Here is a 288,358-nt window from a genome sequence, read left to right on the forward strand (position 1 = left end):
TTGTGAGGGTGGAGTAGTGAGTAGGGCCAAATAAGTCCATGTGCAACAGCTCAAAGGGTGGAGATGTCGTCATGATTGTCTTCGAGGGGTGCTTGGCCCTTGTCATCTTCCCAGCTTAGCAAGCACCACACAAATGATCTTTCTTGAACTTGACACCTTCGATGCCTATGACATGCTTCTTCTTGACGAGAGTGTGCAAGTTCCTTGAGGGAGTTCCGGACTAGGGGGTGTCCGGATAGCTGAACTATCATCATCGACCGGACTCCAAGACTATGAAGATACAAGATTGAAGACTTCGTCCCGTGTCCAGATGGGACTTTCCTTGGCGTGGAAGGGAAGCTTGGCGATACGGATATGTAGATCTCCTACCTTTGTAACCGACTCTGTGTAACCCTAGCCCTCTCCGGTGTCTATATAAACCGGATGGCCTTAGTCCATAGGACGAACAACAATCATACCATAGGCTAGCTTCTAGGGTTTAGCCTCCTTGATCTCGTAGTAGATCTACTCTTGTAACCCACATCATCAATATTAATCAAGCAGGACATAGGGTTTTACCTCCATCAAGAGGGCCCGAACCTGGGTAAAAACATCGTGTCCCTCGTCTCCTGTTACCATCCGCCTAGACGCACAGTTCGGGACCCCCTACCCGAGATCCGCCGGTTTTGACACCGACATTGGTGCTTTCATTGAGAGTTCCTCTATGTCGTCACCGATAGGCTCGGTGGCTTCTTTGATCATCATTAACGACGCAGTCCAGGGGGAGACCTTCCTCCCCGGACAGATCTTCGTATTCGGCGGCTTTGCACTGCGAGCCAATTCGCTTGGCCAACTGGAGCAGATCGAAAGCTACGCCCCTGGCCGTCAGGTCAGATTTGGAAGTTTGAACTTCACGGCTGACATCCGCGGGGACTTGATCCTCGATGGGTTCGAGCCATAGCCGAGCGTGCCGCACTGTCGCGGAGAGCATGATTTAGCTCTGCGGCTGGACAGTACCTTGGAGGCCGCACTAGAAACCTCTCCGATCTTCAATTCGGAGCCAGCTCTGCAGATCGAGGATGGATGCCTAGACACCGCCTCGGGGGCTGCAACCTCTACAGCGATAGAGCCGAACACTGACTTTGTCCCTCATAAAGCTCGTGATTCCAAGGTGCCGGACTCCTCGCCGGACTCCAAACCTCCCGCGCCCGCCCTGATCGAATCCGATTGGGCGTCGATCATGGAGTTCACCGCAGCGGACGTCTTTCAACACTCACCTTTCGGCGACATCTTGAGTTCGCTAAAATATCTCTCGTTATCAGGAGAGCCCTGGCCGGACTGCGGTCAGGATGGTTGGGATGCGGACGACAAAGAAATTCAAAGCCCACCCACCACCCACTTGGTAGCCGCTGTCGATGATTTAACCGACATGCTAGACTACGACTCCGAGGACATCGACGGTATGGACGACGATGCCGGAGACGACCAAGAACCAGCGCCCACTGGGCACTGGACAGCCACCTCATCGTATGACATATACATGGTGGATATCCCAAAAGATGGGAATGGCGAAGGAAGAGAGGAGGATGACCCCTCCAAAAAGCAGCCCAAGCGCCGGCGCCAGCGGCGCCGCTCTAAATCCCGCCACAGCAAGAATGAAGACTCCGGCACCGGAGACAATAATACACCGGACAGTGCCGAAGACAACCCGCTCCAGCAAGATGCAGCACAGGAGGACGGAGACGCCAGCCCTCATGAGAGAGTGGCAGAAGAAGAGGTAGAGGATTATATGCCTCCCTCCGGAGACGAAGCAAGCCTCGACGATGATGAATTCGTCGTGCCTCAGGATCCCGTCGAACAAGAGCGTTTTAAACGCAGGCTTATGGCCATGGCGAACAACCTCAAGAAAAAGCAGCAACAGCTTAGAGCTGATCAGGATCTGCTAGTCGACAGATGGACTGAAGTCCTCACGGCCGAAGAGCATGATCTTGAACGCCCCTGCAAAAGCTACCCTAAACACAGTTGCTCCCCTGATTAGAGGAGGAGGCTTACGAACCCGCATCACCAGGAGACAATACGGCTGACCGACCACCCCGTGGTCGCGACAGAGTGGCCTCTAGGCCCTTCACCAGACCCGTACCCCGACATCGCTCGAAAAGCACACGGCCACAGGGGAACACTCCGGACTTGCGAGATATATTGGAGGATAAGGCAAGACAATCAAGATCAATCTATGGATCGCATGGCTGTCCCACGATACGTGACGACAATCGTTGCGCCGGACACAATAAGACCGGCCGGGCCGAACAAAATAGATCAAGCTCCCTTGAGCTCCATCGTGATATCGCCCAGTACAGAGGCGCCGCACACCCACTATGCTTCACAGATGAAGTAATGGATCATCAAATCCCCGAAGGGTTTAAACTCGTCAATATTGAATACTATGATGGCACAATAGACCCCGCGGTTTGGATCGAAGACTATCTCCTTCACATCCACATGGCCCGCGGTGACGATCTTCACGCCATCAAATACCTCCCCCTCAAGCTTAAAGGACCAGCCCGGCATTGGCTCAATAGCTTGCCAGCAGAGTCAATTGGGAGTTGGGAGGACCTGGAAGCCACATTCCTCGATAACTTCCAGGGCACTTATGTGCGACCACCAGACGCTGATGACATAAGCCACATAATTCAGCAGCCAGACGAATCGGCCAGGCAATTCTGGACACGGTTCTTAACCAAGAAAAAACAAATCATCGACTGTCCGGATGCGGAGGCCCTCGCGGCCTTCAAGAATAACATCCGCGACGAGTGGCTCGCCCGGCACCTGGGACAGGAAAATCCGAAATCCATGGCAGCCCTCACATCACTCATGACCCGCTTTTGCACGGGTGAGGACAGCTGGCTAGCACGCAGCAACAACCTCAGCAAAAATTCTGGCAGTCCGGACTTCAAGGACCGAAATGGCAGGCCGCGTTGCATCAAAAACAAACGCCGCACTAACGGCGATCATATTGAGGATACGGTAGTCAATGCCGGATTCAGAGGCTCTAAACCCGGTCAGCGGAAAAAGCCATTCAAGAGAACTACTCCGGGTCCGTCCAATTCGGACCGAATACTCGACCGCTTGTGCCAGATACACGGCACCCCCGAAAAGCCAGCTAACCACACCAACAGGGACTGTTGGGTATTCAAGCTGGAAGGCAAGTTAATTGCCAAAAACAATGACAAGGGGCTACATAGCGATGACGAGGACGAGACCCAACCGCCGAACAATAGAGGACAGAAGGGTTTCCCCCCATAGGTGCGGACGGTGAACATGATATACGCAACGCACATACCCAAAAGGGAGCGGAAGCGTGCACTCAAGGATGTCTACGCGATGGAGCCAGTTGCCCCGAAGTTCAATCCATGGTCCTCCTGCCCGATCACTTTTGACCGAAGGGACCACCCCTCCAGCATCCGCCACGGCGGATTCACCGCACTAGTCTTAGACCCAATTGTCGATGGATTTCACCTAACTAGAGTCCTGATGGACGGCGGCAGTAGCCTGAACCTGCTTTACCAGGATACAGTGCACAAAATGGGCATAGACCCCTCAAGGATTAAACCTACCAAAACGACCTTTAAAGGCGTTATTCTAGGTGTAGAAGCCAATTGTACAGGCTCAATTACACTGGAAGTGGTCTTCGGATCCCCGGATAACTTCCGAAGCGAGGAGTTAATCTTCGACATAGTCCCGTTCCGCAGCGGCTATCATGCCTTGCTCGGACGTATTGCGTTTGCAAAGTTCAACGCGGTGCCGCACTATGCATACCTCAAGCTCAAGATGCCAGGCCCTTGAGGAGTCATCACGGTCAACGGAAACACTGAACGTTCTCTCCGCACAGAGGAACATACAGCGGCTCTCGCGGCAGAAGTGCAATGCAGCCTCTTAAGGCAATTCTCGAGTCAGGCCTTTAAGCGGCCGGACACAGCTAAGCGCGCCCGGAGTAACTTACAACAAGACCACTTGGCACGTTCTGAGCACGCGTAGCAGTGCGGCCCCAACCCCAGCTCCTGCAAAACGTTAAAGCAGGTCCTTCGCGTACACCATTGTGCTCTGAAGATACCATGGGCATGGGGAGAGGGGCACGACCACGATAAACCCAGACTGCGGCTAAACCACACCAGGGGCTCTCAAGTGTGTCGTTCTTTTTTCTTTTCTTTTTACCTTTTATTTTTTACCCACAGGACTCCGTTTGTCAGAGGCCCTGTCCGGCAGCAGATTTGCCGAACTCACGATGCAACAGCCAGGAAAGGATAAAGGCTACAACGAATATACAGGTGGTCTCCGTTACGAGCATTTTTATACACCAATCTGCAGCCTACCCCTGGAGGGGGACATGTTTAACAGTCCCATACCTTGCTTATCGCACTATTTGTATCATTCTGCATTCGTAGCAGCACTTATTGAATAAAACAATGCAGCACCTTTTTGCTTATAATCGCATTTCCTTTTCATACATATGTTCATCCACGGCATATTGCATCCGTACACTTTGGTACGGCTAATACACACCAGGGGCTTATGTTCCCCGCATTATGGTGTGATGAGTCCGAACACTTTCACAAGTGCGGCACCCCGAACTTATAGCACTATATGCATCGGCTCTGAATCATGTCTTGGGTCAATAGTTGGGTTTGCCCGGCTCCCATGTTTTGGTACCTTACGTTCCATTATATCGGCTAAGGTAGCACTGGGAGAACCACTGCGACTGCGCCCCAGTTGAGCTGGGCTAATGCCTCAGTGGAGGAAGCTAAAACTGACCATCATGATGAGGCGAGAGCCGGTCGCTGTTCGAGAGGTTCTTTGCGAGTCCTAAAGACTTATGCCGCTTAGAGCGAGGAGCCGGATACTGTCCGGCCAAGGCGTGGATAGCGCCCAAATTCGGCCTTCCGAAGACTAGGGGCTTCGCCGAAATTTAAAATTATAGAATTCTATGGCTAAGTGAGAGTGTTCAAGCATTATAAGTCCGGTTGCCTTGTTCGCTGTGTCGAGCACCTCCCTAGATGGACCCAAAAATGGGAACAAGAGTTCTCGAGTTTATCCCGAACACCCCAGCACTCGTGGCATGGGGGCTGAAGCCGACGACTTGCCATCTCTCAGATTTGATAAACAGCCGCACAGAAGGTAATATTTTAAATTAACAAGTGTTGCTTAGCGCATATGAACCAAGTTTTTAGCGCACAGGATAACAAAATGCAAGTCTACTCAAATATTACATCTTTGGAGCACTCACCCGCAATAGTGCGGGCGCCCTTCAGCACACTCTTATAATACATCTTAGGCGTGCGATGCTCCTTGCCCTCTGGTGGCAGGTCCGTCACGAGCTTTTGGGCATCCATCTTGCCCCAGTGCACCTTTGCGCGGGCAAGGGCCCGATGGGCACCTTCAATACAAGCGGAATGCGTGATGACTTCAACCCACGGCCACGCATCCACCAGCCGCCGCACCAGGCCGAAGTAGCTCCCAGGCATAGCCTCCTTAGGCCGCAGCCGAACTATGAGGCCCTTCATGGCCTGTTCGGCCGCCTTGTGGAGCTCGACCAGCTGCTTCAACTGGTCGCTAAGGGGCACCGGATGTCCGGCCTCAGCATACTGAGACCAGAAGACCTTCTCCATCGACCTCCCCTCCTCGGCCCGGTAGAATGCGGCAGCATCGGACACGCTGCGAGGAAGATCTGCGAACGCTCCTGGAGAGCTCCGAATTCGGGTAAGCGACAGGTAATTAACACTCACATGCTTACTTTGCATGAAAAATGCCTTACCCACTGCTATTTTCTTTACCGCCTCGATCTCCTGGAGGGCCTTGTAGGCTTCGGCCTTAGCGGCTTTGGCACTCTCAAGAGCCGTTGCAAGCTCAGACTCTCGAGTCTTCGAGTCACGCTCCAGGCTCTCATGTTTCCTCATGAGATCCTGGAGCTCTTGTTGTACCTCCGCCACCCGCACCTCCTGTTTCTCTCGCTCGGTGCGCTCCGCAGCCGCATTGCGTTCGGCCGCGGCCACCACCTCCTTCAGGGTCGCCACCTCGTTAGTGCCCCCTGCAATACCCCAGTTATCCTTGTCATTTTTCTTGCAACCAAATCCTTTTCTGTAAGGTACAATTTTCATAAGGTATTACTCACCTTCTTTTTCCTCGAGCTGCTTCTTGGCATGGCCGAGCTCATTCTCAGACCGCTCGAGGTTTTCCTTCAAAGTATTGACCTCCGCAGTCAGTGCGGCAGAGGTCAGCAGCATAGCCTGCAATCCCATATTGACATATTTTCATGACTCCTGCGTTTATCTTTCTAAAGATCCTCAGTCCGGCTTTTCTTTCCGAACACCGAACCAAGCATCAAGGGCTACTGTCTATGCGGTAGAATTTTACATATATTGAAATTCTTAACTCAAAGCATGTTAGAAGGCTGCTGCAGGCTTCGGTCAGCCCGCTCTTGGGGAGCTGAACCTTCTGAATCACCGCACTCATAACAGTGCGGTGTTCCTCTTCGAGGGAGGCGCCGTTGAGCGCCTCCAGTAAATTATCCGGCACCTCCGGTTGGACGGAGGCAGCCGGCATCGCGGTCTTGCCCTTCTTACGAAGGGGTCGCCCGCCGGACTCCGGAGCCACTATGGGTTCCGGGGCTGAGTCCGGTGCAAAGTCCGGGAGGTTGTCCTGCGACACCTCCAGCGCCCTCTCCTCCTGGTGGGTCCCTTCCTGGGATCCCACCTCGGCATCGTCCGCATCACGGGGGGTGGAGGCAGTCGGAAGAGAATCCATATCCGACGCCCCTAAGGACCTGCTCGACGAAGTGGGGAGATCATCCTTAGGCGGACTGCAGGGTTGTATGCGGCATTAGAAAGACATAATGTGGCGGAAAACGAAAACCTTGAAGTTATTCGGGAGTCCGGATACTTACGATCTCGCTAGAGGCTTGGCCCTTGGAGGCCCTCGTCGTCGTCACTAGCGTTGGTGGAACAGTCCGGGGGAAGAGTTTTTCCCTTCTTGGACCCCTCGGCCTCCCTTGTAGGGGAGGCCTTCCTTTTCTTCCCTCCCCCCGCTGGGGGAGAGGCTCTCTTCTTCTCCTCCTTGCCCTGGTGGGAGGAGTCGGCCTCGGATTCATCATCTAGCACCTGAAAACGGGAACTCTTCCGAGTCCCCGTGGCCTTCTTCTTGGCCTTCTTCTCTGGCACCACGTGGGGTGCCGGGGCCAGCAGCCCCATTAGGCGGGCGTCAGCTGGGTCCTCTGGCAATGGGGCCAGACAGATAGCCTGTGCGGCCTTCTTCAGCCAGTCCTGTCAAAGGAAAGGGAGTTTAGATCCCGCATAGAGTCAAACTATGGAAAACAAGCGTCCCTTAAAGGACAGAATAACTTACTTCATCAGCTGGATGCTCCAAGCTGAATCCGCGATCTTCGGTAGCGGATGCGGGAGCCTCGGTGCCCTTGAACAGCACCTTCCAGACCTCTTCGTACGTAGTGTCGAAGAGTCCATTCAAAGTTTGGTGCTGCGCCGGATCGAACTCCCACATATTGAAACCCCGTCGTTGGCACGGGAGAATCTGGCGGATGAGCATGACCTGGACTACGTTGACAAGCTTGAGCTTCTTGTCCACCAGCTTTTGGACGCAGGCTTGGAGTCCGGTCAGCTCCTCCGAATCGCCCCAAATCCGGCCGCTCTCTTTCCAGGAGGTGAGCTGTGTGGGGATGTCGGATCTGAATTCGGGGGCCACCGCCCATTCGGGGTCACGCGGCTCGGTGATATAGAACCAGCCCGATTGCCACACCTTGATGGTTTCCACAAAAGTGCCCTCCAGCCACGTAACGTGGGACATCCTGCCCACCATGGCGCCTCCACACTCCGCTTGGCTGCCCTTCACAACCTTCGGCTTGACACTGAAGGTCTTGAGCCACAAGCCGAAGTTGGGCTGGATGCAGAGGAAGGCCTCACACATGACGATAAACGCCGAGATGTTGAGGATGAAATTCGGGGCCAGATCGTGGAAATCCAGGTCGTAGTAGAACATGAGACCCCGGACAAAGGGATGGAGCGGGAAGCCCAGTCCGCGGAGGAAATGGGGAAGGAATACTACCCTCTCATGGGGCTTGGGGGTGGGGATGAGCTCTCCCTCGTCGGGGAGCCGATGCGCGATGTCGTTGGACAAGTATCCAGCGTTGGGCAGCTTCTGGATCTGCCCCTCCGTGACGGAGGAGGCCATCCACTTGCCTCCCGCTCCAGACATAGTTGGAGAAGGTTGAGGTGAGAAGTATGGGCTTGGGCGCTGGAGCTCGAGTTCACAGAGATGGATAAGCCAAGGTTGAAGAAGGCGCAGGTAAAAAGGTTGGATCTTTATCCCCTTATATGGGCAGACAGAAACACACGTCCCCATCGGCCTGGTAAAACTCGCTTATCTCCCAAGCGTCACAATAAATGGCGCGGTTGGGTTACCCACGTCCGTATTGATGGGAATCCCGGAATAAGGGGAACACGATCTCTGCTTCAACAAGACGTGCCAAGGAAACCGCCTCGCTAAACGCGCTGAGGTGGAACAATAAAAACAATTCGAGTAAAGGCTTGGAAGTGGTGTGACATCATGCCACAGAATACGTCAGCAGATTGATCTTGTGTAATATTATTCTCTCTACGGTGGTATGTGGAATTTATTTTTGCAGAGCCGGACACTATCCTGGTGTTCACAATCTTCTATAAATTATTCGTAGGAGGAACCCGCCTTGCAATGCCGAAGACAATATGCACGCCGGACTCGTCGTCATTGAAGCCTGGTTCAGGGGCTACTGAGGGAGTTCCGGACTAGGGGGTGTTCGGATCGCCAAACTATCATCATCGGCCGGACTCCAAGACTATGAAGATACAAGATTGAAGACTTCGTCCCGTGTCCGGATGGGACTTTCCTTGGCGTGGAAGGCAAGCTTGGCGATACGGATATGTAGATCTCCTACCTTTGTAACCGACTCTGTGTAACCCTAGCCCTCTCCGGTGTCTATATAAATTGGATGGCCTTAGTCCATAGGACAAACAACAATCATACCATAGGCTAGCTTCTAGGGTTTAGCCTCCTTGATCTCGTGGTAGATCTACTCTTGTAACCTACATCATCAATATTAATCAAGCAGGACATAGGGTTTTACCTCCATCAAGAGGGCCCGAACCTGGGTAAAAACATCGTGTCCCTCGTCTCCTGTTACCGTCCGCCTAGACGCACAGTTCGGGACCCCCTACCCGAGATCTGCCGGTTTTGACACCGACATTCCTCATGCCAGCGTGCCCCAGCCTTCGATGCCAGAGCCAGCATTCTGACGCTTTTGCAAGAAGACATACGGCAAGCTGTGGACCTGGTGAGAAATCTACCATGTATAGATCACCTTTCCTATACCCTTCAAAGACTAGAGACTTGTCAGATTCCATTAGTACAAGGCAACGATATTTTCCAAATATCACAATCATGTTTAAGTCACAAAGCATTGAGACAGACATTAAGTTGAATCCAAGGGATTCAACAAGCATCACTTTATCCATGTGTTGATCCTTTGAGATTGCAACTCTACCCAGACCCAATACCTTGCCTTTACCAGTGTCAGTCAATGTGATTTGACTCTTGTCGGATGGACGTAAGGTTGAGTCCATGAGAAGGCTTCGATCACCAGTCATATGATTAGTGCATCCGCTGTCAATAATCCATTCTGAAGCTTTTGGTGACATGCCCTATAGTGCAGTTAGGAGGATAGGCTTCACAATGTATGTTGTGAAGCATATGCAGTTGATACACACTTGGATTATCACAGCATAGATGAGAGTTAGCACACAGTATGACAGGTAAGCGATTCATATGTGGAATACATAGTAAGTCATTTTATCATGCGTCCCTTTGTGTTTTAGGTCCCCAGCAATAATATCGGACGCCTTTGATTGCTAGCTGGAGACCATGTTCTGCAAAAGAGAGTTAGTTCTTCTTCACCACCCACATCTTTAGGGGTGGCTTAGAAGCAATGAGTCTAAGTGCAGCATCTGAGAATTTCGGCTTTGGAGCCCTAGCAAATAGCCTTGCAGGAGATGAATGATACTCATATGAATAAGCAGAAAAGTTCTTAGTATTGTGAACATAGCGGTTTGAAGACACACGCTCATATTCATAAGTTTGAGTGTGATTTCCCTGCAAAACATTGGCGTTAGGGTGACTCAGGTGAGTCATGTTTCCGTATGAAGCTGTTGGACCATGTGACGCCTTTGATCTGGGGTTTGTCTTCTTCCCTGGTGGTGTCATGACAACATTCACAGGAAGATTCTCAAGACAGCTTTTGGGAACCCAGATCTTCTTCATTGGCGGTCCATTCCTGCAGTTAGTACCAATATACCTGGCAAACACTTCACCATTCTGATTTTTGAATAGTTTATAGTTTGCATCAAAGGATTCATCAATGATAATAGGATTAGCACAGGTAAAGCTAGATAAAGTGGATGGATCCACTGAAGGTTCCTTTGCAGCAACCCATGTGGTTTTGGGATACTCCTCAGCCTTCCAGTAGGAACCATCAGCATTCATTTTCCTCTCGAACCAACACCCTCTTTCCTAGGGTATCGGTTCAGAATCTGCTTTCTGAGGACATCACAAAGTGTCTGATGCCCTTTCAGACTTTTATACATCCCTGTTTCAAGCAATGTCTTCAACCTAGCGTTTTCATCAGCAATAGTAGTGGTATCCTCAGAAGAGGGGTTAGTTACCACATCAGTAGTTGAAGACAGAGCAATAGTAGTAGCAGTGGAACATTCAGCAACAGAGGCAGCGTTATCACGCTCAATGCATTTTAAGCATGGTGGTTCAAATTCATCCTGAGCGGGACTGATTTGTTGAGCGCGAAATGACTCATTCTCTTTTTGAAGATCTTCATGAGTTGCTTTCAATTTCTCAAGCTCTTGCTTCCTTTGAAGATAATCATAGGAGAGCTTTTCATAAGTGGTTGAGAGCGTCTCATGAAGACTTTCAAGTTCTTGATACTTAGCATGAAGATTTTTTATGTCTTCAACTAAGGACTGTGAACGTGTCATTTCCGCGTCCAACAGGTCATCGCTTTTGTCTAACAGTTTTTGAGTATGTTCCATAGCTCTTTGTTGTTCAGTAGCAATTTTAGCAAGTGTTTTGTAGCTGGGTTTAGATTCAAAATCAGAGTCATCTTCACTTGATGTTTGAAAGTAAGCATCGCGTGATTTTACCTTGGCACCGCGTGCCATGAAGCAGTAGGTGGGAGCAGGATCGTCCTTGTCATCATCAGCATTGGTGTGGGAGTCATTGTCTTTAGTGTTGAAGATGGACTTTGCAACGTAGGCTGTGGCCAGAGCCAGACTTGCAACACCAGAGTCGGACTCAGCTTCAGATTCCACCTCTGCCTCCTCAGAAGCAGACTCCTCCTCTGAATCCATTTCCTTGCCAACAAAAGCACGACCCTTGCTAGATGAGCTCTTCTTGTGAGATGAAGACCTTGATGAGGACTTGGAAGAAGACTTCGAAGATTTCTTCTTCTTCTTGTCATCGGAGTCATATTCCTTGCTCTTCTTCTTCTTCATCTTGTTGTCCCACTGAGGACACTCAGAGATGTAGTGCCCAGGCTTCTTACACTTGTGACATGTTCTCTTCTTGTTGTCTTGAGTGGAAGCTTCATCATTTCTTGAACTAGATCGTGAAGACTTTCTGAAGCCCTTCTTGTTGGTGAATTTCTGGAACTTCTTCACAAGCATAGCAAGCTCCCTTCCAATGTCTTCAGGATCGTCAGAACCGCAGTCAGATTCTTCTTCTTCAGATGAGGAAACAACTTTTGCCTTCAAAGCACGAGTTCGGCCATAGTTGGGGCCATAGATATCTCTTTTCTCAGAAAGCTGGAACTCATGTGTGTTGAGCCTCTCAAGTATATCAGACAGATCGAGTGTCTTGAAGTCAGGACGTTCTTGTATCATGAGGGCAAGGGTGTCAAAGGAGGTGTCAAGTGATCTCAGCAGTGTCTTGACAATTTCATGCTTGGTGATCTCAGTGGCGCCGAGGGCCTGAAGCTCATTTGTGATGTCGGTGAGGCGATCAAACGTGAGCTGGACATTTTCATTGTCGTTTCTCTTGAAGCGATTGAAGAGATTGCGAAGAACACTGATCCTTTGGTCTCTTTGTGTAGAGACGCCTTCATTGACCTTGGACAGCCAGTCCCAGACTAGCTTTGACGTTTCTAGAGCACTCACACGGCCATACTATCCTTTGGTCAGATGACCACAGATGATGTTCTTTGCAGTCGAGTCCAGTTGAATGAACTTCTTGACATCAGTAGGGGTGACACCTTCACCAGTTTTGGGAAGGCCATTCTTGACGACATACCAGAGGTCGACATCATTGGCTTCAAGATGCATGCGCATCTTATTCTTCCAGTAGGGATATTCTGTTCCATCGAACACGGGGCAAGCAGCAGAGACTTTGATTATCCCTGCAGTCGACATAGCTAAACTCCAGGTGGTTAAACGGAATCACACAGAACAAGGGAGTACCTTGCTCTGATACCAATTGAAAGTGCTAGTAATCGACTAGAGGGGGGGGTGAATAGGCCATTTTTATCAAAGTCTTCAAAACGTGGAAGTTTTGAAGACAAACAATAGAAATGACCTAATTGATATGCAGCGGAAGATAGACTACAACAAACAAGCCATAGTCAAGTATGCAACAGCGTTAACGTACGAAGACTAATAGCAGCTAGGTAGTAGGATCAGGATGGAAGATAGTATGAAGCCAATCAACAATAGTAGTCAAGCAATGAAGTCAATCAGATAAGACAGATAAGCAATGACTTCATGAAGACAAACTCAAAGTAAAGGAGGGAAGAGATAGAACCAGTCATTGTTGAAGACACAGGATTTGTTGGACCAGTTCCAGTTGCTGTGACAACTGTACGTCTGGTTAGGGAGGCTGAGATTCGACTCAGAAGACCGTGTCTTCACCTTATTCCCCTTGAGCTAAGGACACTTAGTCCTTGCCCAATCACTCTGGTAAGTCTTCAAGGTAGACTTCCGAACCTTCACAGACTTTGTTCACCCGGCAATCCACAATGACTCTTGGATGCTCAGAACGCGACGCCTAACCGGCTGGAGGATGCACAGTCCTCAAGTGTAACAAGTCTTCAGGTCACACAGACATAAAGACTTCAGTGATGCCTAACACTCTTTGGCTCTGGGTGTTTAGGCTTTGTCCTCGCAAGGATTTCTCTCTCAAAGGCTTCGAGGTGGGTTGCTCTCAAAACGACAAAAGCCGTAAACTAACTCTGAGCAGCCACCAATTTATGGTGTAGGGGGTGGGCTATTTATAGCCACAAGGCAACTTGACCTGGTATGTCCGAAATGACCCTGGGTCACTAAGGAACTGACATGTGTTCCAATGGTCAGATTTCAAACAAACACGGCAACTTTACTTGGGATACAAGCAAAGCTGACTCATCCAGCTCTGGATAAGATTTGCTCTCATTGTCTTCGCTCGAAGACATAGGATTTGGGTGGAGCATCACTTCAGTCACTCTGACTTAGTTCACTTGGACCCCACTTAACAGTACGGTGGTTCCTACGACTCAACAAAGAAGAAAAGGAAACAATGAAACCACACAGTCTTCGCGCTCCATAGTCTTCATGCAATGTCTTCTCATGTCATAGTCTTCAATATGAATATCTTCTCATACCACCATTGTCTTCATACATTTTTAGGGGTCATCTGCGGTAGGTAAACCGAATCAATGTGGGACAGGTCCTGCCTTATCCTGCAATTCTCACAAACGCATTAGTCCCTCAACCAACTTTGTCGTTAATACTCCAAAACCAACTAGGGGTGGCACTAGATGAACTTACACGGAGCTGCGGGTGCGCGCGCTGACAGGCGTGTCCTGGGGCTCCTCCTTGACGGGGAGGAGGCAGGGAGAGCCCGACGAGCGGCCGGACAAGGAGGAGGACGCCCCAGGCCGCTCCATGCGCCTCGGCGTCCAGGAGCTCCCACGGCGGCGTGAGAAGGACGAGGGGGCGGGGTACTCGAGGCGCGACGTGTTACCGCCCTCGATGTACTCGAGGACGGCCTCCAACGTGCGGTCAGGCACGCCCCACCACCGGCGCCGGCCCTCGGAGTTGAGCCTGTCGGAGGGCACGATGTCGTTCGTCGCCTTGAGCTGCTCGGCATGGCGGCGGCGGAAGTAGGGTTCCTAGAGCGGGCTGTCGGGGGTGTACCGTGGGCCTTCCCTCACCGCCCGCGGCAGGGATGCGCGGATACGTGCGATCTCCGCACGTCGCGCAACCCTGGTTGGTGGTGGTGGCACCGGCACGCCGCCTGTCGGACTAATGGGCCACGGGTAGGCTGACCCGAGCCCCAGAACCTTTCAAGACATCGGGGCAGGCCACGCCCCTCAAAGCCGAGTCTCAGATGACGACTCCCAGATGAACCGAGTCTCATATGACGACTCCCAGATGAGCCGAGTCTCAGATGACGACTCCTAGATGAGCCGAGTCTCAGATGACGACTCCCGGATGAACCGGGTCTCAGATGACGACTCCCAGATGGGTCGACTCATGGCCGGCGACTTCCAGAGGAGCCGGCTATGGAGAGTCGGCCCACGACTCTACACTCATTACGGGTACGACCACGGCGTGGCCGTCACCTCCTGCTTACGAGGAGCCGGCGTGGCTACAGTGTGTCGTACCGCCGGAGAACTCCGGCGTGGCCCGGCACTGTTGCCATGCCAGACCTGACCTCGGCCACAGTGCGCGGCACACTGTGGCCACGATGGCCTGCCTATACGGCTCACAGACGGCGTACCCGCCAGTCAGTGAGAGCTAGAAGACGGCGGATACGCTCCGAAGGCGGCCCCGTGGGAGTCGGCTCCCCGGAGTCGGCCAGCCACTCTCATGGGTCCCACGCGCCATTAACCAGACAAGATGGGGAGTAATGAGAGTGATCGCCTGATAGACGGCAGCACTGTTGCCACGACCCAATGACCAAGCCTGCGTCATCAGAGGCACGGCTACAGTGCCGGACTCGCCGGCGGGGCCCACAAGTCGGAGGGCCCCATTAGTCGGCGGAGAAGACGGCGGCCTGTGAGACAGACGGCTGGGACCCGCGCGCAGCCGGATTACTATTGTATCCCCGGGGGGTAGGCCTATATAAACCCCCCGGGGCACCCATGCAAAGGGTTCGCTCCCATTAGCCTTAGACCCGATGATATAGGAAGAAGAGGGCTAGCCTTGTCTCCTTCTACCTCCAGAATACAGCTCTAGGAGCAACCTTGTAGTCACTACGCCTTAGTGATCATGTGGAGACCCCGTAGAGCAGCAGTAGGGGTGTTATCTCCCCAGAGAGCCCCGAAGCTGGGTAAGATTCGCCGGCGTGCATGCCTTCGCCTAATCCCGTTTCCTGGCACCGGCGACGTTCTACTCGCTCCCACCATGATAAGCCATCCTTTGGCATATGTCGCACCCAACCCCCGACATTTGGCGCCCACCGTGGGGCGAGGTGCACCGTCGTCCGGAGACCTGCTTTGGATGGGAACCCTTTTCCTCCCCCGTGAGCGTAGCCAGCCCGGCACGCCCGATGGCGCTTGCCCTGACGCACTGCAGAGCGTCGACGACGCATGCGTAGCGAGCTGCCTCGCTGACCTTCTCGGCGAGGTTAGCATCTTCGACGAGCCTACATCTGATGCAGGCACGGGCGGCCCCGAAAGCCTCCTCGCGGGCCTCCTCGACCATCTCCACGTCACCGGCGAGCCCGCCGTGGACTTGGAGTCCGTAGGCTCCACCGACCCGATGCTGGTCGACTCCGACGGCGTGTCGCTCGACACATTCCCCTCCAACGTGGTGATCTACGATGAGCCGCTCCCTCGCGAGGCGAGCGGCAGAAGCTCCATCACGAAAGTGCTCGTCATCAGTCATGGCGAGCACTCCGGTGAGGTAGCTCATGACCCGCTCGACGCGGCTCTGCGAGACCTAATGGCGCCCATTCTGGAGGACGCTGACGCCGAGACGCTAGAGGCACGCCGCCTTCAGCTTGTCGAAGGCGCGAAGAAGCTGGCAAGCATGAGACGCTTGTCGGAGGCCTACCAATGTGAGATGGATCACGCTGTGGGCGGCTCGCCAGCGCCGACTGGGCCTAGCCGCCTAGGCGCGGTCCGACAACGCGGCGCGGCCGTCGCCAACCTGTTCGGGGCCGATCGCCCCGTATATGCCACGCCTGCGGAGAACATCCGTGCCGCCCAGGCGGCAGCAGACGAGCTAGACAACTTCGAAGGCGAAGAGCGCCGCCTAATGACCGAGCGAGTCCAGCGACTCCTCAAAGCGGCTGCCGCACAGAACGAAGCCAGCTGCCGCATGAAGGCGCCACAACAACAAAATGAGGACTTACCTCCCCACCGAGATCAAGGTGCGACGTCTCGGACGCCGACTGGCGGAGTCCGCGAAAGAAAAGAGAAGGATCCGGCTGTCAGCCACAGTCGGACTCGCATCACCATCGAGCGCGACCAAGACGGCCGCCCAAGAGCAGTGGAGTGGCAGGGCGACTACCTGCCTCCCCCTCCACGAAGGGAAAGACGAGTCTCCCCGCCGCCTATCGAGCATCCGACTCTTGGCGACCGCCTCGGCCGTCGAGAGGGAGTCAGAGAGAATGACGCTCGCCTCCGGATCGACCGACCCCATCGATCCCTGGCACTGGAAGAAGAAGACGAGCTGGGTCCACCCTGCTTTGGCCCCCGCATCCGAGATGAGCCCTTCCCCAAAGGGTTCACGCTCCCCCGAGACACCCCCAAGTACACCGGCTCCATGAAGCCGGAAGATTGGCTGGTTGACTACTCCACAGTTGTCAACATAGTAAACAGCAACAAGCGTGTTGCCGTGAAGTACGTTCCGCTAATGCTCCAGGGCACGGCCCGGACATGGTTGAACAGTTTGAAGCCCCGCAGCATCAACAGTTGGGTCGACTTCACCGAAGCTTTCATCCGCAACTTCACCAGCACGTACAAGCGGCCTCCCAAGCCACGACAACTCTCCTTGTGCGTGCAAGGCCAAGACGAGTCGACACGCAACTACCTCATGCGATGGGGCGAGCTTCGGAACTCCTGCGAGGGCGTGCACGAGGTGCAGGCTATCGAGTACTTCACCGCCGAGTGCAGAGAAGGCACCCTCCTCAAGCACCGGCTCCTCTATGACGAGCCCGAGACCCTCGACGAGTTGCTGGTCATTGCAGACAAGTATGCCACCGCCGACTCTTCCCGGAAGACAGAGATTCAAGTTAGTGCGACTGGCAAAGTGGCCCCCCAAGCTCCCAGAACTCCGGTTGGAGATACCAGTCGGCGACAGCATTAGAATGATCACAAGCGCAAGGCCCCGCAGCCGACTTCTAGCAGTCGGCAGGTCGCGACAGTCGAAGACCAACAGCCTGAGGGGCAGCCTCCGACGAAGCGGCAGAAAGGCGGCAAGTCCAACTGGTTGCCAGCCTTCTCTTACGAGCAGACTCTGGATGGTCCCTGCAAGTTCCACAGCGGTGCGAAGCCATCAAACCATACCACCCAGAAATGCCACTGGCTCACAAGAATCGCCAAGGGAGACAACCTCCTTCCTCCTCCGCCTGCTAGGCCGCCGCCTCCACAGCCGCCCTAGCAGCCGGCGGCCAGGCCAGTCGGTGCTGTACAAGATGAATACCCCAAAGAACATGGAGCTTATGTGGTGTTCACCAGTATGGCTGATGATCGACGCAGCAGATGGTTGCAGCAGCCAGAAGTAAATGCAGTAGCATCAGATACTCCGGAATTTATGCATTGGTCTGAGAAGCCTATCAGTTGGAGCAGAGCAGATCACCCAGAGGTGATGCCGAATCCGGGATCCTACGCCTTGGTTCTGAGTGCAACCTTGGCCACTGATAGGCGGGCCGCTCGCTTCTCGCGAGTGTTGATAGACGGAGGCGGCAGCATCAACATCCTGTACAAGGATACCATGGAGAAATTAGGGATCAAGCAGAAACAACTTCAAAGTAGCCGAACTGTTTTCCACGGCATTGTACCTGGCCTTTCCTGCTCCCCGATCGGCAAGATCCAGATAGACGTCCTCTTCAAGGATAAAGATCATTTTCGCCGAGAGCCAGTATGGTTTGAAGTGGTGGACCTTGAAAGCCCATACCAAGCTCTGCTTGGCCGACCTGCCTTAGCCAAGTTCATGGCGGTCCCCCACTACGCCTACCTCAAGATGAAGATGCCGAGTTCAAAGGGGATTCTGACCGTGGCTGGCGACTACAGGAAGTCGTCCGCCTGCGCGGCCGAGAGCAGTCGGTTGGCCGAGTCCCTGGTGATCGCAGCTGAAAGGCGGCTCCTTGACCGGGTTGTGGCGATGGCCGGCAAGCAGCCAGAGATGTCGCCCGACCCTAAGGAGTCGAAAGCTGATGGTTCGTTCAAGCCGGCTAAAGAAACCAAGAGGATACCTTTGGACCCGGAGCACCCGGAGAGGCACGCTGTCATAGGTGCAAAGCTAGACAGCAAATAGGAAGGCGAGCTCGTCGATTTCCTCCACGAGAATCGAGACATCTTTGCATGGTCCCCTAAAGACATGCCAGGTGTACCGACAGAATTCGCCGAGCACAAGCTACATGTCCGATCTAATGTGAAGCCCGTCAGGCAGCCCTTGCGCCGCCTGTCAGAAGAGAAAAGAAGAGTTGTTGGGGAAGAGATAGCCCGACTCCTAACAGTCGGCTTCATTATGGAGGTGTTCTTTCTAGAATGGCTGGCGAACCCGGTCCTAGTGCTGAAGAAGAACAAGCAGTGGAGGATGTGTATCGACTACACAAGCCTCAACAAAGCCTGCCCCAAAGATCTATTTGCCCTGCCAAGAATTGACCAGGTGATAGACTCCACATCCGGATGCGAGTTGTTGAGCTTCTTAGACGCATATTCAGGATATCACCAGATCAAGCTGAACCCAGCGGAGAGACTGAAGACTGCCTTCATCACGCCGTTTGGAGCCTTCTGCTACCTGACTATGACGTTCGGCTTGAGGAATGCCGACGCCACCTTTCAGCGTTGCATGCAGAAGTGTCTCCTCAAGCAACTCGGCAGAAATGCCCACGTCTACGTGGATGATGTGGTAGTGAAGACGGAAAAGCGGGGAACATTGTTGGAAGATCTCCAAGAAACCTTTGAGAATCTGCGCCGATTCCAGATCAAGCTCAATCCGGAGAAGTGCGTCTTTGGAGTGCCAGCTGGCCAGCTCCTTGGCTTCCTGGTCTCTGAACGCGGCATAGAGTGCAACCCTGTAAAGATCAAAGCCATCGAGAGAATGGAAGTCCCCCGCCGACTATTAGATGTGCAGAAGTTCACCGGCTGCCTGGCTTCCATTAGCCGATTCATCAGTCGGCTGGGCGAGAAGGCTCTCCCTTTGTACCAACTGATGAAGAAGGCCACCTTTTTTGAGTGGAACCACAAGGCGGATGAAGCATTTCTTGAGCTGAAGAAAATGTTGACTACTCCCCCTGTGCTGGCGGCTCCGACTCCCAAAGAGCATATGCTCCTATACATTGCCGCCACCAGCCGGGTAGTCAGCACAGTTGTCGTAGTGGAGCGCAAGGAGGAAGGCAAGGCGCTCCCTGTCCAGAGACCGGTATATTACCTGAGTGAGGTATTGTCGACCTCCAAGCAGAACTACCCCCACTACCAGAAGATGTGCTACGGCGTGCATTTTGCCGCCAAGAAGTTGAAGCCTTACTTTCAAGAGCATCCAATCACTATGGTTTGCACCGCTCCACTGGCCGAGATCATCGGAAGCCGTGATGCTTCAGGCCGAGTAGCCAAGTGGGCCATAGATTTGGCTCCCTACACCATCTACTACCAGCCCCGCACCGCCATCAAGTCACAAGCACTGGCCGACTTCCTTGTCGACTGGGCCGAGACCCAGTACCTGCCGCCAGCACCTGACTCCACCCATTGGCGAATGCATTTCGATGGCTCCAAGATGCGCACCGGCCTGGGAGCCGGCGTCGTCCTCACCTCCCCCAAAGGCGACAAGCTCAAGGACGCACTGCAGATCCACTTCGCCACCTCCAACAATGTTGCCGAATACGAGGCGCTCGTTCACGGGCTCCGGCTTGCCAAAGAACTCGGCATCCGCCGGATCCTGTGCTACGGCGACTCTTTGGTGGTCCAGCAGTCATCCGGCGACTGGGACGCCAAAGACGCAAACATGGCGAGCTACCGCTTCCTGGTGCAGCAACTCAGCGGATATTTCAAGGGGTGTGAATTCCTTCACATTCCAAGAAATGACAATGACCAAGCGGACGCCCTGGCATGAGTCGGCTCCACCCGTCAAGCAATACCATCCGGCGTCGCCCTTCAGCGCCTCCTCAAGCCGTCTATCAAGCCTTCGCCAAAATCAGACTCCATTTTTGTGCCAGCTCCCCCCGAAGAAGTCGGATCCGACTCAAGAGCACCAGTAGACGGCTCCAAAAATACCGCAGTCAAAGCCGGCCCGGGGACTTCAGACCCCGGCCCGGGGACTGCGACAGTCAGCCTGAAGACTCCAGAACTCGGCCCGGGGACTTCTCCAGTCGGCCCGGGGACTTCATCGACCCAGCAAGCGGCCGCGGATCCCAGCCCGCCGCCTCCCAGCCCAGCCACCCTTGTCCAAGTCGCAATAGTGGCAATCGAAGAAGTAGCAGCACCCTCATGGGCCCAGCCCATCCTCAAGTTCCTAGTAAACAGAGAGCTGCCGGCTGATGAAATCCTGGCTCGGCAAGTGCAACGCTGAGCGGCAGCCTATACCATAGTCAACAGAGAGCTGGTCAGGCACAGTGTCACTGGTGTCTACCGACGCTGTGTCGAGGCAGCACAAGGCCAGGCAATTCTCAAAGACATCCATGAAGGCGAGTGTGGCCATCATGCGGCTTCAAGGGCACTCGTCACCAAAGCCTTCCGACATGGATTCTTCTGGCCGACTGCCCTGGAAGAAGCCAACGAATTAGTCCAAAACTGCAAAGGGTGCCAGATGTTCCGTTCCAAGCCGCTCCAGCCGGCTTCGGCGCTCAAGACCATTCCCATCGCCTGGCCCTTTGCGGTTTGAGGCCTGGACATGGTGGGACCATTCAAGACGGCACGAGGTGGCCTAACTCACCTACTTGTCGCAGTGGACAAGTTCACCAAGTGGATAGAAGCAAAACCCATCACGAAATTGAATGGTCCGACTGTTGTAACCTTCATCGCCGACATTATGACTCGGTACGGCATACCACATAGCATCATCACCGACAATGGCACAAATTTTGCCAAAGGAGCCTTGGCCCCTTTCTGCGCTACACAGGGCATCTGACTGGACTTAGCGTCCGTCGCCCATCCGCAGTCAAACGGCCAGGTAGAGCGACCAAACGGCCTCATCCTATCCAGCATCAAGCCCCGCCTGGTTGAACCACTGGAGCGCTCGGCCGGATGTTGGCTCGAGGAGCTGCCATCCATCCTCTGGAGTCTGCGCACGACTCCAAACAAGTCAACCGGCTTCACGCCTTTCTTCCTCGTCTACGGTGCTGAAGTCGTCATCCCGACGGACATAGAATTCGACTCCCCGCGAGTCACCATGTACACCGAGGAGGAAGCAGAAGAAGCACGTCAAGACGGCGTCGATCTTCTGGAAGAGGGCCGGCTGTTGGCACTTAGTCGGTCCGGCATCTACCAGCAGAGCCTGCGCCGATACTACAACAGGAAGGTCAAGCCAAGATCTTTCCAAGAGGGTGACCTTGTGCTCCGACTGATCCAGCGGACAGCCGGCCAGCACAAGCTGTCGGCACCTTGGGAAGGCCCCTTTATTGTCAGCAAGGTGTTGGGCAATGACTCCTACTACCTGATCGATGCTCGGAAGCCCCGATCTCGCAAGCGAGACGACTCCGGCAAAGAGTCGGAACGACCATGGAACGCAAACCTCCTCCGAAGGTTATACAGTTGATTCAGTATGTATCACACTACCCCTTTGTATTAAAGTACCGAGACTTCGGGCCCCCCGAGACGAGCTCGGGGACTGCCCCTTTTGATTACCTGTATGATAAGAATTATGCCTTCAAGTATGCTACTTTTTGCTACGCCGCTTGGTGCCGGGTTCGACTAGTCGGCCCGGGGATTCGCCGTCTAGCGCTATGAAATGTTTCCTGAAGTCGAACAAGTAGTGTGCGGCGCCTAAGCCGTCTCCTACTAGAAGTCGCAGCTCACAGAGCGACTGTTTGGTAAACAGGAGCAAGGATGAATGGGCGTCCACACGAAAAATGGCTAAGGACCCAAAACATCAACATAGCTTAAGCCGGTTTCCAGCCCCCCTTTCTTACAAGCCGACTCACGAGTATTCGTCTTACTGCTTTCTATCCGACTTGTTAAATAAACTCCAAAGAAAGGCAAGTACTTGCTTTCCCCAGAGTAGCCAGGCATTTGGCCCAGCGGCAGTCCGCAGAGCGGTCTGCCGGCTGGCAAAGCGGCAACTAGGGGAAGGCGGCAAAGGAAAAAGCCAAAGGAGCAATGAGCAAGGAAAGATAGGACTTGGATTAATATTTACATAAGCATAGGCCCATTGGCTGAATCTTCAGACAGAAGTTTAAAATACACCCCGAGGGTGGAATTGTGCAAATTAACAAGTTCATCAAAGACCTTCTAGAACAGAAAATAAAGCCAGAAGGCAGCCTAAGGAGCAGCAGACGGGTTCAGATGGTTGGAGGAGACGGCGGTGTCAGGCGCCGGGGCAGTCGGCTGGGCAGTCTCGGCTTGATCGCCGCCAGCGGCAGTTGGCCCGGTCGGACACGGCTCGTTGCTAGAGGCGCGGTCGAGCTGAGGCTGGTTGTCCGCTCCGCCTTCTGGCACCTCTGTCTCGCCTTCGTCCTCCGCCTCGCCTTCTTCCTCGGTGCTGGAGTCAATCACCTCCGCCGACTCCTCGCCATATTTCGGGTTCATCCCGAACCACTCTGGCGGCACTTCCTCGCCGCCTTCAGCCCGCTCGGGGACGAAGACACTGGTGTCTGTGTACTCGGCGATGGCCGCCGCATGCTTGATAAGGGCGCCCTCCACAGCCTTCAGCTTGCCCTGGGCCTCTGACCGAAATGCGGCCAGACGGTCCAGGTCCAGCCCTGGATACCACGCCTTGACGAACTCCAAGGCCCGGCGCGATCCGGCCCGGGCCGAGGAACCCTTCCAAGCTTCAAGACGGCCGGCGGCGACTTCCAGCCAGTCGGCGGTCCGACTGGCAGTGCGCAGAGCCGGCATGTCTGGCCACAGAGCGGCAACCGCCTGGGCGCCGGCATGCTGAAGCCAGCGCATCCGCCGGTGGGCCGGACGAAGACAGGCCTCGATGCTCAGAAGCTGCTCATCGATGGTCAAGGGAGCGTTGGCGGCAATCACCTCACCGTTTTCCCTTTGCGCCTCACGATCAGCCTCGATGGCCAGAGGGACTGCCTGCGAGTGGCCAGGGAAGAAGTCTGCCAAGACAAAAAAGAAGCAAGTCGAAAAATTAGAAGTCAGCCTGACACATAGTCGGAAATTCAAAGAAAGAAAGCTCATCATCGACGATATCCTCAATCTCGTGGAAGCCGAAAGTCAGCATTGCCTCCCTATCGGTCCAGGAGGAGCGTTCGCTCTCGAACTCGGCCAGGAGAGCGGCCTCCTTCTTCTTGGCCTCGTCCTGCGCCTTCTTGAGCAGCTCCTTCTGCTCGGCCAGCTGCGAAGTAAGCAGATCGCGCTCCGCAGCGAGTTTGCTGCACTCCTCCCCCTTGGCGCGCAAGGCGGTGTTAACTTCACCCAGCTGCCCCTGAAGAGTAGCATTGGCCCCTGAAACACGAAAGAAAGAGACAAATAAGTCGTCAAGCAAAGAAGGGCGCCGGGAAGATCCGGCCCGGCTGCTCAGCAGTTGGCCCGAATCTCGGGGACTACAGCCCGTGGGTGCGCCAGCGCGCCCCCACGAAGAAAGAAGAACAAGAAAGGAAACATTGAAGTCGTCAACAAAGAAGATCACCGTGAAGATCCGGCCCGACTGCTTAGCAGTCGGCCTGAATCTCGGGGACTACAGCCCGCGGGTGCGCCAGCGCGCCCCCGCGAAGAAGAGAGGGAAAAGAACTTACTCCGGCTCTCCGTCAAGTCGGCAGTCCGCTTGCTCAACTCCTCCACATTGCGGTTGAAGGCAGTAGCGCGGAGGTTGTGATACTCCTGCAAACAACGATGTCAGACAAAATAAGTACTTGGAACTCGCCAAAGGGAGTTCCGAGCCGCCTGCTCAGCAGCCGGCCCGAAACTCGGGGACTACACCCAGTGGGTGCGCTGGCGCGCCCCCACAGAGAAAAACAAGAATAAAAAGGAAGAAGGAAACGTACTCGGACGACCGTCCGCGCTGCCAGATGCGCCCTGGTGCAAGTTTGAAGGGCGTCGCCTTCAGCGCGCAGCTTCGCCTGAACGTCCAGAAGCGCTTGATTCAGCGGCCCAGTGCCGCCTCCGCGCAACCACCCGATGGGCGCGGCGCTTATTGCCTCAGCGTCTAGGGCTGCCGAGCTGGCAGCACCGGTATCCCGAGGTCGCGGCGCCGAGGTCGCCCTCTCAAGATGGTGGCGCACCGGCGAGGCGACTTGGAGAAGCAGCCTCGCATCGGACTCGTCCGCGGTCTGTGGCTCCGGCGGACCCGCCGGTTGTTTGCCGTGCGGTCTCCCAGACGGCGGCGGAGGCGGCGGTGGCGGCACGAGAGTGTCCGACATGGAGGCCTCACCGCTCTCCTTCTCCACGACGGGGTTCTCGGTGCCGGCCTCTCTAGTCGGCCCCGTGAACTCTGGAGGCGGCGGCGCAGAGGATAGTGGGGGGACGAGCATCGCCGATCGGCAACGCGTGGCCTCCTCGGCTCGCCGACTCGCCGCAAGGGCGGCTTCGGCATCCTCCAGCTTCTTCTGGGCGGAGGCGGCCGCCTTCTCGGTCTCCGCCTTCTCCAGACGGTCGGCCTCCTCCTCGTTGCGCTTCTCCCGTGCGTTTTGCTCCGTCACCTCCCGGAGGTCGGTAGCGGGGTCGATCCGCCGAGTATTGGCGGACGTCTCCGCCAACCCCATGACGGAGGGGACGGCGACTGTCTCAAGGGAAAGAGGGGCCCTGAAGAAGAATAGGAGGAGTATAAAAGAAGACTCGGACAAGATTCACCAAAGGAAAATAAAAAAGCGTAAAGACTTACGCAGAGACTAGCGGCGGCCTTCTCACTTCCCTAAGGAAGCAGTTGGCCTTCGCGGCCGCCTCCTCCCGTTTGGTCGCGGCGGCCGCCCCCTTGAACTTCTTCAATTTGCCGCCGGGCGCACTCGGCCCGGCGTGACGCCTCTTCACACCGCCTTGGCTAGCCAGGCCAACGGAGGAGCCGGCACCCGACGAGCCGACCCTTGGCTGGTGGCGCGGGGCGACTTCCCCTTCGGCGTCGTCATCGGGCCAGTCAGCGAAGGTGGCCGAGGGCCTGAAGCCGCCTACCGCTCCTCCTCCCCCGCCTTCGGTGTCGGCCTCCATCGCTGCCGCCCCCAAGTCGGGGTCGTCGACGTCGCTCTCCGCACGATCGGGGACGAACTCGTGGGGCTGTCTCATGGCGCCGGCTGCAGGCTGCATGAGGGGGTTCTAGTTCAGAAGAAACCAACGAGAATCAGAAACCGGATTCGGCCGCAAAGAAGACAAAGCAGTAAGGAAATGCGACTTACCACTTGTGGGGGGTCGTCGCGCGAGTACGGCTCTTTGCCGAACTGCCAGTCCTCCCCGAACTCGCAGTTCGCGATATGATTCACCATGTTTGCCACCTCCGCACGGGGCATCTCCTTGGTGCTCATCCGACTTGGGTCTCGGAGGCCGCTCATCTGACGGATCAGGTGAGGCCGACCTTGGAGTGGGAGAACTCGGCACGCCATGAAGGCGGCCAGCAAGTCGGACCCGACGAGGCCCTCCAACTGCGTCAAAACTCGGAGTTGCGCTACGGCGGCGGCTCCGGCGGGAGTCAGTGTCTTGACCCGATGAGACCAGCTGGGAAGCCTCCCAGCTGCGGGGCCAGCTTTGTAAGCTAGCAGATTAACCCAGTCGCCATCAGAGGCGAGGTTCTTCACGTAGAAGTATGAGCGCTGCCACATCCTCACCGACTTGATCAGCGAGATGGAAGGGAAGGGGTTGTCGGCCGTCGAGCGCCGCATCGCGATGAAGGCACCGCACTGAGCCGGCACGCCGGCGACGTGCGTGCCGAGCTTAGAAGAGAAGAATTCCCCCCCACAGCTCGATGGTGGGGAGAACACCGAGGAAACCTTCGCACAGAGTGGCGAAGGCGGAGAGCAGCACCACCGTGTTCGGGGTGAGGTGGTGCGGCTGGAGGCTGTGAAACTCCAAGAAGGAGCGGAAGAAGCCGCTCGCCGGCAGACCCAGGCCGCGCATGAGGTGCGAGCGGAAAATGACCCGCTCGCCCTCCTCTGGCGCCGGCGATATCTCCTTCGCCGGCGCGGTGCGGGCTCGCACGAGGTGTGCGCCGGGGAGCCGGCGCGTCCTGTGGAGGAATTCAATGAGGTCGTCGTCGACCTCCGAGCCGTCCCACGTGTCGGAACGCACGGCCGGAGCCGCGGCGGCGGAGGAGGAGCTCATCACTGGCTGGTGCGGTGTGTTTCTGCTCGCCGGCGGCAAGAGGGAGAGAGGAAGCAAGAGGAAGCGGGGGTCGAGGGAGATGGGAGCGCGTGCTATGCCGCTCCACTCCCCCCTACTTATAGCCTTGGAGGCTGAGAAGCCGAGGGGGCGGGCGTGGGATTCACTGCGCCCAGAGCCCCACGTCGCCCCATGATTTATCCCACGAAGTTACTGCACGCAGTAACGGCGTGAGAAGCCTAACCGTTCGCGCGGCCGCAGCGGATCCGTCGCGTGCCGAGGCGCGGTAGTGGCGGGCCCCGCCTGACAGCCCGTCCCGTCGTGCGCGTGGGACGGCAGACTGTCCCTGCCATGTGGCGCTGCGTGATAGGGCCGCGGTGGGCAGCAGCAGGGAAGCGTATCAGGCACGCCGCCTGGTCTCCCGCCACGACCTTCGAGCTCTCCACAGAGCAAGACGGCCCTCTACGAATCCGACTACGGATAGTCGGCCCAGAGGAAGACGGTAAACGAAGCCCAGATACGACCACCGGAAGAATGAAACTGTTGAGGCCCCCAGCGAGTCACTCTCGGAGCCTCACCAGCTTCGGGGACTACTGTCGGAGTAATGGGCCACGGGTAGGTTGACCCGAGCCCCAGAACCTTTCAAGACATCGGGGCAGGCCGCGCCCCTCAAAGCCGAGTCTCAGATGACGACTCCCAGATGAACCGAGTCTTAGATGACGACTCCCAGATGAGCCGAGTCTCATATGACGACTCCCAGATGAGCCGAGTCTCAGATGACGACTGCCGGATGAACCGAGTCTCAGATGACGACTCCCAGATGGGCCGACTCATGGCCGGCGACTTCCAGAGGAGCCGGCTATGGAGAGTCGGCCCACGACTCTACACTCATTACGGGTATGACCACGGCGTGGCCGTCACCTCCTGCTTACGAGGAGCCGGCGTGGCTACAGTGTGTCGTACCGCTGGAGATCTCCGGCGTGGCCCGGCACTGTAGCATGCCAGACCTGACCTCGGCCACAGTGCGCGGCACACTGTGGCCACGATGCCCTACTTATACGGCTCACAGACGGCGGACCCGCCAGTCAGTGAGAGCTAGAAGACGGCGGATATGCTCCGAAGGCGGCCCCGTGGGAGTCGGCTCCCCGGAGTCGGCCAGCCCCTCTCACGGGTCCCACACGCCATTAACTAGACAAGATGGGGAGTAACGACAGTGATCGCCCGATATACGGCAGCACTGTTGCCACGACCCAATGACCAAGCCTGCATCATCAGAGGCACGGCTACAGTGCCGGACTCGCCGGCGGGGCCCGCAAGTCGGCGGGCCCCATCAGTCGGCGGAGAAGACGGCGGCCTGTGAGACAGACGGCTGGGACCCGCGCCCAGCCGGATTACTATTGTATCCCCGGGGGGTAGGCCTATATAAACCCCCCGGGGCACCCATGCAAAGGGTTCGCTCCCATTAGCCTTAGACCAGATGATATAGGAAGAAGAGGGCTAGCCTTGTCTCCTTCTACCTCCAGAATACAACTCTAGGAGCAACCTTGTAGTCACTACGCCTTAGTGATTATGCGGAGACCCCGCAGAGCAGCAGTAGGGGTGTTATCTCCCCGGAGAGCCCTGAAGCTGGGTAAGATTCGCCGGCGTGCATGCCTTCGCCTAATCCCGTTTCCTGGCACCGGCGACGTTCTACTCGCTCCCACCATGATAAGCCATCCTTTGGCATATGTCGCACCCAACCCCCGACACCGCCGGCGCTGATCCTCCACGCCCCGGGCACCCGCATGTCCGGCGGGGCCGGGTACTCGGCCTCGAAAAGGAGGTGAGCCGCGTCCTCGTGAAGATGGCGGCGCCCGAAGCCATTCGCCGCTGTGCCATCGCCTGGGAAGCGCTCGACCATTCTTCTTAACTGGAGAAGGCGAGAGGAGGAAGGGGGAGAAATGGGCGCGTCAGCGGTAGAGTATCTGTGCGTGTCTCCTGCGCGCTGGTTGTCGGCTTATATAGGCGGAGGCGCTGCGTGGTAGGCTTGGCCGGCATGTTACGCGTGGCGGGAGGCATGGCGGGCGAGGGGACGCACGTCGTCCGGCCTTCACTACGCCTCCCGTGAGGCATCAATGGAGGCTGACCGGCGCGGCAGCGCGCGCAGCTTTGGCATTGATTCGCCGCGGGAAACAAGGCGATGAGGATGACGAAGCGGCGAGAAGAGAGTCGAGTCGCTGGCAAGGGGGGCCTGTCGTGGTTCTAAGTCTGACAATAGTGTACGGGGGTAGGAATGGAGAGGCAAGATCCTAGCTATGGAGTAGTTGTATACGCAAGGGATTTACGAGTTCGGGCCCTTCTCGGAGGAAGTAACATCCCTACGTCTCGGAGCCCGGAGGCGGTCGACTAGATTATGTATGTATGAGTTACAGGGGTGCGAACCATTTACACTGAGGAGGAAGGTGGCTTATATAGAGTTCGCCAGACCCCTCCGGCCCTCAGTTATGTAGGGTTTAAGGTACATTAAGATCTCGCGTTACTGGTAACGCCACAAGTAAAGTGCTATGATGATCATTAAAGCTACTCAATGACCGACCATTTGCATGCAGAGTGACTTTAGATCTCCCGGCCGTCGAGTGGTTGGCTTCATGGTCGAGTGGTTGGCTTCATGGTCGACAGTCTTTGAGTCTGTTGAGTGGAACAGTTCTAAGTCGATTGACAAGTGGTTTCTTCTAGAGATGTCCTTGGGTAGGGTAGTTTGGATAGGTCCATGACCCTACCCTAGGTACATAGCTTCATCATTAGCCCCAAATGGATTGAGGTTTGAGTGGGGATGGAGTTGAGAACTCTTCCGACCCATTTTTCATGCTATGAGTGTATCTTGCTCTGGATCCAAGGACTTGAGTAACGACACCAACTTCTTTTCCGGTCACCTTGATCCATTCTTGGTTTTAGTCGAGTGAATTTCTTTACTTGAAAAGTTCTGAGTGACGGTGTGGAGGAGATCCTTTGTTTGACAAGTTGTTCTGCTGCTCGTGGATTTTGCAGGATTCGAATTTTGGGAAGCACGCGGGGCGGAGGAGGCCGCAGTAATCGGACGGGATGGGGCGGAGACGCCTCGATCTCTGTGCCACCTTTTTCGCCACGTATCGCGCGCGTGACTGTTGCGGGATTTGACATGATCGTCTGGGCCTACAGGTCAGTCACTCGGAAGCAACTCCATATAAGTTGCTAGCTCAGGGCTTTTGAACAGTGCCCCTTCATTTCCCCTCTTTCTTCTCGAATCTCTCCACCACTTCTGCTCCAATCCCAGTGTTGTCGGTCCGTTCGAGCTTCGTCTACGGCGATGGTGAAGGAGAAGACAGCGGCCCTGGAGCGCGCGAAGAAGACAGCGGCGCAGGCGAAGGCGAAGAAGTCCGGCCGGGGCGGATCTTCCTCGAGGTCTGCCTTGCCGCGGGGCTGGATCCAGGGCGACTGGATGCCCTCGGCGATTCGTCAGGATGACATTGACGACCTGGTCGAGGGGGGACTCATTCCTCACAGATCTACGCGCCTCCCGGGGAACGAGATCGAGCCGCAGCTTCTCGAGGGTGAGTGTGTCCTTATCGCCACTCACGTCGACCGCGGATTCTCCCTGCCCCCTCATCTTTTTTTCCGGAGCTTCTTGAACTTTTTCGGAGCGCAACTCCATCACTTTACTCCAAATTCCATCGTGTACCTTGCTGCCTTCATGTCTTTGTGCGAGAATTTCTTGGGTTGCCGTCCTCATTGGGGCCTCTTCAAGCACATTTTTACTTGTCGTTCTCAGTCGGTTAAGAAAGCCAAGTCGAGTGACGATAAGACACAAGTGATTCAGATGTGCAGGGGTCTTGGGATCCAGATGAGAAGCAAAAGTTCTTTTCCAACTATGATTCTTCCTGACTCGGTCCGCAGGTGGCAGTCGATCTGGTTCTACTGCAGAGACCAGCCGACCCCAGGACAGGCGACGGGTCTTCCCCCTTTCTCCCTGAACCGAGCAGAAAAACCTTCCTCCCTGAAAGTGACATCAGAAGAGAAGGCCCAAGTCAAAGTGTTGGTTAGTCGAGTGGTTCAGCTTGTCCGTGATGGGGTAACTGGTATGGATTTGCTAGAGGTCTTCCTGTTGAGACGTATCCAACCGCTCCAAGCTTGTGACCATCCGATGTGGTTGTATTCGGGTCTCGATGACACCACTCGGATTCATCCGGAGGAGGTCGACGAGGCTACGTTGGAGGGGTGGTTGTCAAGTATCACAGGGAACAAAGACAACCCCCGAGGAGCCAGGAGGATTCCTCCACTCGACCAATCGTATGAAGTAGATCAGGTCCGATTCTGCATCTCTGAATGTGGCTTTGCTTTCTTCATTCTATTTTCTTAAAATCAATCAACTAACCTTTGTCTTGTTTGTTGTCTTCTAGACCATTACTGATATGTACTCGATGCCCAATGGGGCGCAAGAACAGATCGAGGAGGAGGCGACGGAGGTGAAAGCTGGGAGGAGTGGCAATCTGATGGTGAGGGGGAAGAGGATGACGACGGCTCCAGTGAAGAAGAGGAGGAGGAGGTCGATCCTCCTTGCATGGAAAGGCGATCCAAGCTTATTCACGACCCCGCGAGCGAGCGTGGCAAAGCGGCTGCGCCTGTTGGTCAGTCGTCAAAACGCCCTCGGACGGTTTCTCCGGCGCCGACTAAAAAAGCGTCGAAGCATCCATGGGCGGCGTCATCAAAGCCACCGAAGGCCTTGCCCAAGATGAGAATGACCATCCCTACCATTTCCGGGTAACAACAAAACTTGTGTTTTCTCGTTTAGCATGGACAGACTCTTGGTCAACTCGATGACTAACCGGCTGGTTTCTGAAATCTGCAGTGCCGCTACCTCCGAGACCTCCGCCAGGAACGAAGACCAGGAAATGGAAGATGCTGTCACCTCCAACCTTGGTATGATTTCTGTAGTTTCACTTTTGGTCGATTGGATTTTCGTTTTTAACTTTGGAATTTCCTGTAGCTCCTCCTCATGTCATTGATCTCCCTGATGATGACGACGAGGTGCCACTGAGGGCGAGGAGGAATAAAAAGGCGCCGGCTGGCAAGACTACTCAGATTGCATCAGTGCCTGAGACATCGATTCAAGAGGGTGGCGATGTCACTCGGCATTCTGTGTCCTTCGCTGTGCCGCTGACGAGTGTTCGGCCTTCCTCGTCGACTGCTGACCCGCCCTCCCTTTTCACCACACACCACGTCCTAGAGGACCAAGTGGGTGCTGCTAAGGAGGCTATACGCCAGGCGGGGATCATGATGGAGTAGGTGAAGGCGATCCGGGAAGCCAACCAAGCGGCCTATGATGCTAGCTCAGCCCTTCAGAGCAACGTCCAGGTTAGTTGGTCACCGCTTGATCTGTTAGGATATGCTATCTGAAGACTTTCTTTCCAAAGATCTTTGTATCTGTACACCCACTGGGTGTGTCGACTGAATTTTTGGATCGGTGGGGGCACGCTGAGTGCACCCACTGGGTGTAGTCCCCGAGATTATGGTGGAATGCTGGCAGTCGACTGTAGTCTTTGTATTTTGAATTTCTTCACTCTAACTTCCTCACTCGGTTTGGTCGGACCATGTCGAATGGAATCTCGGAACCAGTGGGGGCACGCTGAGTGCACCCACTGGGTGTGGTCCCCGAGACCATGGTCGACTGCTGGCAGTCGACTAAGGTCTGAAGAACCCATGTTTTTTTGGTAGATCATGATGAGACCATGGCTGACTGCTGGCAGTTAGCTATGGTTTTAGGATCATAATCTCTTTGTTCCTTTCGGTCGACTGATCGGACCAAGTCGGTAGAACTAGTGGGTGCACGCTGAGTGCACCCACTGGGTGTAGTCCCCGAGACTACTGTCGAATATTTTGATTCGGCTATAGTCTTAGACATGTTACGATTTTTCTCTTAATCACTCGGAAGCAACCTATCTTTGATGTCTGTCGACTGACCCTTCGCAGAAATCTTGTGAGCTTGTGGCTCGCTGTGCTGAGTTGGAAAACAAACAGATCTAGCTTGACCTTGACTTGAAGCTTGTTCAGGAGAACTTTCAGAAGGCGAAAGACGAAGCAAAAGGTACGACTTGTGAGAACTTGACGACTATCTTTATCTTTCTGCCCATTCCTGATTCTGATCTCACTGTCATTTTGCAGATAAAATGAAGGAGGCTCTGAAGAAGAAGGACCATGACCTTGCCGAGGCACAGAAGGCGGCTTTGAACAAAACGAAGCTTGCGGAAGAAAAACTGGCTTCAGTCGGTAAACTTGAAGAGGAGAACGCCAATCTGAAAGCTGCTCTCGACGCGACAAACAAGGAGGTCAGCCGTCTGAAGAATGACAAGATAGCTCCGAGTGACAAGGCTAGTGAACCGGCGAGGAAGAGGAACAATCTGGAGGTCTATCTGGGGGGCTTGTCAAGAAGTTATTCATCATGCTTGAGGGTAATCTCTCCTACCCGACTGAGTTGTTATCGTCGACTCATCGTAGAACTGCTGGTTTATCTCGACTGAAGGCTGCGGCATCACGAATTGACACGACACTCTGGCCAGGAGTGATGGTTCAAAATGACCTCGTGTCTCTAATGGCTCGACTGAATGAAGTTCCAGGTCAAGTGCAAGAATGGAAGAAGTCTTCTGCCAGGTGCGGCGCTAATGTTGTCCTGTCCCTGGTCCGCGTTCACTGCAAGGATGCGCGAGAGGAGAAGCTAGCGTCCATCAAAGTTGCCAATACCAAGAAGCACGACTTCCAATCTTTCATGGAGACCTTCATTGCTGCTGCCACTCGGATCGCTGACGAAATTGACTTGGACCAATTTGTCACGCCCTCCAGTTCTCCACCTGAGGCGTAAGAAAAACTTCTATGCTTTGCTTTAAATTTGCCTCGGAATGCCGAGTGGTTTTGTAACCGATAAACTTTTACAGTCTTGACGCCTAAGCACTTTTGAATCCATAGGATGTTATCCGAACTTGGCTTATTGTTGAATATGCTTGCATTTACATTCGAGTGAACTTTGTTCTTCACTCGGAATATACTTTAGTGCTTGAGACGCAGCCCTGAGGTGGAGAATCCAGTCGACCTACTCTTCATCGCTCTTGCGGGTAAGGCATGGAGCACAGATTGCAGTCGACCTGCGTCCTTGTGGAGCGGGATGGAGCGCATGTTGTATTTGTGGCATAGCTCTTAAGGAGAAGGCAGCAGTCGACCTGCACCTCGTCGTCCTTGCAGAGCGCACGTTGTATTTGTGGCATAGCTCCGAAGGAGAAGGTAGCAGTTGACCTGCACCTCGTCGTCCTTGCAGAGCGCACATTGTATTTGTGGTGTAGCTCCGAAGGAGAAGGTAGTAGTCGACCTGCACCTCGTCTTCCTTGCAGAGCGCACGTTGTATTCGTGGCGTAGCTCCGAAGGAGCAGGTAGCAGTCGACCTGCACCTCGTCGTCCTTGTGGATCGGAATGGATTTCATACTTAGGCAAGTACTAGACTGTAGCTAAGCCCCCGAGTGGGAGGGTTGCTCTCCAGTCGGTAGGATTTTCAAATACTTAGGCGAGTACTGGACTGCAGCTAAGCCCCCGAGTGGGAGGGTTGCTCTCCACTCGGTAGGATTTTCCAATATTTAGGCGAGTATTGGACTGCAGCTAAGCCCCCGAGTGGGTGGATTGCTCTCCACTCGGTAGGATTTTCAAATACTTAGGCGAGTACTGGACTGCAGCTAAGCCCCTGAGTGGGTGGATTGCTCTCCACTCGGAAGGATTTTCAAATACTTAGGCGAGTACTGGACTGCACCTAAGCCTTCGAGTGGGAGGGTTGCTCTCCACTTGGTAGGATTTTCAAATACTTAGGCGAGTACTGGACTGCACCTAAGCCTCCGAGTGGGAGGGTTGCTCTCCACTCGGTAGGATTTTCAAATACTTAGGCGAGTACTAGACTGCAGCTAAGCCTCCGAGTGGGAGGGTTGCTCTCCACTCGGTAGGATTTTCAAATACTTAGGCGAGTACTGGACTGCAGCTAAGCCCCCGAGTGGGTGGATTGCTCTCCACTCGGTAGGATTTTCAAATACTTAGGCGAGTACTGGACTGCAGCTAAGCCCCTGAGTGGGAGGGTTGCTCTCCACTCGGTAGGATTTTCAAATACTTAGGCGAGTACTGGACTGCAGCTAAGCCCCCGAGTGGGAGGGTTGCTCTCCACTCGGTAGGATTTTCAAATACTTAGGCGAGTACTGAACTACAGCTAAGCCTCCGAGTGGGAGGGTTGCTCTCCACTTGGTAGGATTTTCAAATACTTAGGTGAGTACTGGACTACAGCTAAGCCTCCGAGTGGGAGGGTTGCTCTCCATTCGGTAGGATTTTCAAATACTTAGGCGAGTACTGGACTACAGCTAAGCCTCCGAGTGGGAGGGTTGCTCTCCACTCGGTAGGATTTTCAAATACTTAGGCGAGTACTGGACTGCAGCTAAGCCTCCGAGTGGGAGGGTTGCTCTCCATTCGGTAGGATTTTCAAATACTTAGGCGAGTACTGGACTGCAGCTAAGCCTCTGAGTGGGAGGGTTGCTCTCCACTCGGTAGGATTTTCAAATACTTAGGCGAGTACTGGACTGCAGCTAAGCCTCCAAGTAGGAGGGTTGCTCTCCACTCGGTAGGATTTTTAAGTACTTAGGCGAAACGGATTCGCAGCTAAGGCCCCGAGTGAGAGGCTTGCTCGTCACTCGGTAGGAATTTTTTACAAACTTAGGCGAAACGGATTCGCAGCTAAGATTCCACCCACTGGGGGATTTCTCATGTAAACAAAAGCAACAACAATCACTGGGAAAATTATAACACTCTTGTCTTTGGTAAATAAACTACAGAGGTACTTTTTATTACATCTCATCCGAGTGAGTACTTAAGTATAAAAGGGGTGGAGCAGCTCTGCATTCCAAGCTCGTGGCTCATCAATCTGGCGATCGACATTGTAAAGATGGTACGCTCCATTGTGGAGAACTTTGGTGACGATGAAGGGGCCTTCCCAAGTAGGGGCGAGTTTGTGTGGCTTCTGTTGATCCACTCGGAGGACCAAGTCTCCTTCTTGGAAGGCTCGACTCTTCACGTTTCTAGCGTGGAATCGACGCAAGTCCTGCTGATAGATAGTCGATCGGATCATGGCCATCTCTCTTTCTTCTTCTAGAAGGTCGACTGCATCTTGCCGGGCTTGTTCTGCTTCATCCTCATAGTAGAGCTCGACTCGGGGTGCATTGTGAAGTAGGTCACTCGGCAGAACTGCTTCAGCTTCATAGACCAGAAAGAATGGAGTTCGCCCAGTTGACCGATTAGGAGTAGTCCTTAATCCCCAAAGAACTGATGGAAGTTCGTTGACCCACGCGCCTGCTGCGTGTTTGAGATCATGCATCAACTGGGGTTTCAGTCCTTTGAGAATTAGGTTGTTTGCTCTTTCTGCTTGTCCATTCGACTGGGTGTGAGCGAAGGATGCGTAGTCGACTCGCATGCCTTGAGAAGCGCAAAAGGCTCTGAATTGGTCGGAATCGAAGTTTGACCTGTTATCAGTGATGATGCTGTGCGGAACTCCGTATCTGAATATCAACTCTCTGATGAAGCCGATAGCGGTGCCGGCATCAAGATTCTTGATAGGCTTGGCTTCGATCCACTTAGTGAACTTGTCGACTGCCACCAGTACATGGGTGAAGCCGCTCCTGCCAGTTATCAGTGGTCCAACCATATCTAATCCCCAAACAGCGAAGGGCCAGACGAGTGGAATGGTCTTCAAGGCTGAGGCGGGCTTGTGTGACATATTGGAATAGAACTGACATCCTTCACACTTGTCGACTATCTCCTTTGCCATTTCATTTGCTCTGGGATAGTAAAACCCCACTCGGTATGCTTTAGCCACAATAGTCCGAGAGGACGCATGATGGCCACAGGTCCCCGAGTGGATATCGTCAAGAATTATCTAACCTTCTTCTGGCGTTATACATTTCTGACTGGCTCCAGTCGCGCTTTCCCTATACAACTGTCCCTTTATCACAATAAAGGCCTTGGATCGACGGACGATCTGTCGAGCCTCTTCTTCATTCTCTGGGAGCTCTTTCCTTAGGATATACGTGATGTACGGCACTGTCCAGTCGGGAGTGATGACCAAAACTTCCATGATGAGGTCGACCACAATTGGGACCTCAACTTCAGTCGGATCCGTGGCACTTTTTAGCTGCGGGGCTTCTTCGGTGAAAGGATCCTCTTGAACTGATGGTGTGTGGATGTGTTCCAGAAACACATTACTGGGAATGGCTTCTCTCTTAGAACCTATTTTTGCCAAATCATCAGCCACTTGATTTTTCAGTCGGGGTATATGATGAAGCTCTAACCCCTCGAATTTCTTCTCTAGCTTTCTCACTGCGTTGCAGTAACCAGTCATGGCTGGACTTCTGACATCCCACTCCTTCATCACCTAGTTCACCACCAAATCTGAGTCGCCATAGACCATGAGGCGGCGGACGCTGAGTGAAATGGCCATATGCAACCCATACAAAAGTGCTTCGTATTCTGCTTCGTTATTGGAGGAATCAAAGTGAATCTGGAGCACATATCTGAGCTTATCTCCTCGGGGGGACACCAACACTACCCCAGCACCGGAACCATTCAACATCTTAGAGCCATCAAAGATAATGGTCCAGTGCTCCGAGTGAACTTGAGTCGGCAGTTGTTGTTCAATCCACTCGGCGATGAAATGTGATACCGCTTGGGACTTGATGGCTTTCTTTGCCTCAAACTTGATATCTAGGGGAAGGAGTTCAATTGCCCATTTTTGCCACTCGACCACTTGCATCTCTGTTGTGTAGAATCTCTGACAATGGAGCGTCGCTGACGACTGTAATGGAATGGTCAGAGAAGTAATGAGCAACCTTCTTCGTGGTCATATAAATCCCATATACAAGCTTCTCATAATGAGGGTATCTTTGCTTTGATGGGGTCAAAACTTCAGAAATATAATATACTGGGCACTGAACTTTAAAGGCTTTTCCCTCTTCTTCCCGCTCGACTGTAAGTACTATACTGACGACTTGTCCTATGGCTGCAATGTAAAGCAACAAAGGCTCTTTGCTGATCGGGGCAGCAAGCACCGGCTGGGTGGAAAGCAGGGCTTTTAGCTCTGCAAACGCTGCATCAGCTTCAGGAGTCCACTCGAACTTGTCTGACTTCTTCATCAGTCGGTAAAGAGGCAATGCCTTTTCACCGAGACGAGAGATGAATCGACTTAAAGCGGCCAAGCAACCAGTAAGCTTCTGGACATCGTGCACACGCACAGGTCGTTTCATTCGGAGTATAGTACCAACTTTTTCTGGATTGGCGTCGATTCCTCGTTTGGAAACGAGAAAACCGAGTAACTTTCCGCCAGGAACTCCGAATATGCACTTTGATGGATTAAGCTTGATATCATACCTCCTGAGGTTGGCAAATGTCTCTGCAAGGTCAGTCACCAGGTCGGAACCTTCCTGTGACTTGACCACAATATCATCCATGTATGCTTCCACATTCCGACTGATTTGAGTGAGCAAACACTTCTGAATCATCCTCATGAATGTGGCTCCGACATTCTTGAGGCTGAATGGCATGGTGACATAACAGAAGCACCCGAATGGAGTGATGAAAGCTGTTTTGATCTCATCGGGTCCATACAGACGGATCTGATGGTAACCGGAATAGGCGTCTAAAAAAGACAGGCGCTCACATCCCGCAGTCGAGTCGACTATTTGGTCGATGCGGGGGATAGGAAAATGATCTTTCGGGCAGGCCCGATTGATATGTTTGAAGTCAATGCACATGCGAAGTGACTTGTCCTTCTTGGGGACCATGACAACATTGGCGAGCCACTCGGAGTGATAAATTTCTCGGATAAACTCCGCTCCTAAGAGCTGAGCCACCTCCTCGCCAATGGCCTTTCTTTTATGGACGGCGGACCGTCGAAGATGTTCTTTGACAGGTTTCACTTTTGAGTCGACTCATAGACGGTGCTCAGCCAGCCCCCTGGGAACACCCGGCATGTCAGAAGGCTTCCATGCGAAGATGTCCCAGTTCTCACGGAGGAACTGGATGAGCGCTTCTTCCTATTTGGAGTCGAGTGTTGTAGAGATATGAGTCGAAGCAGCACTGGCGTCGGTCAGGTGAATGTGAATCGGTTTTGTCTCATCGGACGACTGAAACGCTGATTCCGTAGCGGGCTTCTTGGCTCGCAACAAATCACTCGGGTCTGAAGTTTTCTGGTATTCCTACAACTCTACCACTGCCATCTGAGCATCAGCGATCTTTGAGCCTTTCTGAAAGCACTCTTCCGCCTTCTTCCGATTGCCAGTAATAGTGATCACACCTTTGGGGCCAGGCATCTTCAATTTGAGGTACACATAACATGGTCGAGCCATAAAACGTGCATAAGCTGGCCTGCCCAAAATAGCGTGATAAGCACTCTGGAAATCCACAACTTCAAATGTCAACTTTTCTTTGCGGTAGTTTTTGGAATCACCAAAAACCACATCAAGAGCAATTTGGCTGAGTGACTCAGCCTTCTTTCCAGGAATGACTCCATGGAAGCTCATGTTGCTGGTACTGAGTCTGGACATCGGAATACCCATCCCTTTCAACGTCTCTGCATATAGTATATTCAGACCACTGCCACCATCCATCAAAACTTTAGTCAGTCGAGTGCCTTCGACGACTGGGTTGACCACCAGAGCTTGCCTCCCAGGGGTGGCTATGTGCGTTGGGTGATCAGACTGGTCGAATGTGATGGCAGTCTGAGACCATTTTAGATAACTGGGTGTTGCCGGAGCAACCATATTCACTTCTCAGTTTATAACTTTCAATCGACTTTTGCTTTCAACGTCAGCAAAAATCATGAGGGTGGAATTGACCTGGGGATATCCATCATCACTATCTTCTTTGTCCTCAGCTTTGTCCGACTCCTTTTCCTTATCTTTGGGTTGTTTCCCCTGGAATTGCTGGATCAAGAGCCGACACTGTCGAGTGGTATGTTTCGGGTAAATGAGTTTACCCTCCTCATGTTTCTTCGTGTGGATGTGGCACGACAAATCCAACACGTCATTCCCTTCCTTATCCTTCACCTTCTTAGGGTTCCAAGACCCTTTGGGCTTTCCTCTAAACTTTCCTTGAGTCACGACCAAGGCTTCTCCAGGAGCAGCTGGCTCGGTTTTCCGCTTTTGCTTCCGACTGGAGTTCCATCCTCCGATTTCATGGGTGACTGACTTGTGCTTGCCACTCCGGAGCCGATCCTCTTCTTCACCATTGACATACTTGGTGGCAATCTCCATCATTCGACTCAGAGACATGTCTCCGGTTCGACCAAATTTTAGATTTAGCTCTCTGTATTTAACGCCTTCCTTGAAGGCACAGACTGTCTGGTGATCAGATACATTCTCTACCATGTGATGCAACGTGATCCATCTCTGGATGTAATCCCTCAAAGTTTCATTCGACTTCTGCACACAAGATTGCAGCTCTATCAACCCTGTTGGTCACTTGCAAGTTCCTTCAAATGTTCTGACAAACACTCGAGCCAGATCTTCCCAAGTGTAAATGCTGTTGGGTGCTAACTGATTCAACCATGCTCTGGCCGAGCCCTCCAACATAAGAGGCAGGTGTTTCATGGCTACTTCATCGTTGCCGCCGCCAATCTTAACAGCCACTCAGTAGTCTTCAGGCCAAGTATCAGGCTTAGACTTACCAATGAACTTACCGACTCCAGTCACCAACCTGAAGTTGGGAGGAATCACCGCGGCCCTGATGGCTCTGCTGAAACACTCTGGTCCTGAGACGTGTACTCTGCTGCTGGTGGATACATCTCTGTCATGACCTTCTCGGTGAGCTCTGTTCCTGTTGACCAAACCTTGAACGATAATGGATCTCGCATCAAAGCCTGGTTCCCTGGGGTCGACTGAAATCCTTCGCCCAACACCTTGATGGCGTCTGTCACCCTGCTGTCGAGGCGCGTACGATCCACTCCTTGGGGGAGGGGTGGGCACTCGACGTCGATCATCACGATCAAGTCGGTGATCGTACTGCTCATAGTTCTGGTACTGATCACGCCGGTCTCCACGTCCCTCACGCCTCGGGGGCGATATTGGGCTATGGTCCGACTGGACTGTGTTTGCAGTGATGGATCTGCTGTGAATCCTATTCCGCGACTGCGATACAGCTGAATTTTGATCTCCTGCTGCCCAGAGTAACGCTTTGATCTGTAACAAGTCTCTGCCAGCCTCCGATTGGGAAGGCTGAATCGACTCTGCTATACGGGTTGCAGCTGCTAAATTCTGAATCGGAGTTCGATATACCTGGGTTAGTGGTAGAAAGAGTTGACGTCGACTGGATTCTGAAACCCGTTGCCGCGCACGCTCGTCGAGTGCTCGCTGGAGGTTCTCCAGTCGAGTGCGCTTAGCCAAGTTGACCAAGCACGCGTCCTCTAAGGCACGAGCCTCGGGGGTTTCTCCAACGATAGGAGTGTGCAGCGCATCCATGTTCCGGCGGCGAAGTTCTTCCCTCTGCAGCGAAGTGAGGGGCTCGGGGAGATACTCTTCATGGGCATGCGATGGATCACCTCCGCCGTCGCCTCCGTTGGTGCGGGGAAAACCGGGAGGACTGCGTGGTCCATCGACCATCAGAACCTCCGCGCTGGATCACTGCTGTCGCACTCAAATCAGTCTCTGCGGAGCCAGTCGACAGGTCGAACAGGCCGTAGAGAGATTCGTCGGGCTCGATCGCCGTGACTTGGGGGGTGGCCGACTGGCGAGCCACCGCGTGTCTCACCCACCGCTGAAGCCTCGACCGACCGGAGCGCTTGCGCCGACGGGAAACAGGGAGGGAAGACGACACAAGAGCCGACTGATACTGGGTTGACGGTTGCCGCAGGAGGACGCCGCGGACGCACGCGCGAAAGTGCGTCGCCCCGCGGACAGGGAGCGCGTCGATGTCGAGCGGAGCCTCCTGAAGCCAAGCGGAGTCGTCGGCGATGAACGTGAGTGCGCCGAGACGGATCTCGCGGCCCTCAACCAGAGCTCCGCCTGAAACCATGATGAAGGAGATCGGAAAAATCGCAACTTCTCCAATAAGTCGCTAAGACACTTGCCCCAAGGTGGGCGCCAACTGTCGTGGTTCTAAGTCTGACAGTAGTGTAGGGGGGTAGGAATGGAGAGGCAAGATCGTAGCTATGGAGTAGTTGTATACGCAAGGGATTTACGAGTTCGGGCCCTTCTCGGAGGAAGTAACAGTCCTACGTCTCGGAGCCCGGAGGCGGTCGACTGGATTATGTATGTATGAGTTACAGGGGTGCGAACCCTTTACACCGAGGAGGGGAGTGGCTTATATAGAGTTCACCAGACCCCTCCGGCCCTCAGTTATGTAGGGTTTAAGGTACATTAAGATCTGGCGTTACTGGTAACGTCACAAGTAAAGTGCTATGATGATCATTAAAGCTACTCAATGACCGACCGTTTGCATGCAGAGTGACTTTAGATCTCCCGGCCGTCGAGTGGTTGGCTTCATAGTCGAGTGGTTGGCTTCATGGTCGAGAGTCTTCGAGTTTGTCGAGTGGAACACTTCTGAGTTGATTGACAGGTGGTTTCTTCTAAAGATTGGGTAGGGTAGTCTGGCCAGGTCCATGACCCTACCCTAGGTACATAGCTTCATCAGGGCCCGCGGCTCTTCGCACCAAAAACGATTCGCCCGACGCCCCCAGCGCGCCGGATTCGGATTGGGTCCGCCGGCACCAATTTCGACCCGAGCCGGCGAAAACTGAGCCCTTGGGGACGCGATTGAGCCGATTTTTTAATGCCGGTGGTCGAAAAAGTGTCTGGGGGGCCTTGTTGGGGGCGCGGCTGGAGATGCTGTTAGACTAGTGAAATTTGAAGTACTCCCGTGCTTGTCTATGGGCGGCGCTCCAGATCTAACCAAATCCAACCAAATCCAACCGGCCATCCTCGACAGTCGACACCTCGCCGTAGCCGCCACTAGCCATGGCTCCCAAGCGCGCCACCCCACGCAAGCGCTCCGCCACCGCAGATCCCGCCACCAGTTCGGAAGAAGACTCCAGCGGTTCCTCTACCTCCCACAACCAAGAGGTGGCAGACGAGGAAACGGGGGAATCGGAATCGGAGGATGCGGCGGCGGCGGAGGAGTCGGCGGAGGATGGGGGCGAGGGGGAGGGGGAGTCGACGGAGGATGAGGACGAGTGGGAGGCGGAGCCTGATCCGCAGCTCGCGGCCAAGAATCCACCTCAATCAAGCAAGTTGCCTGCTCGCAAGAGGGGAAAGACGCCGGCGCCGGCACCAGTACATCAAAATGGCGAGAAGAAGAAGCTGCAACATAGCGAATCGGCAGAACCCAAACCGAAGAAAAGCAGGCGCATGTGGTCTCCCGACGACGAGGTCCTGATTCTGGAGGAGCTTGCCGAGCACCGCCTCCAGCATGGGAAGGTGCCGGCGTGGGGCGACTACGCCTTCTTTGAGTCTGTTGCCAAGCGCCTTGAGGACAGCAGCTGCCATTATTTTGTTGTAAAGGAGAAAGTTCGCACCCTGCTGCGTCGCTACAAATCTCACATCTTATCTGTCACGGACCATGATAAGCGCCTTGACAGTCTCTCCGAAGATGTCTGGGGAGACTTGCAGGTGACCGATGGCGCTATTAATGGCAGCAAACAGGCAGAGGGTGAGGGTGCCATGGTGAGGGCTGAGAATGGCAGCAGCGGCCAGACTCAGCCCAGGAGCTTCGAGGAAATGTGTGAGGTGTATCCTCTGCTTGCGCAGGAGGTGAAGATGCTCGCGGAGGTGCAACCTGCCGTCAAAAGCTTGTTCACCAGACTAGATGCCAAGAGAGCCCTCTACATGCAGAAGAAGCTGGAGAGAATTAGGTCCACAGAGGTGAAGATCCAGGCACGGATGGCCGCCAAGGTACATGCACCTAAGGCAAAGATTAGTGAGAAGCTTGCCCGTCTGCTCACATAGGTTTCCAAGAATGTACTCCAAAAAAGAGTCTCCCCTGTTTTGTGGGCAAGCAAGACAAGGGTATGAACTATGAAGGTATGAGATAATGCCATTATCATAATGGTTCTTATTATTTTCCTTTTGAAGCACAGTTTGCTTCATATTGGCTTCACTTGGTTGTTGGGGAAGGGAAAGGTGCTAATGAACAAAAGTACCATTTTCCCACTTTCTTAGTAAGCTAATTACTCTCAACACGTACAAGATGTTTTAAAATTGTAATAGTTACCTAATCTTGAGAAGCATTAGCTGAAGTGAAGGTTAGTTAGAGTCTTGATTAGAGGGAAACATATTCACTAATATTGTTCATGATTAAGTAAATGCTAACATGGCATGGAAAATTGAAATGTATAGGACAGCATGTGCATAATTAGTCGTCTTCCTACATTATGTCATCTAAGAAAAATGAGTTGTAGCACACTAATATGAAGTTTAGTTGAGTAAGCAGGCATTGCAGCAAACTCACGATATGGTTATTGTCGAATCCATTTTTTATTATCGGAGAGAGACCACTACAAAAGAAGTAAGGTAAGATAAATTTAATACACAACCAAAACATCACAGTTTGATAACGATTTCTCGATTGATGTCCCTCTACCTTATGATCTCTCAAGTTTCCAAGTACTGCAAAACAAAAGTGTTATAGTGATTCTAGGTTCTTTCCATCTATGCTTATTCATCCATCCATGTCAAATTAACAATCAAATCCTTTTATCAGTATTGTCACCTATCTATATATGCCATAGCCCAATAGTATATCACCCCGTTAGTTCTGGAAAACCTGATCGGGATCATTACCACCTAAACTGTACACTGATACTATTAAACAGTTGGCCATCGAAGACTATGCTGGATTACTACTGTACATATATGGACTGTTTAGTTACACCATGAAAAAAATGACAAATGATATGTTGTAGTCCTAATTGTATTGGAAAGCGGTAAAAAAATCTGGAGTTGAAATAATTGCATTCTCAAGTTAACTATTTGTTCCTACATATAGGCTTATAGCATCATCATTATCTGAAGATTTGGCCTCTGTACTATGTCAGTATGGGTATATGAATACCAAAGGATAATTCAAGAGAATACTTTGGCACAAAAAGAATATGCCATTAGCTTTGTACAGGTCTTCAAGTAACTTCGGTTAAAGCAGTGGTATTGTTAGACCAGAGAATGATAGTTTATTTCAAAATAGCTTGATGTGAACCCTTGAACCACCAGTAATTCAGGTTTCGAAATAAAATTGGGTGCTATAGTTTGGGTGGAGGGGAGGATGAGAAGCTTGCTGTCTGAATAATCAACTAGCTCCTTAATCTTGGTTAAAGTCCAGATTCCCAAAGTTTCATGGTTGTGACATGTTTGGGTCCCTAACCTGGAGAATTGCATATGTAGCCTGTAGGTCACTATACTTCTTTAGGTGAGTCCAGGCAGGTCAAAAGCCGAGTTTGATTATCAATTTGTTCTGCTATTTGACCTAATTCATGCGATATCTGATTTAACTTTATTTACGAATTACCTTAATGTGAAAGCTAGTATAATCTGTCCAAACATTTATTAGAACCCCCCTCGGATCCAATATCATCAAACTTGCATAGTCAAGTAGCATTTTAGTGAGTAAATGTGATTTGTCGTTCTTTGCCTATTAAACTAGACTTTTTGTGGTACAATTCTATGAGTTTGATGACCTAGATGTGTAGGCAGGTTCAACATGGTACATTTTTCACATGACCCCCCTGGGCAAGTTACACCCTTTATCTTCTTGTCCTTTACTCTAGCAGCAAGCAAGGTAAGAAACATGTACTACACAAATGAGGACCCTTCAGTATGCTAGCTATAATAGGAACTGGATGAACATTCTTCGTTGGGCAATGGACACCTCTTGGTCCACCTCTTGCTATCGGTTGAAATTCACCGCATGCATTTTTCAGAAAATTGAGCTGACAACCTTAAGTAAAGAACTAGCTTAATCTATGGATTATCTAGAAACCTCGAGAGTCCAAAGCACTACCATGTTTCTCGTTAACCTTTTGGTGCGAAAACTTCATTTTATTGCATTCCAAGCTTTATTGTATTTAGATTTTGTGTTGGTGTTCGGCTCACAGCTTTGCACTATGTCTCTGATGTAACAGGGGGTGGTGAACTAATATATCCTGCGCGCCACTGATTTCTTCTATTTTGGTTTGGCTGATGGTAAAGGGTCATGGAGGACATTCTGATTCCACTTGGCTGTCTGACTTGTTAATGGCGAACCCGTGCGACTAGGTTAGTTGTAGATTATTTTGTGAAGAAACGAAAATATCAGGTGGCTTGGTAGAAGCTTTTAGTAACTGGTTAGGTGGTGTATGGAAGATGGAAGCTTATGTACCGGTGGCTAGTCAAGCCAGCGTTCTGGATGTAATACCATGTCTCTAGTAATGTGACATATCCTTTGGACTGATGCGTTTCACTTGATAATCAGGTATGCTGTCTTCTAATATTGGCTGTCGAATGTACGATAAATCGCAGGTGGACATGCAGCCATGCGAGGCCGGTATCTATCACCACTCGTTGCCACGTGATTCGTGCTGCTCCAATACATCAATGTGGTATAACATTTTCTGGTCAGCGTATAGCTCTTGTATTGCCTCTGTCTTCCCCAGTAAATGGACAACAAGGCAGACTCCCACATCCAGAAAAACGAGAGGCGGCTAAACCTGAGCGATTAGCGACTCTCAACCGTCCGATCGTTTTCTTGATTTGTTTCTGGCCGTCGGATCTCGGGCTCGGTTGCTGTGGACCGTCGGATATTTACCAAGTTGTCGTGAGCCGTTAGATAAAATTCCAGTGCGCCCCGGTCGTGCCACCGCGCGTAATTCCAGCGCCCCCACGAGGGCATTTTCGTCATTTCACGTCTTGTGGTATAAAAGGGGCCGCTCCTGTGGAGAGGAAACCTAGATGTTGCTCCTCCTGCACAGCCGCACTCGCGCCGCCCCCTTCCTTTTCCTCCCGCCTTACCTCTCTCTCCTTCCAAACCCTAGGCCCGAGCCCGTCGTCGCTGCTCTGCCCGAGCCCGCCGCCGCTGCTTCCTCCTTCCCCGCTGGCGCCCGGCCTCCTCCCCTCACGTCCTCCTCCTTCTACCCCCTCCCGCCCCGGCCCCGGCTCCCGCGGGAGGGAAGCAGGAATGGCGAGGCGAGGCAAAGGTGGCGGCGTATGGGACGCGGTGCGGGCGGCGTGGCCCAGGGGGTCGGCGCGGCCGCAGCTTCTCGTCGTCTCCGCCGTCGCTTGGGCGCTGGTCCTCCTTGCCTTCCACCTCTGGTCCTGCGACGCGTGGTTGCTCGACGCCACCATGGCGGTGTTCTTCGGCAGTCGGGGTCAACAGAGTAGGTATAAAATCGCCCTCTCCATCATTCCTTGATTTTCTCTGTTGGACGATTAACCAGGGTCGTTTTCTTGGCTTTCTCGGCTGCACATTGTGGTGGCTAGGGTTTCATGCCATGGTCGTTTCTTGGTACGTGGATGTTGTTCCTTAGATGTGGAAAAAGAATGGAGCAGGAGGAAAAGAGGAAGGAGAAGCCCTGTCACCTCCATGCCCGTGCACTGCTTCCTGCTCACCTGCAGTAGGTATGAATCAAGTTCCTAATTAATTCTACAAGCCATGGGGCAAGTAGCAGCTTGATGCTGTTGTTTTTGGTAAAAAAAATCCCCTATTGTTTCACTGCTGGCCTATGTTGAAGTTTGTTATAGCTTGTTGTTGATTTGATCAATGTGCTGAAAGCAGTTGATCTTAGTTCTCATATGTAGATGCAGTATTTCTTTTCGTTTATGGGAAAGAGCACTAGCTAGAACTGACATATCTCTCTCATGAGGTGTGCTTTTGCTATGTCCAAAACTACAGCATCCTCCATCATCCCCTTTTGGATGTTCAGTTTACTGTACGAGTCAATATGGCTTTGATTTTTAAATCAGCTTCAAAGGTTGCTTTCACAATCCTTTGATGTTCAGTTTACTGCACGAGTCACTGAGGGATTGCTGTTAATTTGCCTCACGGTTCTGTTGCTAGGTACAATTCTTTTATTAGGTTGTTCTCTCTATGTGAGCAAATTTGTATTATTTGCAGTGGACAATGTATAGTTCAATTTTCTTGAATTTTGCTGTCATGTATGTGTTACTTGGAAATTTGGCCCTAGAGCATATGCTTGGGCATTGTTCAGCATTGCAGAATAATTGTTTGATGTATGTGGCGTTCTCTATTTTGTGGAAAGAAGGGAAGAGTAATATGCATATGGGCGGTTGTTGAATCGAGATCCAATCCAACGACTGGGAGAGTTGACACAGAGCGAAGCCCAACCCCCGAGAAAATAAGAGGTGAGCAAGAACAGAAGAGAAATGTAGTGCTTTTGTACTGATATTGGTTTGCATCTATACTGACTAGAAAATGAGAAAGAGAGAGAGCTTTGGTACTGATATTGGTTGAGACAGAGAGAGAGAGAGAGTACAATATACTTTTCTGTCATCTAACATATGTCTCCCTGACAATTTAAACAGATGCCAACGATATGATTAGGCGCACATATACGAGTGCGTTTATGACGACACTTGCACCAGGAGAGAGGAGATCCTCAAGCCATTGCAGCTATCTTTTCTGCCTCAATCTGATTTAGCTCTGCGCTTTCCCACCCATGCCCGGTCTCTTGCCGCAGCAGCCATCTTTCTTCTTGTCCGTTCAGCCTCCTTCCTCTTCATAGCAACAGAATATTGTGCTTTGCGCTTCCTCTTCTCAGCCTGTCCAAACAACATGAATGAATGAACGTAAGAAATAATTATAAATATAGAATTCAGGTCTGGGTTATTAACTAGACATATGGACAGATCATAAGTGAACAGAATAACAACAGAAGTTTGGTGTACAACTACAGTACATTATAACAAGACAAGTTTTTGCATCTATCAAGCATCAAGGTAAGCTTTCATGATCATAGAAATGAAGGTGTTTGTATTAGCGCAATGCTTTAATCAGTAGGGTCTTTCCCATCTATGATCAAGGTCGATTGCGTCAGCTCTGTTGTGGCGTTCATGTATATGACGATGGAATTATGTTAAATTATGGTATCGAGGCTTATTTTTAAGCATGCCTAGGATTTTGTTCCTGTTTGTGTTGATCTGAACATGTGCTCTGTTCATGTAGAAGAACTCATATGAATCTGTCTTAGGGAAATAATTGAGTACATGTGATCAGTATGTTAGCCAAAACTGAACATTTGATCTCTATTGAACTGAAAGGATTGTATATTTGATCTCTGTTTAACTGAAAAGATTGAACCCTTACTTTTGATCTCTGTTTAAGTTTAAAAATTCAGCTGTTCCACAAACCTTCTATAGTTCAGAAACCGAATCTTTAGATGTACTCTGTTTTAGTGCAGAAAATGAATTTTAGTGCACAAACTGAATTAGTACAGAAACTGAAAAGACTGAACCTTTACTTTTGATCTCAGTTTAAGTTTAAAAATTTAGATGTTCCACAAACCTTCGATAGTTCAGATATCGGACCTTTACATATACTCTGTTTTAGTGCAGAAAATGAATTTTAGTGCAGAAACTGAATTAGAACAGGAACTGAAAAGACTGAACATTTACTGTTGATCTACGTGTAAGTTTAGAAGTTCAGCTATTCCACAAATATTCTTTAGTTTAGATAGCGAATATTTAGATACACTCTGTTTTAGCGTAGAAAATGAATTTTAGCGCACAAACTGAATTAGCGCAGAAACCATTGCAAAAACTGTTTTTTGGTTTCTTTGCTTTCTTTAAGTGCAGGAATTTATTTATTTTCTTTCCGGAGCCGCGGCGGCCGCCCTGTGACCAGAAGAATTGGGGATCTCGAGAGGGAATTTTGCAGTTGTGGCCATTTTAAAAATAGACCTCTGTGAAATCTATGTACTCCTGATACTATTATATCATGCTGCATTTCCTGTGATATATCAAATATCTATCCTTTGTCCTAAACAAGAGGCCTTACATTTATACTGAGCAATACTAATTTGGTGAGTATATAATATTGCAATGCTTATAACCCTTTGGTCAGTGGCCCATCTGAATTGAGATGCATCATAGTTGTCTTAATATTATTTATTCTGTTTCTTACTATCTGATCCATCCCACACAACAAGTATTCTTCCTGAGAACTATGCTCAGATAGTTGAATATATTATTTTGTACTTAATTGTTGAAAGATGGATTTGTATTACTAATGCTGAGATGGGCATTACAATTTTCTTTCAAGGGAACAGACCAAACCAAACTGCGACTTTATTTGTAAATATTTGAAATTTATATTATGTCTCTTATGTGATCTCAGAGGACTTAATTTTTATGTGGGGACATCAAGCTACCTTTAGTGACTTACAAGCTATCAACCAACAAGAGTTTTCCCTTCTTTTGGAGCCTGCTAAGCTATCAACAAACAAAGAGGTTGTCCGTTCTCTTGCTAATGAAATATGTATTTACTAGAATTTTTGTTATTATCAGAAGAGGGTTATATTTTTATGGGAGGCTGCATTTGTTATGGTTCGGTATTTCTAAAGGGGTACATTTCTTTGTAGGTACTATGCTGAGACTGAAGAGGATGCTAGCCAGCGGCCCACCTCTCTTGTCGTCACCGCTGAGCCGCCATGTCTCCTTCAGAGGCTTACTGTATTGCTACATGTTTATGCTTCTTATCCACTCACCCATTGTAGTGTAGGTTTGTGTTCTTGGATCTCTTTCCCTCCATTTCTTATTTTTGGTGAGCGGGTGAGCTAATTGGGCTATTTTCCTCTAGGTCTATTGCGGCAATTGAATGCTTCAAAGGATTTTAATGGAGTTCATTGTAGCTGAGTCGTGAATCTCCAGCTTGCTTCCATGTCTTTTCTCACTAGAGACACCTCCTGCCGGCGATGGCGATGACCGCTACCCTGCTCCTCTCCCGGCAAAGGCATGTCTACCTCTCCTGTGAAGTTAAGGCCATCTTTGCCTCTTCCTTCAGTTTTTCCTCTGTTTTTTGTTACACGACTTTGTGGTGCTTAGTGTATATATCATTCCCTCTTGTCCATTGATTGAACAACTCTGCTACATGTGATTGCATTAGCAAACTCCATTTTTGTGTATGTAGAAAAACAAAGGAAACTCCATTTTTGTGTATGTGGAAAAAACAAAGGAAACTGCATTTTTGTGTAATTACAAACAAATGAAACTCCATTTTTTTGTAATTACAAACAAGAGACTTTTAGATGGCGAAGACTGCTGCCCTGATCCTAAGAGCCTACTGACATTTTACCAAATCTTGTTATAATTTTTTTTATCAGCAGCAGATACTTTTAAATTTGTCTTTACAATTCCAAGTACATGACCATACAGATCCTTCTATTTTTGATGTAGCAGAACAAATGTTCGTAATTTATACACCCAGGCTCAGCTTCTCTATATTGATAAGAAGGTCTGGAGCGTGTTTCTTTTGTTTTCAACTCGAGGGGACCAGGTAGGACCATATAAACACAATAAAATGCCAGTTTCTTTGTTCCACGCCCTGGCACCCATCCGTGACCTCGCGCCGCCGCCTTCGCTCCTCCCGCACTCGCGCCGCCCCCTCTTCCCTTCCTCCCGCCTCGCCTTCCTCTCTCTCCCTCCAAACCCTAGAACCGCCCACGCTTCCCTGCCCCTCTGCCGTCCAGGTCCAGCCCCACGCCGTCGTCGTCTCCTTCGCCCAGCCGGCCACTGAGGTATGATGCGACCCTTGCCCCCGCCGTCTCCTTGGCCCAGGCTAACCCAAGCGCCACGGTCGCCACGCCGCTGCCGACTCCTCGGCAGGAGGAGGAGGAAGAGAGTTTGAACAGGGCTGCGATGGTTCCTGCACGGCGTGATGCCGGTTAAGGTGATCTTGTGGTACATCTGTTCTTCCTATCTCCTAGGTTCATCGTGCCTCCATTGATTTTGATTTTGCCTTCAATTCTAATGCAGGGTAGTTGCCCATGGTGTTCCTGCGACTGCTATGTAGGCGGATTTGGAGGTTGAACCTCTTTCCTCTCTATTCGTTTGGTACAACAGCTTGTTCTATGTGACCACGACAGGGATGGAGCTCTCAGTGATGTGGAGCTCAATGACTTTCAGGTTTGTATTCACTGAGGCCACCATTCTTCCTTTATCTTAACATGAGGCTGACTAGAGTTTTTTTTATTGACATTCTTCTATGTATGTTGATACTAAAATTCTCATTCCATTGGTTTGCAGGTCAGATGTTTTAGCGCTCCTCTCCAGCCTACTACTGAAATATCAGGCATGAAGAGGGTTGTTCAAGAGAAGTTGCCCGGAGGCGTAAATGATAGTCGCCTTACATTGACTGGGTTCCTTTTCCTTCATGCTCGGTTATGATAATGAAATCATGCTTAGAGATGAATTCATTCCAACGTCGGTCAAGCGAGCTCCTGATCAAGTAATGTTCTGTTGATTACTGTCAGCTATTCACATTTTGTTGTCAGTTGAAGCTAGACCAATTTTTAAGTGCACATATATTTTTGTGTCAAGTTGTTCTTATAAGGTATTACGTGTAAGTTGATAGTTGATTTCAACCGTATGGTGGGTATATGCAATCCTGGCTTCAATATTCATTTATCTATGTTTTTTTGCTTTTGTATACATAGATAGTTATTTCCTTCAGGGAAAATTTTAAACTTCCCGTCACCATGGATCTATGGCCATCTACTTTAGCTGTTATGCGATGATCTGATTTACTTGGCATATTAGGAGTTGATGATTTAGATCTGGAAGGAAATGTAACTTTGACATTGTATATTGCAAACTTTATTATCGTAATAAATATTTATAATCTGGTCTGATCGATTGAGACATGCTTCTAAGACAAGTACAATAGTAGTTAAATTAGCAACATGAATTTATCTTTGGCTTGAAAATCTGGATCTTTTCTAAAGATCAATCGACGGTATTGCAATTTATCTCTGCCTCTTTCCAACGGATGCATGTCCATCCCCTGTTTATCAATTGTGTGTTACCTTACTTAATCAAGAAACATCTTAATTTCTCAGCCGCTGTTCTCCCCGTCGAGCTTGGCCTTTGCCTTCGCTGGGAGCAGACTGGGCTCAAACTTGAATTGCTCTGTTTTTTTACATGTAGGTGCCTTCTTTTAATCTATGCATGACCCATGTTTCTATGATGTGCAGTTTGGCCCATGAGCTTGAGGATACGTGCTTTCTTGACCTTGGGACACACCGTCCTCCTCCACCAGCCGCCTAACAAGTCCGTCCTTCTTTAGCAGCAGAAACTGAAGCAGCTAGGGTTCACCACATATTGCCCATTATATTTATTTTTTCTACCCCTCTTCCACCAACAATTACCTTGCAATAATGTAGTTCCAATCTTTGTTTTGTACAGTGTTTCTTAATCCTGGTTCGCTTCAATTGATTGATTTAGGCAGATCATGGAGGTTGCTTCTCACATTTCTGTTTGGGGAATTCTTCAATTGAGAAATTGAAATGACTGCTGGTTAGGTAATTAGTTCACTGTCTATTTGTTTATTTGTTTTCTGTTCAAGCAAATATAGTACATCAAATTGTCTATTTGTTTTCTGTTCTCCTTGGATATGTTAACTGAACTTCAAAATAAATCAGTTGTTTGTTTGTCTAAGATTATTTTAGACCCGTGAACTTGGGTCTGTTTAGAGTTACATATGTTGTAGAAGGTTGCCGTTCTGCTATAATACCAACAAGTCACAAATAGTTGTTAGATATTTAGATGGATCTGTTGAGTTAACCATTGTATTTATCATTTTATTAACTGTTAATAGTATACATAGTGCTTACTCTGCTTTTCTAGGCACCTCAAGTCACTTTGATACTATCATCATTCAAAATATGTGCAAACAAGCCCATTGGTGCTCAACATGGATACATGCTTTCTTGACCTCACGTGATACGCTAACCTAATCCGCCGGCCGCCTATAGGTCTTTGTGTGTGTGTGTGCGCGCCTATGCCATTAAAGCAGGCGGAGGTGCAACAATGGAGGATCCAACCATTGGTGGAGATCGATATAAGGCTAAGTAACTAATTTTTTGCTTTTGCTATCCTGAATTTCTATGTGGCACATTATGTGTGTGTGTGTGTGTGGAATTGCTGTGACATGCTTTTTTCAATTATACTCACATTCTTTGCTTTAGTGGATTATTCTATGCTTGCCCTGTTAACCATCTTCTTCATTTATAAAGAACCTTCAGTGTTTCATGATATTTCATAGGATTCTCATTTTAACATTTTTAGTGAGAGTCTCTTAAACTATCTGGTTAGAAGATAGGTGGAATAAATACATGGTGGTTAAATCTGAAGCATATACGTATTATTTCGAGGAAGAGTCCAGTCCGTGTACCTGCATTGTTGCTACTTGAATTTTATTTTCTCGGCTGTATGGAAGTATTAGTTCTTTTCAAGTCAATATGTTGATTGACAGAATAACTAGAAGATCCACTTGTTGGGATGGTGCAGCTTTAACAGAATGCACGTGATGGCAGGATACATGCAAAAATAATAATTTGTGTTATTAATCGCCAGCAAATAATGGTGAGATCCATGCCATATATATATCATAAAACTGTAGGGGAACGTAGTAATTTCAAAAAAATTCCTACGCACACGCAAGATCATGGTGATGCATAGCAACGAGCGGGGAGAGTGTGTCCATGTACCCTCGTAGACCGAAAGCGGAAGCGTTAGAACAACACAGTTGATGTAGTCGTACGTCTTCACGGCTCGACCGATCAAGCACCGAAACTATGACACCTCCGAGTTCTAGCACACGTTCAGCTCGATGACGTCCCTCGAACTCCAATCCAGCCGAGTGTCGAGGGAGAGTTCCGTCAGCACGACGGCGTGGTGACGATCTTGATGTTCTACCGTCACAGCGCTGTCTAGAGGTGCCCCCCTGCCCCCGTATATAAAGGAGCAAGGGGGAGGGGGCGGCCAGCCAGGGAGGAGGCGCACCAAGGGGAGTCCTACTCCCACGGGAGTAGGACTCCGTCGCCCCCCTCCTTGTCCAATTCGGACTAGAGGGAGAGGGGGCGCGTGGCCTGCCCTGACCGCCCCTCCTCTTCTCCATTTTGGGCCCAAGTGGCCCATTAACCCCTCGGGGGGTTCCGGTAACCCTCCGGTACTCCAGTATATATCTGATAACCTCCGAAACTTATTCCGGTGTTCGAATATAGTCGTTCAATATACCAATCTTCATGTCTCGACCATTTCGAGACTCCTCGTCATGTCCGTAATCACATTCGGGACTCCGAACAAACTTCGGTACATCAAAACTCATAAACTCATAATATAACTGTCATCGAAACCTTAAGCTTGCGGACCCTATGGGTTCGAGAACTATGTAGACATGACCGAGAACTGTTTCCGGTCAATAACCAATAGCGGAACCTGAATGCTCATATTGGCTCCTATATATTCTACGAAGATCGTTATCGGTCAAACCGCATAACAACATACGTTGTTCCCTTTGTCATCGGTATGTTACTTGCCCGAGATTTGATCGTCGGTATCTCAATACATAGTTCAATCTCGTTGCCGACAAGTCTCTTTACTCGTTACGTAATGCATCATTCCATAACTAACTCATTAGCTACATTGCTTGCAAGGTTTATAGTGATATGCATTACCGAGAGGGCCCAGAGATACCTCTCCGACAATCGGAGTGACAAAACCTAATCTCGAAATACGCCAACTCAACATGTATCTTTGGAGGCACCTGTAGAGCTCCTTTATAATCACCCAGTTACGTTGTGACGTTTGGTAGCACACAAAGTGTTCCTCCGGTAAACGGGAGTTACATAATCTCATAGTTGTAGGAACATGTATAAGTCATGAAGAAAGCAATAGCAACATACTAAACGAGCAAGCGCTAAGCTAACTGAATGGGTATGTCAATCATATCATTCTCCTAATGATGTGATCCCGTTAATCAAATGACAACTCATGTCTATGGTCAGAAAACATAACCATCTTTGATTAATGAGATAGTCAAGTAGAGGCATACTAGTGACTTTAGGTTTGTCTATGTATTCACACATGTATCATGTTTCCGGCTAATACAATTATAGCATGAATAATAAACATTTATCATGATATGAGGAAATAAATAATAACTTTATTATTGCCTCTAGGGCATATTTCCTTCAAAAACCTTATCACAATCTCTATGTTATTCTATGTCACCTCTGGTACTACATTGTGATTCTTACAAGGAATTACTTCCTCCTCTTTCTCCCTGGTTTTATTTTGCATGGATATTGTAACCTCACTAGGATGGATTAAGAATCTCATGTTCCCCCTTTCCCTGATAAAATAGGACTTCCAAAAATAATGAGACTTTCACTCCTTTTTCTTTGTTGATCTCTCTAATTTCTGATTACAAATATATGCAGGTTTCTACTCTGTTTCAAGAATTTAAAGGACGTGCTTGCAAATCATGGACAACATTGGCCTGGTACAGAGCTTGAGTCTTAAGCTCTTGCTTGGCTTTAGGTGCAAACACGGGCGTTCAGTTCACCTAGATCAAGGAGCGGATGCTTGTGGCTATTGAGTGTGACTGTGATGTACGCACTCACTCTGGAATCTGAGAATAATTTGATGATCCTCTCTGGAAGATAGTTAAATAGTGAATTTGACCACTTATGTATAGGAATCTGTTGTTGTGTTATGTATGGAGATGAAGATTCTTAGGCTTAAGGTTTTAGTTTTTACTTTTAAGTGTTATCGATTGTTTTGCTGCAACTAATTGTTGCTTAGCGTGATAACCGAAGGAGTGCCTCTTGAAAATCAAGATCCTTATTATGTGTTCTTTCTATGAGATTCATGCGATATGAACTTATGTTCTTGGTGAAATGTGTACCAAGTTTTTTTTGGGGGGGATTTGGTGTGTTGGACCTAGGGTTGAAGTAGGCAACGCGCGCGCTAACTATCTCATTTTTGCGCTCTTAGTACTGAACTTATTGTCAAATGGCTACCTTCTGTGGCCTCATTAAAGCACTGAACTTGAACTCTATGTTGCCTTATATAATCTTATGACGATGTCAAACTTAGATGATGTCTTGCTTCTATTACAAGTGAATTTGTTTATTTCTTTTATTTTGTTGAATACATATGTTAAACGAGGATTCCTACTAACATGAACATTACTTGTTTGATCATGTTGTTCGAACCGCACCCTCGCGCCAAGATTCCTTTTTCTACCGTTGTGTTCCCTATTTGTTTTGCTTCCATCGTTCTACTGTTGTGTTCCCTATTTGTTTTGCTTCCATCGACCAGTTCCAGGTCGGGAGGCATGCCATGAAAGTGCCAAAGAAAGTTGTTTGTATAATATTAGAAACAAAAGTAAAAAGGTATGTATAGCTTCAAAGAACAATACGACAACTAATTATCGCTGCCTTGCATCTCTCTTTTTGTTGTGTTTATTGCTTTTGCCAAGTTATTTTGTCCTTTACTATAGTTAGTTATTTACCAATGCTTAACAATTGGCGCAGACCCGTGCTCCCAGCGTCGGACCCCTCGTGTCATGGGGCCAGCCCTCCCGCCGGTGCCGCGCCGCGATGCCGCTAGCTTGGAGGCCAGTGTCCATGCAGCCGCCACGATGTCGGCGGCAGCGGATGCAGTGCGGGGCCTCTGGGTACCGCGTGCTGGGGGACCGACATGTCTTCCGGTTGTGGGTTCCGGCGATACCAAGCCATAGGTCTGAGCCGCCGTCTCCACTTGGTTTCCTCCATGTTTCGATCTGGTACCTCCACTCCTCACCACCTTGCTTGCCGTGCAAGCGTGTGGGTGTGTGTATAAGTGCAACACTCGGTTTGGTCAGTCGCTAGTTCCTCCGAACAATTGGACTATTGGGTGCTGTTAGACCTTAGGGGGTAGGACAGATCCAACAATGGAAGGAATCGATCAGTGGAAGTGTGGCATTCCTCAGAGCTCAGGCCTTCCTGGCCGCTGGATCAGTTTGTTGATGCGTTCTCAGCTGTGTAATCTTGCCTTCGGATGACTTTGGTCGTCGGATCGAATCCGATTACTGCTACAATGAGTAGTCATGGAGACATAGAACCTGTCATCATTTTGTCGGACTAATTATGGAGTTACTTGTGCAAGTTACACCATCAGCAAACACATGAAGACCTGAATGCTATCATTGCAAGTTGAACATTTACATGCTCCAAGTCAATCTGTTAGGGAGAAAACAAAGGCTTGTGTGCCTATTAGTAATTTTTTGTTTTATCATAGTGGGCACCTTATCTATCTGTAACATGTGCCCTGTGCAACTGCAAAAGTGTTGGACAATAAAAATTCTGTGTAACACATGTTCTTATACACTCTGCCTATGGTTAGTATAGAAACTATGCATAGTTGTTACTCTTTTGCGTGGCCTTGTGTAATATACATTGTAAATAAATTATCATGAACTATTGATCCTTTCACTTTTTCTGTAACATACTGAACCTTTGCACTATTACTTTCATCGTATAATCGTATGAGATATAAAATGTTTCATATCAGGTTGGATATAGCTGAGGCGGGTGGGATGCGGCAAGCCGCACTTCCTATCTAGTTGAAACAATAGGCGCATTGATCACACCGCAGTGCTAGCTGCACCACGCGGGAATGAGACACGCGTTGATTACACCTCGGCCACAAAGGCTTTGATGCTCCTCTCAGTCTTTTTAACAACCTGCTTGCTTGCTTGTGCTGGCCATTCTCTTTTGTTCTCCTTCTCCATTCCTTTCAGTGTTGCCGGAGCTTCAAAGCATGTGCTCGTCCATGTCCCAGGGTAGTTCAATACCACCTCCCCACCACATGGCCAACTAGATGCCTCCATCTTCTCCACGCTGTGCTAATCTTTCTTCTTGTTGTAGCATGGAGGCTGCAGTTTCTAGAAGTGGGAGAACATATGATTTTGCACACATTGGTCCATCGCCACATCTCACTTATCAAACAGAACCAGGCATTGCTGAAGAACATTTTCATGCTGGGCCTCGTGAACCTGCTGGCCATGGCCATGATCTTCTTCCACAAACTCAAGTTTATTCCCTCTACATAGGGAGTGCCGTAGTTTTTCATATGTATTTTTTGTGTGCTCTATGCACTGCATGTACCCGCCATGGCCATGATCTTCCTCCACGAACTCTGAAGTTTATTCCCTCTACGTAGGGATTGACGTAGTCTTTCATATGATTTTTATGTTCTATACAATGCATGTATCTGCTAGTGCACTATGCTTGCTCACGCAGGCTGCGAGCTAGCCTATCAATAAATTTTTAAGGACCCGTTGTGTGCATGGAGAAGCGTTTTGGCAAGTTGTAATCGACCGGTACGTAATTAGTGGACCCCTAATCACGAAACAAATGTCAATACACCAGACAACAGAGATGTCATAAATCCCTACTGCCCAGGCATGCGCCCTACCCACCCAACGGAAATGTCAATTCACATCGATCGACATTCGTTTAAATGCACACCATCAATGCAACCAGCCCTCCTTTTCCTGAAACAGATGACAGGGCAACATTTATAAGATCAAGCCAACTTTATCATCAAGTGCTACATATATGTTCTCTGCCATATCAACGTTCTTCTCGTCTGAATCCATAATATCTATTCTTTGACGAACCTCAACAGAATCTAACAAATCTGCAAATCTACCACTTGGGTCATCTTCAGTCACCTCTCGCAGTATGCCGAGCCACCCTGAATGGCTTCCAAAAACCACTGAATCAGGGTGGAATGGCAACTCAAACGTCTCACTAGCTCGAGGCAAACGAGATATCATCACAGGTGGGCGTGTACGCTCGTAGGCAAAGAAAACAACGCATCAGATAATGTTTTTGATGGTCTAACCTGATCTCCGTCAATGAAGAATCCATCTCCACTCCTCCCTCTGTTCCTCCACAGGCAACAACTTGGGGGAGATCTAAAGTGTGAGCAACTAGGTAGTGTGCGTGCTCAATGATGTCCACCCAACAGCGAGAGCAGTTATGCCATCGCTGGGGCCGTCACATGGGTCGTGTTTTCATACAGACATAAATGCTGCGTGGGCCACTGGCTTGACATATACGATGATGTATTCGTGGAGCTGGTAATTAGCGTGCCAAGTATTTGCGAATGGGCTATAATAAGTAGCAATCACGACGCGTAGAAGGACGGCCAAGATAACGGCATCGCGTGGCACCATGTGCCAAAAATTCACGTCCATCGAATGTAGTCCTACTTGTCAACAACTCTTTTTAAATTCTTTACTTGAGTTTCCTTCAAGAGTAGATGTGGGTCAGCCACCGCCACACGCGCCGCCAATCCACATCTACTCCTGGCTGCTCCTCGCGGGTTGGCCTGGGGTGCCCTCGGGATGCGGTGCCCTCCCCTGCCCCCCTTCGTGGAGGTTCCTTTGTGGTACCCTGATGGTAGCTGCCTTCGCAATGCATCGGCAGGATGACGCAACGGGTGTGCAAGCTTTCCATGGCGGCCCTCTTTCTCTCGTGAGTGTGCTCCGGCTACGACCCCTCGTAGCCATGGACCAGCGCCCCCTCCTGTGTTCATGGACGATCAGGTCCATGCTGAGCCGGCTCTATACCCGACATGCTCCGGGAGCTGCGTACCTCTTCCAACTTCTTGGCCTAGTCGGCGTCACGGCGGTTTTGGCTCCGACATCCTAGATCTACGCTCCTCTCTAGATCTTGGCTTGTCCATGTTGTCGGCCACCGTTGCACCCCCTTCGCTGCCGCATTCCCCTCCGCGCGGCCGCCCAACTCTGCACACTTCTGCGCCTCACTCCTCCTGCTGGATCTATAGCTCGCTCTTTCGGTGATGTCCGATGTTGGCTTTGGCGGCGGGCGTTCCTCCCCTCCCTGCAATTGGCGGCTTCGGCTTGTGTCTTGACCTCCTCCTCTCTGAAGTCTACCCCGACAGCTTGAGATTGATTAGACAAAGGCGGGGTGGGATCCCTTCTCAGCTTGTTGGTGCTGGCAGCAGTGACACCCACGGGAGTCGTTCCCTTCTTGGAGGCATTGCCATGGTCTTCATCTTTGCCCCTATTCGAGCATCAGGGGAAACCCTTGGTCCGGGCTCTTGGACCAGATGGTGCAAACGTCTTTAGTGTCGTTCCCCTTGATGAAGGCGTCGTCTTGATCGTTGCGGCAACGTCCCTGGCGGTGGACTTGGATTTGTTGGTTGTCTTCATTGGGTTCGAGTTGCTTCTCAGGGATAGTTGAGTTTGTCGTGTTATTTTCCTATGTTTGGGCCGAGCACCCCATGTCCCTCTGCTCCAGGCACCATGTCACGCCTTCTTGCATCCGTGCAAATGTTGTTCCATACCTTGTATTCACTCGTTTTCTTCTATCAATGAAATGATACACAAGCTTTGTGTATTCGTGAAAAGAGTATATGGGGATCCCCACTATCGATAAATGATGGACCTTGATAATAGTTTGACAGAGTAGGCCAGGAAAATGGATTATTATTATGTGGCCCTTGGATTGGATGGGAGCAATTGGTCCAGGAGTGAAGGACACATTAGAGAAATAATCACTTTCTCACCCATGTTTTACTTTACAAGTTTTTTCTTTTGAAACTTAGGGCATATCCAACACCGACTCCCAAAATGCACACAATATTCGTTCGGAGCTGGCCATCCAACCTTATCCTTCAAAAGTTCGCCCTTGTTCTTTTTATAGTCCATAGCACTCAAAATAATACGTAATAGATAAATCCTGAACATTCAGAATTTAAGCATGTCATCCCGAACGTTCTTTGACGACAACTTTAGTTGCCGCGAGGTGGCAACTTTAGTTGTTAACACATGTCAACTTTGTTCCAGTTTAATTTTTTGTCAAAAAATTGCCATGTTTGTCAACATCGCCTTAACTAAAGTTGCCATGAAAAGAGTTCGGATTAGCATGCTTAAAAATCTAACGTTCGGGACTTATTGAGGTCCAAATAATAACATATCAAATCTTCAGTGAGTGAAAATATTCAAATGTGACACTAGTTCTAATGCAAATATTACAATCCAACTAAGTTTAAAAATATAAAATAGTTTAAAATTAAGTTAAACTCGCACATATGTTCTAGTTGTTCCCTTTAAGTGCCCACAAATGCTCAATTGGATCTTCCTTAAGCTGCTCATGAGTTTCTCGATGCCAAATTTATTGATGCATTTGGACAAACTCATCAAATATGGCTGGATTCTGATTTGAAAGTAGGATAGGATCATCCCATGTTCTGAAATTTTAGACCGCCGACAACATCTTCACCCCATTCTCCACGATCATGTTGTGCATGATCACACAACATGTAATCACCTTCCACAAAGTCTCTAGATCCCATATTTTGGCAGATCCTCGAACAACTGCAAAACGGTCTTCGAGCACTCCAAATGCCTCTTCACAGCCTCTCTAGCTCCTTGTCTTTGGGCGAAGTGAACTCTTTTCTAACCTACTGGCTCGGAGATGGTCTCGACGAAGGTCGCCCATGGAGGGTAGATACGGTCAACTAGATAGTAGCCATGTTGTAGTCATGCCCATTGACACTATAGTCATAGAGGAGTTTGTCCTTCAATCAAGATAGCAAACAATAGAGACCACTGCAGCATATTGATGTCATTGTGAGATCTTCATACCAAAGAAAATGTGTCAAATCCAGAGGTCCTGTGATGCAACTGTTTCAAGAATGATGGTGGGCTTCTTAACATGACCATGTTATCGCCCTTGTAGAGCATATGGGAAGGTCTTCGATCTCCAGTGCATGCAATAAAGATATCTGAACATACCTCCGCATCCTCTTGCTTCCGAGAGTGTCATGAGCCTTTTGGTGTTTGCGATAGTTGGTTCTCTCAAGTGTGGAGGTCCAAACGCCGGGACCACTGTAGTAGAAAATTTGACCATGGCGTCTTCACATGAGCTCTTAAGCATTCAGAGGTACTCATTGATAACCCACAAGTATAGGGGATAGCAACAGTTTTTGAGGGTAGAGTATTCAACCCAAATTTATAGATTCGACACAAGGGGAGCCAAAGAATATTTGCAAGTATTAGCATATGGGTTGTCAATTCAACCACACCTGGAGATTAATTATCTGCAGCAATATGATGAGTAGCAAAGTAATATGATAGTTTTGATAGTAGTAGTAACAGTAACGGTAACGATAACAATGATAGCAATGATTTTGTAGCAAGTGTAATAGTAACAGTAGCAATAGAAACTTAGAAAGATCAATATGTAGGAAAATCGTAGGCGTTGGATCGGTGAATTCGTTGGATGATATTCATCATATATCAGTCATAACCTAGGCGATACAAAACTAGCTCCATTTCATAAATATAATGTAGGCATGCATTCTGTAAATTGTCATACATGCTTATGGAAAGAACTTGCATGACATTTTTTGTCCTACCCTCCCGTGGCAGCGGGGTCCATATGGAAACTAAGGGATATTAAGGTGTCCTTTTAGTAAAGAACCAGAACAAAGCATTAGCACATAGTGAATACATGAACTCCTCAAACTAGGGTCATCACCGGAAAGTATCCCGAATACTGTCATTCCGGGGTTTACGGATCATAACACATAATAGGTGACTATAACTTGCAAGATCGGATCTAGAACATAGATATAATGGTAATAACATAAACGGTTCAGATCTGAAATCATGGCACCCGGGACCAAAGTGACAAGCATTAAGCATGTCAAAGTCATAGCAACATCAATCTCAGAACATAATGAATACTAGGGATCAAGCCCTAACAAAACTAACTCAATTACATGATGAATCTCATCCAACTCCTCATCGACCAGCAAGCCTACGGAGGAATTACTCACTCGCGATGGGAAGCATCATGGAATTGGCGATGGAGAAGGGTTGGTGATGACGAAGATCAAAGATCCCCCTCTTCGGAGCCCCAAACGGACTCCAGATCTGGCCTCCCGATGAAGAACAGAAGGTGGCGGCGGCTCCGTCTCATGAAACATGATAATTTTTCTCCATGATTTTTTCTCCAAAAGTAGGATTTTATAGAGTTGGAATCAGGGTCTGCAGGGCCACCAGGTGAGCACAACCCACCTGGGCGCGCCAGGAGGGGGGCGCACCATGGTGGGTTGTGCTCACCCAGGGCCCCCCTCCGGTGGTTCTTGGCTCCAATATTTTTCTTTTATTCCATAAAAAATATCCAAAAAGTTTCGTGTCATTCCGAGAACTTTTTATTTCTGCACAAAAACAACATCATGGTAGTTCTGCTGAAAACAGCGTCAGTCCGGGTTAGTTTCATTCAAATCATGCAAATAGAGTCCAAAACAAGAGGAGAAGTGTTAGAAAAAGTAGATATGATGGAGACATATCAACTCCCCCAAGCTTAAATCTTTGCTTGTCCTCAAGCAATTCAGTTGATAAACTGAAAGTGAAAAAGAAAAACTTTTACAAACTTTTTTGGTCTTGTTTACGTAAATAAGCTTAAGTAGAACCCAGGCTTTCAGCAAAGATCATGACTAACCCTATCAACAATAACTCTTAAAAATTATATTAACTCATATCAATGGCATAATCAACTAGCGAGCAATAATAAGATATCTCAAATGACAACACTTTGTCAAAACAACCATGATATAATATGACAATAGTGGTATCTTGCTAGCCCTTTCTGAGACCGCAAAACATAAATGCAGAGCACCTCCAATGTTTAAGCAGCGACTAAACATTGTAATTCATTGTAGAAAAGATCCAGTCATGATGCATCCAACATTAGCTATACATAATGCATGAGGATGACAATAGTACTCTCAGATCTGGCGCTTCTTTGAGAAGGTGATGACACAACATAAAAGTAAATAGATAGTCCCTTCGTAGAGGGAAGCAGTGATTTGCAGTGGTGCCAGAGCTCAATTTTTTAAAACAAAGATAAATGAAATTTTGAGAAATGCACCCTTCTTGTTTACTTTGCGACCATTAGTTATCGGTATCTTCCATGCTAGACACATTAGTGGCGGTTCCCAAACGACAAAAGTAAAGATTTACTCCCCCTCCACCAACAAACACACTCCAAGGCTAGCTGAATCCATGGGTACCATCCATACCAACAACAATCCTAGGGGGATTTTGTTTAATTATTTGCAATTTTTAATTCGGGACTAGGAATCCATATTATCGCCCCTCTCGTGCAAGGACGAGTGAGTAAACACTCATAATGAGAATAACCTGCTTAGCATGGAAAATACTGACTACCTCTTGTCACTCTATGAACAATCCAGTCACACAAAAACAAATGTTTATTTGAAGTTTTTAGAGGTGGCACATGCAAATTTACTTGGAACGGCAAGGTGATATCGCATATAGGTAGATATATGGTGGACTCATCTGGAATAATTTGGGTTTCAGGATTTTGATGCACAAGCAGTATTCCTGCTTAGAATAGGCGAAGGCTAGCAAATAGGTTGAGAAGCGCCTAGCTAGAGAGCGAAAACGGCCAGGAACATGCATTATGCATAAGTAGCATTGTGTACTAGCATGAGTAGGATACGAACACCATGAACATAAATATCATAGAGGCTATGTTGGTTTTGATTCAACTACATGCATGAACATGTGCCAAGTCAAGCCAGTCAAACATTCGGAGGAGGATACTATATCATCATACCACATCACAATCATGTTAATGCATGTTGGCATCCAAGATAAATCATTATCCAGTCCTAGCTACTTAAGCATGGCATGAGAAACTATAATCTCTAATTGTCATTGAAAAGATGTTTGATCATAATAGTCTAAATCATGGATACTAGGTTAAACATATTTACAAAAACAGAACAAGTTGAGTTCATACCCGTTTCTCTCTGCCACAACCAGTTCATTAAATATCGTCATTATTGCCTTTCACTTGCGCGACCGAATGATATGAAAATAATAATGGTGCAATAGTGTCATGGACTAAGCTGGAATCTGCAAACATTTTTATTCATAAGGAGAAGACAAGGTAATATGGGCTCTTCGTTAGATCAATAACAATGCATATGAGAGCCATTCAACATTTTCATCATGGACTTGTTCTCGGTATGACTCAATAAAAAGAAAATAGTTTCAGAGAAACACACTGAAATATTTTTGGAGGTTTTTAGTTTTTCTTGAATGAAGCAAATTAAAGAAAGAAAAACAAAAACAAGAAAACCTCTTTACACGAGAGAGCTCCCAACAAGCAAAAGAAGACTCAATTTTTTTTCTAGGTTTTCTTTTTAATACTACAACTAACTACACTAGAAAGAAAAACCGAAAAGAATCAAGCACCATTTTTTGGGTTTCCTCAAAGTTTTTGATGAGGATCAACATGATGATTCTACCATTTTTGCCTGATCTTTCACCACACGACAAATAGATAGCTAACCTTCTAATCACGCTAGCAATCCACACAACTTGAAGGTGAGGAAACGAATCCAGCAAGCAACGTGGAGATGAACAACACGCCTCTAACCTTGGCACGATAATCCTTGATCACACAAGAACCTTCACGCAACCATCACTTTATTTGATAACCAGCAGCGCCGTCCCCGGAGGGATGATTCACCACAGGAACACAATGTTCAAAACTCAATCTAAAATTCCCCCTCTAAACCTAGCCACCGGCCTCCTTATATAGGCATATAGAAAACTAGTCGGTTGAACAGGCCCACACCAAAACACACAAAATAAAAATCCTAACTAGCCCATAACATGACCTAGAAATAAAAATAGATAAAAACGAAACCGACCAAGTACATGGTTCGGTCACCTCCTTTGGCACACCTCTAACTTGGAGGAGTCCTGAAGTTGGGCTTCACCTCCTCCTTCATGGGAACAACATGAGGTACTAGGATGCCCTCATCGTCCTCCCCCTCCCCTTGAAAAGGCGTTGTCCTCAATGCTGGAGGGTCTTCTCTAAAGAGTGGCACCAAATCAGCAACATTGGAACGCTTCGCCGTCATCTGCAAGTCTCGTTGACCTGCCACATCACCTCCTCCCTCTCGGCTAACTGGGCTTGTCACAGGGGGCGGCACCACCTTCCGTCGCCACATAAGCTTGGACTTAGGCGCCACCACCTTCTTCTTCTCCATTATCGATGGAGCTCGTTGTCGCTAAATGTGGACCTTCTTTGTACAACTCTGCAAAATAGGAGCAATGCCTGGGCCACATAGTTGACGAACACATCCATCTTTGTCTGTGTGCATACACATAGTTGCTCCAACAAATCTCCGCATAAATGGTCCAACAAACTTGCGGTCTACTACCCGCTCCTCCATATGCACCGAGACACAAGTAGCACAACTATCATCTGTCTGAACACCTTGGTCGACACAAATTGGAAGTGTAGGACTAGTTGCAATCTTCGTCATCTCATCACTAAGAGGCTTGACATCAACCGGCTTGTCACGAACATGCACAACTGGCTTGTCATCGACAGGCACGGCGGAAACAATATCAATATTGAAACTCCACGCATCATGCTCCTCCGTCGGAGGCTGAACTATCCTCTGTTGCGGCCCGGCCTTGTGCGCTTTCTCCTTGCGCACCACCAACACCACATCATACTTGATATGATCATCTGTCATTGGTTTCAACGTTCGTTGTTTGCCATCATGCAAAAATGTATATGTATTTGCTCTCCCAGCATGAATAGCGTTGTGATCATACTGCCATGGACGCCCAATTAACAATCCAAACACCTCTAATGGCAATACATAGCACTCCACCTCATCAGCATACTTAGCAACTATAAATGGCACATGCACCTTGTGTGTAACCTTTAGCATACCACAACTATTCAACCACTCGAGATGCTTAGGTTCAGGAATACGCCAGATGGACAACCCTAAAGATGCAACCATTGCCTTGCTTATGCCATTGGTACAACTACCACCATCAATCATCAACTTGCACGCCTTGCCCTTGATCATGCACTGTGTCTGAAATAAACTCCAATGCTGACCTCTATCAACTATCATGCAGGCATCACCATGTACCCGATTGAGTTGCATATTTAGCCCAATCAATGGTACAACATCATCCACCAAAATCATGTCAACATTAGCCTGATCTTCCTTAGAACCAGTCTGTGTTGTCATTGCCTCATTGACATCATCTATCTGAACCACGGATCTCTCCTTGGAAATATCTTCGCGGAAGACTGCACAGTATGCACGGGATAAACTATAATGGGCCTTTTTAATTATGCATACATCTCTTTAATGATCTTTTGTATATCAGCTATCTCAGTACGAGCACGATCCTTAGACTTCTCATCTAGTCGAGAAAACCAAGTCGGAGGCATCTTCTCTATCCGTGAAAAGAAAAAAATCTCTAATTTTCTTTTACCTAGACTCACGCACAAGGAAAGTGAGTCGGCAGAGAATTTCCAATCTGATATACTCGTACGTGTGTCCAACAAACCAATCTTTTTTTAATGCTAACCGATCTGGGTGCTCTCTGGACCCATGCAAAAAGCTGCACCAAACTTGGACGTATATCACGTAATAAACCAGCCGGAGATCAATACCAATCCGTTCACGCACAAGAATAAGACTCCTCTATTTTTTCTGCCATGCAAAGGAAAACGGATCAATCCGATCTTAGTTTATACGAACCAACCTGTGGTTGGATGGTTAGAGGGACTGTGGTATCCCCAACCCACCAGGGTTCAAATCCTAGTGCTCACATTTATTTCTGGATTTGTTTCAGGATTTCCGGCGATGCACATTTCGTGGGAGGAGACGTTCCCATCGACGACGAGGCGCCTATGGTGACTTCGTAAATCTCAAGATGATATGTCGGCTCAATCTTTCGAAGGCGCTCATAGGGGTAGGGTGTGCATGTGTGCATTTATAGGGGTGAGTGTATGCGCATGTATATGAGCACTTGTGTCTGTACTGATGTTCAAAAAAATCTGATCTTAGTTTATCAATCTGCACACCAACGCGCCGCATGGAGCCCTTGACCAGGAAAACAAATCTCAATCTGCTGCAGTTTGCCTCACCACCAACAATTCTGTCGTCACCACCTCTTCGTCTAGCTGAGCGTTGTTCAGCCAGCAGGTTAATCTCAGCAGTAGATGCTCGCGGTGATAAACCCAGTAATCTGATACTACATGATGAGGATCAACGTGATGATCCTACCGTTTTGCCCGATCTTTCACCACAAGACAACTAGATAGCTAACCTTCTAATCATGGGAGCAATCCACGTAACCTAAAGGTGAGGAAACGAATCCAGCAAGCAACATGAAGATGAACAACACGCCTCTAACCTTGGCACGATAATCCTTGATCACACAAGAACCTTCACGCAACCATCACTTTACTTGATAACCAGCAGCGCCGTCCCCGGAGGGATGATTCACCACAGGAACACAATGTTCAAAACTCAATATAAAATTCCCCCTCTAAACCTAGCCACTGGCCTCCTTATATAGGCATCTAGAAAACTAGTCGGTTGGACAGGCCCACACCAAAACACTCAAAATAAAAATCCTAACTGGCCCATAGCATGACCTGGAAATAAAAATAGATAAAACCGAAACCGACCAAGTACATGGTTCGGTCACCTCCTTTGGCACACCTCTAACTTGGAGGAGTCCTGAAGTTGGGCTTCACCTCCTCCTTTATGGGAACAACATGAGGTATTGTGATGCCCTCATCAGTTTTTCAAACACATAAGAAGAAAGCGAGAAAATATATCTAGCATGGATAATACAATGAAAAAGTGTGAACACTAACAACTGGAATGAAATGTGTGAACATGAATGTAATGTCGGTGGAAATAGGTACTCCCCCAAGCTTAAGCTTTTGACCTATCTTGGTAATCACCACTCGAAGTAACCATCAGGTCCCACATTGAAGTGCTGGGGAGCGGGCACCTGAGCGTCCCACTCCTGAGACTGCTCCTCCGCCACCGCCTGGGCGTTCTTGTAGGCAATGATGTCATCTGGCATGATCTTGTATCTGCCCCTGGCAATAGAATCAAACAAAGTAGGTGTAGGCAATGGAATAATATCACGGGTAATCTCACTAAAAACCAGGTTGTAAGGAATATGAATATTAGTGTTCTCACCATCAATAAATTGATGATTTGCCATAGCCTGGCGATCTAAGTAAACCTTGAGCAAGCGATAATCATGCTGGCATCTGAATGTTAAAGCGACTCTCTAAGCGAGTGGCATAAATACTGCCATGAATTTTGCCCTTGGTTCTGTTAAGGTGCAAACAGTGTGCAATAATAGCTCCTAAGATAAAAGTGTTATTTCCGTATAGTGCATGATGTAAGACAGTAAGATCGGGGGCACTAAGTGCATCAACCTTCTCTCTAGCTAGTAAGCACTTCGCAGTGAATAGAGCAAAATAATGGACACAAGGAAACTGCAAGCTAGTGGCGGTGACACTCGATAGCCCTCTCCCATCTCCCACTAACAGAGTGCGATAAAAGTTCTCAATCTCTACAGGCCTAGGCTCTCTTATTTCCCCGCCAGAAGGGATCAAGCATATATCACAAAATTCAATAAGTGCTATCTGACGGGTTTCAACATATAAATTAAACTGCACTTCAGGAGGGTTATTCCTACTAATGAAATGAAAGCTTTGCACAAAGGAATTTGTAAGGAGATGGTATTGTTCACACTTAGCTGCGATGAAGTTGGTGAGATCAGCATTAGCAGAAAATTATGCAAACTCTTGACGGATCCCGGCTTCATCCATGTGGGGGTTGTGCGGCCATTCACATGGCCGCACCTCCGCCATTCTCTGGGTGCGGAGGTCATTGTCCGGTGACCCCCCAATGACTCCCTTGGAGCTCTTCTTGGAATCAAACTTCCTAGAGAAACTCATCTTATTCCTATGAACAAAATTCTAAAAAAAATTAGTCAACAAAACTTTGCAAGATTGATAGCAACTACTCATAGAGATGTATAGAGGCCATATTGAGCATTCAAACTACTTAGAACTCTAAGAATCAAACATGCAAGCTCATCTACAACAGCACCAAGAGTAGCTAATTATTCAAAATATAATCCACTAAAATTGGACCAATGGAGGAGTCACAAACCAAGTAGCAATCCCCCAAAACAGTTTCGGAAATGGAGCTTCGAGCAAAGAGATCGAAATCCACGGGTTTGAGAGCTAGAACACGAGAAAGAGAGCAATGGTATTTTTTTCTAGAGGTAGGTGATGACACGGGCTAAAGAGACAAGTGAGGGGGGCCACGTGGGGACCACAACCCACCAGGGTGCGCCTGGGGCTACTAGCGCGCCCAGGTGGATTGTGCCCACCTGGTGCACCCCCCTTTGATGTTATTTGCACTATAAGTTCATAAATATTTACAAAAAATCATATTAAATTTTTAGGGCATTCTGAGCACTTTTATTTTTGGGTCATTTTTATTGCATGGGCAAATCCAGGAAACTAGATAAGCATGGCATTTTATTTTATTTAACTAAGAAAAACAAAAAATAAAAGTTGGGAGCAGAAGGTAGTGCCTACTAAATTTATCAACTTCATACCTCTAAAAAAATGATCCATTAATAAGGTTGATCAAGTCTTATTAACAACCACTTCCGATTAGCATGAAACCAAAGAACTTTCGTAAAACACTAAGTTACCTCAACGGGGATATGCATGTTCCCAACAATAAGAATTTCATATTTCTTTTTGGCTGTAGGTATAGGTAGTTTGAAACTTCCAATAGTGAGTGTCAGAGATTTTTCAATAACATTAATACCATTCACTTGGAATTGTTTCTCCGGAAAGTGCACCGTATGCTCATTACCATTAATATGAAAAGTGACCTTGCTTTTATTGCAATCAATAACATCCCCTGCAGTATTCGAGAAGGGTCTACCAAGGATAATCGACATGTTGTCATCCTCAGGCATCTCAAGTATGACAAAGTCAGTTAATATAGTAACATTTGCAACAACAACGGGCGCATCCTACAAATAACGATAGGTATGGCGGTTGATTTGTCAGCCATCTGCAAAGATATTTTAGTGGGTGTGAGTTTATTCAAATCAAGTCTTTTATATAAGGAGAAAGGCATGACACTAACACCAGCTCCTAAATCACACAAAGCATTTTTGACATAATTTCTTTTTATGGAGCAAGGTATAGTTGGTATTCCCGGATCTCCAAGTTTTTTAGGTACTCCATCCTTAAAAGAATAATTAGCAAGCATAGTGGAGATTTTAGCTTCCGGTATTTTTCTTCTATTAGAGATGACGTCTTTCATATATTTTGCATGAGGGGCCATCCGTCGAATTCAGGGCTTCGCAGACCAAAGGAAGGTTTGAACTCTGGGGCATGTGCGAAGAACTCAACCTATCTAGCCTACCAGCTCGTCGCCACATGACCTAGCTCAATTCATACGAACAAGGAAGAAGACAAACATGGTAGTTTACCCAGGTTCAGGCCACCTTGCGGTGTAAGATCTACTCCTGCTTTGTGGTGGATTGGCCTCACGAGGGGCTGAGGATGAACTAGTACAAGGGATGATCAACCTCGCGAGGTTTGGGAGTGAGGGAATGAGTAGACCCCTTCTACGGTGGTGACTAACCTATACTTAATTATAGTGGCCTCGGTGCTCTTCCCCCAAAACATAGGCAGGAAGGGATCCCATAGTGGCCAATTTGAAAGGGGCAAGTAGTACATCTTATCCTGACGAAAGGTGGTCTTCTCCTGCAAAGCATCTGGTCGTGGCGCAGCGGTGGGCTCAGCGATGACATCCGACATGCCGTGCTGGCGGCCTTGGTCTCATTGCACCAGAATGAAAACCTTTGCCAGATTCCTTGGGAACCCACACTTGTCCTTGCCTCCTTAGCACCAAAGAGGAAACTGCCTTCTCTGCGCACGATGGCGCCCGCCCACCGTGGTCATCATGGCTTGCATCATGGAAGCCTCCTGAGGCTGGGTACCTGCATAGAAATCTTCGCTCCTCGGGAGGCCGCCTGGGGAGGCCACTCCCTCAGGAGGTCTTGGTGTTGTCCACCTCGCGAGGCTTGGCTCCTCGCAAGGGTCTTTCCTTGGCGGTCTTGTAGATGGGTCGTACCAGACCATCGATGGAGCCACGCTGTGGGCTGCAGGCAGGCAAGTCTAGGTACCCAGTTCCCAGAACGCTGACTAGCCCCTCATACGTCCATTTTGCATCATGCTTTTATATCGATATTTATTGCATTAGGGGTTGTAATTACATGTTATATCACAATACTTATGCCTTTTCTCTCTTATTTTATAAGGTTTACATGAAGAGGGAGAATGCTGGCAACAGGAATTCCGGACTGGAAAAGGAGCAAATATTATAGAACTATTCTGCAAAACTCCAAAAGTCATGAAACTTCACGGGGATCAGTTTTGGAATAAATAAAAAATATTGGGCGAAGAAAGCACCAGAGGGGGGACACCAGCCAGCCACAAGGGTGGAGGGTGCACCCTACCCCCTGGGCGCCTGAGGGAGTCCTAGATTAGGGGGTATCCGGATAGCCGGACTATATACTTTGGCCGGACTGTTGGACTAGGAAGATACAAGATTGAAGACTTTGTCCCGTGTCTGGATGGGACTCTCCTTTGCGTGGAAGGCAAGCTTGGCGATTCGCATGTTAGATCTCCTTCTCTGTAACCCACTCTATGTAACCCTATCCCCCTACGGTGTCTATAACAACCGGAGGGTTTAGTCCGTAGGACAACAACAATCATAATCATAGGCTACCTTCTAGGATTTAGCCTCTATGATCTCATGGTAGATCAACTCTTGTAATACTCATATCATCAAGATCAATCAAGCAGGAAGTAGGGTATTACCTCCATCGAGAGGGCCTGAACCTAGGTAAACCTCGTGTCCCCAGTGATGCGGAGCATCCCTCGCTCATCCCCATGGACGTGCCTACATCCCCCTCAACACCACTTGGACCCATGACAAGAGCCCGAGTTAAGGCTATCGAAGATAAGGTGAACTCGCTCCTCTCTGAACTCCCTCTTCCTACTCACGAGACATGGCTACTACCTCATTCGGAGACTCTATGTGTAATCAGGTACATGGAGGTGAGCCAAGGATCAACTACGTGCAAGAGCCAAGACGGCGAGGACCCCAAGCATGATGGACAAGAAGAAGAGCTGCAGCAGAAGCTACAGGCATCAGACGTCCGACCCTGTCCGGACGTCCGACGAGTCCCAGGACATGGACGACCGGACCCTCCGGACATCCGGTACCAGGCCACCCGAACCAAATCTACGGATGTCTGAGATGCTTTGGACGACCGGACGACCAACACCCGAGCCAAAACTACGGAAGACCGACAGCCTCCGGACGTCCGGCCCCTCCAGAAGCTCCGGACGTCCGACCATTTACGGACGACCGACGCGCCTACACTAGAGCTGAAACGATGGACGTCCGAGCGCGCCCGGACGACCGGACCGTCCCGAGCCTCCGGACGTCCGACGCCTTCCGGACGTCCGACTCCTGAGTGACCAAACCTGCGGGCTAGAGCCCTTGTACCCCTTCGTTTTGACTTCCATTTGCACTAAGACTATAAATAGGACACCCCACCTCCTGGTACGGGCAGCATTGGATTAGCTCATATTGGTGAGAGAGCCTTTGCTCATCCACTTGGATACTTCTCCTCGGAGTTCAGGACCTCTTCGGAGAAGATCCCCCAAGCGGATTCAAGACCCCTTTCGAGGGAAGACCATCAAGACCTCCGTTAGGAGATGAACTGTCCTTTGTATCCTTACCTTTGTTGATTGTGGATCATATGTATCTCTTTGTGTTCGGTGATCTAGCACTCGTGTGATTGATTCTCTGTCGGTTTCGTGATTCTTTCTCGTCCTCCCCGTAATTTCCCCTTTGTGCTTCCACGTGTTCTTCGTGTTTCTCCCGTGGGATCCCTCCAAACGTGAAAGATCATCCACCTAGGGGTTTGCCCTACATCATCATGGTATCATGAGCCACGTTGATCACGTTTTTGGAGCCCCTACCTCGTGTTTTCTAGCTTGATTTTGTGTGTTCTTGCCTAAATTCGAAAATTCCCCACCAAAAATAGCCCCAATTTTTTTTTGTGATTTGTTTGTGAGTTGAAATTTTGTTGGATTTGGTCCATGGATTTGTGTTGCTGCGTGTGGATCTAGCTTTTCCCACCCTCCCCACCCTTTTCCATCCACCAAACCACTCGATTTCGACCTCACCATTTCCTTCATCCCCGGAGTTCTCGCGGTTCCTCTCCCCGAGCCCGATTTTCGCCCAGGCTCCGGACGACCGGAAATGGACGGACGTCTGACGAAGTCCGGATGACCGTAAAATCACGGACGTCCGTGAAACCCTGACGAAGCTGAAGTTCGACAGTTCCACCACCTCCACATTCCAACATTCCACCACATCTTTCAAACCCACATACACAAACATCTTCCACGATACCTTCGATGATGATTTTGACACATTTTGGTCCTTGAGATTTTGAGTTGTGGATTCCGTATCCTTTTGTGTTTCGGCTATCTTGGTACGGTTGACGTCATCACCACCACGGCTCATCTTCGCAAGGGTCTCATCATCGCAAGGACGGTAACTTCGACGACATCTTTGTCATAACTTGCAATTGCATTGATAACCCACACTGCCTCATTTTGCGTAGCTTACCCATCGAGACTAGCCATTGAGTATTGTAGGCAACGTGACTTGTGCACATTAGTGATCATACTCCATATAACATACATATCATACCATAGTGGTGCATATCTTGAGATCAACTTGTGTGTCACAAAGTTGTCATCGCATACGCAATTGCTACCTTGGTTCGTGAGTTTTGCATGAGAAAAGAGCTCAAAAGTAAAAGAGCCAACCAAGCTTTTAAGCAAAGAGGAAAGATAAGCAATGAGCTTATAAGCAAGAACCATAGCATCATACAACATTAAGATTGTCATATTGGATCATCTTGGATCATTGCACCGAAATATCATACATATAGCATACTTGGGATAGAGATCGTTGCATTTTTGCCTAGTAGGTTGTGCACAAGTTTGCGTATCCGCCTATTTTGCAATCGTGCTAGCGTCTCTCTAGTATTGTGCAACAAGAGCATTTCGTGGTTCCCACATTTTGGCTCAATTTTGGATTGCACAATCCCATTTACCTATTTGCGTGTGTGTTTCCATGTACCCATACTTGCTTGGTCTACTTGTTGCATTTGCAAATTTGCGAATCTTTTCCAACATTATTGAAGCTCACTTACTATTGCATCAAATTTTGTGCCACCATCCTAACCAAGCTCCACCATAAGCTCTAACTTGTGTAGGTGTGAGAACCGACAAGAATTGGTACCAACAGTGCTATTTCATTGTCCGCATTTGAGTGAATTTGATTCATCTTCAACATCGGTCAAGGTACATTTGGTACACGTTCATTTCCTTCTTCCACTTACATTTTACTTGGTTTGATGGATAGGCCAAGTTCTTCTACAAATCCACCTCTCATCGAGAACGGCGATGACATGTCATCATTTGTCACAAAGAGCCACCTCTTTGGTGCTCAAAGGGCATTACACCAAGAGCAACAAGCTATGAGAGACCGCATCGACAACCTCGCCACCGACTTGCGACTCTCCGAGCAACGTACAAGAGACTACTTCGACGACAAGTTCGACTCTCACAAGCAAGAAAATGATGCAAGAATGGACGAGATCCGCACCTTGATGAGGAACCGGCGTCATTCCACTTCTTCCTCCTCAAGACGGAGCCGCTCGAGTCGACACTCCGACGACACCTTCTCCGGCTCAAGTACACCGTCTTCGACCATTCTTCAACGAGCCGCGCATCAAGACCGTCATGCACCTCGCAACCCACTACAAGACAAGCATTCACAAGAGCAAGTCGATGAGCAAATCCCTCGTCCTCAATCAAACCAAGTGGCTTTTGCTCAAGCTCAAGAACGACAATGACTACGGCGCCAAGAAGAAGAACGAGCGCGTCTACACCAAGAAGAACAAGACGCCGATGCTCAACGTCTTCAACAACAACAACGTGAAGCGCAAGCTCTTGAGGCGCAACGTGCCCTTCAAGAATCAAGTCGAGCCATCGCCAACCGCAATCGCGAACGGCGCAATCAAGAGGAAGCTCTTCGAGAAGAAATCCAAGAGAGGAACTACCAACCGCGTGTGCAACGTCAAGCTCCTCAAGCACCTCCACAAGCTCGTCAAGCTCCACTTCAACCTCAAGTTCAACAAGAGCAAGTTGATCATGGACTTCCTCCATGCCAAGAGCAACATGAGGATGACTATCCCCCACGTCAAGGACGTCATCATCACCATCGCCAACAACACAATGAAGAGCAACGCTATGGCAAGCTCAAGTTCACAATGCCCAAGTTCAATGGAAGCAATGATCCGGAAGAGTACCTCTCATAGGCATTGAAGGTCGACAAAATCTTTCGTTTGCACAACTTTGAGGAAGAGAAGAAGATCACAATGGCATCACTTGAGTTCCAAGACTCTGTGCTCATATGGTGGGAACAACTCCTTGAACGCCGTGAAGTAAGAGGTGAACCACCAATCACCACTTGGGCTCAAATGAAGGATGTCATGCGGGCACGCTTTGTACCAACCTACTACAACCGCGATCTCTTCAAGAAGCTACAACTCCTCAAGCAAGGAACAAAGAGTGTTGAAGAATACTACAAGGAAATGGAGATAGCCATGATTCGAGCCAATGTCAAGGAAGATGATGAGCAAACAATGGCACGATTCTTGAATGGACTCAATCATCCCATCAAGAAGATCGCCGACTTCCAACCATATTCCAACCTCATTGAGCTCGTACATCAAGCAACCAAGGCGGAACGTCAAGTGCAAGATGACTTCAAGTATGCCAAGTACTCATCCAAGACCTACGGTTTCTCCAACATCCAAGCTACAATGACTCCTTCAACATCTACATCAACCAAACCTTCTCAAAGCAACAACGACAAGTCAAGTTACAAGAAAACTTCGGCAAGTTCAAGTCGCCTTCCTCCTAGGACAAGCAACTTCAAGCCGCGTGCTTCATCATCTACTCCAACCGATGAGACCGTCAAGACAAGCTCCTTCAAATGTTTCACTTGTGGCATCCGAGGCCACAAAGCCTTCCAATGCACCAACAAGCGCACCATGATCCTCAACGACGACGGCACCTACGACTCAATGAGTGAAGATGAAATGGAAGCTATTGAGCAAGTGGCCATGCACCGGCGCGTGAACGAGGATGAAGATGATCAAGTCTTTTGTGATGAGGATTCGAGCCCCGCTCTCGTTGTCTCCAAAGTCTTGACGCTTCAACATCAACAAGAAGAAGACCAACGATGCCACATCTTCCACACTAAGGCCAGCATCAATGCAAGGTCCATCAAGGTCATCATCGATGGAGGTAGTTGCCACAACTTGGCAAGTGAAGAACTATGTTCAAAACTTCAATTGGTCAAGAAGAAGCACCCGCACCCCTACAAGGTTCAATGGCTAAGTGACTCCGGCACTATACGAGTCGAGCATACGGTCCAAGTCTCTTTCAAAATAGGTGCTTATGAAGACACTTTGGAATGTGATGTGGTCCCAATGACCGTTTGCCACCTCCTTCTTGGTAGACCATGGCAATTCGACCGTGGTGTCATCCACAATGGGCGCACCAATCACTATAGCTTCAAGATGAAAGGGAAGGAGTATGTGCTACGACCTATGTCTCCTAGTTAAGTGATAGCCGACAAGCAAACCACCCACCATGGTGAGAAGAGTGAGAAAGTTACCCACCCAAAAGTGAGTGAGAGCCACAAGCCAGATATGAGCGCCTCTTCGCCTAGAGAGAAAAACCTCATCCTATTTGCCACCAAAAGTGAGATAAGAGAAGTGTGTGAGAACCCATCGAGTGTGATACACTTCGTCCTCGTGTGCAAAGATGGAGAGCCAACAACTAACACCTCTCACGAGTTACCTTTAGTGTTTCAGTCTCTTTTGCAGGAATTCAAAGATGTCTTCCCCGATGAGCTACCTCTGGGTCTACCTCCCCTACGAGGCATTGAGCATCGAATCGACCTCATCCCCGGAGCGCCACTTCCAAACAAAGCACCATACCATGTCAATCCCGAAGAAACCAAGGAGATTCAACGACAAGTACAACAACTCATCGACAATGGTCAGGTACGTGAAAGCTTAATCCCATGTGCCGTTCCCGTTATCCTTGTACCTAAACCTGATGGCAGTTTTCGCTTGTGTTCCGATTGTAGACCCATAAACGCCATCACCGTTTGTTATGGGCACCCCATTCCTCGCTTAGATGATATGCTTGATGAACTTAGTGGAGCCAACTTTTTCTCAAAAATAGATCTTAAAAGTGGCTATTATCAAATCCGCATTCAAGAAGGTGATGAATGGAAAACCGCTTTCAAAACCAAATTTGGCTTATATGAGTGGTTAGTGATGCCTATGGGTTTGTCCGAAGCTCCCGGAACTTTCGTGCGTCTTATGCATCATGTGCTTAGACCTTACATAGGAGTCTTCGTTGTGGTTTACTGTCGGTGTACTAGAGTAGGGGTACCCTAGTATCCCGAACTTGTGCATGGGCAGTTGCAGCCACCCGCGGCAGGGCTTGCCGGGTGACCGCCAAGGTCCTCCGCGGTTCCTGTGGAGCCAAGGAGACAAGGCCCCGGCAAGAGGAGCTTGCCGGGAAGGCCAACCAAGGCATAAGAGCAAAGTATCCAAGCCAAGGAGACAAGGCCCCGGCAAGAGGAGCTTGCCGGGAAGGCCCACCAAGACATCTCAAGGAGTTTTCTGCGATGCGCCACGCGTCCCGGCAAGGCCCGGGGAGCGACAAGCCTCCGGACGCGACAAGACAACGACCGTGGCAAGGCACTTGCCGTGGCACGCTACCACCCTGTACCTACGCTCCAGCGCATCCACCAACGTGTCGCCCTGGGGCCTTTCCAGGTGCGCGTGGCGAGAGGCTGTGCAGCCAGCGGTGCGCGGTGGCAAGCGACGCTGACAAGATTGCCATCGTGGTGAGCGGTGGCGTCCCTGACGGTCCCTGTTTGCACTGTTTGGGCGACGTAGACGGGCATTTAATGTCCTTGTCCCCTGCCGTTAGGGTTAGGTATGATACACTGTACAGGTAGCTGTACCAACCACAAGTCCTTTTCCATTTTTACCCTTGTCTACGTTGCCACCTGTCGGTGACCCCTTGAGCATATAAAAGGAGGCCCATGCGCAACGAAGAGGGGGGTTCGGAAGGTTCGAAGCCAGAAAACACTCACGCTCGATCTCGTTAGCAGCTAGAGTGTACTGTAGCACTCAGCGCTCCCGAGCAAGAACTCAATACAATCAGACAAGCAGCAGTAGGAGTATTATCTCTCCGGAGAGCTCCGAAGCTGGGTAAACCGCTCGCGTGCTTCGCCTCGATCTGCTCTTTGTGCGATCTCCGCCCCCCGCGGAACCGAAAGGGGCTCGGTCCGCCGGTCCCATAGGTGTTCGTGGATCAGTTTCCCCGACATTTACTTTGATGATATCCTTGTGTTTAGCAAAACCATGAAAGAGCATATTAATCATGTTAAATCTGTGTTGCAAACTCTTCGCAAGGAACGCCTTTATGCAAACTTGAAAAAATGCACTTTTGGCGTTGACGAAGTGGTTTTCTTGGGTTTTGTTGTCTCTTCCAAGGGTGTCCATGTTGATGAAACTAAGATTCAAGCAATTAAAACTTGGCCCCAACCCACCAATTTACAACAAGTGCGAAGTTTCCTTGGTCTTGCGGGTTTTTATCGTCGCTTTGTCAAAAACTTTAGCACAATTGCCGCTCCTTTACATGCTTTGAGTAAGAAGAATGCTCCTTTTGTTTGGGGATCTTTGCAATCCACCGCTTTTGATGAGCTCAAGTCTTTGCTTACTCATGCTCCAATTCTTGCTTTGCCCAATTTTGACAAAACTTTTGAGGTTCATTCTGATGCAAGTGGTACCGGAATTGGCGGAGTTTTGATGCAAGAAAAACGAGCCATTTCTTATTTTAGTGAAAAACTCTCCGGTGCTCAACTTAATTATCCCATCTATGACAAAGAATTGTATGCTTTAGTGCGTGTGCTACATGTTTGGGAACATTATCTTAGACCTCATGAGTTTGTCATCCATACCGATCATGAAACGCTTAAGTACCTAAAAGGTCAAACTAAGTTGAACAAGCGTCATGCCAAATGGAGTGAATTCATTGAATCTTTTCCTTATGTGATCAAGTACATCAAGGGTAAAGAAAATGTAGTTGCCGATGCACTTTCACGCATATGCACACTTGTGACTAAACTTGAGTTGAATGTTATTGGTTTTGAGCATATAAAAGACTTGTATGAGCATGATCCTTCTTTTGCTACTCCTTACGCTAAGTGTTTGACACACACGTCTTGGGAACGATACTACATAAAGGATGATTATCTTATGAGAGCTAACAAACTTTGCATTCCCGGGTCTTCTCTTCGTTTGCTCCTTTTGCAAGAGGCTCATGGAGGCGGACTTATGGGACACTTTGGACGTGACAAGACCTTCGCCACGCTCTCCAAGAACTACTTTTGGCCCAAGATGTTCCGCGACGTCTCTCGCTTCACCACCCGATGCTCTACATGTCACAAAGCTAAGTCTAAAGCTCAATCCCATGGTCTTTACATGCCCCTTCCCATTCCTTATCAACCATGGGAAGACATTAGTATGGATTTTGTACTAGGTTTGCCTAGAACTCAAAATGGCAAGGATTCCGTCTTTGTTGTTGTGGACAGATTTTCTAAGATGGCACATTTAATTCCTTGCAACAAGATAGACGATGCTTCACATATTTCTAATCTCTTTTGTTGGGAAATCTTGCGACTTCATGGATTGCCAAAGACGATTGTCTCGGATCGTGACGTCAAGTTCCTGAGTTACTTTTGGAAGACCCTATGCGCCATGCTCGGAATCAAGCTATTGTTCTCTTCGGCATACCATCCTCAAACCGACGGCCAAATGGAGGTGACGAACCGTACACTCTCCACTCTACTTCGCGTGTTGATCAAGAAGAACATCAAGGAGTGGGAGGCGTGTCTACCCATCGCCGAGTACGCCTACAACCATGCAAGACATTCCACGACCGGCAAGTCCCCCTTCGAGGTCGTCTACGGCTTCAACCCTTTGTCCCCATTGGACATTCTACCTCTTCCTCTACGAGAGCGAACCAACCTCGACGCAAGTGCTCGTGCAAGCTACATCAAGAAGATGCATGAAGATACAAGGAACACCATCGAGCGCCAAGTACAACGACTAGCGACCAAGCTCAACATCAACAAGCAACCCATGGTATTCAACATTGGTGATCTAGTGTGGCTACATCTTTGCAAGGACCGCTTCCCCAATGAACACAAGTCCAAGATTCTACCTCGCGCCGATGGACCTTTCAAGGTTCTAGCACACTACAACGACAACGCCTACAAGATCGACCTACCACAAGGCAAGTACAACGTGAGCGACATCTTCAACGTCAAGGACCTCACACCTTTCCATGGTGATGCTGCACCTTTTGATCCGAGGTCGGATCTCGCCCAAGGGGGGGGGGAGATGATGCGGAGCATCCCTCGCTCATCCCCATGGACGTGCCTACATCCCCCTCAACACCACTTGGACCCATGACAAGAGCCCGAGCTAAGGCTATCGAAGATAAGGTGAACTCGCTCCTCTCCGAACTCCCTCTTCCTACTCACGAGACATGGCTACTACCTCATTCGGAGACTCTATGTGTAATCAGGTACATGGAGGTGAGCCAAGGATCAACTACGTGCAAGAGCCAAGATGGCGAGGACCCCAAGCATGATGGACAAGAAGAAGAGCTGCAGCAGAAGCTACAGGCATCGGACGTCCGACCCTGTCCGGACGTCCGACGAGTCCCAGGACACGGACGACCGGACCCTTCAGACGTCCGGTACCAGGCCACCCGAACCAAATCTATGGATGTCCGAGATGCTCCGGACGACCGGACGACCAACACCCGAGCCAAAACTACGGAAGACCGACAGCCTTCGGACGTCCGGCCCCTCCAGAAGCTCCGGACGTCCGACCATCTACGGACGACCGACGCGCCTACACCAGAGCTGAAACGACGGATGTCTGAGCGCGCCCGGACGACCGGACCGTCCCGAGCCTCCGGACGTTCGACGCCTTCTGGACGTCCGACTCCTGAGTGACCAAACCTGCGGGCTGGAGCCCTTGTACCCCTTCGTTTTGACTTCCATTTATACTAAGACTATAAATAGGACACCCCCACCTCCAGGTACGGGCAGCATTGGATTAGCTCATATTGGTGAGAGAGCCTTTGCTCATCCACTTGGATACTTCTCCTCGGAGTTCAAGACCTCTTCGGAGAAGATCCCCCAAGCGGATTCAAGACCCCTTTCGAGGGAAGACCATCAAGACCTCCGTTAGGAGATGAACTGTCCTTTGTATCCTTACCTTTGTTGATTGTGGATCATACGTATCTCTTTGTGTTCGGTGATCTAGCACTCGTGTGATTGATTCTCTGTCGGTTTCGTGATTCTCTCTCGTCCTCCCCGTGATTTCCCCTTTGTGCTTCCGCGTGTTCTTCGTGTTTCTCCCATGGGATCCCTCCAAACGTGAAAGATCATCCACCTAGGGTTTTGCCCTACATCACCCAGCCTCCTGTTATCATTAGCCTTAGATGCACAGTTCTGGCCCCCCTACCCGAGATCCGCCGGTTTTGACATCGACATTGGTGCTTTCATTGAGAGTTCCACTGTGTCGTCGTGATAAGGGTTGATGGCTCGTCTCATTGTCAAGGACAACATCACCTCTAGGGGAGCCCTGGCTCATGACTGCCCGATCGGCTGTCACGTCGACGATGACCTCTCAGGTCATAAAAAACAGCCTCCATGTCGATTCAGAACTTGCCGAACAGATGAATCCAATGGAGCTCTCCTCCCTTAATGAGCTCTTGGATCACATCGCCGCTATGGGCGTCGCTACGGACTATGACCGGATCGGGCTTAAACCCAACCAAAGGGAGATTTACTCTCCGCCGGTCACCCATGAGATATCGGTAGTGGAAGAGCATCGTACGAATTCTCCCTCTATCTTGAGGACGAACTATGTCCGGATTCTCGAGCTCTCCGAGCCATATACCTGCGGGAGGACATGACCCAAACCCCGAACTTAGAATCGGGCGGCGGGCCAAAAAAATTGGGCAACATCCCGGAGCCCGAGCCGCCAAGCTCGGAAGCTTCTCTGGCCCTGGGTCTCAGATTGGGTCAGGATTCAGATTTAAATCCACCCACCCACCCAGATTTATTCAATCTTTCCCATATCAGACAAGAGCCCCAAGAGACAGTACATCATTACTAGGCCAGATTCCTCCTTGTGATAACCAAGGTCAAGGACTGTCGCGAGGAAGACGCAATCTCACTCCTTTGCAAAAATTGCACGGACAAAGGGATCCTCAATGCTATAAGTCGCCGTGACATAGTACACTTTGCTGACTTAGCAGCCATAGTGCAGAAGTACTGTGCGATGGAAAGCTCCTGGAAAACCCAAACAAACTTCTGGGATAATCCGTCTCTCACTAAACCCTTCGTCCAAACTAAAAGGGTGAACTCTCGTAAGTTACCCGATTCAATTAACAAAAAACCAAAGCCCGCTGTAGGGCGTGGAACCATATTGGAGGAATGGCTCAATGGGCCATGCAAAATTCACAGCACACCGGATACCATGCCAACACATAGCCTTAGAGCATGTTGGATACTCCGGCAGGTAGCGAAGAGCGGCGAGGATCTCCTCATAAATCATATAGCAGAGCAACATCCCACCGAAGATAACAATGCGGTACTGACAGTCTTCGAGACTTTCGCCTCAAATAATAGGCGCAAGCGAGCTCATCGCAGTATCGTAGAATTTTGTCACATGGCAACAATAAATCCGTGGAACGACACAGCTATAACCTTCAATGCCAGTGACGAACCTCAATTCTGAACAGTCCGGGCACCAGCCGCTTTGGTCCTTAGCCCAATCATGGATGGCTTCCGGCTCACTAAAGTGCTCATGGACGGCGGAAGCGGATTAAACCTCATCTACGAGGAAACCCTCAACAAGATGGAAATTGACAAAAGCCGCATTGAGCAAAGCAACACAACCTTTAGGGGAATCATCCCTAGTCAGGAGGCATGGTGTGCGGGAAAAATCACACTGGATGTGGTATTTGGCATGCCGGAGAATTACAGGTCCGAAGAAATCACATTCCAAGTGGCCCTGTTCCGCAGCGGATACCACGCCCTCTTAGGGCGGGACGCATTCACGAGCTTTCAAGCTATACCCCATTACGGGTACATGAAGCTCAAAATGCCCGGGCCCAATGGAATCATCACTCTAGCTAGTGATCCGGACGTCGCACTTCGTGCCGAAAATAAAACTGCCACACTAGCCCTGGGGGCATTATCTGAAGCCCTCGTGGCCGAAGAACTAACAACGCTGCACACCACAGTGGACAGAGACGACATGATACTCGACAAGCGACCCAAGTCCACCTCTTTCAAGCCCGCGGACGATATAGTCAAATTCCAGGTCCACCCAACGGACCCTACAAAGACAACTTCCATTGGGACACAGTTGAACCCCACAATAGACGCCGCACTGCGAGATTTCCTATGTGAGAATTGGGATATTTTCGCCTAGCATCCTTCAGACATGCCGGGTATCCCACGCAGGCTGGCCGAACACAGCCTCAATATACTGAAAGGATACAAGCCGGTCAAGCAGACTCTTAGGCGCTTCTCAGAGCCTAAGCAACAAGCCATGGGAGAAGAGCTAGCCAAGCTACTCGAGGCCGGATTCATCAGAGATAAAAAACATCCGGATTGACTAGCAAACCTGGTAATGGTACCAAAGAAGGACAAATCCCGGTGCCTATGTGTCGATTTCAAAGACCTTAATAAGGCTTGCCCTAAGGATCCCTTCCCCCTCCCTCGCATTGATCAAATCATTGACGCCACCGCAGGACATGGCTCAATGTGTTTCCTTGACGCATACTCCGGATACCATCAGATAAAGATGGCAGAATCCGATCAAGCCACAACGGCCTTCATAATGCCATATGGCCCCTTCTGTTTCAATACCATGCCTTTCAGGCTCAAAAACGCCAGCACAACCTATCAACGCATGATTCAGACATGCCTGGAGAAGCAAATCAGCAAAACAGTGGAGGCATACGTGGATGACGTGGTCATCAAAACAAGACACGTTGAGACTTTAATAGATGACTTGAGGCTCATGTTTGACAACCTCCAAACATACGACATCAAGCTCAACCCGGAAAAATGTGTCTTCGGCGTACCCTCCGGGAAGTTGCTCGGCTTCATCGTTTCCAATAGAGGAATTGAAGCAAATCCGGCAAAAATCCAAGCTTTGTCACAGTTGGCTATCCCAACAGACCTCAAGCAGATCCAGAAACTAACTGAATGTGTGGCTGCCTTAAGCCGCTTTATCTCCCGATTAGGAGAAAAGGCACTACCTATTTATCGCCTTCTTCGATGCACCGAACACTTCGAGTGGAAAAATGCGGCCATGGTCGGACTGGAAGAAATAAAGGCCCTCTTGGCCAGCAATCCAGTCCTGACCACGCCGAATACTGGCGAACCTATGCTATTATACATAGCTGCAACACACCAGGTTGTAAGCGTAGTGCTCGTCGTCGAACGAGAAGCAGACGGACACAAGTTCCCGCTCCAAAAGCCGGTATATTACATGTCCACTGTCCTCACTCCATGCAAATCCCGATACCCACACTATCAAAAGATAGCATATGCGGTCTTCATGGCATCCCGGAAGCTACGACACTACTTCCAAGAGTGTTCGATTACGGTGGCCTCCGAAGTACCACTCAATGACATAATAAATAACCGCGACTCCACGGGCATGATTGCTAAATGGGCTACCGAGCTCCTTCCATTCAACATAACATACAAACCACGGTGAGCCATTAAGTCGCAAGTACTGGCTGACTTTGTCGCCGAATGGACAGAAGCCGAACTCCCTAAAGAGTACGGCACGTACTCCAATTGGATCATGCACTTTGACGGCTCTAAAATGTTGGTCGGATTGGGAGCGGGTGTTGTCCTGACATCCCCCACCGGAGACACGGTCCAATATGTACTCCAAATATTATACACAGACTCCAACAATGCAGCTGAATATGAGGCTTTGTTGCATGGTCTTCGGATGGCAGTCTCTATGGGCATTCAATGCCTAGAAGTGCGTGGGGACTCGAACCTTGCAATATCACAAATAAATGGAGACTTCGATGCCAACTGATCCGAAAATGGCGGCCTACCATAACGCCGTCCTCAAAATGTCAGCTCGGTTCAAGGGGCACGAATTCCACCATGTGGTCCGAGAAAACAATGAAGCGGCGGATATCCTCGCCCGCATCGGTGCTAAACGCGACCCCTGCCCACCTAATATCTTCTTGGAAAGGTGGTTCAAGCCATCCGTGGTATGGGAAGGGTAGACCGGCAATACCAGTCCGGCTCCGAACACAACCCTAGATTCCGAACCATCTGACATAATCGGAGGCTCTGCCACCGAAATAACACCTTCGGCCCACGAAATCATGGTTGTCATCGCCCCGTGGACCGAGCCCTTCTTGGCCTACCTAAATAGGCAAGAGCTCCCCGAGGACCAAAATGAGGCACGTTGTATTGTGCGGCGTTCCAAGGCCTACAAAGTCCATGAGGGAGAGCTCTATAAGAAAAGCGCCACCGGAGTGCTCCAAAGATGCATCTCCAAAGAGGAAGGGCGGCAGCTCTTGGCCGAAATCCATGCCGGACTCGGCGGGCACCACGCTGCAGCTTGGACACTTGTAAGCAAGGCCTTCCGTACAGGTTTTTACTGGCCGACAACCCGGGCAGATGCACATGACCTTGTCCAACATTGCGTCGGTTGCCAAATCTTCGCCATTCAGAGCCATATGCCCCCTACCGCTCTCCAAACAATCCCCATAACTTGGCCCTTCACGGTCTGGGGGCTGGATATGGTCGGACCTCTTAAAGGGGGAAGCCATAAGAAAAAGTACTTATTGGTCATGGTGGACAAGTTCACCAAATGGATAGAAGCCAAACCAGTTAAAACGGTCGAATCCGGACCCATGATAGACTTCATATCAGGGGTTGTACAGCGTTACGATGTCCCCCACAGTATCATCACTAACAATGGCTCAAATTTCACAGCTGATGAGGTGAAAACTTGGTGCGATAACATGGGCATTAAGCTCGATTACGCCTCTGTCTATCATCCCCCAAACAAACAGTCAAGTCGAACGTGCAAATGGTCTCATCATGAGCGGCATCAAACCCAGACTAGTGCGATCTTTGAAGGAATCACACACGCACTGGGTCGAGGAGCTCGACTCCGTACTCCGGGGGCTGCGGACCACACCGAATTGTACCACCGGATACACACCATTTTTGTGGTGTACGACGCAGAAGCAGTGCTACCCTGTGACATAATTCATGACTCGCCTCGCGTGCGCATGTATGAAGAGAAGGAAGCCGAGCTAGATCGACAGGACAACTTAGATGCCCTAGAGGAGGAGCATGACATCGCAAAAGCCCATTCCGCATTCTATCAGCAGCAGGCTCGAAGGTATCAAAGCAGAGAAGTACGGGCCAAAACTTATAACGTTGGCGAACTCGTTCTATGCCTACCAGAGAAGAAGAAGGACAAGCTCAAGCCCAAGTGGGAGGGTCCCTTCATCATTGATAAAGTTCTCACCGGAGGAGCGTACCGTCTGCGCAATACATCAGATAACCGACTCGAGCCGAACCCATGGAACGCGGCCAGGCTCCGAAGATTCTACGCCTAGTGCCAAACTCAGTGTTCGTCTCGTTACCTCCGCCCTTTCAATTATGTACCCCTTCTTCCTCTCTCGCCCTCTTTACCTTTTTCACATAAAGCCTTAAATGCTGTACGGATGCTTCGATCGCTTCGGCCGCACTATGCGTGCTCAATATACCTGGGGGCTTCCTATACGGAAGCTTAATATAATTACTTTCATGGCTTCCTGCCCACCACATATGCATCACCTTTCCATATGTGCCTTTTCTTCACCATTATATGCATTGATATGACTTAAGTTTTGGCCGTGCTGGGTTGCCTGGCTCTTGTGTTTATGCCCTATGTTTCCGTTAATTCGGCTAGGGCATAAGGGGAGCACCTCTGCGATTGTTATTGCCGGTTCAGCCGGATGTGTACCTCAGACTGGGTGAAGCCGAAAGCTAGCGTTATTAAGGGAATATTCCGTTGATGAACAAAAGATGTTTTTCGTTTATTACAACGTGAATCCCTAGATGTTCTGTATCCTGCACTTCTGTTCGCAGTTCGGATATGCACATCGATGCATGCGTACCCAGGGAAAGGAACCCCTAACGGAACTATTCTCTCTGGAAGATGTTTCTTACTATCCATGTAATATGACATAACTAGTTGGGTACTTGTTCAAGCACTTATGACCCCTACATCTGGTTTCCACGCATACCCCAGTTCTACATAACTGAGCGGGTATTCAGATACACTTCAGACTGTCGAGTCCGGAGGCTGAAGCGAAAAGGTCCGCCATGACAAATGATTTTCTATCCGGCTAGGGACTACATACGTCCATTGAAGTACATAGTCACTTGGACTGGCTATATTCTTCCTCTATACCATCCAACATGTTGTCTAGCCTACAATCCTGTTGGGAATACTTTGCGGCTAATGCTACTTGGTCATACACCAGACTTACGGGAATCTCTTGCCCATATGGCCCCACTGGTTCGACTTCGGCCATATGGTTTGGGTCAGCCTTGGCGTATCGCGTCATCACCATGGCCCAAGATTCCCTTGCACCTTGTCGGCAGGCTAATATCTTCCATAACCGGAAGCACCGCCGTGGTCCTCCGAGCATCTCCACAAGCTCCCCCATGCCTCATGGCAGGGAAGCGGATGGCCACAGGGCCTGGGCAATACCCTGCATCACCTGCCGAGCTTGTTCATGCAGTTGTGAGAGATCTTGCAGCATATCGCCTGCGGATCCGGGCATCTCCTCTTCAGGACTGCCTGTCAGCATACCTACAGACATAACTCTGTTAATACGCTTCCTCGCCGAACTGTACTACAGTTTGTTTAAGCACTTACTATAAATGCCGCGTTGAAGCCTCCTGTTCTCCTTCACGCAGTCCGCAAGCTGAGCTCGAACATCGGATAATTCGACGCTCCGTCGGATATTGGCATCTTGGATATTGTTCTTCTCTTGCCTAACCTGCATGAGCACGCGCTCGCCAGCCTTTAGTTGTCTTCGGCCATGTGTCTCATCATCTTTAACGATCTTCGAATTCTCTCCGGGATTGTCTGCACAATATTTTGTTGAGATTTGTAAACCATGCCGAATAACAACTGGTATATGTCCTTCAAATTTTCTTCCTCAAGGCAAGTATTACCAGTGAAGGCCTTCTGGGATTTCTCTCGTTCAGCAACTACGGCCCTTAGCTGGGTCTTGCATTCTTCCAGCTCTTGAGTTAAGTGGGTATTCTTCTCTACAAGAACCTATGCATACAATGATCCTTAAATTAGTTGTGCCAACTGTTTCAAGTATCAGGGGCTACTGATACACATGCTTATCAAATTTTCTTACTCGTATATCCTTTGCATACTGGTCCGGCGCTCTGGCAAGTCCATCTTGAGTAGCGCGGATGTATGCGTCTCCTGAGTTGAAGGCATTGAACGCCTCCTCGGAGAAAATACCATTGCGGAGTATGGCCCGTCTGCGCCGGTGATTCATGGCACTCTCCACTTCAGAATTTGTAGCGGAAAGCCTGTCCGCATCCTATGTAGGAGGACAATTTGGCATTGTCCCCACATTAGCCTCCATCTGTGAGTCCGGTTCTGGAATCTGGCTGGCGGAGGCGTGGCCGGCAGGGTCGCCGGATATAGTCCGACGGCTACTCTTTCTGCTAGGACATAATGACCACTATCACGTTTCAGCAATGATAATCATGGAGCAAGTTTAAATTGTACCTCTGCAGTGGCGCCTCAACCCTGACCACCTTCCTCTTAAGCCTGCCTGGCCAGGATGCCCTTTGATGATGAGTCCCCATGGGCTCAGCACGGCATTCCGAGGGCCGTTTCTATAAAAGTGCAACGTATGTACATAAGGTATGTCATAACGAAGAAATCCTTTTCGGAAGTTAGGACCCTGGCTCTACTTATGTGCGACACAGGGAGCAACCCGAGATAATCAGCGATGATGGCCACTAAGGTGCCGTCACAGCTTGCCTGGTAGAATGTCCCGTCGACAAGCTCCACGGATATGTCCGGATCTTCTTCAAGTCCGGGGTCGAGAGCCTGGCCAGGATCCTCTGGCTGCGGAGATGGGTTGTTGAACTCTTTCACGACCTTTTTCAGTTCCTGCTTTGAAATAGAAAGGTAAATGATTGTGACAAAAGGAGGCAAGGATTAAAAGAGTTGAGTAAAGAATGACAACTTACCCAGCTTGGGGGGTTGTACATGGAAAATCCGTCCCGTGGTTTAATGCGGAGGAACTCCTCTTCTCCTTTATACAAATCGGACAATATTCTCGCCAGAGCGTTGGTAGAGTCCGGACCTTTACGACCGCAGCGGGTGGCATCATCTTCTCCATTGAAGTGCCACATGGGTTTCCCCCGATATTGAAGTGGCTGCACTCCCCGGATTATGCATATTGACATAACTTCGGTTATTGTCAGTCCCGATTGGGCCAGTATTTTTTGTCCTGCTCATTAGATAGAGGACTTCTCTCTTGTATTCCTCCTGGGGGCTCCGGGGGCGCCAACTTCAGCGTTTCTTTAGTGGAGTGTTGGTAAACTTAGGAAGGCCTATCCGGACTGTGTCCGGAAGGGGAACGTCATCAACATAAAACCACTCTGAAGGCCAGTCTTCGGATGCCTTCTTTGGAGTGCCGGACAGGTATCCGGTTTGGGTGATGCGCCATATCTTGGCTCTGCCCACTTGATATATAGATCCCTCCTGATTACGGGGGACGAGTCAGAATAACCTCTTCCATAACTCGAAGTGAGCCTCGCAGCCCAGAAATAGCTCACAGAGGGCAACGTAACCTGCGATGTGCAGTACGGAGGCGAGGGTAAAGTTATGCAGTTGGAGGCCGTAGAAATCTAGGAGCCCGCGGAGGAATGGATGGATTGAAAACCCGACTCCTCGAAGCAAATATGGGATGAGGCATACTCGCTCCCCCTGAGATGGGTTAGGAAATCTCTCTGCTTGCTCCCCGCCATTGTAAGTGGCTAGTTCGGATCGGACGGGGACCATATATGCAGGTGGGAGGAACCCTTGGGTCTGCAACTCCATTAAATGGCTGTGAGGGACAGAACACTTTTCCCAATCACCTGGCTTAGAGCTAGGGGAGCGAGAAGAGGAGCTGCGGCGCCCGACCATGATGGAATGGTTTTTCCAGACGCGCTCTGTTGAGAGCTTGCTTGGGGGAATATGGTGAGATTTGAATCTGAGGATTCCTGTCTCTTCAAATAGATGGTTGGTTCACAGGGTCAGGGTGGCAAATGTAAAAATACCCCGGCTCCTCGTATTCACTCGACACGTGGAGACAACCTTTATTGAAGCACAGAAGCTGAGGAGTACAACTTTGATGGGAGGCCGGACACTGTTTGCCACGACAGGTACTCTGGATTCGGAGAAGAACCCGCCTTGCAATGCCGAAGACAATCTGCACGCCGAACTTATCGTCATTGAAGCCTGTTTCGGGGGCTACTGAGGGAGTCCTGGATTAGGGGGTATTGGACAGCCGGACTATATACTTTGGCCGGACTGTTGGAATATGAAGATACAAGATTGAAGACTTCATCCCGTGTCCGGATGGGACTCTCCTTTGCGTGGAAGGCAAGCTTGGCGATTCGGATGTTAGATCTCTTTCTCTATAACCGACTCTGTGTAACCCTAGCCCCCTCCGATGTCTATATAAACTGGAGGGTTTAGTCCGTAGGACAACAACAATCATAATCATAGGCTAGCTTCTAGGGTTTAGCCTCTACGATCTCGTGGTAGATCAACTCTTGTAATACTCATATCATCAAGATCAATCAAGCAGGAAGTAGGGTATTACCTCCATCAAGAGGGCCCGAACCTGGGTAAACCTCGTGTCCCCAGCCTCTTGTTATCATTAGCCTTAGACGCACAGTTCAGGACCCCCTACCCGAGATCCGCCGGTTTTGACACCGACAGCGCCCCCTGCCTTGTGGGTCCCCTAGCAGGCCCCTGATGCCCATCTTCTGTTATATGGTGTCTTTTGCCTTGGAAAAAGAGAGAAGGAAGCTTTCGGGATAAAGCGTCGCCATCTCGAGGCGGAACCTGAGCAGAACCAATCTAGGGCTCCAACGGAGCTGTTCTCCGGGGAAACTTCCCTCCGGGAGGGGGAAATCGAAGCCATCGTCATCACCAACGATCCTCTCATCGAGAGGGGATCAATCTCCATCAACATCTTCACCAGCACCGTCTCCTCCCAAACCCTAGTTCATCTCTTGTATCCGTTCTTTGTCTCAAAACCTCAGATTGGTACCTATGGGTTACTAGTAGTGTTGATTACTCCTTGTAGCAGATGCTAGTTGGTTTATTCGGTGGAAGATCATATGTTCAGATCCTTAATGATAATTAATACTCCTTTGATTATGAACATGAATATGCTTTGTGAGTAGTTACGTTTGTTCCCGAGGACAAGGGAGAAGTCTTGTTATAAGTAATCATATGAATTTGGTATTCATTCTATATTTTGATGAGATGTATGTTGTCTCTCCTCTAGTGGTGTTATGTGAACGTCGACTACATGACAGTTCACCATGATTTGGGCCTAGGGGAAGGCATTGGGAAATAATAAGTAGATGATGGGTTGCTAGAGTGATAGAAGCTTAAACCCTAGTTTATGCGTTGCTTCGTAAGGGGCTGATTTGGATCCATATGTTTCATGCTATGGTTAGGTTTACCTTAATTATTCTTTCATAGTTGCGGATGCTTGCAAGAGGGGTTAATCAGAAGTGGGAGGGTTGTCCAAGGAAGGGCAGCACCCAAGCACCGGTCCACCCACATATCAAATTATCAAAGTAACGAACGTGAATCATATTGGCATGATGAAAACTAGCTTGACAATAATTCCCATGTGTCCTCGAGAGCACTTTGCTTTATATAAGAGTTCGTCCAGGCTTGTCATTTGCTACAAAAAGGATCGGGACACCTCGCTGCACCTTGTTTACTTTCGTTACTTGTTACCCGTTATGAATTATCTTATCACACAACTATATGTTACTAATAGTTTCAGTGCTTGCAGAGAATACCTTGCAGAAAACCGCTTGTTATTTCCTTCTGCTCCTCGTTGGGTTCGACACTCTTACTTATCGAAAGGACTAGATAGATCCCCTATACTTGTGGGTCATCAAGACTCTTTTCTGGCTTCGTTTCCAGGGAGTGAAGCGCCTTTGGTAAGTGGAATTTGGTAAGGAAACATTTATATAGTGTGCTGAAATTTACTGTCACTTGTTACTATGGAAAATAATCCTTTGAGGGGCTTGTTCGTGGTATCTTCACCTCGACCGGAAGAGAAACGAGTTGCTCCTCAACCTACTGCACCTTCTGAAAATATTTATTTTGAAATTCCTTCGGGTATAATAGAGAAACTGCTAGCTAATCCCTATACACGAGATGGAATATTACATCTTGATATGCACCTAATCTATGTGGAAGAAGTTTGTGGATTATTTAAGCTTCCAGGTATGCCCGAAGATGTTGTCAAGAGGAAGGTCTTCCCTTTATAATTGAAGGGAAAGGCATTTACATGGTATATGTTATGTGATGATATTGGGTCATGGAACTACAACCGATTGAAATTGGAATTTCATCAGAAGTTTTATCCTATGCATCTGGTTCATCGTGATCGGAATTATATATAATTTTTGGCCTCGTGAAGGATAAAGTATTGCTCAAGCTTGGGGGAGGCTTAGTTCAATGTTATATTCATGCCCCAATCATGAGCTCTCAAGAGAAATTATTATCCAAAAAATTTATGCTCGGCATTCTCATAATGATCGATCCATGCTCGATACTTATTGTACAAGTTCTTTTATGATGAAGACTATTGAATTCAAATGGGATTTATTGGAAGGTATTAAACACAACTCTGAAGATTGGGAACTCGGGGAAGGTAAGGAATCAGGTATAAACCTTAATTTTGATTGTGTTAAATCTTTTATGGATACCGATGCTTTTTGCGATTTTAGCACTACATATGGACTTGACGCTGAGATAGTAGCTTCTTTGTGTGAATCATTTGCTACTCATGTTGATCTTCCTAAGGAGAAGTGGTTTAAATATCATCCTCCCATTGAAGTTAAAGTAGTAGAACCTATTAAAGTTGAAGAAGAAACTATTACTTATAGTGTTGATCCTATTGTTCCTACTGCTTATATTGATAAACCACCTTTCCCTGTTAAAATAAAGGATCATGCTAAAGCTTCAACTGTGGTTCGTAAGAGTTATACTAGAACACCTACACCCCCTGAACAAATTAAAATTGAACCTAGTATTGCTATGGTTATAGATCTCTTGGTGGATAATATTGATGGGCATGTTTTTTATTTCTGTGATGAAGCAGCTAGAATTGCTAAACCCGATACTAAAGATAAACATAGACCTGTTGTTGGCATGCCTGTTGTTTCTGTTAAAGTAGGAGATCATTTTTATCATGGCTTGTGTGATGTGGGTGCTAGTGTGAGTGCAATACCTTATACCTTACATAAAGAAATTATGAATGATATTGCACCTGCTGAGATAGAAGATACTGATGTTACTATTAAGCTTGCCAATAGAGGCACTATTTCACTAGTTGGGATTGTTAGAGATGTTGAAGTCTTGTGTGAGAAAATAAAATACCCTACTGATTTTCTTGTTCTTGCTTCCCCACAAGATAACTTTTGTCCCATTATATTTGGTAGACCCTTCTTGAATACTATTAATGCTAAGATAGACTGCGAAAAGGATATTGTTACTGTTGGTTTAGGGGATATGTCTCATGATTTTAATTTTTCTAAATTTCATAGACAACCCCATGATAAAGAATTGCCTAGTAAGGATGAAATTATTGGTCTTGCTTCTATTGCCATGCTTCCTAATGATCCTTTAGAACAATATTTGCTAGACCATGAAAATGATATTTTTATGAAAGAAGGGAAATAGATGAAGTATTATTTAATCAAGGGCCTATTTTGGAACACAATTTTCTTGTTGAAATTCTCGGAGATCCTCCTCCACCCAAGGGTGATCCCGTGTTTGAGCTTAAACAACTACCTGATACTCTTAAATGTGCTTATCTATATGAAAAGAAGATATATCATGTTATTATTAGTGCTAACCTTTCAGAGCATGAAGAAAAGAAATTATTGAAAACTCTGAAGAAGCACCGTTCCGCTATTGGATATACTCTTGATGATCATCTTAAGGGCATTAGTCCCACTCTATGTTGATGACCCACAAGTGTAGGGGATCTATCATAGTCCTTTCGATAAGTAAGAGTGTCAAACCCAACGAGGAGCAGAAGGAAATGACAAGCGGTTTTCAGTAAGGTATTCTGTGCAAGCCCTAAAATTGTAGGTAACAGATAGTTTTGTGATAAGATAATTTGTAACGGGTAACAAGCAATGAAAGTAAATAAGGTGCAGCAAGGTGGCACAATCCGTTTTGTAGCAAAGGACAAGCCTGGACAAGTTCTTATATGAGAAAAGCGCTCCCAAGGACACATGGGAATTATCGTCAAGCTAGTTTTCATCACGTTCATCTGATTCACGTTCGTTACTTTGATAATTTGATATGTGGGTGGATCGGTGCTTGGGTACTGCCCTTTCTTGGACAAGCATCCCACTTATGATTAACCCCTATTACAAGCATCCGCAACTACAAAAGAAGTATTAAGGTAAATCTTACCATAGCATGAAACATGTGGATCCAAATCAGCCCCTTACGAAGCAACACATAAACTAGGGTTTAAGCTTCTGTCACTCTAGCAACCCATCATCTACTTATTACTTCCCAATGCCTTCCTCTAGGCCCAAACAATGGTGAAGTGTCATGTAGTCGACATGCACATAACACCACTAGAGGATAGACAACATACATCTTATCAAAATATCAAACGAATACCAAATTCACATGACTACTTATAGCAAGACTTCTCCCATGTCCTCAGGAACAAACGTACTACTCACAAATCATATTGATGTTCATAATCAGAGGGGTATTGATATGCATTAAGGATCTGAACATATGATCTTCCACCAAATAAACTAACTAGCATCAACTACAAGGAGTAATCAACACTACTAGCAACCCACAGGTACCAATCTGAGGTTTTGGTAAAAGATTGGATACAAGAGATGAACTAGGGTTTGAGAGGAGATGGTGCTGGTGAAGATGTTGATGGAGACTGACCCCCTCCGGATGAGAGGATCGTTGGTGATGATGATGATGATGATTTCCCCCTCCCGGAGGAAAGTTTCCCCGGCAGAATAGCTCCACCGGAGCCCTAGATTGGTTCCGCCAAGGTTCCGCCTCGTGGCGGCGGAGTTTCGTCCCGTAAGCTTGCTTATGATTTTTTCCAGGGTAAAAGACCTCATATAGCAGAAGATGGGCACCGGAGGCCTGTCAGGGGGACCACGAGGCAGGGGGGCGCGGCCTAGGGGGTGGGCGCGCCCCCACCCTCGTGACCAGGGTGTGGGCCCCCTGACGCTGATTCCTTCGCCATTATTTTTTATTAATTCCAAAAATGACTTTCGTGGAGTTTCAGGACTTTTGGAGCTGTGCAGAATAGGTCTCTAATATTTGCTCCTTTTCCAGCCCAGAATCCCAACTGCCGGCATTCTTCCTCTTCATGTAAACCTTGTAAAATAAGAGAGAATAGCCATAAATATTGTGACATAACGTGTAATAACAGTCCATAATGCAATAAATATTGATATAAAAGCATGACGCAAAATGGACGTTTCAACTCCCCCAAGCTTAGACCTTGCTTGTCCTCAAGCGGAAGCCGATATCGAAAAATATGTCCACATGTTTAGAGGTAAAGGTGTCGGTAAAAATAAAGTAAGGACATGCAGGCATCATGATCATTCTTATAACATCAATATATATATATTTTGTCATATAATTTCTTATGCTCAAGTAACAATCTATTCACAATGTCAAGTATGGTTCAGAAACTTCATTGAGAACTAACAAACTATAATCTCAGTCATTGAAGCAATCACAATTTATCATAACATAGGAAAGAGTCAATATAAGAGCTTTTCAGCAAGTCCACATACTCAACTATCATTTAGTCTTTCACAATTGCTAACACTCACGCGATACTTGTGGTTATGGAGTTGTAGTCGAACACAAAGAAATATAGGGGCTTATAGTGTTGCCTCCCAACGTTTTACCTCAAGGGTAATGTCAACAATAATAGTTCATGCTAACATACATCCAATTGGATATATGTATCAGGATCTTTCCAACACGAGGTGCTTGCCAAAGGATAAAATAAAAAGGAAAGGTGAAGATCACCTTGACTCTTGCATAAAGTAAAAGATAGGCCCTTCAAAGAGGGAAGCAGAGGTTGTCATGTGCTTTTATGGTTGGATGCACAAAATCTTAATGCGAAAGAATGTCACTTTATATTGCCTTGTGATATGAACCTTTATTATGAAGTCCGTTGCTTTTATTACTTCCATATCACAAGATCGTATAAAGCTTATTTTCTCCACACTAATAAGTCATACATATTTAGAGAGCAATTTTTATTGCATGCAACATGACAACTTACTTGAAGGATCTTACTCAATCCATAGGTAGATAGGGTGGACTCTCATGGCAAAACTGGTTTAAGGGTATTTCGGAAGCACAAGTAATTTTTACTTGGTGCAAGGAATTTGGATAGCATGAGGGGGAAAGGCAAGCTCAACATGTTGGACGATCCATGACAATATACTTTAACTAAGATGTGAGAAATCATAACCCATTATGTTGTCTTCCTTGTCCGACATCAACTCTTTAGCATGTCATATTTTAATGAGTGCTCACAATCATAAAAGATGTCCAAGATAGTATATTTATATGTGAGAACCTCTCTTTCTTTATTACTTCCTATTAATTGAAACAATGACCAAAACTATGTTTGCCAACTCTCAACAACTTTTATGCCTCATACTCTTTATCTATGAAGTCATTACCATCCCTAAGATCAACATGGTTCTTTTTGTTTCCTTTTATTCTTTCTATTTTCTCAAGATCGTAGCATGATCTCAAAGACTCGATTACATAGAGGGATCACAAAGCAAAACTCGAAACTAATCCATACCAAACTTTATTCTACTAGATCAAGATATTACCAAAAGGATCGAACTAGGAAAAACTGTAAAGATAGGAGTGTGATGGTGATACAATACCGGGGCTCCTCCCCCAAGCTTGGCAGTTGCCAAGGGGAGTTCCCATACCCATGTGATTATGTCTCCTTTGCTGGTGAAGAAGGTGGTGTTGTTGATGATGTAGGCTTCTTCCTTAGTTTGTGTTTGAGGATAAAATTTTGCTCCCTTAGATCATCGATCTCTTGCTCCAAGCTTAATATCTTTTTGCATAGTTCCTGTTTGTTTTCATGTCCCCAGGTTAAGGTAACGGGACTTCATCTTCATCCGAGCTTGTCTCCTCCTTTCCCTTAGGCTCATAGTCTTCTTCTTCCTTAGTGGTCCAGCCACAATGCTCCAAGTCCCCATAGACCTTAGGGTCTGCAAGGTAATCAGACACATAGCTTTCTCCCTCCGAATCCTGGGACGACATATTGCTCTAATCTGTGGCAGAAACGACTTGAAACAAAAGCAGAGGATATTTGCGTGATACGGTGGTCAAAACCTCCGGGAGATTATATAATGAATTTTTACCGACCAAAAGAAGTATCGTGCAAGAAAACGGAGTCCGGAGAGCACACAAGGTTCCCACGAGGTAGGGGGGCGCACCCAGTAGGGTAGGGCGCGCCCTCCACCCTCGTGTCCTTCCCGGACTACTTCTTATTTTCCTATTTTCTTAAATATTCCAAAACGGAGAAATACTGCTATTAAAATTAATTTGGAGTCGGTTTACCGGTTTACTTACTGTACCACATACATATTCCTTTTCGGAGTCTGGAACGTTCTGGAAGGTGTCCCTTATGTATTCCCCTGGGGTTACAGTTTCAATAACATTAGTTTCAACTTTTATTGGGTTACCTGAGATATAATGTTTAATTCTTTGGTTGTTCACCACCTTCGGATTTGTGCCCTCGAAGTTGTTGATTTTTATGGCACCGGAATGATAGACTTCCTCGATAACGTAAGGGCCTTCCCATTTAGAGAGAAGTTTTCCTACAAAAAATCTTAAACGAGAGTTGAAGAGCAACACATAGTCACCTACATTAAACTCACTCTTTTGTATCCTTTTGTCATGCCATCTTTTAACTTTTTCTTTAAATAGTTTGGCATTTTCATAAGCTTGGGTTCTCCATTCATCAAGTGAGCTAATGTCAAACAACCTCTTCTCACCGGCAAGTTTGAAATCATAATTGAGTTCTTTAATAGCCCAATATGCCTTATGTTCTAGTTCGAGAGGTAAGTGACAAGCTTTTCCATAAACCATTTATATGGAGATATTCCCATAGGATTTTTATATGCAGTTCTATAAGCCCATAATGCATCATCAAGTTTCTTGGACCAATTCTTTCTAGATCTATTAACAGTCCTTTGCAAAATTAATTTAAGTTCTCTGTTACTCAGCTCTACTTGGCCACTAGACTGTGGGTGATAAGGGGATGCAATTCTATGATTAACATCATACTTAGCAAGCATTTTACGAAAAGCACCATGAATAAAATGAGAACCACCATTAGTCATGAAGTATCTAGGGACTCCAAACCTCGGAAAAATAACTTCTTTAAGCATCTTAATAGAGGTGTTATGATCAGCACTACTAGTTGGAATAGCTTCTACCCACTTAGTAACGTAATTAACAGCAACTAAAATATGTGTATACCCATTAGAGGCAGGGAAAGGTCCCATATAATCAAAGCCCCAAACATCAAATGGTTCAATAACAAGGGAATAGTTCATAGGCATTTCTTGACGTCTACTAATATTACCAATTCTTTGACATTCATCACAAGTCAAGACAAACTTACGGGCATCTTTGAAGAAAGTAGGCCAATAAAAACCAGATTGCAATACCTTATGTGCAGTTCTATCTCCAGCGTGGTGTCCTCCATATGCCTCGAAGTGACACTTGCGTAGGATCTATTCCTGTTCATGCTCAGGTACACAACATCTAATAACACCATGTACTCCTTTATAAAGGTGTGGGTCATCCCAGAAGTAATGTCTTAAATCATAGAAGAACTTTTTCTTTTGTTGGTATGTAAAACTAGGTGGTATGAATTTAGCAACAAGGTAATTAGCATAATCAGCATACCATGGAGCAGTAAGAGAAGCATTTATGATAGCTAATTGTTCACCAGGAAAGCTATCATTAATAGGTAGTGGGTCATCAAGAACATTCTCTAACCTAGACAAGTTGTCTGCAACGGGGTTCTTAGCTCCCTTTCTATCAACAATATGTAAATCAAATTCTTGTAGCAAGAGAACCCACCTAATAAGTCTAGGTTTAGCATCTTTCTTTTCCATAAGATATTTAATAGCAGCATGATCAGTGTGAATAGTTACTTTAGAATCAACAATATAAGGCATGAACTTATCACAAGCAAATACAACTGCTAAAAATTCTTTTTCAGTAGTAGCATAATTCCTCTGGGCACTGTCTAGAGTTTTACTAGCATATAGAACAACATTTAGTTTCTTATCAACTCTTTGTCCTAGAACATCACCTACAGCATAATCGCTAGCATCACACAAAATTTAAAAGGGTAAATTCCAATTAGGAAGTTGAACAATAGGTGCAGAAACCAAAGCTTTCTTAAGTATTTCAAATGCTTCTACATAATCATCATTGAAGACAAAAGGAATATCTTTTTGTAATAGGTTGGTCAGAAGCCTAGAGATTTTGGAAAAGTCCTTAATGAACCTCCTATAAAAACCGACATGACCAAGCAAACTTCTTATACCTTTGATGTCCTTGGGACACGACATCTTTTCAATTGCATCAACTTTAGCTTTATCAACTTCAATACCTCTTTCAGAAATTTTATGCCCCAAGACAATGCCTTCATTAACCATAAAGTGGCACTTCTCCCAGTTCAAAACAAGACTAGTATCTTTGCATCTCTGTAGAAATCGTTCAAGGTTGCTCAAGCAATCATCAAAAGAGGATCCATAAACGGAGATATCATCCGTGAACACCTCACAAATCTTTTCACAAAAGTCAGAGAATATAGCCATCATGCATATTTGAAAATTAGCAGGTGCATTACATAAACCAAAAGGCATACGTCTATGCTACATCTTGAGCTAGCTTTGGTTTTCCTTGAAGAGGAAAGGGTGATGCAGCAATAGTAGCGTAAGTATTTCCCTCAGTTTTTGAGAACCAAGGTATCAATCCAGTAGGAGGCTCCTCACAAGTCCCATGCACCTACACAAACAAACAAGAACTTGCAACCAACGCAATAAAGGGGTTGTCAATCCCTTCACGACCACTTGCGAAAGTGAGATCTGATAGAGATAATATGATAAGATAAGTATATTTTTTTGGTATTTTATGATATAGATTGGAAAAGTAAAGATGCAAATAAAAGTAGATTGAAAGCTTATATGATAAGATATAGACCTGGGGGCCATAGGTTTCACTAATGGCTTCTCTCAAGATAGCATAATTATTATGATGGGTGAACAAATTATTGTCGAGCAATTAATAGAAAAGCAAATAATTATGAGATTATCTAGGCCAGATCATGTATATAGGCATCACGTCCGTGACAAGTAGACCGAAACGATTCTGCATCTACTACTATTACTCACATCGTCCTCTATCCAACATGCATCAAGAGTATTAAGTTCATGAAGAATAGAGTAAGGCTTTAAGAAAGATGACATGATGTAGAGGGATAAACTCATGAATATGATATAAACCCCATCTTTTTATCCTCGATGGCAACAATACAATATGTGCCTTGCTTCGCCTGCTGTCACTGGGAAAGGACACCGCAAGATTGAACCCGAAGCTAAGCACTTCTCCCATGGCAAGAAAGATCAATCTAGTAGGCCAAACCAAACTGATAATTCGAAGAGACTTGCAAAGATAACTTAATCACACATAAAAGAATTCAGAGGAGATTCAAATATTTCTCATAGATAAACTTGATCATAAACCCACAATTCATCGGATCTCGTCAAACACACCGCAAAAAGAGTTACATCAAATAGACCTCCAAGAGGAAGGAGAACTTTGTATTGAGAATCAAAGAGAGAGAAGAAGCTATCTAGCTAATAACTATGTACCCGAAGGTCTGTGGTAAACTACTCACAACTCATCGCAGAGGCCTTGGAGATGATGTAGAGGCCCTCTGTGGTGGATCCCCCCCTCCGGCGGAGTGCCGGCGACGGCTCCAAGATGGGATCTCGCGGATACAGAAGGTTACGGTGGTGGAAATAGTTTTCCGTGGTCGTTTCTGATGTTTTCGGGGTACGAGTGTATATATAGGAGGAAGAAGTACGTCGGTGGACGATCAAGGGGCCCATGAGGGTTGGGGGGTGCTAGGCACCCTCATGGCCGCCTTGCTTGTTTCTTGACTTCCACTCCAAGTCCTCTGGATCATGTTTGTTCCAAAAAGATTGCTCCTGAAGGTTTCATTCCGTTTGGACTCAGTTTGATATTCCTTTTCTTCGAAACACTGAAATAGGCAAAAAAAACCCAGCAATTCGGGCTGGGCCTCGGTTAGTAGGTTAGTCGCAAAAATGATATAAAAGTGTAAAGTAAAGCCCATAAACATCCAAAATGGGTAATATAATAGCATGGAACAATAAAAAATTATAGATACGCTGGAGACGTATCATGCATCCTCAAGCTTAATTCCTGCTCGTCCTCGAGTAGGTAAATGATAAAACCAGAAATTTTGATGTGGAATGCTACCTAGCATATTTCTCAATGTAATTTTCTTTATTGTGGCATGTATGTTCAGATCCAAATGATTCAAAATAAAAGTTCATATTGACATAAGAAATAGTAGTACTTCAAGCATACTAATAAAGCAATCATGTCTTCTCAAAATAACATGGCTAAAGAAAGTTATCCCTACAAAATCATATAGTCTGGCTATTGCTCTATCTTCACCACACAAAGTATTTAATCATGCACAACCCTGATGACAAGCCAAGCAATTGTTTCATACCTTAGTAATCTCAAACTTTTTCAATTTTCATGCAATACATGAGCATGAGCCATGGACATAGCACTATATGTGGAATAGAATGGTGGTTGTGGACAAAACAAAAAGGAGAAGATAGTCTCACATCAACTAGGCGTATCAATGGGCTATGGAGATGCCCATTAATAGATATCAATGTGAGTGAGTAGGGATTGCCATGCAACGGATGCACTAGAGCTATAAATGTATGAAAGCTCAACAAAAGAAACTAAGTGGGTGTGCATCCAACTTGCTTGCTCACGAAGACCTAGGCATTTTGAGGAAGCCCATCATTGGAATATACAAGCCAAGTTCTATATTCAAAAATTCCCACTAGTATATGAAAGTGACAACATAAGAGACTTTGGCCCAGTTCTTTTGCCAGAATCTGGGGATTCTCCCAGAATCCAACCCCAACCCAGCTTCTCCCAAAATCTTTGAGCCTCATTTGTTTTATAATCCTATCTAGTTAGGGTCTAATTAGACAAGATTGTAAAACAAATGGGGTTCAAAGATTCTGGGAGAAGCTGGGTAGGGGTCAGATTCTGGCAAAAGAACTGTGCCTTTCTATCATGAAGACCATGGTGCTATTTTGAAGCACATGTGTGGAAAAAGAGATAGTAGCATTGTCCCTTCTCTCTTTTTCTCTCATTATTTTTTTCTTTTCTCTTTTTTTTTCTTTTTTTTCTTTTCTTTTTTGGCGGGCTTCTTTGGCCTCTTTTTTTTCATGGGCTTCTTTGACCTCTTTTATTTTTATAAAGTCCGAAGTCTCATCTGACTTGTGGGGGAATCATAGTCTTCATCATCCTTTCTTCACTGGGACAATTCTCTAATAATGAAGATCATCACACTTTTATTTATTTACAACTCAAGATTACAACTCGATACTTAGAACAAGATATGACTCTATATAGATGCCTCCGGCGGTGTACCGGGATAAGCAATGAATCAAGAGTGACATGTATGAAAAATTATAAGGTGGCTTTGCCACAAATACGAGGTCTACTACATGATCTTTCAAAGAGCAATATGACAATGATGATGCGTGTCATAATAAATGGAACGGTGGAAAGTTGCATGGCAATATATCTCGGAATGGCTATGGAAATGCCATAATAGGTAGGTATGGTGGTTGTTTTGAGGAAGGATTATGGTGGGTGTATGGTACCGGATAAAGTTGCGTGGCACAAGAGAAGCTAGCAATGGTGGAAGGGTGAAAGTGCGTATAATCCATGGACTCAACATTAATCATAAAGAACTCATATACTTATTGCAAAAATCTACAAGACATTGAAAACAAAGTACTACGCGCATGCTCCTAGGGGGATAGATTGGTAGGAAAAGACCATCGCTCGTCCCCGATCGCCACTCGTAAGGAAGACAATCAATAAATAAAATTGTGCTCCAACTTCATCACAAAGCGGTTCACCACACATGCATGCTACGGGAATCACAAACTTCAACACAAGTATTCTTTAAATTCACAATTACCCAACTAGCATGACTCTAATATCACCAGCTCTATATCTCAAAACAATTATCAAGTATCAAATTGATCATAGCATCCAATTCACTTTCTATGATAGTTTTTATTATACCCAACTTGGATGCCCATCATTCTAGGACCAAATTTGTAACCATAGCAAATACCATGCTGTTCTAAAAGACTCTCAAAATAATATAAGTGAAGCAAGAGATATCAACAATTTCCACAAAATTAAGCCACTACCATGCTCAAAAAGATATAAGTGAAGCACTAGAGCAAAAAATATCTAGCTCAAAAGATATAAGTGAAGCACTAGAGCAAAAATTATCTAGCTCAAAAGATATAAGTGAAGCACATAGAGTATTCTAATATATTTCAAATCAAGTATTTCTCTCCCAATAGGTGTGTACATCAAGGATGATTGTGATAAAATAACAAGCAAATACTAATATTATACATGACGCTCCAAGCAAAACACATATCATGTGGCGAATAAAAATATAGCTCCAAGTAAAGTTACCGATAGACGAAGACGAAAGAGGGGATGCCTTCCGGGGCATCCCCAATCTTAGGCTTTTGGTTTTCCTTGAATATCTTGGGGTGCCATGGGCATCCCCAAGCTTGGGCTTTTGCCAACCATTATTCCATAGTCCATCAAATCTTGACCCAAAACTTGAAAACTTCACAACACAAAACTCAGCAGGAAATCTCATAAGCTCCGTTAGTGCGAGAAAGAAAAACCACCACATAAGGTACTGTAATGAACTCATTATTTATTTATATTGGTGTTAAACCTACTGTATTCCAACTTCTCTATGGTTCATACTCCTACATACTAGCCATAGATGCATCAAAATAAGCAAACAACACACTAAAAGCAGAATCTGTCAAAAACAGAACAGTCTGTAGCAATATGTAACTTTCGAATACTTCTAGAACTCCAAAAATCCTACCAAAATAGGACGTCCTAGGAAATTTGTCTATTGATCTACAGAAAAAGGAATCAACGCAAAGCATGTTGCTGTGATTTATTGAATTGTTTCTCGTGACCGCAAAGTTTCTGTTTTCAGCAGAATCAAATTAGCTCCTACCATAGGTTACCCTATAGGTTTTACTTGGCAGAAACACTAATTAAAACAAAAAAACACATCTAAACAGAGATTAGATGCAAAAATTTATTACTAAATAGGAGAAAAAACAAAGAAACTAAAATAAAATTGGGTTGCCTCCCAACTAGTGCTATTGTTTAACGCCCCAAGCTAGGCATAAAAGCGAGGATAGATCTAAATAGTGCCATCTTTGGCATTTGATTCATAAGTAGCTCGCATGATAGATTCATAAGGTAATTTGACTTTCTTTCTTGAAAGTGCTCCATGCCTTTCCTTAATGGAAATCGGAATCTAATATTCCCTTCCTTCATATCAATAATCGCACCAATTGTTCTAAGGAAAGGTCTACCAAGAATAATAGGACATGAAAGATTGCAATGAATGTCAAGAACGATTAAATCTACGGGCACATAGTTCCTATTTGCAACAATAAGAACATCATTGATCCTTCCCATAGGCTTTTTAATGGTGGAATCCGCAAGGTGCAAATTTAAAGAGCAATCATCAAATTCATGGAAACCTAGAATATCACATAAAGTTTTCGGAATTGTGGAAACACTAGCACCCAAATCACACAAAGCATAACACTCATAATCTTTAATTTTAATCTTTATAGTAGGTTCCCACTCATCATTAAGTTTTCTAGGTATAGAAACTTCCAAATTAAGTTTTTCATCATAAGATTGCATCACGGCATCAACAATATGTTTGGTAAAGGCTTTATTTTGACTATAGGCATGAGGAGAATTCAACATGGATTGCAACAAGGAAATACAATCTATTAAAGAGCAATTATCATAATTAAATTCCTTGAAATCCAAAGTAGTGGGTTCATCACTATGTAAAGTTTTGACTTTTCCAATCCCATTTTTACCAAATTTAGCACCAAGATCTAAAAACTCCGAATCATTGGGACGCCTTTTAACTAAAGTTGACTCATCTCCAGTCCCATCATTATTAAGATTCATATTGCAAAACAAAGATTTAATAGGGGACACGTCAATAACTTTTAGATCTTCATCATTATTTTCATCCAACTTTTCTAGTTTGCAAGCCATCTTATTGACTAAAGTGGCTTGCTTATCAGAAATTTGGGCTATAGATTTTTCGAGACGAGTGATTTGAGAGTTCAAACCATAAAATTCTTTAGACATATCATCAAGCTCTTTGTTCATATACCCCATAAAACTTTTTTGTTCTTTAAGCTCCTTTCTAAAAAAATTATTATGCTCAAATTGCAAAGTCATAAAACTTCTAATGTTTGATTCAATCTCTTCCAACCTTCTAGGATGAAGGTCGGTGTTTTTAGGAAAAGCCATAAGGGCAAACAGGCACACAAGAAGACAGGCGAAAGAGAGAGGATATTGGGAAAGAGAGGGAGAATAAAATGGCAAGGGTGAAGTGGGGGAGAGGAAAACGAGAGGCAAATGGCAAAATAATGTAATGCGAGGGAGATGAGTTTGTGATGGCTACTTGGTATGTCTTGACTTGAGCGAAGACCTCCCCGGCAACGGCGCTAGAAATCCTTCTTGCTACGTCTTGAGCTTGTGTTGGTTTTCCTTGAAGAGGAAAGGGTGATGCAGCAATAGTAGCGTAAATATTTCCCTCAATTTTTGAGAACCAAGGTATCAATCCAGTAGGAGGCTCCTCACAAGTCCCACGCACCTACACAAACAAACAAGAACTCGCAACCAACGCAATAAAGGGGTTGTCAATCCCTTCACGAGCACTTGCGAAAGTGAGATTTGATAGAGATAATATGATAAGATAAATATATTTTTGGTATTTTATGATATAGATTGGAAAAGTAAATATGCAAATAAAAGTAGATTGAAAGCTTATATGATAAGAGATAGACCTAGTGGCCATATGTTTCACTAGTGGCTTCTCTCAAGATAGCATAATTATTATGGTGGATGAACAAATTACTGTCGAGCAATTGATAGAAAAGCGAATAATTACGAGATTATCTAGGCATGATCATGTATATAGGCATCACGTCCGTGACAAGTAGACCGAAACGATTCTGCATCTACTACTATTACTCCACACATCGTCCGCTATCCAGAGTAACGCCTTAAGAAAGATGACATGATGTAGAGGGATAAACTCATGCAATATGATATAAACCCCATCTTTTTATCCTCGATGGCAACAATACAATACGTGCCTTGCTACCGCTGCTGTCACTGGGAAAGGACACCGCAAGATTGAACCCAAAGCTAAGCGCTTCTCCCATGGCAAGAAAGATCAATCTAGTAGGCCAAACCAAACTGATAATTCGAAGAGACTTGCAAAGATAACTTAATCACACATAAAAGAATTCAGAGGAGATTCAAATATTTCTCATAGATAAACTTGATCATAAACCCACAATTCATCGGATCTCGACAAAGACACCGCAAAAAGAGTTACATCGAATAGATCTCCAAGAAGAGGAAGGAGAACTTTGTATTGAGAATCCAAGAGAGAGAAGAAGCCATCTTTCTAATAACTATGGACCCGAAGGTCTGTGGTAAACTACTCACAACTCATCGGAGAGGCCTTGGAGATGATGTAGAGGCCCTCCGTGGTGGATTCCCCCTCCGGCGGAGCACCGGCGACAGCTCCAAGATGGGATCTTGCGGCTACAGAAGGTTACGGTGGTGGAATTAGTTTTTCGTGGTCGCTTCTGATGTTTTTGGGGTACGGGTGTATATATAGGAGGAAGAAGTACATGGGTGGACGATCGAGGGGCCCACGAAGGTGGGGGGCACGCCCACCTGTAGGGGGCGCGCCGGGCACCCCCGTGGCTGCCTTGCTTGTTTCTTGACTTCCACTCCAAGTCCTCTAGACCACGTTTTTTCCAAAAAGATCGCTCCTGAAGGTTTCATTCCGTTTGGACTCCGTTTGATATTCCTTTTCTTCGAAACACTGAAATAGGAAAAAAACAGCAATTCGGGTTGGGCCTCCGGTTAGTAGGTTAGTCCCAAAAAGGATATTAAAGTGTAAAGTAAAGCCCACAAACATCCAAAATGGGTAATATAATAGCATGGAACAATAATAAATTATAGATACGTTGGAGACGTATCAGTCTATAAGCAAAAGTACCGAAAGGGCAAGTAAAGGTGGTCTTTTCTTGATAATCCGCTGACACATGTATTTGAGAGAAACCAGAGTAACCATCTAGAAAGCAAAAATGTGTGTGTTTGGATAGTCTTTCTAGCATTTGATCAATAAAAGGTAAAGGGTAATGATCCTTTTTAGTAGCTTTATTTAATTTGCGGAAATCAATTACCATCCTATAACCTGTAATAATACTTTGCGGGATCAATTCATCTTTATCATTAGGAACAACAGTAATACCTCCCTTCTTAGGGACACAATGGACATGACTTACCCACTTACTATCAGCAACGAGATAAATTATACCTGCCTCTAGGAGCTTTAGTATTTCCTTTCTTACCACTTCCTTCATCTTAGGGTTTAACCGTCGTTGATGATCAATAACTGGTTTGGCGTCTTCTTCCAACTTAATTTTTTGTTGGCATAGAGTGGGACTAATGCCCTTAAGATCATCAAGAGTATATCCAATAGCAGCACGATGCTTCTTCAGAGTTTTCAATAATCTTTCCTCTTCCTGCTCTAAAAGGTTAGCACTAATAATAACAGGATATATCTTCTTTTCATCAAGATAAGCATATTTAAGAGTATCATGTAATGGTTTAAGTTCAAACACGGGATCACCCTTGGGTGATGGGAGATCCCCTAGGATTTCAACAGGTAAGTTGTGTTTCAAAATAGGACCCTATTTAAATAATACTTCATCTGTTTCCCTTCTTTCATTCATGAACATACATTCTCATGGTCTAGCAAATATTGTTCTAAAGGATCAATAGGAGGTACAACAATAGAAGCAAGACCGATAATTTCATCCTTACTAGACAGTTCTTTATCATGGGGTTGTCTACCAAATTTAGCAAAATTAAACTCATGAGTCATATCATCCAAGCCAATCGTGACAACATCCTTTTCGCAATCAATTCTAGCATTAACAATATTCAAGAAGGGTCTACCAAATATAATGGGACAAAATTTATCTTGTGGGGAACCAAGAACAAGAAAATCAGCCAGATATTTAGCTTTCCCACACAAGACTTCAACATCTCTAACAATCCCAATTGGTGAAATAGCATCTCTATTGGCAAGCTTAATTGTAACATCAATATCTTCCATCTCAGCAGGTGCAATATCATGCATAATTTCTTGATATAAGGAAATAGGTATTGCACAAGCACTGGCACCCATATCACATAAGCCATGATAACAATGATCTCCTATTTTAATAGAAATAACAGGCATGCCCACTATGGATCTATGTTTCTTAGCATCAGGTTTAGCAATTCTAGTAGCTTCATCACAGAAATAAATAACATGCCCATCAATATTATCAGCCAAGAGATCTTTAACCACAGCAATATTAGGTTCAACTTGAATTTTCTTAGGTGGTGTAGGTGTTTCAGTATTACTTTTACGAACCACAGTTGAAGTTTTAGCATGATCTTTTATCCTAATAGGGAAATGAGGTTTCTCAATATAAGTAGTAGGGACAATAGGATCATTATAAGTGATAGTATTTTCTTCAACTTTAATAGGTGCAACTACTTTTACTTCAGTGGGAGGATTATATTTAAACCACTTCTCCTTAGGGAGATCAACATGAGTAGCAAATGATTCACAGAAACAAGCTACTATTTTAGAGTCAAGTCCATATTTAGTACTAAATCCATGAAAAGCATCAGTATCCATAAAAGATTTAACACAATCAAACTTAGGTGTCATACCTAACTCCTTACCATCGTCGGAATCCCAATCTTCAGTGTTGAGTTTAATTATTTCCAATAAATCCCACTTGAATTCAATAGTCTTCATCATAAAAGACCCAACACAAGAAGTATGAAGCATGGTGCGATTGTTGAGAGGAAGCCGAGCATACAATTTTTGAATAATCATTTCTCTTGAGAGCTCATGATTGGGGCATGAATATAACATTGACTTAAGCCTCCCCCAAGCTTGAGCGACGCTTTCTCCTTCGTGAGGCCAAAAATTATATATGTAATTACGATCACGATGAACAAGATGCATAGGATAGAACTTCTGGTGAAATTCCAATTTCAATCGTTTATAGTTCCAGGATCCCATATCATCACACAGCCTATACCATGTCATTGCGTCCCCCTTCAAAGATAAAGGGAAAACCTTCTTATTGATAACATCCTCAGGCATACCTATAAGCTTAAATAATCTAAAAACTTCATCTACATAGATTAGGTGCAAGTCAGGATGTAATGTTCCATCTCCTGTAAAAGGATTAGCTAGAAGTTTCTCTACCATACCCGAAGGAATTTCAAAGTAAACATTTTCAGTAGGTTGAGGAGCAACTCTTTGCTCTACTAGTCGGGGTGAAGATACCCCGAACAAGCCCCTCAAAGGATTAGTTTCCATAGTAACAAGTGACAGTAAATTTCAGCACACTATCACTACAAAAGAAAAGACACATCCGTGACATTTTGGGCCGAACGAAACTTTTTTCTGTCATACATATGACACTTCTATGACGATAATTGTGACAAAACCCGGTATCATCATAGATGTGGTGGGCTCCTACTTCTATGACAAAAAATCATGACAGAAAATGGGCTTTTCGTCCTGGGCGGTCCGGAGACGCAGCTGCATGACATTCTTTGGGCCGTCCATGACGGAAAAAACCATGGTAGAAGCGAGGGCGAGGAAAATTTTGGGGAGTTCCCGGTTACGGTGGGTGGTCGGGGGATGAGCGATGCACGTTTCTCTCATACACGTACGCGCGTGTGTGCGAGGCGTTGGCTCTAACTGAACCCGAGCGAGGCGTTGGGCTCTAACTGAACCCGAGCGATTGCACTGCAGGCTACGCGTTACTGAACCCGAGCGATCAATTCCTTCGCTACTGCTGCTAACTGAAGTCGATCGATGCTGCCTCTTTGGATGAATAGTGAGTGTTGCGGGGGGTTTGGATGAACAGTGAGTGGTGGGAGTGGATGAATAGGACCCGTGGCATTGCCTCTGGATGAACAGGACCCCGATCGATCAAGCCGGTTGGGGCTGGATGAATAGGACCCCGTGGAGGGCTGGATGAACAGGATGACCCCGTGGAGGGCTGAATGAACAGTAGACGGTGGAGGGGTGGATGAACAGTAGCCAGTGGAGGGGTGGTTGAACAGGTGCCCGTGGAAAGGGGTGGTTGAACAGTAGCCTGTGGAGTGGCGCGCGGTGGAGGCTGGATGAACAGGAGCCCATGGATGAACAGTCGCAGGTGGAGGATGGAGGAGGTCGACGGTGGAGATGAAAAGTATCCCGTTGAGTCCCGTTTTGCGGTATTCCACACCCCTCCCAATGAACAGGACCCCTGTTTCGACCGTAGCGCTCCAACACAAGTCCATTTCATCCGTTTTGCGGTAGGCCACACCCCTCCCGATCAACAGGACCCCCGTTTCGACCATAGGGGGTCCGTTTCCTCCGTTTTGCGGTACGCCAGACCCCTCCCGATGAACAGGATCCCGTTTCGAACATGGCCGGTCGAACACAAGGCCGTTTCCTCCGTTCTGTGGTACGCGAGGCCTCGTTTCCATCGCCTGTTCGGTCCAAGCCCTCCCGATGAACACGACGATGCATTCCGTTCCGACCCAGCCGGTTGGCTCCCCATGAACATGACGATGACGCTGTTTCTCCGTTCCGACCCAGCCATGTACACGAGCCCTGACCGTACGTATATATGCGTGAGTAGGCGTTTGAGACCCCGCCCGTATGTACACATACGTGGCCGTATTTTCTTTCTTGCACACTGGCCGCTGTACGTACGTGTACGTGCTACGTGCGCGCCTCTACATCGACCAATATATATGTACGTACATGTTCGCGACCAGAATGACAACACTACGTACGCTTCAACCAGGTGGGTCCCGTCTGTCAGGCACTTCCTTGCGTGCGAAGATGTAGCTGGTGGGTCCCAGCAGTCAGGGGGGCGAATCGTTTTTTTTCCGGACGCACTTCCTTGCGTGCGAAGATGTGGCTGGTGGGTCCCAGCAGTCAGGGGGGTGAATCGTTTTTTTACGGACGCACTTCCTTGCGTGCGGAGATGTGGCTGGTGGGTCCCAGCAGTCAGGGGGGCGAACCTATTTTTTGCCTGGACACACTTCCTTGCATAAGAAGATGTAGCTGGTGGGTCCCAACAGTCAGGGGGAAACATTTTTTTCGCGAAATACGTTGGCCCGTCTGGTGGGTCCCTAATCTCAGGTGGAGGAATAATTATTTTGCGCATAATAAGGAGGCACTTCCTTGCTGCGGCCGTGGACCCAGCTATCAGCCTCTCCACGTACAGTCCACTTCAGATGCATGTCGGTCATTGACCACGTTGACCAGGCCGCGCCGAGAGCACCAGGGCGATGGACAACGGCGAGGCCTAGGAAGGAACGACACGGAGGCAGGGAAGACTCGGCAGTTGTTTCCCACGCGGAGGGGAGTACGACTGTATGAGGGTTTACTGGTTCGTTTGCCGTCGCCGGAGAATAACAGTAGGTGTGGGTGAGTAGAGGGATGGCTGGCCTAGCGATGGGAGTACGGTGGGACGGTGAGGCCTGCGCGGCATCACAGCCGGCCGCAGGGAGGAGGGAGCAGGCAGTCCCACCGGCGCTTGTTTGAGCAGCTGGAGCAGGAAGAGCAGAGATTGAAGAAGCACGAAGGCCGTTGGATGGACATCGAATAGTCACTGCTTGTGCGCCAACCTTTTTTTAGGAAAGCCTCAAATCATTGGAAAATAGCATACAACCCATCTGCCATTATTTCTAATAATTTATAGCCCATTTGCTAATTCTTAAGGTTTTCTGGCATTACAGCCCATATTGTGGCCACGGTTAAAAAATTATATGAAAATTTGCATATTTCGGTGCGGTCCGAATCGTTTTTAATCCCGAAATTTTGAGTCACATTCAAACTGATTTTAAAAATAAATGTATATCAATATAAAATCCAACAAATTGTCCACGCATAAAAATCAATGCAATTTAAAATCTCGAAATGAAAAAAAGAAATTTGAAAGTAATTGCCAATTTGATGTGTTTTAAAAATGTACAACCCATTTCTCATTACTGATAGGCCATTTTCTCGGCCAGCCGAATGAAGCTCTCCTCGTCTTGTAAGATTTGCAGCCCAACAGGCCTGATAAACCGACTTACTTGGCAAATCACAAAAAAACTGGGCTGTGGACCCAGCTGCGGCTGTTGACCTAGCTGTCAGCCTCTCCACGTATAGTACTCTTCCGATGGAAGCCGGTCGTTGACCACATTGACCACGCCGCGCCGAGAGCACCAAGGTGGTGGATGATGACGAGGCCTAGGAAGGGGAAGACATGGAGCCGGGGAAGACGTGGCAGTGGATGCCCACGCGGAGAGGAGTACGAGGGTTCACTGGTTCGGCTACGGCGTGAGGCTATCGTCGCTGCAGAATAACAGGGGGTGTGGGTGAGTAGAGGGATGCCCTGGGCCAGCAGTGAGAGTAGTAGGGGGCGGTGAGGCCTCCGCGGCATCACAGCCGGCCATGAGAGGCAGGAGCATGCGACACGACCGGCGCTGCTTTGGGCGGCTGGAGCAAGAAGACCAGAGGTTGAAGAAGCACTATGGCCGTTGGATGGACATCATACGGTCACTGGAGCTAGAATCGTTCATATTGACTAAGTTGACAAAGCCCTCCGTCCCCGTCAACTTAGTAGGCCCACAAGTCAGCCACCCACTATGGTGGGTCCCATCTAGCAGGGGGTATTCATTTTTGTGTGCGTAATAAGGAGGCACTTCCTTGCGTGTGATGATATAGCTGGTGGGTCCGACCTGTCAGCGGGGGGAACGTTTTTTTTCGCGAAATACAGAAGCCCTTCCCACGTACAGTCCACGTACAATTCGTAATAAGGAGGAACTTTCCTTACCTGCCACCATGGACCTCGTGGGTCCCAGCCATCAGGCTCTCAATGTACAATCCTCTTCCGATGACTCTCATATGTTGACCACACCACGCCGAGTGCAACGAGGCGGTGGACGACGACGAGGCCCCAGACTGGAATGACCCGGAGGCGGGGAAGACGCGGTAGTGGAGTCATAGACGGAGAGGAGTGGGAAATTTGACTGGTTCGGGTGTGGGGTGGGCCTACACTCGACAAAGAATAGCAGGAGGTGCAGAGTGGAGGGATGGCCTGATCGTCGGTGGGGTAGCGTTTCGCTGAGGAGCGCAAAACAACGCCGCTGGACGCCGAAGGCTGGAGCAGGCGGTCCTGGCAGCGCTGGGGGAAGAAGACGAGAGATTGAAGAAGAATTCCAGCCGTTGGATGTAAATCCAACGCCTTCTTAGGCTACGACCTACTGGCCCACATGTCAGCCAGTCCATTTGTTTTTAGTCCATGTGGTGGGCTGAGTGAAACAATGATGTATCATCTATGCAGCCCATTTATGTATGGTAGAATTTAAATCCCATTTGCATTTTTCTCGAAATCCTTGGACTTGCTGGCTGGGTGAAAATATCATGTTGGGCTAGACGGAGAAATGTTATAAAAACATAAACACATGATTGCACGTCTATTACTGCATTGGTCAGTAAAATCTTTGCAAGCTTATGTACGCAATCACTAGGAGTTAACTTGCCAAGTTATATATAAACAATTATTATTATTATTTTGTAAGAACTTTCAACTTATGAAATAAAATATCATTTAAATATGATGAGTTAATAGTACGTGGGGTATTATTATTTTTTAGGCTAGACGTGGGACAGTTGAGTTGGTTGTAGGGAAAAGTACTGGAAGAAAACATAGTTTACATCGAAAAAGAAAGTGGGAGAAAATTCAGGGACCTACTGGGTCCACCTGAGGAGGGGAATATGTTGGGAGGAAGGAGATTCAAAGAACGGCAGCCGAGTGAACTAGTTTTTTTAATGGACAAGTGAACTAGTTACATACATAAGCAAATAGCCACTAGAAAAAGCCGTCAGGTTAATGGGTTCTTAAAGAAATATTTCAGATAAAATAGATAATTACGACACATAGGCTAATGCATGAAACACTCAGATGATAAAGGTGCTTATAAACAGATAAAGTACAACATCTAGACCTTCCTGGCATGCTTGATAATGAGGTTGCGGCTGTCCGTGTACTCGTCGGTTACGGGAAGCAGACACACCCTCATGTCCAAGATGTGCCTGTACATGTCGTAGCATGTGTATGCGTCCTTCGCCGCGTAGGTTATGTAGGCTAGATTCAGAGGTACCTCCCACGTGTTCACGTCCTTGGTATTGTTGTCTTCTTTCATGTTGGTGTATCAGGGGTCGATGATGGTCTCGGCGAGGTCAACCACGGAGTCCTTCTCCTGCCCAATTCTGATGATCTTGTATTGTTTCTGGATGTCGACAAGCTTGTTTCACCAGATGTCCGAATCGCCGCGTTCTTCCTTCTCTCCATGGTAGCAAAGGTGTAGTCGGCGCTGCCGATGAAACGAGCAAATGCTCCAGAACCTCTGATGGCCCTGCAGAAGTGGTAGATGAGACCCTCGCCCCACACACATACCTGGGCGACGGTGATCCGCTGGTCCCTATCAGGAGACGAATGGATGGGCACAAGGTCTAGTCCTGCAACCTTGTGCTTTCTCGTCCTGTAGGTACTGCTTGAAGTCGGCGAGGCAGAGCTTCACTGAGTCCGGATCGTTGGTGTATATCACATTCAACTTGGTGCAGCCATAGGACTGAACGGCAAACTCAAAGGGGAACTCCTTGCTGAAGTCCATATCCAGCAGGCTCACCCCTCGGATCTCCATTGGAGTCTCTTCAAGTGAATGAGTGTGTAGTCTGCGGCAGCAATTCGTTTTTCAGCTCTTGGGGAACTGGATTCAACAGTAAACTGAGTGTGTACAGGCGACAACAGTTACTACCCCTCCCTCGTCTGCTGCACGCCCGACAGAAGATGCACCCTCGGTGCATTCAAACGCCTCCATTAAGAAACCTACTCTGGCCACACGTCGGTTCACGAGCGGGTCTGTATTGGTACTGTAATAACAGGAGTTAGTGGTCACTTTAATTAAATTTAATTAGCTTTAATAAAAATTTATAATTAAAAGAACCAATGCATTGGCTCGTTCTATCAGTGCCACAGGATCAACATGCACGACAATTAGATTTATTATTCTCAGGACGCACACGATCAACACATTTGTCCCGCTTTCACAAAGATAATTCTACCAAGTTTGAACTATTTGTTATGGTTGTTGCCCTCTGCATCATCATGCCGTGTTTCCCATCTTGCAAGATTCAGAACCAACAAATAAGATCCAAATAATAAGTACAACAAAGATGCCTACACATCTCATTGATTCCCAGCTTGCAAGATTCAGAACCAACAAATAAGATCCAAATAATAAGTACAACAAAGATGCCTACACATTTCATTGATTCCCATCTTGCAAGATTCAAAACCAACAAATAAAAATAATAAGTACAACAAAGATGCCTACACATCTCATTGATTCCCAGCTTGCAAGATTCAGAACCAACCCATTAGAGCCTTTTGATAAAGTGAATATCGGGATTAAACCCATCTTGGCTAGCCATGTCATACAATCGAACAACTTGGCGAATGCTATCGACCGTCACAACATCTGTAGTTGAGTATTCATGTTTGCACAGCACAAACAAGGAGAGCATGATTTCACTTTAATAGTGGCCTCCTTGAACTCAACCTGCAGCTCCACTTGGATGAGGCCTGCCTAGAGTTTCATGATTCAATTCATGCGCCTGTTTCTGCAGTTCACCTGAAATGAAGCAAAGATTGCATCATTCAGCTAGCAAGAAGTACTTGCTCTCGTGAGCTGGAAGGTTCTTCTTTAGTAGTTGCATTAACATTGAGGAACATTAAGGTTGGCTGTCCGGCTCATGTAAGGTGCAACTATAATTTTCTTATCCTTTTGTGCAGTTCCACTAAAATAAAGTGTCATTGTGGTGACAGTGACGGCTCATCTTGCAAAGGCTAATAGAATGTTGCACGATATTACTAGCAGAACTTGGCGGAGATTTCGGAAACTCCAATCACCATTTTGTGTAGTTCCACCAAAATTGAGAGATGTTGCCCACGTGACATCTTAGTTGAACTGCACAAGACACTCATTCCAAAAAAAGTGTTTTGTGTAGTTCACCAAAAGGTCACAATAGCAACAAGGTGAAATGGATATCTCTATCTGCACAAAAAGATAGAAAGTAAACAGTTGCTGGTCAATAAGAATATATGAAACATATACAAAATGAAAAGAAGAATCTTAATTATGTTCATGGCAATCACGTAAGGATAGTAGAAATTTTAAAATGTCAGCAATGCTTCATGTTACCAGACGCAGTAGGATCAACAATGAGATTCCTCAAATATGGGATTACTTTAATGGTGGCATTTCTTGTTTACCAGACACAGTAAATCAACAACAGCTAAAGAGTTGGTTTAAGGGCATGGGACCGTGGGGACACCAGGACACTCAGCAGCGTAAAGGAGCAACTTACTTATCATACTGGGGAAAACAGCAGGAGTGCCATTTGTAACACAGTTTAATTGCATCTTATCACTGGAGGCATTAGATTAACAATAACACTAGTTAGACATGTCCCTAAGGTAATAGTGTGATCACTTCATTTTACATGCACCCTTACATTAATAACAGCAAAAGGTTGGTATAAGGACAAGCGACAGTGGACGCATCAGCACAATGTACCTACAAGGAGGCATAAAGTGGTGATGCCGAGTTTGTTCCTGCTATGTGAGGGCAACAAACCTAATCCTGGAGACCTTGTACTATGTGAGGGCAGGAAATCTAATCCTGGAGACCTTTTACTATGTGAGGGCAGCAAATCTAATCCTGAGACCTTTTACTATGTGAGGGCAGCAATTCTAATCCTGGAGACCTTTTACTACGTGAGGGTAGCAAATCTAATCCTGTACATACTATGTTGACTTGTCCACCAGCCGCCACTTTCTATCCTTTTTTCAACCAATAATAGATCTATTCCTTATCCAGTTTGTACTGCGTTTTCCCATTATTTCCCTTTTCAGCCAAGAGAGAGGTTGGGTATCCGGTCTCTACTACTTTCACCATATTATTTCCTCTTTGAATCAAGTCCTAGATTCATGCTACAACTTTCCCCCCTTTCTTCGTTGTTTGAACAAAGCCCTAGATTCGAATGCATGAAGTAGCTTTGCCTCTAATAATACTAAAAATTTAGGTGGCTTTGGAGGAGCTGATGGGAGTAGAAAAAGATGCACATGCAGACACGTGGGGAGCTGGGGCAGTAGAGCAAGGCGGCTGTCAAAGAACTTATACCTGAGGGTCACTGGGATGTCGGCGGCGGCAGGTTGGATCTGCGGACAATACGGTAGGGAGGAAGAAGGGTCAGAGGACCTCCCGAGCCAGCGCTGTGTCAGAGAGAACGACACGGGAGAGGATCGGGCCCCTCCGGCAGCTGTGGGTTTCCTCTCTCAGCGGTGATGACCACGTGAATGATGCACCTTTTAGTCCTCTACACACACCGGCCGAAGGGATCCAGCCGGATCAGTGACCAGCGGTGAGCAGAGAGAAAATGTCGCTACCACTGTCTTGTTTATATCTGGAGAGGACGAGAGAATGGGAGAGAATGTAGAGAGCAACCCTAGTAAAGCAAGCGCTCAGGCCCCTGCGTACATATATAGTGGAGTGATTATCTTTTTCTCTCCACAACAAGTGTTTCAATTTGTGTACGTGGCATTAAAGAAAAGAAACTCTCTACTATTTAAGGTGACTACTGTACGACTCCTACTTACTACTACTAGTAGTACTAGTATTGTTCACTTGTGCTCCCCGCCCCTCCATTCATTGAACAACCCCACGGGTGAATAAACATACTGTAAGTATTTGTATAGAACGCACAAGCTCAAACTATTTTTGCGCAGTTAAAAGTTGAGGGCGGGGCTTTTCCCGGGCAGTACGCGCGACAATTTTCGGGTAGGCGGTTTAACAGAGAGGCAAGGAGGGTGATCGAGTGGCAGATTCTCAATCACTAGCAAGATGCCCATGCATTGCAAGGAACATCAAGATGCATTTGTATGAGTAGTTTATCTTGTGGGAGAAAAGGATGAACAAGGGAAGGCCTTATTTGCAAATGTTGAGTGGCTGTGGGTATCTTTTTGCAAAATTTCCATTTTTCCTTCCTATCCGTCAGATATAAATCGGACGGCTTATATTGCAGGATGGTAGGCACACCATCATCACCAACTCTGTTTTTTATAAGAGTAGAGATAAGAGTAGAGATACTGCTGGAAAGGTCGGGCTGTGCGATTTGACGGCGCGTTACTACTGGAAAGACTTGTGATATGACCACTCACTATAGTCATGAATTACTGGCGCTCCCTTCTGTTTCGTGCTCTAATCTGGTGCATGACACGTCGACCCGGATGCTGGCTCTCCTACATGTCGGAGTAGTAAGAAGGAGCAAAGAATGATGCAGTATATACTAGTACTACTACTACTCAGGTCGGAGGAGTGCGAACCACGACAGCCCAGTGAACCAGAAGTGCGAACCACGACACACCAATGAACCAGCAGTAGAAAACAATGTGGTGATATGGCCATAAAAAAATGTGCTACGGTCCACACTGTAGCATGTACAGTAACACTCATCTTTGTTTGGATCCTGAGTTAGAGCTAGTTTTTGGTTGAAATAGCCTCAAATTATCAAAACATGAGTGAGGGAGTTCCGGACTAGGGGGTGTCCGGATAGCCGAACTATCATCATCGGCCGGACTCCAAGACTATGAAGATACAAGATTGAAGACTTCGTCCCGTGTCCGGATGGGACTTTCCTTGGCGTGGAAGGCAAGCTTGGCGATACGGATACGTAGATTTCCTACCATTGTAACCAACTCCGTGTAACCCTAGCCCTCTTCGGTGTCTATATAAACTGGATGGCTTTAGTCCATAGGACGAACAACAATCGTACCATAGGCTAGCTTCTAGGGTTTAGCCTCCTTGATCTCGTGGTAGATCCACTCTTGTAACACACATCATCAATATTAATCAAGCAGGACATAGGGTTTTACCTCCATCAAGAGGGCCCGAACCTGGGTAAAACATCGTGTCCCTTGTCTCCTGTTACCATCCGCCTAGACGCACAGTTCGGGACCCCCTACCCGAGATCCGCCGGTTTTGACACCGACATTGGTGCTTTCATTGAGAGTTCCTCTGTGTCGTCACCGATAGGCTCGATGGCTTCTTCGACCATCATCAACGACGCAGTCCAGGGTGAGACCTTTCTCCCCGGACAGATCTTCGTATTCGGCGGCTTTGCACTGCGGGCCAATTCGCTTGGCCATCTGGAGCAGATCGAAAGCTACGCCCCTGGCCGTCAGGTCAGATTTGGAAGTTTGAACTTCACGGCTGACATCCGCGGGGACTTGATCCTCGATGGATTCGAGCCACAGCCGAGCGTGCCGCACTGTCACGACGGGCATGATTTAGCTCTGCAGCCGGACAGTACCCTGGAGGCCGCACTCGAACCCGCTCCGATCTTCAATTCGGAGCCGGCTGCGCAGATCGAGGACGGATGGCTAGACACCGCCTCGGGAGCTGCAACCTCTACGGCGATAGAGCCGAACACTGACCTTGTCCCTCATGAAGCTCGTGACTCCGAGGTGCCGGACTCCTTGCCGGACTCCGAACCTCCCGCGCCCCCTCCGATCGAATCCGATTGGGCGCCGATCATGGAGTTCACCGCAACGGACATCTTTCAACACTCACCTTTTGGCGACATCTTGAGTTCGCTAAAACATCTCTCGTTATCAGGAGAGCCCTGGCCGGACTGCGGCCAGGACGGTTGGGATGCGGACAACGAAGAAATTCAAAGCCCACCCACCACCCACTTGGTAGCCACTGTCGACGATCTAACCGACATGCTAGACTACGACTCCGAAGACATCGACGGTATGGACGACGATGCCGGAGACGACCAAGAACCAGCGCCGACCGGGCACTGGAAAGCCACCTCATCATATGACATATACATGGTGGATATCCCAAAGGATGGGAATGGCGAAGGAACAGAGGAGGATGACCCCTCCAAGAAACAGCCCAAGCGCCGGCGTCAGCGGCGCCGCTCTAAATCCCGCCACAGCAAGAATGAAGATTCCGGCACCGGAGATAATAATACACCGGACAGTGCCGAAGATAACCCACTCCAGCAAGACCCAGCGCAGGAGGATGGAGACGCCAGCCCTCATGAGAGAGCGGCAGAAGAAGAGGTAGAGGATTATATGCCTCCCTCCGGAGACGAAGCAAGCCTCGACGACGATGAATTCGTCGTGCCTGAGGATCCCGTCGAACAAGAGCGTTTTAAACGCAGGCTTATGGCCACGGCAAACAGCCTCAAGAAAAAGCAGCAACAGCTTAGAGCTGATCAAGATCTGCTAGCCGACAGATGGACTGAAGTCCTCGCGGCCGAAGAGCATGAGCTCGAACGCCCCTCCAAAAGCTACCCTAAACGCAAGCTGCTCCCCGATTAGAGGAGGAAGCGTATGAACCCGCATCACCAGGAGACAATACGGCTGACCGACCACCCCGTGGTCGCGACAGAGAGGCCTCTAGGCCCTTCACTAGACCCGTACCCCGGCATCGCTCGAAAAGCACAAGGCCACAGGGGAACGCTCCGGACTTGCGAGATATATTGGAGGATAAGGCAAGACAATCAAGATCGATCTATGGATCGCGTGGGCGCCCCACGGTACGTGACGACAACCGTCGCGCCGGACACAGTAAGTCCGGCCGGGCCGAACAAAACAGACAAAGCTCTTTTGAGCTCCGTCGTGATATCGCCCAGTACAGAGGCGCCGCACACCCACTATGCTTCACAGATGAAGTAATGGATCATCAAATCCCCGAAGGGTTTAAACCCGTGAATATCGAATCTTACGATGGCACAACAGACCCCGCGGTTTGGATCGAAGACTATCTTCTTCACATCCACATGGCCCGCGGTGACGATCTTCACGCCATCAAATATCTCCCCCTCAAGCTTAAAGGACCAGCCCGGCATTGGCTTAACAGCTTGCCAGCAGAGTCAATTGGGAGTTGGGAAGACCTGGAAGCCGCATTCCTCGATAACTTCCAAGGCACGTATGTGCGACCACCAGACGCTGATGACCTAAGCCACATAATTCAGCAGCCAGACGAATCGGCCAGACAATTCTGGACACGGTTCTTAACCAAGAAAAACCAAATCGTCGACTGTCCGGATGCGGAGGCCCTCGCGGCCTTCAAGCATAACATCCGCGACGAGTGGCTTGCCCGGCACCTGGGACAGGAAAAGCCGAAATCCATGGCAGCCCTCACATCACTCATGACCCGCTTCTGCGCGGGTGAGGATAGCTGGCTAGCACGCAGCAACAACCTCAGCAAACATTCTGGCAGTCCGGATTTCAAGGACCGAAATGGCAGGTCGCGTCGTAACAAAAACAAGCGCCGCATCAACGGCGACAATAGTGAGGATACGACAGTCAATGCCGGATTCAGAGGCTCTAAACCCGGTCAGCGGAAAAAGCCATTCAAAAGAACTGCTTCGGGTCCGTCCAATTTGGACCGAATACTCGACCGCTCATGCCAGATACACGGCACCCCCCCCCAAAGCCAGCTAACCACACCAATAGGGACTGTTGGGTATTCAAGCAGGCAGGCAAGTTAATTTCCGAAAACAATGACAAGGGGCTGCATAGCGATGACGAGGAAGAGACCCGACCGCCGAACAATAGAGGACAGAAGGGTTTCCCCCCACAGGTGCGAACGGTGAACATGATATACGCAACGCATATACCCAAAAGGGAGTGGAAGCGTGCACTCAGGGATGTATACGCGATGGAGCCAGTCGCCTCGAAGTTCAATCCATGGTCCTCCTGCCTGCTCACTTTTGACCGAAGGGACCACCCCACTAGCATCCGCCACGGCGGATTCGCTGCATTGGTCCTAGACCCAATCGTTGATGGATTTCACCTCACCAGAGTCCTGATGGACGGCGGCAGTAGCCTGAACCTGCTCTATCAGGATACAGTGCGCAAAATGGGCATAGACCCCTCAAGGATTAAACCTACCAAGACGACCTTTAAAGGCGTCATACCAGGTGTAGAAGCCAATTGTACAGGCTCAGTTACACTTGAAATGGTCTTCGGATCCCCGGATAACTTCCGAAGCGAGGAGTTAATCTTCGACATAGTCCCGTTCCGCAGCGGCTATCATGCCTTGCTCGGACGTACCGCGTTCGCAAAGTTCAACGCGGTGCCGCACTATGCATACCTCAAGCTCAAGATGCCAGGCCCTCGAGGAGTCATCACGGTCAACGGAAACACTGAACGTTCTCTCCGAACGGAGGAACATACAGCGGCTCTCGCGGCAGAAGTACAATGCAGCCTCTTAAGGCAATTCTCGAGTCCGGCCGTTAAGCGGCCGGACATATCTAAGCGCGCCCGGAGTAACCTACAACAAGACCACCTGGCACGTTCCGAGCAGGTGTAGCAGTGCGTCCCCAACCCCAGCCCCTTCAAAACATCAAAGCAGGTCCTTCGCGTACACCATTACGCTCTGAAGATACCATGGGCATGGGAGGAGGGGCACGACCACAATAAGCCCAGACTGCGGCTCAACCACACCAGGGGCTCTCAAGTGTGTCATTCTTTTTTTTCTTTTTACCCTTTATTTTTTAAAACCCACAGGACTCCGTTCGTCAGAGGCCCTGTCCGGCAGCAGACCTGCCGAACTCACGATGCAACAGCCAGGGAAGGATAAAGGCTACAATGAATATACAGGTGGTCTCCATTACGAGCATTTTTATACACCAATCCGCAGCCTACCCCTGGAGGGGACATGTTTAACAGTCCCATCCCTTGCTTATCGCACTATTTGTATCGTTCTGCATTCATAGCAGCACTTATTGAATAAAACAATGCAGCACCTTTTTGCTTATAATTGCATTTCTTTTTCATACACATGTTAAAATTACGACATGTCGCATCCGTACACTTTGGTACGGTTAAAACACACCAGGGGCTTATGTTTCCCGCATCATGGTGTGATAAGTCCGAACACTTTCACAAGTGCGGCACCCCGAACTTATAGCATTATATGCATCGGCTCCGAATCATGTCTTGGGTCAATAGTTGGGTTTGCCCGGCTCCCATGTTTTGGTACCTTACGTTCCGTTATATCGGCTAAGGTAGCACTGGGAGAACCACTGCGATTGCGCCCCAGTTGAGCTGGGTTAACGCCTCAGTGGAGAAAGCTAAAACTGACCGTCATGATGAGGCGAGAGCCGGTCGCTGTTCGAGAGGTTTTTGCGAGTCCTTAAAGACTTATGCCGCTTAGAGCGAGGAGCCGGATCTTGTCCGGCCCAGGCATGGATAGCGCCCCAAATTCGGCCTTCCGAAGACTAGGGGCTTCGCCGAAATTTAAAATTATAGAATTCTATGGCTAAGTGAGAGTGTTCAAGCATTATAAGTCCGGTTGCCTTGTTCGCTGTGTTGAGCACCTCCCTAGATGGACCCAAAAATGGGAACAAGAGTGCTCAAGTTTATCCCGAACACCCCAGCACTTGTGGCATGGGGGCTGAAGCCGACGACTTGCCATCTCTCAGATTTGATAAACAGCCGCACAGAAGGTAATATTTTAAATTAACAAGCGTTGCTTAGCGCATATGAACTAAGTTTTCAGCGCACAGGATAACAAAATGCGAGTCTACTCAAAAATTACATCTTTGGAGCACTCCCCCGCAATAGTGCGGGCGCCCTTCAGCACACTCTTATAATACATCTCGGGCGTGCGATGCTCCTTGCCCTCTGGTGGCGGGTCGGTCACAAGCTTCTGGGCATCCATCTTGCCCCAATGCACCTTCGCGCGGGCAAGGGCCCGACGGGCACCCTCAATACAGGCGGAGTGCTTGATGACTTCAACCCACGGGCACGCATCCACCAGCCGCCGCACCAGGCCGAAGTAGCTCCCAGGCATGGCCTCCTTAGGCCACAGCCGAACTATGAGGCCCTTCATGGCCTGTTCGGCCGCCTTGTGGAGCTCGACCAGCTGCTTCAGCTGGTCGCTAAGGGGCACCGGATGTCCGGCCTCAGCATACTGAGACCAGAAGACCTTCTCCGTCGAGCTCCCCTCCTCGGCCCGGTAGAATGCGGCAGCATCGGACATGCTGCGAGGAAGATCTGCGAATGCTCCTGGAGAGCTCCGAATTCGGGTAAGCAACAGGTAATTAACACTCACATGCTTACTTTGCATGAAAAATGCCTTACCCGCTGCTATTTTCTTCACCGCCTCAATCTCCTGGAGGGCCTTGTAGGCTTCGGCCTTAGCGGCTTTGGCACTCTCAAGAGCCATTGCAAGCTCAGACTCTCGAGTCTTTGAGTCACGCTCCAGGCTCTCATGTTTTTTCACGAGATCCTGGAGCTCTTGCTGTACCTCCGCTACCCGTGCCTCCTGTTTCTCTCGCTCGGTGCGCTCTACGGCCGCATTTCGTTCGGCCGCGGCCACCGCCTCTTTCAGGGTCGCCACCTCGTTAGTGGCCCTGCAATACCCACATTATCCTTGTCCTTCTTTTTGCAACCAAAATCCTTTTCTGTAAGGTACAATTTTACTCAGGTGTTACTCACCTTCCTTGTCCTCGAGCTGCTTCTTGGCATGGCCAAGCTCGTTCTTAGACCGCTCGAGGTTTTCCTTCAAAGCATTGACCTCTGCAGTTAGTGCGGCAGAGGTCAGTAGCACAACCTGCAATCACATATTGACATATTTTTTATATAACTCCTGCGTATATCTTTTTAGATCCTCAGTCCGGCTTTTCTTTTTGAACACCGAACCAAGCATCAGGGGCTACTGTCTATGCGGTACCATTTTATACATATTGAAATTCTTACCTCAAAGCCTGTTAGAAGGCTGCTGCAGGCTTCGGCCAGCCCGCTCTTGGCAGCTGCACCTTCTGAATCACCGCACTCATAACAGTGCGGTGTTCCTCTTCGATGGAGGCGCCGTTGAGCGCCTCCAGCAAGTTATCCAGTACCTCTGGTTGGACGGAGTCAGCCGGCGTCACAGTCTTGCCCTTCTTGCGAAGGGGTCGCCCGCCGGACTCCGGAGCCACTGTGGGTTCCGGGGCCGAGTCCGGTGCAAAGTCTGGGTGGTTGTCCAGCGACACCTCTGGGGCCCTCTCCTCCTGGTGGGTCCCTTCCTGGGATCCCACCTCGGCATCGTCCGCATCACGGGGGGTGGAGGCCGTCAGAAGAGAATCCATATCCGACGCACCTAAGGACCCGCTCGACGAGGCGGGAAGATCATCCTTAGGCGGACTGCAGGGTTATATGCGGCATTAGAAAGACATTATGTGGCGAAAAATAAAAACCTTGAAGTTATTCGGGAGTCCGGATACTTACGATCTCGCCAGGGGCTTGGCCCTTGGAGGCCAGTCCTCGTCGTCGTCACTGTCGTTGGCGGAGCAGTCCGAGGGAAGAGTTTTTCCCTTCTTGGACCCTTCGGCCTCCCTTGTTGGGGAGGCCTTCCTTTTCTTCCCTCCCCCCGCTGGGGGAGAGGCTTTCTTCTTCTCCTCCTCACCTTGGTGGGAGGAGTCGGCCTCAGATTCATCATCCGATTGCACCTAAAAATGGGAACTCTTCCGAGTCCCCGTGGCCTTCTTCTTGGCCTTCTTCTCCGGCACCACGTGGGGTGCCGGAGCCAGCAGCCCCGTTAGGCGGGCGTCCGCTGGGTCCTCTGGCAATGGGGCCGGACAGATAGTCCGTTCGGCCTTCGCCAGCCATTCCTGTCAAAGGTAAAGGGAGTTTAGATCCCGCATAGAGTCAAACTATGGAAAACAAGTGGTGAAATCACTTACCTCGTCAGCTGACGCTACGAGTGGAATTCGCGATCTTCGGTAGCGGATACGGGAGCTTCGGCGCCCTTGAACAGCACCTTCCAGACATCTTCGTACGTAGTGTCGAAGAGCCCGCTCAGGGTCTGGTGCTGCGCCGGATCAAACTCCCACATGTTGAAGCCCCATCGTTGGCACGGGAGAATCCGGCGGATGAGCATGACCTGGACTACGTTGACAAGCTTGAGCTTCTTGTCCACCAGCTTCTGGATACAGGCTTGGAGTCCGGTCAGCTCCTCCGAATCCCCCCAGATCCGGCCGCTCTCTTTCCAGGAGGTGAGCCGTGTAGGGATGCCGGATCTGAATTCGGGGGCCGCTGCCCAATCAGGGTCACGCGGCTCAGTGATGTAGAACCACCTCGATTGCCACCCCTTGATGGTTTCCATGAAAGTTCCCTCCAGCCACGTAACATGGGACATCCTGCCCACCATGGCGCCTCCGCACTCCGCTTGCCTGCCCTTCACAACCTTCGGCTTGACACTGAAGGTCTTGAGCCACAAGCCGAAGTGGGGCTGGATGCAGAGGAAGGCCTCGCACACGACGATAAACGCCGAGATGTAGAGGATGAAATTCGGGGCCAGATCATGGAAATCTAGGCCGTAGTAGAACATGAGCCCCCGGACAAAGGGATGAAGTGGGAAGCCCAGTCCGCGGAGGAAATGGGGAAGAAATACTACCCTCTCATGGGGCCTAGGGGTGGGGATGAGCTCTCCCTCATCGGGGAGCCGGTGCGATATCGCTAGACAAATATCCGGCATCGCGCATCTTCTGGATCTGCCCCTCCGTGACGGAGGAGGCCATCCACTTGCCTCCCACTCCGGACATAGTTGGAGAAGGTTGAGGAGAGAAGTGCGGACTTGGGCGCTGGAGTTCGAGTTCGCGAAGATGGATAAGCCAAGGAGGAAGAAGGCGCAGGTAAAAGGGTTGGATCTTTATCCCCTTATATGGGCGGACAAGAACATGTGTCCCCACCGGCCTGGTAAAACTCGCTTATCTCCCAAGCGTCACAATTAACGGCGCGGTTGGGTTACCCACATCCGTATTGATGGGAATCCCGTAATAATGGGAACACGATCTCTGCTTCGACAAGACGTGCCAAGGAAACCGCCTCGCTAAACGCACGGAGGTGGAACAATAAAAATGATTTGAGTAAAGGCTTGGTAATGGCATGACGTCATGCCACAAAATACGTCAGCAAATTGAACTTGTGTAATATTATTCTCTCTACGGTGGTACGTGGAATTTATTTTTGCAGAGCCGGACACTATCCTGGTGTTCACAATCTTCTACAAATTATTCGGAGGAAGAACCCGCCTTGCAATGCCGAAGACAACATGCGCGCCGGACTCGTCGTCATTGAAGCCTGGTTCAGGGGCTACTGAGGGAGTTCCAGACTAGGGGGTGTCCGGATAGCCGAACTATCATCATCGGCCGGACTCCAAGACTATGAAGATACAAGATTGAAGACTTCGTCCCGTGTCCGGATGGGACTTTCCTTGGCGTGGAAGGCAAGCTTGGCGATACGGATACGTAGATTTCCTACCATTGTAACCGACTCTGTGTAACCCTAGCCCTCTCCGGTGTCTATATAAACCGGATGGCTTTAGTCCATAGGACGAACAACAATCATACCATAGGCTAGCTTCTAGGGTTTAGCCTCCTTGATCTCGTGGTAGATCCACTCTTGTAACACACATCATCAATATTAATCAAGCAGGATGTAGGGTTTTACCTCCATCAAGAGGGCCCGAACCTGGGTAAAACATCGTGTCCCTTGTCTCCTGTTACCATCCTCCTAGACGCACAGTTCGGGACCCCCTACCCGAGATCCGCCGGTTTTGACACCGACAACAAGGGTTAGTTCGAGATAGTTTTGCTCTAACCCAGCTAAAAAAATAGCCCGGTGGAGAGGTTCTAATTGGGTTAGTTATCCTCAGGACCACTAAAAGAGAACTAAAAAAATCTCCCCTGCCCGCACCGGATCGCTCCCCCCTCTCGCACGACTCCTCTCTGTTCCCCATAGGGCCGCACGCCCAAGCGCCGCTCGCCCTCTCTCTCCTCCGGCCGCCCTCGATATCCTTCCGGCCTCCGCCACCCTACTCCGACCGCCCTCTCCCTCCGTCCTTCGAAGGTCGCCCCGCTCCCCCTTCACCAGTCGTTTTTCTCCCTCTGTCGTGCGCGGCGGTGGAGCATCTACCAGGGAGGTCGCGAGAGGGGTGAGTTTGTTCGTTCCTTCTCTGTCTCGCAGCCATATCATTGATCTTGCTCGCTCTAGTGCTAATTCTGATTTGGAAAAGTAGATCCTGATCAAACTTGGTATAGATTTGTGGTGCACACATGGAATTGTTTGATGCTGCTTGAGGAGGTAATAAATCTTTCTAGAGGCCCAAAGATTCAGTTCACCTTTCTAGTTATTTCAGTTTCAGGCTTGCATTATTTCAAGAGGCCCAAAGATTCAGTTCACCTTTCTAGGTATTTCAGTTTCAGGCTTGCATTATTTCTAGAGGCCCAAAGATTCAGTTCACCTTTCTAGGTATTTTAGTTTCAGGCTTGCATTATTTCTAGAGGCCCAAAGATTAAGTTCACAGTTGGCGGCAAGCGGCCCTGCTACCCATGCCGGTGTCGACCTCAACTCGCAAGGGCCGGCATCGGAGGGGTTCCCGAGGCTTGGGCTCTACAGAGCCTTCCTCCAGAGCGACGATGGCGAGATCCTCTCCCTCGGTTCGTGAGGGGCTCCGGGCTCCCTCCCTATCGTGAATGACTTCCGTGATGAGTTAGATCATGCTTTGTTTCATGGAGTGTTTTTTTTGAAGCTTGACTGACGACTTGTATGTTTAAGTGGGATATCTCATTTGTATGGACAAAGTAAAAATTATCATGTTTTGCATGCTTGATTTGTAAAGATGGTTCGTTTATGTCAATTGTGAGCGGGTGGAGGCCACAGAAGAGCCGGCCACACCAAATCCGGCAGGAAATAGGGTCCAAAGTCAAATGATTGAGAAAGAGCATTTATTGTCAATCTAACCCTACCATCCATACACCTCTTTGGTTTAGAGTTAGTTCGGGGTTAGAATCTAACTCTAACCTCTAACTGAGTTAGAGTTCTCCTCGTCTCGGTTCATCGCCATCATATTTTCCCCATTCCTGTGTTTTCAGTATGCTGCGAATCAAAGAGGCCCTTTTTTGCCAGAAAAATCAAAGAGGCCCTTAGACTGGTTTAGGTCTGGTCATTTTTTACAAACGTGTTATGTCCAAAATTTAATGAACGTGCTCCGGTTTCTATGAAAATAATCCGGTTTCATGTAGTAATTCATTCATTTATTTATTCTTCTGTGCGGGGTTTGCATGTAATTCGTGAGGTCTGAAATGTAAAGTACCCCGACATATGCTCCGAGTCATGCATGCACTACGACCCAGATGCTCTATGTCCCACATGTCGGCGAATGGGAGCACGTGGAAATAGCCTAGGAGTACATATAGGAGGATAAGGCTGGTTGTAATGGGTAGTACTCCCTCCATCCAGGTGCATAGGGCATCTAAGAGAAATTAGAATTTCCAAATATATAGGGCGTGATCTAATTAAATGTGCCTCGGTTTGGCTCCCATGCATCTCTGTTAATCTCTTCTCTCCACTTCCCACGCATGCATCATTTATCCATCCATAGAGTTGCATGCTTAAAGGTGGACTTGGGCATGGGTGTAACCTATGCATGCCAATGAGGGTAGTGGGGATTGGGTGTGAAACCTTAAACGGGGTCATGTGAACTGTCTCAACTATAATTATGGATTAAATGCCTTTCTTGGTTGCGTTTTTGAGAAACAACGATAGGCTCGTTCCATTCTTTTCAAATAAATTGCTGGCCTATCTCCTTGCGCCTAAATCGCAGTGCAACCTCTAATACGTCCTATGCACCTGGACAGAGGGAGTATCATATACTAGTATCATGCATATGTTACTAGTGTATGATACTACTTCCATAATGCGTAGTATCATATGTTAGTACCTTAGGTTGCCTTCTTAATTGTCATGCATGACACAAAGTAGTACATCATTTAATATGATACGGTATCATAATATGATACTACATCCTCTCTTTCCTCATTTAATTATGTGCCACATCATCCAAGAAATCTAGTTGGCATGCATGATATCGCTTATGATACTCCCATTAGAACTAGCCTAAATGCGTGAAAAAATATGTACTGTGAAGCGTAGCTGCAGTTCAAAAAGGAGACCTAAAGTGATGACAGCTATAGGTCGCACAAACCCAACTAGTGGTACTACTAGACATACGACTAATTTTTCCCTCAAAAAAAGAGGCACGAGTGCTCAGTACTCCTATTCTATCAACACGAGTCCCATCTGACAATAGCGTCCGTGCTACAGCTAGCTCTCCTCCCTCGTTTCTCTCTTCTAATTCTAAACTCGGCTGACGCCCGGTGGGCGGGGTGGGTTTGCTCAACTGCGGCCTCACCTCACAGTCAAAACATTACGACTGGAATAAAAATGCCATATACTCCCTGCGTTCCTAAATATAAGCCTTTTTAGATACTATTTCAAATGGAATACAACATACAGATGTATGTAGACATAGTTTAGAGTGTAGATTCACTCATTTTGCTCCGTATGTAGTAGTCACTTGCTAGAATCTTTAGAAAGACTTATATTTGGGAACATGGGGAGTACTATACTAATAAAACATTAAGGACACGAGGCGATACTGTGCTGGACTGCTGGTTACAGGAGGCAAGAAGAAGAGATGCATCCATCGACGATGTCCACCTCCTCGACTCAGGGCACCGGCCCACCGAACAGCGCCTAAGTAGCAGTGGCTTTCGTGGCCAGGTCGACGTGCTTCTGAACAATGGCGTCCAAAGATTCCAGCTGCTGGAAGAAGGCCAACGTCTTTCTCTCCTTGCTTGCCTTGTAGTGGCCTATGTAGACTATTTCCTCGTAGACATGGATGTGCAGGTCGATGGTTTCTTGCATGGCGAGGCGCTGCGTGGCGAGCGCGGCCTCGAGGTGCACATTCCTTGTCGCGACCTCCGGCACCTGCAGGGCCACCATGGCTTGAAAGAGTTCGTCACCATGGAGGCCGATGAGGGTGGCAGACAATGAGGAGCCTGGGCGCGCGGGCTGGAGAAGTACGACAAGGTCGTCCGTGCGCTTCTTGACGGTGGTGAACTTGCGGATGGAGTTGACCATCATGTCTTCCATGCGAGAGGCGAAGCCGGTGTCAGCGAGGTCTACGATGCCGGTGGTCGCCAGCACCATCTGGAAATGATGCGCGGTGCGGGGCCATAGGCCGGCGCCTTGGATGATTTGGCACAGCTGACTGCCGCTCGCGTCCATCGCCACCATAGGTGGTTTTGGCTTCTGGTCACTTGGTCTTGGATTGGAGTGAGCAGTGTTGCACAGAGACTTGGGAGTAGATGGATTGGAGTGCTGGGGCGCCTTTATATGAGAGTCCAAACTCTGTTGCATTCACATCGTGCTGGCTCTATTATGCTCTCCAATTAATTCCCTCTGCATGTAATTGAGGATGCATCATTGACCGTTCAACATCTCGGGAACCTCTACGCTCTCCCTCCTTGGCATTCAAGCACCTATGGAGGCGACTGCCACTCGCGTCTATCGCGTGTCAGGAGACGTTCCCGTCGACGATGAGGTGCCTATGGTGACTTTGTAAATTTCAAGATGATAGTGGCGTGCACGTGTGCGTTCATAGGGGTGAGTGTATGCGTGTGTATATGAGCGCTTGCGTCTGTACCGTGTCAAAAAAAATGTAAATGCTTGTCAAAAAGAGACTAGTCAGTATACTCAATATTGTGCACCTTGGAGAGGAAAACGATAGGACTAGATATTTATTTACGGTGCATATTCACTCATTTTGCTCCATATGTACTCCGTCTCGTAGTCTAGTCACTTGTTGAAATCTCTAGAAGGGCAAATACTCCTTTCTGGTTTACAGGACTATACTAGCAAGTAGTTGTACGTACTAGTACAATAGTGGGCTCACATAGCAATTTTGTCTAGCTATATGCGTGCTCCAATGTTCGCAACTGCCATGTTCCGGTTGCGCTTGGCTCTTCGCCTCTTCAAGAAGACGAACAATGATGTTACTACTACTGTTTCTACAGTGTCGAATCCACTACTGCATGTCCGTCCACCATGAGCGGGAGGGATAGCTTGTTGTAGAAGTACTATAAGCAAAAGCCTGTCCTCGTTTGCGAGCAACCACACGCATGGGCGAGGGAAAAGGCGTGTAGTAGTAAAATCAAGCTTCTCCTCGTTGTATGAGTTGACGCGACACATCATAGCACTGGCCCCACATGCTTGCCTCTAAACTTGGCTGAAAGACCCGTAGTGTACAATATATTTACTTCAACCTCTAACATTTACCCACCACAATCACCAGGGTGACAGGTAGGGCCAGAAGACTATTTTAATTATTTTTTAAAAACTCCGAGACGGCCTCATAGCATGGAGCCGACCCCAATGATTTTAAGCTTACACGCACGGTACATGCTATCCTAGACTACTCTACACATGAAACTGCCACACGAGCGTCCGGGCTGCGCTTGGCTCTTCGCCTCTTCGGGAAGTCGAACAATGATGGAGTACTACTGCACTGGAGGAGTACTACAGTACGCTTCTAGACATCTGACACTGATTGAACTGCTGCATATCCACCGCGTGCGGGAGGGAGAGGATGTAGCGAAAGCTTCTCCTAGTCTTGCCAGCCACCACGCTCATGGGCGAGGGAGGGACGCTCATGCCTTTGCGTGTATGACATGTGGGCCCGACAGGTGGGTGGCCAACCTGTCATACAGCCAAAGGCAGGTGCAGTTAAGTCCGTGAGGGAGAGGATAATCAAACTTCTCATTGATGTATGAGTTGATGCGACACATCAAAGCACTGCACTCAATATATTTCAATAATTTGCGGTCACCGATGCATTAATTACAACGCATGCCGTGACTCTCCTTTGGATACTTGCATGTGTTGATCTAATGCACCTTGAAGTAGTACTCCCTCCGATTTCTAAAACTTTCTCTTGTTTTTCTCACATTAGTGTGTGCGTCCACGTTGGTTTTCATCTATGCCCCCGCTCGATTAGTTCTGCCCCCATTAATCGCGTTAGTTTCCAAAGCAGAAAATGGCTACAGGCAAACGCATGCAGCGCCGGATGCGGCTTGACCGCCTGGGGAAGCCAATTCAAGCGAAAAGGAAGGAGGACCAGCCAACCATTGCATGCGCATTTACTGTCAATATTTATGCAGCTTACTCATGCGCAGGGGCAAATTTGTCTAGAAAACTCAAACTACTGCCTTCCCTGGTATGTGGGAGGAGAGTTATGCGCAGAGTATAAAATATGTGATGGTAAAGCTTTGTAATGCCCCGGCCCAAGCGAGAGATGGTTCTGCACGAGGAGGGCGAGATCATGCAGACAGAACAGGAACAAACGAGGGAGCTCACTAAGGTCTCGATGCACCTCACCGTGCTCCACTGCCCCTTGTGCCTCTGCCCCTTGATGCCTCCAGTGTATGAGGTTCGAATACACCTCATCCGTTCGGCTAATTGAGCAAGGTGCAGGTTTCTTGATTGATGTGTTGTTCGATTGATTTCTGTAGTGCAAGGGAGGGCACCTAGCCTGCACGGACTACCTCGTCGAGCGCCTCGGGAACCAGCGGCAGTGCCAGGAGTGCGAGCTCGGCGGTGGCTTCGACGTGCGGAACACGACGATGGACGCCGTCGTTTCATCGCTGAGGGTGGAGTGCCCGCACGAAGGCTGTGGGCTCTACGTCACTTACCACAAGCTCGCCGATCACCAGAGCGTGTGTCCGCTCGCGCCCTGCAAATGCCCCGTGCCCGTCTGTGGCTACGAACGCCCGCCGCTAGCACTCTACCACCACATCAGCAACGCGCATCCCATGCTCGTGCACATGATCTAGTACGGCAAGGTGCTCCAGCTGCAAGTGCCACTGTTGGAGCCACGGCTCTTGCTATTCGCGGAGGAGGACGATCGCATGTTTTTCTTGGTCGGCGGCGTGCTCAACATCGGCGCGCCTATTGCCGTGTCAGCGGTCTGCATAGAGCGGGGGCGTCCCCACTGCCGCACTACGTGGCCAAGCTGTGGGCGAACTTCCCACCGGGGGAGCCCAAAGGCACGACCGACGCCATCAAGGTGGAAATGGAGGTGACAAGCAGCAAGGATCCCGGCGACGTCGACGTACAGGAGCTGACCTTCTTCACAGTTCCGCCCAAGCTGCTGGCCGGGGCTAAGATGGTGTCCCTACACATTCAGATTGACAAGCTCATGTCCTAAATGTTTCTACAGTGCCTTCTGTTTATGTTAGTACTATGCTAATATAGGGATTACCTCGGTCTACTTTAGCTTAAGAAATGGTGGGTTTTGGTGGCCATGCAGCAATTACTTCGACATCAGATCAGTAATTTCCAACAGTCGAACGGATATTCTGTGTCTATTGGATATAAAGTACATTTGGGTAAGAAGTACTAGATAAAAGGAGATGTATGTAGACGTATTTTAGTTCTAGATACGTCCCTTTTTATCCATTTTGATGACAAGCACTCCCTCCGTTCCACAATACATGCCTTCCATTTGTCAAAATATAGATATATCTAGACATGTTTTAGTATATAGGTACATCCATGATAGAGCCAGTCGGATGGTTGAGAACACTACAATTCGCAGCTACAGATGCGTGTGTGACTCCCAGATGCAGAGGCCGGGGGTCATCATCCTCCTTTTCAAGAAAAAAACAGACGCATGTGTGAGAGGACGAGTGCGTGCGTGCACCTCTTCTCTTCCTGTATAACGTACTAAACTCAGAGTACAAGTTTTTGTGGGTGGCACGATGGTGCGTGCGAGAAGTCCCGAGAGATAGGTTTAATGCGTCTAAAAAAAGACTAGCCTATAGCTCGCCATGCGGCTACTCCTGTCGAACATCCCATTAACCGTAAGATATGTATACGACGGTGCCAGTTATTGCACGTACACAATAGTAGAAAAAGAACTACTACACCATGGCCGAGAACACGTGCCCACGTAACGCCATCCAGGAATAGTGCCGCACTTCGAAACTAGAACCGTCAATAAATTTTGAGCTTGTGTCTCGTCACATTCCAAATTACTCCACGCTATATTGAATTGCAAACTTGTTCACACCGATCACAACCTAAACGGTTTCCCACTTAGGAGCATATTAGTACTCGGTTATAAATACTAGTATGCCAAGATGACTGCACATTCCTCCTCAACTCCTCATCCACAAAAACAAACAAGTCATTCAGCATCCTTCCCTTAAGTCTGCCATGGCCAGCGTGAGTTCTGGGTCGAGAGATTGCCACCAGGGAGAGGCGAGTATGGATGTGGAAGCACCAGAGATGTCCCGCCTTGCTGCAAAAGCAGCCGACATGTCCCACCGCACGGAAGTAGTAGCACAGAGGTCCCGCCGCGCCGCTGAAGCAGCACGGAGGTCCCGTCGCGCCGTCGATGCAGCAGACTCGTCCGGCCGCACTGTGGAAGCAGCCGAGATGTCCCGCCGCGCCGCGAATGTAGTAGAGATGTCCCGCCACGCTGCGGCGGCCTGAGAAAATTTCTCGCGGGCAGGCGACGACTGTTACAGGCGCATGCATGTGATCGTCCATAGCCATATGGATCAGATCTCCGGCTGGGCGAGGTTGCAGGACGACATGAAAGCCTCGTTTGAACAGGCTACCGACGTCATCTGACAACTAAGTGAGGGCAATGAGAGGCTCCGGGCCAAGTGCGACCTGCTGAGGGCGAAGATCGTCCGAAGTGCAGACCAGCAGGAGGAGACCAATGCCTTGTTGAAGAGGACCGGCGTCATCGTCAAGAAACTTATGGACGAGAATGGCATGCTCCTCATCAAGTGCCAAAGGCTGGTGGAGGAACCCGTGGATGTTCTCAAGGAGCGTCTTGAGGGCACGAAAGAGCTTATTGCCTCTCGCCGCGGAGACTAGTTCCGGCGGCCTACAGCAACGCATCAAGAAAGTAGATATCAGCGAGCCAGATCCTTGTCTTCCTTCTTCTTTTGCCCTTGTGTATTTCGAGCGTAGCCGCATGTGGCTTTTTTAATTATCTTTCTAGTTATGTAAGACAATCAATCGTCCTTATATATTCATCAGTCTTGCTATAAGTCGTAGTAGATGCTATATAGGTCCTTCGGATCTTACATCAAGATCCGTGCTTTCAGATTTTCTTTTTTCTCTCTTAAATCTTAGTCGAGTGAGACATAGCCACGCCATTAAACAGAGGACCGGGCGCCATTAATGGAGACCTTGGGAGAGAGGTAGACGGCAGATGGAGGTCAAAGGGCTCTCCTCCCGATAAGCACGCGCAGGGGTCTGATCGCATGCCTCTCGTACTCAAATAGGTACCCTGCACGGCGCCTCCTAGCTAATAAAAAATGGGGACGCGTGGCGGCACATAAATGGTAGTAAATAGAACACCCATGGTTTCAATAATACTTGCGTTTCCAATTGTAACGTGACAACACTTGTTCCAAAATGACTTTGTTGATTGTTAATGTGTGCGCCTTCGCAAATCGGACATGGCACCAAGCCAAGTTTCATTATTTTCATGCGTGTTTTGGATTTACAGGAATTAAAAAACTAAGTTTCTCAATGTTTCCAGCCCAGCCACGACGCCCAGAATTTTGAAATTCATTCCCATTTCTTGCATGGAACCTAGAAATTTACCCGAGGACACACATGTGATTTTTCAACCAACTTTGGTGCACTAGAACATGTGCTTGTATTTCAAATTTGAATTATGCACACAAAGGTGACACGTTCCCTCTCAGAACCACGACCTTCTTGAGAGAAGCTCCGATTTGCAAGAAGCTTATACCCAAATTTGTTCCTATTCGGCCATTTTTTTACCATGGCATGGTACTACCATGACATGACACCATGCCAAGTATCATGATTTTAAAACCAAGTTTCTCAATGTTTTCGAACGAGCCACGATGCCCAGATGTTTGAATTTTATTCTCAGTTTTTGCATGGGACCTAGAAATTCACCCGAGGACACAAATGTGATTTTTCAACCAACTTTGGTGCACGGGAGCATGTGCTTGTAGTTCAAATTTGAATTATGCACATTAAATGACCAAAAACTCAATTAATGTGTAAAAAAGGCCAAACGAAGCCGGAATGATTTCCAAAATTTAACAGGGCACTCATGTAGTTCTATGTTGGCTTTGTAAATAAACTCAAGGGGGACAACGTATATCGTTTCGCACTCAAAGGTGGCACGTTCCCTCTCAGAACCACGAGCCTTCTTGAGAGAAGCTTCGGTTTGCAAGAAGATTATACCAAAATTTGTTCCTATTCGGCCAATTCTTTTACCACAGCATGGTAGTACCATGACATGACACCCATGCCAAGTTTCATGATTTTCAGACGTGTTTCAGATTTACAAGAATTTAAAAACCAAGTTTCTCAATGTTCTCGGCCGAGCCACGATGCCCAGATGTTTGAATTTTATTCTCATTTCTTGCATGGGACCTAGAAATTCACCCGAGGACACAAATGTGATTTTTCAGCCAACTTTGGTGCACGAGAGCATGTGCTTGTAGTTCAAATTTGACTTATGCACATTAAATGACCAGAAACTCAATTAATGTATAAAAATGAAAAATGAACCCGGAATAATTCCAAAATTTAACATGGCACTCATGTAGTTCTATGTTGCCTTTGTTAAGAAACTCAAGGGTGTGGGGGGCAGCGTATATCATTTCACACTCAAAGGTGGCACGTTCCCTCTTAGAACCACAAGCTTCCAAATTGGCCCAATTTTTTACCACAACATGTTAGTGCCATGACATGACACCATGCCAAGTTTCATGATTTCTAGACGATTTTTTCGATTTACATGAATTTAAAATCTAAGTTTCTCGATGTTCTCGGCCGAGTCACGACGCCCAGTTGTTTGAATTTCATTCTCATTTCTTCCATGGGAACTAGAAATTCAACCAAGGACACACATGTGATTTTTCAACCAACTTTGGTGCATCGGAGCATGTGCATGCAGTTCATATTTAGATTATGCACTTTAAAAGTCCAGAAACTCAATTAATGTATAAAAAGGCCAAACGAACCCGAAATAATTCCAAAATTTAACAGGGCACTCATATAGTTCTATGTTGCCTCTGTAAAGAAAATCAGGGGGAGGCAGCGTATATCGTTTCGCACACAAAGGTGACATGTTCCCTCTCGGAACCACAAGGCTTGTTGAGAGAATCTCCGGTTTTGTAAGAAGCTTATACCAAAACTTGTCCCAATTCAGCCAAAAGTTATACATATGAAAACAGGGTTTAGATTATCCCGAACATCTCGCTACCTAAACCAATAATGTACTATGATTTGAATTCAACATAAAATGGATACAAATATTTGAATTGGAGAGCGTATGGTACATGTAGTTCATAGTGAAATATGATTACTGTTATATGCATGCTTTTTGTTATCAAGATAATATTTAAATTATTGTATAACTTGACAACAATCATATTCAAATAAGGAAAATTGATTCAAATTTAGTCCATATGGTAGAGAACAATATATTTGTTCACATGGTGGAGTAAAATGTTCATATATGATGGAAGATCAAAATGTACGACTACATCAATTATAAACTGCAAGATCACCTAACGATATATTTGAATTCAACATAACGTGGATTAAAAAATTGAAATGCGAGATCCTGGCATTTTTAATCATATAAAAAGGAACATTACTCTTTCTTTTGGTGGGAATTGATTTGTTTTTTGTTGTTGTTGAGGGAAGTGCGAATCGATTTGGTACTGTGCAGGGTAATCTTGTTCTCCTGATTTTTTTTACATTTTTCTTGTAGTTTTTTCAATGGCATCTATAGCAATATAGTAAAAGGGGACATGACTCTTGTGTCTTGTATGAATTGTTTTTTTACAAGTTAAGTTTGTTCTGCTGAACAAGGAATCCCCACCTTGTTATCCTGAAATTTTCAAGCTCGAGTATCTTTTGTCTCACCTGCTTTGAAACTCCCGCCTCTTCAACCCGCGCCACGCCTTGTTATCCCGAAATTTCGATGCGCGTGAAAACTCCCTCCTCATCCAAAATCGGTGCCGCAGCCCAGACACGCGAAATCCCCCTTCTACCCCTCAGCTGGAAATGAAGCTCCACGTCGCGGTGTCAAAACCGGTGGGGGTACGCTTGTAACTTACCCTACATTTAGGACAAGCGCGTCCCTAAGCTTGGCTCCCCCCTCCCCCTTCGCCCCCCCCATTCGTACACCGAGGCCGCCAAAACCCACGCTCCTCCGTCGGCCTCCCGACCGCCGCCCAGCCGGAGACTCTTCCCCGACTATGTCGTCCACCACAACAGCTCGTCTTCCCTCATCCACTGCACCGGATGAGGATCCGTCGTCGATCTCGTCGTCCTGTCGGATTAGCCGCCCCGTCCTCCACCTCCAAGGAGCTGCCCTGACGTTCGCCTCATCTATCGCGCCACCTCAATACCCACATCGCCGTCCTGACTTGCCCCACCGGAACCGCAACACCCTCACCAATTCCTTCGATGAAGCCGAGGCCAACTCGGGGCCACCAAGGAGGTTCTGCACTCACCACTGCATTTTATCTTTTATTCGATCTCACGGGGTTGCCAGTGCTTGATACCCAGCAGACATGGCGGGTCTCCATCGACAGCGCCATCGCCGGCCACATCATCAACGGGGTCTCTCCCCATGTCGTTGCTTCCTCGGCGGCGACTTCCACAATGGCACTAGCTGCAGCTGCTCTGGCTCTTGCTCGCGCTGCGGCTCTGTTCTTGCTGTCGGTCGCGCTGTTGCACTGCTCTTGCTTTCATTTGTGCTGCTGCCTGCTCTTGCTCTCGCTTGTGCTGCTGCTGCTGCACGACCTCCGGCAGCTATAGGAGTTGCTGCTTTAGCACTCGCTCGCGGTGCTACTACATGACTTGATCTCTGCTAGTGCGTTCCCTGCTCGAGCGTCTGCTGATTTAGATCACTACTTCTGTGCTACTAGTGCTCGAACGCCCTAAACATCTATTGCAATGCTCTACTACTAGTTCAGTCAGTTTCGACAGTAAAATTCAGTTTCAACTATAAAGTTCATTTTCTTCAGTTAAGTTCAGATACTTACAGCATCTGTCGGAGCGGTCGTGGCACGGCTGATGCGTTTTACATCTAGCACTTTTTGGTGATGTATTTTACATCATATATCGCAGATGATATTAGGGTCCCACTTCAGATTAACATTGTCTGTCTTGTCCTGCTTCAGCCTCGTCACCGTACACCTCACCGGGGCTGCTCCAACGACGGAACCATCCATCACAGCGGAGCTGTACCCTCGGCGCCGTTTCCAGAGGCCTCAGATCATCTTCCCCGCCTCAGATAGTCACACCAGCATCACCATCCTCCACGTCCAACCCAATGATCCTGAGGTCCACAAGGCTATGCCAAAGAGGTTGTACACTCGTCGCATCACTTTGTTACTCTGCATTCATGTCGATCCCTCAGGGATCCTTTGCTATGGAACTACTATTCGTGCAAATTTGTTAGAAGGAGTGGAGCAAAGCAAAATTGGAGGATTTTTTCCTTTGGTGTCTCTTTCGAAGAAAAAATGTAGGAATTTTATTCACTTGGACATCCTTTTCAAATTAATATGCATGAAGAACAGAACTAATTGCATTACTGGCATAATAAGATGCTTCTTTTTTTCATTTTCACGTGGTTTGACTTTAATTTGACCACAATTCTCCATTCCTGTGTTCTTCCAATTCATGTGAACCAAACACCCAGGTTGACTGAAATCCTATGTTTCCAGATGCTCTGTTTTGCACGTGCATTCTATCCTATTCCTGTGTTTTTCCTGTCCCTGCGTTTATAGAATCCTCCAATTCTAAGGAGCCCTTACAGATTTACTTCATTTTTAGATAGGCGTCAAAGAAAACTCTGTGTGTTATGTCCTGCTCCTGCCATGACATCATCCACCCCACCTGAGGTGCACCGTCGACAGAAGCATTCACAGCAGCAGAGATCCCCCCTGTAGACTTTCTTTCGCCACCTCAGATCATCTTCCCCGTTGCCGGCAGCCACGCCAACTCCATTACCATCATCGACTGAGCAGATGAACCCGAGGACTACACAGTTCCGGAAGAGAGGTCGCAGTCTTTCGTGTTTGCTTACGTTACACATCGGTTATTATTACCTGCTATTTATCTTTCAAACTTGAGTTTTGAAATGCCCATGGGTCTCATATCGAGCCAGCAACGAATAGTATCTGTATACTATCTAGTTCATCTGGGGTCTTTTATGTGGTTAATGTTGGGTGGGCAACAAACAATAGATGATCCATTGTCTATCTTTTTAGACTGAAGTTATAATCTACCTGCTATCATTAGTTTTGGATCCATCCACTCGTTTGCTACCATCAGTCTTGATTTTTGCATGCACCCCTGAGGTCTTACAAAATCTAACTATTTTTTTATTATGTATGTCAGATATTGTACACAATCATACTGAACATGTAGAGAAAAAGAGAAGACCGTTACGTGGGTATATAATGTCATGCAGACGCCGCTCCATGGTGGGCGAAGTGCCCCCCTCCTGCATTTCCAGATTGTATTCCAGAGGAAGATAACTGTTCAGATGGGGATTCAGAAGGAGCCTACCATGCCTGTTTACCACCTGAGGTGTTTGCTCTAACCTGGCATGCTGATGTTGGTCATATCATGCATATGGCGCCTTGCATTGCTTACATTATACATCTAATATGTCATCAGCTTAGTTTAGATCTGCTTTGTGTGAATGCCACCTATTTGGTTTCTATATCATACTCCCACCATTCATAAATATTTTTCTTTTTAGAGATTTCAACAAGTGACTACATACAGAACAAAATGAGTGAATCTACACTCTAAAATATGTATATATACATCCGTATGTGCTAGTCCATTTGAAATCTCTAAAAAGACAAATATTTAGGAACGGAGGGAGTATATGGGAATTATGCAATGCTATCTTCTTTAGCTAGGCATCATATACGTGAATCATGTAATGCCATCATGTTTATCCAGTCATCGTATATGTGAATTGTATTGTGCCATATTTTTTTCCATAATGTATTCCATTTGTCAACAATGTTTATACATTCATCTACTCTTCCTGTACATCAGCCATTTAAGTCGGTCATGGGAAAATCTGGAGTGAAAAGAAGGTCTTCTGAGCAGTCAGTGCTACCTGTCGATGCAGATTTCTTGCTGGTTACAGATAGCTCCTCAGAGGAGGATTCAGAGACAGATGACCAGTCGTATTCCCCCCCGAGGTGCATGCTCTAACTTGGCTGGGTTATATTGCTCATATCATGCATATGGTGTATTGCATTGTGTCGGGGAAACTGATCCAAGAACACCTATGGGACCGGCGGACCGAGCCCCTTTCGGTTCGGCGGGGGGGGGGGGGGCGCGGAGGTCGCACGAAGAGCAGATCGAGGCGAAGCACACGAGCAGTTTACCCAGCTTCGGAGCTCTCCGGAGAGATAATACTCCTACTGCTGCTTGTTTGATTGTATTCTTGCTCTAGAGAGCTAAGTGTTTTTCTGGCTTCGAAATGATCCGAACCCCCCTCTACGTTGCGCATGGGCCTCCTTTTATATGCTCAAGGGGTCACCGACAGGTGGCAATGCAGAGAAGGGTAAAAATGTAAAAAGAGTTGCGGTTGGTACAGCTACCTGTACAGTGTACTCTACCTAACCCTGACGGCAGGGGACAAGGGCATTAAATGCCCGTCTGTGTCGCCCAAACAGTGTAGAAAAGGACCGTCAGGGGCGCCACCGCCTGCCACGATGGCGATCTTGTCAGCATCGCATGCCACCGCTTACCGCTGGCTGCACAGCCTTCCGCCACGCGTGCCTGGAAAGGCCCCCAGGGCGACACGTTGGTGGATGCGCTGGAGCGTGGGCACAGAGTGGCCGCTTGCCGCGGCAAGCGTCTTGCCGCGGTCGTGGTCTTGTCGCGCCCAGAAGCTTGTCGCTCACCGGGTCTTGCCGGGACGCGTGGTGCATCGCGGCAAGTTCCTTGAGATGCCTCGGTTGGCCTTCCCAGCAAGCTCCTCTTGCCGGGGCCTTGTCTTCTTTACTTGAGTACTTTGTTCTTGAATGGCTCCAAAGGAGCCACGGAGTATTTTGGCGGTCACCCGGCAAGCCCTTGCCGCGGGGCGTTGCAGCTGCCCGTGCACAAGTTCAGGGTACTAGGGTATCCCTACTCTAGTACACCGACAGGAGCCCCCGGGCCTGGGCCACACACGGTGCTGAGCGCTGTTGGGCCAGACCCAAAACAGGGCACGGGCACGCGCGGCCCGGGTAACGCCAAATCTTACTCCGTATCCACCGCGCCCTCCCCCAACGGCACGCGTTGAATGCGGCATCGTGGGAGAGATCGTGGGTGGTTTTGTTTATTCGGAAGGGCGAAACGTCCGCCCTCTCCCTCTTTATAAGCAGGGGAAACAGGGGCAGTTTGCCCATCTCGCCGTTTGTTGCTCCAAGTCCAAAAATCTCCTCCGCTCCCCCTCCTTCTCGAAGCAGAAAGAGAGCAGCGTTCCGCCCCCCAGTCGCCACCAGCACCACCAACGCCGTCGATCTCCCCTGCCACCTCCGCCATGGCTCTGAAAGCCGACAAGGGGAAGGGCGTGACGTCGGCCGAGGCGCAGCGGCTCGCGGCACTGTGGAAGGAGCGGGCCATCTTCCCCCCTCAGCTCGGCGCCAAGGAGCTTAGGGAGTACTACTACCTCTTCTGGTCGACGGAGACGTGAGCGCACCCGCGCACGAGGGTATTCCCGGCCGCAGCTTCGGAGCTGGCTCCAAACGGGTACCCCTTCTTCGCGCTGTTCTTCTATTGCGGGCTCTGCCCGCCCTTCTCAGAATTCTTCTGCGACATTATGAACACCTACGGGCTCTGCCTCCTTGATTTCACCCCCAACGCCGTTCTGACCATGGCAGTTTTCGCACATCTGTGCGAAAACTTTGTCGGAGTCCACCCAAATGTAGCCCTCTTCCGCCATTTCTTTATGGCCCGAGTCGAGAGAGGAGAGCCCCTTGCCGGAGGAATCGCCTGAATCTCGAGAGTCGGCAAGAAAGAAGCTTATCTGGAGGGAGAGCTTCGCAGCAAATGGGAGGAGTGGAGAGCAGAGTGGTGTTGGATCGTCGAGGAGAACCCGCAGCCGTTCACTGCCGTGCGCCAAGCCCCAATAGTACGTGGCAACGATTGGAGCAACGTGGCCCCGAAAGACGACAGGCTGAGGATCGCCGTCACCCGAATCCTTCGCCTCAGGCTTGCCGGGCTCACTGTAGGCGCCGTTGGTGCAGATTTCCTTCGTCGCCGCATCGCCCCCCTGCAGGAGAGAGGGAGACCCGCCTGGGAGTTCAAGAACTCGGCGGATATCATGAGGTTGCGCCCGGGCCTCAATTTCAACTTCACCGTCCTGGAGCTGGATGCGATGCTCCTGGAGCTGTTCAATTGCGATCCTCAGCATCCATTCCAGTTGCCGAGGAGCGTTGTTCCGTTGTGTAACAATTCTTCACTCGACCGGATCCGCGTGATGATGCCGCTGTGCGATTCGCATGGAATCGCCCCAACTTGGCAAGAGCCTGCGGATGACGTCGTGCGGGCGTTCTTCGACAGCCTGGAGGAAGTGCCGATCCGCGCCGATGAGCAGAAGAGGCCCACCCGTGACACTGCCGACGCGGAGCTGCAGTGCATTGCCACTAGGACGGAAGAGGCTGCGGCAGCAGCTGCCGCGGGCGAGTTCGGGTTCACCGAGGAGGAGGCAGAGGCAGCAGAGGTGGCAAGCCTTGCCGAGCGCGAGGAGTTTGCCGGCAAGGAAGATCTTGCCGGCCCTGAAGCTGAGCCGAGCGAGCCCGGCGAGGAAGAGCCCGAACCTTCAGACAGCTTGCCACAAGTGGAGCCCCCGGCTGCACCAAGAAGGCGTCTCCGTAGGGCCGGGGACGTAGCGGGGAAGCAGACGGGTCAACAGCCGCCGAGCCGCGCGACACGCTCTACCGCGGCAAGCACCGTTGCCGCGGGAGCGCCTCACGCCACTGCGGCAACTGGAGCGGGGTCTTCCCGGTCCACCGCTGCTGCTTCTGCCAAGCAGGCAAGGGAGCCTACTCCTCCGCCTCGCTGCACCGGAGGGGAGCCAGACTTCGATCTCTCCGCGCTCAGCTCCGATGATGAAGAAGAAGAGTAAGCTTTCTTGCTGTCCTCGTAGTTCTTCAATTTTTTTGCTTTCGTCCTGTACCTGACTTGCTTCGATCTGATTCCATTCCTTTTTAGGACGCTGGCCCAAAGAGCGTCGAAGAGAGCCAAGGCCTCGGTGATTGTCATCGGAGATGATCCCACCGTGTCAGCAGGGGGCGTGTCTGAGACCACCTTGACGGACCTGGCAACTACTCCCCAAAGAAGCCCCCAGCGCAGCCCCTAGCGTAAGTACATGGTTGTACTTCTTGCTGACAGGCGCTCATGGTTGCTCTTTCTTTGCTGACATCTTGATTGTTGGATTTGTGCAGGAGAAGAGCAGCCTCACCAGGAGGGCCCGGAAGCCGCCCCCGAAGTGCCATCTGCTTCGACTACACCGCCAAGGGAGGAGTCCCCGGCAAGGGAGCGCTCTCCGGCAAGGGAGAATTCTCCGGCAAGGGCCAGTTCTCCGGCAAGGGACGACACCAGTGATCCTCCGGCGGTTGAGACCGCGACCGCAGACCCTAGCACAGGTAATCCACTTACCTAAAAACTTGACCTTGGGTTTTTCTTCTTCTGACTTTCTTTTTGCATATTCGCTTGACTTCTCTCCCTTCTTCATTCCTCAGATCCATCAGCCACTGAGCCGATGGAAACCGAGGCCGCTGAAGGAGAGGCCGGCATTGATGAACCCGCCGGTGAAGAGGCCGCCAAGGCTGCCGCCGCAGAAGCCGACGAGGGATTCGGCGACCGCACTGATGGCCCCGAGGCCGCAGGAGCGTCAGGTGCTGCACCGACCACCGATCTCTCCACCGCTGCCGCAGCGCCGGGCTCCGAAGAGCCCCAGCCCGGCGCCTACTTGAAGGCCGGTGATGGCGTCTTCATCAAGATTCCCTGGGCATCAAGCTCCAGGGCGCCGGTCGAAGGAGAAACCTTTGACGGAGAGGTGCTTGCCTCCGCCGGATTGACGCTGGTTGACGCGCCAAGCAGCAGCGACGAGCCTGAAGAAGAGTGGCTGCTGCGGAAGCTGACGTCGCTCTACCGCGCCCGACAAGCCAAGTTGGCCTCCCGAGAAGCGCTTGTCGCGAAGGCGGGAGTCGACATTGAGAAGCGCACGGAGGAGCTCCGGGGTCTCAGGTAGGAAACTCTCTGAAGCTTGGCAGAGGAGCGGGAGCAAGTCGCCGAGGAGAGGAAGGCCTTCCTCCTCGCGAAGGCTGAGGTTGAAGAGCAGCAGCGGCTTGCTGCCGAGAGGCTATCTGTGCGGGAGGGAGAGTTGGCACAGCGCAAGGTGAACCTTGACAGGCACGAGGAGGAGCTCGCCGTGCGGGAGCAAGCAATTGGCGGCGCTCTCAAAGAAGCAAGGGATGCTGCCGCTGCTACCGAGGCCGCCAAGAAAGAGCTGGAGGCGAAAGTGGCGCAGCTGGAGTCCAATCTCAGGACGAGCGGCGAGGAGCTTGCCGCGCTCAAGCGCGAGCACGAGAAGGATGCTGCCGCCCACCATGAGCTGCAAGGTCTTCTCGCTGAGAGGAGCAAGGAGCTCAGCGCCGCCAAGGACTCCAACGCGGATCTCGAGCTGAAGCTGGCCACGCTAACTCAGACGCTGGACGGCGCCAAGGAGCGAGAGGTGACCTTGTCGGAGAAGATCAAGGCCGATGAGGCGCTGCTGGCGAGCATTGCCGTCACCCAGAACTCATTTAGGGAGACTGTGGAGCACTGGACCGAGGGTCTGGTGAATATCGCCGCAGTCATCGACGGGGAGCTGGCGCAGCTGGGGATGGAGGACTTCGGGTATTCTTCCGACGAGCATCTCCAACCCAGTGCCAAGCTCAGCTTGTTCTTCAAGGGCATGGCGACGGCCCTCCAGCGGCTTCGGGAGAAGATCCCAAAGCAGCTGGCCAACGAGTCGCGCAAGATTTGCGTGGGAGTTCTTCAGAAGGTGCTGGTGAAGGTGGCCTTCCGCAACCCAGGCCTCAACCTCACCAACGTCCTCAGGTCCTTGCCGCCCGACGCCGATCTGGAAGCGCTCAAGGCCCTTGTCGCACCCATTGTGGACAAGGTGAGCGGGATCAAGAGGGTTGAGGGCGATCGCGTAGACTAGGCCGCCCGTTTTATCTTTTTCCTTGTTGCCGCTGGTCATGTCATGGGAACAATGTGTCAGAGCTGCGACAAGTTATCTTGTAATATAACTTTATTTTGGATAATGATCGCTATGTTATTTCCTTTACTAGATCCCTTGCTTTGTATGTTTTTACCCTACGCTTTTAGGGAACTTGTCGGCGTAGGCACCCGAGCCGCGAGCGCTGAGTGCGGGACGTCAGCAGCCTACTGGCGGTGCCGCTCCAACAAGAAACCTTGTCGTGACTAGTTGCAGCACACTTAAGTTGTTGAGCGGACTCGAAACAAAGTAAGGGCGCAACTAGCTACGAGTTGGTTCCTCCGCGCACAGGTTTTCCACACAAAGCACAGTCGTTCGAGGAAGATAACTTAAAAATTAAAACTAATTGCTCAGACTTTGGCAACTTAGCTTTTCTGTCGTTTGCTTCTCGGCAAGGCGAACCTTCCTTAAACGAAGCCCGGTCCACACCATTATCTTCCCCTTCCCCCCCGGCAAACTTGTGTGCGAGGGAACCTTTCTTTCCTTTGTTTGAGAAAAAGAAAGAAGAGAAAATAAAGATATGGGGCCTTTCGGCTCGTTATTGCTTACCGGGGGTAGGTGCTGCACAAAGTGTCAGATAAAGCATGCAAATGTAAAGTAAAAAGCATGAAATTGACAAGATGTGCGGAGCACATGAGCTTTACTTATGCACGGGATCTGCGCCCGGCTTTGTACAAAGGATTACATGCAACATCGGCAAGACTTGTACAAAAGGTGGTTGCCGGAACAGGTTCCGGCAACCGCGCCCTACGGGTAAAACTTACGAAGATGCTCAATGTTCCAGGAGTTGCTCACCGGAATGCCATCTTCGGTCTCAAGGCGGACAGCGCCAGGCCTAGTGACTCGTTTAAGCCGGTAAGGGCCTTCCCACTTTGGCGTCAACTTGTTGGAATTCTTGGCGGACTAAACGCGCCGAAGAACAAGGTCGCCTTCCTCGAAGCTTCTGGCATTAACTTTGCGGCTATGGTAGCGGCGCAAAGCTTGCTGGTATCGAGCAGCTCGTACAACAGCCTGAAGACGGTCTTCCTCAAGGAGCAGCGCGTCATCTTGTCACAGCTGCTCTTGCTCAAGCTCATCATAAGCGAGCACTCGAGGTGACCCGTATACGAGTTCCGTGGGGAGAACTGCCTCTGCTCCATAGACTAGAGCGAAAGGCGTCTGGCCAGTGGCTCGATTTGGCGTCGTCCTGATCGACCAAAGAACCACTGGAAGCTCCTCGATCCAGTTTCTTCCGCACCTGCGTAGCCTGTCGAAAGTCCTGGTCTTGAGCCCACGCAGCACTTCAGCATTTGCCCTCTCCGCTTGACCGTTGCTTCTCGGATGAGCAACAGAAGCGAAGCAGACCTTGGCGCCAAGATCTTGGATGTACTGCATGAAGGTGCGGCTCGTGAATTGCGTGCCATTGTCGGTGATGATCCTGTTAGGGATCCCGGAACGGCAAACAATCGACCTGAAGAACTTGACTGCTAACTGTGTTGCCACCTTCCTCACTGGTTCCACTTCCGGCCACTTCGTGAACTTGTCGATTGCAATGTACAAGTACTCGAAGCCCCCGACAGCTCGGGGGAAGGGGCAGAGGATATCGAGCCCCCAGACCGAGAATGGCCAGGATAAAGGGATCGTCTGGAGAGCTTGAGCTGGCTGATGAATCTGCTTGGAATGGAACTGGCACGCTTCACACTTGGTTACTTGTGTAGTTGCATCCTGGAGGGCTGTCGGCCAAAAGAAACCTTGCCGGAAAGATTTGCCGGCAAGTGCTCTTGCGCCAATGTGGTGACCACATATGCCTCCATGTATCTCTGCCAACAGCTTCTGTCCGTCTTCCCGGCAAATACACTTCAATTTCACACCGTTGAGTCTTCTTCTGTACAGTATGTTGTCGACAAACTGGTACATACTTGACTGCCGGGCTACTTTTTCCGCTTCTTCTTGCTCTTCGGGAAGTTCTCCTGTCTCAAGGAAACGGACAATTTGCTGTGCCCATGCTGGAGCTTGTGGCTCGACAACAAGGACTAAAGGCACATCTGCTGCTGCGGGAACATCTGCTTCTGCGGTGAGAACCTGCGGCTCAGCCGGAGCTTGATGTTCCCCGGCAAGCTTGCCGGAGCAAAACTTGTCGGGAGCGTCTGCTTCAACGGAACAATCCCTAAGGCTTGTCGGAGCAGACTGCTCCTCAGCACTCTTGGTGTTGATCTTGGGGACTTTCTTGGCGGCGGCTTCAGGAAGCTCTGCCGGAAAATAGTCACCAGAAATCAACTTTCTCTTCTTGCTCTGCCCAGTTGATGGTGTTACGAACGGTTGAGTCAGCTTGAGCACAAAGATCCCTGGTTCCACAGGTAACTTAAGTGCGGCGCACTTTGACAGGCCATCAGCAATGTCATTCTGAGCTCTTGGAACATGTTCCATCTATAGGCCGTCAAAGTTCTCTTCTAGCTTTCTCACTTCATCAACATAAGCTTCCATCAATGGACTCTGATAATTCTTGTTCACTTGGCGGACGACAAGCAGTGAGTCACCCCTGACAATGAGCTTCTTAATCCCAAGGTCTGCCGCGATCCTGAAACCAGCAAGCAAGCCTTCATACTCTGCAGTATTGTTTGTTGCTCGCTCCTTGGGAAAGGCATCTGGACTACGTACTTGAGGTGGTCTCCGGTGGGTGCAACAAGCAGCACGCCCGCACCGGCGCCTTGCAGTGAGAAGGCACCATCAAAGTACATCAGCCACTCTTTTCTTGCCTCCTTGACGGGGATGCTTGTCTCTGGAATTTCTTCATCTGGCGTTGGCGTCCACTCTGCTATGAACTCTGCCAATGCTCTGCTTTGGATAGTTGAAGTGCTTTCAAACTTGAGGCCAAAGCTTGACAGTTCCAGTGCCCACTCGACAATCCTGCCTGTTGCTTCTGGATTTTGCAGTATCCTCTTCAACGGAAAGCGAGTGACAACTGTGATCTCATGTGCTTGGAAGTAATGGCGCAGCTTTCTCGAGGCCATGAGAAGGCCGAAAAGCAATTTCTGCACACCATTGTACCTTGACCGAGCCCCCTGCAGAAGGGAACTGACAAAGTAAACCGGGCACTGCACCATTCTCTTCTGCATCTCCTTATGCGTGTGCGCAAATCCATCTTTGTCGGGACCAGAGCTTATCGGACAAGAGCCTGCCGGACCAGAGCTTGCCGGTGAAGCCCCCTGCTTGTCGCTGGATGCATCTGCCTCCCTCTCCGCCACTAACGCAGCACTAACCACTTGATTGGTTGCCGCTATATACAGCAGCAACTTGTCTTGTGGCCTAGGTGCGACAAGTGTTGGAGTGGAGGACAGGTATCTCTTCAAGTCCTGCAGCGCAGCCTCCGCTTCCAGAGTCCATTTCATTGGACCTGCCTTTTTCAATATCTTGAAAAACGGCAGGGCGCGCTCAGCAGATCTAGAGATAAACCTGCTGAGAGCAGCCACGCAACCGGCAAGTCTTCGTATATCCTTGACGCGCTTTGGTGCTTCAATCTGCTCAATGGCCTTGATCTTGTCGGGATTGGCTTCAATTCCCCGCTGAGACACAAAGAACCCGAGAAGCTTGCCGGAGGGGACTCCAAACACACACTTCTCGGGGTTCAGCTTGAGGTTGATCTTGCGCAGATTCGCAAAGGTTTCATCTAAATCTTGGATCAGGGTCGCTTTATCCTTGCTCTTGACCACTATGTCATCCATGTAGGCTTCCACATTTCTGTGCATTTGCGGCTCAAAAGCGTGATGGACTACCCTTGCAAATGTTGAACCAGCATTCTTTAAACCGAAAGGCATCCGTACGAAACAGTACATGCCACACGGGGTGATGAATGCGGTCTTCTCCTCATCCTCTTCTGCCTTGAAGATCTGATGGTATCCTGAGTATGCATCAAGAAATGAAAGCAAGTCACATCCAGCTGTGGAGTCAACAATCTGGTCGATGCGCGGCAAGGGAAATGGGTCTTTGGGACAAGCTTTATTGACATCGGTAAAATCGATACAAAGCCTCCATTTCCCGTTGGCTTTGCGCACGACAACAGGATTGGCCAACCACGTAGGATGGAGCACTCCTCTGACAAGGCCTGCTGCTTCCAACTTCTTGATTTCTTCTGCAATGAATTCTTGGCACTCCACCGCTTGTTTCCTGACTTTCTGCTTGACGGGCCGCGCATGAGGACAGACGGCAAGATGGTGCTCGATTACTTTCCTGGGAACACCGGGGATGTCAGACGGTTGCCACGCAAACACGTCGACGTTCACTCACAGGAAAGCAACGAGCGCGCTTTCCTATTTAGGGTCGAGAGTGGCACTGATGGTGAAGGTACCACCAGTGCCGTCCTCCTTGGCGGACACCTTCTTGGTCTCTGGTAGAGCTGCCATTGCCTTCTTACACTTGCCGGTGGAGCTCGATGGCGCGTCCTCGACGGTAGCGCAGCACTCCGAAGAGGTGCGCTTGCCGGAGTGGGCATCAAAACTCTTGTCGGACTTTTTCTTCTTCTTACCCCCGGGAGCTTCAGCGGCAAGTGATTTGCGATCTGTTGCGGCTGCTTCCCGGTAGATCTTGTCGGCGCAGATAAGAGCCTCCTTCTTGTCGCCAGGGACAGAGATGACGCTTATCGGGCCTGGCATCTTTAGTACGTTGTATGCATAGTGAGAGGCTGCCATGAATTTGGCGAGTGCTGGGTGGCCGAGTATCCCATTGTAAGGCAATGAAGGTCAGCAACGTCAAAAGTGACACTCTTAGTCCTGAAGTTTAGCTCACTGCCAAATGTCACCGGCAACGTGATCTTTCCCTTCGGCTTGCTCCTTCCCGGATTGATTCCTTGAAATGTGCCGGTCTCTTCGAGCTCGCTGTCAGGGATCTGGAGTTTCTGGAGCACTACGGAGGAGATCAGGTTCAAGCCGGCCCCGCCATCAACTAGCATCTTAGTGACCTTGAGGTTGTGGATAGTTGGTGAGACCAACATCGGCAAGCACCCGACCGCAGTTATGCGATCAGGGTGGTCCTCAATATCAAAGATGATAGGCGTGCTAGACCATTTCAGAGGCCTGCGTGACTCGACGGGTGGTTCTACCGCATTGACTTCCCGCACCCATTGTTTGAGCTGGCGGTGTGAAGTATGCAGAGAAGCACCACCATCAACGCACAGGACCTCTGTGGCTTTCTGTAACTCCTGCTCATCAGTCTCGTCATCATCCATGTCTTCGTCGTCGTCGTCATCTTCATCCTTGTCGCGGCCGCGGGGAGGTCTATCTCCTTGCCGCTGCTTGGCCTTGCCGCGGCGTCCTCCTCGGCCGGGACGTTTCTTGCCGGATCCTCTAGCACCTTCCTGGGCCTTCTCCTTGTCGCGCCGCTCGTATTCAGCCTTTTGCTGCTCGACAAGCTGCTCGACTTTCTTGCAGCTCTGGAGGTCGTGGCCCTTGGTGCGGTGGATCTTGCAGTACTGCTTGTTGGCGCCGTCCTGCTTGTCGGCGACCGCCACAGCCCCTGTGGCAACCTCCTTGCCGGAGCCACCAGCTTTGGCTTTCTTGCTGCCACCTCCGCTGCCGGACTGCTCGACAACTAGCACCTCTTTGCCTTTCTTCTTTCTGTTATTCCGCCGTTGGTTTTTCCTTGCTGGGGCAGTATCCTCACTATCAGATCCCCCTGCTCCTATATTCTCTCCGGGGAGTCTCCTCCCTTCCTCAGCACGTGCACACTTGTCGGCCAGGGCATATAGCTCACTGACGTCTCTGATCTTGCACATCGCCATCTCCTCCCGCATCCTGCGGTTCCGCATGTTCTGATTTAACGCGCTGATTACCGCGGCAGGGTGGATATCTGGGATGTTGTGATGTACGTTGTTGAATCTTTGAATGTACTTGCGTAGGGGCTCTCCTTCCTTCTGGGCGAGCAGATGGAGGTAACTCTCTTGGCCATGAGGCTTGTGGCCGCCTGTGAAGGCGCCGACAAACTGATGGCACAGATCGGCCCAGGATGATATGGAGTTGTCCGGCAAGTGCATGAGCCAGGATCTGACGTTGGGTTTGAGTACCAGCGGGAAGTAGTTGGCAAGGATCTTGTCGTCTCGCCCTCTGGCAGCTTGCACCGCGATGGTGTAGATGCTGAGGAACTCTGACGGGTGCGTCTTGCCGTCGTACTTCTCCGGTACATCTAGCATGAAATTCTTCGTGCTGGGCCATTGGACTTGCCGCAGCTCACGATTGAACGCAGGGCAACCTACCGCGTACGGCAAGTCACCTGGTTCCCCTGGCGCATGCATGTCAACAGAGGGCCCAGCGCGCTTGTCGGATTGATGTCGCGCTTCTCTTCGTCGCTCGATGCAAGTTCGAGCATCTTCTTGTTGTCTATCGTGAAGAACTTGGCGCTGATTGCGATGAGCTCGTGGATCCAACGATGCGGTGGAGTCGCTGTCGAGGTGGATCCGGCGAGTCGGCGATCTTGGCCTTCGGGGTGGAGAGTGCATGGTGGTGGCTCCCCCACCAGTTTTGTCACCACTGGCTCGTGCCTGGCAGTCCTGCCGCGGCAGCGATGTATTCGGCTGCCGCGGAGTGTCACCGTTGGCATAGCCGATGAGGCTCTGAATAGTGGCCCTCCATTCATCGATCTTGTCCGACGTTGGAGGGTAATCCAGGAGCAGTTGAGCTCGCGCCAAAGCTTCTGCTGGAGTGGTGGGCGGCAGTGGCGAACGGCACGAGGAGTGGAACATGCTCGGACTTCTAACTATGTTAGAAGGAGCAGTATCCCGTCCAGGCGACCGTGTCTCGCTCGTGCGGGCGCGTTGACGTGCATGCTGGTCTTGAGCGCCCCTCGACCCACCAGCTTGATCTTGGTCCAACAAACGTATGATACTGCGAATACCATGACGCTGTCGGTCCTGCGCCTCCTGAGAGGGGCGCGGCGGATGTACGGACACCGAGGTTTGTGCAGCCTTGTCCTTGGACCTGGCAGCACCGTGAGCTTCCTCGTCGATGTCTGTTCTTCCACCAGCGTCCACCCCACCACCCGTTTGTTCCGGTGGCGGTGGGATCAACACGGACAGAGAAGCTGCCTCCGAAGCCTTCTTCTTCGGTGGCATGTCGATGAAGAAAATGAAGATCTAGCTCGTGTGAACGCCGGATCAGGTTCACACAATCTCGACGCCCCCCTACTTGGCGCACCAAATATGTCGGGGAGGCTGATCCACGAACACCTATGGGGACCGGCGGACCGAGCCCCTTTCGGTTCGGCGGGGGGGGGGGGGGGCGGAGGTCGCACAAAGAGCGGATCGAGGCGAAGCACACGAGCAATTTACCCAGCTTCGGAGCTCTCCAGAGAGATAATACTCCTACTGCTGCTTGTTTGATTGTATTCTTGCTCTAGAGAGCTAAGTGTTTTTCTGGTTTCGAAATGATCCGAACCCCCCTCTACGTTGCGCATGGGCCTCCTTTTATATGCTCAAGGGGTCACCGACAGGTGGCAATGCAGAGAAGGGTAAAAATGTAAAAAGAGTTGCGGTTGGTACAGCTACCTGTACAGTGTACTCTACCTAACCCTGACGGTAGGGGACAAGGGCATTAAATGCCCGTCTGTGTCGCCCAAATAGTGTAGAAAAGGACCGTCAGGGGCGCCACCGCCTGCCACGATGGCGATCTTGTCAGCATCGCATGCCACCGCTTACCGCTGGCTGCACAGCCTTCCGCCACACGTGCCTGGAAAGGCCCCTAGGGCGACACGTTGGTGGATGCGCTGGAGCGTGGGCACAGAGTGGCCGCTTGCTGCGGCCAGTGTCTTGCCGCGGTCGTGGTCTTGTCGCGCCCGGAAGCTTGTCGCTCACCGGGCCTTGCCGGGACGCGTGGTGCGTCGCGGCAAGTTCCTTGAGATGCCTCGGTTGGCCTTCCCGGAAAGCTGCTCTTGCCGGGGCCTTGTCTTCTTTACTTGAGTACTTTGTTCTTGAATGGCTCCAAAGGAGCCACGGAGTATTTTGGCGGTCACCCGGCAAGCCCTTGCCGTGGGGCGCTGCAGCTGCCCGTGCACAAGTTCGGGGTACTAGGGTACCCCTACTCTAGTACACCGACACATTGCCATGCCATCTGCTTAGATTAGACATGCTTTGTGTGAATGCCTCTTGTTTGCTTTCTATATCAGATATGTGAATTATGCAATGCCATGTTTTTCAGCCAGTTATCATATATGTGAATTATGCACCGCCATGTAGCCAGGCATCATATATGTGAATTATCTCATGCCATCTTTTTTTCATTACGTATTCCATTTGTCGATAATCTGTGTATATTGAACTACTCTTCATGTGTATTAGCCATTTGAGCCGGTTATGGAAAAATCTGGAGTGAAAACAAGGTCTTCAGAGCAGGCAATGGTACCTATTGAAGCATATATCTCGATGGTTACAGGGAGCTCCTCAGAGGAGGATTCAGAGACAGATGACCAGTCCTATATCCCACCTGAGGTGTATGCTCTAAGTTGCAATGTTTTATATTTCTCATATGATGCATATGGTGTCTTGCATTGCTTAGTTTAGACATCATATGCAGAATATTGAATTCCATCTGCTTAGTTTAGAGATCATACATGCGAGTGCCAGTTGCTTAATATATTAATCAATTATGTCAATTATATCATGCCATCCTGTATACTTAGACAACATGTATGTGAATTATTTCATACCAGCCTATTTTAGAAAGACATCATATAGTTTTGTCATGTCATCCTGTTTAGGTACTCATCATATGTTGAATTATGACATTATATCCTGTTAAGTTATCCATCATATATCTGAAACTGTGTCATGCTATCCTGTTTAGTTAGGCATCATATATGTGAAATTGTGTCATGCTGTCCTATTTGGTTAGATAACATATATGTGAATTACCACATCTGTCTATCATACAATGTTTGTACGTTCAATTTCTTTTCTTGTTTATCAGCCATTTGAATTGGAGGGGATGATGGCAGTATCTAAGGGAGCAAAAACCCGTTCTTCACAAAAGACAGTGCTACCCGTCGATGTAGATAGAACCATGGTTGTACTGGCCCACAAACTAGCCCCACCACACATAATCGAGAGTCTTCCAGATTGCACACTTACACCGTTGGGCAGAGAACCAGCTACAACCCATCTAACCGCAACCCCAGCGGATAGTAACCCACTTCTAGTTGACAAAGCACCATGTACACCACAGAGTACCCCCACACGAGCAGTTTGTAAAGCTAATGCAGTGCCGAAAGCACGAGGACCACCACAGCTAACCCAAACTCCACGTTTAAAGCAGAAGAGCAACTATTCTCAGGTCAGATTCTGTAGCTATGGTCCATACTCCTTTGCTATTGCATCACTGTATTTACTCATACCAACTACTTTCGAATTTGAAGGATCCAATTGAAACTCCAATGGCGTAACAGGTATGTTTTAAAACTATTTCTTTAACTGGATTGCTGTTCTAACTTCTTGCTCCATGTTGATTTCAGTTTAAGTTTTATAAACAGTTATGTTCTCATGTGATGCACATTACAAGTGCTGCCAATGCTATGTAGTTTCTCACACTTATATTTTGTCTGTGCTGCTGTGTCTTAAAAATATATGTGTTGAACTGTGTCTCTATCTTGATTAGGCAACATAAACTAGAATGATATGGACAAGACAGTGACCATAGTACATAGATATATGTTTGTTTCATGTTGTTATCCTGTCCACCTTACTACTGAACCGGTTTACCAAAATGAGTTTCGTATACTACAAGCTAAACTTGTGATCTGTCTGCTTGTTTCTCTTGTAGTATGCAAACATAATATTGGAGAAGAGCACCCCACTATGCAATGGTAGAGAAAATAATGCAGATAAGGTTCAAGATACTGAGGCAACCCTGTTGGTCTCCAAGAAAGGTGATAAAAACGATCTTGTAGACAGTGAGAAAACCCCACAGTCCTGCGTTGATGTAGTGTTCGAGTTACTGGCCAGTACTGCCGGCACAAGCTCTTCGAACTCGCTGCCTGAATCACTTCGGCTACTTCAGTCTCAGCTACAAGCTGAAAGGCATCAGTCAGCCATGCTGCGGCAAGAAGCCGAAGGACTGAGGAAGTCCCTGCAGAATTCAGATGCATACTTTCTTGTGCAACAGCAAGCCCTGTAGGATTTAAGCGCCAAACAAGAGAAAGTTAATAAGCTTGCTAAGCATCTTGCCAGCATTATGTGTACCCATGATATTGTTTCTTGAGCTCTTCTGAAGTGGTTTTAGTTCTGGACTTGTTTTGCTACAGCGTTTATATGCTGTTTTGTTCCCTATATTTGCACTGGTGGCGAACTTTGATGCCCAGTGGACATAATATGTGTAATAGCCGTGATAGCCTAGCATAAGTTGCTTGCTTATTTATTTCCTTGTTGTCTTGTTTATTTGTTTGCTTGTAGTCAGTGCAGTTCTGTTTCCGCGGTTTGCTAGTGGCGTAGTAACCTATTTTTAAAACTAGGCCACAATAACCATGGGCTACATATTTACTATAGTGGCACTGGGCCTCCTACCATCCATAGAAACAATGGGCCTTCTACGGGCCATAGACACAATGGGCTTTCTACGGGTCGTATCATCAATGGGCCTTATATGGGTCGGCCTATCGATCAGCCAAACATGGGCCAATAACAGACCGCATTATGGCTGTAAAAGTTCTAGAGTTGGAATCGTCCGTTCATGGGCCGACCATAACGGGCCGTCGTTAATAGGCCGTATTTGATGACGCTATGAAAACGGCCCAACGTATTAACGGGCCACAAACGGGCCGACTGTAACAACAGGCTGAATTTGGCCCACAAGCAGAAAATGACAGTAACGGGCCGTAAGTAACTGAATGCTGGAAATGAGCCCAAGAATAAATGGGCCCTGAGAAGGCCGAAAGATAACATGGGATGGAAACGGCCCAATGGAATAATGGGCCGTTAATGGGTATAAAGAGATACACTATTCATTACAGGCCAGTTCCACCACAGGCCGTTAATGGGTATAAAGTGATGCACTATTCATTGCGGGCCAGTTTCACCACGGGCCGTTAATGGGCCAAGAGTTACAAAGGGCCTCATATGGGCCGAAAGACGTCATGGGCCATACATGGGCCAGAAGTGAAAACGGGCTGGAATCATATTGGATGGCCCAGATGACGCTACTGGGCCTAATTCGGATAGGGCGTAACGGTCCTTGGGTTAGCGGGCTATAAATGGGCTATATGCGAACAGGCCATTAACAGGCTTTCCATGGGTGGGCCCGCCACCTTTTGACCAAGTCAAATGGGCCGGCCTTTTCACAGGAAAGGGCCTCTGTTGGGCCGTGCCACGTGTCGACGTATCATAGGCGCCTTCTGTCCAATGAGTGGATGACATCTGTCCCAACGATGAGCCGACACGTGTTTCCTCCAGCGAATGATGATTTTACGCGTGGAAAACCCGACCCGATAGCTTAACTGCGTTCTGTTACGGTGGATGCCACGTGTCGGTCACCCTTGACGAAAGCACTTCTGTGACGCGCGATTTATCGTCATGGAAGTGGACACTTCCGTGATGATAATTTTGGTAATGTCATGGAACACTTCTACGACAACATAGGTATGACTATCTTGATTCTTCCATAAAATCATCATGGATGTACATGCATGACAAAAAACGCGACCTACTGTGACAAACACGTATCATCATGGAAGTGTATTTTTTTGTAGTGTATATAAATTTTTCCTTACCAAGTTCCACTTACCAAAGGCGCTTCACTCCCCGGCAACGGCGCCAGAAAAGAGTCTTGATGACCCACAAGTGTAGGGGTCTATCTAGTCCTTTCGATAAGTAAGAGTGTCGAACCCAACGAGGAGCAGAAGGAAATGACAATTGGTTTTTAGTAAGGTATTCTCTGCAAGCACTGAAATTGTAGGTAACAGATAGTTTTGTGATAAGATAATTTGTAACGGGTAACAAGCAATGAAAGTAAATAAGGTGCAGCAAGGTGGCACAATCATTTTTGTAGCAAAGGACAAGCCTGGACAAGTTCTTATATGAGAAAAGCACTCCCGAGGACACATGGGAGTTATCATCAAGCTAGTTTTCATCACGTTCATATGATTCACGTTCGTTACTTTGATAATTTGATATGTGGGTGGACCGGTGCTTGGGTACTGACCTTTCTTGGACAAGAATCCCACTTATGATTAACCCCTATTGCAAGCATCCACAACTACAAAAGAAGTATTAAGGTAAACCTAACCATAGCATGAAACATGTGGATGCAAATCAGCCCCTTATGAAGCAACGCATAAACTAGGGTTTAAGCTTCTGTCACTCTAGCAACCCATAATCTACTTATTACTTCAAAATGCCTTCCTCTAGGCCCAAACAATGGCCAAGTGTTGTGTAGTCGATGTTCACATAACACCACTAGAGGATAGACAACATACATCTTATCCAAATATCGAACGAATACCAAATTCACATGACTACTTATAGCAAGACTTCTCCCATGTCCTCAGGAACAAACGTACTACTCACAAATCATATTCATGTTCATAATCAGAGGGGTATTGATATGCATTAAGGATCTGAACATATGATCTTCCACCAAATAAACTAACTAGCATCAACTACAAGGAGTAATCAACACTACTAGCAACCCACAGGTACCAATCTGAGGTTTTGTAACAAAGATTGGATACAAGAGAGGAACTAGGGTTTGAGAGGAGATGGTGCTAGTGAAGATGTTGATGGAGATTGACCTCCTCCCTATGAGAGGATCGTTGGTGATGATGATGATGATGATTTCCCCCTCTTGGAGGGAAGTATCCCCGGCAGAACAGCTCCGCCGGAGCCCTAGATTGGTTCCACCAAGGTTTTACCTCATGGCGACGGAGTTTCGTCCCGTAAGCTTGCTTATGATTTTTTTTCCAGGGTAAAAGACCTCATATAGCAGAAGATGGGCACCAGACGCCTGTCAAGGGGCGCACGAGGCAGGAGGCGCGCCCTAGGGGGATGGGCGCGCCCCCACCCCCATGACTAGGGTGTGGGCCCCCTGACACTGATTCCTTCGCCAGTATTTTTTATTAAATCCAAAAATGACTTTCGTGGAGTTTCAAGACTTTTGGAGCTATGCAGAATAGCTCTCTAATATTTGCTCCTTTTCCAGCCCAGAATCCCAGCTGCCGACATTCTCCCTCTTCATGTAAACCTTGTAAAATAAGAGAGAATAGCCATAAGTATTGTGAAATAACATGTAATAACAGTCCATAATGCAATAAATATTGATATAAAAGCATGACGCAAAATGGACGTATCATATGTCTGCACAAAATAAAATTGGAGAAAGATGCTAAACCAGTTGTTGATCATCAACGACGGTTAAATCCTAAAATGAAAGAAGTGGTAAGAAATTAAATACTAAAGATTCTGGAGGTAGGTATAATTTATCCTATTGTTGATAGTCAGTGGGTAAGTCCCATTCATTGTGTCCCTAAGAAGGGAGGTATTACTTCTGTTCCTAATGATAAGTATGAATTGATCCCACAAAGAATTATTACAGGTTATAGAATGGTAATTGATTTCCACAAATTAAATAAAGCTACTAGAAGATATCATTACCCTCTACCTTTTATTGATCAAATGCTAGAAAGACTATCCAAACATACACATTTCTGCTTTCTAGATGGTTATTTTGGTTTCTCTCAAATACCTGTGTCAAAAGATGATCAGGAAAAGACCACTTTTACTTGCCCTTTCGGTACTTTTTCTTATAGACGTATGCCTTTTAGTTTATGCAATGCACATGCTACCTTTTAAAGATGTATGACTGCTATATTCTCTGACTTTTGTGAAAATATTGTTGAGGTTTTCATGGATGATTTCTCCGTTTACGAAACTCCTTTTGGTGATTGCTTAAGCAACCTTAATCGAGTTTTGCAGAGATGTGAAGTAACTAATCTTGTATTGAATTGGGAGAAGTGCCACTTTATGGTTAATGAAGGTATTATGTTGGGGCATAAAATTTCTGAAAGAAGTATTGTAGTTGATAAAGCTAAAGTAGATGCTATTGAAAAGATGTCGTGTCCTAAAGATATCAAAGGTATAAGAAGTTTCCTTGGTCATGCTGGTTTCTATAGGAGGTTTATTAAAGACTTCTCTAAAATTTCTAGGCCTCTCACTAATCTCTTGCAAATAGATGTTCCTTTTGTTTTTGATGATGATTGTGTAGAAGCATTTGAAATACTTAAGAAAGACTAGATTTCTGCACGTATTGTTCAGCCACCTGATTGGAATTTACCCTTTCAAATTATGTGTGATGCTAGTGATTATGTTGTTGGTGTTGTTCTAGGACAAAGAGTTGATAAGAATTAAATGTTATCCATTATGATAGTAAAACTCTAGACAATGCCCAAAGAAATTATGCTACTACTGAAAAAGAATTTTTAGCAGTTCTATTTGCTTGTGATAAGTTCAGATCTTATATTGTTGATTCTAAAGTTACTGTGCACACAGTCATGCTGCTATTAAATATCTTATGGAAAAGAAAGATTCTAAACCTAGACTTATTAGATGGGTTCTCTTGTTACAAGAATTTGATTTGCATATTATTGATAGAAAGAGAGCTGAGAACCTTGTTGCAGACAACTTGTCTAGGTTAGAAAATGTTCATGAAGACCCAGTGCTTATTGATGATATCTTTCCTAATGAAGAATTAGCTATCATAATATGCTGATTATGCTAACTACATTGTTGCTAAATTTATACCACCTAGTTTCACATACCAGCAAAAGAAAAAGTTTTTGTATGATTTAAGACATTACTTTTGGGATTACCCACACCTTTATAAAGAAGGAGTAGATGGTGTTATTAGATGTTGTGTAGCTGAGCATGAACATGAACAAATCCTACACAAGTGTCACTCCGAGGCTTAAGGAGGACACCGCACTGGAGATAGAACTACACATAAGGTATTGCAATCCGTTTTTTATTGGACTACTCTCTTCAAGGATGCTCGTAAGTTTTTCTTGTCTTGTGATGGATGCCAAACAATTGGTAATATCAGTAGACATCAAGAAATTCCTATGAATTATTCACTTGTTATTGAACCATTTGATGTTTGGGACTTTGATCATATGGGACCTTTTCCTTCCTCTAATGGGTATACACTTATTTTAGTTGCTGTTGATTATGTTACTAAGTGGCTAGAAGCTATTCCAACTAGTAGTGCTGATCATAACACTTCTATTAAGATGGTAAAAGAAGTTATTTTTATGAGATTTGGAGTCCCTAGATATTTAATGACTGATGGTGGTTCACATTTTATTCATGGTGATTTTCGTAAAATGCTCTCTAAGTATGAGTTTAACCATAGATTTGCATCTCCATATCACCCTCAATCTAGTGGTCAAGTAGAATTGAGTAATAGAGAGATTAAATTGATTTTAAAAAAAGACTATTAATAGATCTAAAAAGAATTGGTCCAAGAAACTTGATGATGCATTATGGGCTTATAGAACTGCTTATAAAAATGCTATGGGTATGTCTCCTTATAAAATGGTTTATGGAAAGGCTTGTCACTTACCTCTTGAACTAGAACATAAGGCATATTGGGCTATTAAAGATATCAACTATGATTTCAAACTTGCCGGTGAGAAGAGGTTATTTGACATAATCTTTCTTGACGAATGGAGAACCCAAGCTTATGAGAATGCCAAGTTGTTTAACGAAAAAGTTAAAAGATGGCATGACAAGAGGATACAAAAGCGTGAGTTTAATGTAGGTGATCATGTTTTGCTATACAACTCTAGTTTAAGATTTTTTTTGCAGGAAAACTTCTCTCTAAATGGGAAGGTCCTTACATTATCGAGGAGGTCTATCGTTCTGGTGCCTTCAAAATCATCAACTCCGAAGGAACAAATACGAAGGTAGTAAATGGTCAAAGAATCAAACATTATATCTTAGGTAATCCCACAAATGTTTAAACCAATATAATTGACACCGTAACACCGGAGGAGTACATAAGGGACACTTTCCAGAATGTTTCAGACTCTGAAAATGAATAGGTATGTGGTACGGTAAGTAAACCGACTCCAAAACTGTTCTAATAACAATTTTTCTCCATTGTAAAAAATTAGAAAAATTGAAAGTAGTCCGAAAGAGACATGAGGCGACCACAAGGGTGGAGGGCCGCCCTACCCCCCGGGGTGCGCCCCCAACCTTGTGGCCACCTCGTGTGCCCTACGGACTCCGTTTCTTGGACGATACTTATTTTGGTCTGTAAAAATTCATTATATAAACTCCCGAAGGTTTTGACCACCATACCACGACAAAATCTTCTGTTTTGTTTCGAGCTATTTTTATGACAGATCTAAATCACCATGACGTCTCGAAGCGCCCCCACGGACAAGTTTTTTGAGAAGGTCATCAACCCTTACCTCGCGGAGGTGCTACAACACCCTCAAACCATTGAGATGCGTGAGGGGGTGCTGCACATCTGCGGTGTTGAGGGTCCGAAGAAGACCGGAAGCATGGAGACAAGACTCAAATCAATGGAGCAGCAAGTTTTCAAGTGCCAAGGGATGGTGGAACATGGACTAAACGCTAATCACATGATGATTGCGGAGTTCACCAACAATCACAAGCTGGATGCTAAGAACATCGAGGATGCCATCTTCAAGCTTCATGAGAAAATCGAGCATCTTCAAGTCCAGATCTATGACCTGCAAAACCAAAACTGTGAGTATGAATACAGATTTAAGAGGATGAGCTTGGTTGCAAATCTAAGGATCCCATAGACTTGTTCATCTTTCTATGATGGCGAGCCTATACCTTGGAAGATGGATGACAAGCCTACATCATCAACAACTCCGTCATCACCACCTCTGAAGAAAGAGACATAAATACATGGGTATAGGCACTCCCCTTGGCAACTTCCAAGCTTGGGGGAGGTGCCCTGGTATCGTATCACCATCGCACCTCCATCTTTACCGTTTTTCTTAGTTCGATCCTTTTGGTTATATCTTGATCTAGTAGAATAAAGTTTTAGTATGATCTAGCTTTGAGTTTTGTTTTGATCTCTATCTATGTAATCGAGTCTGTGAGTTATATATAATAAAGAGTTGTTTTGAGTTGAGGGCTTCGCTGTCTTGCTATGATCTTGAGGGAATTAAAGGAAGAATAAAAAGAAATAAAAAGGTCATATGTTGATCTTATGGAGAGTGATGACTTCACATATAAAGAGTATGATGAATAAAAGTTGTTGAGAGTTGACAAACATAGTTTCAGTCATTGCTCCAAGTAATAAAGAAAGAGAGGTTTTACATATAAATACACTATCTTGGACATCTTTTGTGATTGTGAGCACTTATTAAAATATGACATGCTAAAAAGTTGATGTTGGACAAGGAAGACAACATAATGGGTTGTGTTTTCCTTTTTCCGAATAGAAGTTATATTGTCATGGATCATCCAACATGTTGAGCTTGCCTTTCCCTCTCATGCTAGCCAAATTCTTTGCACCAAGTAGAGATACTACTTGTGCTTTCAAACATCACTAAACCCAGTTTTGCCATGAGAGTCCACCATACATACCTATGGATTGATTAAGATCCTTCAAGTAACTTGTCATCAGTTCAAGAAATAAAAATTTCTATCTAAATATGTATGATCTATTAGTGTGAATAAAATAAGTTGTATACGAACTTGTTATATGGAAGAAATAAAGGCGACGGATTGCATAATAAAGTTCTTTATCACAAGCGGCAATATAAAGTGACATTCTTTTGCATTAAGATTTTGTGCATCCAACCATAAGAGTGCATGACAACCTATGCTTCCCTCTGCGAAGGGCCTATCTTTTATTTTTACCTTCTACCATCATACAAGAGTCATGGTGATCTTCACCTTTCCTCTCTACACTTTATCCTTTGGCAAGCACTATGTGTTGGACAGATCCGGATATATATATATATATATATATATATATATATATATATAATAGGTTTTCATAAAATATTATTGTTGACATTACCCTTGAGGCAGCACACAGAGTTTATTTATGTAGTTTTTTTCTTTTCTGCTTTATTTATTTTCTTTTATTTATTTATGAGTTGTTTTATGCTGTATTTAGAGTTTCTTTGTGAATATTTTTGCTTTAGGTACAAAAAATTTAATATTCTTTTATTTATTTATGAGTTGGTTTATGCTATATTTAGAGTTTCTTTGTGAATATTTTTGCTTTAGATACAAAAAATTAATATTCTTTTATTTATATCTGAGTTGCTTTATGTTGTATTTAGAGTTTCTTTGTGAATATTTTTGCTTTAGGTAAAAAAATTAATATTGTTTATTTATTTATGAGTTGTAATAAGTTTAAAAAAAGATAAGTGCCTTTGTAACAGATGACTTTTCTTCTGAAACCCTGATACTTGGAAAGAGATTGTCCAGTTTGTACACAAAGTGCATCCAGTTTTTTCCATAACCCTCTCAACTTTTTTTGCACATGATATGTGGGTGAAATGATGACACCATGCCAATTTTCAACCTTTTCCGAGTTCATTTGTAGTGCTTTTCAATATTAGGGTCATTTAGCTCCAAAAATCAGTATATGCATGAAAAATAGAAAATGAAGGCAGAAAGGGTTGAAAGTTGATCAAGTGGTTTTGAATGGTGCATACTGAACGCACAAAAAGTCAGGAGTTGTAATAAGTTTAAACAAAGAGAAGTGCCTTTGTAACAGATGAGTTTTTGTCCGAAACCCTTATACTTTGAAAGAGATTGTCCAGTTTGTACACAAAGTGCATCCAATTTTTTGCCGTAATCCTCTTAACTTTTTTGTATATGCTATGTGGGTGAAATTATGAAACCGTACCAACTTTAAACCTTTTTAGAGTTCATTAGTGGTTTTCAATATCAGGGTCATTTAGGTCAAAAAATCAGTATATGCATGAAAAATAGAAAATGAAGGCAGAAAGGGTTGAAAGTTGATGATGTGGCTTTGAATGGTGCATAATGAACGCACAAAAAGTTTGGAGTTGTAATAAGTTTAAGAAAAATGAGAAGTTCCTTTGTAATAGATGAGTTTTCTTTTGAAACCCTGATACTTCGAAAGAGATTGTCTAGTTTGTACACAAAGTGCATCCAGTTTTTGTCGTAACCCTGTCAACTTTTTTGCACATGCTATGTGGGTAAAATGATGATACCATGCCAACTTTCAACCTTTTCAGAGTTCATTTGTAGTGCTTTTCAATATCAGGGTCATTTAGCTCAAAAAAATCAGTATATGCATGGAAAATAGAAAATGAAGGCACAAAGGGTTGAAAGTTGATGATGTGGCTTTGAATGGTGCATACTGAACGCACAAAAAGTCTGGAGTTGTAATAAGTTTAAAAAAAGAGAAGTGCCTTTGTAACAGACGAGTTTTCGTGTGAAACCCTTATACTTCGAAAGAGATTGTCCAGTTTGTACACAAAGTGCATCCAGTTTTTTGCCGTAATCGTCTTAACTTTTTTGTATATGTTATGTGGGTGAAATGATGACACCGTGCCAACTTTCAACCTTTTCAGAGTTCATTAGTGCTTTTCAATACCAGCGTCATTTAGGTCAAAAAAATCAGTATATGCATGAAAAATAGAAAATGAAGGCAGAAAGGGTTGAAAGTTGATTACGTGGCTTTGAATGGTGCACAATGAACGCAAAAAAAGTTTGGAGTTGTAATAAGTTTAAGAAAAATGAGAAGTGCCTTTGTAACAGATGAGTTTTCGTCTGAAACCTTGATACTTCAAAAGAGATTGTCTAGTTTGTACACAAAGTGCATCCAGTTTTTGCCGTAACCCTGTCAACTTTTTTGCACATGCTATGTGGGTAAAATGATGATACCATGCCAACTTTCAACCTTTTCAGAGTTCATTTGTAGTGCTTTTCAATATCAGGGTCATTTAGCTCAAAAAAATCAGTATATGCATGAAAAATAGAAAATGAAGGCAAAAATGGTTGAAAGTTGATGATGTGGCTTTGAATGATGCATACTGAACGCACAAAAAATTTGGAGTTGTAATAAGTTTAAGAAAATGAGAAGTGCCTTTGTAACAGATGAGTTTTCGTCCGAAACCTTGATGCTTCGAAAGAGTTTGTCCAGTTTGTTCACAAAGTGCATCCAGTTTTTGCCGTAACCCTCTCAACATTTTTGCACATGCTATGTGGGTGAAATGATGATACCGTGCCAACTTTTAACCTTTTCAGAGTTCATTTGTAGTGCTTTTCATTATCAAGGTCATTTAGCTCAAAAAAATCAGTATATGCACGAAAAATAGAAAATGAATGCAGAAAGGGTAGAAAGTTGATGACGTGGATTTGAATGGTCCATATTGAACGCACAAAAAGTCTAGAGTTGTAATAAGTTAAAAAATAATGAGAAGTGCCTTTGTAACGGATGAGTTTTCGTCCGAAACCCTGATACTTCGAAAGAGATTGTCCAGTTTGTACACAAAGTGCATCCAATTTTTGCCGTAACCCTCTCAACTTTTTTGCACATGCTATGTGGGTGAAATGATGATACCATGACAATTTTCAACCTTTTCAGAGTTCATTTGTAGTGCTTTTCAATATCAGGGTCATTTAGCTCAAAAAATCAGTATATGCATGAAAAATAGAAAATGAAGGCAGAAAGGGTTGAAAGTTGATGACGTGGCTTTGAATGATTTTTTGCATATACTGGTTTCATATTGGATCCATTGGGCCACCTTGCTGCACCTTGGCATATCAAATTATCAAAGTAATGAACGCAAATCATACTGGCATGATGAAAACTAGCTTGACAATAACCCCCATCACTACAAAAAAATACACTTCCGTGATGATACGTGTTTGTCACAGTAGGTCGCGTTTTTTGTCATGCATGTACATCCATGACAAATTTATGACAGAATCAAGATAGTCATACCTGTGTTGTCATAGAAGTGTTCCATGACATTACCAAAATTATCATCAGGGAAGTGTCCACTTCCATGACGATAAATCACGCGTCACAGAAGTGCTTTCGTCAAGGGTGATCGACACGTGGCATCCACCGTAACGGAACGCCGTTAAGCTATCGGGTCGGATTTTGGATCTGATAACCTGTTAATAGCTATGACCAATGCCGATTTTCCATGTGTAAAATTCTCATTGGCTGATGGATCCACGTGTCAGCTCCGCGTTGGCACAGGTGTCACTCATCAAACGGTCGGGATGGGCCTATGATATGTTGATAGGTGGACCGGCCCAAAAGTGGCCCACAAAGTTTAAATGGGCCGGCCCAACCAAAGGCCCATAAGATTTAGCAGACCATAATGGGCCGGCCCAGCTAAAGGCCCACAAATTTTAGCAGACCATAATGGGCTGGCCCAGCTAAAGGCCCACAAGATTTTGCGGATAACAATGGGCCGGCCCAGCTAAAGGCCCACAAGATTCTGCAGACCATAATGGGCCAACCCAGCTAAAGGCCCAACATTCTATGTCAAATCGGCCCGTCAACGGCCTGGTCTAAACTTGTCATCAATGCACTACTAGAAAAAGGGCAATAAATGGGATTGACACTAATGGCGCACAAGACAAGTGGTGCGCCATTAGTATATACTAATGGCGCACCACCTTCTGATACGCCATTAGTGTTGAAACTACTAATGGCGCACCTGGCCCAAGGTGCGCCATTAGTATCAAATATTTTTTTTGAACTAGCGCGCCTGTCCAAACATACTAATGGCGCATCCCGAGGAAGTGCGCCATTACTAGTTGTAACTAGTAATGGCGCACCTGTCAGTAAGTGCGCCACTAATGTTGTTTTTTTATTATTATTTTTATTCCTTTTTTGCAAAACTACTAATGGCGCACTGTCCCACGGTGCGCCATTACTAGTTTAAACTAGTAATGGCGCACCGTGGGACAGTGCGCCTTTAGCATGTTTTTTTTTGCAAAACTACTAATGGCGCACCGAGGGAGAGTGCGCCATTAGTAACCTAGATTACTAATGGCGCATTTATGGTTGGTGCGCCATTAGTAAGTGGGCAGCAACAAGATATTTTGGACAGCCTCTCCTCCCACACTCACTTTCTCCCCACTTCATTCTCTCCACCGCCTCCTCCTTGTCTCGGGTGCCTCCTCTTTTTCACCTCATTTCCACCATAGATTCATTCAAATTAAGTGGTTAAATTACCTTGTTTTGATAGGTAAGTAAGGGGGGAAGCTATATTTATGTTGTTCTCCCTACAACAATGTGCACATGCACTTTTTATGGCCTAGCTATATCTATGTATGTTCATGGTGTTGCATATGTTTGTGGTGTTGCATATGTGTTTGTGTTTGGAGGTGTACCGGTATTTGAAATGCGATAGTTGCCAATATTTTGCCGGAATGTTGATTCATTTCCGTTTCGGCGAGAATTTTGGCATTAAGCATTCTTTTTGGTCCTATTTTTAGGGAAGGTCATGCCAAATTTTTTCTTGGTTCTAAAATATCGTTTTGCTCTACCCCGCAGGCGACCATGGTCCGCACGATGACCGAAGGCATCGTGAATAGGTTTTTGAGGTCCGCGAAGGCCGAGATGCTTCAAAAGAACGAGACGGAGATAAGATGTCCGTGTCGAAGATGCAAGCTAAAGAGCCTTATTGCGGACCCGGATTCCGGGCAGGTGCGGGACCACCTGCTCTTGCGTGGTTTCATGGATGGCTATCGGTGGCAAGGTGATGAAGATGACTACGAAGTCGTCCATGGGGGCCGGGCAAGAAATGAGGAAGGGCAGCAAGACAACCACCGCGGCTCGGGCGGGCGAGAAGACGAAGAATCCCCAGGAGATGATCACGACGGTGATGCTGTACACAGTCATCATGTAGAAGATGCAGGACATGATGATGATGCCGGCGGAGCAGACGACGCTGGACCATCCATGGGCTGGGTGCAGGACCCTCATATTCAAGAGCTGCTTCTCAAGCAGACGGATAACGCAAGAGCTGCCGCCCGAGAGAAAGCCAAGATGGATCAACTTGAGTTAGACGCGGTTACTCCATTGTATGAAGGATGCAGGCCCGAGGATACCCGCCTGAAAGTAACGCTCATGGCTCTGGAGATGAAGGTAAAACACAAAATGACCGACGCATGCTTCGACGAGAACATGTCATTCTGGCACGAACGTCTTCCAAAGGGGAACAAGTGCCCGACCAGTTTGGAGGAGGCGAAGAAAATCGTGTGTCCTCTGGATTTACTGCACGTGAAATACCATGTGTGCATGAACAATTGCATCATTTATCGAGACGAGCACGCGGAGTCTACCATATGTCCGGTGTGCGGCGTCACTCGATACAAGAAGAGGAAGAAAGCTCCTCGAAAAGTGGTGTGGTACTTTCCGATCACTCCTCGTCTGCAGCGGTATTTCGCGGATCCTAAGGTAGCAAAGCTCCTGCGTTGGCACGCGGATAGGGAGGAGAAGAAGCAAGAAGATGACGCAAATGATCCGGAGATAGATAAAAAACACAAGATGCTGAGTCACCCTAAGGATGCGAGCCAATGGCAAGCGTTGAATTTTGAATACCTAGAATTTGGTAAGGATCCAAGGAACATCGTGCTGGGCGCGAGCACCGATGGAGTCAATCCGTTTGGCAGCCAGAGAAGCACACATAGCACCTGGCCTGTGTTTGTGTGGATGTACAACCTTCCCCCTGGTTGTGCATGAAGAGGAAGTACATTCACATGAGTATGCTAATTGAAGGGCCGAAACAACCAGAGAACGACATCAATCTGTATCTGGGGCTGCTGAAGGAGGAGCTAGACACGCTGTGGAAAACGCCAGCCAATACGTGGGACGCCGCAGAGAAAGAATATTTCCCTATGAGAGCCGCACTGCTCACGACGGTGCACGACTATCTTGGTTACGGATATCTTGCGGGGCAGGTAGTCCACGGATTTTCTGGATGCGTAAGGTGCATGGATGACACAACATATCGCCAGCTAGATAGAGATCCCGGGTCTTTGAAAACCGTGTTCATGGGACATCGAAGGTGGCTTCGCGACGATGACCCGTGGAGGAAACGCAAGGATCTGTTCGATGGTGAAACCGAACCCCGAAAATGCCCGTGTACGAGGAGCGGCGAGGAAATAGACAAGCTATTGAAAAATTAGAAAGACTGCCCACTGCCGGGAAAGAAGCAAAAGGCGCCAGAGCCGGGAAAGAAGCGAAAGGCGCCAGAGCCGCTGCTGAAGGTATGGAAAACGAGGTCTGTTTTCTGGGACTTGTCGTACTGGAAGATGCACCGTGTGCCTCACAGCCTTGATGTCATGCATATCATGAAGAACGTGTGCGAGAGTCTGCTTGGTACCCTGCTCAACATGCCAGAGAGGACCAAAGATGGGCCGAAAGCAAGGGCAGACTTGAAATCAATGGGCATCAGGCAGGAGCTTCACGCTATATATGATGATGATGATGATGATGATGATGATGATGATGAGGCGAAGCAGGACACAGAAAGTCGTCGCAAAGGCAAAAAGGCCAAGAAGACCGAAAATTACTACCCTCCCGCGTGCTTCACTCTAAGTAACGAGGAGATCGAGCAGTTTTTCACCTGCCTCCTAGGAGTAAAACTTCCTTACGGTTACGCGGGGAAGATAAGCAGATACCTAGACCCAGCGAAGCAGAAGTTCAGTGGGATGAAGTCTCACGACTGTCACGTGCTGATGACGTAGATACTTCCAGTTGCAATCCGTGGGATCATGGACGCGCACGTCCATGAAACGCTATTTGGCCTATGCAACTTCTTTGACGTCATCTCTCGGAAGTCGATTGGCGTGAGGCAACTCAGAAGGCTACAGGAAGAGATCGTGGTGATACTATGCGAGCTTGAGATGTACTTCCCGCCAGCATTCTTCGACGTTATGGTGCATCTGCTGGTCCATATCATGGAGGATATCATCCAACTCGGGCCGACGTTCCTGCACAACATGATGCCGTTCGAAAGGATGAATGGTGTCATCAAAGGATACGTTCGGAACATGTCACGTCCAGAGGGAAGTATAGCCAGGGGCTTTCTGACCGAAGAGTGCATCTCCTACTGCACGAATTATCTAGGCATCGAGAACCCCGTTGGTCTGCCCGTCAACAGGCACCTCAGCAGGCTCGCTGGATGGGGTCACCGTGAGGGTCGCCGCGAAATGCATGTCGACTTCGAGGGTCGACTCGCCGACTTTGAAAGAGCAAACCTAGTCGCGCTACAACACATAGACGTGGTCGATCCTTGGGTGGTAGAGCACAAAACCTTTATTGAGAAGACGTACAATGACCGAGGCCAACAGAGGACGGATGGAGATATACTCAAAGAGCACAACTCATGTTTCACGCGTTGGTTCAAGCAGAAGCTTCTGTCGTACCCTTTACATGAGGATTCTTCCACGGAAGAACAACTCATATTCGCCTTGTCACAGGGCGCCGAGCACAACCTGATGACCTATGAGGCGTACGATATCAACGGCTACACATTCTACACCGAGGACAAGGACATGAAGAGCGATGGTTATCAGAACTCCGGGGTAACGATGGAATCTTACACCGGTAAGGACAAGGACAGATACTATGGAAGGATCGAGGAGATCTGGGAGCTGAGCTACGCTGGAGAGAAGGTGCCGATGTTCCGTGTCAGATGGGCCAAGAGCGTCCTAAAAGAAGACCGATATTTCACCACCATGGTTATACCCGAAGCCAAATCCAAGACCGCAGGCGCAAACGTCACCGCGAAAAATGAGCCATGGGTACTGGCTTCCCAAGTGGACCAATGCTTCTTCATTACCGACCCGCCAAAGCCCAGTCGTGTTGTCGTGAGGAGAGGCAAAAGGAAGATCATCGGAATGGATGGAGTAGCCAATGAGAAAGACTTCGACAAGTACGGCGACCCGAGGATCGAACATGACGACGATGATGAAGTAGCAGCATACACCACAAGAAGAAGCAGGACCACCCTACCTAAAGGACGTCCGTTCCATAGAAGAACTCCATTTGCGAAAAAGAAGGGCAAGAAGAATGTGAACAGATAGCTAGCTAAGATCGATTGTATTTAAATCGTAGCCTTCATTTCTCGATTGTATTTCATGGGCACTTTTTGAACTATCATGAATATTTTTAAATTTCATGGACACTCGATCTCGATCCCCCTCCATCTCTCGATCGCTATCCCACCTCGCCAGATCCGGTCCCCCTCGCCGCCGAGCACCCCCCGGTCCACCGGCCGCCGCCGCCGACCGCCCGCACCCTTGATTCCCCTACTCAACCGTCGCCGCCGACCCCCCGCACCCCTCCCCTACTCAACCGCCGCCGCCGACCCCCGCACCCCCCGCACCCTCCCCCGCTCCACCGGCATGCATTACTGTTTGATGATATTTTTTAAAAAATTATTACTATCTTATAAAAAAATATTACTGTTATGATTTAAACAAGTTTGAACATATTTAAACAGAAATAAGTATCAAACAGCATTTTAAATGCATAAAAAATCGTGGAGCCTGGGAATCGAACCCAGGACCTCCTGGTGTGAGAACTAGCTGTTGACCAGTCAAGCTAGTAGAGAAGACTTGATGTGTATCAGGTCAGGTGGTAGATAACCTGTTGGCTCGAGCAGAAGTAAAAAAATACTAATGGCGCACCTGGGTGAGATGCGCCATTAGCATGTATGTACTTATTGCGCACCGAGGGGTGGAGCGCCATTAGTATTGTGCCGCCCCTACTTCGTATCAATCCCCTCTCTCTCCCTCGCCCTCGCCTGCGATCCCCTGCCCCTCTCCTCTCCCGACGCCGCCGCCCCGCCGCCCTCGACGCCGCCCCGACAACAGCGCAGCCCCGTCCACACCACCGTCTCCAGCGCCGCCCCGACACCACCGTCGCCCCGCCGCCCTCGACGCCGCCCCGACACCAGCGCCGCCCCGTCCACACCACCGTCGCCAGCGCCGCCCCGCCGCCCTCGACGACGCCCCAACACCAGCGCTGCCCCGTCCACACCACCGTCGCCAGCGCCGCCCCGACACCACCGTCGCCCCGCCGCCCTCGACGCCGCCCCGACACCAGCGCCGCCCCGTCCACACCACCGTCGCCAGCGCCGCCCCGACACCACCGTCACCCCACCGCCCTCAACGCCGCCCCGACACCAGCGCCACCCCGTCCACACCACCGTCGCCAGCGCCGCCCCGACACCACCGTTGAGCGCACACAGGAGCCCAAATATCCACGGAGCGCACGGAGGAGATCGTCATCATCCATCCAGATCGGCTTCTTCTTCTTCAACTTCGCAGAATCGTCGGTGGTCGTCTCTTCCTCTAGGTATGCGCCTCCTTATTATCCATTCCATGCTCCTACAGTCCTGCGACGGTGGGAGTAGTAGGGGAGTGGGAGGAGGTGGTGGGTGAGGAGCGAGGAGGAGCTCAACGGCGCGTCCTCTCTGAGATGGCACACCCTCGCTGACGCCGGTGAGGTAGGGCCGGCCGAATGGCCGATGGGGGGAGGCGCCGGTCGAGCGAGAGAGCTAGGAGGCTGCTTGCTGCTCTGCTTCTTGTTCTGGTTGCTGCCGCTGGCTGCTTGTTGCCGCTGCTTCTTGTTCTGGTTGCTGCTGCTTGCTGCTCTGCTTCTTATCCTATCCTAGTACCGCAATCTGTACTGAAATTATTGTGGTGTATGTTGTATTGTACATTATAGCCATTAGAAATATTTTGGTACAGCAGCCTCTCAAGTGATTTGACAGAGGAAAAAACTTGATAGAAAATGAAAATTGTGAAGATCATCGACTGAAAACCTCTGATAAACTCTAAACTGTAGTTGCTATTATGCAAATTCATGAGCCTAAGACATGCTCTCTTACGCAAAATTGCTGAATGCCCATGGGTACAATGTAGGTGTCGCCGGAGCACCACCACCACCCGGACCTCGTCGCCTCCTCCCCTGCGTGGTGAGCACAAAGCAAACTGTTCTTTCGCCATTTTCTTCAACATTTGTCAGTCAGATTTCCTCCCTGGCCATTTCAAACTATGATATACAAAATGAGTCTCAATGTAGTCTCCGGGTCTTTTACAACTCTTTAATATAATTTTGCGAGATTCCTCCCCGCTGGACTTGATTAAAATATATGAATATGATTAAAATATAATTACTGCTTTGCCAATAGATTACTGCTCCCTTCCTGCCTTCTTGTATGATTACTGCTTTGCCAATAGATTACTAGGCTGTTTCCTGATGTAGGGTTCAGTGTTTCCTCGTCACCATGCATGTTATTATATATGAAAAGAAGGCACTTTGTCTATGCAGAGTATGTGTACAAAGTTGTGAATTAACAAAAGAATTCTGTACTTATTTTGCTGCACTCCACTGTGCTTATAGTTGGACAAAGCACCTGGATAATTGGGCTTGGTCATCATCAGCAGCATCACGCATGCAATTTGTTTTAGTGTTTGTTTCATAACATATGTGGACCCATATATCAATGACTAATATTCTCTAATGCATAAACTTTGATCAATTTTGAGTAATTGCTTAGAGGGATGATCAAGTTGGCAGCAAATGTATGGTAGATTGGACATGAACTGTACTGGGGAGACTACAATAGAAGCACCACTTTGTGTGCAAACATAGAAAAAAAATCAACGACAGCCGTCAAATCTTGGGTGAATGTCTCTGATGGATCCTGTGTGAGCTGGTGGAGTGATTTGTTTTCTACATAAAGCTCTTTAGTCAGGCTGGTTTTCGTGAAATACACATGAAGCTTCACCAGCTCCTGTGGGTGTGGGATCCATGTGACATGTGACATTGCATCCATGTCCACCTGGGATAATGATTTTGCAGGTACCCCGAGAGGCCCTTGAGTTTGCCGGAATGTCGATTAACTTCCGTTCCGGCAAATTCGGGTACTCCATATGTCCTATTTTCAGCAAAGGTCATGCTGAAATTTTCCGTGAATTTTAGCATGACTTTGCTAAAAATAGGACATATGGGGTACTTGTGACTAATGCATGGGCCGGGGTATCTTAGTAGTTAATTAAGTAGGATCAAGTGCCCCGGCGTACTTGTGACTAATGCATGGCTTTTAGGGTGCCTCGGTGTCGATAAAAACCAAAATGATGAAAGCTTAGGCTTTTAGGGTGCCTCGGCGTCGAAAAACCCTCAATGATAAAAGCTTAGATTTTAGGATGCCTCGGTGTCGACAAACCCTAAATGATGAGACCATGATCTTGTTCCTTGACAATAACCAACTTTTTGACCAAACTTTGTTTCTATTTAGAGAGAAACATGGCCCACAACGATGAGGCCGGGGGTTCGGGCGGCAAGGCATTCTGGGAGCTGTCCCGAGAGATGGAGGAACAACCTCACTTGTATGAGGACGCCGCCTTCCCCACCAATCCTAAGACCACTGATGGTACCGCCGAGGATGACCCCACTGATGCCACCACTGATGGTGCCGCCGAGGATGCCACCACTGATGATGGCGGCGCACGCACAGATGGCAGCCAACAGAAGAGGCAACGGAAGGACCGGCGCCCGACCGTGCTCCGCACCCTCAAGGAGGAAGTTACTGAAGTGGACTCCGATGGGAATCCAACGGCGCCCGAACGAATAGTCAAGGGGTACTCGCTTCAGCTCGGGTGCATTCTCCGGAGCACCGTCTCGATCAACACCGAGAACCTGAGGCATCCTGACCGAGGGAATTTGCGCAACCTCCTCTTCACGAAGCTGCACGAACGATACAAGTTCCCCGCTGCTTTTGAAAACACAAGCCTCAAAGGGAATAAAGTGAACAATGCTGCCCTCACGAAGATGAGCAAGGCCCTGTCTACTTGGAAAAGCAATGTGAAGAGAATGATCGAGAAAGGTGAGAGTTATGAGAAGATCAAGGAGAAAAATCCTTCGATCACCGAAGATGACTACAACGACTTCAAGATCAATTGCTCGAGCACCGCAAACTCCCAATCAAGTCAGTGGGGGAAAGAAATGCGGGAGCTGAACTTAGGGGAACACAAACTCGGTACAAGACTGGCGGAGCCTATATGGGACAAGGAGGATGTGGAGCGTGCAGAGCAAGGCCTACCACCCCGCTTCGAGAAATACAGCGGTAACAAGCAGACCAGGAACTTTGTCAGGGCCCGGTACAAGGAGGACCCGATAACAAAGGAGCTTACCATGGATCCAAAGACCAGGTCACTTGAGCTTGTTCTGGTAAGGAATACACCCCCGCGTAATTATCTCCATATGGTTGCATTCTAATTAATGAAGCCAAAATTCTAAATGGTTCACATTCCTTCCGCAGGCGACTGAAAGCAGTAGCACGGGGTCGACTACGAGCAACCCTTGGGACACCACTCTAAATAGGGCGTTGAATGTAATGAAGAACAAGGATAAGCTCAGTAAGCCGACGTGAGCTGGTTGTGTGGCCAGCAAAGGCTTGTCCACAAAATGGGGGTCATACTATACCGCTGGTGTGCGGAAGGAGAAAAAGACCAGCTCGGAAAGCCAGGCGCGCGAGGTTCAAGAACTCAAGGCACTGGTGGCGCGGATTCCAGAGATTGTCCAAGAGCAAGTGGAACAACAACTCGGAGCGACGATCACCGCCATTGTGCCTACCTTGATCCAGGGGTTGAGTGCATGGATTGCGGGCGGCCAACAGGGGCTGCCCCGGATTCCTAGCTTCACGGCCAGCAACTCGCAGAATGCGATGGTGGGGCCATTGGTGTCTCCGGCGGAGGCGGCATTGGTGTCTCCGACATCGGCACGGGAGCTTAATGCACCCAGGTGTACACCGGCCAGCACCTCTGCAGCAAGCGGCCCCTCCGTCAACTGCACGCCCGCCGTTGGCGGTGCCTCGACATTAGCCGAGCTCGACGCCATCATCACGGTAACTAATTAAGCCTCTCTCGGCCGAGGACTTCATCTCCTTGCCTATGACTGGGCATCCCTGACACCCTACATGTTTTCGCAGGGCGCCGCCGATGTTCTGTGCACTCTCCGGCACTTCGTGAACAACGAGTTGGTCGATGTCGCCAAGGGCAAAATCGTTCAACCGGGCAACCCCTTGTTCCACGGTAGCCAGATGCCACCCAACTTGTTTAGGGTTGAACTGGTTCGGGTGCTGCTAGGCTGCGACGAGTTGTTACCTCCGATTCGACCCGTTGGGGCCGACGATGATGACGTGATGACCCTCAGCGCCTGCCTGAGCTGGCCCCTGCTTTGGCCGAAGAGCCAGATTCGTTTGGGGGCGGGGGACACCACCCCAAAGACAACACCGCCAGTCGTGCCGGTGCCAAGTCGGCCCCATGGCAAGACCGCCACAACGGTGCCGGACATCCCTATGCCACTGGATCCAAACATGCATATGGCACAAGATCAGAATGACTACGACGACGATACATTTGGCAACGTCGATCAGTACTTTGCCGAACATGGGTACGATGGCGACTTCATGGGGGCTCCTTCTCAAGAACCCAACCCAACAAAAGACGTGCGCAATCTAGCTGGTACCGCGGAGAAGCCAAGTTGCAACAGGCGTCGTCTGCCGTTCAGCACTCAGGAGACGCCTCCAGCTGCCGATTTCACCGAGCCTCAGATAGGCGAGGTGCGAAATATTATCAGCCCAAACACACTCAAGAAGGCGGTCTGTGATCAGAACTCGGTCCCATTACAGGAGAAGAAGAAGGCACGCAAAAGAAAGACTAACAAGGGTGCGAGCCAGCCGGCACCGAGTATGATCCGTGCTCAGGATGGGCCACCTTCACCTGAGGATATCTCGAGGAGGGTGCATGTGGTGGGTAGGGCGATGCTACCGACAAATATGCTCAATGCTGCAACCGGTGCTATGCGGAGTTTGCATGACAGTGTTCTTTCTTTGGAGAAGCGGCGTCTCAGAGAGAAGGATGTGGCATACCCGGTTTTCGCGGCCAAGGTGCCAGAGGGCAAGGGCTTTGTGGATAACTCCATCGGGCGTACGATCGTCCCGCGGTTCGATGACATCCACGCTATGATGAACCTTCATCCGCTACACTACACCTTCGTTCGGCTATTTTCGCTGAGTATGGAGATGCGGATCATTCGCGACAAGACCCCGGACATCGTGATAGTCGACCCCTTCTACATGCGTGCCAAGATCTTGGGCAGAGCTGGGGACCGGCAAGTCGTGAGTTCTTACCTCGAAGGCGTCATTCTGGCAAACCAAGATAAGGATAACTTCCTCGTGCCTTACTTTCCCGAGTAAGTCCTCCCCTCAACCGGCCCGTAACATATGAATTCTTAGATTTCGATCATTTTTCGTTTAACATTTCGTGTTTTCTGCAGTGACACACATTGCACGCTCATCCTCCTAAGCCCCAAATATTCCATGGCCACGTATTTCGACCCGGACCATCAGTCGAATGTAGACTACACAAATGTCAAGAAGGTTCTTGATGATGTTCTCCCCGGCAACGCCAAATATGGAGGCACCTTCACCAGGCCTATTCGTAAGTACGGCAAGCATGTGTTCTCCCACAATACGATGTTCTGCTGCGTCAAGCAGCCGCCTGGCGGTCAGAAGGGTGCCTACTATGCCATCCATCACATGCGGGCGATCGTACGGGACCATCATCAACTTCTGCTATCGAGTAAACTCAAAGATTGGGCAAAGAGCGTGTCGGCAATCCAGGACGCGGACCTCCGACAAGAATTCTTTCGCATCCAGTCAGAGTTTGCGGAAATCATCCATCAAGATGTCCTTCGTACCTCGGGGCAGTTCTACCTCAGAAATCAACCGTCCAATAGTGACATTGACACAATGCTACAAATGCAGGCTGACAACGCCCGTTCTTTCATGACTCCCACGATAGACGGCGGCTTCATCCATGCTTCGGTCCCTTGAGTCGAGTCGAAAGCAGTGATGCTGTGTCTAGTTCTGAAACATCGATTGGCTCATGTTGTAATTAAACTTTAATGAACTTGTAGTATGTCTCTTTGGTTTCGAGAGTCGTTCAACTTAGATGTAATCGATGCTATTAATGTCTTGCTTTTCTCTTCCGATTGTTCTGTTGCATACTTATATATTGCTTATGTATTGTCTGTGAATTGGTACTAACATTTCGTTTGGCTAGTGCATAGCGATGCCGACGCATGTCGTGTACAAGGGTAAGGTTCCCGGAGTCTACGACGACTGGGAGGAGTGTCGGAGACAGGTTCACCGATTCAGCGGTAACAGTTACAAAGGGTACACCACTAGGGCCGAGGCCGAATCTAGATACGCCCGTTATCTAGCGGGAGAGGGGATGGAGCGTTGGAGGAACCGGATGAAGACGAGTTTCATCGTGATGATGCTCATCGTGATGACCGCAACTCTCTTCTATGTGATGGTAGTTTAGATGATCGATATCGACTTGTAATGTGACGACAAACTCGCTACTCGCGGTCTCGAGACTTTTAATATAATGTTCTATCTTTGTTCGGTCTTTTCAATTTGGAGACTAATATGATGAATTGTATTCAGAGACTAATATGATGAACTGTATTCAAAGACTAATCTTCTATTGTATTCGATGAATCTGTTCTTGATGTGTGCTGTCTATATTTTGTCAAATTATACATTTTGTAACTTGTGCAAAAAACAGAAAATAAGAAATAAAAAAAACCTAATATTCATACTAATGGCGCATCACATGACAGTGCGCCATTAGTATGACAAAGCATACTAATGGCGCATCACTGAACAGTGCGCCATTAGTATGCCGAGGTTACTAATGGCGCATCTTGTTGCTGTGCGCCATTAGTATGCCAGAGCACCTGGGTATACATGGCCCCTGGGAGGCATACTAATGGCGCACTTGTGTATAAACTAATGGCGCATCTGTGGTGCGCCATTAGTATATCAGATACTAATGGCGCACCAGGGGGTGCGCCATTAGTAAAATATACTAATGGCGTGGCACTAATGGCGCACCACTAATGCGCCATTAATGGCCAAATTAGGTGCGCCATTAGTAGGCCTTTTCTTAGTAGTGATGCGGCCCATGGTCACTTCTGGCCCATTAACAGTCCGCTAAGTAATTGGGCCAAATTACGGCCCGGTGTATTTCCGGCCTGTTAAAGGTCCGACTTCATTTGGGCCCATTTACAGACCATCAAAACTTTCGGCCCATAAATGACCGTGAATGATTTGGGTCATATTCGGCCATGTTTGTCATTCGGCCTGTTAGAGGCCCACTATATATTTGTCCCACTTTCGGCTTGTTGTCATTTTCGGCCCGTTAACGCCGGACGTAAACCATGGGCCATATGTGGCCCAACATCATATAGGGCCCATTAACGACCCATATAAAAGTGACGATAATCGAGCCCGACCGAAGTTCCGGCCTGTTAAAGGCCCACGTATTAGGTCGGCGCATTTATGGCCCATCCGAATTTCGGCCTGTCAAATATCCGCATCGTAAATGGGCCACCATTTCGGCCTGCTAAGTCCAGTGGGTTATTTGGCACAATCAGGTCCCAATCTCACTTTCGGTCTATTAAATGCCCATGTTTTTTATGGGCTCGACATATTTACACCTGTAAACGGCCTACTTTTACTGAGGGCCCAAATTATGTTTAGGCATGTTAAAGGCCCACTATGGGCACAGGCCCACCAGAAAAATTTGAAAGCTTATGCTAATTTAAGCCTAGATATTTTTTGTGGGCTACATGCCAATTTCGGCCCGTAATCGTTTTTAGCCCAATTGGAATGGGCCCGATGAATGTTGGCATGTTGGGCTACTATGAAGCTTTTGTCCGAATACATTACTAAGATAAACCTACACTATACAAAAATAGCGTCATAATTACTGCAGCCTGTGGAAGCATCATAAATGTTGTATCACAACAAAATAAAATCCAATCATACAACAAAAGGCCTGTTGGCATAAAGTTTACAGTCCTTCCAGATAAAAGCACCATCAGATGTATAGAAGCACAAATCATTTGACCTGAGTGCTAATGTTTCAGGCTGTAGAATCTGATGGAGCAGCACGATCTCCACCTTTTTTCCGCCATTGCTCTTCAACAACGAAGCGAATGTCTGATAGTCTGGTTTCAAAACCATTCATATCTTGACGGCATTTCTCAACCACTATTCTTGTTTCCGAGACAACGTCCATTAGGGATTGGACTTGTGTCTGGAGCACAGATATATCACTCTGTCTAGCAGGAAGATTTTGTTCAGTAGGCGATTTGGACGAGGTTACCTTGACAACCAACCCAGAATTACGCAGGAAGGTGCTTTTTGCACTGTTAGTGGAGAGATACTGACGCACTGCAGCAAGAGGTGACATTGTGCCTGTAGTAGCCTCATCACCTTCAGGTGGTTGTGGCTGTTCAATCATTTGTTCCATAGCTTCCTGAAAGTATGAACTTGTAGATTAGTGTACCAGTGAGTTACTAATGAGAAAAAAACAAACAAAGTAGGTCAAACGTTTATACATAACTTATTATGGTGAACTACTGTAATACATTAGCATGTATTGTAGTGCCAACTACATAATAAAATCACTTTCGAAACATATGTCCATGTAGCATGCCTACTGTATTGTCTATTTCCTCACATTCATTGACATCTAAGGATAAAGAGACATGGTTTAAAGTAGCATGAACATAGTATGACATCATTCATATCATGGGCAAACAGATATAAAACAAACAGGCTATTTTATCATTGTGTGCGCACGTGAAAATAACAACTAGATTACAGATCAAGACCAAAATAATATCCTTCATCTCTTTTAAACCATGTAAGGTGAAATGATACGTTAAGAAAACTATGTATAAAAGTGAACAGAGTAACTGACATTGGCTGCAAACCAAGTAGTTAAATGAACACATCACAGTATCAATCAGCTCAAGGCAGGAGGAGTAAGGACTTACAATAGCAGCTTGAACTGGTGTGCTCATGCCCTTCATCTTGCTGGTGTGGCAGTCCTTGAAGATTTCCACTGCATTCGGTTCAGGTTCTTTTTGGTCCGCACGGGCTTTCCGCTGTATTTGGAACAAGTCAATATAGATACGATAATATGGCACAAAATAAAGAAGGAAGTAGCAGCTATTTACAAGATCCTCGCAGTGTGTAATATAGCTAAGAGATCCTGTTGTCTGTTGGAATTTCACTTTAGAACGGTTGGTTTTGTTCTTCAAACAGTTAGCCTAGAAGAAGATACACTTGTAAGGCACATACATAAATACAAGTTCAATATGTAGTCTGATCAAATACATATGGGATAATTAATTTGGTGCCCTTAGTTGTGTCCCACTCGGCATGTTTACCCCTAGTTTCCGAAAACACTTGTTCCTGCCCAAACCACTTTGCTCCTCTTATGCTTTCGCCCTTTGACTGTTTGACCATCACTTTGAAAACTTCATAAAAAATTCATACTAACTCAGAAAAATTCAAATAAGATATCAAAATGTTCAGAAAAGCATCACCTATATGTGCATGTCATTTTCATTCATGAAAAAAGTGTTGGCCAGTCCCCATCTTAGTTTTAGCTCAAATGATCTTAGCATGAATAGTAAAATCTAAAAAAATTCTAAACATTCTAAAACAAATTGGTGTGAAACTTTGACCAATGTTTTGAGTGCTTGCCAAGTTTCATGAGGGAATGACATTCGTGGAAGTCGTGGCAAAAAAACAAAAATCAATGCTCCAAAATTTCATTTTTTGCAATGACTTCCACGAATGTCATTTCCTTATGAAACTTAGCAAGCACTCAAAACATTGGTCAAAGTTTGCCACCAATTTTTTTAGAATTTTTAGTATTTTTTTAGATTTTAAATTTCATGCTAAGATCGTATGAGCTAAAACCGAGATGGGGACTGGCCAACACTTTTTTCATGAATGCAAATGACATGCACATATAGGTGATGTTTTTCTGAACATTTTGATATCTTATTTGAATTTTTCTGAGTTAGTATGAATTTTTTATGAAGTTTTCAAAGTGATGGGCAAACGGTCAAAGGGCAAAAGCATAAGAGGAGCAAAGTGGTTTGGGAAGGAAGAAGTGTTTCCGGAAACTAGGGGTAAACCTGCCGAGTGTGACCCAACTAGGGGCATAAAATCAATTTTCCCAAGACATATAGCATACCTGATACTTTGGATCAGACCAGTGTTTAACGAGGGCTGTCTAGTCTTCATCTGTAATATATTCCACTGGAGATGTTTGGGCGATTTCATTGTTAGCCTTGCCTCCAAAGTGAGATTTTCTAATGTAGTACCGATACTGTCGCAGAGCAGACTGAAAAACATGAGTGCATGCTTGTTTAGTTGCATCACATTTCGGATCCAGCTTGAACCTCATGTGTTGAAAAAAGAATTTGAGTCTTATTAGGAGGAAGCTAGAAAGTATGGGACAGAGCAAGACAATATTACTAATTGCAATGAATAACATTACTTACAGATAAATGGTCAAGGAAGGTGTTAAACTCGGTATTGTCTTTCTCATTCCTGTACTGGATCCACGTTGGGAGGATACGCGCATGACACCTAACGGCAATGGCTTCCTCTGATACTAACTTGGCTGACTCTGTAGCATCACGTGGCCTTTTTAAACTTGCCTCAAAATGGATCTCCATTCTTCCTCCTTTAGATTTTGTTAATCTGTCAAGCATTATCCCTGATGTCTGTTTCCGCTTGCGCCGTGGTGCTAGTTCTACAACAAATATGGAAAGTGTTAGTGTACATCAAACTCTGAGAGTACATATAAAGAAGCATGCAACTGCAACTTGACTCGGTCAGGTACCATCTTGGTGTTGATGCTCATGAGGTTCATCTGATCTTGCCAAGTCCTGTTGTGTCAACAGTGCTTCGGAAGTAGTGTTAGGTGTCAAGGCAGCTTGGGAACTGGCCATTTCCGAAGCAAATGAATGAGTAATTGGTTGAGATGCTATTACAGTTGAAGCGGATGCTGCAGCTGGTGGCGCAGGTGATACTTTGTTTTGTAGATTTAGCCGGTGGACTTGGACCTTCTACTGCACTATAAGTACCAGCAGAATCTCGATGGCAGAGCCTTTTCCGTTTCACCCGACGAGTAATAGCACTCCCTACTATATTATTTTCCTTGCTCTTTTTTGACTTTGCCATGTCAAGCTGTACCCACAACACAAAAGAATAAAATCAATCTTCAGAACTCATTGATGCATGATACAGACAAGCAATACTTTGATGTAAGACAACCGTATGAGGATGGAATATGTAAGAAAAATAGGACGGCATGACATATTCACAGCTACGATGTGCAAACTAAGCAGAAGGATTTTCAAGAAAATAGAAGTAATGCAAGCTAGACACCATATGAAAGATGCAACCAATATTACTCTGCCAAGTTAAAAGTGTCTTGTCATAAGTGGCAATTCGAAAAATTAGAAGCAGTACAACGTAAAAATCAATGCAAGATGCAACCACTATCAAACTGCCATGTTAAAAGCGTCCAATCATGAGTTACTGATGTGTGATACACAACAGCAGTACTTTGATGTAAGAACATGGTATGATAGATAGATGCAGTGTATTCTAGACGCAGAAAGCCATGTCATATGCGCATGTATAACGTATAAAGTCAGGAGGTGCAATTTAATTAAAATAGAAGAAATACAGGCTAGACAACATATGCAACATGAAACCAATTATCACACTGTCAACTTAGAGCAAGCACCTCCGATGGTGGAGTGCGGGAGATGAACTCATCATGTAGACTTGGGACTTCAACTTCATTAGCACTAGCAGTGGCAAATCTAGAGAGTCTCTGTTTGCGTCGGTGCGGAGTACCACCAACATCCCCTAACTTACTCTTTTCCTTCCTATTTTCTGATATTGCCTTATGAAGTCAAAACCACAAGAAGATGAATAAAATTAGCTCTGCATAACTGGTTGATGCATGATACAGACGAACACTACTTTGATGTAAGGCAAGCGTAGGAGGATGGAATATATAGAAAAAAAGACAGCATTTCATATTCACATGTACGATAGGAGGATGGAATATGTATGAAAAAACAGTAAGCGGAAGGCATTTCAACAAAATTAGAAGAAATGAAAGCTAGGCACCATATGAATATGCAACCAATATCACTCTATCAGGTAAAAAGTGTCTCGTCGTAAGTGCCATTTCAAGAAATTAGAAGCAGTACAAGCTAGAAGACAATTGTAACATCCCAAAATTCTAAATTTTGGAATGTTATAATAAATAGAGAGATTGATTGTTTGTTTGATTGTTGTGTGATTGATTGAGTGAAATTGGAATCTTTTGAAAGCTAAATGAGAGGGAATAAAAGGACTTTCCTAAAATTTCACCTTTGCCTTCTGATCTCCATGGATTCAAATTCTTTTCAAACACAAAACTCTAGAGATAAGATGACATGACTTCTTCCATTTAAAAAAATGAAAAGGGTGTTGAAAAGATTTGACTTTCATTTGGAATTATTTCAATTCAGAAACTTTAAGCAACTCAATGATTTTCATGAGAGAAAATAAATTGACTTCTTCAAAACATATGACATATGAGTTGGGAGTTTCTTAGAAAATCCAATTTAAAGTCCCTTTGAAAATTATTTTTCAATTTGGACTTATTTGGGTTTTATTCAAATTATTTTTCTCCAAAAATAAAACATATGGAAATTAGGGTAAAATGATTCCCTACAGTAGAAAATTGGAGAGAGATTAATTTGAAATTATTTTGGTATTTTTTAAAAATGGATTTGATTGGATTTTATTGCAGCAGTAGCACTCTTTGCTTTATTTGAATTTTTGTGTATTTTATTTGAAGCCAGAATAATGTTCAGCTTGTAGGAAATCTTTTTCTGAAAATGTCGATATATTATATGCCTATATAATATTTTTAGTTATTTTGTTTTTATTATTTTAGTTCTCTGAAAAATTGTTTTTCTAAAATAAAAAAAAATCTCCCCCCTTCGCCGACTGGGCCGGCCCAGCGCCCGAGCCAGGCCGCGGCCCAACAGCCCGTGCCCTGTTGGTGTACTAGAGTAGGGGTACCCTAGTATCCCGAACTTGTGCATGGGCAGTTGCAGCACCCCGCGGCAAGGCTTGCCGGGTGACCGCCAAGTTCCTCATTGGTTCCTGTGGAGCCATTCAAGAACAAAGTATTCAAGCCAAGGAGACAAGGCCCCGGCAAGAGGAGCTTGCCGGGAAGGCCAACCAAGGCATCTCAAGGAACTTGCCGCGATGCGCCACGCGTCCCGGCGAGGCCCGGTGAGCGACAAGCTTCCGGACACGGCAAGACAACGACTGCGGCAAAGCGCTTGCCGCGGCAAGCTACCACTCTGTACCCACGCTCCAGCACATCCACCAACGTGTCGCCCTGGGGCCTTTCCAGGCACGCGTGGCAAGAGGCTGTGCAGCCAGCGGTGCGCGGTGGCAAGCGGCGCTGACAAGATTGCCATCGTGGCGAGCGGTGGCGTCCCTGACGGTCCCTTTTTGCACTATTTGGGCGACGTAGACGAGCATTTAATGCCTTTGTCCCCTGCCGTCAGGGTTAGGTATGATACACTATACAGGTAGCTGTACCAACCGCAATTCCTTTTCCATTTTTACCCTTGTCTACGTTGCCACCTGTCGGTGACCCCTTTAGCATATAAAAGGAGGCCCATGCGCAACATAGAGGAGGGTTCGGAAGGTAGAAAAACACTCACGCTCGGTCTCGTTAGCAGCTAGTGTGTACTGTAGCACTCAGCGCTCCCGAGCAAGAACTCAATACACTCAGACATGCAGCAGTAGGAGTATTATCTCTCTGGAGAGCTCCGAAGCTGGGTAAACTGCTCGTGTGCTTCGCCTCGATCCGCTCTTCGTGCGATCTCCGCCCCCCGCCGAACCGAAAGGGGCCCGGTCCGCCGGTCCCCATAGGTGTTCGTGGATCAGCTTCCCCGACATCTTTGGCGCACCAGGTAGGGGGCGTTGAGGTTGTGTGAACCTGATCCGGCATTCATACGAGCTAGATCTTCATCTTCTTCATAGACATGCCACCGGAGAAGAAGGCTTCGGCGGCAGATGTTCCGTCCACGTCGATCCCACCACCACCGAAGCAAACGGGTGGGGGGTAGACGTCGGGGGAAGAACGGGCATCGGCGAGGGAGCTCACGGTGCTGCCAGGTCCAAGGACAAGTCTGCGCAGACCTCGGCGTCCGTACATGCACCGCGCCCATCTCAGGAGGCGCAGGACCGACATCGTCATGGTATTCGCAGGGCCATACGTTCGTTGGACCAAGATCGAGCTGGTGGATCTCGGGGTGCTCAAGACCAGCATGCACGCCAACATGCTGGCACAACCGAGGCACGGTCGCCTGGACGGGATACTGCTCCTTCTAACATAGTTAGAAGTCCGAGCATATCCCGCTCCTCGCACGGTTCGCCACCGCCGCCCACCACTCCAACAGAAGCTTTGGCGCGAGCTCAACTGCTCCTAGATTACCCTCCAACGGCAGACAAGATCGATGAATGGAGGGCCACCATTCAGAGTCTCATCGGCTTCGCCAATGGCGACACTCCGCGGCAGCCGAGTACATCGCTGCTGCGGCAGGACTGCCGGGTACGAGCCGATGGCGACGAAACCGGTGGGGGTGCAACCACCATGCACTCTCCACCCCGAAGGCCAAGATCGCCGACTCGCCGGATCCACCTCGACAGCGACTCCACCGCATCATCAGATCCACGAGCTCGTCGCGATCAGCGCCAAGTTCTTCACGAACGACAGCAAGAAGACACTCGAACTCGCATCGAGCGCCAAAGAGAAGCGCGGCGTCAATCGGACCAGCGCGCTGGGCCCTCTGTCGACATGCATGCACCAGGGGAACCAGGCAACTTGCCGTACGTGGTAGGTTGCCCTGCATTCACTCGTGTGCTGCGGCAAGTCCAGTGGCCTAGCACAAAGAATTTCAAGCCAGACGTATCAGAGAAGTACGACGGCAAGTCGCATCCGTCGGAGTTCCTTAGCATCTACACCATCGCGGTGCAAGCTGCCGGGGGGCGGGACGACAAGATCCTGGCCAACTACTTCCCGCTGGTGCTCAAGCCCAATGTCAGATCCTGGCTCATGCACTTGCCGAACAACTCCATATCCTCCTGAGCAGACCTATGCCATCAGTTTGTCGGCGCCTTTACAGGCGGCCACAAGCCTCCTGGCCAAGAGAGCAACCTTCATCTACTCTCCCAGAAGGAAGGAGAGCCCCTGCGCAAGTACATTCAGAGATTCAGCCGCGTACAGCACAACATCCCAGATGTCCACCCTGCCATGGTAATCAGCGCATTCCATCAGAACGTGCGAAACCGCAGGATGCGGGAGGAGATGGCGCTGTGCAAGATCAGAGGCGTCAGTGAGCTATATGCCCTGGCCGACAAGTGTGCACGTGCTGAGGAAGGGAGGAAACTCCCCGGAGAGAATATAGAAGCAGGAGGATTTGATACTGAGGAGGTTGCCCCGGCAAAGAAAAACCGGCGGCGGAACAACAGGAAGAAGAAAGGCAAAGATGTGCTAGTCATTGAGCAGTCCGGCAATGGAGGTGGCGCCAAGAAAGCCAAGGCTAGTAGCTCCGGCGAGGGTATTGCCAGAGGCACCAACTACCAGGCTGTGGCGGTCGCCGACAAGCAGGACGGCACCATCAAGCAGTACTGCAAGATCCACTGCACCAAGGGCCATGACCTCCAGAGCTGCAAGAAGGTCGAGCAGCTTGTCGAGCAGCAAAAGGCTGAATACGAGCGGCGCGACAAGGAGAAGGCCCAGGAAGGTGCTGGAGGAGCCGGCAAGAAACGCCCCGGCCGAGGAGGACGCCGCGGCAAGGCCAAGCAGCGGCAAGGAGATAGACCTCCCCGCGGCCGCGACAAGGATGAAGATGACGACGATGATGAAGATATGGATGATGACGAGACCGATGAGCAGGAGTTCCAGAAAGCCACAGAGGTCCTGTGCGTTGACGGCGGTGCTTCTCTGCATACTTCACACCGCCAGCTCAAGCAGTGGGTGCGGGAAGTCAATGCGGCAGAACCACCCGTCGAGTCACGCAAGACTCTGAAATGGTCCAGCACGCCTATCATCTTTGATATTGAGGACCACCCTGATCGCATAACTGCGGTCGGGTGCTTGCCGATGTTAGTTTCACCAACCATCCGCAACCTCAAGGTCACTAAGATGCTAGTTGACGGCGGGGCCGGCTTGAACCTGATCTCCTTCGCGGTACTCCAGAAACTCCAGATCCCTGATGGCGAGCTCGAAGAGACCGGCACATTCCAAGGAATCAATCCGGGAAGGAGCAAGCCGAAAGGAAAGATTACGTTGCCGGTGACATTTGGCAACGAGTTGAACTTCAGGACTGAGAGGGTCACTTTTGACGTTGCTGACTTTCCATTGCCTTACAATGGGATACTTGGCCGTCCAGCACTCGCCACATTCATGGCAGCCTCTCACTATGCATACAACATGCTGAAGATGCCAGGCCCGATAAGTGTCATCTCTGTCCCTGGCGACAAGAAGGATGCTCTTATCTGCGCCAACAAGATCTACTGGGAAGCAGCAGCCGCAACAGATCGCAAGTCAATTACTGTTGAAGCTCCCGGGGCGAAGAAGAAGACCAAGTCCGGCAAGAGTTCTGATGCCCACTCCGGCAAGCGCACCTCTTCGGAGTGCTGCGCTACCGTCGAGGACGCACCATCGAGCTCCACCGGCAAGTGTAAGAAGACAATGGCAGCGCCACCAAAGACCAAGAAGGTGTCCGCCAAGGAGGATGGCACTGGTGGTACCTTCACCATCAGTGCCACTCTCGACCCTAAATAGGAAAGCGCGCTCGTTGCTTTCCTGCGGGCGAACGTCGACGTATTTGCGTGGAAAACGTCTGACATCCCCGATGTTCCCAGGAAAGTAATCGAGCACCATCTTGCCGTCTGTCCTCATGTGCGGCCCGTCAAGCAGAAAGTTAGGAAGCAGGCAGTGGAGCGCCAAGAATTCATCGTAGAAGAAATCAAGAAATTGGAAGCAGCAGGCCTTGTCAGAGGAGTGCTCCATCCTACGTGGTTGGCCAACCCTGTAGTCGTGCGCAAGGCAAACGGGAAATGGAGGCTTTGTATCGACTTTACCGATGTCAATAAGGCTTGTACCAAAGACCCATTTCCCTTGCCGCGCATCGACCAGATTGTTGACTCCACGACCGGATGTGACTTGCTTTCATTTCTTGATGCATACTCAGGATACCATCAGATCTTCATGGCAGAAGAGGATGAGGAGAAGACCGCATTCATCACCCCATGTGGCACATACTGTTTCGTACGAATGCCTTTCGGTTTAAAGAATGCTGGTTCAACATTTGCACGGGTAGTCCATGACGCTTTTGAGCCGCAAATGCACAGAAATGTGGAAGCCTACATGGATGACATAGTGGTCAAGAGCAAGGACAAGGCGACTCTGATTCAAGATTTAGACGAAACCTTTGCAAATCTGCGCAAGATCAACCTCAAGCTTAACCCTGAGAAGTGTGTGTTTGGAGTCCCCTCTGGCAAGCTTCTCGGGTTCTTCGTGTCTCAGCGGGGAATTGAGGCCAATCCCGACAAGATCAAGGCCATTGAACAGATTGAAGCACCAAAGCGCGTCAAGGATGTACGAAGACTTGCCGGTTGTGTAGCTGCTCTCAGCAGGTTTATCTCTAGGTCTGCTGAGCGCGCCCTACCATTTTTCAAAATATTGAAAAAGGCAGGTCCAATGAAATGGACTCCGGAAGCGGAGGCTGCACTGCAGGACTTAAAGAGATACCTGTCCTCCACTCCAACACTTGTCGCACCTAAGCCACAAGAGAAGTTGCTGCTATATATAGCGGCAACCAATCAAGTGGTTAGTGTTGCATTAGTGTCACACCCTAGCTAGTTCATGCATTAGAGTGTTGCATCATGTTTATTCTTTCATCAGAAACCTGAAATGGGGATGACAGAACCCCCAGCCCCCTCTGAAACCAACTAGGGTTTACTAAAAACCTTTTTCAATGAACCTGAAATGCCCTTCTAAAATGCCCATCATTTTTGTCTTGTTCAGAACCTCTGCCAAAAGTGATGCACATTTTCCTAGGTCATCTTAGGGTCTTTGAATTAAATCATAGATATTTGAATTTGGGCATTTAAAATTATATAAAATATTCAAATGCTCAAATATCTCCAAACCAAAATGTTTCATGTTGGAAATAATCCAACTATGGACCAGGAGTAGTTTGGTGATTTTAGGAGTTGCCTAAGTATTTTTAATAAGTCAACAAAGTTGCAGAAGTATTAAAAAAACAGAAACAGAAAAAAATAACAAAACCTTACCTGGCGCCCAGCACCCGGCCCACCTGCCGGCCCAGCCCAGCGCCGCGCCAGCGAGCTGCTTGCCGGCCAGGCAGGCAGGCAGGTGCTCGTCGGCGAGCACCGCATGGGTGCCACGCACCTGCTCGCCGCCTTGCTGCTCCACTCGCCCGGCTAACGTCGTGGATCACTCCCCCTCTCTCCCCGAACCCCCCAGACACCCCCTCTCCTCTCCAGCTCCTCCCCCTCGCGCTCCCCAGCCATGGCCGACGCCACCGCCGCCGTGCCTACGTCGTAGCCGTGCTCCCCGCCGCCCGTGCGTCTTCTCGTCGTGTCCAGGAGCTCCGCCGCCGTCCACTTCATCGAGCTAGCCGAGCCCCGTGTGCTCGTGCGGCCCGAGTCCACGGCACCGACCTCGCCCGAGTCCGCCGTCGCCGGAGATCCCCTTCAACGCCGTCGCCGCCTCAGCTCGTCCCCGACCCTGCCGGTGGCCTCTACGGGTGCGCTGTGAGCCTAGCTACCCCTCCTACCCTCCCTCTCTCGTTCCCGAGCCGTGTAGCCACCGCACGAAGACCACCCGCACCCACCGCCGCGGATCTCGTCGCCGACATGCTCCCGGCCATCCTCCAGCCACTCCACGGTGTCCAACGCACTCCCCATGCTGCGTTGGGTCCAACCGTGCACTCCCCGCACCTCACCACACACTTTAGCCCCGAGTTCGCCTTCGGCCGAACTCCGGTGGCCGCCAAAGTCGTCGCCGGCGCCAACTCTGGCCACCCCGACCCCAACGGACTCCACCAAGAGCTGCGGCTCGTCCTCAGCTCCACTCCGATGGCCTCCGCGACCCATTTGGTGGCCGGAATGGCCAAAACCACTTCCGCCGCCGCGTCGGGCTCGCCGGCGGCTAAACGCCGGTGCAGCCGACCCGGGTTTGACCACGGGTGGGCCCTGGTTGACTCTCCTAAGTCAATGACAGGTGGGGCCCAGCCCTGTTAATTAAATAGGTTTAGTTTTAATTAAACTTTAACTAAACTAATCACACTGACATGCGGGACCCACTGTCAGGTTTGACCCGGACCGTGTCCTGTTGACCTGCTGATGTCACACTGACGTCAGGCTGACGCAATAAATTAATTTCCGGATTTAATCTAATATAGGAAATTCCAGAATATAGTTTAAACTTCAAAAATTCATAACTTTTAATCTGTAACTCCAAATCAGACAAGTTATATATGAAAAATGATCAGAAAAATCCAATCTATCCATCTGTACTATTTTCATGCATGATTAAACAAGTTAACTTGATGTTTAATGCAGAACAAGGTAAAACACTTTAAAGGGCCATGTATGAGTTTGAAATTTGAATCTTTGGTTCAAATTGGTTCAAACCCTTCTGGTCTTAGTTGCATTAGCCCAACACACTCATATTGCCATGTTTCATGCATGCATCATATTGTTGCACATTGTTTGGTGATGGTTGTGTATCGGTGTTCTTTGCGGCAGGTTCTACCTCCGAGGAGTACCGTGATTACCCTAACGAAGAACCGTATCAGTGCATCGAACCATCAGGCAAGCAACCAACCATTTGATCATATCGATACAATCCCATGTTCTCGCTCCTGCTCTCTTTTACTGCATTAAGACAACGCGTTTCAAACTGCTGTGTGTTACGGTAGTTGAACCCATTTCCTCTGCATGACCTGTCATTGCCACAGTAACTAGATGAAACCCACTAGCATGTGTAGGAGTTGTTTGAGCCATATGTATGTGTTGTTCCTACCTTGCTATGCCTGCTATGCTTAGAGTCGTGTCAGGTCTGGTTCATCTGGGTGATGGACTAGATCGAAATGATTATGTCGGTAATGAAAGTGGTGTGGTGAACATGATTTGGTAAAGGTATCAATGAGAGGCCATGTAGGAGTACATGGTGGGTTGTTTCATTGAAGCCGACCTTAAGCACTGAGATCTGTATGTGTGATTTAAGATTCAGCTACTACCATGCATTGGGCCCAAAACCAATGGACCCTCTCGACTTCTTATTCACCCTAGTTCTCTATCCAGGAGTTGCAAGTAGTTTCTGGTGTTTGTAGCCTACTGGAGGTCGTGGACAGCGCTGACCGTAGGGGTGGGCTGTGATGCGGTAGGTACGTGGCACGGTGTACCGAATACCCGTTAGGTATCTTGGGAACCCTGTTCACATCGTTTGGGGCTGTGAGCGAAACCTCGGCCGGATCTCCTCATGGATGGAACCCGAATAGGCGATAAACCTGGACTAGAGACTTAGGTGATTAGGTAGGTCGTGGCCGACACCCATGTTGGGCTTCCGCTTGAAGGTTGCCGAGTACATGTCGTGTAAACGACGGTAAGTGGTGAGAGCGTGTATGAAGAAGTACACCCCTGCAGGGTTAACATGATCTATTCGAATAGCCGCGTCCGCGGTAAAGGACTACTTGGTTGCCTATACAGTTCATAGACAAGTAAATGGAAACTACTAAAAGCTTCAAGATAAGTGTGAGTGCCGAGGATGGCTCTTCCGTAGGAAGACGGAGGTGGATCCTCGGTAGTGTATTGAAGTGGTGAGTAGTGGACTCGTGTGCGCAAAACCATTTCAAGTTGGAGTCTCGTAGGATAGCCTAGCCAAGAGTCAAAGCTGGCTTCCTGCAACAACTCCACCAACCCTTCTTGATAATGTGCATGTATGTAGGATCTGATGTAAGTCTTGCTGAGTACCTTTGTATTCATGTTGCTATAATTTACATTTTTCGGAAGACGCTGCAACCCCTTCTGATGGGTTCTTCGTAGACGTTGACATCAATGAGTAGGCTAAGGCCCAGGTGGTGATCCTGAGCTTGTGAAGGACCATGTAGTATAGCTAGGCTTTCCAAGCCTCTTTTATTTTACTAGTTGTCTGTACTCAGACAAGTTACTTCCGCTGCTGGTTTGTATGACTGTATGACTTGAATGCCGGGTCGTGTGACCCGTACCTATGTGTATGTTATGTATGGCTCTCTGAGCCTTAAATAAAGTACTTGTGTCATAGAGTCATGTTGTGATGCCTTGTTGTATTTGCACATATCGAGCATATTGTGTGTATGATTGAAATGCTTGGTATGTGTGGGATCTGACTATCTAGTTGTTTATCTTTAGTAGCCTCTCTTACCGGGAAATGTCTCCTAGTGTCTCCACAGAGCCATGGTAGCTTGCTACTACTCCGGAACACTTAGGCTGGCCGGCATGTGTCCTTCTTCGTTCCTGTGTCTGTCCCTTCGGGGAAATGTCACGCATTCAGTATAGGAGTCCTGTTAGCCCGCTACAGCCCGGTTTACCGGAGTCCTGCTAGCCCAGTGCTACAGCCCGGACCCACTTGCTGATGACCGACACGTTCGTTGCTGGGTCCAGTGGGCACTGGAACTGTCAAGCTTTAGCCTCAAGTTTGAGAGCACTTCGACTATCCAAAGCAGAGCATTGGCGGAGTTCATAGCAGAATGGACGCCAACACAAGATGAAGAAATTCCAGAAACGAGCATCCCCGTCAAGGAAGCAAGCAAAGAGTGGCTGATGTACTTTGATGGTGCCTTTTCGCTGCAAGGTGCCGGTGCGGGCGTGCTACTTGTTGCACCCACCGGAGAGCACCTCAAGTACATAGTCCAGATGCACTTTCCCAAGGAGCAAGCAACGAACAATACCGCAGAGTATGAAGGTTTGCTTGTCGGTCTCAAGATCGCAGCAGACCTTGGGATCAAGAAACTCACTGTCAGGGGTGACTCACAGCTTGTCGTCCGCCAAGTGAACAAGAATTATCAGAGTCCGTTGATGGAAGCTTACGTTGATGAAGTGAGAAAGCTAGAAGAGCACTTTGACGGCCTACAGATGGAACATGTTCCAAGAACTCAGAACGACATTGCCGATGGCCTGTCGAAGTGCGCCGCACTTAAGTTACCTGTGGAACCAGGGATCTTTGTGCTCAAACTAACTCAACCGTCTGTAACGCCATCAACTGGACAGAGCAAGAAGAGGAAGTTGATTTCTGGTGACTATTTTCCGGCAGAGCTCCCCGAAGCCGCCACCAAGAAGGTCCTCAAGATCAACACCAAGGGTGCTGAGGAGCAGTCTGCTCCGGCAAGCCCTAGGGTTTGTTCCATTGAAGCAGACACTCCCGCCAAGTTTTGCTCCGGCAAGCTTGCCGGGGAACGTCAAGCTCCGGCTGAGCCGCAGGTTCTCGCCGTAGAAGCGGATGTTCCCGCAGCAGCAGATGTGCCTTTAGTCCTTGTTGTCGAGCCGCAAGCTCCAGCATGGGCACAGCAGATTGTCCATTTCCTTCAGACAGGAGAACTTCCCGAAGAGCAAGAAGAAGCGGAAAGAGTAGCCCGGCAGTCAAGTATGTACCAGTTTGTCGACAACACACTATACAGAAGAAGACTCAACGGCGTGAAATTGAAGTGTATTCACTGGGAAGACGGACAAAAGCTGTTGGCAGAGATACATGGAGGCATATGTGGTCACCACATTGGCGCAAGAGCACTTGCCGGCAAAGCATTCCGGCAAGGTTTCTTTTGGCCGACAGCCCTCCAGGATGCAACTGCACAAGTAACCAAGTGTGAAGCGTGCCAGTTCCATTCCAAGCAGATACACCAGCCAGCTCAAGCTCTCCAGACGATCCCTTTATCCTGGCCATTTTCGGTCTGGGGGCTCAACATCCTCGGCCCCTTTCCCCGAGCTGTCGGGGGCTTTGAGTACTTGTACGTTGCAATCGACAAGTTCACAAAGTGGCCGGAAGTGGAAGCAATGAGGAAGGTGACAGCACAATCAGCAGTCAAGTTCTTCAGGTCGATTGTTTGCCGCTTCGAGATCCCTAACAGGATCATCACCGACTACGGCACGCAATTCACGAGCCGCACCTTCATGCAGTACGTCCAAGATCTTGGCGCCAAAGTCTGCTTCGCTTCTATTGCTCATCGGAGAAGTAACGGTCAAGCGGAGAGGGCGAATGCTGAAGTGCTGCGCGGGCTCAAGACCGGGACTTTTGACAGGCTGCGAAAGTGCGGAAAGAACTGGATTGAGGAGCTGCCGGTGGTTCTTTGGTCGGTCAGGACGACGCCAAATCGAGCCACTGGCCAGACACCTTTCGCTCTAGTCTATGGAGCAGAGGCAGTTCTCCCCACGGAACTCGTATACGGGTCACCTCGAGTGCTCGCTTATGATGAGCTTGAGCAAGAGCAGTTGCGACAAGATGACGCGCTGCTCCTTGAGGAGGACCGTCTTCAGGGTGCTGTACGAGCTGCTCGATACCAGCAAGCTTTGTGCTGCTACCATAGCCGCAAAGTTAATGCCAGAAGTCTCGAGGAAGGCGACCTTGTTCTTCGGCGCGTTCAGTCTGCCAAGAATTCCAACAAGTTGACGCCGAAGTGGGAAGGCCCTTACCGGGTGAAACGAGTCACTAGGCCTGGCGCTGTCCGCCTTGAGACCGAAGATGGCATTCCAGTGAGCAACTCCTGGAACATTGAGCATCTTCATAAGTTTTACCCGTAAGGCGCGGTTGCCGGAACCTGTTCCGGCAACCACCTTTTGTACAAGTCTTGCCGATGTTGCATGCAATCCTTTGTACAAAGCCGGGCGCAGACCCCGTGCACAAGTAACGCTCATATGCTCCGCACATCTTGTCAGTTTCATGCTTTCTACTTTTCTTTGCATGCGTTATCTGACACTTTGTGCAGCACCTACCCCCGTTAAGCAATAACGAGCCGTAAGGCCCCATATCTTTATTTTCTCTTCTTTATATTTCTCAGAGAAGGGAAGGTTCCCTCGCCCACAAGTTTTCCGGGGGGAAAGGAGAAGATAATGGTGTGGACCAAGCGTCGTTCGTGGAAGTTTCACCTTACCGGGAAGCAAACGACAGAAAACTTAAGGTGCTAAAGTTTGAGCAATCAGTTTTAAAATTTTTAAGTTATCTTCCTCGAATGACCATGCTTTGTATGGAAAACCTGTGCGCGGAGGAACCAACTCGTAGCTAGTTGCGCCCTTACTTTGTTTCGAGTCCACTCAACAACTTAAGTGAGCTGCGACTAGTTGCGACAAGGTTTCTTGTCGGTAGCGGCACCGCTAGCAGGGTGCTGACGTCCCGCACTCAGTGCTCGCGGCTAAGGTGCCTGCGCCAACAAGTTCCCTAAAAGCGTAGGGCAAAAACATACAAAGGAAGGAATCAAGTAAAGGAAATAACATAGCAATCGCTACTCAAAATAGAGTCATATTACAAGATAGCTTGTCGCAGCTCTAACAGATTGTTCTCATAACATGACCAGCAACAACAAGAAATAGAGAAAACGGGTGGCCTAATCTACGCGATCGCCCTCAACCCTCTTGATCCCGCTCACCTTGTCCACAATGGGTGCGACAAGGGTCTTGAGCGCTTCCAGATCAGCATCCGGCGGCAAGGTCCTGAGGAGGTTGGTGAGGTTGAGGCCTGGGTTGTGAAAGGCCACCTTCACCAGCACCTTTTGAAGAGCTCCCGCGCAGATCTTGCGCGACTCGTCGGCCAGCTGCTTTGGGATCTTCTCCCAGAGTCGCTGGAGGGCCGTCACCACGCCTTGGCGCTGGGTTGGAGGTGCTCATCGGAGAAGTACCCGAGATCCTCCATCCCCAGCTGCGCCAGCTCCCTGTGGATGGCTGCGGCAACATCCACGAGACCCTCGGTCGAGTGCTCCACATTCTCCCTAAAAGTGTTCTGGGCGGCGGCGGCACTCGCCAGCAGCGCCTCGTCGGCCTTGATCTTCTCCGACAAGGCCACCTCCCGCTCCTTGGCGCCGTCCAGCGTCTGAGTCAAAGTAACCAGCTTCAACTCAAGATCCGCGTTGGAGTCCTTGGCGGCGCTAAGCTCTTTGCTCCTCTCAGCGAGACGACCTTGCAGCTCACCATGAGCGGTGGCGTCCTTCTCGCGCTCACGCTTGAGCGCAGCAAGCTCCTCGCCGCTCGCCTTAAGATCGGCCTCCAGCTGCGCCATCTTCGTCTCTAGTTGCTTATTGGCGGCCTCGGCAGCTGCGGCAGCATCCTCTGCTTCCTGGAGAGCCTCGCCAAATGTTTTCTCGCCCATGGCAAGCTCCTCCTCGTGGCTGTCAAGGTTGACCTTGCGCTGCGCCAACTCGCCTTCCTGCGCAGATAGCTTCTCGGCAACAAGCCGCTGTTGCTCTTCAACTTCAGCCTTCTCCAGGAGGAAGGCTTTTCGCTCCTCGGCGACTTGCTCCCGCTCCTCTGCCAGGGACCGGAGAGTTTCCTGTCTGAAACCCCGAAGCTCCTCCGTACGCTTCTTGATGTCCACTCCCGCCTTCCCGACAAGCGCTTCTTGGGATACCAGCTTGGCCTGTCGGGCGCGGTAGAGCGACAACAGCTTCCGCAGTAGCTGCTCCTCCTCAGGCTCGTCGCTACTGCTGCTTGGCACGTCGACCAGCGTCAGCCCAGCGGAGGCAAGCACCTCTCCATCCAAGATCTCTCCTTCGACCGGCGCCCTGGAGCTTGACGCCCAGGGGAGCTTGATGAAGATGCCATCGCCGGCCTTCAAATAGGCGCCGGGTTGGGGCTCTTCGGAGCCTGGCGCTGCAGCAGCGGTGGAGGGATCAGCGGTCGGCGTAGCGCCTGACGCTCCTGCAGCCTCGGGGCCGTCAGTGCGATCGCCGGATCCCTCGCCAGCTTTTGCGGCGGCAGCTTTGGCGGCCTCTTCGCCGGCGGGATCATCAGCGCCGGCTTCTCCTTCGGTGGCATCGGCGTCGTCGGTATTGCTGCGCGCATTCTCCTCGCCGGCGACCTCGGTTTCCATCGGCTCCATGGCAGATGGATCTGACGAATGGAAAAAGGAGAAAAATCAAGCAAATATCCAAAAAGAAAATCAGAAGAAGAAGAACCCAAGGGAAGTTTTCAAGCAAGAGGATTACCTGTACTAGGACCTGCAGTCGTGGTCTCAACCACCGGAGGGTCGCTGGTGCCGTCCCTTGCTGGAGAACTGTCCCTTGCCGGAGAACGCTCCCTTGCCGGGGAATCCTCCCTTGGCGGTGTAGTTGAAGCAGATGGCATTTCGGGAGCAGCTTCCGGGCACTCCTGGTGAAGCTGCTCCGCTCCTACACAAACTAACAGTCAGATATCAGCAAAGAAAGAGCACCCATGCGCGCCTAACAGCAGGAAGTAAACCATATACTTATGCTGGGGACTGCGCTGGGGGCTGCTTTGGGGAATAGTCGCCGGGTCCGGCAAGGCGGTCTCGGACACACCCCCTGCCGTCGAGGTGGGTTCGTCCTCGATGACAATCACCGGGACCTTGGCTCTCTTTGCCGCTCTCTGGGCCAGCGTCCTAAAAAGGGAATGGGTTCAGAGTGAAGCAAATCAGATACAAGACAAAGCAACAAAATTGAAGAACTACAAGTATAGCAAAGAATGTTACTCTTCTTCTTCCTCGTCGGAGCTGAGCGCGGAGAGATCGAAGTCTGGCTCGCCTCCAGTGCGACGAGGCGGAGGAGTAGGTTCCCTTGTCTACTTGGCAGGAGCAGTAGCGGTGGACCGGGAAGACCCCGCTCCAGTTGCCGCAGCGGCGTGAGGCGCTCCCACGGCAACATTGCTTGCCGCGGTAGAGCGTGTCGCACGGCACGGCGGCTGTTGACTCGTCTGCCACCCCGCTACGTCCCCGGCCTTGCGGAGACGCCTTCTTGGTGGAGATGGGGGCTCCACTTGCGGCGAGCTAGCTTAAGGTGGGGAGGAGGAGGAGCCGATCTTCAACGAGTCGCTCGCGCCCTCAGCGGGCTCGCTCGACTCAGCTTCAGGCCCGACAAGCTCTCCCTCGCCGGCAAGCTCCTCTCGCTCGGCAAGGCTTGCCGCCTCTGCTGCCTCTGCCTCCTCCACGGTGAATCCAAACTCGCCCGCGGCAGCTGCTGCCGCCGCCTCTTCCAGCCTAGTGGCGATGTGCTACATCTCCGAATCGGTGGTGTCGCGAGTAAGGCTCTTCTGTTCGTCGGAGCGGACCGCCACTTCTACCAAGTCGTCAAAGAACTCCTGCACGACGTCGTTTGCAGGCTCTTGCCAAGTTGGGACAATTCCATGCGAATCGCACAGCGGCATCATTGCACGGATGCGGTCAAGCAAGGAGTTGTTGCACAGCAGAACGACACCCCTCGGCAACATGAACGCTTCAGGATGTTGAGGATCGCGCTTGAACAGTTCCAGGATCATCGCGTCCAGTTCCAAGACAGTGAAGTTGAAGTTGAGGCCCGGGCGCAACCTCATGATATCCGCCGCATTCTGGAACTCCTAGGCGGGTCTACTCCTCTCCTGTAGAGGGGCGATGTGGCGGCGAAGAAAATCTGCGCCAACGGCGCCTACGGTGAGCCCGGCAAGCCTGAGGCGTAGGATCCGTGTGACGGCAATCTTCAGCCTATCGTCTTCCGGGGCCATGTTGCTCCAATCGTTGCCGCGCGCTATTGGGGCTTGGCGCTAGGCGGTAAATGGCTGCGGGTTCTCCTCGACAATCCAGCACCAGTCTGCTCTCCATTCCTCCCACTTGCTATGGAGCTCTCCCTCCAGATAAGCTTCCTTCTTGCCAACTCTCGAGATCTAGGCGATTCCGCCGGATAAAGGCTCCCCTCTCTCAACTCGGGGCATAAAGAAGTGGCGGAAAAGAGCTACATTTGGATAGACTCCGACAAAGTTTTCGCAGAGATGTGCGAAAACTACCATGGTCAGAACAACATTGGAGGTGAAGTCAAGGAGGCGGAACCCGTAGGTGTTCATGATATCGCAGAAAAATTCAGAGAAAGGCGGGCAGAGCCCGCAGTAGAAGAACAGCGTGAAGAAAGGGTATCCATTCGGAGCAAGTTCCGAAGTGGCAGCTGGGAGTACCTTCGTACGCGGATGCGCTCGCGTCTCCGTCGACCAGAAGAGGTAGTAATACTCCCTCAGCTCCTTCGCGGCAAGCTGAGGGGGAAGATTGTCCGCTCCTTTCGCAGCGCCGCGAGCCGCTGCGCCTTGGCCGACTTCACAACCTTCCCGGCTTTCGGAGCCATGGCGGAGGTGGTGAGGGAGATCGACGGCGTTGGTGGTGCCGGTGGCGATGGGGGGCGGAGCGCTGCTCTCTTTCAGCTTTGGGAAGAAGGGGGGAGCGGTGGAGATTTCTGAGATTGGAGTAGCAACCGGCGAGATGGGCAAACTGCCCCTGTTTCCCCTGCTTATAAAGAGGGAGGGGGCGGGCGTTCCGTCTTTCCAAATAAAGAAACCACCCACGATCTCTCCCACGATGCCGCATTCGACGCGTGCCGTTCGAGGAGGGCGCGAAGGATACGGAGTGAAGTACGGCGTAACCCAGGCCGCGCGCGCCCGTGCCCTGTTTTGGGCCTGGCCCAACAGCGCTCGGCACCGTGTGTGGCCCAGGCCCGGGGGCTCCTCTCGGTGTACTAGAGTAGGGGTACCCTAGTATCCCGAACTTGTGCACGGGCAGTTGCAGCACCCCGCGGCAAGGCTTGCCGGGTGACCGCCAAGGTCCTCCTTGGTTCCTGTGGAGCCATTCAAGAACAAAGTATTCAAGCCAAGGAGACAAGGCCCCGGCAAGAGGAGCTTGCCCGGGAAGGCAAACCAAGGCATCTCAAGGAACTTGCCGCGACGCGCCATGCGTCCCGACGAGGCCCGGTGAGCGACAAGCTTCCGGACGCGACAAGACAATGACCGCGGCAAGCTACCACTCTGTACCCATGCTCTAGCACATCCACCAACGTGTCGCCCTGGGGCCTTTCCAAGCGCGCGTGGCAAGAGGCTGTGTAGCCAGCGGTGCACGGTGGCAAGCGGCGCTGACAAGATTGCCATCGTGGCAAGCGGTGGCGTCCCTGACGGTCCCTTTTTGCACTATTTGGGCGATGTAGACGGGCATTTAATGCCTTTGTCCCCTGCCGTCAGGGTTAGGTATGATACACTATACAGGTAGCTGTACCAACCGCAATTCCTTTTCCATTTTTACCCTTGTCTACGTTGCCACCTGTCGGTGACCCCTTTAGCATATAAAAGGAGGCCCATGCGCAACGTAGAGGAGGGTTCGGAAGGCAGAAAAACACTCACGCTCGGTCTTGTTAGCAGCTAGTGTGTACTGTAGCACTCAGCGCTCCCGAGCAAGAACTCAATACACTCATACATGCAGCAGTAGGAGTATTATCTCTCCGGAGAGCTCCAAAGCTGGGTAAACTGCTCGTGTGCTTCGCCTCGATCCGCTCTTCATGCGATCTCCGCCCCCCCCCCCCCCCGTCGAACCGAAAGGGGCCCGGTCCGCTGGTCCCCATAGGTGTTCGTGGATCAGCTTCCCCGACACGCCCGCACCGCCTTCCTCCTCCCGACCGGACTCTGCCACCCGCACGGCATCGCCGCCGCCGTACACCGTGCGGACGCCCGCGCCGCCTTGCCCCCTCCTCCACGCCTCCTGAGGCCGCCTCCCTGCATTTATAAGCACGCCCCGAAACCCCGGGCCCCGCCTCTCTCTCCTTCCCACATCTCGCCGCCGCCTCGCCGGAGTTGCCACCGCCGCCGAGTTTCCTCGTCGTCGCCCCGCTCCTCCCCAACCGCCGCAGCCACCACCCACCTCACCGCCGCGCCGCGCCGGCCCTCCCTGACCTTTCTGTTGCCCTCCTCGACTACCAGAGCCGCTGCCCCGTGACATCTGAGCCGCGTCCGCCATCTCCCTCACCGCCGGCAGCCTCGGTACGCCTCGCCTCTCCCCTCGTCGTCCGATCTTGATCTGACGTTCCAGATCATCTTGTTTTTTTCTCAAATCGTTTTAGTTAAGTAGCAAACGTTCATTAGTTAGGGTTTGCACCGAACAGTTTTTCGTTCGTTAGCGTTCGTTAGCGAACGTTCGTTAAATAGCCTTTTCTTTTTATTTTTATTTTCGGCCACGGACCTATCTGCGAATACTTTTTCCGCAGATTAGCCCCTTGAATTCAAACGGTCACAACTTTTTGTCCGCTTATCCAAATCCAACGAAACCAACGCCCATTTCTTCGTTACGATCCCCTCTATCCAGATAAACAACTTAAAAATGTTTTTCAAAGTTTAAAATTTGATTTTAAAACAGTTTAGTATTTGAACTTCGTTTGATCGTAACTAGAGTTTTATAACTCCGTTTTAGTTGATTCTTTTTGCAAATCGAAGCTCTTGACCTAAACTTTCTGATAAGGCCAAAGTCATATAGTTTTGGTACGATTATAAATTGTTTTGTGTTTCAAAAGTTATTTGCTTGGTTTTGATGTTTTCTGATTTGTTTTCGTCGTTCTCTCTGATCCTTGGAGTGATTGCTTATGTGTGGTTACTATTGCTTGCTTACGATAGATTGACCGGAGTGTGACGAGTAGAACTATACGGAGTTGAGTGCGAATCATCTTCATCAACTGTACAGGAAAGTTCACACTTTGATCATATCCCTTTTCATACCAAGTTTTTTTGAATTTTTCCATGACAGATGTGAGATTGTTAATTAATGGTTTATTTAAGGTGGCAACTTTAATACACATCTGGGTGGATTGAGGCACTTGGGTATGCCAGGATTGCCTGTTTGTTTTTGGACCGCCACCCAGGCTCAAAGGGATCATAATATTATTCATGCTAGAAACTTCTGTGTGCAGCCACATGCTATTATGGGCTCTAGCATAGTTGATTAAGTCATGCGAACTCTTACAGTGGTAGACTAGCAGATGTAGGAGATGTAGGTGGTAAGGTCTACCCATCGTAAGGTGCTAACGCTTCTGAAACACTATGTCTCGGTCATCCATTTGTCAAACACCATGTAGTGCGAGAAAACAAATGGAGGAGATCGAGTCTTGTGGGGAAAAGTGCACAAACCTCTGCAGAGTGTACAAACTAATCATGATTAGCCGTGTCCCCTTGGATTATCATGTGAATCGCATCATGTTACTTTAATTAATATTGTTGGGTTTTTAATGATGATGCTTAATTGGGATTGAGACTGCTGTCAACCATTCTCAATGTTTAACAACCACCATGATAGTTAAATAAAATTTATTCCTTTGTTGTAGGGAAAAATTGGCTTTATGCAAAACTGTAACCATAGAGCTTCCCACCAGCCATATATACATATAGTGATAGTTATTATTCATCATTGCTCTATGGTGCGAATTGGCTAGTACATTCAATGTACTGACCCTTTGTGGCTGCAACATCTCATGTTGCAGGATTTCTTACGACGAGTAAGTGATACGTTAGGGTTACGATTTCGACACTCAACTTTGCCATTGGTGTTGATGGGAATCCACAACCTTGTTACTTCCGCTATTTGGATTGAGGTAATAGTATTTATGTTACTTTATACATGTGATTTACCTCTGTTATAAACCTCGAGTACTGTGTGTGTCAGCATACCGATCCAGGGATGACACTTAAGCATAGAGACTTGACCCATTCGGGTCGGCTCGCTACAAGATGGTATCAGAGCACATGTTGACTGTAGGACATGACCCTAGAAACTGGCAAGCCCATAGGAAAGATTTTCTCTACAACTTTGTTTTCAAAAGAATCTTTTACCTCTCTTCTCTTCTAAGCTTATTCAAATATTCCCTTTTAGTGAGACTATACCCCTTTCCCCTTTTGACCACACGAAGATTCGACTGATGAGTCCACTCCAAGGAGTACAGGATATCGGGCAACTAAGACCACTTTGGTATAAAGAGGATTTTTGCCGTGCATTACAATGATGGAAACTACAACGGTTGAAGACTCCGAAGACTAGGAGAATTTGAAGGCTTTGAAGAATTTCCAGATTAGTATGACCTAGGAAGGCTACCCTTATGGAACATGGCAGACTAAGGAAGCTCTCAATACGCGAGATCAAGGTGTATCGGAAAAATACCAGAACATGGATCATTAGGACTCAAAGTTTTTGTCAAGGAAACCCTAAGACATAAGGTATCAATTATGGAATGAAAGCTCATGGCAGTAACATGGGTATAGATGCGGCTGACCATGGTGTTATTGCCCACTTATGCTATTGTCACCGTGCAAAGTTAAGCATGCAGATGCATGGAAGGATTGGATGGTCGAAGGCTGATGAAGCATCTGTCAACAAAGGATGCAATTTTAACCTTAATTGGTGAATCACCAGGATCTGGAGTATTACCTCAAGAAGTTTAGGGTGGATCTGCAGGAAGCCATATTTGACAAGGAAGCAGTTTGTGAAGAACTCAGGACACCAGAAGTTGAAATTAGCCAAGCTGAAGGAGCAAAACCTCGAGATACCGGAGATTCGTCTGGAGCTGAAGGATAGAACCATGACTCATGCCAAGGATGTTGAAACCCAGAAGTTTGTAGCGCAACTCTAGAATATTAAAGGATGTCAGGAGAAACTTCGCGTCAACAGAGTTGATCTGGCAAAAGAACTTGAGAAGGACAAGTACGACCGGAAGAAGCCATCGGAGACATCAACAAGACTTGAAGAGATTGGTGACTTTGAAGATTTATTGACCTTTAGAAGACCAAACCCCTGTTATATACCTACGTTAGATGCGACGATTGTGAGATGTCATTTGTTTGATGTTTTTCCAACAGCCACAAAACAAAATGCCCTTTTCAAAACTATTTTTTGTAATGTGTGTATCCCTCTCTATCTCTCTTATCCCATATTTTTTGGACTGATGAGTCAATTGGAGACGAACCGATGGATTCAGAACATGGAGGATCACATGAAGAATAACCCTATAGCCGGAAAGGATATGGCCCAACATGCTCTTCAATGCTTTGAAAGAGGTGCTGCTACTTGGTGGAGGATGTACCAAAACATCAATGGATGGCAAGGAGTAACCACTTGGAAGGAATTTAAGTTGACTTTGCCAAAGTCCCGGTTTGTACCCCAGAGATTGGAGCCTTATGGAAATGGTATGAAGAAACTCTGTGCATGCAAGCTTTGTGGAGAAATAGGACACAACCATAAAGAAAACAAGGACGACTACCCTCATAAGCAGGGGATTACCAAAGGAGTTAGCCGAGGATCTCAGGAAACTTTGGTTGGAGATTGTTCCCAAAGGTTTTGTTGCAGCAATAGAAATTCAGTCTACATTGTTGGGAAATATTCGTGAAGCTCAGAAGTATGACAAAGAGATTGCTGAGATAAAAAAGAGGATGAGCAAAGGAAAGGCCAAGGGTTTTCGTAAGGATGAGCGCGACACCTTATAGTTCGAGGACCGTGTATATGTTCCCAATAATGCAAAGATCAGGAAGTAAATACTTCAGGAGGCTCATGACTCACCATACTCGATTCTCCCCAGAAACACCAAGATGTATTTGGATTTGAAGGAGGGTTGCTGGTGGACTGGTATGAAGAAGGATATTGCGGAGTATGTAGTCGTAGGTGATGTATGCCAGAGAGAGTAAAAGCAGAGCATCAGAAGCCAGCATGATTACTACAGCCTATGCCGATACCCGAAAGGAAGTGGGATAAGCTTGGCATGGATTTCATTACCGGATTTCCCAGAACTCGAACGGGATATGATTCTATCCGGGTAGTAGTTGATTCACTTGACCAAAGTGGCTCACTTTATCCCAGTGAAAACCACCTATACAAGTGCGAAGTTGGCCAAGATATTTTTGACCAGGATCGTATTTCTGCATGGAGTTCCGAGGACCATCGTATCAGATAGAGGAACATAGTTTACCTCAAAGTTTTGGAATCAGCTGCACCACACTTTGGGTACTAGGCTAGAGTTTAGTACAAGCCTTTCATCCGCAGACAGATGGATAGACCAAGAGAGTTAGTCAGATTCTGGAGGACATGTTGAGAGCGTGTGAGCTAAATTATGGATCTAGTAGGGATGATAATCTACCTTACGCGGAGTTCTCATACAACAACAGTTACCAAGCCAGTTTGAAGATGGCCCCTTTTAAAGCTTTGTATGGGAGAAGGAGCCAAACACCGTTGATATGGGATGAAGTTGGAGACCGTCAGTTGTTTGGATCAAATATGATCAAGGATTCAGAAGAGAATGTTAAGTTGCTTCGAGATAGACTGAAGGTAGCTCAGTCCTAGTAGAAAAGTTATGCAGATTCAAAAACGCAAGGAGGGAGTCTATGAAATTGGAGACAGAGCATGTCTTCGTGTGTCCCCTTTGCGAGGAGTTAAACTATTTGGAGTTAAGGGAAAGTTAGCCCCGAGATTTGTAGGACCATACCGAGTTGTGGAGCGTATGGGAGAAGTGGCCAACAAGTTGGAGTCACCCGAAGGACTGTCAGGAGTTCATGATGTGTTTCACGTTTCCCAGTTGAAGAAGTGCCATGCAGAGATGGCCAATATTCCCCTGTAAGGATGCTTGACCCTAGAAAGGATAATGATGTTCCACGAAGTGGAGTATGGACTTCATAAGTATAAGTTTTTATCTTGGTATGTGGGACATCCCACGAGGATGAAGAGATGTATTACTATTGGATATAAAGGAGGTATGACGTTGGAAATATGGATCAATGGAAATTCCATGATGAGTCTGAGTAATCACGTCTTAGTTTGGTACTAATAGAAGGAAGGAAGACCGTACAATTGGATGGATTTAAGAATGCTAGGAAATTGGATGTTGGAATAATGATCTGTTGCCCCGATGATGAGTTCAAGGTTTACAAGTGATGAGATGGGCCATAACCCACAGGCCCCAGGACCTGCCAAGAAGCAAGCACCCTCTTGCTGAAGGAAAAACCCTGGAAGAGATTACGACCTTACCCACAAACACTGTTGCAAAAGGCAGTGCCTAGGAGGCGCTTAGGCACGCCTAGGCGCTAGGCGATAGCCAAACGCCTCTCTTAGGGCATAAATGGTAGTCTAAGCAGTGCATGCAACAAATTGTTTACCCAAGCGAGAAATCATGTCATATTGCACTGAAATGCCAAACATCACATATTCAAATGGTAGTAGATGGTAGTTAACTTATTTATCTGCCCTAAATTAACATCAATGCACATATAATAACCACAAATATGCACTAATTGTAGAATCTACATTACCGCCTAGGCTACGCCTAGGGCGCTTAAGCACCGCCTAGGCACTAGGTGAAGGCCAACCGCCTCACTTACGCCTACCGCTTTTTCAAACCTTTGCCACAGACAATTTTATAGGAGTAACGCAAAACCTGAGAGTTATGAAGGACCGATAGATGTTTGTTTGGCTTGCAGAATCAATGGATTTATCCGAACTTGGTTCGTCGACAAGAGAAATTCTGCAATGCTTGTGAGGATGACCGAGTGTTAGAATGCGAGATTCGCTAAACCGTATACAAGGTAATGATTTGGGTGCAGGATGGATTGATCACCATACCGACTTACTCTTATTATTCGCCTTGCTATGTGGGATGGTAAATCTGAGTGACTTACCTATAGTAGAGCGACGGCGACCAAAACCTTGTTTGAACATTAGAATGGTATAAGTATTCTTCCCTTGTACAAGGCAGTTGTTGCCAATCGTAGGTCATACAGTGAGGTTTAACCCACACCCATTTCCTGCAGGAGCAACCATAAATTGATGACCACCATGAGATATCAAGTTGTTTAGTATTGGCGCAAGACATGTCAGCAAAGAAGACCCAATCATGGAATAACCTTACCAAGATGAAATGGACACACAAGAATTGAGGAAAAAGGTTATGCCACTATCGGAAGAGCACAGAGGAGGAATTAATCCTGAAGGTCTAAGAAGATCGACACTATCAACAATAAGGATGGAGTCCATGAGTTTTGATGGAACCGTAACCATGCTTCTAAGGGTGGTAGCACCCCAGACCCCGAGTGACGATCAATGGATTTTGAGAAGACCCTCGAACCTAACCTATTTCTTTCTAGCCTCTCCGAATCTCAAGGACGAGATTCATTTTAAGGGTGGTAGGTTTGTAACATCCCAAAATTCTAAATTTTGGAATGTTATAATAAATAGAGAGATTGATTGTTTGTTTGATTGTTGTGTGATTGATTGAGTGAAATTGGAATCTTTTGAAAGTTAAATGAGAGGGAATAAAAGGACTTTCCCAAACATTCACCTTTGCCTTCCGATCTCCATGGATTCAAATTATTTTCAAACACAAAACTCTAGAGAGAAGATGACATGACTTCTTCCATTAAAATAAATGAAAAGGTTTTTGAAAAGATTTGACTTTCATTTGGAATTATTTCAATTCAGAAACTTTAAGCAACTCAATGATTTTCATGAGAGAAGATAAAATGACTTCTTCAAAACATATGAAATATGAGTTGGCAGTTTCTAAGAAAATCCAATTTAAAGTCCCTTTGAAAATTATTTTTCAATTTGGGCTTATTTGGGTTTTATTCAAATTATTTTTCTCCAAAAATAAAATATATGGACATTAGGGTAAAATGATTCCCTACAGTAGAAAATTGGAGAGAAATTAATTTGAAATTATTTTGGTATTTTTTTAAAAATGATTTTGATTGGATTTTATTGCACCAGTAGCACTCTTTGCTTTATTTGAATTTTTGTGTATTTTATTTGAAGCTAGAATAATGTTAAACTTGTAGGAAATCTTTTTCTGAAAATGTTGATATATTATATGCCTATATAATATTTTTAGTTATTTTGTTTTTATTATTTTAGTTCTCTGAAAAATTGTTTTTTTTTTAAATCTTCCCCCTTCGCCGACTGGGCCGGCCCAGCGCCCGAGCCAGGCTGCGGCCCAACAGCCCGCGCCCGCACCGCCTTCCTCCTCCCGACCGTACTCCGCCGCCCGCACGGCATCGCCGCTGCCATACGCCGCGCGGACGCCCGCGCCTCCTTGCCCCCTCCTCCACGCCTCCCGAGGCCGCCTCCCTGCCTTTATAAGCGCGCCCCGAAACCCCGGGCCCCGTCTCTCTCTCCTTCCCACATCTCGCCGCCGCCTCGCCGGAGTTGCCGCCGCCGCCGAGTTTCCTCGCCGTCGCCCCGCTCCTCCCCGACCGCCGCAGCCACCACCCACCTCACCGCCACGCCGCGCCACCCCTCCCCGACCTTTTCGTTGCCCTCCTCGACCACCAGAGCCGCCGCCGCCATCTCCCTCACCGCTGGCAGCCATAGTAGCCGCGGTACGTCTCGCCTCTCTCTTCGTCGTCCGATCTAGATCTGACGGTACAGATCATCTTGTTTTTTTCTCAAATCGTTTTAGTTAAGGGCGGCACTCAACGCCAGTGCGCCGGCCGAAAGTTTCGGCCGGTCACATGCGTGCCGCGTGATACGAGTTGTATTGACCGTGTGATTCTGACGTCCACCTCGTCTTGCAACAGTTTTGCAGAAGAAGAAAAAAAGGAAAACTGCCCCTGACCTTGTCAAACCGCCACAAATCCAGGATCGTGCGTCCTTCTCACCGCCGCCTGCTTCCAGCACGTAGTGCGCACTCATCGGTGCCGCACTTTTGGGCTCCACTGTTCATTGCCGAATCTGATTGTAGCGTTTCATGGCCCTCGCCGAGCTAGCACTATGCCGCCGGCGAGCTCATTGCTCCATGTCGCCCTGGTCGGAGCACAAGCTGTCGAGCTCACGGAAAATGTCGCCATGGTCGCCGGATGTACTTCTTGGCTCGTCACCGTCCTGCTCCATTAAAATGCATGCAGCAAAAAAAGCTCATTCGTTCCAGCAAAAAAGTGGTTAGCCGTCACGGGGAGATGAATGGTTGAAGCTTTCTTCATCGCCGGTTGTAGCTTTTGTCACCGACGGTTGCAGTTTTTCATCGTCGCTTGTAACTTCCGTCCTCTATGGATGAAGCTTTTCTCGCTGGTTGAAGCTTTTCTCATTGCCATTTCCAGTAAAAAATCATTGTAGCATCTTCTTCTCGCCCACCCCTGGTCACCGGTGGCAACTTTTTTCACCGAGGGTTGCAGCTTTTCAGGTCGCCGACCGCGGCTTCCGCCATGCCGGTTGTAGCATTTGCAGTCACCGATCATGCTTTCTTCCCCAGTTGCCATTGTAGCTTTCCCATCTCCCGTGGACGCTTCTGCCATTAACGGTTGTAGCACCTCATGATGTCGCTTCCAGCAAATGTGCTGCTCGTGGTCACCACCAATGTAGCTTTGTGGTCACCGCCAATGATGGTTGAAGCTTTTTTGTTTGCTCGTTGTAGCAAATTTACTTGCCGGTTGTAGCACTTTTGGTCACTGGTTGTAGCACATTTGGGAATCATCGTAGAAAACACTGACGATGCAGCAAAAATGGATGTTGGCTTCAGCCTCCGGCTTTGCCAGCTGTAGCAATTTCTAATGCTGGTTGAAGCAGAACGCATGACGCCGGTTGTAGCGAAAAAATGCGACGGCCGTGTGATGTAGCAAAATGCGGCAGTAGTTGTAGCCAGATGGGGTACCCGTTGTAGCAATTTATGACACCCGTTGTAGCATGTAGCAAAAAAACGATGGTTCATGCAATGTAGCAAAACGCGACACTGGTTGTAGCTGAGTGGTGTGCCAGTTGTAGCAAAACGTGATACCGGTTGTAGCATGTAACAAAAAAACGCGACGTCTGCAGTGTTGCTTGGAACAACGCAGCCGTACTCGCAACTCGCGGTAACCATGTTCGCCGTCCATGATGGAAGCTCTCCTAGGCACCCGGTTGTAGCAGGCAACGATACGGTTCCAACTTCCGCCAAGGCCGGTTACAACACATCTCGTTGTGGGCACGTCTTCTCCAGTGACCGGTCGCCGCTTGAAGCACGGCCTTGTCGGAGCGTGCAGCACGACATTGGAGGGCAACAAGGTGTGGGGTCGCACAACCAGGCCGTCGCCCCAAGCAAGCAGCTGTCCTCGTGGCCGGTTGTGGCATGCAATCCTGGCCCACCCCGACTCGACGTCGACGACCTCACCTACCAACAATGGGTGGATGGGTGTGTGGTGGGGGGCTATTGCCGGTTAGTGCTCAGTAGGAAAGCCAAGACGCAGGAGGAAGAAGAGCAAAATGAGCGGCTAGAAAAAAAACCGCAAGAGGATAAGGATGGGAGCTGGGCCTACTACCAGCAACAGCTAGCGCGCGGGTGCGACCGGCCGAAGCTTCGGCCGGCGCCCCGGCGTGAAATGTTTTCCTTTAGTTAAGTAGCAAACGTTCATTAGTTAGGGTTTGCACCGAACGGTTTTTCGTTCGTTAGCATTCGTTAGCGAACGTTCGTTAAATAGCCTTTTCTTTTTCTTTTTATTTTCGGCCAGGGACCTATCTGTGAATACTTTTTCCGCAGATTAGCCCCTAGAATTCAAATGGTCACAACTTTTTGTCCGTTCCAAATCCAACGAAACCAACGCCCACTTCTTTTTTATGATCCCCTCTATCCAGATAAACAACTTAAACATGTTTTTGAAAGATTAAAATTTGATTTTCAAACAGTTTAGTATTTGAACTTCATTTGATCGTAACTAGAGTTTTATAACTCCGTTTTAGTTGATTCTTTTTGCAAATCGAAGCTCTTGACCTAAACTTTCTGATAAGGCCAAATTCATACAATTTTGGTACTGTTAGAAATTGTTTTATGTTTCAAAAGTTATTTGCTTGGTTTTGATGTTTTCCGATTTGTTTTCGTCGTTCTCTCTGATCCTTTGAGTGATTGCTTATGTGTGGTTACTATTGCTTGCTTACGATAGATTGACCGGAGTGTAACGAGTAGAACTATCAGGAGTTGAGTGCGAATCATCTTCATCAACTGTACAGGCAAGTTCACACTTTGATCATATCCCTTTTCATACCCAGTTTTTATTGCATTAGATCAATCCTCAAACAATTGCATGAGTAGGATCTGATTAATATGTGGGTTTTGGGAAGTAGTTGAGGTAGTACCTATTACTAGTTTTATTATCAAACCCTTGGGAGTTACTTCTACGTTTGCTTATTATGCCATGCTGTGCTAGTAGACGTGGATTGGGTGAGTGAATTTTTCCATGACAGATGTAAGATTGTTAATTAATGGTTTATTTAAGGTGGCAACTTTAATACAAATCTGGGTGGATTGAGGCACTTGGGTATTCCAGGATTGCCTGTTTGTTTTTGGACCGCCACCCAGGCTCAAAGGGATCATAAGATTATTCATGCTAGAAACTTCCGTGTGCAACCACATGCTATTATGGGCTCTAGCATAGTTGATTAAGTCGTGCGAACTCTTACAGTGGTAGACTAGCAGATGTAGGGGATGTAGGTGGTCCGGTCTACCCATTGTATGGTGCTAGCGCTTCTGAAAGACTATGTCTCGGTCATCCGTTTCTCAAACACGATGTACTTCGAGAAAACAAATGGAGGAGATCGAGTCTTGTGGGGAAAAGTGCACAAACCTCTGCAGAGTGTACAAACTAATCATGATTAGCCGTGTCCCCAGTTATGGACGTCTTGAGTATCTAGTACTTGGATTATCATGTGAATCTCATCATGTTACTTTAATTAATATTGTTGGATTTTTAATGATGATGCTTAATTGGGATTGAGAATGTTGTCAACCATTCTCAATGTTTAACAACCACCGTGATAGTTAAATAAAATTTATTCCTTTGTTGTAGGGAAAAATTGGCTTTATGCAAAACTGTAACCATAGAGCTTTCCACCAACCATATATGCATATAGTGATAGTTATTATTCATCATTGCTCTATGGTGTGAATTTGCTAGTACATTCAATGTACTGACCCTTTGTGGCTGCAATGTCTCATGTTGCAGGATTTCTTACGACGAGTAAGTGATACGTTAGGGTTACGATTTCTACACTCAACTTTGCCGTTGGCGTTGATGGGAATCCACAACCTTGTTACTTCCGCTATTTGGATTGAGGTAATAGTATTTATGTTACTTTATACATGTGATTTACCTCTGTCATAAATCCTCGAGTACTGTGTGTGTCAGCATACCGATCCAGGGATGACACTTAAGCACAAAGACTTGACCCATTCGGGTCGGGTCGCTACAACAATGCAAGATGCAACCTACATCACAGTCCCAAGTTAAATGTGTCGTATGGTTAAGTGATCATTGAAGGTATAAGTTGTAAGCTACGCAGATGCAATTCAACATAATCAGAAGCAATACAAACTAGACATCATACAGAAAACGCAACCACGTATAACAGATCCAAGTAAGAGCAAGCACCTGTGATGGTGGAGTAGGGGAGATGTGCTCATCGTCTACACGTATGTTCTAGAAACAGGAACGTGTGTCATATTCACAGGCATTATGTGTAAAGTAAGCAGATGCAATTCAAGTTAGAAGCAATACAAGCTAGACATCATACGCAACATGCAACCACATATAATAGTGTCAAGTTAGAGCAAGCACCTATGATGGTGGATTAGGGTAGATGTGCTCATCATCCTACACAACTATGTTGACTGTCCAGCCTTGTGTTGTCTTGCGAATCTTGGTGGGAGGATGGCGGAGTAGAATCTGTAGAGACCCCCTGTTTGAGTTGCTCCGAAGGACCACCATCATCCACTGCCGGACTAATTTCCTTCAGCTGTAATGATTTTGCATTGTGAATTCAAACCGATAAGAAAAAGGAATAAAATTCGCTCTTCAGAACTCATTCATGCATGATACTGACGAACACTACTCGGATGAAAGGCAAACACATGATGCGAGGATGGAATATGTATGAAAAACAGGATGGTGTGACATATTCACACCTATGATGTGGTAACTAAGAAGAAGGCATTTCAACAAATTAGAAGCACTGCAAGCTAGACACCATATGAAAGATGCAACCAATATCACTATGCCAAGTTCAAACTGTATGGCATTTCAACAAATTAGAAGCAGTATATGCTAGAAATCATATGCAAGACACAACAAATATCACAGTGGCGACTTAAAGGTGCCTTATCATAAGTGACTGATGCGGGATATGCAAGAATAGTAGTCTGATGTAGAAATAGGAACACATGTCATATTCACAGGCATTACGTGTAAAGTAAGTAGATGCAATTCAACAAAGTTAGAAGCAATACAAGCTAGACATCATACGCAACATGGAACCACATATAATAGTGCCAAGTTAGAGTAAGCACCTATGACGTTGACTGTCTAGCCTTGCGTTGTCTTGCGAATCTTGTTGGGAGGATGGCGGAGTAGAATCTATAGAGAACCTCCGTTTCAGTTGCTTGGAAGGACCACCATCATCCAATGCCTTGCCAATTTCCTTCATCTTTATTTATTTTGCATTGTCAGGTCATACTGACAAGAAAAAGGAATATCATTCGCTCTTCAGAACTCATTCATGCATGATACTGACAAACACTACTCTGATGAAAGGCAAAGTCATGATACAAGGATGGAATATGTACGAAAAAATGGACGGCTTGACATATTCACACCTATGATGTGGTAACTAAGCAGAAGGCACTTCAACAAATTAGAAACACTGCAAGACACCATATGGAAGGTGCAATCAATATCACTCTGCCAAGTTAAAACTGTCTCGTCATAGGTGGCGTTCATCAAACTAGAAGCAATACATGCTAGAAATCATATTCAAGACGCAAACCAATATCACCCTGCCAACTTAAAGGTATCCCATCATAAGTGACTGATGCAGGATACACAAGAAGAGTAGTTTCATGTAAGAACATGGTGTGATAGACAGATATAGTATGTACCAAAAACAGGAAAGCATGTCATATTCACATGTATCATGTGTAAGCTAAGCAGATGCAGTTTACAGTAATTAGGAGCAATACGAGCTAGACACCATATGCAACATGCAACCAGCTATCACACTGCCAAGTTAGAGCAAGCACCTTGGATGGTGGAGTAGGGGAGCGGAAACTTGGACCATGTAGTGCACTATCAGTACAAGGAGAATCGGTACAGATGCTCCGTTTACGTTGCTGCAGAGGACCACCATCATCGCCTTCCTTACACTTTTCCTTCCTCTTTCTTGATTTTGCCTTGTCAAGTCAAACCCATAAGAAAAAGGAATAAAATTTGCTCTTCATAACTTATTGATGCATGATACTGACGAACACTACTTTCATGTAAGGCAGCCGCATGATAGGAGGATGGAATATGTATGAAAAATAGGACGGCGTGACATATTGACATGTATGATGTATAAAGTGTAAACTAAGCACAAGGTGCTTGAACTTGTTAGAATCGATGCAAGCTAGAAACCATATGAAAGATGAAACCAATATCACTCTGCCAAATTAAAAGGGTGCCGTAACAAATGTATTTGACCAAATTAGAAGCAATACATGGCAACAGGCTAGAAATAATATGCAATATGCAACGAATAAAGGTGACTCATCGTAAGTAATTGATGCGGGATAGAGAGGAGAGGTAGTTTCATGTAAGAACAAGGTTAAAACATAGATGTAGTGTGTACCAAAAATAGGAAGGCATGTCATATTCACAGGTATAGTGTGTAAACTAAGAAGATGCAATTTACCCTAATTAGAAGCATTACAAGCTAGACACCGTATGCAACATGCAACCACATATCACACTGCGAAGTTGGAGCAAGCACCTGTGATGGTGGTGTAGGGGAAGTGCTGTCTTCAGGTACAGAGCAACATTCAATATCTTCATTTAGGCTTGTTCTTTCTTGAGAATCATGTGGAGAGGATGAAATTGCATTCTTTATAAGAGTATTGCATCTCATATTAACCCACGCGTGTGACTGTCTCATCATAAGCGATAGACGCAGGATACACAAGATCCGTAGTTTGATGTAAGAACATGGTGCGATAGGCAGATGTAGTATGTACCAAAAACAGGAAGGCATGTCATATTCACATGTATAGTGTGTAAGCTAAGGAGATGCAATTTAACAAATTAGGAGCATTGATGAGGGATACACAAGAGAAGTAGTTTGATGTAAGAACATGGTTAATAGAAAGACGTAGTATGTACCAAAAACAGGAAGGCATGTCATATTCACAGGTATAATATGTTAACTAAGCAGATGCAATTTACCCTAATTAGAAGCATTACAAGGTAGACACCATATGCAACATGCAACCACATATCACACTGCCAAGTAAGAGCAAGCACCTGCGATGGTGGTGTGGGGGAATTGCAGTGATCAACTAGAGAGCTACGTTGACTATCTTCATTTAGCCTTGCTATTTCTTGAGAATCATGTGGGGAGGATGACACTTCACTCTTTAAACGAGTAGGGCGTCTCACAGTAACCCACCCGGGTGACTGTCTCATCATAAGTGATTGACGAGGGATACAAAAGAGCATTAGTTTGATGTACGAACATGGTTAATAGACATATGTAGTATGTATCAAAAACAGGAAGGCATGTCATTATCAAAGGTATAATGTGTAAGGTAAGCAGATGCAATTTAACCAAATTGGAAGCAATACAAGCTAGACACCATATGCAACAAGCAACCACATTTGACAACGCGAAGTTAAAGCAAGCACCTGGGATGGTTGAGGGTGGCAATTGAGATCATCAACTGCAGAGCTACTTTTACCGTCTCCAACTGCTGACACTGCACCCATTAGAGCATTGAAACGCTTACTGCTTATCTTCGAATTACACTGGAGCGACTTCTGTCTTTTCTTTTCTGCATTCATCAACACTGCGTCAGAGTCTGAAATACCCATGCATTAAAAAACAATAGTGTGAGTATGGGTGAAGTGTGTGCACAATTAGTAGAGTGTAAAGGTAGCAGATAGCAGGTCGGTGAGAAATACATGACGGGAGACATATGATAGCTCTACAACATGCATGGCACACTCAATTACTACAGGATTCTATGAAAATAACAGTCGACTGAAAGCAAATAGGCCAGTCCATTTTTTCTGCACCGTCCGATGTACAAAGAACATGGAGATCGCCTTCATCTACCTCCAGCCAGTCAGTGTTGACGATCTTCCTCGAAATGCCAGTGACCACTGGCCCAGTATTCCTCCCCTGCCTGCGCCCTCCCCTCGACCTCACCGCACCGCCGTGCTTGGCACCGCCCCCCCGGCCATCCATTCAAGCCCCGCCGACCTCCAGATTGGGCGCAAGCAGCTCCTGTGCCCCACACCCCTATGATAGACACCGATGTGCCGCTTCCCTGGGGAATAGGCGGACTAGGTGCTCCGCGCGCCTAAGCGGGTGATGCTTCTTTTAATTGCGGTTCGACTGACCCTGAATTGAAATCCAGGCGGGCTACTGACCTCTAGCAAAGGTGAAATAGTAAAAGGGAGGAAACCTTGTACATTTAGTATCACGAAGAAGATGCAGTAAGAAGCGCTCAACTAGTTTCTTTCATGGGATGAATACGGTGTGAGCGGAGGCGTAAGATTTGCACGAATAAGGGAAGAGGAGTACCTCTTTCTGCGGGCAGTGTTGTGTCCTACTTCTGTTTTTCCGACGATCTTGTTGTTCGCCGGAAACCAGAAGTTGTGGAGGATGGTGCAGCCTTGGACGAACCCATGGACAAGTTGTTGAGTGTGGTCCGATGGTCGTCTGTCGGCGGCGGGGAAGCAGATCCGAGGCGGCGAACGACGGCGTAGCGGGAACAGCTCCAGTGCGGTGGACGGTTGCGATAGTAGAGCCGCAGCAGTGAGGCGCAGGACAGCCTGCTTGGAGTGGTTATGGTACGGCGCACGTCGGTGTCGGCATCATGGAGGTAGCTCTGCCTCGGCTTCAGCTGCTAAGTCCTTGAGGGCGTTGCGGTTGCGGTTGCGTTGGACGATGACGTCGGGGTACCGGCTCTGGCGTGATGGAGGAGGGCGGCGGTGGATTGGCCGCTATGGGGTGGAGGACGGAGGAGGTTGGGGTTTCGCGGCTGGTGGAGAGGGCGTTTTCGCGCCCACGGAGTATGAATGGGGAAACGGAGGGAGGCGGGGAACTAAGGGGGAACAATGTTTCGGTTTGAGACGCGCTTGTTTGAAATTTGGGGAAAGTTACAAACTTTGCCCCCATCTAAAATTTCGGACATATTGCGGGTTGGGGGTAGGACAGTCATGTCAGGTGTCCCAAATGTGGGCGGGATAGATTTCGGCCGAGCGCATGGGTGTTTAGGCGCCCACAGCGTATGAATGCTTCTCGGAGGCGGTTGAGACTGGCATCTTGGTGAAGTTATAAACCTACTCCGGTTTAGACCTTTGGACATCGGGCCGATAGGCTACACGGGCCAGAGTCAGGACAGTGATTTCCTACCACCAAAACATTAGTCTCGCGCGGTTTCGGGTGACTAGAGGCCTATTTGGCGCTTCGTTCAATATTTGGGAGCAGAAGCATTACTGTTTTCGGTTCTCTTGAATTGAACTTTCAGGATTTGTCAAACTTCACAAATCTTTACTCTTGAAAATCCTAAAGCTACGATTATTTTGGAATGGATGGGGTACATTTTAATATACATTGTACACGAGTATATATTAAAAAATATGCAACTTACCTCAGTTCATGCATGGTTCCAGGTATAATCTCCTTGGTTGCAAAAAAAAGTTAGATATGCGTATGAATATATATACCATGTTCAAACTCACAACAAAGATTGATGCCCCCTTTTACATCTGATTTACAAATGCCATTATCTCGGGTTCAAATAGATGAATGAACTTCCTATGAATTCGAATCTTTGAAACCCCCTTTATGTTGAATTTGACATGTATTTTATTTCGTAGCTAGCAATTTGGAATGTATCCATGCAAGTGACAAATGTATAAAGTGCTTCACACTAACAACATGGAGTGCACTAATTAATGTTTATATATAAATTGCAAAAGCATCCATTGCCTGTATTTCAAACCGCTCTCACTCTATGGATCGATAATATGAAATAAACACATGCACATGCTAGAATTCAATAGAGTATGGGTGTCTGATAGACCGATTTTCGTCCATACGCAATTTTGCAAAATTCATGATCTCATCCAAAAATAATAATGCCATTTATATTTTCATTTAATGCATAGAACCGCCTTTTACACGTAGATATCTCTCTATCTAACGCATAAGTGCACACACTTTATATGCATCAGCATTTCTCTTTCACACATGCTCACAATCTCTCTCAGGGTGCCGGGGTGTCTCACGCACATGCTCTCTCTGTTTCTCTATCTCTCTTTCTGACTACTATGTACCACTCTTTTCACTAATCTCAGTTGGAAAACACTATTTCTCTCACATGCATATATACACATGCACGGTCTCTACTAGCCCTCTATACGCACATATATGTGCCTACGTGTCTCCCGCACGCACATTATCTTTAGGCCTCTCTCGCACACATTGCCCCCCCCCCCCGACACACCTCTCTAATAGTAGTTGGCAGATATGATTTCATCATATCATTCGGTAGGATATCCCTGGCTGTTAGGCTGGATGGTAATACGAGGCAAAGTTTTATCCTAGTTCGGATCGGACCCTTGCAGTTGAAGAAAGAGCCTACTCCTGGTACTGTATATTAGTGTTAGGGGTGTGTACAAAGTACATGTGAATACCAGGCATTGTGCGTGTGTGTATAATATCGACGAACTAGCCCGCAAGCTTGTATAACATACTAAGGGCCTAGGGTTACAAATCATATATAGTCGGCTTATCACCAGTGGGGATAGAGTCCTCCACGACTCTGGTAGCTTCGTGTTGTACGCCAAGTCCTCCACATGGGTCTCCGTATAACACATCTCGGTCCAACCTATATGTGGCGCAGGATGGAACCGACCAATGAGTCTTCATGTTGACCCACCACAACTAGAAATGATGTGCCCACCACACCACACACGCAATCGGCCACTAAGAAAATAAGCATATACAATAGTACAACGGTATTTAGCTCACGATATGTCTCCATATTTTGTAGATGACACTGACGGACTTTCCATTTGATGTGTGCTCCGTATTTTGTTGACGACACTTACGGTCATTGTATTTGAAGCGAAAGCACGATATGGTCACTGGACTTCAGAATAAGCTCATCACGGTCACCACATACATTTTGTCGTGCTAACCAACATGTGGTTGGATGGTTAGAGGATAGTGGTTTCTCGAGCCCATCAAGGTTATAGTCCCGGTGCTCGCATTTATCTTGTGTTAATTTCAATATTTTCCGGCGATGTACGTTCAGTGGGAGGAGACATTCCACTCGACTACGAGGCACCTATGGTGACTTCGTAAAATCTCAAGATCATATATGCTGGCCCACTCTCTCTCAGGTGCGGCGGCGGACCGGCGGTGGGGAGTGGTTTCGGGGAGGGCGGGCCGGCCGCGGGTGGCGGGGGCGGGCGGTTCGGCCGGTGGTGGCTGGCGGCTCGGGGGGGGGGGTGGAGTTTGATGATAAACTGGAGGCCCTTGATTTCGTATCCAACGGCTGGAAAATCTAATGACCAGAGATGACAAAGTCAGTCGACTGACGTGTAGCCTCACCCCGCACGTACACATGCACGCACGCAAGACACGCACACATGTAGGCGTGCAACACTGACACGTACACATAACGTACACACGCACGCATGCTGGCGTGCAACACTGACACGTACACATGCACTCATGAACACACGCACGTACACACCCATGCATGCAACACTGAAATGCACCCTTGCACGTATGCACCCATGCATGCAACACTGAAACGCACCCTTGCACACACGCAACACTCGCACGCCTGCATGCACATAGCACACGACGCAAGACACATGCTTAACTACATGAAAAAGATGACGTCACACTCAATGAACAATCATCAGTTTATGAAATGCCCACTTCTGACCGCCCTGGCCCACCAAAGGTTCCTCTGCTGTGTGCTGCCTGCGTTGGGTCACTGACATGCAGGCCATGCACCCAAAGAGCCCACACGTCAGTGGAAGAACGGCATGGTGTCCTAGGTCAGAGTCGAGGGCGCCACTCGCGGCACGCCCGGCTGAACACGCCTCCGTGCCGCATTCAAACGCCTCCATGAAACCCGCCCGTGTGGAAGCCAAGAAACCCACTCTGGAAACACGTCCGTTCATGACCGGGCCGGTGTTAAACGCAACGCCAGCCGAGCTCCTCCCGTCCGCCGTCTATTTAATCTCCTATTTAAACGAGGCCAAACGCCGGCCAAGAATTGCACACCTCCGTCGCTCCCCTATCTCCTCCCCCATTTTGTCCACTCTTACAATGGCTTACGAAGAGTAGTTATTCCGCATCCAAGCCGGCTGGGTAGCCCGCCGGATACGAGCTATGCAGGTCGCTGATCCACCTCCCTCCCCTCGCCCGACGGAGCTAGTTGCCGCCCCAAGCCGGCGTGCGGTTCAGCAACTCGCCGCTCCAGGCCAGCTCGATGAGGAGCGGCGCACGGGCATCGTTGCTGCCATCCATGCCGCCGCCTCGTACTGTGTCTCCCGTTTTTGTGGCCGAGACTCCCATGCCGGCGGCCGCGCCATGCAAGCAGCGACAGAAGCCGGGTTCACGGAGAGCGACGAGTCGGTGGCCAGCGCCTCCGCATCCGCCGCCATCATCGAGGAGAAGTAGAACACGGGAGGCCGCCGCCGCTTGGGTCCCATGAAGGCCAACGCGGAGGTGACGCCGGTGTACACAGCAGGTGTCTTGTCGGATCCTTTTGTTGCGAGGACCTTCGTCGACCCCGCATGGGCTCCACGGAAGAGGTCACTGTTAGGATGAACTCGAGCCGGTGCCGGCCATGGCGAAGTAGTGGCCGGTGATGAACTCGAACCGGTGCCGACCACCATCATTGTCGGCACCAGCCAATGATATCAGTTAGGCAGTGGGGAAGCGAGCCGTCCTTTGCGCTGAAGCATATACCTCCGGGGCTCCCGGCAGTCCGGTGATCATGCTGCCGGACATGAGGAACACAAATCGATCGGCGGGCGACCATTTAGGCCATGTATTATATACCTGTGCTGTCCAGAACTAGCACCGCGTAGTTCATTTGAATGTAATGAAATCCGCCATGTTTGTGTGGAAATCCGGTATTTTATATGATTTCCGTCGTTGTTTATATGAAATACTCCGGTGGTTGCGTGAATGAGTATCAGTTTGTCTACGTGTTTGCGTGAATTTTGTCTGGTTGGTTGAGTTGCTGTCATAATGTGTGCGGCTATGGTTGGATGGCGTAATTTGCGGGTCGCCAGTCGGTCTGCGGGCTGCTCGGGCAGCGTTGTGGGACAAAAAACATAGCTCGTGCGAGCTTGTCTCCAACGTGCGTGCTAGAGGATGCATGACAGCATGAGCACCCGAGCCGTTCCTCGTTCATTGGTGGCAAAGGCACCGGTGGACAAAAGGGTCGCCAATATTTTGGCTACCCCTGGCAAGATCCAAACAGCCCCTCCCAACAGATTCAAATCCCTCGTTCGCCCTGGAATTTTGCCATGTGTTGTTTTCATGGACTAGCAAGATGCTCGTGCATTGCACAGAACATCAAGATGCATTTTTTTACAAACTCCCACATGCATGCAAGGGATAATTAATGTCCTCCTTTGCTAGTACCACGAGGCAAACACCATTAATATTGCATCGATTAGTGTTAGTGGCCTTGTATATCTGCAAATTGTAATTTTGATAGTGGCCCCTTGTATATAAAAATGGAGGGAGAATTATGAGAGATAAGGTGAGGAGGAGTGGGGCGTGGTGCCGTGGTGGTGACTGGTGGTCGGACTGGGCGGAGGCATGGGGATGGACGGCGCATTATGTCTAGGTTTGTATCTCTTCACACACACCCACGTAGGTGGGGGACGTTCACAAAGAGAAGAGGTGCACGCACGGCGCACGTACTCCCGTCTCTTTCCCAACCACACCCGCGCGGGTACACGGTGGAGCTCATTTGTGTACGAAAAAGGCAGCCCACATGGTAATTTGGCACGTGTACTGGTTGTCCACTTGGTGGAGGGAGGAGCGTCTACCACGGGTGAACAAACAAATTGCGACTTGACGCGTTATGTTAAATTAAAAAAAAGAGGCAAACCATGTGGGGCCTACCTTAGAGGCAAGGCTCTATACACTGGAGTACTTTTGATGTGTCCCATCAACTCGCAGAACAGGGAGAAACTTGCTTAGTACGCCTTCTCCCCCGCCCACGGGCGCGGTGGCTCCCAGGATGAGGTGAAGCTGGAGTACTACTATACGCCTTTACGCCCACTCCCTCGCCCACGCGCGCGGTGGATCGCAGCACGAGGAGAAAATTTTACTACTCCCTCCGTTTACTCCTCGTCCCTACTACGTACTTTGGTTAGTACTCCCTCTATTTACTTATAAAAGGCCACTATAAAAAATACATTTTGCATCTATAAAAGGCCACAAATAGTAATCGAGACAAAAGTAACTACTCCCTCCTTTCTAGTTTATGGCTCAATTTCAAAATCTCTCCAACCAAGGTAGACGGTGAGTGGTCGAGTTAATTTCGTAGTTTGCATAGTACACTCGTTTTTCTCAAGAAGTTATGTTTACCGAGAGATTAATTAGAACGAATGCATGAATGACCACTAAATTCCCATGAACTTGTACATGCATTGGTTAGTTTCCTCTTGACACTACTTGCGTCGGGTGATGTAACGCACCTCGAAATCCAACATGTAATGGTACTACTACTAGTATATTACTAGAATTGAGACTTATCAAACGGAAAAACGAATGTTTTTTAGATGAGCCCTATAAACCCTAGTGGGTACGTACTCCGTAAAAACAGATTTTTCCAAAACTAAGTCGCTCCCTGAGGGAGTTCCGGACTAGGGGGTGTCCGGATAGCTGAACTATCATCATCGGCCGGACTCCAAGACTATGAAGATACAAGATTGAAGACTTCGTCCCGTGTCCGGATGGGACTTTCCTTGGCGTGGAAGGCAAGCTTGGCGATACGGATATGTAGATCTCCTACCTTTGTAACCGACTCTGTGTAACCCTAGCCCTCTCCGGTGTCTATATAAACCGGATGGCCTTAGTCCATAGGACAAACAACAATCATACCATAGGCTAGCTTCTAGGGTTTAGCCTCCTTGATCTCGTGGTAGATCTACTCTTGTAACCCACATCATCAATATTAATTAAGCAGGATGTAGGGTTTTACCTCCATCAAGAGGGCTCGAACCTGGGTAAAAACATCGTGTCCCTCATCTCCTGTTACCATCCGCCTAGACGCACAGTTCGGGACCCCCTACCCGAGATCCGCCGGTTTTGACACTGACATTGGTGCTTTCATTGAGAGTTCCTCTGTGTCGTCACCGATAGGCTCGATGGCTTCTTCAATCATCATCAACGATGCAGTCCAGGGTGAGACCTTCCTCCCCGGACAAATCTTCTTATTCGGCGGCTTTGCACTGCGGGCCAATTCGCTTGGCCAACTAGAGTAGATCGAAAGCTACGCCCCTGGCCGTCAGGTCAGGTTTGGAAGTTTGAACTTCATGAATGACATCCACGGCGATTTGATCCTCGATCAGTTCGAGCCACAGCCGAGCATGCCGCACTGTCGCGGCGAGCATGATTTAGCTCTACAGCCGGACAGTACCTTCCGGGCCGCACTCGAAACCGCTCCGAACTTCAATCCGGAGCCAGCTCCGCAGATCAAGGATGGATGCCTAAACACAGCCTCGGGGGCTGCAACCTCTACGGCGATAGAGCCGAACACTGACTTTGTCCCTCATAAAGCTCGTGACTCCGAGGTGTCGGACTCCTCGCCAGACTCCGAACCTCCCGCGCCCGCCCTGATCGAATCCGATTGGGCGCCGATCACGGAGTTCACCGCAGCGGAAGTCTTTGAACACTCACCTTTCGGCGACATCTTGAGTTCGCTAAAATATCTCTCGTTATCAGGAGAGCCCTGCCCGGACTGCGGTCAGGACGGTTGGGATGCGGACGACGAAGAAATTCAAAGCCCACCCACCACCCACTTGGTAGCCGCTGTCGACGATTTAACTGACATGCTAGACTATGACTCCGAGGACATCGACGGTATGAACGACGATGCCGGAGACGAGCAAGAACCAACGCCTAACGAGCGCAGGAAGGCCACCCCAGCCCACGACGTATACATGGTGGACACACCAAAAGGAAGCGACAATGAGGAAAAACGGGACGTGGCGAAGGACAACTCCCCAAACAAACAAACAAAGCGGTGACGCAAGCGCCGCCCAAAGACCGGCATCGATAAAAACGACACCCATACGGACCCGGCCTTAAAGCGGGACGAAGCAGTGGACGACGCACACGTCAACAAGCAGCCAGCCGAACATGAACTGGGCAAGCAACCCATCCCCAGCGAAGATGATCTCACATCACCAGAGCATATGAATCTTCATAAAAGGCTCGTCGCCACCGCAAGAAGTTTGAAGAAGCAAAAACGGAAGCTCAAAACAGCGGAAGATGCACTCAGAATGAGATGGAGCAAAGTACTCAACACCGCAGATAAATACGGCACTAGTCACCAGACAAAGAGCTACCCGAAGCGCAAGCTGTTGCCCGAATTTGACGAGGAGGCCTTAGAGCCCCCGCAGTCAAAAAAAGAAAGAAGCCGCCTGGCCGGATAGACGACCAGATGACAGGCCAAGAGCAACACAGGGAGCCGCACACAAGCCGGCACACGATCAGCATAAAGATCCTCAGAAAAAGGATAACCCAGCCAGGTCTATCTATGGGCCAAAAAAGAAGACTCCAGGAAGTAACACAACTAGCCAAGCATTTGAAGACAATGGCACACCCAAATACAGGGCTGCCGCACACCCACTATGCTTTACCGACGAGGTACTGGATCATGGATTTCCAGCGGGATTTAAACCCATAAACATAGAGGCATACAACGGAACAACAGACCCCGGAGTCTGGATTGAGGATTATATCCTACACATACACATGGCGAGAGGAGACGATCTCCATGCCATAAAATACCTACCCCTCAAGCTCAAAGGGCCGGCTCGGCATTGGCTTAAAAGCCTCCCAGGAAATACGATTGGAAGTTGGGAAGAGCTTGAGGATGCGTTTCGAGCAAATTTCCAGGGGACTTATGTCCGGCCTCCGGATTCAGATGATTTAAGTCACATAACTCAACAGCCCGGAGAATCAGCACGCAAATATTGGAACAGGTTCCTCACTAAAAAGAACCAAATAGTCGACTGTCCGGACGCTGAAGCCTTAGCAGCCTTTAAACACAACGTCTGAGATGAATGGCTCGCCAGACACCTCGGCCAGGAAAAACCAAGAACAATGGCCGCACTAACAAGTCTCATGACCCGCTTTTGTGAGGGGGAAGACAGCTGGTTGGCTAGATGCAGCACCAGCGACCCGAGTACATCCGAAATCAGGGATGGAAATGAGAAATCACGACGCTAAAAAGATCAGCACCGGAATAAGGAAAATGGCCCAATTAGTACGGCGGTCAACGCCGGATTCAAAAGCTCTCGGCCGAACAACAAAACACTGCCCCTAAAGGATAACAGTGAGGAGCTATCCAACCTAAACAAGATTCTGTATAGACTGTGTCAAATACATGGTACCTTCGGGAAGCCTGCAAACCATACCCACAGAGATTGTTGGGTCTTCAAGCAGTTCGGCCGACTTAACGCCGAACACAAAGGGCTCGACACACCAAGTGAAAGTGACGAAACCCAAAAGCAGCGCTCCGGAAACCAAAAGACTTTCCCATTAGAAGTCAAAACAGTGAACTCACTTCACGTGATAACACGCAGCGCGGCCCCTGCTATACCAGGACACCGTCCGCAGATGGGGGATAGCACCCACCAAAATTCGCTATAGCAGCACTTCCTTCAAAGGAGTGACGCCAGGCCTTCTTAGCCAATTTTACAGGCTCTGTACCACTAGAGGTCATGTTCCGTTCATCCGACAACCTCCGTTGCGAAAAGCTCACTTTCCATCGCCCCATTTAGCAGTAGCCCTTAAGCACTACTAGGGCGTGCAGCTTTCGCCTGCTTTAATGCAATACCACATTACACGTCTCTTACGCTTAAAAATGCCCGGTCCATGTGGCATATTCTTAAAACTCCAGGTGTCTCTCGACCATGGAGAATGTGCGGCTGCCTCGACAGCCACACATTATTCCGACCATGCAGGTCAAAGCACCTAAAAACAGGTCATTTAGACCTCGGACATGGTTAGACGAGTCCGGTGTAACTTAACAAGGGGCTTCCCAGCCGCATACCCCTTTTTAGGGTGCCGCGCGCATAAATGATGACAGCCAATAAAGCTCAACTTTCTCAATCTTCCAAATTATACTTTATTTTGATACACTTTTTGCACGATATTTCTTAGAAACTAAGTCCTTCTCTTTTACAGATGAAGCACGTGCTACATCCGTCCATGATACAGCACAACGGAGACACAGGCGCAGACATGCAGTAGGGACCCGTTGCAAGGATTCTTTTCAGATTAAGACCCTGCGTAAACCTTTCTCACCGTCTATTGTTGATACACATCCCCCGGTTTCCTACCAGAGCCGAGGAGGAGGCTGGCGTTTTGGCATCATCCGCGTCAGAAGTTCCCGCCTGTACTTGGACACTAGGGGCTTAGGGCTTTATTCTACCCGATATCATAAAGACAGAACACCTCAGGGAGTGTTCGACGTCTCGAGTTAGGCCTTATATGCATCAGCTCCGAATCATGTCTTTGGTCAAATGTTGGGTTTGCCCGTCTCCTGTGTTTTGCTGCCTTACGTTCCGTATCATCGGCTAACGCGGCACTAGGAGAACTACTGCGATTGTGCCCCGGTTCGGCCGGGAGAGCACCTCAGTAGAGAAAGTCGAAAACTGACTGTCATGATATAGCGAGAGACTGGTCAACCACTCGATCGACCATTGGAATGTTCAGAATTCCTCCGCTTTGACAAAGGACCGCTTCCCGGTCAGGCACATACGCGCCCCGAGTTCGGAGAAATGCGGTGCCATCAGGGGCTATATAGTAGCCCCACATTCGAGCTCCTATGGCTAAGTGAAAGTGACAAAGCATTATAGTTCGGTTGCCTAGTTTGCTATGCTATCACCTCCTTAAAAGGACCAAGACGTTGGATTAAGTGTGAAAAAGCGTTTTTCTTTTTGCAAACACCCCCGCACCATGTGCGTGGGGGCTGAAGCCAAAGACTGCCATCTTTCAGATTATACATACATGTACGGCCGCACAGGAGATAGTTCAATACTTGAACACACAAGTATAGAAAGTCATTGCATTATAAACATGATCTTAGAAATCATACATGTCATTCAAACATAACATCTTTCGAGCACTGCGACTCTATTATACGAGCGCCCTGTAGGACTTCTTCAAAGTAATGCTCGGTGGGGAATCGGCTTTTGTCCGAACCCCGGGATGCAACAGCGGTGGCATCCATCTCCGCCCAGTATGTTTTACCACGGGCGAGAGCCACCCGCGCACCTTCTATGCATGCCGACCACTTCATTGCCTTAATATGCGGCACTGCCCCAAGGAATTGCTGCAACAAGCCAAAAGATGAGTGACCACATCCGTCATGGCCAGTCCGGACAATCTATACAGCTCAGCCCACTCAACCAGCCGATCACTCAACGGAAGTGGACGCTCCGGACTATGGAATTGAGACCAGAAAAGCTCTTCCATTTCATGATCCTCCTAGCTTCGAAAGTGCACGACTGCGTCAGCTGCACTCACTGCCAAGTCCAGATAAGGATCCTCCGCACCGTACAATCGGCCCAGCTGAGCATACTTCGGATCCGTGAACTTCCTACGCAGCATAAAGGGCTTTCCACCACAATGTCTCTGACCTGACGTAGTTCCTCCTTCATAGCCCACATCGCACTACGGGCATCCTTGGCCTCGGCACCGGCCTTCTTCAGGTCCTCTTGCTCCGCTCGGCGTTCTCCTTCAAGAACCTCCAGGCGGTCGGTAGCAACTCTTAATTTCATGGTCATTCCAGCCATCTCCTCCCTGCTTCGGAAGTGAGCAGCCTTCTCGGCTTCTAGCCCTTCCGTTGCCTTCAAGGCAGCTGCCTCGCTTTTTCTGGCTTGCTCCTTGGCCCGAGCAAGTTCTGCTCGAAGGTCTTCCACAACAGTAGCACCATCTGCATCTAAGCATACAATTTGTAAGGAATGGGCGTCAGCTACCTTACTAACCAACCGCGGGGCAACCACATACCTTGTGACTCATCAAGTCGTCTATTGACCAGCGAGATGTACGCATCCGCAGTGTCGAGTTGCTTCTTCAGCTCGGCAAATTCATCAGTCCGGCTGGCCACCGAAAGTCCCGCCACCTGCATGGGAAAGGCGACAGTTAATAATTGAGATTATGATCCTAGGCACGCTGTCGTTTTCGATAGCATACCAAGTCTCAGGGGCTACTATCTATACAGGGCGCACTTCATGTGCAAAACTGTCAACCGGTATGTCATTTTTTGCGTACCTCAAATCCCGTCAGTAAACTTCCGACGGCCTCATACAACCCGGTTTTGGCGGACGAGATCCTCTCAATCACATCACCCATTAATGTGCGGTGATCTTCTGAGATGGACGCCCTCTCAAGCAAATCCCGCAGCTCCACCGGCCATACTCCAATGGGCGCCGAACTCTCCGGTCCCGCCGGACTCGGGGAGACCCTCCGTGACGACACCTCAGGGTCGTCCGCCCCGCACGATGGGGCGGCAAATGAAGGCGTTTCGCTTTCCATCATCTCCGGACGAAGGTCTCCCGAAGATGAGCTGTGCTGAGATGGGCTGAGATCCGAACTACAAGGTAAAAACTTCGTTACCTTTAGACATTAAGCAGGGGTGTTTGATAATTATAAAATCCCGTTTTTTCACTTACGGCTCGTTAGAGGGCTGTTCCCTCCGAGGAGACAGTACGGTCGGGGCGCTTTCTGGCGCAGGACCTTCCGGTACATATTTCTTTCCCCGCTTTGAGGCCTTGGCCTCCGGGTCTTCGGAAGCGTTCCTCTTCTCCCCCTGGAAGGAGGGATTCTCGATTCCTCCCCTACTAAACGCCTCCTTGTCAGAGGTGACAGTTTCCCCGTGCCCCCCTTTGCCCTCATTCGAAGGTGCAACCTCCAACATTTTGATTAACACGGGATCCTGTGTGGTCTCAGGGAGGGGGGCCGGACACCGTATCAATTTTGCTTGCGCTATCCACTCCTGTCCAGGGATAGCTAGTTAAAAGGCAAGCTCACGATAAATGAATGGACGGTGTGTCCGGACACAGGGTTACTTACTTGAGTATCCGGGCGATTGCAGCTTAGGCCAGCGTCCTCGGTCAATTCCGGATGTGTCTCTTACGATCCGAAGAACAGTTTATACATCTCCATGGGAGTCAAACCCATGAAGTGTTGAAGAGCTCGTGGCCCCTCCGGATTAAATTCCCACAGGCGGAGGGGGCGACGTTTGCAGGGCAGTAGGCGCCGGATCAACATGACCTGCGACCAGATTGATATCCCTTTCTTGAAGGCCTCAAATCCGGTCCTGCAACAGGGGGACGTCTTTGGGCGGCCCCCAGTCACGCCCCTTATTGACCCATGACATCAGCTGTTGTGGAGGGCCCGAGCGAAAGACGGGCGGCGGCTTTTGCCTGCTGCCCCGGGGAGCGGTGATATAAAACCACTCCTATTGCCACAAGCCGAGCTCCTTTGGGAAAGAGCCCTTGGGCCATGGAGCTTCGGCCCTCTTGCTTATAACCGCCCCTCCGCACTCTGCCTGACGCCCCTCAATCATCTTCGGCTCCACGTTGAAGGTTTTGAGCCATAAGCCGAAGTGAGGGGTAGTGCGGAGGAAGGCTTCACAGACGACAATGAATGATTAGATATGGAGGATGGACTCCGGAGCCAGGTCGTGGAAATCCAGCCCATAGTAAAACATGAGCCCCCTCATGAAGGGATCCGTCGAGAAGACTAAACCCCGACGGAAGTGAGACACGAACACGACGATCTCGCCAGGCTCGGGAGTTGGGATAACTTGCCCTCGGGCAGGCAGGCTATGCGAAATCTCATAGGTTAGATACCTGGCATCTCTCAGCTTTAGCACGTCCTCCTCCATGACGGAGGAGGGCATCCACCGGCCTCGTAGATCAGGACCGGACATTGTCGAAGATCGAAGGTACCTGAATTTGGAGCCCTGGGTGTTGGAACTCGGAAAGAGGGGAGGATTCGATAGAGGATTTAATAAAAAGAACGGGCCTTGGTCTCATTATAAAGAGGAAGAATACCAAGAGCCGTCCCCATGACCGTTTGGAACCCGCCTTCGATGGAGGGGCGTGGAAACGGGCGCGGTTGGGTTACCCACGTCCGTATTGATGGGAATCTCGGAATAAGGGGAACACGATCTCTGCTTCGACAAGACGTGCCAAGGAAACCGCCTCGCTAAACGCGCTGAGGTGGAACAATAAAAACAATTCAAGTAAAGGCTTGGAAGTGGTGTGACGTCATGCCACAGAATACGTCAGCAGATTGATCTTGTGTAATATTATTCTCTCTACGGTGGTATGTGGAATTTATTTTTGCAGAGCCGGACACTATCCTGGTGTTCACGGTCTTCTATAAATTATTCGGAGGAGGAACCCGCCTTGCAATGCCGAAGACAATATGCGCGCCGGACTCGTCGTCATTGAAGCCTGGTTCAGGGGCTACTGAGGGAGTTCCGGACTAGGGGGTGTCCGGATAGCCGAACTATCATCATCGGCCGGACTCCAAGACTATGAAGATACAAGATTGAAGACTTCGTCCCGTGTCTGGATGGGACTTTCCTTGGCGTGGAAGGCAAGCTTGGCGATACGGATATGTAGATCTCCTACCTTTGTAACCGACTCTGTGTAACCCTAGCCCTCTCCGGTGTCTATATAAACCGGATGGCCTTAGTCCATAGGACGAACAACAATCATACCATAGGCTAGCTTCTAGGGTTTAGCCTCCTTGATCTCGTGGTAGATCTACTCTTGTAACCCACATCATCAATATTAATCAAGCAGGACGTAGGGTTTTACCTCCATCAAGAGGGCCCGAACCGGGGTAAAAGCATCGTGTCCCTCGTCTCCTATTACCATCCGCCTAGACGCACAGTTTGGGACCCCCTACCCAAGATCTGCCGATTTTGACACCGACACTCCCTTTCATGAATTCTGTAGTATACTCCTCCATCGACGCTCCCTTTCATGAATTCTGTACTTCCTGTCACCGACATGTGGGACATATAACAACTGGGTCGACGTGTCAAGCACCAAATAATAGTGCAGAACAGCAGGGGGGACGCACCCCACTCGTACCGACCCAGTGTTAGTAATGAGCAATGAGACGTCAAATCACAATGCCGCACCTTCCCAAACGGACGAAGCAACCATTATTTCACACTTCGGTTCGACATCATCTCAAACCACGTACTAGTATTGCTTCTGCCTCAAGAGGGACACGCGCATCGCCTTGGTACATCATGACACGTGGACCGCATGACAGGCCATGCTCCCTCGCCGATCGCTGGGTCAAATCACCTCATTTTTACTATACTTCCTCCGGATCAGTTTACTACATGGCATTCACGTCGTTCTAGGTTGAGAATTTAACTAGCTATACATATGTGATGAACAGTACGCTAGCCTTTTAAAAAATGTATACTTTTGTACAGTAGTACTCCACTATCGATGGATTGCGCCATGGAGCAAAAATTGAAATTTTTAAAAAAGGTGGTACATATAGAGAGCGCTCGTTGCCAAATTATGCATATAGTACTATTAAAAAAAGCTAGTACGTGCTTAATTGGGGTGCTAAATTCTATTAAAGAAATACTAGTACTAGTATGTACATACTGAAGAGTTAAAGTAACAAGAAGAAACATAACATAGTTCTGCTGGGGGCTCAGCACAACACACCCCTCAAATTAAACTAAGCACACCTGAAATTAAACTATGCAACTAATCCAGTAGACACTACATTAGAAGTTTAGAACCGCCATGAGCAACGACACTGCCACCTTACTCGGAGTCCTCGTCCACGTCCTCGACTTTGTCCTTGTCCCTCTTCCTCTTGGCCGATACTTCTTTGCTTGAACTGCCAACTTGCTTGTTGCTCTTCATCCAACCCTTGTAGATATTGAAACAAAGGTAGCCATCCATTGCAGCGTAGTGGATGTGGTCTATATCTAGTACATTCCGCTGCCATGCATGATGATGAAACGTGTAATGAGGTTTCTCCAGTTTGCGGTACGAAGGATGAACCATGGCTCCTGCCAAGGTCAGCATTGAGGGCTAACGAGAGGGCACCAGCCGATTCTTCTGGAGTTCGAAGGGGTTTCCTACAACAAGGCCTATCCGACGCAAGACTTCTTTGTCATTCTTAAAGTCTACAGTAACGAATTTGACTGTTTTGTCCTCGAGGAAGTTCTTAAAATCCTGGCACTCAACATCGGCATGACATATGTGGTGGACCAAGCAAACGTTATGTACGCAAACCTGGATCACGACGGTCTTCTTCCTCTCTTCGTCCTTTAGATCCTTCTCTCGTCCCACGACTGTGGTGTACTCAACATCTAGCCCAGCGACCCACTCATCATGTGAGTTTTCAAACATGCGTCTGAAGCGAGAAAGGCATCCTTTGACCATCACGGAAGTATGGGTGTAGATGACGTCGAACTCATCACTGGTGATGGTTCTAACCTTGTACTCACTGCCGATCGGGGAGATTTGGGATGCCATGGATTTGGGAGGAGGGTTAGGATTAGTGGAACTGCCGTAATGTGAATGGACGGGACAACTAGGACCAAACCGCCATAGTATTAAAGGACGTGCGGGAAAGAGTAGGAGCAAACTACCAGCGTGCGAACGGCAGGGTAGTGGCTTTCCATTCTCCGATGATACGGGCTTCTGAGAGCCCTTGGATCTGAGATCGAACGGTTGCATGGCGTGATTCTAGACCTATGGGTGAATATCCTATCCTAGAGGGTTATTCTTAAAATTTTCAGCAACTTAGCATGCGACCGTTTGATCTCAGATCCAAGGGCTGCTAGCAGCCCATATCATGGTCGCGCCTACCACGACCGTCGCGTCGCTCGTGTGGTCGCGCCCTTGGAGATTTAACACGGTGTGTTAGGCTATCTGATGTTGGCATGTCATACATAGTCATCACTTAGTCAGTCATACTACAACAAGGTTGGCTATAAGGTTGGCTATAAGTGTATTTTTTTACTCCTCTCTATCTCTTTCTTCGTACTCCCTTCGTCCCATAATATAAGAATGTTTTTGACGTTAGCTAGTGTAGTGTCAAAAACGTTCTTATATAATGGGACACAGGGAGTACTAGTATTTATTGCATTTGCCATGGAGTGACCTCTTCCAATGAAATGGTGTTGCTAAGTTTGCTTCATTTAATTAGGTATAGACTCAAAATTGTCTTTTCACCTAGGTACACGCGCTTTGCACCGTTTATTCCTTGGGTCACCAAACTAGTCTCTCTCTTCTTGATTAACATGCCACATCAGACTTTATGCCTATGTGGCAAGCTTAAGCACCTGTAGGAGCAAGTAAGTACAATAGTGCGCTTTACATGGCATTTTTGCATATGTGGAGGAAAGTGAGGCAAGGAAAAAGTGGAGAAGTGGGCTCTCATGCAAGAGCCAGCCTCTACTACTACATGGTGGAGCATTGGGAGAGGCACCTGTATGGAGGTGGTCAGGAATCAGGAGACTCATGCCGGTCGTAACACCGCAGTTAAAATGATCATGGCAAGTCAAATCACGGGGCCCCACCTGTCCAGTAGTAACTCGCTGTCAAATCACACAGCCCTACGTTTGCAGCAGCCTACTCCCTCATCTTCTCGCGTCTCAGTCGAACCGACTAGGCGGAACTGTCCCGCCGCCTACGGGGCAGGAAAAGCCCCGCCCTCGACTTTTAAATACAACTACTCCCTCCACCGGATGCGCTTGGTTGAAGGTATCGTATGAATGGATTGGGACCATTCAATTTTTTTAGGATTGAACCATTCAATTCATGTGTTTGGCTGAATATAAGAGATGAGCTAATTATTTAAGACGGGACCACCAGTCATGTTCACATAGTCATGCATGCAAAGGGTGGCCATTTGATTCGACTGATTTTGTTCGGTGGAATGGTTCAGCATCTTCAAGGCATATTCTCTTTTTTTACTCGAACCATTCATGTGCTTTATAACCAAACATGTCTATTTTCTGAACGATCCCAACCCATTCATGACCACCCTTGCAACCAAACGCACGTCATCTTACAAAAACCAAATAATCCCACAATACTAAGGCGCGGTGCATTAACTTCTACCTCGTTTCTTGTTTCTTCACATATCAACCAATAAGAATCCAATGATATACTTTTTGTGACATAGTAAATCATATTTAGTTAGTCAAATGGATGACCTAGAACTACGTGCAGGCCCAATAAACCGATACGCACGTATCTTTTTAGATCAATATAGTCGGGATTCACCAAGGAGCAAAACCAAGTGGTAGGCTGCTCCTGTCGTGTTGGCGTAGCAACTCAAGCAGGGTCAGTCCGCACACGAAATTGTGACACACTTAACAGGACCCCTTTGGCAGACATGTGGCTCATCCACCATCTTGTTCCACGTGCGATGCACCAAATTACAGTTCGGAGCAGCGGTTGGAATTGGAGGCACCCCAGTCGTAGCGCCGCAGTAGTAGAAAATGAGCGATGAGGGGTCAAATCACAAAGCCCCACCTTTCCCGCATTAAGCTGGACGAACAAAGCAACCATCATTTCACTCTAGCGCGCAAGAGCATAAAGAAAAGAGAAAACAATGATGCGTGCGGCAGCTACCTAGGGCACCCTAGGGTAGGGGTCTCCACTACAGATCCTTTTTTTTGAAAGCGCTTCCACTAAAAATCGGCTTATCCCTCGTCCTCTTGAAGAAAACCGATGATGAGTGCGGCGGTAGGGTTTGTAGTAGTACTACGGAGTGCGGCGCCACGTCGTAGTAAACGGGTTCGAGTCGACGCCTTAAATATGTGTGGGCCGCTTGGTTTTACGGGAACGAGGCATCATTTTGGGTTCGGGGACCAGTGGAGATATAGCACGTACAAAAAATTGTGGACGTAGGTTCGACCGTAAGGCAATGATGCATGGGCCCTGCATTTTGATATACCCGGGGCCGCATGAAATTTGCTACTCTACTCAAAACTAGTAAGGTACACATGTATTGAACGCATGAGATTTCGAAACCAAATTATGAATAAATACACACTATAGCATGTAAAGCTTTGAGTCATATATGCATGATGTAGATGTTCGTTTAGTTCTTATAGTTCATCTCATTCAAAATCAATTAGTTTTATAAAAATGTTAAGATTCATGGGGTTGTGCATTGTAAATCATAAAGTAAAAAACAAATAATGGCAATTCATTTAGAAAAAATAATCAATTATGATACAGAAGATTCTAGAACAAAGGAGAAGTGCTTGTGTTTTGAGGTTTGTGCATTATGCTTAAGTTCAACCATGGAGTCTTCTAAATTGTACATGTGGCAGATCTGGTGGAATGTTGATGATATCCAATGGCCAGTAGTGCTCGGATTTGCCTATCTCTGCACTGTCGGGTTAGCTTCATCCAGCGACCATCTTTCAAAGTTATTGGCACACTATATAGTTCTTGTGCCATAGTTGCATGTTTTGGAAAAAAGCTACTAGTGGGTTGTACTATCTATTTAGGAATAGAAGATGCATACGTGAAAGTTGTAGGGAAAGAGATGACATGGAGCATCTCAATTCCTATGAGTAGGGATTGGAAAAGAGATGCCATTTGGTTCACATCATAGGAACTTTTCTATTGAATCTAGAGATGACATGTATCTCAATTCCTATGAGGAGGGATTAGTAAAGAGATGTAATTTGGTTCATATCATAGGAACTTTTCCATTGAATATACGCTAATGTTTATTTTCCTTTAAATTAAGGGAGTATAGGAATCCATTCATATGAACAAGTGGCTCTAAAGCTATAGAAATGATATCATTTTTATTTCCTTCGAAATGTAGAGTATATGAACCTATTCCTATGAACCAATTGGCTCTAAAGGAAAAAAATTCCTATAAAAATAATATCATATAGAGTTCCTATGATATTCCTCGACACTAAAGGATGGTTGAAATTGCTGCGGGTGATACGATGGTCTTTCTTTGTAGACTCCTCACCCATCTTTATAGTTACCTATCGAAGATGAATGAAATGATATATACAGGGTATTCTACACGTGCAATTTGGTACACGAAAACTTAGGAAAAGTTTGCGAGGTTCTAATTTTCAATAAAGCTACATGCACTGCATTTCGGAACGGAGGGAGCATACGGCAGTCGCTAACACTCACGTGGAAGATTTGTGTGTAGGAGGAGTGGCTGTTCTGTTAAATGACATGGCAAAACTGACATTGTTGGATGCCGATCTAACGGTTCTTATGGCGTTCGTCAGGAAAAGGCTTGTGACGAATGTTTGTCGGATAATGATTTACGGACACATGCATTGCATTGATACGTGCCCCCCCTCTCTCATTCACACGCACCCTCGCGAGTCACGACTCTCCCGAGTCCTCTCGCAGACTTGCACGTCGCACCCATCCTCTATCTGCAGGTAGACAACACGCATATATGTGCTCTTCACACCCTACCCTCAGAACTTCTAAAAAACAAAAGACGGCGCGCACATTTTATTTTAGCTCACACGTCACACACTTATACTATTACTCTTGCGGCGAACGTTCTTTGGGCATAGTATATATTGTACTCTCACGAAGAGAAGCGGTACACACACGCACTAGTTCTCTCACACCCACTCGCAGGTACACGTAGGAGCGCATTTTTTTGAAGCCGGTACAACAAAATCACTCCACTCTATATAAAAGCAGGAGCCTTAGCGCTTGCTTTACTAGGGTCCGTCTCGTTCACTCTCTCATGCTCTCCAGATCTAAGCAAGACATAGGTGGCCACACTCTCTCTCTCTCAGCTCACGGTTGGTCACAAATCCGGCCAGACAACCTCGACCGGCGTAGGGGGTGTAGGTGCATCGTTCACACTATCGTCAGCGGCGAGGGAGGAGACCAACGGCTGCCCGCGCGTCCCGATCGGCGGCCGTGTCATTCTCTCTGAGAGAGCGCCGGCTCGGGAGGGCCTCCGACCCCTTCTTCCTCCCTGCGGTATTGTGGCCAAGATGCGGCCTCCCGACGCCATCTTTGCCACATGCCGATGACCCTTAGGTAAATATTCCTTTGAAACCTGCCTTGGTCTACTGCCCCAGCTCTTCCCCCTTCCTGTGGATCCTTTTCTACTTCCGTCCGCCGTTACAAAGCCACCTATACTTCTACTATTATTAGAAGTAAAGCTAGTTCATACAGTGAACTCATAGCGTTGGTTCAAAAAGGGAAGAAAGTGGGAAAGCTGTAGCATGAATCTAGGACTTGGTTCTAAGAGGAAACAGGGGAAAGTAGTAATATGTGTCACTGTTTGAATAACCGTATTTCGTATTTGTGCAAATAGGGATGTCTGTCTCCATATCGTTTCGGGATGTCTGTCTCAAATCGTTTCTATCCGCGCAATCAAAAGCACACACCTCAGTTTTAGTACAACTGTGCAAAATGAGATGGATATCCCTTGTTGCCGTCATCTAACCTCCCGTCTTCAAGGTATCCCTACATTGGTAGTAACTAAGGTAGAATGACCAACGCAATCTAAAAGAAGTTGATTCATACATTTTACTTCCTGATTGCAGTGCAGGGACAAGTGAAAACAACTGCATCCTAGTCCGGAATGCACTTTCTACCAGTTCATCCATGGACCGAGGACTAGCTGGCACGGCTGTACGGCAGGTTTTTTGATAGGTGCGCGGAAAAGAGGCACTATGGTCTGCTTACTTCTGCAAATAGCGGTGCTTAAATTTAGTGGAATGCACAACCATTTCAGCTGGTCAGTACACTGCATGGTTCAGTTCAGCATTCCAGCTGAGACCACAATTATAATTGGTTATTCTGGTATGAGAGAACCTAACCCTGGTTGGTGGCAACAAGAAAAAACCAGAGTGAACTCTAGGAAATTTAAGCCTGCCGGGAGGCCCTTTGCTCAGAGAAGCCTTGCTTGTTTTTTTCCTGATTTGTAAACCTTCTCACAACTTTGTCTTTTGTTGTGAACTAGTATATGTTTGTTATGTTCTATGAATCATTGAGATGTATAAAATTGCTTAACTTATGCTTTTCAAGATTTTTATGAAGACGAGTTTAATTGTGAGTGTTCCACATGAGCGCTGGACTAGCGTGCGAACGTTTGGAATTTATTACATTGTGGCCTCAATTAACTGCATGAACCACTGTAACAAGATACATAGTAGTTGCTTATATGTCAGACAGCAGATTGTTGATTGTTAGCTGGTCGATAGCCTAGTGGTGAAGCAAGCTGAGCCAATGTGCCGTGTTTTGCACAACTGCATACAAGTGGGGTAGCACCGACAGTGTTTACAAGTACTTATGTATACATCGGCGCACGGTTCTCGAACGAGTGCTCTATTTCATCAAAACACACACTGCTCGTATGATAAACCATGACAACTTATGTCTTACCATGCCATATTCATGAAAAAACTAGTGAGGACGCATCTATTTAGGCAACAATTACGATGATTCTCACATGATTCACGGGCACACAAAAGTAGCAGCATTTCCCATAGACGGATTCAAACAGAGCACTAGCCCCGGAGGGGTCGATAACAGGCAAGGTTCGGATAATTAGACACAATCCAAACTACTATTAAACACTAGCTGGGGCAACTATTTCATGCCTCGATCTAATTTGTGCTCGAAACAAGACGGACCTTGCCATGCACATCATCGAGGACGTCCCGCAGCAGCTCAATCCTATGAACCTTCATGAAGACAACCTTGTGGCCTTGCCACTGATAAACTTGTTTGTGGAGGCATGCCACGTCATCTTCCTGCGTAAGCTTGACAAGAACAGTATGCCTCACAAACGAAGGAGTAGCTTTGAACTTCTTGTGCTTCAGTACACCCTGGAGAACACGCCTGACAACAGTGAGGCTAGAATACAACTCTTCATTGGTATAACTGCAAATGGCTTCTAGGATCCAACAGTCTAAGAAGTCTGTTTTCCCCGTGCGTATATTCAGGTCGTTCGCCTCATAGCGAGTGACATGCACAACCACACAATCCTTGTCTGCATCAGGGCTCTAATTGAAACAAAAACAAATTCTAAATTACTTTTCAGTATAAGAACCACAAGTTATTTAAACCACTATGTATAGCATGGCATCGAAGCTAATAAAATTTTGCATTATTAATCACCACAAACTTCCTTTTCTGAAAAAATCACCACATACTTAGATGATAAACCACAATCGAGATCGGCAAAGAAGGAAATCACCTTGGGCAGCTCAGCAGGGGGGGCGGGGAGACACATTCTCGAAGGGGGAAAACTGCTCCTGCAGTGCCATGGGGGCTGTAACCTCAAACGGGGCATTGACCATCTCAGTAGTGGCCGTGAGCGTATCTGGGGTCGGCTCGGTGGTTGCCTCCATCTTCTTGGAGCTCTCTGTCTCGTGGGGATCAGCCTCCCACGTTTGCTCCAATATCGGCAGATCTTTGCCTGGTTCTCCTTGCTCCATCATGAAACTGACGAATACTAGGAGACCACTTAAAGGAAAACACAATCGCAATGACAATGAAACAAAAAAGAGAGTGAGGATCGGTTACTGCTTTGCAAAAGTTCCTTTTTTTCTCTGAACGAAAATATACCAACATCACAGATCCTCTTACCTTCCCTTCGTTGGGAGAGACAAATAGTGGCAGATGCGAGTGTTGCCTTTCTTGAAGACAGTGAGGGAGAAGGGGATTCAGCGAGGAGTGAAATGATGGTTGCTTCGTCCATCAAACTTAGATTGCGGGGAGGTGGGGTTTTGTGATACGATGGCTCGTTACTGCCGCACTACGACTGGGGTGACACTCCACCTGCATACTGCCTGCTAATTTGGTGGATGGCATTTGGGCCCGCACGCTGCATGGCCCGCATGTCGGTGAACAAAAGTATAACGGCATTCAGTAGAGGGAGACGTTTCAATGACCTAGGAGGATCTAGAAGCGGTAGAGTGTCTCCACTGTACTAGTAGTAATTGTTTTTCTGGGTAGCTATAGAGTGTCTCCACTGTACTAGTAGTAATTGTTTCTCTGGGCCCAAGACAAAATAGCCAATCCACACTAGTAAATAGTAAAATCTATTCAAAAGCCGCTACCCACACCCAGCACACCGCCCCCTCTCCCCCACAAAAAACCCTAGGTGCTCTTCTTCCTCCTCGCTCCCACCCACCTCAGGTCAGCTCGCTCCACTCGTACCCCCAAATTCCTCACCTCACTCCTACAGAAAACCCTAGCTCCCCTTCTTCCTCACTCCTACAGAAAACCCCCAGCTCCCCTTCTTCTTCGCTCGCACTACAACTAGGCTCGTCATTCATTACTCTGCTCAAATCCGTGAGCGCGACGCGACGCCCTCGAGGAAAATGGAGTTGGCTGACCCCAGCACCAAGAAGATGAGGCTCCCGCCAGCGGCAACGCCTGTTGTAGATCCCGCACCCGGCAGCGCGGGGAGAAGCAGTGACCCCGCCCCCACCGGATCCCAGGAACCCGTAGAATCTCAGGTGGACCGCATCAGCGATCTCCCGGACGCCGTCCTTGGGGAGATCATCTCGCTTCTCCCCACCGAGGATTGCTGCCACACCCAAGTCCTCTCAATTCGGTGACGCCCTCTATGGCGCGCCGTGCCCCTTAATCTCGACTATCGTCAACTATCTCTCTTCAATGATTTTGAAATCCCCAGAGCCATCATCTCCTCCCACCAGGGCACCATTCAGAGCCTCTGCATCCCATCATGCTACCTGAGCAAGCATACCATGCCCTACACGGTGGACGCCTGGCTGAAATCCCCTGAATTCACAGAACTACAGCTGCTTGAGTTCTATTGTTCCCCTGGAAATTGTTGGAAATATGCCCTGGAGGCAATAATAAATTGGTTATTATTATATTTCCTTGTTCATGATGATTGTCTATTGTTCATGCTATAATTGTGTTATCCGGAAATCGTAATACAAGTGTGAATATATAGACCACAACACGTCCCTAGTGAGCCTCTAGTTGACTAGCTCATTGATCAACAGATAGTCATGGTTTCCTGACTATTGACATTGGATGTCATTGATAACGGGATCACATCATTAGGAGAATGATGTGATGGACAAGACCCAATCCTAAGCGTAGCACAAAGATCGTGTAGTTCATTTTGCTAGAGCTTTTCCAAATGTCAAGTATCATTTCCTTAGACCATGAGATTGTGCAACTCCTGGATACCGTAGGAGTGCTTTGGGTGTGTCAAACGTCACAACGTAACTGGGTGACTATAAAGGTGCACTACGGGTATCTTCGAAAGTGTCTATTGGGTTGGCACGAATCGAGACTGGGATTTGTCACTCCGTATGACGGAGAGGTATCTCTGGGCCCACTCGGTAATGCATCATCATAATGAGCTCAATGTGACAAAGTGTCTGGTCATGGGATCATGCATTATGGTACGAGTAAAGTGACTTGCCGGTAACGAGATTAACCGAGGTATTGGGATACCGACGATCGAATCTCGGGCAAGTAATGTACCGATTGACAAAGGGAATTGTATACGGGATTGATTGAATCCTCGACATCGTGGTTCATCTGATGAGATCATCGAGGAGCATGTGGGAGCCAACATGGGTATCCAGATCCCGCTGTTGGTTATTGACCGGAGAGTCGTCTCGGTCATGTCTGCAGGTCTCCCGAACCCGTAGGGTCTACACACTTAAGGTTCGGTGACGCTAGGGTTGTTGAGATATTAGTATGCGGTAACCCGAAAGTTGTTCGGAGTCCCAAATGAGATCCCGGACATCACTAGGAGTTCCGGAATGGTCCGGAGGTGAAGATTTATATATAGGAAGTCCGATTTCGGCCATCGGGAAAGTTTCGGGGGTCACCGGTATTGTACCGGGACCGCCGGAAGGGTCCCGGGGGTCCACTGGGTGGGGCCACCTATCCCGGAGGGCCCCATGGGCTGAAGTGGGAGGGGAACCAGCCCCTGGTGGGCTGGTGTGCCCCCCTTGGGCCTCCCCCCGCGCCTTTGGTTGGAAACCCTAGGGGTGGGGGGCGCCCCACTTGGCTTGGGGGGCAAGCCACCCCTTGCCCCCCCATCTAGATGGGATCTAGAGGGGCCAGCGCCCCCCTAGACCCCTATATAAAGAGGGGGGAGGGAGGGCTGTGGAGACTAGCCCCTAGCGCCTCCCTCTCCCTCCCGTGACACCTCTCCCTCTCGCTGTGCTTGGCGAAGCCCTGCCGAGATCGCTGCTGCATCCACCACCATGCCGTCGTGCTAGTGGATCTCCATCAACCTCTCCTTCCCCCTTGCTGGATCAAGAAGGAGGAGACGTCTTCCCAACCGTACGTGTGTTGAACGCGGAGGTGCCGTCCGTTCGGCACTAGGATCTCCGGTGATTTGGATCATGACGAGTACGACTCCCTCAACCCCGTTCTCTTGAATGCTTCCGCTCGCGATCTACAAGGGTATGTAGATGCACTCCTCTCTCTCGTTGCTAGATGAACTCCATAGATTGATCTTGGTGAAGCGTAGAATGTTTTTATTTTCTACAACATTCCCAACAGTGGCATCATGAGCTAGGTCTATGTGTAGTTTCTATGCATGAGTAGAACACAAGTTGTTATGGGCGTTGATTTTGTTCAATATGCTTACCGTTACTAGTCCAATCTTGTTTCAACGGTATTGTGGGATGAAGCGGCCCGGACCGACCTTACACGTACACTTACGTGAGACAGGTTCCACCGACTGACATGCACTTGTTGCATAAGGTGGCTAGCGGGTGCTAGTCTCTCCCACTTTAGTCGGATTGGATTCGATGAAAAGGGTCCTTATGAAGGGTAAATAGCAATTGGCATATCATGTTGTTGTTTTTGCGTAGGTAAGAAACGTTCTTGCTAGAAACCCATAGCAGCCACGTAAAACATGCAAACAACAATTAGAGGACGTCTAACTTGTTTTTGCAGGGTATGCTATATGATGTGATATGGCCAAAAGAATGTGATGAATGATATGTGATGTATGAGATTGATCATGTTCTTGTAATAGGAATCATGACTTGCATGTCGATCAATATGACAACCAGCAAGAGAAATAGGAGTTGTCTTAATATATTGTATGACCTGCGTGTCATTGAACAATGCCATGTAATTACTTTACTTTATTGCTAAACTGTTAGCCATAGTAGTAGAAGTAATAGTTGGCGAGACAACTTCATGGAGACACGATGATGGAGATCATGATGATGGAGATCATGGTGTCATGCCAGTGATGATGATGATCATGGAGCCCCGAAGATGGAGATCAAAAGGAGCAAAATGATATTGGCCATATCATGTCACTTTTTGATTGCATCTGATGTTTATCATGTTTCTGCATCTTATTTGCTTAGAACGACAGTAGTAAATAAGATGATCCCTCATTAAAATTTCAAGAAAGTGTTCCCCCTAACTGTGCACCGTTGCGAAAGTTCGTTGTTTCAAAGCATCACGTGATGATCGGGTGTGATAGATTGTAACATTCACATACAACGGGTGTAAGCCAGATTTACACACGTGAAACACTTAGGTTGACTTGACGAGCCTAGCATGTACAGACATGGCCTTGGAACACAAGAGACCGAAAGGTCGAGCATGAGTCGTATGGTGGATACAATCAACATGAAGATGTTCACCGATGATGACTAGTCCGTCTCACGTGATGATCCTAGACGGCCTAGTTGACTCGGATCATGTAATCACTTAGATGACTAGATGGATGTCTATCTGAGTCGGAGTACATCAGGTGAACTTAATTATCCTGAATATAGTCAAAAGGTCTTTGCAAATTATGTCGTAGCTCGCGTTTTAGTTCTATTATTTTAGATATGTTCCTAGAGAAAATTTAGTTGAAAGTTGATAGTAGCAATTATGCGGACTGGGTCCGTAAACTGAGGATTGTCCTCATTGCTGCGTAGAAGGCTTATATCCTTAATGCACTGCTCGGTGTGCTGAACCTCGAACGTCGTTTGTGGATGTTGCGAACATTTGACATACACGTTTTTGATAACTACGTGATAGTTCAGTAATGTGAAACGGTTTAGAATTGAGGCACCGAAGACGATTTCAAAACGTCGCGGAACATATGAGATGTTTCGAGGGCTGAAATTGGGATTTCAGGCTCGTGCCCACGTCAAGAGGTATAAGACCTCCGACGATTTTTCTTAGCCTGCAAACTAAGGGAGAAAAGCTCAATCGTTGAGCTTGTGCTCAGATTGTCTGAGTACAACAATCACTTGAATCGAGTGGGAGTTGATCTTCCAGATGTGATAGTGATGTTTCTCCAAAGTCATTGCCACCAAGCTGCTAGAGCTTCGTGATGAACTATAGCATACCAGTGATAGATATGATGATCCTTGAAATATTCGCGATGTTTGACGCCGTGAAAGTAGTAATCAAATAGGAGCATCAATTTTTGATGGTTGGTGAAACCACTAGTTTCAAGAAGGGCAAGGGCAAGAAGGGATACTTCATAAAATGGCAAATCAGTTGCTGCTCTAGTGAAGAAACCCAAGGTTGAACCCAAACCCGAGACTAAGTGCTTCTGTAATAAGGGGAACGGTCACTGGAGCAGAATTACCCTAGGTACTTGGTAGATAAGAAGGCAGGCAAGGTCGATAGAAGTATATTGGATATACATGTGTACTCTACTAGTACTCCTCGTAGCACAATGGTAATAGATACCGGTTCGGTTGCTAAGTGTTAGTAACTCGAAATAAAAGGCTACGGAATAAACGGAGACTAGCTAAAGGTGAGATGACGATATGTGTTGGAAGTATTTCCAAGGTTGATGTGATCAAACATCGCACGCTCCCTCTACCATCGGGATCAGTGTTAAACCTAAATAATTGTTATTTGGTGTTTGCGTTGAGCATAGACATGATTGGATTATGTCTATTGCAATACGGTTATTCATTTAAGGAGAATAATGGTTATTCTATTTATTTGAATAATACCTTCAATGGTCTTGCACCTAAAATGAATGGTTTATTGAATCTCGATCGTAGTAATACACATGGTCATGCCAAAAGATATAAGGTAGTAATGATAGTACCACCTACTTGTGGCACTGCCATGTAAGTCATATTGGTATAAAATGCATGAAGAAGCTCCATGTTGATGGATCTTTGGACTCACTCGTTTTTGAAAAGTTTGAGACAGGCGAACCATGTCTATTGGTATGTACGCATGAAGAAACTCCATGCAGATGGATCATTTGGACTCATTTGATTTTGAATCACTTGAGACATGCAAATCATACCACATGGGCAAGATGACTGAAAAGCCTCATTTTCAGTAAGACAGAACAAGAAAGAAACTTGTTGGAAATAACACAATTTTTATGTGTGCAGTCCAATGAGTGCTGAGGCATGCAGTGGATATCGATATGTTCTTACTTCACATATGATTTGAGTAGATGTTGAGTATATTTACTTGATGAAACACAAGTCTGAATTATTGAAAGGTTCAAGTAATTTCAGAGTGAAGTTGAAGATCTTCGTGACAAGAGGATAAAATGTCTATGATATGATCATAGAGATGAATATCTGAGTTACGAGTTTGGTACACAGTTGAGACATTGTGGAAATTGTTTCACAACTAACACCGCCTGGAACACCATAGTGTGATGGTGTGTCCGAACATCATAGATGCACCCTATTGAATATGGGGCATACCATGATGTCTCTTATCGAATTACCACTATCGTTCATGGGTTAGGCATTAGAGACAACCGCATTCATTTTAAATAGGGCACCACGTAATTCCGTTGAGATGACACCATATGAACTATGGTTTAGAGAAACCTAAGTTGTCGTTTCTTAAAAGTTTGGGGCTGCGACGCTTATGTGAAAAAGTTTCAGGCTGATAAGCTCGAACCCAAAGCGGATAAATGCATCTTCATATGACACCCAAAATAGTTGGGTATACCTCCAGTCTCAGTTCCGGAAGCAAAAGGGATTGTTTCTAGAATCAGGTCCTTTCTCGAGGAAAAGTTTCTCTCAAAAGAATTGAGTGGGAGGAAAATAGAACATGATGAGGTTGTCGAACCCTCACTTCAACCGGAGAGTAGTGTAACACAGAAACATGTTTCTGTGGAATCTACGACTGTTGAAGAGGAAGCTAATGATAGTGATCATCAAGCTTCGGATCAAGTTTTCGAACCTCGTAGGTTGACAAGGATATGTACTACTCCTGAGTGGTACGGTGATCCTGTCTTAGAGGTCATGTTGTTGGACAACAATGAACCTACGAGCTATGGAGAAGCGATGGTGGGCCCATATTCCGACAAATGGTTAGAAGCCATGAAATCCGAGATAGGATCCATGTATCAGAACAAAGCATGGACTTTGGTGGACTTGCCCGATGATCGGCAAGCCATTGAGATAAATGGATCTTTAAGAAAAGACAGACGTCGATGGTAATGTCACCATCGATGAAGCTCGACTTGTGGCGAAGAGTTTTTCACAAGTTCAAGGAGTTGACTATGACGAGATTTTCTCATCCATAGCGATTCTTAAGTCCGTTGGAATCATGTTAGCATTAGCTGCATTCATGAAATCTGGCAGATGGATGTCAAAACAAGTTTCCTTACCAGTTTTCGTAATGAAAGGTTGTATGTGATAAAATCAGAAAGGTTTTGTCGATCCTAAGGATGCTAAAAGGTATGCTAGCTCAAGCGATCCTTCCATGGACTAGAGCAAGCATCTCGGAGTTAGAATATACGCTTTGATGGAGTGATCAAAGTTTTTGGGTTTATACAAAATTTGTTAGAAACTTGTATTTACAATAAAGTGAGTGGGAGCATTACAACATTTCTGATAAGTATATGTGAATGACATATTGTTCATCTGAAATGATGTAAAATTTCTGGAAAGCATAAAGGGTTGTTTGAAAGGAGTTTTTCAAAGGAAGACCTGGAAAGTTGCTTACATATTGGGCATCAAGATCTATAGAGATAGATCAAGACGCCTGATGATACTTTCAAAAGAACACACACCTTTAACATGATTTTGAAGGAGTTCAAAATAGGTAAGTCAAAGAAGGAGTTCTTACCTGAGTTATAAGGTGTGAAGTTGAGTAAGACTCAAAGCTTGACCGCGGCAGAAGAAAGAGGAAGGACGAAGTTCGTCCCCTATGCTTTTGTCATAGGCTCTATATGGTATGCCATGTTGTATACCGCACCTGATGTGTGCCTTGCCACATGTCTGGCAAGAGGGTACAAAGGTGATCCAGGAGTGGATCACTAGATAGCGGTCAAAATTATCCTTAGAGGAATAAGGAAATGTTTCTTGATTATGGAGGTGATAAAGAGTTCGATGAAAAGAGTTATGTCGATGCAAGCTTAACACCTATCCGGATAGCTCTAAGTAGAGATACCGGATACATATAATGGAGCAACAATTTGGAATAGCTCCAAGTGGAACATGGTAGCAGCATCTACGATATGACATAAGGTTTTGCAAAATACATAGGGATCTGAATGTTGCAGACCCGTTGACTACAACCTCTCTCACAAGCATAACATGATCAAACCCAGAACTCATTGAGTGTTAATCACATAGTGATGTGAACTAGATTGTTGACTCTAGTAAACTCTTTGGATGTTAGTCACATGGCGATGTGACCTATGAGTGTTAATCACATGGTGATGTGAACTAGATTATTGACTCTAGTGCAAGTGGGAGACTGTTGGAAATATGCCCTAGAGGAAATAATAAATTGGTTATTCTTATATTTCCTTGTTCATGATAATTGTCTATTGTTCATGCTATAATTGTGTTATCTGTAAATCGTAATACATGTGTGAATATATAGACCACAACACGTCCCTAGTGAGCCTCTAGTTGACTAGCTCGTTGATCAACATATAGTCATGGTTTCCTGACTATGGACATTGGATGTCATTGATAACGGGATCACATCATTAGGAGACTGATGTGATGGACAAGACCCAATCCTAAGCGTAGCACAAAGATCGTGTAGTTCGTTTTGCTAGAGCTTTTCCAAATGTCAAGTATCATTTCCTTAGACCATGAGATTGTGCAACTCCCAGATACCGTGGGAGTGCTTTGGGTGTGCCAAACGTCACAACATAACTGGGTGACTATAAAGGTGCACTACGGGTATCTTCGAAAGTGTCTGTTGGGTTGGCACGAATCGAGAGTGGGATTTGTCACTCCGTATGATGGAGAGGTATCTCTGGGCCCACTCGGTAATGCATCATCATAATGAGCTCAATGTGACCAAGTGTCTGGTCACAGGATCAAGCATTACGGTACAAGTAAAGTGACTTGCCGGTAACGAGATTAAACGAGGTATTGGGATACCGAGGATTGAATCTCGGGCAAGTAACGTACCGATTGACAAAGGGAATTCTATACGGGATTGATTGAATCCTCGACATCGTGGTTCATCCGATGAGATCATCGAGGATCATGTGGGAGCCAACATGGGTATCTAGATCCCGCTGTTGGTTATTGACCGGAGAGTCATCTCGGTCATGTCTGCAGGTCTCCCGAACCCGTAGGGTCTACACACTTAAGGTTCGGTGATGCTAGGGTTGTTGAGATATTAGTATGCGGTAACCCGAAAGTTGTTAGGAATCCTGGATGAGATCCCGGACGTCACGAGGAGTTCCAGAATGGTCCGGAGGTGAAGATTTATATATAAGAAGTCCAATTTCGGCCATCGGGAAAGTTTCGGGGGTCACCGGTATTGTACCGGGACCACCGGAAGGGTCCCGGGGATCCACCCGATGGGGCCACCTATCCTGGAGGGCCCCATTGGCTAAAGTGGGAGGGGAACCATCCCCTGGTGGGCTGGTGCACCCCCCTTGGGCCTCCCCCTGCGCCTAGGGTTGGAAACCCTAGGGGTGGGGGGCGCCCCACTTGGCTTGGGGGGCAAGCCACCCCCTTGGCCGCCGCCCCCCCCCCCATCTAGATGGGATCTAGAGGGGCCGTCGCCCCCCTGGACCCCTATATAAAGAGGGGGGAGGGAGGGCTGCGGAGACTAGCCCCTGGCGCCTCCTTCTCCCTCCCGTGACACCTCTCCATCTCGCTGTGCTTGGCGAAGCCCTGCCGAGATCGCAGCTGCATCCACCACCACGCCGTTGTGCTGCTGGATCTCCATCAACCGCTCATTCCCCCTTGCTGGATCAAGGAGGAGACGTCTTCCCAACCGTACGTGTGTTGAACGCGGAGGTGCCGTCCGTTTGGCACTAGGATCTCGGGTGATTTGGATCATGACGAGTACGACTCCCTCAACCCCGTTCTCTTGAACGCTTCCACTCACGATCTACAAGGGTATGTAGATGCACTCCTCTCTCTCGTTGCTAGATGAACTCCATAGATTGATCTTGGTGAAGCATAGAATTTTTTTATTTTCTGCAACGTTCCCCAACAGAAATCACATACCACATATAGAACGCCATGAACTTGTGCCCTCAGCACCGATGTCCATATCGCGGTTTTCCTCCTCTCTCCACACCACCACCTTTGCACTATGCTACCTTCCAGACAATCTGGTACTAAACCTTTGACTCCCATTTCTCAAGAAACTTTCATTTGTGCGGGTTCGTGTATCGGAGGCCTCATTGCACAGCATCATCCACTCCAGTTGCCCTGCGCTGGAGTGCTTGGTGCTTGTTTTCACAGTTAGAATCGGTTGTCTCCAAATAAAGTCGCCTAACCTTGTAAGAATTGGAATTTGTTTTGACGAAAGGAAGCTCATCATCCAAGATGCCCCTTCACTTCAAAGGTTGATCCTTGATTCTAGTTTTTCACCGTTGCAAATAGCCGTCCTCTCCGCGCCTAAACTGGAGACCTTGGGTGTAATACATGATCTCAGTGCTCATTTCAATATGGTGTTTGGCTCCACAGTTCTTGAGGTACTTTATATTATCATCGACACTTGTAACCATATGCTGCATTTTAAATTTCTGCGCATAAGTTATGTATCATCTTGGAGTACACATTTTGTACTAATATTATGTTCTATGCTCAATGAAGAGTTTCTCCATGGATGGCCTATCAATGGTGCTGGATTCTGTCAAGATCTTATATATCCAAATGAATAGTTTTGATATGAACAAGATTATTGGCTTGCTGCAATGCTTTCCATGTTTGGAGAAGTTGTATATAAAGGTGATAATTTCACGCACATTGGAAGCCCGCATATAGTGTACTAGAATTAATCGTTCAACTGTTGCTCTTTCGACACTCTTCTTTTAGACCTTAACTGTTTTCAATTTTCATGTCTATTTAGGCAACAGGACGGGGTAAGAAAGTTATAACCAATCGGTGGATTCGTAAGCATCAGGATTTTCTCACTTCTCATGAGATTCGATTGAAGAGAATAACGCTAGAACGATATGTAGCCAACCGTGCAAACACAAGATTTGTCACATTCTTGCTGCTGAATGCGAGGTTACTATTATCCATCAGGCTTAAGTTTATCAGCAACATGGTTTTGACGGATGGGTATGTCAAAGAGCAAAATAAGGAGTTTCAGGTGGGCAAAAGAGCTTCTGAACGTGTCGGGCTTCTATTTACGACATATTGTGGTCATAATCCGGTAAATTTTACGATACAGGATGTTCATTCTATGGACCTGACCGATCCATTTGACTATGACTGCTAAAAACAGTGCTGGAGTTAGATGTTGTTTCCCTTTTCAATCTGGTTTTTTTTGTAAACTTGATAAACAATCAACCCTCGTGCTTTTGTACAGTTTTTAAGCTGGAGTTAGATGTTCCTTCCCTTTTCAACTCGGCAGTGATTGTCATATTTTCTTTGAAACAAGGCAAATGGCTTGCCATTCGTTTAATTTAGAGTGAAATATTGTAACAAATCACAACCAAGGGAAATAACATCACTCACGCCGGCTGCTTGAGCTCACTGTGCATTACAGAAGCCAAGTGACTAGCCCCCACCAGCCCCACCAGTCAACCCTCGTACTCCCCTCCGCCTGCGACTGGACAGGCGTATCTTCAACGGCTCCTGTTCGTTTCATCCGAGGCCTCGCCGTCGTCCTCCGCCTTACGGCCTTGGTTCGCTCACCGTGCGCGATGCGACGCCCTCTTGCGTTGTCAACATCGTCAACAACCGAGAGGAACAAGGAGATGACTGTATGTGGAGAGGATGACAGTAGGAACCCACCAGCGTCATGTCAGTACGCAAGCAAGTGCCTCTATAGTACAAGCCCGAAAATATGGTTCCTCCTAATGGTTGGACATCTAGGGCTCAAGCCATCGTCAACGTAGTCAATAAACGAGAGAATTACACTACGAGCGGCTGACACCAGGGACCCAGCAAGTCGCGCAGTTTTTTTTTGAGGAACAAGCAATTTTTTTGAGACAATGAGGAACAAGCAGTTGTTATTTATACTAGTTTTAGTGACGGATCAGGGTAACAACGGGGCTGTGCGGGGGCTGTGGACCGTCTAGCCAGGGTTTTATTTATGTTTACCACATCATGAGCCCAGTTGTGTTTTTTTCTTGCTGAAAATGGCTAGCCCAGTTCTATTTTTTTTAAGAAATACCCAAACAAGGCCTACTTGCTTTATCGGCCCTGCTGGGCTACAAATGTTTCAAGACGAGGAGGGTTTCATTCGGTTTGCCCAGAAATGGCCTGTACATTTTTAAAATACATCAAATCGGGAATTAGTTTCATTTTTTTCATTACAAGATCTTAAATTCCATTGATTTGTATGCGTAGACAATTATTTTGATTTTATATTTATATAAATTATTTTTCAAAATAGTTTGAATGTGAATCGATATATCTGGATTAAAAACAGTTGACCGCACCGAAATATGTAAAATTTCGTATACTTTTTAACCGTGGCCACAATATGGGGTGTAATGCTAACAAAAAGAAGATGGGCTCCAAAAAAATCTTAAGAAATAGCAAATGGGCTGTACATTATTAGAAATAATGACAGATGGGCTGTATGCTGTTTTCCATAGATTTGAGGCTGACTTGTGCGCCTACTACAGGTTGACGCATATGCTTTCATAAAAAAAAGGTTGACGCACACGCAACGCCCTGTCAACTTAGTCAAGACACGAGAGAAGTGACTGTTGGATATCCATCCAACGGCTGTCGTGCTTCTTCAATCTCTGCTCTTCATGCTCCAGTCACTCAAACAAGCGCCGGCGGGACTGCCTGCTCCCTCCTCCTGCGGCCGGCTATGCTGCCGCGCAGGTCTCACGGCCCCACCGTACTCCCATCGCTGGCCTAGCCATCCCTCTACTCACCCACACATGCTGTTATTCTCCGGCGACGGCAGACGAACCAGTAAACCCTCATACTCCTCCGCATGGGAAACAACTGCCGAGTATTCCCTGGCTCCGTGTCGTTCCCTTCCTAGGCCTCACCGTCGTCCACCGCCCTGGTGCTCTCGACACGATCTGGTCAACGTGGTCAATGAACGACATCCATCGGAAGTGGACTGTACGTGGAGAGGCTGATAGTTGGGTCCACAGCCGCACGCAAGGAAATGCCTCCTTATTACGCGCAAAATAATGATTCCTCCACCTGACAGCTAGGACCCATAGGAAGGGCCTCTGTATTTAGCAAAAAAATGTTCCCCCCATTGACAGGTTGGGCCCACGAGCTATATCTTCGCACGCAAGGAAGTGCCTCCTTATTACGCCCAAAACAAATGAATACCCCCTGCTAGCTGGGACCCACCATATTGTTGGGCTGACTTGTGGGCCTACTAAGTTGACGGGGACGGAGGGCTTTGTCAACTTAGTCAATACTCCAGTGACCGTATGATGTCCATCGAACGCCCATACGGCTTCTTCAACCTTTGGTCTTCTTGCTCCAGCCGCCTAAAGCAGCGCCGGTCATGCCGCCTGCTACTGCCTTCCATGGCCGGCTGTGCTACCGCCTGCTCCTGCCTCCCGTGGCCCGGTTCCATGTCGTCCCCTTCCTAGGCCTCGCCGTCGTCCACCGCCGTGGTGCTCTCGGTGCGGCGTGGTCAATGTGGTCAACGACTGACTTCCATTGAAAGAGCACTGTACATGTAGATGCTGACAGCTGGGTCCAAGACAGCCGCAAGGAAGTGCCTCCTTATTATGCGGAAAATAATTATTCCTCCACCTGACAGCGGGGACCCACCGGACGGGCCACCAGTATTTTGTGAAATAAATCGTTTCCCCCTGACTGCTGGGACCCACCAGACGGGCCACCGTATTTCGCGAAAAAAAAAACATTCCCCCTGCTGTCATCTCGGACCCACCCGAAGTGCCTCCTTATTACGCACAAAAAAAATGAATACTCCCCCGGCTAGCTGGGACCCACCTTGGTGGGAGGCTGTCTTGTGGGCCTAATAAGTTGACGGGGCCGAAGGGCTTTGTCAACTTAGTCAATATGAATGATTCTAGCTCCAGTGACCGTACGATGTCCATCCAACAGTCGTAGTGCTGCTTCAACCTCTGGTCTTCTTGCTCCAGCCGCCCAAAGCAGCGCCGGTCGTGCTGCATGCTCCTGCCTCCCGTGGCCGGTTGTGCTGCTGCGAAGGCCTCATCGCCCCTACTATTCCCACCGCTGGCCAGGCCCTGCGGCGACGGCAGCCTCACACCGCAGCCGAACCGGTGAACTCTCGTACTCCTCTCTACGCGGGCTTCCACTTCCGCGTCTTCCCCGGCTCCGCGTCGTCCCCTTCCTAGGCCTCGTCGTCGTCCACCGCCGTGGTGCTCTCCGCGCGGCGTGGTCAACGTGGTCAAGGAACGACTTCCATCGGAAGAGTACTGTACGTGGAGACGCTGACAGCTGGGTCCACGGCCATAGCCTAGTTTTTTTGTGATTTTCCAATTAAGTCGCTTTGTCAGGCCTGTTGGGCTGCAAATCTTTCAAGACGAGGAGATCTTTTCATTCGGCTGGCCGAGAAAATGGCCCATCAGTAATGAGAAGTGGGATGTACATTTTTAAAACACATCAAACGGGCAATTAGTTTCAAATATTGTTTTTCATTTCATGATTTTAAATTACATTAATTTTTATGTGTGGAGAATTTGTTGGATTTTATATTGATATACATTTATTTCTAAATTCAGTTTGAATGTGAGTCAAAATTTCGGGATTAAAAACAGTTCAGACCGCACCGAAATATGCAAAATTTCGTATAATTTTTTAACCGTGGCCACAATATGGGCTGTTATGCTAACAAAAAGAATATGGGCTCCAAAAAAACCTTAAGAATTAGCAAATGGTCTGTAAATTATTAGAAATAATGGCAGATGGGCTGTATGCTGTTTGCCATGGATTTGAGGCTTTCCTAAAAAAAAGATTGATGCACAACCAGTGACAGTTGGATGTTCATCCAACGGCCGTCGTGCTTCTTCAATCTCTGCTCTTCCTGCTCCAGCCGCTCAAACAAGCGCCGGCGGTACTGCCTGCTCCCTCCTCCCCGCGGCCGGCTGTGCTGCCGCGCAGGCCTCACCGCCCCACCGTACTCCCATCGCTGGCCTAGCCATCCCTCTACTCACCCACACCTGTTGTTATTCTCTGGCGACGGCAGACGAACCAGTAAACCCTTGTTCTGTCGGACTCCCCTCCGCGTGGGAAACAACTGCTAAGTCTTCCCTGCCTCCGTGTCATTCCCTTCCTAGGCCTCACCGTCGTGCACTGCCCTGGTGCTCTTGGCGCGGCCTGGTCAACGTGGTCAACGCCGACATGCATCTGAAGTGGACTGTACGTGGAGAGGCCGACAGCTGGGTCCACGGCCGCACGCAAGGAAATGCCTCCTTATTACGCGCAAAATAATGATTCGTCCACCTGACATCATGGACCCACCGAAAGGGCCTCAGTATTTTGCGGAAAAAACGTTACCGCCACTGACAGCTCGGACCCACCAGCTATATCTTCGCACGCAAGGAAGTGCCTCCTTATTACGCACAAAAAAAATGACTACTCCCCCTGTTAGCTGGGACCCAGTATAGTGGCAGGCTGACTTGTGGGCCTACTAAGTTGATGGGGATGGAGGGCTTTGTCAACTTAGTCAATATGCATGATTCTAGCTCCAGTGACCGTACGATGTCCATCCAACGGTCGTAGTGCTTCTTCAACCTCTGGTCTTCTTGCTCCAGCCACCCAAACCATTGCCGGTCGTGCATCGTGCTCCTGCCTCCCGTGGCCGGCTGCGATGCGGCGGAGGCCTCACCGCCCCCTACTACTCCCACCGTTGGCCAGGCCATCCCTCTACTCACCCACACCCCTTATTATTCTGCGGCGACGGCAGTCTCACACCGCAGCGAACCAGTGAACCCTCGTACTCCTCTACGCGTGGGCATCCACTGTCGCGTCTTCCCCGGCTCCGCGTCATCCCCTTCCTAGGCCTCGCCGTCGTCCACCGCCCTGGTGCTCTCGGCGCGGCGTGGTCAACATGGTCAAGGAACGGCTTCCATCGGACGTGGACTGTACGTGGAGAGGCTGATAGCTGGGTCCACGACCGATGCAAGGAAGTGCCTCCTTATTATGCGCAAAATAATTATTCCTCCACCTGACAGCGGGGACCCACCGGACGAGCCACCATATTTCACGAAAAAGCATTTCTCCCCTGACTGTTAGGACCCATCAGCTACACCTTCGCACGCAAGGAAGTGCGTCCGGGCAAAAAAAAATGATTCGCCCCCCCTAACTGCTGGGACCCACCAGCTACATCTTCGCACGCAAGGAAGTGCATGCAGGCAAAAACAACGATTTGCCCCCTAATTGCTGGGACCCACCAGCTACATCTTCGCACGCAAAGGAAGTGCGTCTGGGCAAAAAAAAACGATTCGCCCCTCTGACTGCTGGGACCCACCAGCTACATTTTCGAACGCATGGAACTGCCTGACAGTCGGGACCCACCTGGTCGAAGCATACGTAGCGTTGTCATTTTGGTCGCGAACATGTACGTACATATATACTGGTCGATGTAGAGGCACACACATGTCGTAGTAGAGGCGCTTACGTGTCGTAGTACAGGCGCGCACGTAGCATGTACACGTACATACAGCGGCTAGGGTGCAAGAAAGAAAATATGGCCATGTATGTGTACATACGGGCGGGGTCTCGAACACCTAGTCGCGCATACATACGGCGAGGGCTCATGTTCATGGGGAGGCAACGAAATGCGTCATGTTCATGGGGAGGCAACGGAATGCGTCGTGCTCATGGGAGGCAACGGAATGCGTCGTCTTCATGGGGAGGCAACAGAATGCGGCGTGTTCCTCAGGAGGCAACGGAACACGTGGGAGCCAACCGGCTTTGTGACACTCCAAAAATTTTGATTCAATTTTTATCAAAAAATATATTCTTTATTTGATTTAAAGGAGGCTGTTTAAAATCTTTCTAAAAGACTCTCCTTCTCAAAATTTTCTCTTTTGGCAAATATTTCATTTTGGGTCATTCTCAACCTTGATCTTTGGTATTGAAGGATTTTCATTTGGTGTTGACCCATCATAACTAATTTTGGAAAGATTTTTAATTAAAAAGAAATTCTATGGGTTTTGGATTTTATTCTTTTTATTCAAACCCTTCCCTTTTGCCATGCCTCATGTTAAAATTTTCTTCCAAAAACCCCTCCCTCCACTTTGGGTCAAGCCAAATATCCAATCCTAGCAAGTTCAACCCATTTCTGATTTTTATTCAATTTATTTTATCCCCAAAACTATTTCTGTCATTTATTTTGGACCTAGGTGATTTACAAAGGAAGTACCAGATTGCTTTTGAGTTTTGATCCCAAACAAACTCCTCTGGCTAGTCCTTAGTACCCTCAACATAGATCCATCAAGATCCACTCTTCCACAATTCAAAATTTTCAAATTTTGCTTGCTGCAAGTTTGAACCAGAATTGCCAAATTTGGTGAAATTCATCCTTTTCCTTCTCCAAAAGTTCACATATAAATCAGGCCACCCCATGGTGCATTGAGAGGCCACCTCACCAAAGATCAGCTCAAGAAAGCTTTTCCACATGCAAAAAACATTTCATCAAGCACCTGGCGCGCACTGTTCCTGGCAATATTCAGTAAAATTTAGAGTTTCAGTGTTTCAGTTGGGCCGTCAGTGTTATTTTCTTCAGAGCACGGTGTCGATCTTGACAGTAACTTCAGTGGTGCCTTGCTCCCTGTTCCCCCTCCTTATCTAGAGTACCGCACATTCATTTGGACGGGTACAGGTGTTGGTGGCGGCGTGCCTCACCGACGCCGGCAACTTCTGCGGTGGCAGAGCCACCCGTGGCAGCCGGCAGGGACCAGCACCACCTTTCGGTGCCGTCCAGCACCGCCCAATCCACCCGAAGCCTCCGCGTGGCTGTCCGCTTGCCTATGCACGCTACGGCACCGTCGCCGTGGCCTGAGCGCAGAGCGTGCTTGCTGCCGCCGGCGAGCTCCGTGAGCCGTTCCGTCAGAAACTTGGAGTACCACCCAAGGCAGGCCAAGCTTAGCACTTGAACGGAACCAGTAGACCATCGCGATGATGCCTAGCCCTCTTAATCACCTGACCAACCACTGCCTCACCGTAATCATCGTCGGCGTTATCCCGTTCTCAGCCACCGCCTCGGACCGGCTATAAAAGGAGCCCTCGAGCTTGTTCTTGACCCAGCGCCACTCCTCCACCTCCCCAGAGCCCCGCCTAGCCAGTAGGAGGACCCCGAGGAGGTCTCCTTCCTCGACTCCGGCCGTCCCGATCCACCCCGGGCTCCGGCGCGATTCACTCAGGTGAGACCACCCCCACCTTCCAGACCGTGCCAGTCGCCTCCTACTCCATCCAATGCTCTAACCCGAGCCCCAATTCGACCTTTGCAGCCCTCCTCGGCGAGATCCAACAACACCCGAACCATTGTCCGCCGGAGTTGGAGCCGTCGTTGACGTGGTGCTCTCCGACGACCAACTCCACCACCCACAGGTGCGGAAGGATCCAAGGAACCCGTAGGTACCCTCCTTTCCCCCTACCTCGCCGTGGATCACCGCCTGGGACCACCGCAGCCTTAGGGCGCTGGTGACTCTGTTTTAAAGATTCAAACCTGATGGGTGGGACCCCCTCGTCAGCGTTTTCTTATTTTTGAACCGTTTTCTAAAGACGCCTTCGGGCAGAATACATTTTCCGCTGGGGTTGGCGTGTTTCTAAACGAAACGTTTTCTATTTTTATAAACTACCCCCTGGAAACTTTCTGTTTCTTTACAGATGAGTCCCTGGACCAAAACCTTAACAACTTTTAAACAAAAGGCGGATTTGAATTGATTCTTTTTCTGTCATCTTTATTTTTCTGTCTAGTTTTTTATCAGATTTAATTGAAAATTATTTGGAACACTTTTTGTGCAGACACGGTATTTACATTAGTATGTGATTTCTTTCTACCATAGATACCGACGGAGGTGACGGAACCGCGAACTTCGCCGAGCTAGACTCCGACTACTCCGAACTAGGCAAGCATGTTTGAACCATTGATATGATGAGTGTTTTCCATGCTTGCTTGAGTAGTTATTTCATGGCATGTTTATATGAGCATCGGTAATTGTTATATTGCATGCAAAGTAACTACAAGTGAGCTTCAAAACTCGATGTGTATCTGATGGGAGATAAGCTGATCATGTGGTGACATGAGAGGTGGTAAGATGGTATTGTTGAAGCATGCCAGTCTTATGCCAAACCATTCAACTCCAGTGTTAACGTGGATCAAGTCACGTTACCGTCCGTCGCCTTTTTGTGTGCTACCACATGTTTTCTGTGAAGAATATGGTTTAGTAGGTTGCAAACCTGTTTCCGAGTACACACCAAATAGAGGGGCCGGGATGAGGGTTCCATGGCCCTGGATTAAAGCCAGTCATCCGGTCAGGGGGCATGGGTGTTTCCGGTTGGGACCGAGAGGGGGGCACCCCTTAGAGCGCGCGATATAAATTTGATCCCATGCTACTCGAGGTTGTGGCCTCCCCATCTCAAAGTTTTTCTTGAACGATGCCTAGGGTGATTCCTGGCATTGGGATGTGGAATGGGTGTGTACTGGTTAGATGAGTTTCCTCTGAAATACCGTAAACGGAACTAGTCTGTTGTGACTACTGGAATCCGTTGGCTGTGGTTAAATAGTACAAACTCTCCAGAGTCAAAATCATTCAAGTAATCCGTATCTATGGTCAAGGACTATACTCAACTTATCTATGTCAGTTTCGGTGGCAATCTCCGGTGAACAAACTTGAGTGGTAAACGCGGCTAAATGTTATTCCTGTAGATGTACTAAACTGTTTATTATTACTGAGTATTTTCTTGAAGTGACATAATTTCATGTACAACTTGAGTCCAGATGATGAAATATAAGCCCTTTATGTGACGTCGCGTAGACGTCCGACTGTGGCATTCTTCTTGTTTATTTTTATTATAAGCCCTTTATGTGACGTCGGGTAGACGTCCGACTGTGGCATTCTTGTTGTTTATTTTTGTTATAAGCCCTTTATGTGACGTCGCGTAGATGTCCGACTGTGGCATTCTTGTTGTTTATTTTTGTTATAAGCCCTTTATGTGACGTCGCGTAGACGTCCGACTATGGCATGCACTGTTATCTACTTTCATTATAAGCCCTTTCTGAGATGTCGCGTAGACGTCCGACTGTGGCACGCACTGTCATTTACATTTCAGTATAAGCCTGAGGGAGTCCCGGACTAGGGGGTGTCCGGATAGCCGAACTATCATCATCGGCCGGACTCCAAGACTATGAAGATACAAGATTGAAGACTTCGTCCCGTGTCCGGATGGGACTTTCCATGGCGTGGAAGGCAAGCTTGGCGATACGGATATGTAGGTCTCCTACCTTTGTAACCGACTCTGTGTAACCCTAGCCCTCTCCGGTGTCTATATAAACAGGATGGCCTTAGTCCATAGGACGAACAACAATCATACCATAGGCTAGCTTCTAGGGTTTAGCCTCCTTGATCTCATGGTAGATCTACTCTTGTAACCCACATCATCAATATTAATCAAGCAGGACATAGGGTTTTACCTCCATCAAGAGGGCCCGAACCTGGGTAAAAACATCGTGTCCCTCGTCTCCTGTTACCATCCGCCTAGACGCACAGTCCGGGACCCCCTACCCGAGATCCACCGGTTTTGACACCGACATTGGTGCTTTCATTGAGAGTTCCTCTATGTCGTCACCGATAGGCTCGATGGCTTCTTCGATCATCAACAACGATGCAGTCCAGGGCGAGACCTTCCTCCCTAGACAGATCTTCGTATTCGGCGGCTTCGCACTGCGGGCCAATTCGCTTGGCCAGCTGGAGCAGATCGAAGGCTACGCCCCTGGCCGTCAGGTCAGATTTGTAAGTTTGAACTTCATGGCTGACATCCGCGGGGACTTGATCCTCGACGGATTCGAGCCGCAGTCGAGCTTGCCGTACTGTCACAATGGGCATGATTTAGCTCTGCAGCCGGACAGTACCCTGGAGGCCGCACTTGAACCCGCTCCGATCTTCGACTCGGAGCCGGCCGCGCAGACCAAGGATGGATGGCTAGACACCGCCTCGGGGGCTGCAACCTCTACGGCGATAGAGCCGAACACCGATCTTGTCCCCCATGAAGCTCGTGACTCCGAGGTGCCGGACTCCTTGCCAGACTCCGGACCTCCCGCGCCCCCTCCAGTCGAATCCGATTGGGCGCCGATCATGGAGTTCACCGCGGTGGACACCTTTGAACACTCACATTTTGGCGACATCTTGAGTTCGCTAAAGTACCTCTCGTTATCAGGAGAGGCCTGGCTGGACTGCGGCCAGGACGGTTAGGATGCAGACGACGAAGAAATTCAGAGCCCACCCACCACCCACTGGATAGCCACTGTCGACGATCTAACCGACATGCTAGATTACGACTCTGAGGACATCGATGGTATGGACGACGATGCCGGAGAGGACCAAGAACCAGCGCCCACCGGGCACTGGAAAGCCACCTCTTCATATGACATATACATGGTGGATACCCCAAAGGATGGGAACGGCGGAGGAATAGCGGAGGATGTCCCCTCCAAGAAACAGTCCAAGCGCCGGCGTCAGCGGTGCCACTCTAAATCCCGCCATAGCAAAAATGAAGATTCCGGCACCGGAGACAATAATACACCGGATAGCGCCGAAGACAACCCACTCCAGCAAGATCCAGCACAGGAGGAGGGGGACGCCAGCCCTCATGAGAGAGCGGCCGAAGAAGAGGTAGAGGACTATATGCCTCCCTCCGGAGACGAGGCAAGCCTCGACGACGACAAATTTGTCGTGCCTGAGGATCCCGTCGAACAGGAGCGTTTCAAACGCAGGCTTATGGCCACGGCAAACAGCCTCAAGAAAAAGCAGCAGCAGCTTAGAGCTGATCAAGATCTGCTAGCCGACAGATGGACCGAAGTCCTCGCGGCCGAAGAGCATGAACTCGAGCGCCCCTCTAAAAGCTACCCCAAACGTAAGCTGCTCCCCCGATTAGAGGTGGAGGCATATGATCCCGCTTCACCAGGAGACAATACGGCTGATCGACCACCCCGTGGTCGCGACAGAGAGGCCTCAAGGCCCTTCACTAGACCCGTACCCCGGCATCGCTCGAAAAGCACAAGGCCACAAGGGAACACTCCGGACCTGCGAGACATATTGGAGGATAAGGCAAGACAATCAAGATCGATCTATGGATCACATGGGCGCCCCACGATACGTGACGATCACCGTCACCCCGGACACAGTAAGTCCGGCCGGGCCGAACACAACAGACAAAGCTCTTTTGAGCTCCGTCGCGATATCGCCCAGTACAGAGGCGCCGCACACCCACTGTTCTTCACAGATGAGGTAATGGATCATCAAATCCTAGAAGGGTTTAAACCCGTCAATATTGAATCTTATGATGGCACAACAGAACCCGCGGTCTGGATCAAGGACTATCTCCTCCACATCCACATGGCCCGCGGAGACGATCTCCACGCCATCAAATATCTCCCACTCAAACTTAAAGGACCGGCCCGGCACTGGCTTAACAGCTTGCCAGCAGAGTCAATCGGGAGTTGGGAGGACCTGGAAGCGGCATTCCTCGATAACTTCCAAGGCACGTACGTGCGACCACAAGATGCAGATGACCTAAGCCACATAATTCAGCAGCCAGACGAATCGGCCAGACAATTCTGGACATGGTTCTTAACCAAGAAAAACCAAATCGTTGACTGTCCGGAGCCGAGGCCCTCGCGGCCTTCAAGCATAACATCCGCGACGAGTGGCTTGCCCAGCACCTGGCACAGGAAAAGCCGAAATCCATGGCATCCCTTACATCACTCATGACCCGCTTCTGTGCGGGTGAGGACAGCTGGCTAGCACGCAGCAACAACCTCAACAAAAATTCTGGCAGTCCGGATATCAAGGACCGTAGTGGCAGGTCGCATCGCAACAAAAACAAACGCTGCATTAACGGCGATAATAGTGAGGATACGGCAGTCAATGCCGGATTCTGAGGCTCTAAACCCGGTCAACGGAAAAAGCCATTCAAAAGAACAACTCAGGGTCCGTCCAATTTGGACCGAATTCTCGACCGCTTGTGCCAGATACATGGCACCCCTGAAAAGCCAGCTAACCACACCAATAGGGACTGTTGGGTGTTCAAGCAGGCAGGCAAGTTAATTGCCGAAAACAGCGACAAGGGGCTACATAGCGACGACGAGGAAGAGACCCGACCGCCGAACAATAGAGGACAAAAGGGTTTCCCCCCACAGGTGCGGACGGTGAACATGATATATGCCACGCACATACCCAAAAGGGAGCGGAAGCGTGCACTCAGGGATGTATACGCGATGGAGCCAGTTGCCCCGAAGTTCAATCCATGGTCCTCTTGCCCGATCACCTTTGACCGAAGGGACCACCCCACCAGCATTCGCCATGGTGGGTTTGCCGCATTGGTTCTAGACCCAATCGTCGATGGATTTCATCTCACCAGAGTCCTGATGGACGGCGGTAGCAGCCTAAACCTGCTTTATCAGGACACGGTGCGCAAAATGGGCATAGACCCCTCAAGGATTAAACCTACCAAGACGACCTTTAAAGGCGTCATACCAGGTGTAGAAGCCAATTGTACAGGCTCAGTTACACTGGAAGTGGTTTTCGGATCCCCGGATAACTTCCGAAGCGAGGAGTTAATCTTCGACATAGTCCCTTTACGCAGCGGCTATCATGCCTTGCTCGGACGTACCGCGTTCGCAAAGTTCAACGCGGTGCCGCACTACGCATACCTCAAGCTCAAGATGCCAGGCCCTAGAGGAGTCATCACGGTCAACGGAAACACTGAACGCTCCCTCCGAACGGAGGACATACAGCCTCTTTCGCGGCAGAAGTACAAAGTAGCCTTTTAAGGCAATTCTCGAGTCCAGCTGCCAAGCGGCCGGACACAGCTAAGCGTGCCCGGAGTAACCTACAACACGACCACCTGGCCCGTTCTGAGCACGCGTAGCAGTGCAGCCCCAACCCCAACCCCTGTAAAACATTAAGACAGACCCTTCGCGTACTCCATTACGCTCTGAAGATACCATGGGCATGGGGCAAGGGGCTCGACCACGATAAGCCCAGACTCCGGCTCAACCGCACCAAGGGCTCTTAAGTGTGTCGTTTCTTTTTTCTTTTCCTTTTATTTTTTACCTACAGGACTCCGTTCATCAAAGGCCCTGTCCGGCAGCAGACATGCCGAACCCACGATGCAACAGCCAGGGAAGGAGAAAGGCTACAACGAAAATCCAGGTGGTCTCCACTATGAGCATTAAATCTGTTTTATGCATTATTCCGTAGCCTACCCCTGGAGGGGGACATGTTAAACAGTCCCATCCCTTGCTTACCGCACCACTTGTATCGTCCTGCACTTATAGCAGTTTTTATTTGAATAAAGCAATGCAGCACATTTTTTCTTCCAATTGCATTTCTTTCTTACACATATTTTCATTTAGGACATGTTGCATTCGTACGTTTTGGTACGGCTAAATACACCAGGGGCTTATGTTTCCCGCGCTATGGTGTGATAAGTCCGAACACTTTCACAAGTGCGGCACCCCGAACTTATAGCATTATATGCATCGGCTCCGAATCATGTTCTTGGGTCAATAGTTGGGTTTGCCCAGCTCCCATGTTTTGGTACCTTATGTTCCGTTTTATCGGCTAAGGTAGCACTGGGAGAACCACTGCGATTGCGCCCCAGTTGAGCTAGGTTAACGCCTCAGTGGAGAAAGCTAAAACTGACCGTCATGATGAGGAGAGAGTTGGTCGCTGTTCGAGAGGTTCTTTGCGAGTCCCTAAAGACTTACGCCGCTTCGAGCGAGGAGCCGGATTCTGTCCGGCCAAGGCGTGGATAGCGCCCCAAATTCGGCGTTCCAAAAACTAGGGGCTTCGTCGAAATTTAAAATTATAGAATCTATGGCTAAGTGAGAGTGTTCAAGCATTATAAGTCCAGTTGCCTTGTTCGTTGTGTTGAGCGCCTCCCTCGATGGACCCAAATATGGGAACAAGAGTGCCCAAATTTATCCCGAACACCCCAGCACTCGTGGCATGGGGGCTGAAGCCGACGACTTGCCATCTCTCAGATTTGAAAAATAGCCGCACAGGAGGTAATATTTTAAATTAACAAGCGTTGCTTAGTGCATATGAACCAAGTTTTCAGCGCACAGGATAACAAAATGCGAGTCTACTCAAATATTACATCTTTGGAGCACTCACCCGCAATAGTGCGGGCGCCCTTCAGCACACTCTTGTAATACATCTCGGGCGTACGATACTCCTTGCCCTCTGGTGGTGGGTCCGTCACAAGCTTCTGGGCATCCATCTTGCCCCAGTGCACCTTTGCGCGGGCAAGGGCCCGACGGGCACCTTCAATACAGGAGGAGTGCTTGATGACTTCAACCCACAGGCACGCATCCACCAGCCGCCGCACCAGGCCGAAGTAGCTCCCAGGCAGGGCCTCCTTAGGCCACAACCGAACTATGAGGCCCTTCATGGCCTGTTCGGCCGCCTTGTGGAGCTCGACCAGCTGCTTCAGCTGGTCGCTAAGGGGCACCGGATGTCCGGCCTCAGCATACTGAGACCAGAAGACCTTATCCGTTGAGCTCCCCTCCTCGGCCCGGTAGAATGCGGCAGCATCGGACACGCTGCGGGGAAGATCTGCGAATGCTCCTGGAGAGCTCCGAATTCGGGTAAGCGACAGGTAATTAACACTCACATGCTTACTTTGCATGAAAAATGCCTTACCCGCTGCTATTTTCTTCACCGCCTCTATCTCCTGGAGGGCCTTGTAGGCTTCGGCCTTAGCGGCTTTGGCACTCTCAAGAGCCGTTGCAAGCTTAGACTCTCGAGTCTTCGAGTTACGCTCCAGGCTCTCGTGTTTCTTCACGAGATCCTGGAGCTCTTGTTGTACCTCCGCCACCCGCGCCTCCTGTTTCTCTCGCTCGGTGCGCTCCGCAACCGCATTGCGCTCGGCCGCGGCCACTACCTCCTTCAGGGTCGCCACCTCGTTAGTGGCCCCTGCAATACCCCAGTTATCCTTGTCATTTTTCTTGCAACCAAATCCTTTTCTGTAAGGTACAATTTTCATAAGGTATTACTCACCTTCTTTTTCCTCGAGCTACTTCTTGGCATGGCCGAGCTCGTTCTCGGACCGCTTGAGGTTTTCCTTCAAAGTATTGACCTCCACAGTCAGTGCGGCAGAGGTCAGCAGCACAGCCTGCAATCCCATATTGACATATTTTCATGACTCCTGCGTTTATCTTTCTAAAGATCCTCAGTCCGGCTTTTCTTTCCGAACACCGAACCGAGCATCAGGGGCTACTGTCTATGCGGTACCATTTTACATATATTGAAATTCTTACCTCAAATCCTGTTAGAAGGCTGCTGCAGGCTTCGGTCAGCCCGCTCTTGGCGAGCTGAACCTTCTGAATCACCACACTCATAACAGTGCGGTGTTCCTCTTCGATGGAGGCGCCGTTGAGCGCCTCCAGCAAATTATCCGGCACCTCCGGTTGGACGGAGGTAGCCGGCGTCGCGGTCTTGCCCTACTTACGAAGGGGTCACGCGCCGGACTCCGGAGCCACTATGGGTTCCAGGGCTGAGTCCGGTGCAAAGTCCGGGAGGTTGTCCTGCGACACCTCTGGGGCCCTCTCCTCCTGGTGGGTCCCTTCCTGGGATCCCACCTCGGCATCGTCCGCATCATGGGGGGGGAGGCAGTCAGAAGAGAATCCATATCCGACGCCCCTAAGGACCCGCTCGACGAAGTGGGGAGATCATCCTTAGGCGGACTGCAGGGTTGTATGCGGCATTAGAAAGACATAACCTGGCGGAAAATGAAAACCTTGAAGTTATTCGGGAGTCCGGATACTTACGATCTCGCCGAGGCTTGGCCTTTGGAGGCCAGTCCTCGTCGTCGTCACTGGCGTTGGTGGAACAGTCCGGGGGAAGAGTTTTTCCCCTCTTGGACCCTTCGGCCTCCCTTGTCAGGGAGGCCTTCCTTTTCTTCCCTCCCCCCGCTAGGGGAGAGGCTTTCTTCTTCTCCTCCTCGCCTTGGTGGGAGGAGTCGACCTCGGATTCATCGTTCGATAGCACCTGAAAACAGGAACTCTTCCGAGTCCTCGTGGCCTTCTTCTTGGCCTTATTCTCCGGCACCACGTGGGGTGCCGGAGCCAGTAGCCCCGTTAGGCGGGCATCAGCTGGGTCCTCTGGCAATGGGGCCGGACAGATAGCCTGTGCGGCCTTCTTTAGCCAGTCCTGTCAAAGGAAAGGGAGTTTAGATCCCGCATGGAGTCAAACTATGAATAACAAGCGTCCTGTAAAGGACAATATCACTTACCTCGTCAGCTGGACGCTGCGAGCTGAATCCGCGATCTTCGGTAGCGGATGCGGGAGCCTCAGCGCCCTTGAACACCACCTTCTAGACCTCTTCGTACGTAGTGTCGAAGAGCCCATTCAAAGTCTGGTGCTGCGCCGGATCGAACTCCCACATATTGAAGCCCCGTCGTTGGCACGGGAGAATCTGGCGGATGAGCATGACCTGGACTATGTTGATAAGCTTGAGCTTCTTGTCCACCAACTTTTCGACGCAGGCTTGGAGTCCGGTCAGCTCCTCCGAGTCGCCCCAAATCCGGCCGCTCTCTTTCCAGGAGGTGAGCCATGTGGGGATGCCGGATCTGAATTCGGGGGCCGCTGCCCATTCGGGATCACGCGGCTCGGTGATGTAAAACCACCCCGATTGCCACCCCTTGATGGTTTCCACAAAGGTGCCCTCCAGCCACGTAACGTGGGACATCCTGCCCACCATGGCGCCTCCGCACTCCGCTTGGCTTCCCTTCACAACCTTCGGCTTGACACTGAAGGTCTAGAGCCACAAGCCGAAGTGGGGCTGGATGCAGAGGAAGGCCTCGCACACGACGCTAAACACCGAGATGTTGAGAATAAAATTCGGGGCCAGATCATGGAAATCTAGGCCGTAGTAGAACATGAGCCCCCGGACGAAGGGATGAAGTGGGAAACCCAGTCCGCGGAGGAAATGGGGAAGAAATACTACCCTCTCATGGGGCCTAGGGGTGGGGATGAGCTCTCCCTCGTCGAGGAGCCGATGCGCGATGTCGCTGGACAAGTATCCGGCGCTGCGCAGCTTCCGAATATGCCCCTCCGTGACGGAGGAGGCCATCCACTTGCCTCCCGCTCCGGACATATTTGGAGAAGGTTGAGGTGGGATGTGCGGGCTTGGGCGCTGGAGCTCGAGTTCGCAGAGATGGATAAGCCAAGGAGGAAGAAGGCGCAGGTAAAAAGGTTGGATCTTTATCCCCTTATATGGGCGGACAAAAACATGTGTCCCCACCGGCCCGGTGAAACTCACTTATCCCCCAAGCGTCGCGATTGATGGCGCGGTTGGGTTACCCACGTCCGTATTGATGGGAATCCCGGAATAAGGGGAACACGATCTCTACTTCGACAAGATGTGCCAAGGAAACCGCCTCGCTAAACGCGCTGAGGTGGAACAATAAAAACAATTCGAGTAAAGGCTTGGAAGTGGTGTGATATCATGCCACAGAATACGTCAGCAGATTGATCTTGTGTAATATTATTCTCTCTACGGTGGTATGTGGAATTTATTTTTGCAGAGCCGGACACTATCCTGGTGTTCACAATCTTCTATAAATTATTCGGAGGAGGAACCCGTCTTGGAATGCCGAAGACAATATGCGCGCCGGACTCGTCGTCATTGAAGCCTGGTTCAGGGGCTAATGAGGGAGTCCCGGACTAGGGGGTGTCCGGATAGCCGAACTATCATCATCGGCCGGACTCCAAGACTATGAAGATACAAGATTGAAGACTTCGTTCCGTGTCCGGATGGGACTATCCATGGCGTGGAAGGCAAGCTTGGCGATACGGATATGTAGGTCTCCTACCTTTGTAACCGACTCTGTGTAACCCTAGCCCTCTCCGGTGTCTATATAAACCGGATGGCCTTAGTCCATAGGACGAACAACAATCATACCATAGGACGAACAACAATCATACCATGTGGTGTCGCTCAGACGCCCGACTGCGGCATGTTAATTTATTTTTACCTTTCGAGGCGACACCCAATTGGTTTTCAGTTACTTTTGTTGGGATTTCGGGAGGACTACCGCCTGACTTCCTTTTTAATTAACCTGCCGTGCAAATTTATTAATTAAGTATGTATTACTAATCTGCTCATGTGGATCATGTTTGCATCTGTTATATCTTATGTCCAAACTGTCTTGCGAGTACATTCAAAGTACTCACCTGGCTTGTTGATTTGGCCAGATATCGACAAAGGCGATCGTATGGATGAAGAGTATGATAGTGAGTCCGATGCCTAGAGGAGTCCCAGTCAGTCCCGTGCAATCCTGGAATTAGTCACTTGTATCATATACGCTTCCGCTACCCGAATAAAAACATCGAGCCTCACTCCAACGCTCGATGAGCTGTAAGATTAGGAGTCATGTCACCCACTTCACTGTAACATATCCACCACCATTTTTATTACGAGTCAGAAGTATGCCACCATACCCTTGTGTCATGTCCGCCTCTATGTACAATATTGGCGTGCTTGTAATATATTGTTGAGCAGCCTCAGCTCAACCTTGTATAATAATTAGTACTTCTGGATTTCTGCATCAAGGATTTGTCTACGAGTAAGGAGATTTTCCTATACTGGTCTATATAAAGGTCAGTTTCTCAATAAGCATTTTATTGGAAAATCGGTCGTGACAAACTTGGTACCAGAGCCAGGCTGACTGTAGGAAGCCACTAGGTGCAATCGCTAATCGGTTATTAGCATAATAAGTGCTATTTTATTATTTTGCAAATGCAGTCATTTTTTGACAGTCAGCATAAATTTATGACCTGACTATTCAGAATTTTTGCCTACTATTGTAGATGGCTGGCAACGACTGTGATTCACAGGTGTTCGCCAATGTACCTGAGGGGTTTTTCAAGCTTCTCGTCTCCATTATCAAAGTCGCGATCGGGCCATCAACTCGTCCGTAGTTCACACTCTACCAACAGAAGATCAACGACAGTCTGTCTATGCACCAGGCCACGGTGCAGTTCAAGGGAGGACGTGTTGAGTTTCGCCGCCTCCGATTTGTGGGAAGAGCCATGCCTACGGAGAGGCATGCTATGCAGATGGCTACCCGTGAGGCGATAGCTCGTCTTCGGGATATCCTTCCTTCAATGAAGACTCGTCGCTACCGCTACCTTCCATGCCACGTGCCATACACATGTCACTATGCATTCGCTTGCGCTAGGGGGAGAGAGATGAGGCTATTGAGATGTTGGTTGAATATCTCAAAGCTCTTGAGGCAGCTTTTGATAATCTCGTGGATGACCTTGTGGCTGCTTGTATGGACTCCGTGCAGGGCTGTTCTACCAACAGGAGGGAGCTCCTCCATACAGCCCCACCACTGACGTTCGTCTCGTCCTCAGCATCCTATACACCTGCCATCCACGCCACTGCACACCGCCTGCCTACTCCTGAAGAATTTGACCAAGTCATCGCTCCTACCCTAGTCAGAGCTGCACCACCTACCGCACCTGCACCAGCTCCACAACTCAGTGCTTCACGCATGGAGCCTATTAGTGAGGAGGAGGCTGAGTCTCTAGCACCACTAGGTCTTACCCTTGGCAGGCCGAGGGAAGTTCTTACCATCTCCGACTAGTGCGCCTAGCAGCCGTGCGATGTACCATCTTGTGTGATATGTTTATATGTATATAGGTTGTGAGAAGTAGTCTGTGTGTGCATCATGTAGGAACTGGGAGAAGTGCACTAGCCTAAATAACATGTCAGGAATGTGTACGCACATCCTGAGTGGTGTATTGTATAATTACTGCTTGCATGTAAAATACTATGTACTAAGCGGTCCTTCTCCGCGCGCAATCAAGTATTTCCTTGAAAAATGTTGAGTTCTTAAATTTCCGCCTTTGCAAATTGATTTATTTTTGCCACTCAGTTTTTCTCATGAGTTTTACAAAAATACCCCAGAGTGGAAAATGCCTCGTCCTTGGACTCGTTCCATGCCAAGTCCGCCAGAAGAAAATTATGGTACCCAGACTAGCAACAATTTCACACAGGGGCAGTCAAGTCAACAAGGCAGTGAAGCAGCATATTCTCAAATATGTCGCCTTTATGAGCAAAGCCAGCAATAGCATCAAGAAATGATGAACCATGTTATTAATATGGGAAATCATCATGGACCATATCAGCAGCAATCCAAATTGTCTGAATTACAAAAGACATGTCCCCCAACGTTCTCCCACACTGATAGACCTCTTGAGGCCGATGATTGGCTTCGAGACATTGAGAGGAAATTAATTATTGCACAATGTTCGGACCGTGAGAAGGTACTATATGCACCTCACTATCTCACTGGAGCAGCTGCATCATGGTGGGAAAATTTCCTACACATGCACCCCAATGAAAATGACATCACTTGGGAAGAATTTAAAGAAGGTTTTCGTGGGGCGCACATTCCCAAAAGCATTATGAAAATCAAGAAAAGGGAATTAGACGACCTCAAGTAGAGAGGCATGACAGTGACTGAGTACAACAGTCAGTTTACTCTATTATCTCGTTATGCCAATGAAGAGCATGCTGAACATCTCAGGATTGTACTAGGAGAATTAAGGAAACATCAATTATACGCCAAGTTCAGCAAATGTGAATTTTGGTTAAGACAGGTTGGTTTCCTAGGCCATGTATTGATCCAAGAAGGAGTTGTCGTAGACCCAGAAAAAGTCAAGGCCGTACTTGGTTGGAAACCACCAGCCAGCGTAACAGATGTACGAAGTTTCTTGGGAATGGCAGGATATTACCGCAGGTTTATTGAAGGATTCTCCACCATAGCAAAACCAATGACACAGTTACTCAAGAAGGATAAGAAGTTTGTGTGGACTGAAGCTTGCGAGAAAAGCTTCCAAGAACGCAAAAGGAAATTGACAACAGCACCAATATTGGTCGTACCAGACATACACAAAAGTTTCGAAGTGTATTGTGACGCATCCCGGAAGGGCCTCGGGTGCGTATTAATGCAAGAAGGCAAGGTAGTTGCATACGCTTCCAGGCAACTACGGAAGCATGAAAAAAATTATCCTACTCATGATTTAGAGTTGGCAGCAGTCATTCATGCACTCAAAGAGTGGAGGCACTTTTTGCTTGGGAATCATTGCGAAATATATACGGACCATAAAAGCTTGAAGTATATTTTCACACAACCAGAGCTCAATTTGCGGCAACGGCGCTGGTTGGAACTAGTAAAAGATTATGATGTTGGCATCCACTACCACCCGGGAAAAGAAAATGTAGTGGCAGATGCTCTTAGTCGTAACCCCAGCTCGGGCAACGACAGTCTACCAAACTTGAGACCTGAATTTCAGCAGGAGTTCGCTAAACTTAACTTGGTAATGGTCACAGAAGGCAATGTGTCGAATTTGGAAATATAGCCTACCCTAATAGAACAGATTAAGGAGGCTCAGCGTGGACACCCCAGCATCGAAGGCATAAAGAGAAAAGTGAGTTTGGGCAAGGCCTCGGAATTTGTCATAGACGATAAGGGAATATTATGGTACAGAGACAGACTTTGTGTACCTAATATAGAAGACCTCAAACAGGAAATTCTAGCCGAAGGCCACACCGCTCCATATTCAATCCATCCTGGAGGGACCAAAATGTACAAGGACATTCAGGAAAAATTTTGGTGGCATGGTATGAAAAGGGATATAGCCACATTCATCGCATGTTGTGATTCATGTCAGCACATTAAAGCCGAGCATCAGAAACCAGCAGGACTATTATAGCCAAACAAGACACCTGAGTGGAGATGGGACGAGATTGGAATGGATTTTATTGTCGGACTACCCCGGTCACGATACGGAAATGATATGGGTCATCACAGATAGATTGACGAAGGTAGCACATTTCATCCCAGTAAAGACAACCCACACCACTAAGAAACTTGCCAAGCTTTATCTCTCCCGTATAGTTTGTCTGCATGGAATTCCAAAGACGATAATATCCGATCGAGGCACTCAGTTCATCTCAAGATTTTGGCATCAGTTACAAAAAGCTCTGGGAATGCAACTGGCATTCAGTATAGCATACCACTGATGTCTAATACACAACCTTCTTCTTGTAGACGTTGTTGGGCTTGCAAGTGCACAGGATTATAGGACAGAAGCAAATTTCCCTCAAGTGGATGACCTAAGGTTTATCAAACCGTAGGAGGCGTAGGATGAAGATGGTCTCTCTCAAGCAACCCTGCAACAAAGTAACAAAGAGTCTCTTGTGTCCCCAACACACCCAATACAATGGCAAATTGTATAGGTGCACTAGTTCGGCAAAGAGATGTAGATACAAGTGCAAAATAGATAGTAGATATAGGTTTTTGTAATCTGAAATAATAAAAACATCAAGGTAGCGAGCGATAAAAGTGAGCATAAACGGCATTGCAATGATAGGAAACAAGGCCTAGGGTTCATACTTTCACTAGTGTAAGTTCTCTCAACAATAATAACATAGATAGATCATATAACAAGCCCTCAACATGCAACAAAGAGTCACCCCAAAGCCACTAATAGCAGAGAACAAACATAGAGAATATGGTCGGGTACGAGACCACCACAAAGCTATTCTTTCGGATCGATCTATAAAAGAGTTCGTACTAGAATAACACCTTAAGACACAAATCAACCAAAACCCTAATGTCACCTAGATACTCCATTGTCACCTCAAGTATCCGTGGGCATGATTATACGATCTGCATCACACAATCTCAGATTCATCCAACCAACATAAAAGTACTTCAAAGAGTGCCCCAAAGCTACTACCGGAGAGTCAAGAACGTGTGCCAACCCCTATGCATAGGTTCCCAAGTGCCACGAAACCCGCAAGTTGATCACCAAAACATACATCAAGTGGATCAATAGAATAACCCATTGTCACCACGGTTATCCCACGCAAGACATACATCAAGTGTTCATAAAAAGACTCAATCTGATAAGATAACTTCAAGAGGGGAAACTCAATTCATCACAAGAGAGTAGAGGGGGAGAAACATCATAATATCCAACTACAATAGCAAAGCTCAGGATACATCAAGATCGTGCCATAGATGGAACACGAGAGAACACGAGAGAGAGAGATCAAACACATAGCTACTGGTACATACCCATAGCCCCGAGGGTAAACTACTCCCTTCTCATCATGGATAGCGCCGGGATGATGAAGATGGCCTCCGGTGATGAGATCCCCCTCCGGCAGAGTGCCGGAACAGGGTCCCGATTGGTTTTCGGTGGCTACAAAGGCTTGCGGCGGCGGAACTCCCGATCTAGGTTCTGTTCTGGAAGTTTTAGGGTACGTAGGTATATATGGGTGAAAGGAGTACGTCGGTGGAGCTATGGGGGCCCCACGAGGCAGGGGGCGCTCCCAGGGGGAGGGCGCGCCCCCACCCTCGTAAGCACCTCCCATATCTTCTGATGTGGGGTCCAAGTCCATCAGGTGGGTTTCCTTCTAAAAATAACTTCTCCAGTTGATTTCGTTCTGGTTTGACTCCGTCTGATATTCCTTTTCCTCGAAACATTGAAATAGGCATAAAACAGCAAATCTGGGTTTGGCCTCCGGTTAATACATTAGTCCAAAAAAGAATATAAAAGTGGATAATAAAGCCCAATATTGCCTAAAACAGTAGATAAAGTAGCATGGAGCAATCAAAAATTATACATACGTTGGAGACTTATCAACCACCCCCAGACTGATAGACAAACTGAACGCGTGAACCAAATTCTAGAGGACATGCTGAGAGCATGTGTTCTCACCTATGGAACCAGCTGGGAGGAAAGCTTGCCATATGCCGAGTTCGCCTACAACAACAGTTACCAAGCCAGACTACAAATGGCACCTTTTGAAGCCTTGTACGGGTGGAGATGTCGTACCTCGTTAAATTGGTCAGAAACAGGAGACAGTCGTATCTTCGGCCCAGACATGCTCAAGGAAGCTGAGGAAAAAGTTAGGCTGATCAGGGACCGACTCAAGACATCTCAAAGCCGACAGAAGAGTTATTACGATCGAAAACATTGGGGAGTCAGCTTTGAACCCGGTGAATATGTGTACCTACGAGTATCCCCTATGAGGGGCCTGTAACAGTTCAAAGTTAAAGGAAAGCTAGCACCAAGATTTATCGGACCCTTCTGCGTAGTCGCGTGAAGAGGCACAGTAGCCTACACCTAGACCTACCCGCAGAACTGTCAGACATCCACGACGTGTTCCACGTCTCACAGTTGAGGAAATGCGTAAGCAACCCAGAAAAGCAGGTATCTCATGAGGACATCGACGTACAGCCAGACCTCACCTACAGGGAACGCCCAATAATGATATTGGAGGAGTCTGAAAGGAGGACCCGTCAGAAAACAATTAAGTTTTTCAGAGTTCAGTGGAGCAATCACACCGAGGATGAAGCAACGTGGGAAAGAGAGGATTTTCTTCGGAGAGAACACCCACACCTATTTGAGGATCAGCTGAAATCTCGGGGACGAGATTTTTCCTAAGGGGGTAGGAGTTGTGACACTCCAAAAATTTTGATTCAATTTTTATCATAAAAATATATATTCTTTATTTGATTTAAAGGAGGTTGTTTAAAATCTTTCTAAAAGACTCTCCTTCTCAAAATTTTCTCTTTTGGAAAATATTTTATTTTGGGTCATTCTCAACCTTGATCTTTGGTATTGAAGGCTTTTCATTTGGTGTTGACTCGTCACAATTAATTTTGGAAAGATTTTGAATTAAAAAGAAATTCTATGGTTTTTGGATTTTATTCTTTTTATTCAAACCCTTCCCTTTTGCCATGCCTCATGTTAAAATTTTCTTCCAAAAACCCCTCCCTCCACTTTGGGTCAAGCCAAATATCCAATCCTAGCAAGTTCAACCCATTTTTGATTTTTATTCAATTTATTTTATCCCCAAAACTATTTCTGTCATTTATTTTGGACCTAGGTGATTTACAAAGGAAGTACGAGATTGCTTTTGAGTTTTGATCCCAAACAAACTCCTCTGGCTAGTCCTTAGTACCCTCAACCTAGATGCATCAAGATCCACTCTTCCACAATTCAAAATTTTCAAATTTTGCTTGCTGCAAGTTTGAACCACCTAGATGCACTCCTCTGGCGCGGGTGTCGGTGGCGGCGTGCTTCACCGACGCCGGCAACTTCTGCGGTGGCAAAGCCACCCGTGGCGGCCGGCAGGGACCAGCACCACCTTTCGGCGCCGTCCAGCATCGCCCAAGCCTCCCAGAGCCTCTGCGTGGCTGTCCGCTTGCCTGTGCATGCTGCGGCACCGTCGCTGTGGCCTGAGCAGCGCAGAGTGTGCCCCCTGTCGCCAACAAGCTCCGTGAGCCGTTCCGTCAGAAACTTGGAGTACCACCCAAGGCAGGCCAAGCTTAGCACTTGAACGGAACCAGTAGGCCATCGCGATGATGCCTAGCCCTCTTAATCACCTGACTGACCACTGCCTCGCTGTAATCATCGCCAGCGTTATCCCGTTCTCGGCCACCGCCTCGGACCGGCTATAAAAGGAGCCCTCGAGATCGTTCTTGACCCAGCGCCACTCCTCCACCTCACTAGAGCCCCGCCTAGCCACTAGGAGGACCCCGAGGAGGTCTCCTTCCTCGACTCCGGCTGCCCCGATCCGCCTTGGGCTCCGGCGCGATTCACTCAGGTGAGACCACCCCCGCCTTCCAGACCGTGCCAGTCGCCTCCTACTCCACCCAATGCTCTAACCCGAGCCCCAATACGAGCTTTGCAGCCCTCCCTGGCGAGATCCAACAACACCCGAACCACCGTCTGTCGGAGTTGGGGCCGCCGTTGATGTGGTTCTCTTCGATGACCAACTCCACCACCCACAGGTGCGGAAGGACCCAAGGAACCCGTAGGTACCCTCCTTTCCCCCTACCTCACCGTGGATCGCCGTCGGCGACCACCGCAGCCTTCGGGCGCCGGCGACTTTGTTTTAAAGATTCAAACCTGACGGGTGGGACCCCCTTGTCAGCATTTTCTTCTTTTTGAACCATTTTTTGAAAACGCCTTCAGGCAGAATACGTTTTCCGTTGGGGTTGGCGTGTTTCTAAACGAAACCTTTTCTACTTTTATAAACTACCCCCTGGCAACTTTCTGTTTCATTACCGATGAGTCCCTGGACCAAAACCTTAATAACTTTTAAACAAAAGGTGGTTTTGAATTGATTCTTTTTCTGTCATCTTTATTTTTCCATCTAGTTTTTTATCAGATTTAATTGAAAAATATTTGGAACACTTTTTGTGCACACACGGTATTTACATTAGTATGTGATTTGTTTCTACCGTATATGCCGACGGAGGTGACGGAACCGCGAACTTTGCCGAGCTAGACTCCGACTACTCCGAACCAGGCAAGCATGTTTGAACCTTTGATATGATGAGTGTTTTGCATGTTTGCTTGAGTAGTTATTTCATGGCATGTTTATATGAGCATCGGTAGTTGTTATATTGCATGCAAAGTAACCACAAGTGAGCTTCAAAACTCGATGTGTATCTGATGGGAGATAAGCTGATCATGTGGTGACATGAGAGGTGGTAAGATGGTATTGTTGAAGCATGCCAGTCTTATGCCAAACCGTTCAACTCTAGTGTAAACGTGGATCAAGTCACATTACTGTCCGTCCCCTTTTTGTGTGCTACCACATGTTTTCTACGAAGAATATGGTTTAGTAGGTTGCAAACCTCTTTCTGAGTACACACCAAATAGAGGGGTCGGGATGAGGGTTCCATGGCCCTGGATTAAAGCCAGTCATCCGGTCAGGGGGCATGGGTGTTTCCAGTTGGGACTGAGAGGGGGCACCCCTTAGAGCGCGCGATATAAATTTTATCCCATGCTACTCGAGGTTGTGGCCTCCCCGTCTCAAAGTTTTTCTTGAATGATGCCTAGGATGATTCCTGGCATCGGGATGTGGAATGGGTGTATACTGATTAGATGAGTTTCCTCTGAAATACCGTAAACGGAACTAGTTTGTTGTGACTACTAGAATCCGTTGGCTGTGGTTAAATAGTACAAACTCTGCAGAGTCAAAATCATTCAAGTAATCCGTATCTATGGTCAAGGACTATACTCAACTTATCTATGTCAGTCTCAGTGTCAGTTTCAGTGAAAATCTCCGGTGAACAAACTTGAGTGGTAAACCCGGCTGAATGGTATTCTTGTAGATGGACTAACCTGTTTATCACTACTGAGTATTTTCTTGAAGTGACATAATTTCATGAACAACTTGAGTCCGGATGATGAAATATAAGCCCTTTATGTGACGTTGCGTAGACGTCCGACTGTGGCATTCTTGTTGTTTATTTTTGTTATAAGCCCTTTATGTGACGTCGTGTAGACGTCCGACTGTGGCATTCTTGTTGTTTATTTTTCTTATAAGCCCTTTATGTGACATCGCGTAGACGTCCGACTGTGGCATTTTTGGTGTTTATTTTTGTTATAAGCCCTTTACGTGACGTCGCGTCGACGTCCGACTGTGGCATGCATTGTTATCTACTTTCATTATAAGCCCTTTCCAAGATGTCCCAAAGCTACTACCGGAGAGTCAAGAACGTGTGCCAACCCCTATGCATAGGTTCCCAAGTGTCACGAAACCCGCAAGTTGATCACCAAAACATACATCAAATGGATCAATAGAATAACCCATTGTCACCACGGTTATCCCACGCAATACATAAATCAAGTGTTCATAAAAAGACTCAATTTTATAAGATAACTTCAAAAGGGGAAACTCAATTCATCACAAGAGAGTAGAGGGGGAGAAACATCATAATATCCAACTACAATAGCAAAGCTCGAGATACATCAAGATCATGCCATAGATGGAACATGAGAGAGAACACGAGAGAGAGAGATCAAACACATAGCTACTGGTACATACCCTTAGCCCCGAGGATGAACTACTCCCTCCTCGTCATGGATAGCGCCGGGATGATGAAGATGGCCTCCGGTGATGGGATCCCCCTCCGGCAGAGTGCCGGAACGGGGTCCCGGTTGGTTTTCGGTGGCTACAGAGGCTTGCAGCGGCGGAACTCCCGATCTAGGTTATGTTCTGGAAGTTTTAGGGTATGTAGGTATATATGGGTGAAAGGTGTACGTCGGTGGAGCTACGGGGGCCCCACGAGGAAGGGGGGCGCGCCCAGGGGGGAGGGCGCGCCCCCCACCCTCGTGAGCACCTTCCGTATCTTCTGGCATGGGGTCCAAGTCCATCAGGTGGGTTTCCTTCCAAAAATAACTTCTCCAGTTGATTTCGTTCCGGTTTGACTCCGTCTGATATTCCTTTTCCTCGAAACACTGAAATAGGCATAAAATAGCAAATCTGGGCTGGGCATCCGGTTAATAGGTTAGTCCCAAAAATAATATAACAGTGGATAATAAAGCCCAATATTGCCTAAAATAGTAGATAAAGTAGCATGGAGCAATCAAAAATTAAAGATACGTTGGAGACGTATCAAGCATCCCTAAGCTTAATTCCTGCTCGTCCTCGAGTAGGTAAATGATAAAAAAGAATTTTTGATGCGGAGTGATACTTTGGCATAATTTCAATGTAAATCTCCTTAATTGTGACATGAATATTTAGATCCATAAGATTCAAGACAAAAGTTCATATTGACATAAAAGTAATAATACTTCAAGCACACTAATCAAAGAAATCATGTCTTCTCAAAATAGCATGGTTAAAGAAAGTTCATCCCTACAAAATCATATAGTTAGGCTATGCTTCATTTTTGTCACACAAAGATGTTCCCAACTTCTATACCCCCGATGACAAGCCAAGAAATTGTTTCATACTCAAATAATCTCAAACTTTTTCAACTTTCACGCAATACATGAGCGTGAGCCATGGATATAGCACTATGGGTGGAATAGAATATGATGATGGGGATTGTGTGGAGAAGACAAAAAAGGAGAAAGTCTCACGTTGACGAGGCTAATCAACGGGCTATGGAGATGTCCATCAATTGATGTCAACATGAGGAGTAGGGATTGCCATGCAACGGATGCACTAGAGCGACGAATGCTCAACAAAAGAAAACTAGTGGGTGTGCATCCAACTTGCTTGCTCACGAAGACCTAGGGCATTTGAGAAAGCCCATCGTAGGAATATACAGGCCAAGTTCTATAATGAAAAATTCCCACTAGTATAAAAAGACAACTTATGAGACTCACTACATGAAGAACAAGGTGCTACTTTGAAGCACAATATATGAGACTCACTACATGAAGAACAAGGTGCTACTTTGAAGCACAAGTGTGGAAAAAGAGATAGTAGCATTGCCCTTTTTTATTACTTTTTTTTATTTTTATTTTTCTTTTTTTTGGCCTTTCTCTTTTTTTGGGCCTTTCTTTTTTTTTGTCCTTTATCTTTTTTTGGGCAATGCTCTAATAATTATGATCATCACACTTCTATTGATTACAACACAAGGATTACAACTCGAAACTTAGAACAAGATATGACTCTATATGAATGCCTCCGGCGTTGTACTGGGATGGTGCAATGAATCAAGAGTGACATGTATGAAAAATAATGAATGGTGGCTTTGCCACAAATACGATGTCAACTACAAGATCATGCAATGGCAATATGACAAAAGTAATGCATGTCATGATGATGATGGTGGAAGTTGCATGGCAATATATCTCGGAATGGCTATGGAAATGCCATAATAGGTAGGTATGGTGGCTGTTTTGAGGAAGATATAAGGAGGTTTATGTGTGATAGAGCGTATCGTATCACGGGGTTTGGATGCACCGGCGAAGTTTGCGCCAACTCTCAAGGTGAGAAAGGGCAATGCACGGTACCGAAGAGGCTAGCAGTGGCGGAAAGGTGAGAGTGCGTATAATCCATGGACTCAACATTAGTCAAAAGAACTCATATACTTATTGCAAAAATTTAGAAGTCATCAAAAATCAAGTACTATGTGCATGCTCCTAGGGGGATAGATTGGTAGGAAAAGACCATCGCTCGTCCCCGACCGCCACTCATAAGGATGCACAAGCCAGGTACACTTGATGTTTCAAATTTGTTACACAACTTTAACCATACGTGCATGCTACGGGATATGCAAACTTCAACACAAGTATTTATCAAATTCATAATCACCCAACTAGCACGACTATGATATTATCACCTCCATATCTCAAAACAATTATCAAGCATCAAACTTATCTTAGTATTGAATTCACTCAAAAGAAAGTTTCACATATCTTGAACACCAAGTATATTAACATTAAGCAAATTACCATGCTATTAACGACTCTCAAAATAATCTAAGTGAATCATGAGAGATCAATAATTTCTTTAAAATAAAACTACCACCATGCTCTAAAAGATATAAGTGAAGCACTAGAGCAAAAATTATCACGCTCAAAAGATATAAGTGAAGCACATAGAGTATTCTAGCAAATTCCAATTCATGTGTGGCTCTCTCTCAATAAAGAATTAAGATCTTGGTACATTATTCAAACAGCAAGCAAATCTAAAGAAAACTACAATGCAAGGATAGCACAACCCATGTGAAGAAGAAAAAACTTAGGCTCAACCGATACTAACCGATAGTTGTTGAAGAAGAAAGGTGGGATGCCTACCGGGGCATCCCCAAGCTTAGATGCTTGAGACTTCTTGAAATATTGTCTTGGGGTGCCTTGGGCATCCCCAAGCTTGAATTTTTGTGTCTCATTAATTCCTCTCATATCATGATTTCTCTTCTTTTTATCAAAAGCTTCATTCACAACAAACTCAACAAGAACTCGTGAGATAGGTTAGTATAAACCAATGCAAAACCTTATCATATTCTACTGTAACAAATCACTTAAATTACTATTCAACATTGAATACTAAATGCCTCTGCATATTTAACACTCCTATCATCAAATAGAATCATTAAACAAGCAAACATATGCAAACAACGCAAACATAACAGCAAACTGTCAAAACAGTACAGTCTGTAAAGAATGCAAGAGTATCAATACTTCCCTGACTCCAAAAATTATGAACTAAAATTCCCACTGTAATAAATTTACCATAGATTCTTATGCAAATAGATTCAACATTATACCACTCTCTGACTTTTCGAGAGAATTTTTGCAACAGAGGTAAACTTTCTGTTTTCAAACAGCAACATGCATACTTGCAAAATATGCATGGCAAAGGCTATCCTTGACCTTTTATTGAAACTAAAGATGCAAAACATTATTCTAACTAACATCAAGCAAAACAAAACAAAAATACATGACGCTCCAAGCAAAACACATATCATGTGGTGAATAAAAATATAGCTCCAAGTAAAGTTACCGATGAACGAAGACGAAAGAGGGGATGCCTTCCGGGGCATTCCCAAGATTAG

General features: G+C 48.0%; 1 protein-coding gene and 1 long non-coding RNA gene across 2 annotated transcripts; both read left to right on the forward strand.

Moving 5' to 3' along the window:
• The first annotated feature begins 42,566 nt into the window (after nt 1–42,566).
• Nucleotides 42,567–46,157, forward strand: LOC123068865 (probable transcription factor At1g61730). The gene is made up of 2 exons (XM_044491542.1): nt 42,567–43,719; nt 45,813–46,157. The coding sequence occupies exon 1, from the start codon at nt 42,658–42,660 to the stop codon at nt 43,642–43,644; it is 987 nt and encodes a 328-aa protein (XP_044347477.1). The 5' UTR covers nt 42,567–42,657; the 3' UTR covers nt 43,645–43,719; nt 45,813–46,157.
• A 5,040-nt stretch (nt 46,158–51,197) lies between these two features.
• On the forward strand, nt 51,198–54,469 carry LOC123064965 (uncharacterized). The gene is made up of 5 exons (XR_006430856.1): nt 51,198–51,568; nt 51,655–51,804; nt 51,925–52,126; nt 52,872–53,198; nt 53,524–54,469. It is a non-coding gene; the product is annotated as an uncharacterized lncRNA (long non-coding RNA).
• Nucleotides 54,470–288,358: the final 233,889 nt, after the last annotated feature.

This window comes from Triticum aestivum, chromosome 3B (genome assembly GCF_018294505.1).
Source record: "Triticum aestivum cultivar Chinese Spring chromosome 3B, IWGSC CS RefSeq v2.1, whole genome shotgun sequence".
Classification (NCBI taxonomy): domain Eukaryota; kingdom Viridiplantae; phylum Streptophyta; class Magnoliopsida; order Poales; family Poaceae; genus Triticum; species Triticum aestivum.

Bases quoted from the DNA above. Each gene is read 5' to 3' on its own strand.
- LOC123068865 (XM_044491542.1), top strand. From the start codon at position 42,658: ATGGCTCCCAAGCGCGCCACCCCACGCAAGCGCTCCGCCACCGCAGAT.